Source organism: Rhineura floridana, chromosome 18 (assembly GCF_030035675.1).
Source record: "Rhineura floridana isolate rRhiFlo1 chromosome 18, rRhiFlo1.hap2, whole genome shotgun sequence".
NCBI classification, from domain to species: Eukaryota; Metazoa; Chordata; class Lepidosauria; order Squamata; family Rhineuridae; genus Rhineura; species Rhineura floridana.
Window position 1 is genome coordinate 11,061,670 of NC_084497.1, and position 231,501 is coordinate 11,293,170.

Sequence of the window (231,501 nt, forward strand, 5' to 3'; positions counted from 1 at the left end):
CCCAAATTTGTTTATACATTAGCCTTAGAGGGGGGGAAAGAGAAACTCAGGAGAATCCCAACTTATAAGTTTCATGAATTTAATTTCAACACTTGTACAAAAAAACAGGAAATTTTAATAAACACACAAATAAAGCCTCATTTCCAGACACAGCTTAAAAGGCCACAAGTATTATATAAAAATATGAACCTAGAAATAGGATTTCTTTGGTAAATTCTGCATCAAACCAGAGCGTGTCACAAAAAGAAGTACAAAACAAGCTAATTGAGGTGGGGGTGAGGAATATAAAATCTCTACATGCCCTTGGAACTGTCTGGCTTTGCAAAGTGAAGCTTCTGGAATGCAATTTTAGAGAGAGAGAGAGAGAGAGAGAGAGAGAGAGAGAGAGAGAGAGAGAGAGAGAGAGAGAGAGAGAGAGAGAGAGAGAGAGAGAGAGAGAGAGAGAGAGAGAAACCCTCTAACTTCCCTCCCTTCCAAATGCCCAGGATTTGGGGTCTATTCCGGACCCATCCTGAAAAGGCCAAAAACCTTCCAAACAGTCTGCCCCTTTTCCATGGGGTTAGCTTTCACCACTCCAGGGCAAAGCATTGCTTTAACATCCTGCCAACCTGCCTCCTCCCTCCCCCCTCCGGCCCCTACAAACAGATCTTCCAGCTCCCACCCCACAGTTCAAACACAGTGGATAACCGAAGCTGCAAGTAAGAAAGCATCAGATGCAAGCTGTGCAATCCTCTCCACAAACCCCAGTGCAATTACAGTTAAACTCCATTTGAAGTGGGTAAAAAGGCAGGTGACCTACCGGCAGACCCCTGTCGCTGCACCCCACAAGCTATCCTTTCACCTCCTGGGACACCCCCCCCTTCCCCCTCCACTGCCTGTTCCTGTGGGTATTGCAGGTCGGACTAGTCTTAACAGAGAAAGCAAAACTGGGTGATCCATGAAATATCAGAAGTGCTGACAACAATTTCCCCTTGAGGGCCCAGGCTCAACTTCCTTCTCCTAAAAGGCACCATGTGGGAAATGCCAGAGGAGGCTGAGGGGGGGGGAGCCAGCACAGAAAAGTCTCAGGCAGAAGACGGGCGATCACGGCCACGGTCCAAGGCTCGGAGGTCACTCCATGGGGCTGTGGCCAGCCGTGCATCATCCCCATCACCAAACGAGCTGGATGAACTCCCGCCCGCCCACCTGGAGAGTCCGGCGCGCACGTTCTGCGCTCAGCACCAATTCAGAGGTTGGGCATGCGGAGTCGCTTCCCTGAGGGATGGGTGGGCGAGGGATTATTCCCCCTGAGCCGATAGTGCAGCCACTCCCCTGCCAAGAGGCAGGCTTTCCATTCTGACACCAACGCCTCTCTCAGCAAGTCATGCAGCGTGGACGGCTGTTGCTCTCCGAGGGAGGGTTGGGGTCCACCTGAGATTGCAAGCAGCGCGTTAGGAGAAGCAGTTCGATCAATAACATTTATCATTTTGTTTCATTGCTGGATCACTTCCCCCCCCCCAGGCATCCCAAAGCGATTCACAATATTATATAAAACAGATAGCTATTTAGTACCCCACACCCCGAAACTGACATTTAATCAGAACACCCTGTTAGGGGCCATAATGGCAGGGAAGGGAAACCTCAGGCCTAGGGGCCAAATGTGGCCCTCCAGCACTCTCAATCTGGCCCTCAGGCCACACCCTTCACCACCCCTGCTTTGCACCCTCCTTGCGCATGTGTCCTTGAACTCCGGCAATGCCTCTGGGCTTGCCTAGATGGAGGGTAGAGCGAGGTGTGTAGAAACCAGCCTACTCTTTAAATAGTTAAAAACAAAAAGCATATTTGATGCTCTGCTCACTTTTGCCTCTGGTCCCTCTGGCCCCCCCTGACATGCGGCCCTCAAGAAGAGAATGCAGCCTTCCGGGCTGAAAAAGTTCCCTACCCCTACCCTATAACAGGAGTTGGATGTGGGGCACACCCACCCACCCGCATTCCCTCTCCCCAGGGCGCACCTCAGAGTATAGTGGAGGAGGCCGGAAGCGGAATTCTTGGATGTAGGCAAAGAACGACCCTTCGAGGGCATTGGAGGGTACATCCTGGCAAGGGGGCGCCAAGGCCTCAATGCATCCCTCGCTGGACGCGACAGAGGAGTAGTCAGGGGGTGCTGAGGAGGATGCAAGAGGGACGGTTAGCTTCATTTGCTCTTAACAGACTTTAATCCTACTGTTTAGGAGGATCTCCTCACAAGAGAAGCTGTGAACACAGCACAAGGATGCCTCCGCCAACCTGCCACTTGCCATCAGCACCCAGATGCGGGGCGGCTGCGTGACACTGGGTTGAAGGGAGTTTGAAGGCCAAACCATCTGGGAGGCACCAGGCTGGCATAAGGTGCCACCACAAAAAACCACAGTTAAACACTTTTTTTTTTTAAAGGGTGCCATCCAGTGTTCATTCTACTGCGAGAAAACCCACTGAAAGTAGTGGGTGTGACTAAACCTAGGCCCATTAATTTTGATGGGTCTACTCAGAGCAGAACTTGGATTACAACTTTTAGTAACCCTCCCTTAAAACAAAGACAGCCCTGGCTGGCCACCAGCCCACTTTTCATCGAACTGTAGAGTTGGAAGGGGCCCCTAAGGTCATCAAGGCCAACCCCCTGCTCAATATATTTTAATTTTTTAAACTCCTGGCTTTAAGCCTCACGCTGCTCTTACCTTCAGGCTGCTCAGGGATGCCCAGCCGGAGCCAGTCGATATTGACACTGTACTGGCTGCTGATGCTGGACGTGCGGCTGCCAAATGGGTGTAGAGGAATTGTCCCGATCACCAGTGGAAGCTCCAGGAACAGCTTGGAAGTCCCAGGGATGTCGATGCAGACCTGAGAGGGCACAAAGGACAAGACATTGTGATTAAAAAAATAAAAATAAACATCTTGCGTTCTCTCATGGCGTCTGGCAGGCCACAGATCCCACCCCACCCCCGAGCAGGGCTGAGCCAAAGTCCCCATGCAAAGTGGTTGCTGTGTTTCACAAAACAGAATCTGGAAAAAGTTGTCATTTTACACACACGTTAAAGCTAGGATAATTTATCGTTCTCGGCTAACTTTCCCCAACTCCGGGGTTGTTGATGGACTCTAACTCCCAGCATGCCCAGCGGTCGCAGAGGATGATGGGATGATGAGTCCAGCAACATCTGGAGGGCCACAGATGTTCTCCCCCCCTGCAGCAAGCAGGATTCCTTATTGCATGCAAGCGATGCAGGACCTGAGAGAAGGGAACCCCTCTTCTTATAGCCGGGGTGGGGGGAGACCTATGGCCCTCCAGATGATGTTGGACTACAACTCACAGCAGTCCACAGGGCCAACAGTCAGAGATGCTATTTGGAGACCAGCAATAACTGGATGGCACCAGTTTCACCGTCCCAGTTCTAGACCTTGGGGGCGGCCCAGAAGACCCCTCACAGTCTCAAAATGCAACGGGCACACAGGGTTCTGCCCATCTACCTCTTTTCACATTGTGACCTACAAACTTGTGGCCTTTTGAATAAAGTTAATCAGTTTTACCGCACATCAGGGAAGAACCATTAGCCCAACGGGAGAGCACCCGTTGCATCTCCCAAAAGGGCTGGAAATAGTTCCTGCCTGGTACCCTGAAGGCCAGTCAGCATAGCCAATAACTGACCTAGATAGGCCAACGGGCTTGACTCAGTCTACAGCAGCTTCCTGAGTCCCTATAGCCATGTTGTGAATTGATTTCAGAAGGCAGCTAGAGCATCGGGGTCTGGCAGAGATTGGGGGTCTCTGGGGTCTAATCCCCTCACCTCTCCCTCCGGGTTTGGGCAATCACAAGTCCAGACTCTCTCCGATTTGTAAGAAAGCCCCCTGGCCAGGCCACGCTCACCTTGAGTGCATACTCCACGTGGATGACGCGGCACTGGAGGATGGAGGGCCCCACGGGCGGGATCTTGAGCGCTCGCCCGTGCCACACCTCCCTCTTGCCAGCCGCAATGGAGTCCCCCACGATACTGGCCACCACAGACTTCTTCTGCTTCTTGGTGCCCCGGGCAATGAACGTCTGCGTCTGGATGATGGCAGCCTTGGGCACCACTGTGCGGGTGGTGCAGTTGTCGATCTCAGCAAAGATGGGGATGACCTCACCTGCCGAAGGACGTTGGGGGAGAGAACGGCGTCAGCGGGGAGGAGGGAAAAACGCCGTCGGTTTTGGGAGAAGCAGCAACCGTGCACCAGCCAGGGTGACTTCCACCTGGCGAAAAGGAAGATTTTGCTTCCCGACCTAAGCCGTGACCTTCCTAAGCCTTCCTCGGATTTTTGCAAGGGGTTAAAAACAGTCACTGTTGACAGGCCTCACCCCCAAACTTTTGGGGTGACCCAATTCACCACTTTTGGGACACCCCAGCCAATGCGACAGTGAAGCATTTGAGCCTTAGGCCTGATCTTTGTATAAACCACATTGCCCCCCCCCAGCCAAGGACGTTTGGGCTGATGCCACGTGCTTCCAAGGGCTGCCCCGTAAATCACCTGGGGTGTAGCCTTTCCTGTCAATCTTGGCGGAGACAGAGACCAGTCCACGGTTGCAGTACCATGCCCGAGCCAGTTTCTCTTTGGCACCAGCTTGAGGAGCCTGAGGGGGACAGGCAGAGAAGACAATAAATGGTTAGTGGAAGGGGGCTCAGTATTCCAAACCCAGCCCCCCTCCCCTTCTTTAAATAAAGAGTCTTCTGGCCGGAGAAGAGAAAAACGATGTCGGGGCAATGGTCTACATTTCACTCTGAAAAGGAGCACTTGATAAACCAGAGGTTGTCAAGATGGCACCCTGCCGATGTTCCCAGCCTCCTACTCCCAACTCCTCTCAGGGCGATCAGGCCTTGGGTAAATGGGCCAAGACTTGTACCAACCCTAACCCTGCCTGGAGCCCCTCTTCCAGTTTCCCCTCAAAATTACCCTCCATTCATTAGCCTAACCCAAATCATCTTAAACTGACATGGATCTATGGAATGATCCGTCTGACGAGGTGCGCCTGGCGCCAACACTGTTATCTCTTCGGCGCCAGGTCAAGACTTTCCTCTTCTCCCAGGCATTTTAGCATGTTTTAAATTTTTATTTTATTTTAATTGTGTTTTTAAATTGTTTTTTGTGTTTTTAAATTTGTATTTATTATTTTTAATTACTGTAAACCGCCCAGAGAGCTTTGGCTATGGGGCGGTATATAAATGTAATAAATAAAGAATAAATCAGTAAATAAATGGATCTACTCAAAATTAATATCCTGCCCCCAACTCAATTCCTCCCAAGCCAATCACCAGAAACTTTCAGGGTGCTGAGGAAAAGAGTTGGGGCCTATGCCATGGAGGAAAGGCCACGGTGCAGTGGTTAGAGCAACTGCCTTGCACACAAAAGTCCCCAGGTTCAACCCCCAGGGATAGGAAAGCCCCCCTGCTTGAAACCCTAGGCAGCTGCTGCCAGTCAGTGCAGGCAGTACTGAGCTAGATGAAGCATTGGTCTGACTCAGCATGTGGCAGTTTCCTAGGTTCCTCCCCCCAATTCCCCCCCCCTCTCAACTCACCAGCAATGCCGGTGTGTTTATATCAATGGGCTCAATGACGGTGAATTCCTTTTTGGCTCTCTTGGCGGAAGCCCACGGCCGGTGGAGCTTGGCTTTAATCCAGTAGCGGATGCTCCCATGTTTGCCCTCGAAGGAGGTGGCCAAGGTCCTGTCATGGGGGGGAAGGATGTGTTAAAAATGTGGGCACTTGCCTCAAAATCGTGTCCCTCCTGCTGAAGCAAGAAGGGTCCCCGCCCCCTCACATTAGAGCTTCTATGCAGAATTGCTCTGACTGTGTTTATGGGTTCCAGCATTTGCCAACCTGGCGCCCTCCAGGCTGGGACCGTTGGGAGGTGCAGTCCAGAACTGCTGGAGGCGCCCGACTGGCAACGGACGGCATATCTGCAGTCGCTTAAACTGTGTTTACGTACGCAATAGCGTTACATTCATTTTTACTGTACTGTGAAACAGCTTCCAGTTGCTTCATAAATGGCATACGTAATAACCGTATTTGGAAGTGGTGCTCAACTTACTCGGGAAGCTGGAAAGTGAAGGGGAATTCGTGCCGGCCAGCCTGAAGGACTGTGATGTCGCCATTGTCTGTTGGGAAACATAAATAAAGGAGGCCGAACTTACTAATAGACTTTATTTTCCTCTTTTTTGTTTTTTTTGGACAGGAGTTCCGGCATATTTTTGTGCTGTAGCAAAGTAACGGAAATTCAGCACACTCCTTTATACACACACACACACTCTGGAGAAGGTGGTTGCAAGCCGGGTGACCCGTAGCTTTTGGGGCCGTGCACATATGTTTGTATCAAAACCAACATAACACAAAGGCACAGATTCAAAGACGTGACACACCAGGGCAGCTGAAAATATCCCAGGGCGATCGATCCCCAGAACCAAACTCTTCCTCCTATGACACAACCAGGGGCAGATTACCCCGAAGGGAAACATCTCACTCTCTCTGTCTCTACGCAAAGTCACAAACTAAGGGCTCATCTAGACAACTGTATAACATGCAATATGATCGCTTTGTGTATTCATTAATTTTCGGTGGTCCATATGACATCGTCCGTTTTTGGCTGACTTTCCAGAGCCATTTTGCAAGGCTCTCCAAACACCCCTAACGTGACAGACGTCAGTGTGCGTGTGCAGCCTCAGGCAGAGCGAGCCGGTAAGATATCCCAGGTGCCCCCAAGACCCTCATCGCTGTGTAAGTACAGGGCCGCCAGGAATAGAAATGGCTCCTCCAACATCTGCCCCGTCATGGAGCCCCCCACCCAAGAAGGAGGCGATTTGAGGTCAGCTGGAAGGAAGCCCCTGGAAAGATCCAGGAGGGGCGTGCAGGGAGAAATCCACCCCTTCAGCAAAGAGGGTCCCCACTGCCAATCCTACAAGGTCAGCGCCTTCCAAAGAAAGGGCCATCAGCATGGTGGTCAGCACATGGTGCTCTGAAACTGCTGCCTGTCAGTGCAGACAGTGCTGAGGTAGACAACCAACAGCCTGGCTCAGTGGAGGGCACCGTCCTTGGTTTTCAGCTCCAGTTAAGAGTGGACCGCTCACTTCTCTTTTAATCATGGCGGGCCGCTGCGCAGGGGTGGAGCGCTTTGCTTTGCACACCTCCAAGGCTCAGGTCCAGCCAGGCTGCTCCAGGCACAGCACCGGCTTTGGCACCTGTTGAATCTCCAGGGAGGGCTGGCAAAGAGCGGCTGCCAGCCAGTGTCAACAACTGACAGTTCCCAAATGGCCTGACTGGGTACAAGGCAGCTCCTACGTTTTGCATGCTCAAGTCCCTGGGTTAGATCCCTGGGGACTCCAGGTGCAGAGTCCTGAGCGCTGCTGCCAGTCAGTGTGGACACTCCTGAGCTAAGATGGCATGCCCGATATAAGGCAACTGCCCACTGAAACCAGCCCTTGATTCAGATCCAGGAGGCCCGGAAACTCCCGCTTTGCCCCGATCACCTCCAGCGAGGTCTGGGGGTGGTGGACCCCGAGCGCCTGAGGTGCTGGGCGGACCTCAATGGCCTGACGCGGGGCAAGGCAGGTCCCCAGGGGAAGAGGGCCGCTGCCAGTCCGTGTTGGCAACACTGAGCTTGGAGCTGGACAGTCACAGCCAGGCAGCTGAGCCAGGAGGCCCGAGCCGTCTGCACGCGCTCAGAAGGCGCCTGCCTTACCTGGCGGGGCGAGGAGGGTCTGGCGGTGGCTGAGGAAGTCCACCTGGTCGCCGTAGCTCTGCGTGTAGGCGGTGCTGGAGCCGGCGCTGCGGGACTCGGTCCAGTGGACCTTGGCGCAGCCCTGGGCGTGGAGCTGCAGGGCGCCCAGCCGCGCCTCGCCGGAGAGTTCCAGCACCACGCGTCCGGCCACGCTCTCGCCCGAGCTGAACACCGGCGGCGAGGCCGCCTCCGGACAGTCCAGCACCACCACGAAGCGCTTCAGCCGGTCGAAGATCATCGCTACCCGAGTTGCGTAGCCTGCTCTCTGCGCAAGCCACTCAGCCTGTGCGCTCCTGCGGCGCAGCTGCGTGCACCGCCCGCCGGCGGGCCCTTTAAAGGCGCCCCGCCTGCCAAGCCGCGCCCCCGGCTCCGGGTCGACCTATCAGCGCGGGGGGGAGACTAGCCCCGCCCGCGGCCGGAGCCAGGGCAGCTGCCAGCCCTTGGGAAAACAAGGCACGGAGCATGCGCCCGGCCGCCGGTGGGTCAACTTTCCTCCAGTGGGTGGATGGGTGGAAAGGTGGCCGGGGGCAGGGGGTGCGGGTGGACGTGGAGGGCAGCAAGGCAGAGCCCTTTGCATGCCAAGCCGGGGCTTTGTCGTTGAGCTGCGGCCTTTCCCTTGAAAACACAGCGAAGGTTCCAGTCCTCAGGGCTCTGCATCAAGCGCTGGCTGGAAGAGGAACTGCCTGGTAGCCCCCTGTGTTGGGGACTGAACCGCCGGGACTGTCTGCCCACAAATCCTGGGCTCTACCCAATGAGCTGCGGCCCTTCACCGTCATGAACTGGAGGTGTAACTGGGCCAGTGTGGTGGAGTGGCTAGAGGGTCGGACCGGCACACGGGAGAGGCAGGATCTAAATAGTGGGGCTTCTTATGCCTTATAAAAATGGTTAGTCTTTCAGGTGCCACAAGGCGCTTTGCTGTTTTTGCTCCAAGAGACTAAACACAAGGGGCTGCTGCCAAGCTTTACATGCATTTAGAAAGGTCCCGTTTGGGTTTTCCTCCCGAGAAACTGCTGCCCGGAAGACAGCAACAGGGGCACCAGGGAAGTTTCTGCAGCTGCCTCGTAACAGGAGTTTTCTGAGCACCTCACAGGACAAAGACAACAGTTAAAGCTACAATATTAAACAATGAACGTTTTTTATGCTTCGTGCCAGCTCAGTCCATTTTGCATTTGCATCTCTCTGGCGTGCATGCACGTGCATCATTTCCCCAGGTTCTCTGCATGCATTTATGTACTTTGTGCCACGATTTGGCCAGAATTTGCATGCTGTCTGTGTGATGTTTCCAGAAGCCCCCCCGCCCCCGAAACCAATCAATCAATCTTGCAATTGTCTTGGCCTGGAGCTATACATGTACCTTTGGTTAAATCCCAAATCCCAGTTGCCTTCCCCATGCCGCTCTCAAAGGGGCGCCTTCTGCGTGCAGCTGCTGAAAGGGATGTCTGGCCCACCACTCCTGGGGTGATGGCCGCTCAACAATGCCTGTGCGTTATACCGGGTCAGATATGTTGTCGAGGAAATAACGACAGATACATTGCTCCATCTAGCTCAGGGTTCTCTGCACTGGTCGGCAGCAGCTCTCCAAGGGGCATTCACCGCCCTGCCTGGAAATGGCAGGGGTTGAAACTGGCACCTCCTGCATGCACAGCAGGGGCCCTACCACTGAGCTGTGGCCCCTTCCCCAGTGGGAATGCTGTGGGGGGATGCCATGATCTCCCCTGTGGTACACTGCGGCAGTCTATGGAGGCTCCAGTAGTGACCATATCTAACAGCCGGAACTGATCTGCATTGGTGTATCAGGAAAAAAGTCTGGCCAGATCATTCTTTGCTGAGCGTGAACTCCAGGGAAAACATTACCAAGAAGAAGAAGAAAACAAAACATTCTGCATCTGTGGGGGTGGGTTGGGAGAGTCCTTGGCGCCAGAGTGGAGGCAGCTTGTGCCATCTGTCCCCTGGCACAGTCTCCCCCTACCTCTGCTGACACCTCCTGGAGGAAATAGGAATGGCAGGGAAGCCTGTAGCTTCCCCTCTCTGGCAGGCAGGCGCACATTTTTTAGATTCCCTGCTGTCTTTGTAAAAGGCAAGGGTGGCGCTTAGCGGCCCAGGAAGGAACAGGCACGCTCCTGCCCTTTGACGCTACCTGTGAAAAAAGGAAGCTAAAAGCATCTTAATGTGATTTTAATTTGGGGCTTCTTAGTTCAGAGAAAAGATGAGGAATAGAAGGGACAGGACAGAGGTGAGCAAACGTAGGCACAGTGTGGAGGAAGTGGGCAGAGAGAAGTTTTTCTCCCTCGAACCCAGCGGGGTCATCCAAGGAAGCTGAATGCTGGAAGATTCAGGGCAGACCAAAGAAAGTTCTCCTTCATGCAGTGCAGAATGAAACGGGGGGATTCCCTCCCACAGGAGGCAGGGACAGCCCCCAACTTAGAGGGCTTCAAAAGACAAAGGGAAAGGCTACTAGCCACAATGGCTGTGCTCTGCCTCCACAGTCAAAGGGAGTAATGCCCCCGAATGCCAGTTGCCGGGCATGGCAAGTGTTGCTGAGGGTTGCTGATCCAGCTTGCAGGCTTCCTGGCAGAGGCCTCTGGTTGGCCACTGCGAGGCCAGGACTAGCTGGGTCCCCTTTGGCCTCAGCCTGCTGCTGAAAGGCTCTTCTGATCTTCTTTATGTACATTATACTTATTTGGACTGTTATATTTCTGTAACCCATCCTGGGACCACTTGCTGAAAGGGGGCTATAAATGCACATTAGTAAATAAATAAAGGCTGGGCACAGCAGAATCTGGCGCACGTCTGCTCTGAAGCACGCCCCACACAGACCGCCGTGTTTTGGGCTTGCAGCCTTAGAGGGACAGGAAAGAAAGGAAAAGCATGGAGGGTTGCATCCCACGTTAGCCCTACTGAGAAAAGACCCACAGAAGTAAACGGACACGACTAGCTTAGGCCCGTTAATTTCCACAGGGAGCTATTCTTAGATGGCCATGAGCCAAACAAATTCACCCTCCGAAGCTTTTTATTTTGTTTTAATTTCTGTGTAGAGTCTGTTACAGCAGACACAAAATGAGGTATTATGGCACTTGGTAGCCTTGCAGAGATGTTGTGGCAGAAGGGAATAGGGGTTGTGTAGCTGAGTGGTAAGAGTGCCTACCTTGCCTGCAGAAGGTGGCTCCAGGCCCAGTCCTCAATGCCACCTCCATGTAGGGCTGGAGAAAAGACATGAAACTTCAGAGAGATGCTGCCAGTCAGTATCACAAGCAATGAGCTAGATGGACTTGCTGTAACAGCGATGGGGAGACTTTTTCAGCCGGAGGTCCGCATTCCCTCACAGGCAACCTTCCAGGGGCCGCAGGCCAGAGGTGGGTGGAGCCCGAGGCAGAGGTGGGCGCAGCAATGCCTGGGAGTCTTCCCTTTTGCTCCGCACACAACTCTGAGGTTTCTTCTCTGACACACCGCTCCCCATCCAAGCAAGCAATGGGCATCATCACCACAGTTCAAGGGCAGCTGCTAGCCAGGCAAAAGCACTCGAGGAAAAGGACAAAGGAAGGCTGGTGGGGGGGCAACCTGGGGGGAGTCCTGAGAGCCGAATAGTGAGGTCTGGTGGTCCGCATTCAGCCCCCAGGCCTGAGGCCAGCTTCCTTTCCTATATTCATAGAGTTCCCTCCGCCAAAGGCATAAAGCGGGTGCGTTACCTAGTATAGATTAAACGCTGTGAGCCCTGAAACGCTAGAGATTCAGCCTGAGAGGTGCCCACGCAGAGTGCAAATGCACCCAAGATGAGCACAAATGTCAGAGGACTAGCAACCCCGCGTTTCCTGCTTGTGGGCTTCCCGGACTGTCGGAAGCAGGGCACTGGGCTTAAAGGAATCTTAAGGCTCTTGTGGTTGTTGTACTTTGGGCACTCTGAGGAAGGGGAGGAGCAAGATCTAACTAGGTGGAGAGGGGGAGGTCATAGAAGTTCTCCCAATAATTATGCATAACAAATTATCCATAAGTAACAGGAGGCAGTTCCCTGTCCGCAGGGCGCTTTCCATCCGCCTTTCAAGAGGGGGAGACAACAGAGGGAAAAGAGGAAGGAGAGACACAGCCTGCAAATAATGCCAAGCCATGGTTTGTTTAACAAGTGGTAAGAGCATCTGAACACAGGAAACGGCCTTATATGAGTCAGACCACTGGTCCATCTAGTCCAGTATTGTTTACACTGACCGGCAGCAGTTCTCCAGGGATTCAGACGGAGTCTCTCCCCGCCCTACCTGGAGATGCAAGGGGTTGAACCTGGGCAGATGCTCTGCGGTCCTTCCCATGGGGACGGTCCCCAGTTCAGTCCCCAGCAACATCTCCAGGTAGGGCTGGGACTGTCTCCTTCCTGAAGCGCTGCTGCCGGTCAGAGTACACAATACTGAGCTAGAGGGACAAAGAGTCTGATTCGGTATAAGGCAGGCTCTTACGCTTCTGTTGTAATCTGCCCTTCACCCAAAAATCCCAGGATGGAAAAATACACAGTCAAAACCAAAAATTAAACAATAAAATTGAGAAAAGGGAAAAAGAAAATGCAGGAATCAATTGCAAACTATGCAACTCCAACCACCTGCCCCAAAGTCTGGGCAAAGATGGGGTCTGGCAAAATCCAGAGGGCCCCCAGATCCCTGGTCCAGGCAGACGGGCACTTTCTAGCAAAAGAGCTAATGGATCGTGGCTGTTTCTTAGGAGAATCTGCAGGGGAGTGAGAGGTCCAGGGAAGAACTGACCCTGCACCCGCAGATTTTTGCAACACCTCTTTAGGCAGCTTGAAGCCACTTCCTGCTAGGAACACCATTTTCGAGAAACCCTCCTGGAGCTCTCAGATACGCAGCCTGGGGTTGTTTGCAGAGGGATGTGCAAACAGAAAGCTCTTTCTGAGGCCTGGCAGAGAGAGCTCTTAGGCAGCTTGGTAAATATCAGCCCTCCTTCAGCTGCTTAGATCCCGCACGGTGAGCCGGTAATGTGCCCCGCCTTGGGAGTTAGCCAAACACACATGAGGAATGACAACAGGCCATGGTCTGAAAGCACATGAGGCCAGCTCCCTGCTGAAGCTAAGCAGGGTCCGGTCTGGTCAGTGTGTGGATGGGAGACCGCCTGGGAACCACATGCAAGCTGCCTTGGGTTTCTCTCATGAAAAGAAAGGCAGGGTAGAAATGTAATAAATAAAATAAATAATAAATAAACGTTGGACACTTCCTTATATAAAGTGAGTCAGAGTGTTTATCCACCTAGCATACACTTTGCTCTGACTGGCAGGGGCTCTCCAGGGTCACAGTCAGAAAGAGAGGTCTTCCCCATTACCTGCCACAATGGAGGCAGGGGTCCAGCCCTACCAAGGGAAATGCCAAACAATTTTTTTTTAAAAAAAGTTTTCCTCCAAAATGTCAAATCCACACTCTTTTAACTGAGGGGGTCTTTCTTTCAGTCTCCCATGTCCTGTCCCATCAACTCTCTGCACCACTCAGCCAATCTCCGTCCAAAAGTATTCCTATGGCCAGGAGGAGATATCACCTGCTAGCCTCCAGGCAGAAAAACTATGTGACAGTGTTAGTCTTACCAGGGTTATTGGCTCTTAGCCCTGGTTTTGCAGTCCTCACCCCCCCCCCCCGATTGTCTTGCTGGCAATCTAACATTACCAGGTCAGACAGACCCAGGAACCAGAGCATCTGTTCTGAGCATGCTCAGAGCTGTTTCCTTGAAGACCACACCTATTCAGTCAAGGCCCCAAGAGTGAGTTTGGTCCCCGCTGTTTGCATCTTTTCCTTTCATTGCCATTTTGTGGAAGTGACTCTTGTTTCTAAAATAAACATTTTTCACCTACTACCATTTTTATTTTCTGGATGAGGAATATAGCTGGACTTAATTTTTTTTAAGTGTTTGCTAATCCTGCAGCAGTAAAGCTTTATCCTGAAGCAGGAGGGGATTTCTTCAAAGGCATGCAGGGATACATACTTCTTTTTGGCCAGTAATCAAAGTTGTGGAATCATCTTATTAAGTACAAACAGAGGATTCTCATTGGTAAGGCAAGTGCACTCTGTGCATGCTCATGCCATTTATTGCTGAAGCTCATAATTCCAGTTTTACCAGTTGCTGGAAACTGCAGGAGGGGAGAGTTGCCGTTGCACTCAGTTCCTGCTTGCAGGCTTCTCATAATGGGCAACTGGTTGGCCACTGTGGGAACAGGATGCTGGACATTAGCCACTGGCCTGATCCAGCTACGGGCTCTTATGTTTTTGTGTTCTTATTCCTAATAATGTCTGCACATTTTTCTTCTCAGAACACCAGTTGGCAAGAGCCTTGCTTATACACTTTTTTTTTAAAGCCAGCCCACCAGAAGATCTGGAGACCTAATTTAGCATTCCTCCTCTCTGTGACGGGCTCATTGTGTGGGGTGGGGTTCCTTTTAATCAAACGGGTATCCATGTAGCCATGGCTTCCAGCAGAAATGAAATGAAAGTTCACTAGCATTTTAAAGGCTAGCAAATGTATTATTACACACTTTCCCCTCAATTACCCAGAATGATGCTTCTGACAAAGTGTACGGCAGCCCAAGAAATTTTATGCCATAATAAATTTGTTAGTCTTGAAAGTTTTACTACTCTTCTTTCAATTGTTTTCAGTTGTTTTGCTAAAATGCACTATGATCTGTTTTACGGTAGTGGTTAAGGTGTTGGACTGCGACCTGGGAGACCACGGTTCGAATCCCCAGATAGCCATGAAGCTCACTGGGTGACCTTGGGCCAGTCATTGCCTCTCCGCCTCACGAAAACCCTATTCATAGGGTTGCTGTAAGTAGGAATCGACTTGAAGGCAGTACATTTACATTTGTGAGGATAAAAGACTATAAAATAGTCTGGCAAATTTAAAATGCTATTCCAATAGATTAGAATGGTGCAAGGGATGGCTCACGTGAGATCTCAGAAGAGCCTACATGTTGCATGGGAGCACGGATTGCACCCTAGAATCATAGAATAGTTTAAGATGTTTAAGGTAGGGCCTCATAAGGTCTGTTGTCTTGTTGTCTTGTCCTATTTTTAATGTTTTAAATTGTCTTAGTATCTTAAGTGTATGTTTCATAGTTTTAATGTCACAAATAGTTTAATTCTATTTTAATTGTATATTTTTAATGTTTTTTTTACCTATGTGTAGTTTTTATTTGTAAGCCGCCCTGAGTTCCAGTTTTGGAAAAAGAGCGGGGTAAAAATAAAGATTCATTCATTCATTCATAGAATAGTAGAGTTGGAAGGGGCCTATAAGGCCATCAAGTCCAACCCCCTGCTCAATGCAGGAATCCAAATCCTGCCTGCACACCCCACCTAGGCAAGCCTGTGTCCCAGATTTCTTCTTTTTTTAGGTTAGTTCTTTCATAATTCCAACCTGGCCACACACATACACAAAGAGACACAAACCTCTCCCATTTAGATGAGCGGAGAGAGACTCAGTTTGTCATCAGGGGAGGCTATTTCCACCTGCCTTGCCCGACACTCCAGCCCTGGAAGCCTTCAAAGGCAGCTTCTTTCAGAAGACTTTCTGGCCCTTTGGGTTGAGCTGTGGGGGTTTGGGGAGATGGAAGAGATTTTTGTATCAGCGTGGGGGCTAGTTTTTAAATATTTTTGCTTTGGCTTTCTTGTTGAGCTTTATGCTCATTTATGCTTTGATGTATATATATTTTTTTCTTAATGTAGTGATTATACTTTTTATTATGTGTTGTGCTATTGCATTTGGACTATTTGCGTGAAACACTTTGAACACATGTGTATTGTGGAAAATCTGGTATATAATAATAATAATAATAATGGAATCAGGGACAGGCAGGCTGGAGGGAAACTTTATGTTATTTTTTCCTTATTTATCAATATTATGCTTATATCCATTTCCCCTTTCCTCCAAGTAGCTCAGGGTGGCATTCATGGCTCTCCTTCCCCCATGTTATCCTCACAGCAACCCTGTGAGGTAGGTTAGGCTGAGAGACAGTGACTGGCCAAAGGTCACGCAATGAGCTTCATGGCTGATTTTAACCCTGGTCTCCCATGTCTGAGTTTAATTAATATTCCTCTACCTTATTCCACTTTCTGGAAAGAAGATGTAGAAGTGAGTAGGAGAGGGATAATCTTTTCCCACAGGGGTGGAAATGTGTGGGGTTCCTTCTTAGCAGTCCTGTGTGGCACCTTTAGGATTAACCCATTCAGGCTGCAATCCCCTACATACTTATCAGGGAGCAAGTCCCATGGAATTCAGTGGGGCTTCCTGCTGAGTAATGTACAATTTCTTTGACATGAACCCACGCTAGACATTGTAACACCAGGGACCCCACTTAAGTGAAAAGTGTTTGTAGATACTGCAGTGTTTTACGTGTCTAGTATTTTTAAAGGGCTGCATCCCCACAAGTTCTACTCAGAGCAGACCCTTTTAAAATTAACAGTGAGTCATCTCAGTTAATTTCAATGGATCTGCTCTGAGTATGATGAACACTGGGCCCAATCCGTCCATGTTTTATTGTTGCTTGTGCTTGAACTGGTTTGTTATCTGCACAGTGCCTTGCGATAAATGATCATGATAAAAATCATCACCTGTACCGTGCCGTGATATCAGTTCTGATGAAGGGCAGGGTATGAATCTTCCACATGGAAAAGGTCCCAGGTCATCTAGTCCAGCCCGCTGTTGATGCAGGAAACCCTATGCTACAACATCCCTGACAGATGGCCATCCCACCTCTCTTAGGAGATAGGAAGTTGTCTTATGTTGAGTCAAACCATCATCTAGCTTAGTATTCTCTACACTGACTGGCAGTGGCTGCCCCAGGGTTTCAGACAAAGGAGTCTCTCCCTGCCCTACCTGGAGATACCTGGCACCCATGCACGGCAGGTGCTCTGAACACTGAACTGCATCCCTTCCCCTAAAAATCAAGTTAAGATTCTAGTCCTCATGGTTCAGAATAAATGGTGATTTAATTAGGAACAGAGGAAGCTGCTTTATGCTGAGTCAGACCCATCTAGCTCAGTACTGTCCAACACTGACTGGCAGCTCCAGGGTATCAGGGTGCAGGGGAGGGGTTACCAACCCTGCCTGGAGAAGCCGGCAGGGATTGGACCTTCAGCACAAAAATCAGGGGCTCTTCCACTGAGCTATGGCCCAAGAAGGAGTAAATGTTACCCATCGCAAATCGGCACTCCCCTGGCTCTTCCTCAGCTACAGGAGAAAAGTCAGAGATGCCACAGAGAAGGCCCCACCGGGCAAGTGGGCAGCGTGCCACATGTACAGGTGTTCACAAGCCACTCCCATCCCTGGGAGTGGCTGTTTATGTGCTTGGCCAGATAGGAAAAGCTGCCTGGCTGCGCTCTCTCCGCAGAGCCCCCTTCCAGGATGCAGGGCAGTAAAATGGCAGTTAACACCCCTCACCCCCCTTGACAGCGCCTTGCAGCAGGAGCAGGGAGAGATTCAGTTCCGTTTGCATTTTAATGTGAAACTGTGTAATTTGCACGTCTTTGACCAATATGCAGTCTGAAACACAGCGATCCTTGGAAAGTCACCCTTCTTCAAACTTTGCAATGCAGATCTCTAACCAAACAATGTGCACATTTTGGGGGAAGGCTGGATATAGAAGTAATACTAATACTAACAACAAATAATGCATATACAAGAGGAAAGTGTGCGTAAAATGCATACATTACAGAACATAATACAAAAATGCACTATATTATGGGAAATTGCCTGCAAAAATGTCAGTGACAGTAGTCAGAACTGCATACAAAAATATGTTTATCAGGAGAAATTCGCACTAAAATGCAGATGCATTTCAATGAGGTTTTAGTTTTTTTAAAATGCAAATTGCTGCAGAAAGGTGAGAACCGGATTTAAGAATAGGAAAAAGAGAAAGTGAAAGAAACTAAACGTAGCCTGATTCCTCCATCACTATTTCAAAGTTGCTTCTCTGAAAGCACCTCTGTCTTGTTTGTCACATTTTAAACCAATTCCATTCTGTTTCTGCATCCTTCCCCAGCCGAGTCTCAAAGGGTTGTACCTAACTAAGTCCTACTCAGAGTAGACCTATTGAAATGAGTTGGACATTATTTTCAATAACTCTGAATCAAACCTACATTGGATACAACTCATGGCAAAGAAATACAAATGACAAATAGTGGGTTAGATCCAGATTTAACTGGCTGCAATCTGAACTCCATTTACCTGGAAGTAAGCCCCATTGAGAGAGCCAGTGGGTTTAGTGGTTAAGGTGTTGGACTACGACCTGGGAGACCCGGGTTCGAATCCCCACCCAGCCATGAAGCTCACTGGGGGACCTTGGGCCACTCACTGCCTCTCAGCCTCAGAGGTAAACCCCCTCTGAATACCGCTTACCACGAAAACCCTCTTCACAGGGGCGCCATAAGTCGGGATCGACTTGAAGGCCGTCCATTTCTGTTTCTAAGCCCCATTGAATGTAGTCAGGCTTACTTCTGAATAGGGATGGGAATAGCTGTCAGATTCGGTTCTCGCAGTTTCTCATTATTCCAATATTAAATTCAGTTCTCCACATTTCTGCAGCAATTTTCACATTTGTTTTTTTAAAAAGCTTCATGAAATTCTCCAACATTTTAGTGTGAATTTCTCCTCCTAAATACATTTTTGTAGGCAGTTTTGACTCATGTACACATTTTGCAAGCAATTTCTCATCATATAATGCCATTTTTGTATACGTCACTCATATATTCATTTTTATGCATACTTTCTCCTAGCATTTGTGTAAACACTGTTTGCTTGGCGAACTGCATTGCAAAATTCAAATAAGTGAGAATGTCAGAGGACGGCTCTGTTTCGGGACTCAGATTGCAAACTTGCTCAGTTTACCAAATTCCTATCAATGTCATGGACGTTTGAACAGCAAGCTGTTTCATACTTATAGGGATTTATCCAACTAAGCCAGACTCAGAGTAGACCCACTGAAATCAATAGGCATATCTAAAATCCATTTATTTTAATGGGTCTATTCTGAGTATGATTTAGTTGGAGAATGGCTATGGATGGATATGTCCATTTTGGTTTCTCAGAAACATAATATCCACATTTAGCTAATAGAGAAAATAGCAACATTTTTCTAATTAATTCAGTTCATTAAATGGAACAGGTCTGAAGCAACCCCCCCCCCCTTGTGAAGTGACTTTCCTCCCACAACTATAAAACAAGAGGAGTTGCCAGTCTGACATATACAGAGCCCTTCTTGCCCAGTTTCCTGTCTCCAACAGTGACTAGGTTGCTGGGAAACGCAGAAAGGGAACTGCAGTGCCCATCCCACGCCTTTTTCCAGAGGCTTTCGTCTCTTGCAGCAAGAAAATAACAAGAAGTTTTGTGTCAGCTTAAAAGACTTCACGGCAGCATTTTTTGTGGACTGCACATCAGCAGAAGCAATGGCTCTTGCTCCTCAAGCAATTAAGATTTCAAAATTCAGACTTAGGCTTTGCACGCTGGATCATCCAGGCACTAATGTGGCTGACAGTTGCTAATTAGTTAGTAGCCAGCGTGCTGTAGTGGTTAGAGCATCAGACTAGGACCTGGGAGGCCAGAGTTCACATCCCCACACAGCCATGAAGCTCACTGAGGCGACCTTGGGGCCACTCGGCACCTCTCAGCCTAACCTCCCTTGCAGGGTTGTTGTGAGGATCAAATGGGGAGTACAGAGACCGGTGTGCACACCACCTTGAGCTTCTTGAAGGAAAGGTAGGATATAAATGTAAAAATAAATAAAACCTTTTTAAAAATTAATGAGGAACAGCCATTGGGTTGGATAAGTGGGTACAACTGGTTTCGAGAACTGGCTTCAATAGGCTTGGGGATGGGCAGGTGGCTGGACCTGCGTGTTTGTCTGCCCGAGAAGGAAGGAAGGAAGGGCCACCCTCCTCTCACCTCGGATCAGGTGTTGCCGTCTCCTCAAGTAGGTCTCGAAGGCCGTGTAGTCGCTGTAGACAGTGTTCATGCCAATGTTCTTACTCTCTAGCCAGTGCGCTGTAGCCAGGCCCCGAGCGCAGACTGCCAGGGCTCTCACCTTCAGGCCTTTGGCGACATCCAGCACCACCTGGCCAGACAGCACTTCCCCTCCCCAGTAGACGGCTCCGGGGCCCCGGGCCTGGTCCAGCTCAACCACAAAATCCCGGACCCTGCTGAAGTGGTGCATGCTTGTGCTTTGTTTAGCTGACACGGTGACTGCCAGGGTGGGGGCCCTCTGCCCTGGCTTCTGGAGAGGAGGTGTGGTGGCAAGGCAGAGCTCAGTTCCGAAAGTGGAAGGAGTGTGGGGAGGGCAACGCCTTCTTTAGGGGCACTCAGCTAGTCCTCCAAGAGAGCAAGCAAACTCCTCATGTGCAGGCCTCAAATGTCCCGGGGCGGTGGTGCTGAATCCATGTGCTTGGAGAGGCTTCTGTGGTGCCTCGGAGGCTGTTGCCTAGGTTTTGGGGAGGACAGCCTGTGGGTAGGAAAGCGAGGGCCTGTCTTCTCTTCCAGCCTGCCTGCCACGGTTGCTGGGCTCTCCTTGCTCATCAGGAACATCGCCTGCCGCCGTGCCTTCACTGCACAACTGACAGCAACAGGCAACTCGAAGCAGAGTCATGAGCAAAGACACCTCCTTCCCTCACCCCCTCCATGTTCCTCCTTCAAGGGAGTGTCTCAAAATTACAGCGTACAGAGACGTCTTTGTTGATATAGGCAGGCCCAGAGATTACTAGGCAGATGCATCTATGGATGGATACAGATACAGACAGCGTGTCAATTTGTGCAATCCTGGAGCCGCGTGCTTTATATATGTCTGTAGGGAAGAGGGAGAAATTAAATTCAGTTCACATTTAAAGGCAAATCTATCAAATTTGCACTTTCCAAAACAATATGGGAAATGAAAAGCAGCCATCCCTCGAAATTCGCACTTTTCTGAACTTTGTGATGTAGTTCGCCAACTGACCAGTGTTCACAAAAATGCGTATATTAACGGAAAGTGTGCATAAAAATGAATATACTGGTGAAACTTACAAAAATGCATTATATAAGGGAAAATAGCTTGCAAAAATATGAGTCAAAACTGCATACAAAAATGTGTCTATTGCAAAAAATTTGCACTAAAATGCTGATGAATTTTCATGAGGATTTTTTAAAAAATTGCTGCAGAAATGTGGAGAACTGAATTTAAGATTGGGAAAATGAGAATGGAGAGAATCAAAATTGACAGAGCCCTCCATCCCTCTGTGTGTGCGTTTGGCACAGCTGATGTATGTCCAGGTTTGTGATGAGGCATTTGGTTTATTGCTTCTGCTTGGAGTTGAATATTTCAGAAGGCTTGTTGCGGGGGGGGGGGGAGCAGTTAAGGGTGTGACAATTCTGGGCTTTTTGGGCCACTGTTGCTAAGGGTGATGGGATTTTGGGAACAGGACAGGTAGGCCATGGTTGGGCGAGTTAAGTTGCTGTGAATTTGTTGAGTACATTTGGTGAGGCAAGATTTTGAGATCAAGAGCAGAGACATATTCCCTGTTCTGCTGGCTCCATTTTTTTTAAATTCAGCTTCAGAGAGATTTCACAACTGATTGGCAGATCAACCCACTTCCCCTCCAGGTGTGGCCAATGGAAATGCTTTGCTGTAAGCGACTGGTGTCTCCAGAGATCAGAGACTACGGATGGGCAAAACTGTCAGTTGGGTTTCTAATTTTTCCAATCTTAAATTAAGTGGTCCACATTTCTGCAGCAATTTGCCTTCTCCCTCCCCCTTTGAAACAATCCTCATGGAAATTTGTCAGCATTTTGGTGCAAAATTTTCCAAATAAATATATTTGTGTATGCAGTATGGTCTAATGTACACGTTTTTGCAATTTCCCCAGATACAATGCATTTTTTATTCACACTTTCCCCCTGACATATGCATTATTAGACACAGTTTTCCCAAATAAATGCATTTCTGTACACCATGTTTGGTTGGAGAAGTGCACTGCAAATTTTGAAGACGTGCGAGTCTCAAAGGTTAACTATGTTTCAGTTTGCGTACTGGTTGGAGAAGAGCAAATTAGGTAGTTTCTCATCAAAATGCAAACAAGATAAAGGGGGGAAGGGTTGTAGCGGTGTGCAAAAGGTCTCAGGTTCAACCCCCAATGGCAGAGGAGAGACCCCCAGAGTGCCAAATAAATGTGGACAATAGTTGCACAGTTACTTGGGAAGGTAGCTTCCCAAGATTGAATTTCTGCTTCAGATAGACGAAAAAAGCAGTGGTGGTGGTGAAAACAGAACAATTATCAGTGTGCAGGGAGATCTGACAGCCTGAAGTGCCAAGGATCATGGCAAAAGCATTGCCACCGCAGGAACATGACAGTCAATGGGGTTGTAGCCAATGTTAGTTCAACACAGAGTAGACCCACTGAAATTAATGGACACTACTAACTTAGGTCAATTAATGTCAGTGGGTCTATTCAGAACAGAACTTGAGGTACAACCATCCAGGTGACCGGGAGAAAAGGTTGCAGTCTTGCTTAACTGTGTAAGAAATGATGTAGCCTTCTTAGGGTGTGATATGTTTAGAAAAGTGATTCCTTCCCTCATTTACATTTAAGTTATTTCATTTATTTTCTAGCAGCTTGGTTCCTGGCGCTGCTTGGGAATGCTACAAAACCAAAGAACACAAGCAGTGCTGTTTTGAAAGGCACAGTCTGCCATTTTGATTCAAAATGGCGTCCAGTGTTATCCAAGCATAAGGCAACCCCCTGCTTCTTGATCTCATGCAGAATTTTTTTTCATGATATCTTAAGAGGTGCCCAAATTCAAAGTGAACTTTCCAAAATATATAGTACTTAAGGTTTCTTAGCCTGCCCTTAACCAGAAGGCCCAGGGTGTTTTGCGACAGTGTTATACACAATCATAAAAACAGTTGCAATTATCAAACGTGCGTTCCAAGAAGAACAAAGCAGTGTAAATTTGGCAGCAAAAATTCAGCCAAAGAGGAGGGTCCCACAGAACAAAATACCTTAACTGTCAAAGGCCCAGAAAAGAGGTGTGTCTTTAGCATACAGTGAAAGAGATACAATGAACACCATTTGCACCTCTGCAGGGTTTTAATAAACATATTTGTGAGGGCTTCCTGTCTCCCTTCCAGAGTGCAAACTTGGGGTTAATCTCAAATTAAGTCACACTCAGAGTAGACCCATTGAAATCAATGGACTTGAGTTAGTCTACTGATTCGAACGGGTCTGTGCTGAGCATGCCTAAATTGGACTTGCTGTGCTATGGCCACGGAGTGCTTTAATTCCACAAACCTCCATTTCCCCACAAAATAGCGACAGCCTGGAGGCGCCTCATTCTACTCCTGTGGACCCATAAGAACATAAGAAGAGCCTGCTGGATCAGGCCAGTGGCCCATCTAGTCCAGCATCCTGTTCTTAGTGGCCAACCAGGTGCCTGGGGGAAGCCCGCAAGCAGGACCCGAGTGCAAGAACACTCTCCCCTCCTGAGGCTTCCAGAAACTGGTCTTCAGAACCATGCTGCCTCTGACTAGGGTGGCAGAGCACAGCCATCGTGGCTAGTAGCCATTGATAGCCCTGTCCTCCATGAATTTCTCTAATCTTCTTTTAAAGCCATCCAAGCTGGTGGCCATTACTGTGTCTTGTGGGAGCAAATTCCAGTTTGACTATGCGCTGAGTAAAGAAGTACTTCCTTTTGTCTGTCCTGAATCTTCCAACATTCAGCTTCTTTGAATGTCCACGAGTTCTAGTATTATGAGGGAGAAAAACTTTTCTCTATCCACTTTCTCCATAATTTTATACACTTCTATCATGTCTCCTCTGACCCGCCTTTTCTCTAAACTAAAAAGCCCCAAATGCTGCAACCTTTCCTCGTAAGGGAGTCACTCCATCCCCTTGATCATTCTGGTTGCCCTCTTCTGAACCTTTTCCAACTCTATAATATCCTTTTTGAGATGAGGCGACCAGAACTGTACACAGTATTCCAAATGCGGCCGCACCATAGATTTATACAACGGCATTATGATATTGGCTGTTTTATTTTCAATACCTTTCCTAATTATCGCTAGCATGGAATTTGCCTTTTTCACAGCTGCGGCACACTGGATCGACATTTTCATCGTGCTGTCCACTACAACCCCGAGGTCTCTCTCCTGGTCGGTCACCGCCAGTTCAGACCCCATGAGCGTATATGTGAAATTAGGATTTTTTGCTCCAATATGCGTAATTTTACACTTGTTTATATTGCATTTGCATGCCATCATCCTGGCATCAGATCAGTGCATGTCACATGGGGAATGGGGATCAGAAGGGCTTTTGTGACTGTGGGGAAATCCGTTGATCTCAATAGGTCTGATCCGAGTATGACTTCAGTGGATACAACCACTTCCCTTAGGAGAGACATCTAAAATGTGTGGTTGTTTTTTTTAAATCCTCATGAGAATTTATGGCAGGGCCCTTATCTCTGGGCTACAGAAGTTGCTGTGGTGTGGGAGGGGCTGTCTCCAAGTGGAGGGGGTGGAAAGGGAGCTGGGGAGAGGGGAGACGGTGACCCCTCACAGAGACATCTGCCCCTGAAGTGTCCACATTCCACCTGTGTGATGCTAATCTTGCAAGAGACCAAATGTGAGGAGGCTTCTCTGTAGCAGGAGAATTTGTGGCCTTTGGTGGGGAGCGGGAGAGGGCAGGTGTTGACCAGGCGTAGGGACAAAATTCATTAACATTTCAGTGTGCTTTCCCCCTAATATGCACATTTTCGATTACACAATTTGGTTGGAGAAACTGCATTGCCACATTTGGAAATAGCATGAATCCTGGAGGTTTGCTGATTTTTGGTCTGTGAATTCTTTCAGGAAGGGGGAATCAGGTTTGAATGCAAACCCAACTTCTCCCACCCACCCTCTCTCGCTGCTGCCTGCTGCAGCTGCCTCGCTCTGCTTTTATTTATTTATTTATTTAACTAATTTTGCAAATGAAACTGGGGGGGGAGGGAAAAGAAAGAAAGAAAGAAAGAAAGAAAGCCATGGTTTCTTTATCCCACTACGTGCATGGGCTTGTTCAGGAGGCCATTTTCTTCCGGAGTGAATACTTGGGGATGGTTCCAAGTGGGATGCTGCTCCTCTGAAAGTCCCCCACGGAGAGGGTGATGGGCCCCTCGTATTTGTTCGTATAGGCGTCCTTCTGCTCCGTGCCGAACCAACGCTGCTCCTTCCATGGGTGGATGAAATGGGATTGTTTCAGCTGAAAGGAGGGAAGGGAGAGAGGAAGCAACAACACTTTTACAGGAAGCCAGGCTCGGCCCACAGAGGTGGACCGTCTGCGTTGCAATGTTGCTTCCTTCATTGAGCAGAAGAGTTCTCTGTTGGCCCCTTCCGTCCCAGTTGTGGAGCACCCCTTGCTGGGAATCCCGAGGGGGAGAGGGCCATTTATGCTCCTGTGGCCCTCCAGGCCTCTCCCTCTGGCCCTCGGGACACCCCTCACTGGCCCTGTTTTGCACCTTCCTGGGGGCTGTTGTCTGGCGGGAAATGTGTCCTTCTGCTCTGATCATGCCCCTGGCTTGCGTAGAAATCAGCCTATCGAGCAAAGGGAAAACGTGCAATCCTTGCTCGGCCCCCTTTTCCCTCTGGCCCCGCCCAGCACAGGCGTGCGGCCCTTAGAAAGTTGTCCAAGAGGGAATGTGGCCCTTGGGTTGGAAAAAGGCTCCCCAACTGTGAGAAGAGGATGCTGGAGCAGATGAAGAAGGAAGGGGCAGGCTCCATCCTCAAGGGACCCGGTTTTGGCACTGAGACGGCCTTGGTCGCCCTGTTTGATGATCTATGTCGGGAGAGAGACAGAGGGAGTGTAACTCTGTTGATTCTCCTTGATCTCTCAGCGGCTTTGGATACCATCGACCATGGTATCCTTCTGGAGAGGCTTGCGGAGTTGGGAGTTGGAGGCACTGCTCCTACTTGGCAGGCCGTCTCCAGAAGATAGTGCTTGGGGAACATTGCTTGACACCGTGGGTACTCCAATGTGGGGTCCCGCAGGGTTCGGTTTTGTCTCCCATGCTTTTTAACATCTATATGAAGCCGTTGGGTGCGGTCATCAGGAGTTTTGGAGTGCGTTGTCACCAGTACGCTGATGACACGCAGCTCTACTTCTCCTTTTCATCTTCCTCAGGTGAGGCGGTCAATTTATTTATTTATTTATTTATTAAATTTATATACCGCCCGACTAGCAATAGCTCTCTGGGCGGTGAACATAAAATAGCATAAAAATACAATGTGCTGAACCGTTGCCTGGACGCGACAATATACTGGATGAGAACTAACAAACTGAGACTCAATCCTGATAAGACTGAGATGCTGTTGGTGGATGGTTTTTCCAATCAGATGGTGGATACATATCCTGTCCTGGATGGGGTTACACTCCCCCTAAAGGAACAAGTTCGTAGTCTGGGAGTCGTTCTAGACTCTTCCCTGTCACTTGAGGCTCATGTAGCCTCTGTGGCACGGAATGCGTTCTACCAACTTCGATTGGTAGCCCAGCTACGTCCCTACCTGAGTAAGGAGGATCTTACATCAGTAGTACATGCTCTGGTAACCTCACGTTTGGATTACTGTAATGCGCTCTACGTAGGGCTACCTCTGAAGACGGTTCGGAAGCTACAGCTGGTGCAAAATGCGGCGGCCAGACTGCTAACAAGAACGAAGCGGTCTGACCATATAACTCCTGTTTTGGCCCGCTTGCACTGGCTTCCAATACGCTTCTGGGCCACATTCAAAGTATTGGTATTAACCTATAAAGCCTTATACGGCGCGGGACCTCGATATCTGTCGGAACGCCTCTCCCGCTATGAACCGGCTCGTACACTACGGTCTGCTACGAAGGCCCTCCTCCGGGTCCCGACTCATAGGGAGGCCCGGAGGGCAGTGACAAGATCAAGGGCCTTCTCAGTGGTGGCCCCTGAACTATGGAATAGTCTCCCCGAGGAGGTTCGCCTGGCGCCGACACTATCATCCTTTCGGCGCCAGGTTAAAACCTTTCTCTACTCCGAGGCATTTTAATTTTTTGTTAATGATTGTAATGTTTGTAATTTGATTTTAGCCTTTGCTGTTTTTAGATTGTGAAATTTGATTTTAGACTGATGTTTTTGTATTATATTGTATTTTATTGTATCTATGTTCACCGCCCAGAGAGCTATTGCTAGTCGGGCGGTATATAAGTTTTAAAAATAAATAAGGGCTTGGGGGGAGTTCCATGGGGGAGTGTACTGATCCATGCTGAGCTGTGGGCAGTCTGCATATGGCCCTTTGGCCCTCGGGGCCTGGCCTCCGCTGGCAGCAGCAAGTGTGGGTGGGTGCTTGGCTTCTGCCTCTCTGACCCTGAGGCCTCTCACCTTCTGCAGCTCTTCCTCTGTGAGCTGGTGCTTTGGCTGTCGGTGAGGGATGAGCATATCCTGGGTGCTGGTGGTGGGGTCAGAGGCTGCATCGACAGAGAGAGAGGAGGAGGAGGAGGAAAGAAAGATCTTTAGGAAACAACAGCAAAAGCTGCCTTATACAGCGTCAGATCCATTGGGGTCCATCTAGCTTAGTATTGCCTACACGGACTGGCAGCGGCTCTCCAGTTTCAGACTCAGGGGACACTCCCATCACTACCTGGAGATGCCATGGAGGACGGACCCTGGCACTTTCTACACGCCAAGCAGATGGTCTGCCACTGAAATGCAGTCCTTCCAAAGCAAAGCGACCCACCCCACTTCCCCCCAAAGGCTGCACAGGACCGGCAGAGGTAAATTGTGAGGCTTGCAGGAGTGCCAAGGTTGGGGTGGTTGATACCACGACTCATTACGATTTTTGGTGATGCTCTAGATCCCTAGCAGCAGACAGTGATACTGTGCATAACTATCTTAACATGGGCTGTTTAAAGCGCATGGTTTTCCCCAAAGAATCCTGGGAACTGTAGTTTATCGCTCACAAAGCTACAGATTTCCAGCACTCTTAGCAAACTATAGTTCCCAGGATTCTTTGGGGAATGGACTTTAAATGTATGAAGAAGGTACACAGCAACTCTGCTGTGCTATTACATTTGGGTTAAATCACACTCAGGAAGCAGACCCATTGAAATCAATGGACTTAAGTTAGTCATGTTCATTGATCTCCACGGGTCTTCTCTGAGTAGGGCAAAAGCTGTATGCAACTCTATGTTGATTTTGCTGCCGACAAGATGAAGATTGTTGCAGTAGTGAGAAGTAGTGACTCTCTTGACTCTTAACCAATAAAGATTTTATGGGAGATTGAGGCATACACGGCCAATATCCGTAGCACAACTGCAGAATGCAAAATATTGGCAAAATTCTGGGGTATCGCTGGACACAGAGAAACCCATGCAAAAGCTCCCACTGATTTTCTGTAGCAAGGGATCCTGAGCACTGCCAAAACTCTTAAGAAGCCCAAAGGGATGGGGCAAAGCTGTCGGTTTTGGTTTATTCTTTCCCCAAGTGTGGTTTGCCACCTGATGCAACGTTTATGAATTCACAAGTGGGTGGGGTTGAAGTGAAGGGTCAGGTTGGCACCGAACCAGATCTCCTGGTTGCTGAGGCCTCGGGAGCTTGGAGAAAGAGCTCTCTCCCTGCCAAAGAAGAGTGTACCGGGATAGTTGAAAGGGATGTGGCTCTCCGTGAGATTCCAGCGCTTGGCATCCACTTTATGGGTTTCGGGGGGCATCCGATAGTCCGAGTGTTGAGTGGTGCTGAAGCAGGCAAAGCGGTCATCCCCCAAGCGCACCGTCCCCTCGCCTTTCAGTGTTTTGCCCGCTGGCTGGGCCAGCAGCTCCTTCAGGTTTGGCTGGGCAGAGGAGACACAAGAGTAGGTCCTCTGAAGAATGTCGGAATCTGCCCTCCACCAATTCCTCCACCTCCTGGATTTCAGGCAGGGAGCCTTTCCCCAGCCCTACTGGGATAAGCCGGGGACTGAACCTGGGACTTTCTGTGTGCAAAGCACCAAGCTGTGTCCCTTCCCATAAAAATAATGCAAGGTTCCAGTCCTCATGTTCTGAATAAAGGGCCAATTTCAGCAGGAACACAGACAGTTGCCTTATGCAAAGGCGAGACCACCGCTCTATCTAGCTCAGCACTGTCTACACTGGCGGGCAGCGGCACTTGAGTTTCAGACTTGGGGGATGTTCCCAGCCCTACCTGGACATGCCAGCGAGGATGGAACCTGAGACCTTTTGCAGGCCAAGCGGGGGCTCTGCTGCTGAACTGCAAATGCAGCGGTGGTTTGCAGAGTTCAGGCTTCTTGTTGCTCTGTAACAAGTGCTACCAGCATGGAATGGATCCTCTCTTGAATCCCTTTTTCCTGCTCAGCTCCAGGGGCGGGAAGGGGCAATTTCCCTGAAGGAGTGGGATGGAAAATAGGGGCCAGGGCCTGCGCCCTCACAGACCTCTCTGTAGTAAAACCGGTGGTTGGTCATCGTGGCGTTTTCCACGTTCCTCTTGGGGTCTTGGTCTCCTCGGAGAATGGAGGATTTGTTCTTCCTGGTGCACAAAAGGTGCAGAGGTCCTAGACACCATGATGGCAAAAAGACGGTCAGAGGGCTTTTCCTCCTCCCTGCCAATCCCCTTTCCTTTTGTGTCATGTCTTTGTGGTTGTAATCCTGAGGACAGAGACTGCCTGAGCGTGGACACTGGGAAGCTGCTCTGGGACTCTTTTGGGGAGTGGGCCTGAAGAGTAGGACAACAATGACGTTTGTATTTTTAATTGTTAAATCACTTTGGGATGTTTTATGGAAAGTGATTCACAAATGAAATAAATAAAATGCTTTAAATGAATAAATGGAGGCTTAATCTGAGCCCGGGTCCAGCTACATTATAACCAACTGGAATTATGCTCACAGTAGATGCATAAATTAATGAGCCTAAGTAAGCCATGCTCTTTAATTTCAATGGGTCTGGCCCGAGTATGACTATTGTTGGAAGCAACCTCTTGTTTCCAATGCCATATTTATGTGAATGAATTACAGTATCCCTGAGCATGTACAGAGTTTCTCTCCTTCATGCATCCAAAAAACTGTTGAGCAGTCTGGGAATATATTCCCTGAAGGAGGAAAAATTATGCAGATTTCCCTCCCTCCTCCATACCGGGGTCCTTCCAAGGGTACGATTCGGACATGATAGTGGAAAAACTTTGCCGTCCATCACCGGGCTGGATGTTTGTCTGGTGAACCTGTGCGGCCGCTCTGTCCGGGTCGTAGCTGTTGGCGAGAGATCAGCGGAGAGAGAAGACGTTAAGTTGACACAGATAATCCTTCTGGCTTTCTTGTGTTTTATCTTTATTTGTTGGTTTTTGTTTTTTAAATTGTATGTAGAGGCTGCACGTAAATTAATTTTGATTGCATTTTGGTGAACCGCTCTGGAATCATTTTGATGAAGGGTGCTTACAAAACTCATCAAACAAATGAATTGTATGAAACAAACCTATGAAAGAAGTGGATTAAAATAGTGAAACACACTTTGGGAGTCCCCGTCTATTGACATCAGGCAGGTGAGTGGTGGTTGCACTCAGAGTAGACCCACTGAAATTAATTGACCTCAGCTAGCCATGTTACAACCGTATTAGTTTATCTTGTTATTACATTTCTCTTCTCCCAGGCAGCTGGTTCATGAGTACAGGGCGAACGGGACAAACGAGCCAAGCGGAAGGCACGTCAAACAAATCCCCATCGCAACCATCTTCCATCTGGAAACTGATGTCCTCACTGTGGGAGGCTGTGTGGATCTAGAATTGGCCTCTACAGTCACTTACGGACCCACCGTTAAAGACCTTACCCTGGAAGACAATCTTACTCGACCACGAGTGATCGCCAATGAATGAATGAATGAATGGTATGTTTTTAAAATCTTTTGCCTTTTAATTTTTTGTTAACTGTTGCTATTTGTGTAAAAAAGCAACTAAACAACAACTACATCCCCACAACAACCCTATAAGGTACGTGAAGCTGAGACAGGCTCTGTCTCAAAGTTACCCAGCGTGTTCCATCACTCAGTGGAGTCTTGAGCCTGTCTGGGTCTCCTTGGCCTGGAATCCTACACTTTAACCACTGCACCAAACTGCTTTTTTAGTCCATCCATGATAATCAACAGTTACACAAATCAGTTCGCATCAGTTTAACTGCTGTGGTTTTCCCCAGAGAATCCTGGGAGTTGTAGTCCAGTGTTTCTACCCTCGTCAGGACTACAGCTCCCAGAATTCTCTGGGACAAGGCAAGGAATGTTTACGTTTGCTCAATGAAACATCCACAGGTCTTTCCCAAGATGTTTACCACTATCAGTGGATAATCTGAATGTACCCAGAGCCAGAGCCCAGGCAATGCTCACCGTGGGCCCTCGGAGTGCTGGGGGGTATAGGCCCGCTGCTGCTCGGTTAGAGCCTGATGATACCGGGGGTCACCGAAGACGACAGACACCACATTCTGCAACGGAGAGCTTTCAATGTGCCTTCAGGGAGCATTTTAAGTCACTTTTCTCTTGTCATGGAATCTGGTGTAATTGGGTGATGGGACGGCCGCTAACAGAAATGGAGCCTCCAACTTTAGAAGCAGTGTGCCTCTCAAAAACCAGGCACTTGGGGGCCTTCCTGCTCTGCGCCTGGGCATCTTGGAGACATCTGGCCAACTCAGGCTGCTACTGAGAAGGATGTGGGACTAGGATGAGCCCCACTTTACCCCCACAGGGTACCTGGAGATGCCGCTGGGAACTGAACCTGGGACCGTCCGCAGGCAAAGCAGTTGCTCTGCCATGGAGTGATGGTCCTCTCTTTAAAAATAAAACAAGATCCCAGTCCTCACCATTCTGAATAAAGCTCAGAGTACCAGTCTGCCTAGCCCAATGTTGTCTACACTGACTGGCAGCGGCTCTCCATAGTTCCAGGGAGGGAGTCCTCCCCAGCCCTGCCTGGAGATGCTGCCAGGGACTGAGCCCGCCGGCTTCTGATGCCGTGTCCCCTCTGGGCTCCCCCAGGAAAGGGGAATGTATGGAGCATAAGTGAGAAGAATCAGCAAAACAGTCTGGAGAAACGAAGTTGGGGGGACACTTTCACAAAACCATTTATCCCTGAATTACTGTGTCTGTTTCTCATTGGTGTGTGTGTGGGGGGGAGAGAGTCAAATCCGTTTCTGCTGTGCCCTTTTCTCTTGCGAGCGAGCCCTGCCCCTCCAACCCAGAACATCTGGATCCAGATGTGCCTGGGGTCTGGGCTGGTTGTGCATCCGGCCCTGCGCCCTCCCTAGTCACACAGTGGTGTGGGGAAAGTGCACTCTGCTCATCCTCAGAGGATGAACTAAGCCTGACACCTGGGGAACTGATTTCAGGGGCCAATGACCTGAAGAATGGGGGTGCGCTGGCTCACCTCGTTGCAGGACTGGGCTGGGGGTGCCCATTCGCCCTTGTACTGGGACTGGTAGGAGGTGGTGTAGTGGGTGCATCCATCACCTTTCAGGGTGGAATCTCCTCCTGCCAAAGATGAAGAGGAGAAGGGGCTCAGGTGGGATGAGGTGGGGGCCTCTGTCCGCGGCTTGGCTCCAGCAACCGTCTGGAGAATGGAGGACCCCCTCCCTACTTGCTGAACCAGAGAATCCATCGAGAACATACACAGGGCTGGACAGCCAATGTGAGTCCTACTTAGAGCAGACCCATTGAAATGAACGGATATGACTACCTTAGGTCCATTCATTTCAATGGGTCTACTTGAGCAGGACTTAGCTGGAGACAGCCCATACTACTTGCTTGTAATTAGGGATGGGCCAGCATGTCTATTTTGGTGCCTCCCTTTTCCAGTCTTAACTTCAGTGCTTCATAATTTCCACATCAGTTTGCAATTATTGTTATTTTTTTAAATGCCCTTGTGAAAATTCCCCAGCATTTTAGTGCAAATTTCTCCTAATAAACACATTTTTGTAGGTGGTTTTGTCCAATGTACACATTTTTGCAAGCATTTTCTCACCATATAATGCCATTTTTGTATGTTCTTTTCACTCACACATTCATTTTAATGCTTTCCCCTAATATATGCATTTTTGTAAACACTGTTTGGTTAGCAAACTGCACTGCAGAATTCAAATAAGTGCCAATTCTGAAGGGCGGCTCTGCTTCGGTTCCCATATTGTTTTGGAAAGTCCAAATTGGATAGATTCAGCTTGAAATGTGAACTGAATCAAATTTCTCACCCATCTCTACCCCCTACTAAAGCAGCCCTGGGCAGAAAAACATCCAAAAGTTAAAACAATACAATTTAAAAACAGAATAAACACATATTTAACACATTTCAAAGCCAACTAAACATTTTTCAAATCAATTTTGCTGCCCTGGGCTCCTGCTGAGAGGAAGGGTGGGATATAAATCAAATAAATAAATAAATAAAATTAAAAAACCATTTCAAAATATATAGAGCATCTGAAAAGATTTAAAAGCAATCACATCCCCTCACACTTATACACGTTTGCAAAGCAATTTCCACTCTGATAATGCCATTTTATATGTTATTTTCACTAATAAATACATTTTTATGCACACTTTTCCTTAGTATATGCATTTGTGTACTTGGCTGGAGAATTTTGCCTTGCAAAATTTGGAGCAGCACGGATGGCAAAGGACGGCTGCGTGTTGGTTCCCGTCTCGTTTTGGAAAGTGCAAATTAGGTAAGTTCGCCTTTACAAGCAAATTGAATCAAATTTCTCCACCATCCCCTTACCTGCAATGTCTCTATTTTGGATAAAGTTCGCTGATTTTATTTCTTTGATTTACAAACCACCTTTCACATGAGTCTCGAGGTCGTTTTAGAAGCAAACCACACATAGAACTAAACACAGTTTCAAAACAGTACAAAAAACCAAAGATGGGTTTAAAAACAATTCAGAATGAACCACTAAAACAGAGCACTTTGCATCCGGCTGGAAATGTTTCTCGAAACAAGAATATCTCCGGTTGTTTCCGAGTGGCTGCGGAGCAAGGTGAGGGGCTTCTGAGACCTTTGGGACTTCAAGGAGAAACTCCCCAAAGAACGCAGGGATCTTGCTGGGTATAGAAGACAGAAGCTGGTCTTCAAGAAAAAGTGTTTCTGGTGGTGGGGCAGGGAAGCTCTCTGAAAGTGCTGCTAAAAATCCTCAGTCCAATTCTGCTACTGAGGTTTGTTTCCCCTTTAAAAAACACTGTGCCAATAAAGCAGCTTTATCCCAAGTACTAAACCTGGTACACCACCCATCCCAACGGATGATGGATCAGCAAGTGAGGAGGGCTCCTGTCTCCAGCCTACAGGCTGAGATCCATTATTCCCTGTCCTGGAAGGAACTAATTTAGGTGGTTTTTAAAGTTTTTAAATGTTTCAATTGTTTTATCGTTGGCATATTTGCTGCCCTGGGCTCCTTTGGGAGTAAGGACAGGATACAGAATAAATAAATAATGTTTATACCGCTTAATGCCAAAACAGGCTTCTAAGCAGTTCACAAGTATAAAAACCAATTAAACAAGCATTAAAATGCAAACATCCATAAGCAAAAACACAATAAAACCATCCTATTCACACTGTGCAGCAAGTAAAACAGGAGGCTCAGGGGTCAGAGGTCAAAGGGGAAAGTGGTGCATCTTCAAAAGCAGGATTAGGGTTATTTGATTTTATCTAGCCACCCATCAATAAATATTTCCTGGATAGCTTATAAGCAAAATAATGTTTAAGAAAAACAAGACAGAACAATATATCATAATTAAAAGCAATGCAAAAAACACACACACGGTTAATGATACAGCACTGATCATGCTCAGAGTAAACCCACTGAAATTAATGGAGACGACTAATTTGGTGCCATTCACTTTAATGGGTCTACTCTGAGAACAACTTAGCTGGATTCAACCCTTTTATATAGACTTTTTGCTTAGAAATGTACATTGCCACAGCGCAAAAACAAAAACATTTTTAAATTAAATGCCATTGCGAAATGGTTTGCTTACAGCATGTTTTTTTAAAAAAGCAGGGGGCCTTATTGCTGAGAGCCTCTTTGAAGTTGTCACCTGACAGCATAGGGGGCCAGGTGATTGACAGGTGGACATCCTCGCCCACCTGTCCAAGTGGCCCATGCGTGGGGGGTGGAGGTCAAGATCCAGCCTGCCAGCCAAAAAAGGTTCCCAGCTCCCAGTCTAGGGCTTTGTGAACTAGTTACAAGACCTTGAACCTGCCTCGGACAGCATATTGGCCCCCCGGTGCAGCTGCCTCCACAAAGGCATATGTTGGTGATGGTTTGCTCCAGATTGGAATCTCGAAGTAGCGAGATTTTCCATTGACTGCAGCTTCCATACCAACCTCAAAGGCAGCCCCACCAAGAGCTCATGGCAGTTTTTGAAAAACAAAGGGTCCCTCAGAGGCACCACCCAGGTGAATCCTGCATCGCCCCCGGCAAACGCACCCAGGTGGCGACTTGGGGCCTTTGCAGCCGGCCTCATCCCCGTGTGGGCTGGATAGGATTGCTGGTAGAGCGAGTCGGGCAAGGCCTCTTTCTCTTTGTCCCCGCTGGGGACACTGTCGTCCCACTTGTCCACGCGGTTGGGGGGGTTGCGCAGCATGCTGGGGGGGCATGGGTAGCTGTCGTGGGTGACGGAGGTGAAAGTGCTGTGGCGGGAATCGGCATGCATTTTGAGGTGGGAGGAGGGTGGGGAGATGGCTGGCTTTGCCTCCAGGCGCCGGGGTGGGTAGGAGAGGTTGGTTTCTGAGCGGGTGTCCCAGGAATCGTCCATGTCTTGGTTCAAGACTCCCGCGCATTTTGGGGGCAGGATGGGGTGCCTGCGGTAGCTGCCCCACCGAGGAGGGTAATCGGTACGGTACGGGGAGACCACCGTGTTCCCCTCGGGCCGGTGGTCGAAGGCAAGCTGGAAATGCGAAGCCCTCAGGAAGGATGGGCTGGCCAGCGGAGCCTGACTCTGCACTAGCGGGCGGACCTGCATGGCACGGCCTGCAGTGGGAGGTGGCAGCATTCAGTCGCGCTACAGGCCCAGATTGGAGTCTGCCTGGCAATGGGAAATGGACCAAGGGGTGAGGGGGAGATAAAATCTCTTGGGGTTCTCCAGGAGCTAAGAACCCAGGGTTCTGGAAGTGAGGCAAACACCTGGAATAACAGCCACCTCTCACTTTTTTCTTGCAATTTCTAGCATGTCCCAAAATTCTCCACATCACCTATGCACATCCCTTGTAAAAAAGAGGGAGAGTCAGGGGGGAAATCCTCCTTTTAAAGCACTCTTTTGCTCCCCAAGTGTGAGCAGTCTGGAGGGCAATAGAGGACAGCTAATTTGTATCAACGTGATGTGATGCTTCCCGAGACCACACGAAAAACCGTCTTGGCTTTCTCAACCTCTCCCAGAGCACCCCAGGATGGAATATGACCTCCTGGATTATGACATCATAGGAGAAGATGGCCAATCCCAGATGGGGAAAGATTCCATCACAGCTTACCCAAGAGGACTACCTTGGGTGGCAAGGAGGGAGCCCGGTGGTCACCAGGGGGCTCCATTAGCCAGGCCTGGAGTTCCGGCTCTTTTCTCTCTGTTCTCTAAGCATGGATGGAAAACAAGCAACAACACGCCCAGTGATTCAGGGAAATAAAGGAACTTCTGTAGGGATGGAGATGAGATGGGGTGCCCACACGCCACGGGGCTGGTCCCAAGCTGTGTTGGGCAGAGGGGGGCTGGGAGGGGGGGCTCCACGTTCTGGTGACCATGGTGGCCCTTGCCCCATCATCGCTGTGTGCCCGCTGCAAGATCAGTGCCGGCAATCTGATTTTCCTGTTATAAAAACAACCAAGACTCCTGGCAACACTATAAAAGACCACACCGATTTATTGCAGCATCCAGTAAGCTTTTGCAAACATCAAGGCCTAATTCATCATTTGCAAATCAGATTTGCTTTTTGGTCTCAGAATGATGCCTTGCCATTAATCCATCCACATAAGTTTTTCGCCTGGAAGGGCATTTGCCTGCCCATCTGCTGGCTTAGGGCGGTATATAAATCAAATTAAATAAATAAAAAATAAAATTGACAGACAGGTAGAAAGGGAGGGTGGAGGAGGAGGGGGACCTGCTCTGTTCCAAATGTACAAAAGATTCATTGTTTGGTTGCCCCAAAATGATTGACAAGCCTGTTGTAATTTAAAGATTTTTTAAAATCCCACACTTCAAAAAAAAAAAAGGTTCCTGGAGCAGCTTACAAAACACTTTTTTAAAAAGCAAAAACAAGCTTACAAATCTGAAGAGACGCGGCACAAAAGGAAAATGGCTTGGAAGGGAGGAGGAAATAAGGACTCTTGTGGGCATTCGCTTCAGGGCTTCTGTTGTGTGACTTGAGGTGACTCTTTGCCTAATGGTCTGGCCTTCCCCCGCCCCCATCTGCCTTGGGCAAACGTTCCCCAGCCATTTCCTCTTCTTCCATTAACCTTCTTGCAAAGGCCAACAGCACAAGGTCTTGGGTTCTTGTAAAGATTAAAAACAGGCCTGCCCTGTGGATCTCCCCACCAGTTTGTCCAAGAGCGTAAAGGGCGGGGAGGGGTTGGCCATCTTATTGCCCCCACCTTTCCGGGAGACGAGGAAGCAGCCACCAACCCCTGCCTCACTGGGGATGCCCACCAGCCCTGCCAAGCCCGTCTTTCCCTTGCTGGTCGTCCTCCATGGGGCTCAGAAATCCCTGGCCTTTGTACTCGGATGCCAGGATGTTGCTGGAGCCAGCCAGGAATAGCTCCTTTGGCTCTTCCACTCCCTTTGTGAGTCCCGGCAAGTCCATGGTGGTGCTGGCAGCCGAGTCCTCCTTTGCAGATGCCGGCTCAATGACGAGTGGCTCCGTGGGGCTGCTGGACTCCAGCAGTTCCATAAAGCCCTGTTTCTGATATACCTGGGAAGGGCAAAGAGTGTTGTTCAGTGCGATGGATAGCGGATAAGACAGCATCAGTGGCAACCAGCCACAGCGGCTCCGTTCTCTCTCCGCTGTCGGAAGCAGTCTGCCTCTGAGAAATGCCAGTTGCTGGGAATCTCAAGTGGGGGGAGAGTTGCTGTTGCGTTCAGGTCCTGCTTGGGGGCTTCCCTTTGGGGCATCTGGTTGGCTATTGTGAGGATAGGATGGCAAACTAGATGCTCCCCCGTGGCCGGATCCAGCGTTGCCGGGCTCTTCTTAGGCCAGGCTCAGTGTGGTGTGGTGTGTATGAGCATGTATGCAAAACTAAAAGTGGGTGGTTGCAGGATCCTACACAGCAGCAGGGCTCTCCCTGCACTCAGTGATCCCCATCAATTAGCATTCAGAGGCACCTGCCTCCGACCATGGAGGTACTACGGACCCATCGTCACTACATGCCATTGAGAGAGTCACATTCTCTTGCATGAATTTATCTCATCTTCTTTCAAAGCCATCCAAGTTGGTAGCCCCTTGTGGGAGCGAATCCCAGAGTTTAATTATGCACCGTGTGAAGAACTTCCTTTTGTCTGTCCTGAATTCAGGACTTCATAGGCTAACCCCACTGGCTTCTTCATCCTAAACCATTACACAACTCTGCCTCCTGTGTCTGCCAAAATGCCAACTGCTGTCACTCACACACACATACCTGTGAGCCCTCTTTCCAGCTGGGAGAGTGGTCTCCTTATCCAAGATGTGGTGGGCATCTCATCCCAAAACACAGAGAGACCCCGCAATCAGCAGACCATGTCCTAAACACTCACTTCCATTGATGAAACATCAGCAATCTGCCTGATAGGTAGAGCAGTAACCCTATCATAATGTGGAGACTCACTTGGCTTGTCTCTGCTGTGGTGAGGATCTTGACGGCTTCTGTGTTGGCCGGATCTGGCAAGGCTGGGCAGAGTGCTTCCTTCACCCTGGGGGAAAAATAATATGTTTTTGGAATGATGTGTTAACAAGCAGGCCTGAGCAAGGTCAAGGGGCAGGAAAGCGTACACCTCCTATGCTGTGGTTTAGGTGTCTGCAGTGTGGGTCAAAGTCCACCACACACTCTCTCTTGGGGGTCCTCCAGACATCCTTTTTATTGTGCTCAGGATGGCATTGGGCATGCTGCTTTCAATACTGTTTGCACCTGCAAAAATGTCAGGGGTGGGGCATGCTGCCTCGTCTCCAGTCAGTGCCGAAATCCTGTAACTTCTCATGTCACAAATATTCCAGGGCAGAGAGTCCCAAAACTGTGGTCTGTGGGCCACCAGTAGCCGGCAGGCTTCATTCAGGTGGTCTGTGGCATGTCTCCATTAAATATTCATCTTGGTTTTTAATTATATTTGTATTGATTCTTTTATTTCTTATTTTGCATTTCATTGTATTACAGTTTGAATTCTACAGAATGCAAATTGTGATGCAATAAAACACTATATAAGACACAAAAGCAGCAATTACAGTTACAATTAAAAATCATGCAGCATTAAGCACAGCCCATGGCAATTGCTACAACAGGCAGGAAAATCATTAAGTGGCCCGCCAAGACCACCAGTGAATTTCAAGTGGTCCTTACAGAAAAATGTTTGGGAACCATCCTTCTCCTGCTTTTGTCGTGCTACAGCACAAGAGTGCCCCTCCAGACAGCAATAATGACATAACATCAGGGAAACATCACACAACTAAGAAAGCCATCAGTGGCATGTTGCAGAACGCACTCACAAAAAAGCAGCAGTTTGGAGGGACCCTCAATAATTCTTGCCACCTCCCTATAAGGTGGGCCAGTACGTTCCCCCCTTTTGCAGAGGTGGGGGCTGCCGTTAAGAGAGTGCCTTCCCTTGTGGGTTCAGAGCTGTGCCAAGATTGCAGCTCAGTTGCTCTGGGTTACATGATCCGCTCTCTCGCAAAACGTTCCAGCATTTCACCTACTTAAAGAACATTTTTATTTTCCAACTCTACCTTGAAGTTAATTGTCCCCGAGACTGTGAAATACAAAACAAGAACAGCTTACAGTTGCTTTAGGTGTGGATTTAATTGCTTCACAACAGCAAGTTAATGAAGTGTTGTGGAATGTGGACAGACGCTACTGTTTTATGCCGTGGCAGATCGCCAGTCCATCTAGACCAGTATTGCACATCCCTAGCTAGTGTAGGCCACAAGAAATTTGATCCAGTTTGCATTTCAAGCCGAATCCATTAAATTCACACATTCTGAAATGATACACTACGCTCAACATCAAAGGCCCTCCTGTGGGAGCCTACTGCGAGGGAAGCTTGGAAGATGGTGACAAGGGAGAGGGCCTTCTCAGTGGTGGCCCCCAAATTATGGAATGATCTTCCTGAGAAGGTGTTATCTTTTCGGCGCCAGGTCAAGACTTTCCTCTTCTCCCAGGCATTTTAGCATGTGTTTTAATTGGCTTTTAAATACGTGTTTTTAAATTTGTATATTTGTTTTTAATGTTTTAATTATTGTAAACCACCCAGAGAGCTTTGGCTGTTGGGCGGTATACAAATGTAATAAATAAATAAATAAAATGAGGACTAAAACACAGCCATGTTTGAAATTATTCAAATTTCGCAATGCTGTCAACCTACCAAACAATGTTTACAAGAATGCATGTTAGGGGAAAGTGTACATACAAAAAGAATAGATGAGTGAAATACACATACAAAAATGCATTCTATTATGAGAAATGGCTTGCAAAAATGTGTACATTAGACAAAACTGCCTACAAAAAAATACTGGAGATTTTTCATGAGAATTTTTTAAAAACAAGTTTGCAAATTGCTGCAGAAATTTGGTGAACTACAGATTGAAATATGGGAAACGAAGAGGACTGAAATTGACAGATCTTTCCATCCCTGACACCAGCCTTTGCCAACCTGGTGCCCTGCAGGTGATTTGGACTACAACTCCCATCAGCTGGTGGCAGCTGCCATCCAGAACATGGCTGTGCCGTCTGGGGGCTGATGGGAGATATATCCCAAAATGTCTGGGGGGCGCCTGGTCAGGGAAGCCTATTCTACTCCAATTAAACTCTACTAAACTAGAAATTTAATAAATAATAATATGAATGTCTTTAAATGTTTTTAGGTGTTCCAAATATTTATTTCTTAAATTGCATTTTTGTTACTTTGCTGTTAGCCTGGGCTCCTTTGGCAAGAAGGCTGGAACAGGAAATTACTGCTGTTGCTACTATTGTGTCGTTATTCAGTTGCCATCAGCTCTCCAGGATCTCAGGCCTTAAGTGGAAAGCCTAACTTTCTGCATGCAAAGCAGATACTCTATTTATTTTTAATTTATTTGTTAACCAAATTTATCTACATACCCCATAACATATGTTCTCCTGGCAGCTCATTAAAAAAAGAACAAGAGAACAAAAGAACCATACACAACAACTAAAATACAATTTAAAAACAATTAAAGCTGTTAAAAATGAAACATTATAAAACCCTCAGTTACTGCCCCCTCCAGTAATATCAAGCAGTTGCAAGGGACAGGAGAGAAATTCAATTCAGTTTGTACTTAAAGGCTTTTCTTGTTGTTATGTACCTTCAAGTCGATTTCGACTTATGGCGACCCTATGAACCAGCAACCTCCAAGAGCATCTGTTGTGAACCGCCCAGATCTTGTTAAATTCATGACTGTGGCTTCCTTTATGGAAGGGCTGCATCCAATGTTGGTCCTACCCAGTGTAGACCCATTGAAAATTATTGGCACAACTAACTTGGGCCCATTAATTTCAATGTGTCTGCTGTGAACAGAACCTAGCTGGGAACAACCTCTAGCCTCTATTTCTGACAAATGCCTTTTTGACTCTGTGCTTTTGAGTCGGCCACAGGCCTCCTCGCTTCACCTCTTTTTGCCAAAGTGGAAGATGCTGGCAGCAGCAAGGACCCCTCCGACGATCGCCACATACAGGAAGCCGAGCGTCAGGCTCGAACTCTTCGGATCTGGGGGAGAGAGGAGAGCGGTTAGGAGGAGGGCCCCCTTGTGACTGCTGGGGCCCAAGGAGGAGACGTTTCACAGGGCCAGGGGTGGGGGGAAGCCTGTACCTGTGGGACGGGTCACAAAAGAGACAACGCCCCGGCAGATGCCTTCTCTGCCAGCGGTTGAGGCCTCGACCCCAACAAAGTAGTTGGTCTTGGGTTGCAAGTCTGGGATTGAGAAGTGTGTTTCCGAGGGGTGGGCTTCATAACCTGAAAACAATGAAAACAAAACAGGCCCGGCTCTGCTGTCAGGCTGAGTGGGGCAGCCCCTTAGGCAGCAGATGCCTGGGTGTCGGTGAGGTAGCAGGGAGCCTCAGGGATGGGGCCCTCTCTGTCCACCCTCAGGACTCTCCGTGTGCCAGTGGGCCTGTTTTGCACCCTCCTGGAGGGTTTCTGCTCGGCTGGAAATGTGACCTTGCCTGGATGGAGGATAGAGAGGTAAGGGTGTGTGTGTGGAAACTGGCCTACTGTACAAGGTTACGCAAGGACCAAAGGGGGCCCCACCTAGTCCAGTCTCCTGTTCTCCTAGTAGCCATCTGGATGCCCCAAAGGGAAAAAGCCCCCAGTCAGAATGCGAGGGCATTCCCAGAGCTTGGAAAAGTTACTTTTTTGAACTACAACTCCCATCAGCCCCAGCCTGCATGGCCACTGGATTGGGCTGATGGGACTTGTAGTTCAAAAAAAGTAACTTTTCCAAGCTCTTATTAGTTCTCTCCCGCTGCAGTTCCCTAGCAAATGGCATTTCGAAACTACCATTCTAAGCTAGACTGCAGCTGTACGTGGGAGGTTCCCTTCAGCTATCATCAAGATTGAAAGGATCAGCAGAAGAGCCCTGAAGGAGCTGGATCAGGCCAAAGGGGGCCCCCATCTAGCCCAGCATCCTGTTCCACACAGTGGTCAACCAGATGCCCCAATGAGAAAAGACCCATAAGCAGGACCTGAGCGCAACAGCAGCTGCTCTCCCCACTTGCGATTCCCAGCCACTGCATTCAGGGCCTTCCTGCCTCCGGTCACGGACCCCCCCCCCAAGAGCCTCCTGGACAGAGCGCCGCCTCAGACTAGCAGCATTTACATCAGGATCGCTCTCTCACCATCTCCTATCCTGGAGGTAGCTGCAGGCATCGTGGCAAGTAGCCACTGAATGGCCACCCTGCTGATCAGGCCAAAGGAGGACCTTCTAGTTCAGGGGTGGTGAATCTTTCTGGCGCCATGGGCCAGAGCCTTATCAGGATCTGTCCCAAGGGCCACATTTGTCAATGGGCCAATCACACATCATTATGACATCACATGATTGGCAGGGCCACCCACCTACCGAAATCTCTGCAAGTGGGGACGTGAAGGGTAAGGAGGGGGGACTTGCAAAAGGCTTTAAAGCAGCCTCTGTGCTCCCATTTGAGCCCTCTGCACATTTATGCATTTTACACACGAGGCCCCCACAGTACCCCACAACTCACGTGTCGTCTTCCCATTTTGTACGTTTTGACAACATATGATGTATTTCTTCAGCACTCCGGGGCATCCAGTCAGGACTGTGGGGGGATGCCACTGAACGACGGCGGAACTGGCCGTTTGATTAACCACATCCACGCTGATGGAGTCTTTGAAAGAAGGTATGGCCAACAGAGAGAGAGAGAGGAGGGGGTGGGGAGGACTCACAAAATGAGGACTACAAGCTTGATGTGACAGTGTGTCTGCCTAATGGCTTCAAGTGTGTGTGAGGGAGAGAGAGGGAGAGAGAGCAGAGACAGCGGGGGGGATTTTTCTCTCTGACTGGATGTGGAGCAGCTCAATGGCTGTGGGCATATCTGAGCGACAGATTCCCAAGCGGGTGGCATGAAGCCAGACCAGCACATGCACCACTAAGGGGGTGCCAATCTGTCTGTTTTGGTTTCTCTCCGTTTCTGATTTTTCAGTTGTTCACATTTCCACACCAGTCTGTAATTTTTAAAGCAATAAAAGTCCTCATGAAAATTCATCAGCCTTTTAATGCAACTTTTCCCCTAATAGGCACATGTCTGTATGCAATTTTGCCCAATCTACATTTTCACAAAGCAATTTCCCCTAATATGTTGCATTTATGTATGTTATTTTCACCAATCTACGCATTTGTATGGACATTTTACTCCAGTATATGCTTTTTTGTACGCATTACTGGGCTGGAGAGTAGCATTGCAAAATTCAGAGAAGCTGCATTCCGAAGGATGGCTGAGTTTGGGTCTCATATTGTTTGGAATCTGAAAATTAGGGAGGTTCGCCTTCAAATGTGCACTGAAGCGAATTTCTCTTTCATCCAACTAGGGATGGGATCCACTTACTGGTGCTGGTTTGGATCTGCTGAAACAGCAGGTGTTTATGGTCTATTTTGTGGTATTTTCCCACTGTCCTTAGCTTTTACCAATTTGGGGGGTTTTTTTCTCGAGAAATAACCATATTGTTATCATTATTTCAAAAAATGTTTTTCTTATTGGAAAGGAAAGTGGCTTTTTCTCTGCCCCGTGCCCACTCACCCCACCCAATCCCTCTTTTCACCTCCTCCTCCAGCTCCTGAATGGTATTAGATCTCCCACTTACCCCACCCAGCCCTGGGAGAAAGGAAGAGCTCACCTGGTCAGTTACTGAGGGAGAAAGGGAGAGCTCACCTGGTCAGTTTCATGTTACCAAAGCAAAGATGCAGCTCAGTTTAATGTTAGCAAAGCAAGAATGGAAATGGGCCTTGTACAAGTCGATCCCAACTTATGGCCACCCTATGAATACGGTGTTCATGGTAAGTGGTATTCAGAGGGGGTTTCCCATTGCCTCCCTTTGAGGCTGAGAGGCAGTGACTGGCCCAAGGTCACCCAGGGAGCTTTATGGCTGGGTGGGGATTTGAATCCTGGTCTCCCAGGTCGTAGTCCAACACTCTAACCACTACGCCATTGTGGCAGACCCCTGCTAGTCAGTTTCTCCTTAGCAAAGCAACAGAGCACAGGAAATACGAGAATAATATTGTTATATTTGATTATTATAATATTATTATATTATATTCAATTATTGTATGTGTGTTTTTTAAATCAGGTGTTAGGAAAAGCCACTGAAGTTTGCAGCATTCAGGATTGGTCTATAATTCAGGATTGCCACCCTGGGCTCCTACTGGGAGGAAGGGTGGGATATATACAAACAAACAAACAAATAAATAAAGATAGTGAACGTGTGAGCTATGGGGAAATCTGGTGCCAGGTCTGATTTTAGCGAAATTCTCGCCCATTCCTAATCCCTACACACCATTTCTATGAAGAAGGTGCACGAGTCCCAGAGTTGCCCAGAGTTCCTTGACACGATTCCATCTGTACACCGCAAGTCGGTAACACCTGTTGGGCTCCAGAACCCCTGGAACAAAACACAACCATCTGGAGGTCAGAGATCCTGAGGTCAACAGGAGAGCCCAGGAGAATCCAAAAGGGCCAGCTGCTGCTGCATTGAGCCACTGTCCTATACACATTTGCACACACATAGCTAAGAGCAGCGGGGCATCGCATAACACTCTGTTTAATAGGATCAGGATGCTCATGGTGTTCCATTCCATAGTCCCCTGGGAGTCACCCCCCCTTGAAGCCAGTGAGGCTGCCCTCTGACTGCATCAGTTCAACTTGTAAAGGCATTTAGGTTACATCTACATCATACATTGAAAGCACATGGCTTCCCCCTAAGAATTCTGGGAACTGTAGTTTGTTAAGGGTGCTGGAATTGTAGCTCTGTGGTGGGTAAACTACAGTTCAGGATTCTTTGGGGGAAGCCATGTACTTTAAATGTATGGGGCAGATGTGACCCAATTTAGCTTTCCCTAAAGATCTTGCAAACAGTCTTGTAAAGAAGGGTTACTAAAACAAAAAACTTTTTGTATTAGGCAAGCCCATCCAGACATGTAAAGCTCACATGCATTTAAATATAGATATTTATCTTATTATATTATATTTTAACTGCTGATTTTATTTATATTTTGAAAATTCTTAGTTTATATCTTCTGTTTTTTTACTGATAATTTTAAAGTATATTTTCATATTTTATGTAAACTGCTTAGAGGTTTGTTTTACAATTAAACGGTATATAAATTCTGCTAAATAAATAAACTGCTATCCTGGAGCAGGAACCTTGTAAAAGAAAAGAAAGATGTAGCCACCCTCTTTGAATCTTTTCCTCATTCTCTGACTTCCCTCTATGCTATTCCGTCACAATCAAACTCGAAAGCCTTGTTATCCCCTCATATGCTTGCCAGGGCAAGGAGGGGGCGGTGGACCATCGAGTACGCTGGTCCTTGGGCAGATGACATCATAGTGTGCACTCTGGGGAAAAAGGTCTCCCCATCTGTTCCCCTTTATGACACCACTGCTGATCCTCTCGGAGGAGTCCTCTGATGTCGATGGTGATCCTCCACAGACAGAAAGTGGGATGGGCTGGCCGTACCTGAGCTCTCACTAACGTCATCATCCTGGAGGCCTTCCTCTTCGCAGGACTGTTCCAGCAGGGGCTCCCCACAGGGCTGTTTTTCAAAACAGAACACCTCCGTCTTGGCTTCCCACTTCACTGTAAAGTTTCTGCCGGATAGGCTGACGTTCAGGAAACTGGGACCTTCTGGGGTCAAAACCCAGAGACCAATTAGCCCAGAGACAAGAGCACAGAGAGCCCTTCTCCCCACCCTGGTCCTCCGGGGATATAAAAGCAGAACAGCACAAAATGCTGGCAATGAAAGCAGAGGTGGAGCAACCCTGTCTAGAGCAGCCTTCCTTGCTCGAGGTTCTTCAAGCCATCGAAAACAGCACAGCTCCGAAAAGAAAATGGCACCGATAAATTGCAGTGGAGAGGCGATCGATATTAGTTGCTGTGAATGGCCTGGGGGCAGGGAGGGGGGCGGACAGGGCTGTAGTCTTCGTTCACCACGGTCTGTTTATCTCAACCAAAATAAGAAGATCCTTTAGATTGAGTCAGACCATTGGTCTATCTAGCTCCAGCAGCACCTCTCCAGGGTTTCAGACTCGGGGGATATTCTAGCCCTCCCTGGAGATGCTGGGGACTGGACCTGGGACCTTCTGCCTGCAAAGCAGGGGCTCTTCCATTCAGCTACAGTATTCTTCTAAAAATACAGTAAGATCCCAGCCCTCATGGTTCTGAATAAGAGGCTGATTTAAATAGGGAGCCGTCTAAGGTCAGGCTGAGGGTCTATCACCGTGATGTGAAGTGAAGCATTTTCCTTTGCCTGTGTGGTTTGAAATTAAAACTTTTATCATTATCATTATTATTATCATTAATAAGATACTAATACTAATACTAATGCCCACAAAATATGAGACAGTACAGAGGACCTCCTCTGTTGGGTACCAACCTGCATCTCGCTCCGCTGGGAGCCTAAAGGAGTAGGCCGGAGGGCTTCCTGCCTTGTTGCTTGCTTGCAGGGAAATGTTATATTCACCCCCAGAAAAAAGAGCTTGGTAGGAGGTCCTGTTGCTGACATAGTGACAGGTTTTCGGTTCATCTGAGCACTGGCAGGGCAGCAGCAGAAATGTCAGGGTGTAATTCACCTCTCCATGCTCTGCGTTTGGCTTCTGCAACAGAGGAACAGGAATTCTGTATTAACGGCAACTACAGTTAGATTTCTTACTTGCCCTTCGCTGTGAGGTCCCAGGGCGGGTTACAACCATTTCAATGTGCAAAGTTAAACATCAAAACAGGTTACAGTAAAGAGAACAGGGTGTGTCCTGGCTATCCCCCCCCCCGTGGAATCAGACTTGGGACCAGTGTCTTATTTATGGCCAAGGGCTTTAATCTAGAACATACCGCCTGTTGGTTTTAATTTGGAGTCCTGCATTGCTCAGGGGGTTGGACCTGAACGCCTGATAGGCCCCTTCCAACTCTGAGATTCTGTGGTTGGTATGTAGATCAGGCTGCAGGTCTGTAGGTCTTTACAAGTCACTGCTAGGCACAGCAACTCAAGCAAAAATGTTGATGCAATGTTTGACTTGCCCTTGGAGACCCCCTTATGAAGGAGTAGGGACACTACTTGTGTATAGGCTTGCCAGGTTCTTGGCCTGAGACTGATCCTGTATCTTTAAGAGAAGAGAAAGTCAGCCAAGTGCAGGTGGTCTTGCAATTCTGTAATGGGAAAAACCACAAGGTGGGATTCTCCCTTCGTCCTGCAAAACTTTTAAATATGCAGACCTCTTGGTTGCCAGGCCCTGCCTCCCAGAGGTCTTCTGTATCTTTAAAAGTTGTGCAGAGGGGAGAATCCCACCTTGTGGTTTTTCCCATTACAGCATTGCAAGAACACCGGCACTTGGCTGACTTTCTCTTCTCCTAAAGATACAGGATCAGTCTCAGGCCAAGAACCTGGCAATGCTACTTGTGCAGGAACTCTCTCTGTGCCCTGGGACTGGGCAAGCAAGTGGGCACACCTACGGGCAGGTTAGTGAGGGGGCTTGGTTTGCCCGCGCCTGCACAGATGCCTGTGTGTTCATGGCGACGGAAGCGGAGACGCCTCGGCCACTTCACTCCCGGGCTCCGCCTCCGATGGCTCCTCCTCCTCTGAGGGCGTGTCAGTTACAGAAGGCGGAGCAGGGGTTGGATCAGGGGGCTGAGGATCCTCCGGAGGCAGAGGGAGGGGAAGGACTACTAAGGCCTCTCCCACATATGTGGCAGCCGGCTACCTCGGGGCAGGGGATGCCAGCCAGCAGATCACGGAGCTTCTCCCTGGCCTTGACAACTACCGATTCAAGCCCCTGGGCCCCTCTCCTGGATCCCGGTCCTCCCTGTCTGCAGGCCAGCTGTGCCAAGAGTTCTCCATGGGGCTCGTGACAGGTGGGATTAAGAGCAGAATGTGCATGCGTGTGTGTTTCCTTAGTGTTGACATGCTTTGGTCTCTCAAGAGGCCCTTTAGGGGCACTTCCAGGTAGGTGTGCCTCATGCATGGAAGTCTTCTCAATGTCATTCACTTCCATGTATCCATACATACTCCCCACCCAAATTTAATCCACATTTACCTTTACAGGGGGAAAACTGTTACGTTTGAAAAAAAAAAACCTTTGCCAGTAACTCTTTTGCGACATCTCATTGACGTTTTAGGATATTAAGCCACCAACTGGAAGCACACAAAAAGGTCTGGTTTTGAGATTTACATGTGCAGTGGATGTAAGTGAAGCTGTCTTGGAACTACTGACATTTATTTTTATTTTTATTATTAGTAGTAGTATTCTAGGATTAGAGGCAGATATAGTCCAATGCAGGGCGCTTTCAGACAGTTCAGGTAGGGGGTTCTGTGGCCCTGCAGATGTTGTAGGACTCCAAAAGGATGAAGGGCGATGATCAGGGGACTGGAAACAAGCCCTATGAGGAGAGACTGAAAGAACTGGGCATGTTTAGCCCGGAGAAGAGAAGACTGAGGGGAGATAGGATAGCACTCTTCAAGTACATGAAAGGTTGTCACACAGAGGAGGGCCGGGATCTCTTCTCCATCATCCCACAGTGCAGGACACGGAATAATGGCTCAAGTTGCAGGAAGTCAGATTTCAGCTGAGTATCAGGAAAAAACCTCCTAACTGCTAGAGGGGTATGACAATGGAGCCAATGACCTAGGGAGGTGGTGGGCTCTCCAACACTAGATGCATTCAAGTGGCAGCTGGACAGCCACTTGTTGTATATGCTTTAACTTGGATTCCTTCATTGAGCAGGGGGTTGGACTGCGTGGCCTTACAGGCCCCTTCCAACTCTCCTGTTCTGTGATTCTATGAATCACAGTGTGGCCACTGGTCAGGCATGATGTAGTCCAGCAACATCTGGAGGGCCAAAGAAGTCCCCCATCCCCGTTCTAAAGGATGAGGAACAGGGCTCCTCAGTTTTCAGGCATGTCCTACCACAAAATATGGAGAAGAGCCAGAGGACAGGGCCTAAGCACACGCTGTGCATGCAGAAGGCCTCAGGTTCAATCCCTGGCGGCTTCTCCAGGCAGGGTTGGGGAAGGACTCCCTGCCTGAGTCCCTGGGGAGCTGCTTCCAGTCAGTGTTGGTACACAGTCCTGAGTCGGATGGACCGTCTTGGGATCAGGGAGTCCCCAATTCTTCCTGTGATTCATGCATGCATCTGCTACACCATCTACAGCAGGAGTGGGGGACCTGTGACCCTCTAAATGGAGCTAGACTCCATCTCCCAGCAACCAGCATGGCCAATGGTTAGGGATGATTATGGGAACTGGCATCCAACCACACCTACAGAGATTCCCCCATCTCTGCACCACTCTAAGCCAGAGGTTACGGTTGCCTGAATTACGGGACTGAATCTCAAAGCCAATGGCCAGAAAGGTCATGTCCACATTACCTCCCATTCCAGAGTCACTTTCCTCAGGCCGTCCACCCCAAGGGGCTCTGAGGTGTAATTCACTTCTGGAGTTGTGAGGATTTCTGGAAGAGACAAAATGCAACTGATTTATCCTTGCAATGTTTCTGGGTTCGCCAATAGCAAAGTGTTTCTCTTCAGGCCTTATCATCACATCCTTTTCCAAAGGCAATCCCAGAAATGTAAGAACAAAAGAATCCAAGGAGAGCCCGGTGGCGGCAGCAGGCTCTGGCCAAAGGGGGCCCATCTACTCCACCATCCTCTCCTCACAGTGGCCAACCAGGTGCCTCTTCCAGGAAGCCCCCAAGCTGGACCCAAGTGCAGCAGCAACTCTCCCCGCACTTGGGATTCCCAGCAGCTGGTGTTCAGAGACAGACTGCCTCCCACAACGCAAGGCGAGCACAGCCACTGGGACCAGTAGCTGTTGATAAACTTTATTTTCTTCCATGAATTTGTCTAATCTGCCTTTCATGCCTTCCGTAAGATTACAAGAGCCTGGATACTGAATCAGGCCAGTGGCCAATCTAGTCCAGTATCCTGTTCTCACAGTGGCCAAATGCCCCTAAAACCCTAGATAGACTGCATCTGGACCTGGAGGTTCCATAAGAACATCAGAAGGGCCCTGTGGCTGGATCAGGCCAGTGGCCAATCTAGTCCAGCTTCCTGTCCTCACAGTGGCCAACCAGATGCCCAGTTTGGGAATCCCACAAGCAGGACCTGAGCGCAACAGCAACTCTCTCCCCACTTGCAATTCCCAGCAGCTGGTATTATTCAGAGGCATGTAATGCCTCTGACAGTGGAGGGAGAACACAGCCATCGTGGCTACTAGACACTGACAGCCTCCCTGGATTTTCTAACCCTCTTTTAGAGCCATCCAAGCTGGCGGCCCTCCCTGCCTGTCTTGCGAGAGCGAAACTCACGGTTGACCTACACACTGTGTGAAGGTGGAGACGGGAGACCAGAACACAGAGGAAGCTCACCAGCTGGAACGAAGATGGATTCACTCCAGTCGCTCCAGGGGCTGTACTGGTCTGAGGTTCGGAACCGAACTTGTGCTTCGTAAGGGACGTTTCCTTTCATGCGACACGTAACTGGAGAAAGCCGCGGAGATCCAAGGCAACCCAGAAGTAAAATCACATTATTATCACCACTGATTAACAGCACAATTGTAACCACCTGCCCGGAAGTAAGTGGGGTTTGGATTGTACCCTACATTGGTTTATATTGTTTATTTAGGAGATTTATAAACTGCTGGATTAAAAAAAAAGGTCTCTAAGTAGGGGTGAACAAATAAAATTGTAGAGAAATCACAGCTAAAAATCCACAGTCTGATTAAAAATGAATATACATAAAATGATCCTTGTTAAAAACAAATATTTATATGAAAGCAAATATACATAGAAACCATCATCAATAAAAATAAAGCTCAAGACTGACAAAACTTTATATAGGTAACTAAATTATATGTTAGTCATCTCATGCAGAAGCCTCTAGGTCTGGGGTGGGGAACCCCTGTGGCCCTCCAGATGTTCCTAGACTACAACTCCCATCATCCCTGACAGTTGGCCATGCCGGCTCCTGGGAGTTGTAGTCCATTGCATGTACTCCAACATCCTATTTTCCGACAGTGGGCAATCTTTGTGAAGCACACAGACTGGGCATTCAGCTCTTCCCTGTTGCTTTGCCCCCTCCAGCAACTGGTATTGAGGTACACTACTGCTGAACCTGGAGGTTCCATTTAAACAATAGTGGTAGATTTACTAACACGTTCCCAGTCCCTTTTTCAAACCCATCTAAGAGAGCGTCAGTGAGGGTTGGGCTGTGAACAGCTGTCAGAGGTGAGCCAGGAGCCGTGGATCAAAGGACAGAGAAACAGAGCTCAGGAAGACCTCAAGGTCAGTTAGAACAGGAAGTCTTCTTATATTCCTTCCTGTCCAGGAGAACTCAATGGCTACCCTGGGTGGGCAGAGTCTGTCTGGGCCTGAAGGTACTTCACCAAGAAGCTGCCACCTGCAGTTTAGTGTCTCACCACACAGAGGAGCTGTCCACAGGTACCACCAACTACTGATACACAAATGGGTCATTGTCCCATCTTGCGGCAGTGAGTTCCACCAGTCAATTTTTAATTTTATGTTATTGTTTTATTTAAAAAATTATACTGCACTTTTTGAGGAATTTCATCCGCAAAGCAGCTTACAATCTCAAATACAAAACAACTCCACCTGATAAAATATAAAAACGCAGTGCAAACAGCATAAAAAGTGGAGTGCAAAAATAGAATATAAAACATAACATAGATTATTTATTCAACAATTTGTGTACTGTTTAATTGTAAAAAAACCCAGCCTACTATCCAACTTTGAGTTCTATTATAACAATGCATCTCACTACCTTATTTGCTCCTGTCATGTCCTCCTTTGATCGACTTTTCCCTTTCCCTCCCACTATGGAAAAAAAAATGGAAATGGACTGCCTTCAAGTCAATTCTGACTTATGGTGACGCTATGAAGAAGGTTTTCAAGGTAAGCGGTAGACAGAGGTGGTTTCCCATTGCCTTCCTCTGAGGCTGAGAGGCAGTGACTGGCCCAAGGTCACCCAGTGCGCTTCATGGCTGTGTGGGGATTCGCACCCTGATCTCCCAGGTCATACTCCAACACTCTAACTACTATGCCACACTACGCTCCCACTTTAAAGTTCCCAAATGTATTATTTTTATACCGATGTATTATTACATTTACATCCTTCCTTTCTTCCAAGGAACTCAAGGTCGTGTAAAGGGCTCTTCCCTGCCCTATTTAATCCTCACAACAACCTTGCAACTTAGGTTGGGCTGAGAGACAGAGACTGGCCTAAGGTCACCCAGACAGTGGAGATTTGAACCCTGGTCTCCCAGGACCCAGTCTGGCACTCTAACCACTATGCCGCTTCCACCTCTCCACCTCCTCCATGGAATTTGTCTAATCATTTCTAAAGCTGCCTTTGCTGCAGTCCAGAGTCACATCTTGTGACAGGGACTTCTGCAAGCTAATGAAGCATTTGAAAGCTTGGGTGCTGAAGTCACAGCCCACAGTAAAAAGGCAGCTATGACGATGGTGTCCAAGGCGGAAAAGGAACCCAGCATACCTGCTATGCCTCGCGTGGCTCTGTTGTCTTCCTTAGAGCTGCAGTTTCCCTAGAAGCAAACCAGATGATGTTCAGGAAGAGAGCGAATCATAGAATCATACAAGAGTTGAGTTGAAAGGGGCCTATAAGGCCATCCAGTCCAACCCTCTGCTCAATGCAGGAATCCAAGTTAGAGCATCCCTGACAGGTGGCTGTCCAGCTGCCTCTTGAAGGCCTCCAGTGTTGGAGAGCCCACTACCTCTCAAGTAATTGGTTCCATTGTCATATGGCTCTAAGAGTTAGGAAGTTTCTCCTGATGTCCAATCGAAATATGGCTTCCTGTCACTTGAGCCCATTATTCTGTGTCCTACACTCTGGGACGATCGAGAAGAGATCCCAGCCCTCCTCTGTGTGGCAACCTTTCATGTACTTGAAGAGTGCTATCCTATCTCCCCTCAGTCTTCTCTTCTCCAGGCTAAACATGCCCAGTTCTTTCAGTCTCTCCTCATAGGGCTTTGTCTCCAGGCTGACCGTTCCCCAGCTAGTCCAGCATCAAACTAGACCTTGCTCAGGGCTACGGAGTCTGGAGCCCCCTGCTGCGCTGAGACTCCTGAGGCACATGAAAAAGCCTGTTGACAACATTTGTCCCTTTTAGGATTTGAGGGTTCATTCTTCCCATCTGACTTCCCATAACTGACCTCCTGGGCTGGGGAAAAAAACTCTTAATGTGTTCTTATGCCTGAAACTCTAGAGAGTCGCTGCCAGTCAGTGTAGACAATGCTAAGCTAGATGACTCTGTATAAGGCCTATGTAAATCAGCCCTTTATGAAGAACCATGAGGACTGGAATCTTAGTGTAATAATGAGTTAAACATGGCCTCCAGTTATTATGGGCTGGAGCTAAGACTCCGCTCTAGCTTGTTCTTGTTTGTCACTCTGTTGGGAGTTAACCTGTTCTTCCGTGAACAGCCACTTGTTCTGGGCCTGCAAAGTGCCTTATATTAAATAAGAACATAACAGTTTATTTTTAAGGAAAGGACCATCGCTCAGTGGTGGAGCAGCTGGTTCCTTGGAAAGCTGCTGCCAGTCAGTGTAGACAAAACTGAGCTAGATGGACCAAGGGTTTGACTCTGCATAAGGGTTAGGGTTCTAGCTCCCTAGTTTACACGGGCAGCCTTTTTGCAAGCAAAGCCGGTGGCCTACCACTGAGCTATGGCTCTTCCCCTAAAATTAAAGATTCCAGTCCTCAAGATACAGAACAAAGCACTGATTTAAATAGGAGCATGGACAGCTGCCTTAGGCCACGTCAGGCTGTTAATCCATCTAGCACAGTACTCTCTGCACTGACAGGCAGCAGCATTCCAGGGCTTCAGAATCAGGGGACATTCACAGCCCTACCTGGAGACGCTGCTGGGGGCTGAAACTGGCACCTTCTGCATGCCAAGCAGGGGCTCTACCACTGAGCGACGGTCACATGGCATGGCAGGCAGCATGCAGACCAGTGCCAGCCACAATGCCCACAGACACTGGTGGAGATCTGTTTCAGACACAGAAAGCTTACATAAATAGCTTCAAATGCAAGCCATCCTATGTGTGGGCACCTTTCAAAAAATGTCTGTCCTTATCCACTCACATTCCCATCTTCCTCAGGGCGAACCCCTTGATCCCATTACATCTGATGGCATAACCCCATCTTTGCAAAAGCCCCAGTGCCCCTGCCCCTTCGGAGAAGGATTTATTTTGCAACAGCTGGAGAGCAGCTGGGCATGGGGGGATGAGTCACCAGGGCGCCCTCATGCGTTGTCCCCGAGCAGGTCTTTATAGAACAGGAACATTCCAAACAGCTGTCCGGGGCAGCATCGAGGGTGTAGGACAGGGGGCAGCATCGAGGGTGTGGGACAGGGGGCAGCCGGGGGGGGGGCAGGAAAGGCTGCAGAATTTGGATTACTTGCAGCCCCTACTGTTGAAACGTGGGGATTGCAACTCTGTAGAGTAACCCTCTGTTTTGAAGTTGGGGGTGGAGAAGTCCTGTGGCCCTGCAGATGCTACTGGACTCCAACTCCCATCTGACTGTTGGCTGCTGGATGTGGCCAGGTCCAACAACATCTGCATACATTTCAATCAGTTTGGGGACTGAATCAGCCATGGTCACCCTGACCAGTGGCATCACTAGGGTTGGTGTCACCCGGTGCGGTAACTCATGGTGTCACCCCCATGGACCTCCTCCCGTATCAGACCATACAGAATCCTTAGTAATGTTTTTTGTACTAATGTTACTCATAAATCGTAATTCCCATATATTGCTGAATGTAATGGCAATAGTATTGAAATAAACAACTAGCAAAATTAAAACTATACCTTTAAATTACAATATCATACGCACAGCCCAAATTCTTGCTCTTATCACTAATGGGAGTTAATTATGTTGCATATGCCCATAGTAAATTTTCAGATACTTTCAGACCCTCAGCAATTTTCAAGTGGTCTATGTAGAAGAAAAGTTTGGGAATCCCAGGTATAAGACATCTGCTTATGTCCCTATGCTGCTCTCACCCCTCATTTAGGTGCCTGGGATGCATGCGTGTGGACATACCTCCTTACAGTTATGGAAAGTGATTCTTAATAATAAGTCTCCAGACACAAGTTACATAGGTATTTATCAGTTGTTTAGTAGAAAATTCAGAAGTGCAGAGTCCCTTCATGATAGTTGCAGCCACATACACCCTTTTTTACTCCTGGATTAAGAATGAGATCTTTGTTGACTTCCGGGAAGGGTGACTTAGCCTGTGCCTGCTTTTGAGACGGGCTCCTGCCTCAAAAGAAGCTTATTCAGATATATCAGTCAGTTTTTTTTTTTTTTTTGACTGATTAAACTTCTCCCGGGTAGGGAGAAACGAAGAGATTAACCTCAAAGCCTATTTTTGTTGGGACGACCAGATCTCATTAATTTATGGGACGAGGTCCAGCCGACGAAGGTGGGACGGATTTTCAACAACAAGCTCTATCTGATAAAGCGAACGTTCATCTTATCTTTTAAGAGAGAACGCACTAACAGGCAAGCACCCTTCTTTCTATATTTTTCTTTTACTTGACTTAAATTGTTGCTGTTTAAAAGAGATTTGCCAGATTGATCGGTTTTTGACATCTCACTGGGGAGCCATAACTTCTCTCTGCTACTCACTAATTAATAGCTTATCTCTGTTTTTGTTGCAAAAAGCTGTCCTGGATTTGCATTCTAAGGATATACACAGAAGAGGGATTTCTATTCCAGATTTTTATTTTGAAGAATATTATATTGTCTGAGACTACTCTCTTTTTGGTCTATTTTATTTTGACGAATCTGTTTCCTGACGACCGCCATTAATTGTTTCGATCCTGGGAACTGCATTTTGTTTACTTAAGCATGGAGAGATAAGGCTGTCTGCTTTGTTTATACTGTGATGTCACCAAGTTTGGAGTATTAACCCAATTGTTGCTGAAATAAGAAGTGGTTTTCCTATATTTTTTTTTTAAAATGGCAATTAAGAAAGTGGCTGAGAATCTGGAAATAACTATGTTTCAGAAAATAATGGATGAGATTGAGATAACGAAACAAAACCTGCGACAGGGTTGTAAGGAGCTGAAAATTGAATTGAGTAAAATGAAGCAGGAGATTAAAGATATAGGGGTCCCTGTGAGAGAGGTGACCCTGGAAGGGGTCCCTGTGAGAGAGGAGACCCCGGAGATTGGAACAAACGTGGAACAGGAAAAAGATTTGGAGTCTATGGACTTTAGAAACAAAATCTATTGTTTGGAGACACAGGAGATTAAAGACATAGGGGTCCTTGTGAGAGAGGAGACCCTGGAGACTGGAACAGGGGTCCCTGTGAGAGAGGAGACCCTGGAGACTGGAACAGGGGTCCCTGTGAGAGAGGAGATCCCGGAGATTGGAACAAACGTGGAACAGGAACAAGATTTGGAGTCTATGGACTTTAGAAATAAAATCTATTGTTTGGAACTCAATGTTATCTCTGAAGAAATTAATGAAGATTCTAGAGATAAAGTTATCAATGGCATGGATAATCTTCTGGACTGGATTGATGTGATGGAGCCCAATATAGAGAAAATCTATGGAATTAACTGCAGCCATGTGACAATGGAAAAACTTTCAAGAGATGACCCAGTGTATTTTGAAAAAAAGAACAGAGATATGATTTTACAGCAGTATTTCAGCAACCTATTCAGAATGGATGGCAAGAAAATATTTGGGATAGAGGTAATTCCCATCAGACTCTTACTATATGACTATGGCTTTGACAGCAAGATTATTATGGAATACTGATAATGGAAGATTGGATACTGAAATTACTGGACTTAACAAGACTACTGAAGATGGAAGATGGAAAATGGAACTAATAGGGATAATAGAACAATGGCTACTGAAACTACTGAACCTAACAGATTCTGATGTGATGGATTAATTGAAATGTTTATTTTGACTATGGTTTTGACAATAAGATTATCATAATTAGTAATGAGATGGATTAATCGATATGCTTATCTGGAAAAAAAATTGATAGATATATTTCTTAAAGAATTGAAACCTCTCTTTGACTTTTTGTGGAAAGAATAAAGTAATGTTTATGAGATTTGATGATTAAGTAAGATAACTACTGGAGGAAAGTGATTTTATAATATGACTTAAGAGACAGGATTGTTATATATTATAGACTTATAACTGATTTGATCTTTGACAAATGGGAAGTCAATATTTTACTCTTTATTTTTTATTTTTGTTTTTTTTTTCTTTTTTCTTTTTTTTTGTTTAACTATTTTTGATTTTGTTTTTTGTCTTTGAATGTTTCATGATTTCGTCTTGTATGTTTTATGAAAATCTGAATAAAAACTATTGAAAAAAAAAAAAGAATGAGATCTTTGTTAATGCATTCTCTCACAACAACAAACATCTCTAGGAGCCAATCAGCATGTAAGTGGAGAGCCTTAGCAACTGAGAAGAGTCTTCTCAGTGGCTGACTCACCTCCTTTCACTCTGATTGGCTCCAATCAGCAGGAAAGGCAAAGAAGCCTATTAGAAGACTCTTATCAGTGACTAACACACTCCCTTTTCATGCTGACTGTAGGATGCTTGGAGACATAGGGACCCTGCTCCCAAAACAGCAGAGGGACTAAGATCCCCTGGGCGACTACCCTCCTGGTGCTTATGGACATGACTGTAATATATTTTGTGACATGCAAGTTCGACATTATTTATTAAGTGTGTTTAGGATTACACTGATGGCATTCCCAAATATGTACTTTCACACAGACTTTGGTTTTCCATAACACAATGTTTGTCCAAGCCTCCACACTTGGGGGGACACTACTTGCACACCCCTTCCATAAGCACATCAAAGTTGGATACACACCTGAACCAAGAAGACCCAGACAAAAGGGCACTCAAAACAAAAAGGTAATTACAGTGGCTGAGTAGATCTTGTACAGTGGTTATACTGACTGGGCAGCCACTGTCCTTCACATTTTACAAAATACTTTTTCCTATACAAAGATTAAATTTCTGTGTATGAAAAAGTAATATATGAAGTGGTCTCAATAGTGAGAAAAGTAAACAAGTGAATGGTGATCCAAATGTTTTTCATTCTCACATTATGAAGCTAGCTGCCAGATGATGTATCACCTTCCCTACGCATGCAGCATAGACTGAAAAAACAGCACCCAAGCCACCATTCAATACGTGCACGTGTTCTTTCCAACATGAATCTACAGGTCTCAAAAAGTAATGTGTGACAAAGTCCTCAAACACCTTATAACATGCCTCAAACATGATCTCTTGTTCTACCAGCATGCCTTCACACCATCACTTTGCCAAAACATAAGGATAGGTAAATTGTTTTTAGGGAGGTTCACAATTATGATTTCTTATTTATTTAATCTAAAAATATTTAAAATACATAAAAACAGCCAGGGGAAGATATTGGAGAAATATAAAATAAATACAAATTAAAAAGGGGGGGAGGTGAAGAGACCTTAAATGTGCTACTCACCATCTCTCAGCCTATCCTCCCCTCAGGATGAAAACAACAGAGAACCATGACCACCCCCAGGAAGAAGGGCACACTTAAAATGTAGAGGAAAAAATCATCTACAACCATAGTGTGAAATCGAATACTTATTGGGACACAGTATGAAGAAATATTTATATAAACATGACTCTCAAATATGTTTATGAATTACACAATCTGTAAATATATTTATAGTGCAATCCGATGTTTGTTTACTCAGAAGCAAGTCCCAATGTATTAAATGGGGCTTACTCAAACTGGGAAGTGTGCAGAGAACTACAGCCTCAAGTGATAAGGAACTTGTTCTTTCAACTTGTTCTTTTAAGTTGAGACCTTATCCCAGTCTGAGTCTGTGTTGGAATTGCTTTTTAATATGTTTTTAAGCCTTTTCTTTTTTTAAAAAAAATGTTTTTTTAAAGCTTTTAAAAAATATTTTCAAAGATGTTTTAATATATTTTAAAGTCTGTTTTTATGATGTTTTAAAGTGCTTTTAGTGCTTTTGTTTGCCGCCCTGGGCTCCTACTGGGAGGAAGGGCGGGATATAAATCAAATAATAAATAAATAAACGTCATTCACCCAACCCAAAATTCAGAATCATGCCTCTTCAGGCTGTTTTCCAACTGTTTATTCTTGCTTTATGGTTATTGGATTTTAAATGGCTTTATTTCTTGTTGTGAGCTGCCTTGGTTTCCAACCCTACCTCGCAGGGTTGTTGGAAAGACTACACACACTCACTGCAGATGTATAAATACATACAGCCCATATAATAGTTTATTGTCAAACCAATTGGTCATTGCAGAAAAATCAGTATTAGTTTTAAAAAAATCAGTGTTAGTTTCCTACAGAATAAAAACTGTAATACCTAACTAAGCCCTGCCTACTTGCTTTAAAATAGGACTGCGGGGGGGGGGACAGAAAGAGAACACAAACACAATTATTTTTTACATTCACTCCAAAGTCCCATTGATTTTCAGCACATTCATAACCATGTCTACTCAAAAGTAAATCCTATTGAATTCAATGGGATTTACTCTGGAGATATGGGATTAGCAATGCTTTTACCCCCACAAAAGCAAGTATTGGGAAGGTTTTCAAAACACTGCCCAGGATCTGACTCCTACACACAAGAGGGGAAAAAACTGAAATGTATATACTTACCCAATTTATGAGATTTTCAGATAAACGGGGGGGAAACCACCATTTTCTGGCCTTGCAATGAGGTTTACTAGACACTGCCACAGGTCAAACAAACACTTCACTGGCTGCAATCCTGAACGGGCGGGAAAAGCTATGAAGTGCTATACAGTAGTTTAAAAAAAGATTTAGAGGGGGCGGCTGACGTTTTTATGTATATCTTGAGAACTGGACCACCTAGAAACTTAATTTTTTAAAAAAATTAAAGCTGAGAATCACCCCCCTCTGATGGTGTCACCTGGTGTGGTCTGCACCCCCCTAGTGACGCCACTGACCCTGACGGATGCCCTGCATCGACAGCCAGACAGGGAACTGCTCTAACAGTTAGGAAGTTTTCCTGATGTTCAGTTGAAATCTGGCTTCCTGCAACTTGAGCCCATTATTCTGTGTCCTGCACTCTTCTCAATCATCCCAGAGTGCAGGACAAGGAATAATGGACTCAGGTTGCAGGAAGCCAGAATTTGGCTGAACATCAGGAAAAACTTCCTAACTGTTAGAGCGATATGACAATGGGACCAATGGCCTAGGGAGGTGATGGGATCTCCAACACTGGAGGCCTTTAAGAGGCAGCTGGACAGCCATCTGTTGGGGATGCTTTAAGTTGGATTCCTGCATTGAGCAGGGAGGTTGGACTTGATGGCCTTATAGGCCCCTTCCAAATCTACAATTCTATCCTTCTTGATCTCTCAGCAACCTTTGATACCATTGACCATGGGATCCTCTTGGACCGGCTCTTCGGGATGGGAACCCTGCAGGTAGGAACAGAACCACCATAAAACAGCATCGGGGGCCTCTGTTGTATGGTGGTTCCATCCCTACCTGCAGGGCGTGTCCAGAGAATCAGGAGAATTAGGGCCTCAACTTCTGCCCAACACCTAGAGAGCACAATATAGCACAGATGAAATGTGACATCAAAGCATTTGAAAGGAGATGTAGATTGGCTGAATTTTTTTATGATGACTCTAAGAACAACATAGACCTCTACAATAGAGATCCTCTGCTACAGTTTCTGCCACCTAAAACTTGGACACCAAACATTAACAGGAATCCAGTCCTAGAAACCTTTCTCTTATCAATAAACAGAGTCATCAACAACCACACACCAACTCCTACTCACGACAACCTTTCAAAAGAAGAAAGAATAGCCCTGAGGAACCTCCAGATGAGAAGGGATGTTGTCATCAAGCCTGCAGATAAGGGTGGTGCTGTTATGGTACTTAACACTACAGACTATATAGCAGAAGGTCAAAGACAACTAAAGGATGAAACAACATATAGATTTCTTGACAAAGACATCACCACAGTTCTCAATACTTGTATCATTACATCTGTACAAAACCTTACAAGTAGGAAACTTCTTAAAGAGGAAACTGCTGATCTCCTTGTTAATCCAAATCCCACCCCTGGAAGGTTTTACATGCTGCCTAAAATCCACAAAGTCAACAATCCTGGTCGCCCAATTGTCTCAGGCAACAACACAGCTACTGAAAGGATTTCTCTGTACATTGACTTAAATTTACAAAACTTGGTGCAAATCCTCCCATCGTATATCAAAGACACCAAGGTCTTCTTGCTTAAAATTGAGTCTTTAAACAAGCAGTATCAATTCCACAACAATACCATACTAGCTACTTTAGATGTCACATCTCTTTACACCAATATACCACATAATGATGGGATTCAGGCTTTAAATGATTTCCTTAACACCAGAGATTTGAACAATCCTCCAACGGAGGTTCTCACAACTTTATCTATGCTAGTCCTGACTTGTAACAACTTTATATTCAATGGAGAACACTACCTGCAACTACAAGGCACAGCTATGGGGACTTGCATGGCTCCATCATATGCAAATCTCTTTATGGGTAAACTGGAACAGGAGATCCTCAAAAAGGCCATCAACAAACCACTTATATGGTGGCAATACATTGACAACATCTTTATGGTCTGGACGAATGGTAAAGAGAGTTTGGAACAATTTAAAAAATACATCAACTCTATCCATCCCTCTATTAAGTTTACATTTAATAGTACAAATGACAATCCGCACATCCCTTTTCTGGATGTCCTTCTTACCATTGAAAACAACAAAATAGCCACTGATTTCTACAGCAAACCCACTGATGCCCACACCTATTTAAACTGGAAATCCTGCCATCCTAGGCATATAAAGAACATTGTGTATAGCTTAGCTCTGAGAATCAAACTTATTTGCAACACTGAAGATAAATACCAGAGAAGGATCAGTGAACTTAAAGAACACCTTCTTCTGAGAGGATATTCTCCACATATCATCGATTGCAAGATCCACCGAGCCTCCATTCTGTCCAGAGAAAACCTCCTCCATCATACTGAGGCGTCAAAGAGCAGAGAGCAACGGATTCCATTTGTGGTAGATTTCCATCCACCATCTCCTAACTATCACCGAGCAATCAAGGAGAGCTACCCATTGCTGGCAAACTCTGAACATCTTACCAGAGCCATCAGCAGGCCTTCTGTTATAGCATTTCGCCAACCTCCTAATTTGCGCAGACTGTTGGTGAGAGCTGTGCTTAAGCCACCTATCACCTATCCAGGGTCTCATCCTTGTCACTCCAAACGCTGTATCACCTGTGTGTACCTCAGGGAGACAGCCACTTTTACAAGCACTAGGACAGGCAGGACATATACATCAAACACAACATCACCTGCAGGTCCTGCAATATAATTTATGTCATCGAATGCAAAAGACCAGGATGTCGTATCCAATACGTAGGAAAGACCACAACTGACCTACGCACGCGCTTCAGGAACCACAAGTCGGCAATTTTGACAAAAAAAGTGGAGCAACCAGTTGCAAAGCATTTTAACATCGAGGGTCACAGCCTGTTGGACTTTTCCATTACAGCGATAGAGATGCCAGCAGATCCAGCAGCATTGACTAAAAGGGAGAACTTTTGGATTTACTCTCTGGACACATTGGCACCACATGGCCTGAACCTGGAGGACAGCACCAGCACTACTTAGCTTCTGCAAATGAAGCCCCTCTGAGCATTCCATCCTCAAAGCTCTATAACTGCCACCTTGGTAACAGCATTTGTATGTTGGCAGCTGGTGAAGGAGGAAGCTGAAACGTTTTGTTAATATAATAAAAAACTCTGTTTGGTTAATCACAATTACATTTATATATATATATATACTTTAGAAAATAGCATGCACAAAAATGTATATACTGTATTTGTGAAAATAATGTACAAAAATGCATTATATTAGGGGAAATTGCTTGCAGAAATGCATATATTAGGCAAAAGCATGTATAAAAAGTGTCTCTCAGAAGACACGGCCACAGAGAATTTTTGAACAGGCGTTAAAAACAAAACAAAAATGCAACCTGATGTGGAGATCTGAAACAGAGAGATACTGGGAGCCTTGGAGCTGACCCGCCTCACTTCATTAGGGCAAACAAACATGCAGACAGACAGAAGGGTCTCCCATGGAGACCTCAAGGACCCAGGCAGGTATAAATTGGGGAAAGGTGCTTCAACCAAAACTTGGGAGCAAATTGAAATTGTGGTTACCCCAGGAAGCCTGACTACATCTGTCCTCTTGGAGGCAACCCTCCCGGTGCTTTATGCCCCTGGCCTCCGGTTTCAACAGGCACTCACCATGCTCCACTGCGCCCCCTTGGCCTGCCGCAGCCGGACCTCTTTCTTCCTGGGGGAATGGTGGCAGTTGTGGGATTCAGGCCACATCAGGTTCAGGACATCTTTGGATCGTGAAAAGGAGATGGACTTGGCTGGTGGGGGCTTGAATTTGACTGGAACGAGAGGTACAGCAGCTGAGACAGGGAGGCCAGAGGCAAGCGCCTATTTTTCCATTTTTGGCTCAGTGAAGAACTCCTCTCTCTCTCTCCCTCTCCCCACTCCCCCTTACCCCACTTCTCCTCCCGCTTGATGCCCCCCTTATCTCTCCCCCTTCACACAACTACATTTGACATGGCAGGGGGAACCAGCCTTTTTGACCCCCTTAGGGATGCAGTCGGCAACTTTTTTTGCAGGGGCCAGGGGCCACACTTGGAATTTTGAGAAAGGGTTGTGGACACCGGTTATAAAATGGCTGCCATGGGGGTGTGGCGCAGAACACAAAATGGCTGCCATGTCCACCCACTTTAGTGTTTTTTTTTCCTTTCTGCTGTCCCTGCCAAAAATCAGAGGGGCCAGAAAAATTTTCTGGGAGGTAGTGGTAGGGTCTGGTAATGTCTGAAACAGGGTCTCTCTTGATGCAGGCAATGCTTTCTGTCACCTCCAAAGGAAGGGCTATAGTACAGTGGTTAGAGCATCTGCCCAATGGGATCTTCCTATTTAAATCAGCCCTTAATTCAAAATCATGAGGAATAGAACCTTGTTTTATCTTTAAGGACAGCACCCTAGCTCAGTAGCAGAGTCCTGGCTTTGCATGCAAAAGGTCCCGGTTTGATCCTTGTTACCCCAGGAAGCCTGGCTGTGTCAGTCCTCTTGGAGGCAAACCTCTGGCCCTTGCCTGAACCCTGGGCAGCCTCCGGAGGCGATGCTAAGCTCGATAGATGCTTTTATTTGGCGCAGTACAAGGCAGTTTCCTCTGCTGCTATGACCCCAGCATGACGCAAAGCCAGCGAGGTCTTAGGAGGACTGGTAGAAATTTGTGCTGCACAAAAAAAGCGAATTGCTGCATTTTCCAACTTACTGGCTTGGCTGATCAGCAGCGTACGATTCTTCGATGGGCGGGGAGGCCCATTGTCGCCACCTTGGCTCTCCACCCAGACCGTGACAGTCTTCAGAGCATAGATGTGATCCTGGTTTAGAAGAAGGTAGGTGGAGTTTCCAGCTGCAAACCTTTGGTGCCGTTCATCGAGCGTTTGCTCGTGGTACCTGTAGGCAGGAAAGAGGACAAATCTTTTACAAGCTAGTAAGAAGAACAACCCGAGAAAGGTAGAAAATCCAACAGGTGAAGTTTCTCCCCTTCTTCTTAACCCTGGGCCAGGGGGAAATCTTCAGCAACAGAATTTCTATCTGCATCAGGCTGCGGTGAGAGACAGAAGGAGAGGGTTGCTCAGAAAGAAAGAAAGAAAGAAAGAAAGAAAGAAAGAAAGAAAGAAAGAAAGAAAGAAAGAAAGAAAGAAAGAAAGAAAGAAAGAAAGAAAGAAAGAAAGAAAGAAGAGAAATGGCAGCCTTATAAGACCTTTCATTTTCAGATTTCCAGAGGGGAGATCTACATCAAGAAGTTCAGTGTTACCACTTGTGGACTGAACAGACAGAAAAGATTTTTGGCATAACATGTGTTAATTGGTTTACCGATGCCGGAGTTTCTGTGTTATCAGCTACTGTTTTGCAAATTGCAACTGTTAATTCTATAATCATCACTATCTGTACTTTTCTATATTTCATTCCTCTCTGATCTCACAGTTAACTGTTCCCACCCCCACTTTCCCCAATGTCTACACATATTACATTTTTCTTAGGCCACTGTGTCATGCTGCAGTCACGTGACAACAACCTTCTAAATGCTGCGAGGATATGGCGGCGGCAGGAGAGGCAGGCTTGCAAGTGGGAGAGGCAAAGACAAGGAGGCAGTGGCGGCAGGGGCAGCACGGGTCCAGGAGGCAGTAGAGGAGGCAGCGCGAAGGTGGGGAGGGTGGAGGAAGAGGAGGAGGAGAGAACAGGGGGTGGCCTGGGCAAGAGGGCGTGACTGGGCTTTCTGTTGTTCAGTGGTGAGGTTGGCATGCAAAGTGCACAGGGCCAGAAGCCCCTAGTATGTATACATTTCTGTAATTCAGGGTAGCATTTCATGGATCTGTTGAAATAGACAGAAGCCCATGAAAGCTTACGCCATCATAAATTTGGCCCCTTGAAGACGAACACGTTTATTATAGCATAATAAGCTTTTGAACTGCCCAGAGAGCTTTGGCTATGGGGCGGTATATAAATGCAATAAATAAATACATAAATAAATTAGATGCATGAAGTATTCTCCTGAGTTCCACGTAGGTGGGATGGGGGAGAATGTTGGTTTTGTTTGCATTTTAATACACACTCCCCAAAACAATAAACGAACCAAAATCATGCATGTGTTGGTGAAAATTACAAGCAAAATGCATTATATTGGGGGAAATTGCTTGAAACATGAAAATTGCAAAAACATGAAAAACGTGTTTGTTAGGGGAAATTCACACTGAAATACTGACAAACTTTCATGAGGACTTTTTAAAAATAAATACATCTCAAAGTGACGCAGAAATGTGAAGAACTCACTTTAAGGCTGGAAAAATGAGAAACTGAAATTTCCGTTTCAGAAAGAGTGGGAGAAATTGTGAACAGTGAAGTCAGAGGGAAATTAAATGCAGAGACAATGTTAATTAAGTGTGGTCATTCACAAAACAGCAGTTGTGGATAACAGGCATTTGTGAGCCAATGACTATATATAGGGTGCAATCTGAACCCCACATACTTGAGAGTGACCTCCACTGAATTCAATAGGACTTACTTCTGAGTAGACATTATTAGGAATGTGCTGTTCGTGTGATTATCCCCCTACACGCATACACACACTTTGCCCTGGTTCAACCCACTAGCGACAGGGAATCCACAAGTGTTTTGAACCTCTTTACTGATTGCAGCACAATCTTTAACATTGCAGCTTGCCTTTGAAGCCCCCCCTTTCGTCCTTAGCTTTGTAAGTTAACAGTAGGAAGACGCCCCATTAGGGGAGGGGGAAGAAATTTGAAATTCAGTTCACAATTTAAAGGCGAATACGCCAAATTCGCACTTTCCAAAGCAATATTGTGAACAAACAGCCATTGTTCGAAATTTGCACTTCTCTGAATTTTACAATGCCGAGTAACACATACAAATATGCGCATGCCAGGGTAACATGTGCATTAAAATGAATGTGCATTACAAGGCACATGTTAGTGAAAATAACATTAGAAATTGCACTATATTTGGGAAGATTGCTTGGCAAAATGTATATGTGTTAGGCAAAATTGCTTACAAACTTGTGTATATTAGGAGAACTTAGCACTAAAATGTTGATGAACTTAAAAAAAACCCCACCACAAACTGATTTGGAATTGTGGACAACGGAAGTTAAGACTGGGAAACCAAGTAAGGGAGAGAAGCCCCAATGGGCCGCCAGGCTCCTCCCCATCGTGTCTCCTTTCCTGCCTCTTCCCCTCTTGGACTCACCAGAAATGGACAGTGTAGTTGGCTCCTGCTGCCTCGCCTCCAGCCTCCCAGCTGCAGTTGAAGCGGCACTGGAAAGAGGCGTCGCAGCAGCTCTTGTAGCAAAGCAAATTCTGGGGCCCCTGGTTGCCTGCAAGCACCACAGACAGGAGAGGACAGGGCCAGGGATTAATGACTGGCAACGCTCCAGACTTTGCTATTTCACTAGCTTGTTTATTAAGAATCATTGCGTATCCCTCCTTCCAGACAGAATATTGCTCAAGAAAAATGGAAAATGGATCAACGTATAGACCACAACATCTGCTTAACATTTTGGGGAGTTGCTTCTTCACTATGCATTTGGACGCCTCTGAAGATATTGTAACCAAATGTTGCAGGAGGGTTCCTGAGTTCACAGAGCAATGTAAATTTTACCTTTATATAGTGGTTGTATAGTGGTTAAGGCTATCACTGCCTCTTGTAGGAGCCAATCCTACAGTCTGACTATGCACTGCTGTGTGAAGAAGTGAACCCGCTTCGTGTGGGGCCAGGGACTTAGAGCAGGCGTGGGGAGCAGATGTTGCCGAACGGCAACTCCCATCGACCCCAGAGCACTTAGCCAACGGCCAGCGGTGATGCAAGTTGTAGTGTGGCGACATCTGGAGGGTCCCAGATCTTCCCCGCAGGGGACTTCGGAGGGCTGACTCTGCACAGCAAGAGCAAGATGCTCCTCTTCTCATGTTAAGAGTGCAGCAAAGACTCCACTGGGAGACCAGGGTTCGAATCCCCCCCCAGCCATGAAGCTCACTGGTTGACCTTGGGCCAGTCACTGCCTTTCAGCCTCAGAGGGAGGCAATGGTAAACCCCCTCTGAAACCGCTTACCATGAAAACTCTATTCGTAGGGTCGCCCATACGTCGGAATAGACTTTAAGGCAATCCATCCATTCATAGTAGGCTAGTTTACACACACACGTAAGGTACAAAGCAGGGGCAGTAAGGGGTGAGGCCTGGACAGTCCCAAAGGCTAGACAGAGAGGCTTGGAGGGCCACACTCAGTGCCCAGGCCTGAGGTTCCCCACCACAGCCCTTAAGACTCCCCAAGGCACTTCTGCCTGTCTGCTGTCAGAAGAAGAAATGTGGATACTCTGGAGAACTGCCCACCACCTTGGAAGGGCCAGCTCTGCCACAAGGTACGGGAGGAGCAGGGCTTGGAAGCCACGGCTATGTGTGCCCTGCACCTCTCAAAGTGAGCCAGCTTCCTGCCCTGGGGACTTGCTACGAGTCTTGAAGGCAAGAGTCAGCTGCCTATCTGGTTGGATTGTTGTCTACTTAGAGATAACTCTGCATGACACAAGCTGGTTTGCCCTTTGGAAGTTTCATGCTGTTTCATTCGTGGTGTCTTCAGAAACAAACAGGAACTGCTTTGACTCTCCACATCTCCTGACCTATTTATTGCAAAAATGCACACGGTTGAAGGTCTTCCACAGGCAGGAGCACTGACAAGCAGTTCACAGAGATCAAAAGTTAGTACAGACTACATGAAGCTGATGTGCCTTTGATCTTGCCCCAGCCTCTGAAACAGACAGGCCAACAGTCCTAATCTTTCACAAGACACAGCAACCAAATATCAAACATTTTTGCTGTGCAATCCTATGTGTCCATTCAGAAATAAGCTCCATTGAGTTCAGTTCAGTGGGACTTACACCCAGGTAAGCATTGTACAGGATTATTTATTTATTGAGGCAGTTATTAACCACCCATTGTGCAGGTTGTGATGCAGTTCTCCAGCCAAAAAAATGTGTACAAAAGAGCATATATTAGGGGAAAGCGGACATAAGAATGCATATGTTCATGTAAACAACCCCAAAGTGCACTGCATTGGGGAAACTGTGCAAAAATGTGTATATTAGGCAAAAAAAGTGTGAATATTAGGAGACAGGTGAACTAAAATGTTGATGAAATTTAATGAAGATCAAACTGATCAGAAAATATGTCAAGATTGGGGGGGAAAACTAAGAAGCCAAAATGGATCAGTATGTTTGTCGCTCCCTCCAAGAACATCTCAGGCCCGAGAATCTGCTTTCGATAGCAGAAATGAGCTGTGCTGCTCAGACAGCCCTTGGCTTAACTTTTCTTCATTTCGGCAGGCTAACTGAGGGAGAGAGAGACACACACAGAGAGAAAAGTCCCGTCTCGTCATTGCCACCACAGCTGGGTGTGAGGAGGAAAACCGATCTACTGACAAATCAGCCAGAGATCTCACCAGTCGATCCCAATCTACCTCCGGCCCACCTCTGGTTTAGAAGCAGTGGGAGGAAGCACTTGGCGGGCGCTTGTCACTCCCGGCTGTGGCTTCTCTAGGTGCAGAGAGATGAAAACTTACCTCTGGTCAGCACCCCTGGGGCAGCAGCTAACCACACCACCACCAGCAGCTGCAGCACAGGCTCCTTTTCTCTCCAAGGGGCTCTTCTCATTTTGAGGTCTGTCATCTTCCCCAAGGAGGGCGAAGAGAGACACTGCCCTTCGCTTGCTGCCAATGTGGTCCCTCTGGTCTCTCGGTTCTGCAAGGGCAACATCTCCTTGCATCAAGATTGACACACTTGACACACTTTCTAAAATCCTCCTCCCCATCTCTTCTCCTTTTACTTTCCTTTCCAGCAATCCTCTCTCTCTCTCTCTCCTTCCCCACTCACCCCAGCCATGATTCCGCTCACAGATTGTGTTGACTCTGCAATACTTGCACACAAGGCACTGCAGGCATGAGTGTGCATGCCCATCAGATGACAGCAAAATCCTGCTTCCCACAGTGGCCAACCCAGGTCCACATGGAGGGTGTGAAGGTGAACAGCCCCCCACTGAGCTTTTCTCTCTCTTCACAGTTGATATCAAAGGCACAGCTCACTTTAGACCCCCATGGTCTTAGCAGGGGATGGGGCCTCCTTTTATTAGAGGACCATGGACATCACTTAGTTGTGAAGCACACAATTAACATTACTCCCATGCTTTAATCGCAGCTGCTTCTACATTCCTGATATGTTAAGAACAAACAAACAAAAAATGAGTTTATCACCCATGGTAGGTTTTTTTTAAGGAATTCTTAAAACTGCATGTGCAGTTTTGCATTTTAAAAACTCACCTAAATCATAGCACCATCATGAATACATCTACTATATATTTTGGAAAGTTGTTTTCCTGGTGGTCACCTGGTGGTGGATGCTTCTTAAGACAGAATAACCAGAAATTTACACAATGGTCCCTGAGAACAAGGAGCCAGCTTTCGTCTGTTTGGATGCCATTTGGAATCAAGTTGGCAGACTGAACTTTTCAAAACTCTACTGATTTTAATCAATTTTTGCATAATGGGTCCTGAGATCAAGGAGAAGCTCCCCCCCCCCCCGGTTTGGATACAATTGGACAAGATTTTGAATCAAAATGGCAGACTGAAACATTCAAAGCTGCACTAATTTTAAACACTGATTTCAAAAGTGCTGTTTTGCAGGGAGGTTCTTAGAATTCCTGAGCAGCACTGGATATGGGGCTGCCAGTGTGTATAAAAAGGAATGCTCTGAGCATGTGCAATTTTGCATTTTAGAAACTCACTACAATCACAGCACCTTCGAGAGTTTAGGAGTACAAAAAATGGAGGTTGCTTCTCTTGCCTTGATGCAAAACACATTGATCTGGAATTAATCAGCACTATCTATCATATTTATCCATATATTATTTTTGAAAGCACCAAATAATAAAGTAACATGCCTGGCTGTCTGCCCCAACTTTGCCACCCTTGGCTCCTTCTGGGAGGAAGGATGGGATATAAATAAATAAACTATAACATTAAAAAACAGGAAGAAAGACACATGCTGTTGTGACCAGTGTGGGCCCTGGTAGCCCCTGCACTACACCAACCCAGGTGGTGGCACTAGGCCTGTTTGCAGTTCATCTGTGGCTCTCTGGATGGTCATTTGGGGGCCCTGGACTTTCTTACTAAAGCTCAGCTCTAGCTGTGCCACAGTTCAAGGGCAGACTTTGCCTGAAACTGGAGGTTTGAATTAGCCATCAGGGCTCATAGCTATTCATACATCTTTTCTTCATGCATTGACTACCCCCTCTTAAAAAACAAAAAAAGCCTGTACACCCCCTGCACACATCCATGGAAGCAAAGGCCATGCTTCAAAGGGGTCCAGTCCCTTTGAGGTGCAAAGGGGCCTGCTGGCCTGGGTCCCCAGGCGTCACTCCCTATGCCGCCTTTCAAGAAAGCAGAATGGATTGCAGGAAAGAATTAACTCCTACCTTCTGGTAAAATGAGAGAGAGAAGCCTCTTCTGAACTGGAGGCGCCAACCCTCATGTGTGTGTGTGGCAAACCCCGCCTTGCTCTGCAAAGCAAAACCACATCCCCCTTCGCACGAGGATACTTCTCTGGCCTGGACAGGAAAAAAAGACTTGAAGGAGCTTTACCTCGGTCTGAAAGAGCAGCAGGTTCAAGTGAGCCAAATTGTTTCAGGTGGAGCAACTTCTCCTAACGTGGACCTCTGCCTTAGACGGAATCAGATTTGATTGCACTGATTTTAATCACTGATTTCAAAACTCCGTTGATTTTGGAGTTTTTAAGAATTCCTGAATAACCCTGGATACAAGGCTGTTGGTTGTAACAGGATCACAGGAAGCTGCCTTATGCCAGGTTAGACAATTGGTCCATCTAGCTCAATATTCCCTACACTAACTGGCAGTGTCTTTGTTTCAGGCAAGGAATCGTTTTCAGGCCTATCTGGAAATGCCAGGGATTGAACAAGGAGCCTTCTGCATGCAAATCCAGAACTGGGCCCAGCCAAAGGCCCATCAACGTTCCTGCAGGCGCTCTGTTTCCATCTTCCGTGACAGGGACAGGAAGCCTTTTTTCAACTTGAGGGCCGCATTCTCTTTCGGGGGCCGTGTGCCGGGGTGGGCGAGGCCAGAGGCCACAATGGGTGGAACAAGAAATGTAAATCTTACTTTTTCTACAGTGGGCAAGTTCCCACGCGCACTCATTACACTTCTCCCTCCTCCGTCCAGGGAAGCAAGAGGCTTTCAGAGTTCAAGGACAGATTTCCAGCCAGGCTAAAGCACTTGTGGGGTGAAGCAGGGGCAGCGAGGAGGGGTGGTTGCCTGAGGAGACTCCCGAGGGTGAGATTAAAAGCCCTGAGGGCCGAATTTGGCCCCCAGATGGACCTGAGGTCCCCCATCCCTAGTCCAACACTGACCCAGGGAACGGGCAGGGAGGGTAGGAGATTGTGTGGGTGGGCACTGGGCAGAGGGGAAACCCCTTTCCTTTCCATAAGGAAAACATTGTGAACAGTATCGTTGCTTTTCAGCGTTTCCCTCACCTTTTTATTCTACAGCAGGCGCATGTAGCCTCCCACCCAAATTTAAACCAAAGCTGTCCCTGGCCACATCCACACCAGGCCTTTATTCCACTTTAGACAGCCATGGCTTCCCCCAAAGACTCCTGGGAAGTGTAGTTAGTGAAGGGTGCTGAGAGTTCCAGTCTGGCCACTGGACCTCTCTCAGGGGAAAAGGCATCTTCTCTCAGCCCCCTTCACAAACTACACTTCCCAGGATTCCTTGGGGGAAGCCATGGCTGTCTGATGTGAAATCAAGGCCAGGTGTGGGTGTGGCCTCCTGATTAGCCAAGCTTCGAGTCTGGCTTTTAGAACGACAGTTGGTCCTTACTGAGCATGCCCGGCGTTATCACCGAGTTCTATGCTAAATTTCTTAAACTAATTAAAAATCAGCCAGGCATTTTTTTAACTTTTAAACTGCAGAAGATGAAGGTCAGAGTGTGGGGCAAGGTCAGTATTAGGATTACAGGTACTCTGTGAACATGGCTGATTTTTAATGAATTTCAACAGATTATGAGAACTCTCAGAGAAAAAGTCCAAAAGGGCTCTGGGTTTCTCTCTCTCTTTTTAGACTTTCAACTCTCGATTCTCTCTCACTGTTTTGTGTATCGCCATGAAAATTGAAAGGGTTGTGAAGCAAGCGTTTCTGAATTCAGGACTATAAGTTTTGTACGGTTTTGTTTTGAAATGAGCTTATTGGATGCATCAGAATGGCTGGGGGGGTATTTTCAATTTAACATTGCGGAAGGTGAAAAATCCATGTTGACTATATAGTATATTCACTAATAGGCCAAAAACCTTGCGGTTTAAGAATGTACCTATAGCCTACAGCTATTTCTATCAAACTTTAAAAAGCAGGGAAATTGGGCAGCTATAGTGAATGCACCAGGGGAGCAGGAGACCTGAACTCCTCTCTGAGATATTGGACTGCCCTACAAATTGGTCAAAATGCAAACACCATTTGGGTTGGTCTTTCACAGTCCAATCCACTTCCTGTGTAGCTTGGAAGAATTTGGTAACATGTGCCTCTGAGCATATGGTGAGTGGTGGCAACACCTGCCATCTCCAAAGACAGAGAATTATCTTTAATAGATAATGTTATCCTCACAGCAACCCTGTGAGGTAGGTTAGGCTGTGGGACAGTGACTGGCCACACAATGAGCTTCATGGCTGATTTTAACCCTGGTCTCCCACATCCGAGTTCACTTAATATCCCTCTACCTTATTCTACATTCTGGAGGGGGGGGGAAAGATGTAGAAATGCATAAGCTGTGGGAAGGGAATAATCTTTTCCCACAGGCCTGGAAATGTGTGTGGTTCTTTCTTAGCAGTCCTGTGTGGCACCTTCAGGATTAACCAATTCAAGCTTCAATCCCCTACATACTTATCAGGGAGCAAGCCCCATGGAATTCAGTGGGACTTACTTCCGAGTAATGTACAGTTTCTTTGACATGAATCCACACTAGAAATTATGAAAGCAGGAGCCCCTTCTGAACCAAGATTATACACTTAAGTCCTAAGTATTGTTATAGGATTGAGGGGAGGTCAAGATGGATGATGTCTGTGGGTCTCCTCCAAACCTGTAATTCTGTATCTGTAGAGACGGAGTTTGTAGCTACGGAATCTGCTGAACTGGTCAAGCCAGTTCCTTTGTTGGGGTAATGGGTTCTGGCAGTTTACTTAGGTATTGGCGCGACTGCGATGCTGAAGTGTCCACAGTAGCTTTGCAAGGGAAGAGGAGAAAGCCACAGCAACTTGGCCATGCAACCGTGACCACCATTGGCCACACCTCCATGACCTTCTGGCAGCCCTGCCAGGCCCTGAAGGCACCAGTTGCCCGTCTATAATGGTTTCAGCCCTGGTTATAGGAAGGGCTGCCTCCTTACCTTTCGCTGCCCGGCACAAACCCTTCATTCACCCTGGAGGAAGATGACTGAGCCCCACAACCCTTCAGCCACTGTCAGAAGGCTGAATTGTTTCAAATAAGCCATTATCTGTACTGCACTTCAACAATTTTGTTTTTATACAGGGAATTATTTTTAATGCATGCAATTGGTTTATGTATGTTTTCCTTGCATGATGAAATCAGTTTGAGATGATTCGTAGGAAGCGATTCCTACATCTGCGAAGATGATTCTAAAAAGATTGTCTCACCCCTTATGTACCCAGTCGATCACTGTGCTCTGCAGGGGGAGGACCTTCCGCAGATACCATCCTATCCAGAGGCATTGGAATCAGGCCTTTCGTGTGGCGGCACCTACTACTCTTTGGAATTCCCTCCCACTGCATATCAGACAGACACCTTCTCTGTTGTCCTCTTGGTGTCTGCAAAAGACTTTATTTCAACAACATATTTATTCCAATCTGCATCTCTACTGGATTTGAATTTGTGCTGCTGCTGCACCACCCTTAACAAATTACAGTTTCCAGGATTCATGGGGGAGGGAGGAATCTGATTTAAAAGTCCATTAAATGGATGGTGTGTACGCATATATATGTTTTTTTAAAACTTTTATAGATGCAATTGCTCTAGCTTTTTTTTAATATGTAACAGTTTTAGATATGTTGTAAATTGCTTTGTATGTTTTAAACATACAAACATAATATGGATTTTAATTTTAAACTCAATGGTAACTCTATTTCATATTTCTATCTTGTTTAATGTTTTTATAATTGTACCATATTTTTCACACTTGCTCATATTTTAATGTGGTTTTATTTGTTGTACACCGCCCTGAGAGCTTCTTGCTATAGGGCGGTCTAAAAATGTAATTAAATAAATAAATAAAATAAATAAGTATGTCTCAAGGGAAAGTATGTTGGAATGTATGAGGTTCAACTCCAATTTGGTGGGTTGAGGCTGCATGGGGTTAAAAAGGGTAGCTAGGGAGGAGACCTCCTTGTTGCCAGGCTATACCTGTCCTTTGATCCTTGCCGTCTCTCCCCCTCCTGCTAGACTGATATGCAAAGGATGCTGATCCCAATTTCTTCCCGCCTCTCTCTCTCTCTCTCTCTCTCTCTCTCTCTCTCTCTGAGAGAGAGAGGGGGGGGAGCAGACATCTTTTCTTTGTCTCTCTTCTCAACCAGGATGAGAGCTGCACTGGGACCAGTGCATACTGCTCCAACATAGTTAGTGAGCTAGATGTAAGGACTCTTTCCTATCAAGCATGTACTTCCAGAATAAAGTAGTTGTTTCTTATTTTACAGCTTAAAGTCTCTGTCTGACTAATTTGCAGGGAAGGTGGAATCTTAGCAAAGATTCAGACACACACACTAAGCTCGCTCAATACTCTCCGTTCTGCAGCGCTACGCAACTCAATAGAATTCCGACAAAGTATTCATAAACGAAATTATTATTATTACTATTAACAATAAATGAAAATACTACTACCACCACTGCTAATAATACTAAATAATGATGGTAATATTCATAATGAAATCTGTTCTGTAGTGAGACGGTTGTGAACGTAGCTGAGCCCCCCAACCCGTCTACTTCTGGCCCAGGAAGGCAGGCTGTGTTTCAGGGAGGTGGGGGTGGGGAGGAGAGAGGAACCCACGCTGTGGGGTGACAACAAGCCTGGCAAGGGTGGCGGGAGAGCAAGAAGAAGGCCTCTTTGATCCTTCCACAGTGGTTCGTGGCCTTGAGGGGGTGTCACATGTTTCATTCTGCCCTGCCCTGCAGTGCAGAACAAAGAGCCCCAATGATTCCCGAGTGGCCCCTTCCCTGCTGGACGGGTGAGTCACACAGCAGGCCCAGCGGCGACATTGCCAGGCAGCACCAGAACAAATGTGAACGAAGCGGGCAATGCCAGGAAAACAGAGCCCCGGGAGCAGGTGCCGCGCGGCAAAGAGCTCTTGTGCTCTGCCCCCGGCAGGGTTGAAGGAGACGGCATCAGATGTTTGGGAAGACCTGGGTGCTCACAAGCGGCTGAGGACAGGCTGAGGGGATAGGTCGCCTCAGAGACCGGCCTTGATTCGGCACACATATACTGAGTCTGACCGTCCATTTAGCTCAATATTCTCTACACTGACTGGCAGCAGCTCTCCAGGGTTTGAGGCAGGGGTCTCTCCCAGCCCTGCCTGGAGACACCAGCGGTGACTGAACCTGGGACCTTCTAAATGCAAAGCAGGGGCTCCACCGCTGAGCTTTAAAATAAACTAAGATTCCAGTCCTCATGGTTCTGAATAAAGGGTTGATTTCAATAGGAATACAGGGAGGGCCCTTAGAACTAGTCACACCATTGGCCCACGTAGCTCAGGATTGTCTCCTAAACTGACTAGCAGTGGCTCTCAGCGGTATCAGACTTTTCCCCAGGCCTTCCCGGCCATGCCAGGGATTGAGTTTGGGACCTCCTGCCACTGTGCTACGGCCCCTCCCACTAAAAACAAAGTAAGATCCCAGTCCTTGTGGTTCTGAATAAATAAAGAATAAAATAAATAGGAAGATAGGCTGCTGCCTTATATCATCAGTCTACCTAGCTCAGTATTGTCTACCCTGACTGGCAGCAGCTCTTCAGGACAGAGGAGTTTCTTTCCAGGCAAAGGAGGAGCTCCACCTCTGAGCTGCGGCCCTCGCCCACACCTGGCAAAATTGGCAGAGCCTGTCTTGGCAACCTTTTCCTTTCATTCGCCAGTCACCCTCACCAGCAACCCTTTGATAGGTGCACAGCTGCCTTCCTCACCATGGAGGCCAAGGGGGCTCAAGCATGCAGCTGGCCAAGTGTCAGAGCCAGGATTCAAACTCAGCCCCCTGCCCTGCCCCAGGCTAAGTGGGGGGGGGGGAAGATTCACATTTGTTGTGTATTATAACCTCTTGCTAAGCCAGCCTCCCCCAAAATGGAGGAGGAATTTAGGACGGCCTGTATAACATTGTCTTTTCTGACCGGCAGCAACTCTCTGGAGGTCTCCGCAAGACTGGTGCCAGGTCCTTTTAGCTGGAGATTGAAGTCCGGCTCAGCCTCTGCAGCTCCCCAGCTATGGGCCGTGGGGCCATTGTGGTAAGTTGCTTGCTGCTATAGACCCAAATGTGTTTGCTGGCTGCCCAGTTCATGTTATTTATTCATTATTTTTACTTGAAAGCATTTGTAAACCGCTTAATTTAAAGAAAAATTGTCTAAGCAAGTGTGCAACATAAAAACCAGAAACAATATTATTAAAACTAATATAAAACACAAAGTCCATAAAACAGTTAGAAAAAAGCACACAATGTTAGGCAGGCAGTGTCTTCTCAGCACCTGTTGAGGGCCTGCGTTTCCCAACAAGCCTTTCACGCAGAGATGGTGGCCCCGGTGGGCATCTGCGTCGGACCAGTTTCAAAGGTGGCTTTCACCCTTCCATCGCTTGTGCGTTTGCTGCACTTGGGGTCCTTTGGGAGGAAGGGCAGGATATACATTAAAATAAATAAACAACAGGGATTTAGGGAACGTGTGCCACCCTGGGCTCCTCCTGGGAGGAGGGGTGGGATGCACATTCAATAAATAAATAACAGGAACTAGCCCAGTGTACAAAAGTAAAGCGTTGCACTTGTTCTTCTGCCCAATGTTGCCTCTGGTCCTGCCCACACCTGGCGTGCGGCCCCTGGAAGGTTGCCGCAGAATGCAGCCCTCAGGCTGCAAAGGGCTCCCTGCCCTTGCTATTGAATGCTCGCTGCCCCAGCCACAGTAATCCTTACGCCAGCCCTGCAAGGTAGTGTTAGGAAGCCATTGTTAATTAATTAGCTAATTAAGCACCCCATATTGTCAACGAATGGGGGAGGGGCCGATGATGAAGACTTCTGCTTGGCCTGCTGAGGCTTTCACGCGTACCCCACACATTTAAAGCCCCTGCTCCCTCCCAGAGCTGCAATTCCCAGCACCCTTTACAAACTGCAGTTCCCAGGAGTCTTCGGGGGGGGGGGCGGGAGTGAAAACTGCTTTCAAGGTGGGGTGCAGTGCAGTGCAGTTTCTGGCTGGACGGTGATGAGGGGAGCGGGAGGCGCCCCCCGTTCCGCCCCCACCTCTCATCCCGTGCCAGGGAGGGCCCTTTGGAAGGGGCCACCGCTGCCCCCAGCCTGCTTTCCACGGGACAGTCAGGAAGTCGTGCCTGTCCGCGGGGAGGTGTGTGTGTCGGGGGGAGGTTGGGGGGCGTGGGCGCGTGCACGAGGCCAGGATGCGCGGGTGCGCCCGTCCTCTCTCCCTGAAAGCGGTTGCAGCAGCTGCGCCGGGAATGCGCCCGGATTGACTCGGTGGGGGGGGGGGAGGATCAGCTGATCACCGGGCAGCCAATGTCAGCCGAAGGGATCGCTCCCTCGCAGCCCCCTCCCGCTCTCGCTCCCCCCTCCCAGCGCGGGGACCGCCTGGCACCTCCCGGCGAGCGGCGGCATGGACGAGTCCAGCATCCTCAGGCGCCGGGGGCTGCAGGTGAGGCGGCTGGGCGGGGAGCAGGGACCGTGGGGCGAGAAGGAGACGGCTCCTCTGGGCGCCGGCTGGGGCCGCTCAGCCCACCTGCTGCCTTTCCCGGGGGAGGGGGGGACCCCCGGCTTGGCCGGCAGCAGACCCCCGGCTTGGCCGGCAGCAGACCCCCGGCTTGGCCGGCAGCAGACCCCCGGTTCGACTCCCGGGGGCAGCTCCAGGTCGGGCTGCTGCCGCTGCCGCCAGTCCGTGCGGACAGTACTGAGCTGGGTGGAGCAAGCTCTGACTTGCTTGAAGGCAGCTTCCTATTTGAAGTGGGGGGGAGGCGCTTGCTTGAGCACGGCCTGTGGAAGAGGCGGGGGGGGGGCGAGAGAGAATTGGGGGGTGGGCACCCGAGGCTGTGTCTGAGGAGAGGGTGCAGCGAAGGCAGCTCTCTGTGTGCATGCGTGCCATGCACGGCAATGGGAACGACTCGAGTCAGTCCGTGTGTGTGAATAGATATATGTAAAATATGCACGCACCCTGAACACGAAGCATGTTGCAACGAGGGGGGAACGTGTATACAGAAACGGAGGGTGTGCCTGCCGTGAGGTGGGGTGTGCCTGTTTACCCAGCGATGGGTGTGTGCGGCAGAGAGAGAGAGAGCATGACCGGGCAAGGAGCATGTTTGCTAAGAAGGGGATCTCTGTAGGAAGAGGCGGGTTGGCCATTCTTGTGCATGTTGAAAGGAGTGTGTGTGCTGTGTAGCCAGAGGTGTGTGGTGCTATTTAGTATTACATTTCTAGCCCACCTTTCCTCCAAGGGGCTGAAGGTGGCATCCAAATATGGTTCTCCCCTTCTTGATTTTATCCTCGCAACAACCCTGTGAGGTAGGTTAGGCTGAGAGACAGTGACTGGCCCAAGGACACCCAGTCAGCTTCATGACCAACTGGGGATTTGAACCCGGGTCTCCCAAGTCCCAGTTCAACAGAATGGTGTTATGTAGACACCATACATTTAAGTCACATTTCATCCCCTCTCCAAGAATCCTGGGAACTGTAGTTTGTTTAAGGGTGTTGGGGATTGTAGCTCTGTGAGGAGTAAACTACACTTTCCAGGATTCTTGGGGGGGAGGGTTCCTTTATATGCATGGTGTGTATATGCAGCTTTTTTTCTTCAACTGGTGGGGCAGGACCCACTGCCTGCCTGTTCTAAAGTGGGTCACAACACACGTAATTGTGATTAACAAAACAGAGATTTTTATTGTAATACCAAAACGTTTCGGCTTCCATCTTCATCAGCTGCCAACATACAAATGTTGTTACCAAGGTGGCAGTTTATATATATATATATATATATATATACGTAATTGTGATTAACCAAACAGAGATTTTTATTATATTAACAAAACGTTTCAGCTTCCACCTTCATCGCCTTTATATATATAAAGAAATGGTTCCCCCACTCCCAAAATGCATGTTTGGTTTTAAAAGTGGATTCCTAGGTCAGGAAAGGTCGAAGCCGCCTGTTGGGGATGCTTTAAGATGGATTCCTGCATTGAGCAGGGGGTTGGACTGGATGGCCTTACAGACCCCTTCCAACTCTACTCTTCTGCATTTCCACCAAGACTGGTTTTTAAAAGACTGCTGGGCATTACCCAAACTTACCAGCAGGGACTGCTGGTGAGCTGCGGTGGAGGAGGTAGCTGGGTCAGCTGCACCTTCTGTGACCCCCACTGTGTGTGTGCGCGCGCATGCCAGCTCGCTTCCATGCCACTTTGCAGTTGGGCTCCCTCTGTCCATGATGGGCCCGCTAGATGTTTGCAGTTAGAAGTCTGCAGCGGTGGTCCTTTGGTGGCAGGGACCCCAGGGTCTTGTCCCATCCCAGGAGGGGAGGGGGGTTGGCCTTAGGGGAGGGCGGAGGGCAGGTTCCCGGATCCCTTTCTTTGCCATGGGAGCCTGGTGGCGTCAAGGAGGACGGATCCAGACCAGAGCAGCTTCTTCGTCTCCCCGTTTCAAAATTTCTTTGCTTTATTATTGCCCCAAATATATTACAATTTTTTTTAGTACTGCATTTATTTCCCATCTTTCCTCCAAGGAGCTCTGTTCATAGCCTCACAACAACCCAGTGAGGTTGGTTAGGCTGAGAGAGTTGGCGACTGGCCCTAAAGGCCACCCAGTGAGGTTCATGGCTGAGAGGGGGGGGTGGATGGGAGAGTTTGAACCCGGGTCTCCTGCAACATAGCTCGGCACTCTAACCACTATGCCACCCTAGTGGCAGTTTGAAAGTGGGTATGGGCAGGAGAGTCTCTTGCTCAGGGCTTCGGTCCCCTCAGGCTGGACCCCAAAGGTCCTGAGCCAGCCCCAAAGCTGCTCCGCAGTGCCTGTACTTTCCAGCTCTGCATGCTTTGCCCCTCTCTGCGGTAGAATCTGCTGCACAGATAAGTAGCTCTGTGGGAGAACATAGTGTGGCGTCCAGCTAAATTCCACTCAGAGCAGGCCCATTGAATGTAATGGATCTAAGTAAGACATGTCCTTGAATTTCAGTGGAAATTCTCTGGGTAGGACTTAACGGATGCGAACCTATGCTGTTGCGTTTTAACTTTTTTATTTTCTAATTTAAAAAAAATTGGCAATATGCTGACAGAAATCACCTACGCTGTCTCTCTTTCTGTATATGAAAAGGTAAATGCGGATAACTTTGCATAATCAAAGTCACTCAACAGCTGCCATCAAAGGGTTATGTGCACCTTGAGTAGTACATTGATGCATGCTTACAAACTTCACCACACACTTTGGCCACTTTTGTGACATGGGGTGGCGTTGTCCATTTTACAGCTGTGCAGCTGAGGCTGCGCAGTACAGGCATTGCACAGCAGCCTGTGCATAAGGGCAGGGAGAGAGCTCACATCCCCCAAGGAAGGATCTTGCAGTGCTGGATCAGGCCAAAAGGGGCCCATCCAGTGCAGCCTCCTGCTCTCCCGTTGGGAGATGCTTTAAGTTGTATTCCTGCATTGAGCAGGGGGTTGGACTGAATGGCCTTACAGGCCCAACTCTGCTATTTATGATTCTAGGTGTCATAAATAAAATATTGTGAGGCCAGGTTGGGCTTCTCTGGAGTTGATGGGAAAGCACTCTGCACACCCTCTGGAGCCCTGCATTATTCTACACAAGCAAATGCAGGGTTTGAAACAGGAAAAGCATACACCCCTCCCCAGCCGAAGGGCCCTCCACGCCATCTGTCTCCAGCCTTATTATTCATCGTCGGTGGTTCAAGAACAGACTAAAATAACTCATCCTCCATGCAGCGCATCATCAGATTTCCTTCCACAGGACGTGGGATGCCTGTTGGTTCAGAGAGCTTTTTAAAATAATCATGAAGAAGCTCAAACAAACCTCGAGGAACTGTAGGGTTGCTGTCGATGTCTAGCGGCTAAACTTGGTTGACCTGTGACAAGGTTCAGTCCCAATCGAGACCTTGGGCAGACATTCTTTGCTCTCTCAGCCTAACCTACCTCACTGGGTTGTTGTGAGGGTGGAACTGTAGCTCAGCGAGAGAGTCCAAATTTGGGCTTGGTGCTGATAACAAATCCAACTGCTTGTGGGTTTCTTCTCTTTGGGGCGTATCTGGTTGGCTACTGCAAGAACACAGTACTGATGCAGATGGGGCCCTTTGGCCTGATCCAGCTGCCGCAGGGCTATTCGGAGGCTTTTGTATGTTCAAAGCATAGAACCTTCGGCCTCTCTGTAAATGGAGAAGAGGGTTATCCGCCTGCTTTGAGCCGCCATGGGGAGCTTTGGAAGGTCCTTCAGAGACTCAAGGCCGCAGGCCCTCAGGACACACTTCTATGCAGATGCACATCATCCGCTGGCTTTTAAGGGGGAATAAAACCCCCTGAAACTCTTTTTCCATCAGGGCCTCCTCTTAGGACTGGAGGGGCCAGCAGGATTTGCTGAGCGCAGGACATCTATTTGCTGGGGGGGGAGCAGGGGCATGGGCCTTGCCAGCCTGCCTGCCTGCCTGTGAGCAAATTTTTAAAAAATAGGAACAGAGGAGGAAGCTGCCGTGTGCAGAGTGAGACCCTCGGCCCATCCAGCCTGGCCTGTGCAGCTGTCCAGCACTCCTTCCCAGCCCAGCCTGGAGATGCCGCTGCGGACTGAGCGTGGGACCTTTTGGATGCAATGCAGGGGCTCTGCTTCATCTTCTAAAATGAAGCAAGGCTCCGGTTCTTATGGTTCTGACTAAATGGTTGAATTAAAGAGGGACACAGGAAGCTGCTTTATACTGCCAGACCACTGATTCATCCAGGCTAGTATTGCCCACACTGGCTGGCAGCATCTCTCCAGGGTTTTAGGCAGGGAGTCTTTTCTCAGCCCTACCTAGAGATGCTGTTGGGGATTGAACCCAGGGCCTTCTGCGTGCAGGGCAGGTGCTGTTGCCACTGACCTGCAGCCTCTCCCCTAAAAATGCAGCAAGGTTCCAGTCCTCATGGTTCTGAAAAAGGGGCCGATTTAACCAGGAAGCTCCCTTGCCCTGAGCCAGCACATGGGCCTACCTGGCTTCGGACGGCCCCTGCTAACTCCCCAAGATTTCAGGCAGGGGATGGTTCCAGTCCTGCCCAGGTGCTGGGAGTGAGCCTGCGTCCCTCTGCATGCCAACTGCAGAGCAGGAACTCGGCCACTGAGCTGCAGCCCTCTTCCGACAATTTGCCTTCCTGGCATCTGTGTTCGGCCGGGTGGTTCAAATGGCTGGGAGGAAACACCCATGGAGTGCGTGCGTGCGTGCGTGCGTGCGTGCGTGGGGGGGAACGGCGGTCTCCCTCCTGAGCTTCCCGGAGTGTCTGGGTTGGCTTTGCATGGAGACACCCTTGCCTGACTCCAAGAGAGCGCCCTCTTTGCACCGCAGTGGCTCGTGGAGGGCGATGCAGGCAGTGGGGATTCCGTGGAGTGTGGGGTTCTGCAGGGCAGTTCCTGGGGGCGACAGCACCGCCAGCCTGTCCCTGCCGGCCTCTGTCTCACTGCACATGGCAGAGCAAGAGGAACTGCTCTGAACATTTCCAGCCCTCCTTTTTGCAGCTTTGCAAAGGGCCTCTGAGCATGGGGGGAGGTGGGGAGGAACAGAGCTGCAGGGGGGGGAGTGTGCAACACTGAGCAGAGCTCCCTTCAGCTGGGCTGAGTCTCTAGCAGCATTGGGCCTGGCGAGAGACAGGATTTTAGAAAAGATTTCCCCCAAAGGAGGGTCAGAAAGAGGGGCGATGTTTTGGAGGTGGGAGGCTGTTTTGGTCCATCTGGCTCCATATTGTCTACACTGACTGGCAGCAGTGGCTCCCCAGGGTTTCCAGAGAGGGATCTTTCCCCCCAGCCTCACCTGGAAAGGCTGCCAGGGACTGAACCTCGGTCCTTCTGGATGAAAGTGGATGTTCTGCCACTGAACTGCAGGGAGACAGTGCGGCATAGCGGTTAGAGCATCAGATTGGGATCTGGGAGACCAGGGTTCGAATGTCCACTTGGCCATGAAGCTCACTGGGTGACCAGTCGCTGTCTCTCAGCCTAACCTACCTCACAGGGTTGTTGTGAGGATAAAATCGCGAAGGGGGGAACCACGCTTGGATGCCACCTTGAGCTCCTTGGAGGGAAGGTGGGATGTAAATGTAATTATAAACAAATTGCTATGGTCTTTTCCTTAAAAATAAAGCAAGGTTCCAATCCTCATGATTCTGAATATAGGACTAAAGAAAGCAGTCTTATACAGAGTCAGACCACTGGGTCCATCTAGCTCAGTATTGTCTACACTGACTGGCTGCAGCTCTTCAGGGTCTCAGACAAGGTGTCTCTCCTGGCCCTACCAATAGATGCTGCCATTGGGGGATTGCATCTGGGACCCAAATCAGGGGCTGTAACCACTGAGCTATGACCCCTCTCAGGTGCTTGTTGAGAGAGGGAGATCAGTTTTAAAAAAAAGGTCTTTGCCCATTATTTTAGTTTTAATCTAGGGGAGATGGAGTCAAAGATGCAAATGATCACACCCAGCCTCAAGTATGCAAAGTTTGGAAAAGGGCTGCCTGAAACATATACCTTCCCCAACACACACACTCAGGCCCCGCACTCCCTGCAGGCGCAAATCCCAACTTTTGCCAGCCTGGTGCCCTCCTGTTGTTGGACTCTGACTCCCAGAAGCCAGCATGGCCAATGGCTAGGGGTGATGCTGGAGTTTGTGGCCCAGCAAAATCTGGCCGGCACCAGGTTGGCTACCCTTGTTCTAGAGGGGTTGAGGCACTTGCCAAAAGAACACAGAGCCTTGCGCGGCACCTTCAGAGCCAAGATATTTATTGTGGCAGGAGCATTTGTGGACCCCCTTTCTCAGATGCTTGGCTTCATTATTTATTTATTTATTTAATGTATTAGTCGCCCATCTGGCTGGTTGTCCAGCCACTCTGGGCGACGTACAAGATAAAACAATACATTAAAACATTAAAATTTAAAACCATAACAGTAAGAAACCTAACCCACCCCAAAAGCCTGCCTGAAGAGCCAGGTCTTCAAGGCCCGGCGGAAGCTTATCATAGAAGGGGCATGGCGGAGATCATTTGGGAGAGAGTTCCACAGGGTGGGGGCCACTATTGAAAAAGCCCTCTCTCTAGTCCTCACCAGTCTAGCTGTTTTAACTGGTGGGATCGAGATAAGGTCTTCTGAGGCTGATCTTGTTGAGCGGCATCCCTGACGATGCTGGAGGCGCTCCTTCAGATAGACTGGGCTAAAACCGTGTAGGGTTTTAAAGGTCAAAACCAACACCTTGAATTGGGCCCAGTAAACAACCGGTAGCCAGTGCAACTCCTTCAGCACTGGAGTGATGTGATCTTGCCGGCGGCTGCCTTTAATCAGACGAGCCGCTGCATTCTGTACCAGTTGCAGCTTCCGGACCGTTTTCAAGGGTAACCCCAAGTAGAGCGCATTACAGTAGTCTAGGCGAGAGGTGACAAGGGCATGTACACAGCCGAGACTTGAGCCTCCATGGTCAGCTGGGAGTCAAGAATGACCCCCAGGCTGCAGACCTGGTCTTTCAGGGGCAATCGTACCCCATTGAGCACCAGGTCCACATCCTCCAGCCTTCCCTTGTCTCCCACAAACAGTACCTCGGTTTTGTCAGGGTTCAGCTTCAGCTTATTCCTTCCCATCCAGCCACTCACCGACTCCAGGCACTTGGACAGGGTTTCTACAGCCAACCTCGGTGAAGATTTAAATGAGAGATAGAGCTGCGTGTCATCCGCATACTGATGACATTGCAGCCCAAATCTCCTGATGATTGCCCCCAGCGGCTTTATATAGATGTTGAACAGCATCGGGGAGAGGATGGAACCCTGTGGCACCCCACAAGTGAGAGGCCAAGGATCCGAAACCTCATCCTTCAATGCCACTCTTTGGTACCTACCAGAGAGGAAGGAATGGAACCACTGCAATACAGTGCCCCCCATGCCTAACCTCTTCAGGCGGTCCAGGAGGATAACGTGGTCAACGGTATCGAAAGCCGCTGAGAGATCAAGGAGGACAAGGAAGGTGCATTCGCCCCTATCCCACGCCCTCCTCATATCATCCACCAAGGCGACCAAGGCTGTTTCAGTCCCATGTCCAGTCCTGAAGCCCGATTGAAATGGATCCAGATAATCATGTCTTTCAAGGTATTTGCATCCTCCCCCCCCTTCAACAAAACAGATTCCAGGTCAGTTTGGAAGGAAACAAAGCCCTATGAGGAGAGACTGAAAGAAGTGGGCATGTTTAGCCTTGAGAAGAGGAGACTGAGGGGAGACATGATAGCACTCTTCAAGTCCTTGAAAGGTTGCAACACAGAGGAGGGCCAGATTTCGACTGAACATCAGGAAAAACTTCCTGTTAGAGCAGTACGACAGTGGAACCAATGACCCAGGGAGGTGGTGGGCTCTCCAGCACTGGAGGCCTTCAAGAGGCAGCTGGACAGCCACCTGTCATATATGCTTTAAGCTGGATTCCTGCATCGATTAGGGGGCTGGACTGGATGGCCTTACAGGCCCCTTCTGACTCAACTGTTCTGTGAGTCTAGGATTCAAGGCAGCAGGAAGCTCTAGAGAAGCCCTTGCCTTCCACCTCATAACCCCGCCCATCTTCAAGGTGTTAAGAAGCCCGAATTGGATTTCTCCTGAGAGTGCACTGAGGCTAGTGAGGAGGAGTCCCTGTGGGACTTTGAGGGGAAAGGCGGCCAGAGAGGCTGCCTCTGATCTCTCCCTGTCACCACTCTTGTAATCAATTCACTGTAGACACCGGGCAACCTTTGCCCCTTGCTTGCTCACTCGCTCGCAGGGGCATTGCCGGCATGGTTGGGAAAGGACACCCTGCCCTCTCTCTCCTCAGGGCAGCTACTCTGCACGTGCTCCAGATAGGAAAAAAAAGACAGACAGAGGTGGCCTTTGGTCTCCGGACTCCCTGTGGCAAAGTCTCAAGGGGTGGGATGAGAGACTTTGAGGCCTTTCCTTTGCACGCCCAGCAGTCTGGGATTCTTGGAAATTCCTCGCCCTGTCGGCTAGTCCGAGGCTGTTTCAGGAGAAGCACAGCGAAAAATTCGGGAGGAAGAGGGAGGAGGAAAAAGCTACGCTCAGGCCCAAGTTCTGAGTGTTGCAGCCATGTCAGCTTTTGATAAAGAGCAGACAATTCTTCTCCTGAAGCGCCCATCTCTCTCTCCCCTACCCCATCAGATCCGGGAGCAAATTATTCTGGCAAATGGGGCTGAGCAGCTGGAGTTCGTTCGGCCAGTAATGAATGCAGCCGCCCCATGCTGGCAGCTGCCAGGTAGCAGGTCCTCTGAAGATGAGCAGAGATCAATCCCTCTCACTGCCACTGAATCACCCTTAGGAGAATGTGGATGCTCCGGGCGTTCATTCATCCCAACATTTCTTTGGAGGAAAGCATTTGCTTAGGGGGAGATGTTCTGCGACCTAAATTTAAATAATTAAGATGCCAGCCCTCATGGTGCGGAATTAAATAGGAATATAGGAAGCTGCCTTATACAGAGTCAGACCTTTCGTCCATTTAGCTCAATATTGCCTACACTGACTGGCAGCAATGGCTGTCCAGGGTTTCAGGCGAAGGACATTCCTGGCCGTACCTGGATATGAAATTAAACCTAGATCCTTCTCTGATGCTCTGCCACTGTACTACGGTCCTTCCCCAAAGTTCAAGATTGCAGTCCTCATGGTTCTGAATAAAAGCTTGATTTAAATAAGAACAGGAAGCTGCCTTTATACCAAGCTAGTGCCTTGATCCATGTAGTTCAGTATTGTCAGCACTGACTGACAGCAGCTGCTCCCCAGGTTTTCAGGAAGGAAGTCTCTCCCAATCCTGCCTGGAGATGCCGTGAACATGGGTCCTTCTGCATGCACAGCAGGGGCTCTGCCCCAGAGCTATGCTCCTTCCGCAGGCGTCTGCAATGAGCCCGGAGAGTCCAGGCTGGGGGTCAAGGTGTCTGAGCAATGCCAAAGGGGTGGGGGGAAGGGAGGGGTCCCTGAGAGTGGGGCAGCTTCATCCTGACCCTCTTTTCTTCCTACAGAAAGAGCTGAGTCTGCCTCGCCGAGGAAAGACGTGAGTAAGGGCCCCAGCCCGCGTTTTGATTCTGTCTCTGATGGGGGGCAGTTGGGGGTTCTGGGGAGTCCACAGGCAGATGGAAAAGTCGCCCAGGCTCCCACTGTGCTTTCTGCCAGAGTCCTAGAGGTGCCTTTTAATTTGATTTATTATTTATTATTTGATTTACATCCTGTCCTTTCTCCCAGCAGGGGCCCAGGGCGGCTGGGTCCTTTTTGGACCTGGGAGAGATCTTGTGTGAGCAGATGGCATGAATTCATCATGTGGTGTGAATCTGCCCCTTTCCTTGGTGGAGCTCATCTAGCCTACTGCGCCTGTGCGCACGCGCATACAGGAATCTTTCCATTACGTCAGGGGTCAGGAGCCTGACGCCCTGGGGCCAAATGCGGCCCTCCAGGCATCTCTGCCTGGCCCTCAGGACTCTCCACAGGCCATAGGCCCACAATGCCCTGCTTTGCACCTGCCTCCTTTAGTTTTTGCCAGGCTGGCCATGTCCCCTTGAACTCTGACCAGGCCTCTTGCGAGCCATGATGGGGGACAGAGAGGGTGTTGCCTGTGTGTGTGTGTAGATACTAGCCTGCTGCACAGAGGTTAAAAAAAAATCACCCACCATTGCGATGTGGCCCCTGGAAAGATGCTCAGAAGGAAGTGTGGCCCTCTGGCTGAGCAAGCTTCCCCACATCCCTGGGCTGCAACCTCCCTGGCCAGCACCGCCTCCTGAAATACCTCCGGCATGGGAGAGTCTGCCATGCCCAAGGCAGCCTGCCCTGCTGTTGATCAGCTGCCCCTGCCATTCGGAGGATTCCCCCAAGATTGAACTGAAATCTGTTTCCTGGCAGGGTCCGGTCCCTGGCTCACATAGCTCCCTATCCCCCTCCTTGGAATGTGCTGCCCAGAAGTGCCCATGGCCCTTCAGGTGACCAGTGCAGAATGAGAACGTCAGAAGAGCCCTCCAGCTGGACCCCAAAGCCCCCCCCCCCGAGTCCAGCATCCTGTTCTCACAGTGGCCAACCCACAAACAGGAACTAAGCGGCGTAGAGAAGAAGTATTCCCTCTCTTGACGCTCTGTTTTTGTTCGTGAAGCCTAGGATTGCATGCGCCTTTTTAGCACCTACGTCACACGGCTGGCTCGTGTTGAGCTTGCTATCTTGCTACAGCAGGGGTCGCCAACCTTTTTGGACCAGGGGGCACGTTTTGAACTTTGAGAGTGTGCTGAGGGCGCAAGCCCCAAAGTGGCTGGCAGGGGCTGTGTGTGTGACGTAACACAATATGGCTGCCCTGGGGGGGGCATGGCATAACACAAAGTTGGAGAGAGTACAGTCATTGCTGATTTTCCACCTTTGTGCCTGGATAACGTCCTGCTTACCATGAGACATCAGCCTGCTGGTCCTGATTGTGGAGATTTTATTTATTTGTTGATTGATTGATTGATTGATGTCCCGCCCTTCTCCCAGCAGGAGCCCAGGGCAGCAAACAAAAGCACTAAAAACACTTTAAAACATCATAAAAACTGACTTTAAAATACATTAAAACAAAACTTCTTTAAAAACATTTTTTTAAAAAAGCTTTCAAGACATCTTTTTTTTAAAAAGTTAAAAACATTCTTTTTTTTTTTAAAGGATTTAAAAACATATTAAAAAGCAATTCCAACACAGACGCAGACTGGGATAAAGTCTCAGCTTAAAAGGCTTGTTGAAAGAGGAAAGTCTTCAAAAGGCACCTAACAGATAACAGAGATGGCACCTGTCTCATATTTAAGGGGAGGGAGTTCCACAGGGTAGGTGCCGCCACACAGACGCAACTTTTAGAGGTGCAAGAACCCTGTGATTCCCCAATGGCAACCCTAAACTGAAGCCTAGGCTGCCATCTTTATCTGGGAGTAAGCCCCATTAAACACAAAGAGACTTACTTCTGAGTAGACATGTTTACCACTGTACGGTAAGTGAACTATACAGTGAATTCCTAAGGAGTCCCTGGCCTTTAGCTCCTGCGAAGCAGGAGACACGCCTAAGCCGCTTTGCAAAGTTTTCACAGTTCCTTTTGGGTGGGGGGACTTTTTAACATCCACCCGCACTTATTGCGGAGCAGTATGTGCAAAAAATAACAGCTAAGGAGTACCTGATCTTAAGCGAACCTACCACAGGAAAGATGCATCCTGGTTGCTAGGGGGAAAGGAAGGGCAAGCTATGGAGATTCCAAGGACTCGAAAAAAAGGCAGAAGCAGGAAAAGGGAAGTCAAAACAGCAGCTCTTTAGGACCCCAGGGATTCCTGGTGCCTGGTGTCCAAACAACTCCCTTATCAGTCACAGCTCTGACTTCACTTGTTGGCTAATAAGACTGACAAGCAGGAGCAGCCAGGCTGGCTCATTTCACAGAAATCATTTAGAAGGGGACCTGCCCGTTCTGCTCCATAACTTTCTTGCTGGGAGGGTTAGAGATTTACTTTTTCTTTTTAAATGAAAACTCAGAGCCTGAGAGCACAAATGGAGGCCTTCCTGGGTGCTGCTGTGATGCCTGTGGGTGCTGGGTTGGCAGCCCCCATGCTGGGTTCTTTTCACAAGTGCTGCTGCAATCCTTTGCACACGCAAAGAGAAAAGGGTGCATTGGCAAGAGACAAAGAGTTGCACCTTTCCAGAGAGAGGGATGAAGGTCTGAGGGGTGTGTGTGTGGTGGGCTGGTTTGCCCCACCAGTTAACTCTTTCCTGCCCTCCAAGCTGTGTTGTGTTTTGTGAGAGAGTCCACGGCAGGGATGGGTAGCCTGTGGACCTCTGGATATTCCTGGATTACAACTCCCATCATCCTTTGCCATGGCGAATGGCCATGGCTCAGTGGCAGAGCACCTGCTTCGGCATGCAGAAGACCCCAGGTTCAGCCCCCTCTTCTCCAGGCAGGGCTGGGAGAGACCCTGAGGCTGAACCCTGGAGCTGCTGCCAGTCAGTGTAGGTTATACTGAGCTGGATGGGCCAATGCTTTGACTCCATACAAAGCGGCATCCAGTGTTGCCATGCCATTGGCCATATCCTGTTGCCTGCCTTAAGTATGTGTGGCAGAGTGCGCTTTCCTGGTAATGATGCTTCCAATGATGCTACATTAGTGCAGCGGATGTGCAAAATCTCCCCCCACACACACACCAGTGCGCATTACGTTCTGACTGGATTGTGCCAATCCCAGTGGCCTCATTTTAGTCTTTTATATTGTATTTCCCATTGTGGACATGGAGAAATGTGTGTGCATATGCAGGAGGGCTACTTTTTCGGGAAAGGCTTGGTTTCCTGTCACCTTGGTGGCGGCAGGGAGGGGGCACTGATGACAAAATGTGGAAATCTGAACCCGGTGCAGTTTGGGGTATTTGAAGGCCGCCGCTTGAAATGTTTATTATGTTGCAGGCGTTTCAAAAACAAGTGGCGCGTTGGTTCCCCTGAGCATATTCAGAGCGTCCTCCCTCCGGGGAAAGTAGTACAGCACGTACTCAGAGCCCTTTTGCTTCACCGTGACATTTTAAAAAGGCGGGTGGGGGGCATCTGTGGCCCTCCAGATGGTGCAGCAGCAGGACCCCCACCCCCTGGGCGAACACGGGTGCCACGCGCTCCCCCCCCCCGCGAACCCCTTCTTCCGTCTGGTGGGCGATAGGTCCTTTGGGGAGAGCGGTGCCTCCGGTGGGCCAGCCTTGGCTTTGCCTGCAGAAGAAACTCCCTGGCTCGATTCCCCAACGGGGGCGGGCGGGGGCGGCATCTCCACCAGACCAGGCTTGGGAATGGCCCTGCCTGTAACCCTGGAGAGCCGCCGCCGCTGCTGCCGGTCCGGGCAGGCACTGCTGAGCTCACAAGGACCGATGGGTTGACTCCTGCGAGGCGGCTTCCGGTGCCCCTTTCAGCTGGCGCCTCATTCCGACTCCTGAGGACTGGGAGCTTGCGCTCTCTTTAGGGGAAGGGCAGCCTGCCTCAAAGCCCCCCGCCCCGTCCTGAAATCCGGCGGGCGCTGGTCTGAAGGGGCCGGCTCCCTCCTCCCTCGCCGTCGCGGGGGGGGAGGAGGGGCAGGGGGCGGGGAGGCGGCCGCGGGGGAAGCCGACGAGCAGCGGCAGGCGGGCAGAGTGAGCCGGGCGCGCCGTCGGGACACAGCCGCCGTCGCCTTCGCCCTCGCCATGCAGGCGCGCCGGGCCAAGCTCAAGATCCCGTCGCTGACCTTGGTGGAGTGAGTGGCCGCCGGGCGGGGGGGCGCCGTCGATTGGGGAGGGGGAGGCCAGGCAGCGGCCAGGCTGCGCGCGGGGAACCGCCGCGGGGAGGGCAAGGGAAAGGAGGCGCCCCCAGGGAGCTGCGGACCGCTGGGCTGGGCTGGGCTGGGCTGGGGGGGGTCTCCCCTTCCCCTCCCCTTCCCCTCCCCTTCCCCCTCCCTCCCCCTTCCCATCCGAGGGATCCCCCCTCCCCCTCTCTCTTTCCATCCATCCATCCAGGGGTCTCCAATGACGCACGCTTTGGTTGCCAGGGAACCAACTTGGAAGGGAGGGGGCGGGTTATTCCCAAGGAGGGAGGGAGGGGAGAGGTTTCTCCTTTCCTTCCTTCCCATCACTTCCAGTATCACCTCCTCCCCAGCAGGGAGCTATCTGGGTCCAGAGTGGGAAGGAACCCCAAAGGACATCCAGTCCACTCACCCCTTGCCAGTCTGGGGAGCCCACTCTATCTGCATGCCTGAGAGGTGGGCCTCCCCACCCCGCTTTGCTCTCAGAGCCGGGAGGAGCGTTACTCCCATTCTGCAACGTCCTGGCTTCAGTTAACTCTGATGCAATTTTAGTGTGTTTGTATATATATTTGAAAAGTACGGCAGCTGCATGACTGGCAGAAATGAAGCAGCAGCTGCAGACCTTCAGCCCCTGTCCCTCCCTCTCTCCCTCCCTCTTCCTCACACCTGCCATCATGGCCAAGCTCAGGGAAAGGGAGGAGAGCATCACCTGTTGAGTTGTTGCCTGCTGCTAGGAAGCCCACATTAGATGCCCTGGCAGGAAGAAGGGAAGAGAAGAGCTGCATGGTCGAGGCCTGCTTGGCATGCAGAAGGGCCCAAGTTCAATCCCCAGCAGCATCTCTAGGCAGGGCTGGGAGAGACTGCCTCCCTGACACCCTGGAGAGCCGCTGCTGCCAGCAGTGTAGGCAATGCTGTGCCAGAGTCTGACTCAGCAGGAGGCAGCGTCTCTGCCTTTTAGAGGTGTGGTGTTGGACAAGGCCCTAGAATTCCAGGGTTCAAAATCCCCCACTCAGCCATTAAGCTTGCTGGGGTGATCTGGGGGTCCAGTCACTACCTCTCAGCCTAACGTACCTCATAGGATTGTTGTGAGGATGGGAGGAGGAGGAATCAATGTACCCATCAACATCAACATCTTATGTTCCACCACAGATCAGACCTCACACTTGTGGCACTCTAACGGTATGAAGGAGTCCTCTAGGAACGGGCAGAGTGCTTTTCCTGTCTGCTCGGATGTTGTGCACCTGTTGCCTGTGAAGCGCACCCACACCCTCTTCCCCAAGCCCCCCTTTGGCTCCCCACCAGGAGCCTTGCTACTTGAAAAGATTTGGCCTGTTGCCACAAATTTGCATGACATTTGCACATGCCGAATTCAGATTCAGAATTTAAATGTCGCAGCCAGTGATCTAATTTCCCTGCCAAATCCCACCCCAGATAAAATCCTTCCGCCCCAAATCAGTTTACTCCAAATCCCAGTTTCCCAACAGATCTTGCTGCAGATCAGTTCCATTTGTTTACCCTCAAGGGTCGTTACTCCCCCAGGAGATATTCCCTCATATGTTCAACAAGTGTATGGTCTGTGTACGCAGATAATTGAGCTGTATGCTCATGCAGCATTCCCACGTTAACATTAACCTGTCCGCGGAGCTGCGTGCATGATGGACGAGCAATAAAAGTCCACAACTGCACACTTTTTTCACACAAACACCTGTCCTGTGTCCTTGTAACAGGTGAACGAGCCTCAAGTCAACTCTGGGTGGTGGGAGCAATTGACGCAGCCCCTTTCCCCCTCCCCCCCGAACTTGCCCCGTCTTTCAAGGGGGAGAGGACGTCCACAGCGGGGGGTGCCTCGTTTCATTATTCTCCCTCCGCTTCGTTGACTTGCTCCCTTTTTGCAGCCTGTCACCCGGTAGCCAGAGTCCGACCCTCCTGAGCCCTTCCAGTCCCTGTAGCCCCCTGGCACTGCATCCGTGGAGGTAAGAGGGACTGTTCTGGTGGAGAGAGTTGTGGGGGGGACACATGCCTTTGGGATGCTAGCAGAGGACACCCCACCCATGCATTGCAAGGTGGGCACAGTGGAACCACGTAACGCCCCCTCAATTAAACAAAACCCAGTGTGGGGGTTTATCCTGCAAGTAACGAGGGGGGCAGTTGCCGTGGGGTGTCTGTGGGGCAGGCCATGTCCCTCCTCTCTTCTTGACCAAGGCCTCCGCTGACTGCCTGGCAGGATGGATTAATGAATAACGATGGCGCACGACATTTTCTCTGTGTTGTTGACAGGCAGTGTGAGCAGGAAAAAGGTGAACTGCTGATAGCAATGGGCAGGCAGAAGGAAAATATTACTTTGTTTTTATTTTAAAAAAGGTTTTCCATATTTTAGAAACTAGGGAAGAGCCATAGTTCAGTGACAGACAGAGCATTTGCTTTGTGTGCTGATGGCCCCAATTTCAATCCTGCCTGAAACCTTGGCCAGACACTGCTGCCAGTCAGTGCAGACAGTGCTGAGCTAGAGAGATCAGTGGTTCATTTAGTGTCCTACATGCCTACTGAAACCAGTCTTTTATTCAGAATAATGAGGACTGGAATCTTACTTTACGTTTAGGGAAAGGACCATGGCTGAGTGGCAGAGGACCTGCTTTGCTTTCAGGAGCTTCCAGGTGCAGCTGCCAACATCTGCAAATAGGGCTGGGGCTGCCACCTGTTTGGAACCCCAGAGAGCTTAAGTTGGTTCATGGAAAAACAAAACTCCATATGGACTAAGCCCAACTCAGAGTAGGCCCATTGAAATGAATGAGCCTAAGTTAGTCATGGCCATCAACTTCAATGGGTCTTCTCTAGCACTGAATACTACCCAGAGTTTGTGCCTTCCCCCACTTCCTTTGGTTCATTAATTTCAATGGGTCTACTCCGAGTGGGATACAAATTTGTTAGAGTCAGCATTCCCTGAGAATGCTACAATAAGGCTTCCTTCCGAATAAACATGTATAGGATTCTACTGTTAGCTTCTGGCTGTAATTGCAGTCTGTTCCTCCTCTCCCCCGAGATAACCAAGGTCACACCATCTTTCAGTGGGGCTGGGCAGGGAGAGGGGCCTGCTTTGGCCCCATGCAGAAAACTTCTGTTTCTGCCGCTCCGTGTGCCTGCACCACCCTGTATTTTCACTGGAAGCTGTAATCACTTTTTTTAAAATAACGTTACAGTATTTGTTATTTAATTTTTGTAAATTGTATTGTTTTATTGATGCATTTCTGTACTTGTGTTTTTCTTGTAAGCCACCTTGAGGGCCTTTTGGCCATAAGGTGGGGTATAAATAAACTATAATAATAATAATAATAACTTGGGGAAGATTGCCCAACAAATTAGTTCTCATGAAAACACATCGCCTGTAATTTCCCTAACAAGCGAGGTATTTGGATGTGTGTGTGGGGGGGTTGGGAGGGCACAGGGGTGTCTAGCAGTTCTTCAGGTCCATTAACCCTCTCCTCTCCAAGCCCCCAATCTTAGCCTTGTCCTTTATTTATTTTAAAGTATTCCTTCAATGCCCTTTGTTAGAAGATTCCCACCAGTGGGTGTCGTGGGTTCTCTCTCTTTTTGCCTGACAGTACCGGGAGAGGCCGCAGAGACATCTATCTTGATTGCCCAGAAGAGTGGGCTTTCTCAGAGGAGGGTTGCCCCCATGTGAACCTGTCGTTCCCCCCACTCCCCATACCCAGTGGCTAACGAGCCCATGCAAAACAGCGTCATGAGCAAAGGAAGTGGTTCCTGTGGCTGCGCCCGGTGGTCTTGTCTGCCATCTAAGCTCAGGGAACGCATCAATCTTCGGCTGCTGGGGACTGGCCCCTGGGAGTCCTCTCCAAAGCTGTTGGAGTCCCTGAGGGAGGCCCCCTTCCGGAGCACCCGAACCTGTCTCTTTGGCCATGGACTACCTGCAGTAGCCGGTAACTCCTACCTGGAGCAGAGGAGTTATTTGGAGAGAGGTCCTTCTCCCCAGTTCCCTCCCCCAGGACCTGTCCCAAATAATCCCGAGAACAAATCTCCAAGAGGGCCTGCCCTTGTGGGATCCAGGCAGCCCGCTGCGTGTGAGATGCTTCCACAGCCTCCAGAGAAGGGTGGATGTGTGAGAGAGAGAGTGGACCAAGGGTGGAAGGGCTGGATCATGGCAGGTCTCCACCCAGCCAGCAAAAGGTCCTGTACCCCCAGAAAATCTGGCTTGGGACCTAGCAGGATTGGGGCCCGCCTTTCCTGCTGGAAGGGGCCAGTTCTTGTAGGAAAGGTGTGTGTGTGTGTCTGTGTGTGTGTTTCTGTGTGTGTGTGTGTGAGAAAGAGAGAGTCCTTCACGCAGCGCATGATGGAATTCACTTTTCACAAGATGTATTGATGGCCACCAGTTTGGATGACTTTAAATGGGAATTAGATGAATTCGAATGGCTACTAGCCATGGTGACTGAAAGATTGGCTCACCCTAGTCAATCACTATGCTCCGCAGGTGAGGGCCACCTGCAGATGCCATCTTACAGGAGGTTCGTTCCGCACAGCATAGGAAACAGACCTTTAGTGTGGTGGCACCGACCCTGTGGTCGGTGCCCTCCCCTTCAATATGAGACAGGCATCTGTTTGGTGCCTACTGAAGACCCTCTTCCTCTTTCAACAAGCCTTTTACGTAGAGACCTATCCCAGTCTGCGTCTGTGATGGAATTGCTTTTTAAGATGTTTTAAAGCTTTTTTTAAAAAAATAGGTTTTTAAGATGTTTTATTTTTTAAATGTTTTAAAGATGTTTTGTGTTTGAGATGTTTTAAGATATTTTAGTGGTTTATCCTCCTGTTTGCCGTTCCTTCTGGGAGGAAGGGTATGATAGACATTTTAATAACAACAACAACAATAATGTTCTCCCTCCATTGTCAGAGGCACTGCTGGGACTCGCAAGTGGGGCAGTCCCGCTTGTGGGCCTCTTCCCTTTGGGGCATACCTGGCTGACCACTGCAAGAACAGGAGGCTGGGCTGGATGGCCCCCTTTGCCCTGATCCAGCTTCAGGGCTCTCCTGGTGTCCTTCCAGACCATCTTCATTGACTTCATTAAAGTCTTAGCACGAGTACTAGACAGCGGTTGTTCATCCATTGTGTGGGGAGCTGAGCGTCTTTTCTGAAGATAGCACTTCATTTGGAGGGTGGGTGGGGAGGGGAGGAATGGGGAGACCATTTTTCCAGCATTTAATTTTGCAGAACTGTTGTTGCTGGAATTATCATCATTATTATCATCATATATTTATATAGTGCCATCAGATGCACATGGCACTGTACATAAAATAAAACAATAATAAGAAGTCCAAAAGGCATACAATCTAAATAAAATAAAATGAGGAGAACAGAGGAAAGGAGAGGAAACAAGCAAAGGGCAAAGCGAGGGCTTCAAGTGCACAGAAATCACAGTTCACCGCCCCGCTTGCCCATCCCACCGTGTCTCAGCCAAACTGGCGCTTGCGATGCCTGGCGAGTGTGATTGCAGGCGTGTGATATCAAGACTCATTATGTTCTTTATGTAATTAAAAATGCTAGGGAGTTTTGTGTGCTTCAGGGTTCAGTGAGCACCCTCAGCACTCTGATCGTAAGTGGGCAGCAACAGCAACAGGCCCAATGGATGCTGGCAGCCGAATGGAATTCTGTCGCAGGCTGGAAGCAGCACCCTGGTTGTGAGTTGCCCAGAGTGGCAGATTAACCACTGCCAGATGGGCATCTAACAAATCTCATAAATAAATAAATAAATACAAATTAAAGAGTGTAATTTGTGGAGGGCTGGACATGGCTAGATGATCTGCATTGTCTGCAGAAGGTCCCAGGGTCAATCCCTGACAGCAGCATCTCCAAGTAGGGCTTGGAAAGACCCCTGCCTGAACCCCTGGAGAGCCATTGCTACTGAGCCAGAGGGACTGATCTCAATATAAGGCAAATTTCTATGGCCTCATCCAGCACTGCAGGGCTCTTCTGATCATCACCATCTTCTTAAATATTATACATATACAAACAATTAAGACATAACACACACACTTATAATTCTTTGTAGTGTACTCTTCCTCTGTTCCTGAAAGCCTAACTTCTGTTTGTTGGGTTACAGGGATCCATTTCTGCAAAGCTCTTTCCATCATCTAAAGTGTCCTTCCGCAACTCAGTAATTTCGACCTGCCCCCATAAACCCCCCCCTAGTTGTGCCTTTCCTAGATGGATTTTGATTACTTTTTCAAGCTGTTGCCTATAAAATTCCTGCAAAGATGAGAGAGAGAGAGAGAGAGTACAGAGCTGGTATTTGTGTTTTCAACTGCTGTACTCTTGTCTTTTAATATGACGTATCCCTGGCTCCAGTTGCTGTATTTCTGAGGTAGAGAGATATGGCATAAAGTGGGGAGGTGTTCGGCAGAAAGATGGTGCAAGATGCAAGTAGGGAGGATGTTGCGGGATCCACTGCAACACTGGGACAGAGGAAGTTGCCTTTGGTCCATCTAGCTCAGTATTGTCTACACTGACTGGCAGCAGCCCTCTGGTTTTCAGACAGGGAACAGTCTCCCGGAGGCATGGCCCCTTTCACTAAAAAATAAAGTAAGATTCTGAATAAAGGGCTGATTTAAATAGGAAGCTGGCTTATCTGGAGTTTATCTAGCTCAGTATTGTCCACACTGACTGGCAGCAGCTCTCTAGGATTTATTTCCTGGCCCTGCCTGGAGATGCCTCTGGGACCTTCTGCATGCAAGGCAGGTGCTTTACCACATGGTACTTTCCTTAAAAACAAGCCAAGGTTCCAGTCCTCGTGATCCTGAATATAGGGCTAAAGGAAGCTGCTGTATGCCGAGTTAGACCCTTGATGCATCTAGCTCTGTATTGCCCACACTGACTGGCAGTGTCTCTCCAGGGTTTCAGGGAAGGGTCTCTCCCAGCCCTACCTGGAGATATCAGCAGGGATTTGAACCCAGGGCCTTCTGCATGCAAGGGAAGTGCTCTAACCACTGAGCCACACTGTGGCCCTTTCCTGGGGGTTGTTTCCTTTCTTGGGCCTGCTTGGCCCATCCAGTTTTAGCAGCAAAGCCTCTGCAATTGTGGGACTGCTGCAGGCAGGAAAGGAGGTGTGCAGAGCTCTTGTCTGGTCTCCCGTGATGTTTTCCTGAAGGTGTGTGTCTTGGGGAGACCTGGGCCTCCCCCCCTGCCGTCTCACTGGAGGTGCGAAGGAGAGAGATTTGTGAATCAGAGGGCTGTGTGCCTCTGACTCTCTCTGTGTCTCCCTCTCCCCAGCCTCACAGTGGAGAGTTCCCCGCCACGAGGGGATGGATCCTTGTGGCAGAGAGCAAACAAGCCTGTCAGGGTTGGCGTGGAGAAACGTCAATTTCTGAAGTCATTTCATAACGAAAGGGCGTAACCGACTGCGCTCCGAGGGTGCGAAAGGCTGCAGGCAAGCTGGCCGGCTGTTTCGTCTGGAAGCACAGAACGCTTAACACCAGCCTGAAATCCCGCCTGTTCCAAGTTAGGTAGCTGTGGGTGGCTTCAAACCACAGCGTGGCTGGGTGGGTGGCTTTAAAATTCATGGACTACGATTAGTGGCTACTAGCTGCAGTGGCTTCACAGGCCCTCCACTGTCAGAGGCAATACATGCATCTGAATCACCAGTTGCTGGGAAGTGCCAGCAGGGATAGTTGTTTCGGTGCTCAAATCCTGCTTCTGGCAGCAGGCTGGCCACGCTGAGAACAGGAGGCGGGACTAGATGGGCCCCTTGGGCCTATTCCAACTCTGAACTCTTCTTTGGTTCTTATGAAATGGGCCCTGGTGCAGAATTCAGCATCCTTGCGGAGCTCCATACTCTCTCTTTGATCAAGATCTTGAATATATATATATATATACACACACTGTATATATATTAGTCTTGGAAGCTCAGGGGCCAGCCGGGGGCCAGGGGAAAAAGTCCTACCAGTTCTCACATGGGAATCCCAGAATCAGGGTGCAAAGTTTTTCATTATTGTTTTACCACCCCAACCCCAGATGGGTGGCAAATATAATATATGCAGGGTAGGGCAGTGAATTATTGTTGCTATTTTATTATTTATTAACTTATGAATCGCCTTGTATGTATGGGTTTGGGTGTGTATGTGTTAGCATTTGAGCTGAATGCTTGCAGAAGGGAACGCGGTTTGTCCTGGACTATTGCAGCCAACAGTGTGACGTGGCTGCAAAAAAGGCAAATGCTATTTTAGGCTGCATTATCAGAAGTATAATTTCCAAATCACATGAAGTACTAGTTCCCCTCAATTTGGCACTGGTTAGGCCTCATCTCAAGTACTGCGTCCAGTTCTGGACACCCCACTTTAAGAAGGATGCAGACAAACTGGAATGGGTTCAGAGGAGGGCAGCGAGGATAATTGGGGAAACAAAGCCCTGTGAGGAGAGACTGAAAGAACGGGGCATGTTTAGCCTCCAGAAGAGAAGACTGAGGGGAGATAGAATAGCACCCTTCAAAGACTTGAAAGGTTGCCACACAGAGGAGGGCCAGGATCTTTTCTCGATCATCCCAGAGTGCAGGACATGGAATAATGGGCTCAAGTTGCAGGAAGCCAGATTTTGGCTGAACATCAGGAAAAACTTCCTGTTAGAGTGGTACAGTAATGGAACCAGTGATGTAGGGATGTGGTGGGCTCTCCAACACTGGAGGCCTTCAAGATGCAGCTGAACAGCCCCCTGTTGGGGATGCTTTAAGTTGGATTCCTGCATTGAGCAGGGGGTTGGACTGGATGGCTTTATGCACCCCTTCCAACTGTACTATTCTATGATTATCGCAGTGTGCTCTATGTGAGGCTGCCCTTGAAGATGACCCAGAAACGTCACCTGGTCCAAAACGCAGCAGTCATATTACTGGCTGTGGTTCCCTTTAGAACTCATATAACCCGTTTTGAAACAGCTGCATTGGTTGCCATTCATTTCCGGGCCCAATTCAAGGTGCTCATGCTAAATGACTTGGTCCCAAATATCTGAAAGACCCGCCTCCTTCCCTACAGACCCCCTCAGGTGTTGAGATCAGCAGAGGGGGCCCTCTTGGTAGTCCCGCCACCCTCAGAAGTTTGGGGGTTGGCGCCCGGGAGAGGGCCTGCTCTGTGGTGGCGCCTAAGGTGTGGAACACCCTCCCCACAGAGCCACTACCAGTCAGTGTAGATAATACTGAATGAGACGGACTCATGGTCTGATTCAGTATAAGGCAGCTTCCTCTGTTCAAAGAGAAACTCCGGCAAGAATGCAGTGCCTCCCTGGCTGTGGAAGGGACCTGAGTCCTCTCAGGCAACCTGGTCCTGAGCTGTTTAAGGCCTTAGAAGCGCGAACCAACACCTTCAGCTGGCCCAGTAGCCCATTGGCAGGTAGTGCAAAGGCGCCAAGCAAGGGGTTACATGCTGGCCATAGCTTGCTCCCCCCCAGCACTGAGAGTTGGTGTTTCTGGAATAAATCCCCCCCTTTTTCCTGCCCTGCTTCATAGCTCTTTGAACAAAAATATGTTTTGTTTTAATATATTTAAATGTCTGTTTTTATGATGTTTTAGTGGTTTTTTGCCATCCTGGGCTCCTACTGGGAGGAAGGGTGGGATATAAATTTAATAACTAATAGTAATAATAAGCACACACACCCCTATGTTTGGTGGTAGCGTTTTGGAGTTTGTAAATGCAACCTTTCTCAGAGAGAGAGAGAGGAAGCGAGCCCAGAGCGCAACTCATGACTTCCTGCCTGTGCTCGCAGCCCACTCTGTCATCCCTGGCTCCCGTTGCCATGGAGAGGCAGCCTGCACCCGCTTCTGGCTTGTGGCGCTGCACACTCCTTTGGCTGCTTTCCTTGGCCCTCTGCCACCCCTGCGATGGCTTTGGCTGCTGTCCCTCCTCAGGCTGGTGGGCCTTAATGCTCAGCCTACTCCACAGTTGTCATGTGCACAGAGAGAGAGAGAGAGATCGCATCATCGTGCGTGAGATAAAAACCTGGGTTTGCGGGAATAAGTCCCTCTGCCCCCCCCCCCCAGCTCTGAAGAGTGGGTTTTTCTGGGGAATCTCTCTTTCCTCTTTGAATTTCAGTTGCCCAGTTTGTATCCCCGATCCCCTCAATTATTGTCAAATAATTTTACTCAGCTTTAAGGGCCCAGGTTTCTCTTGAGTTTTCCCATCGCAGTGACACTGCCTCATGGGCTCTGTAGTGTTAGGGGTTTGTAAACATCTCCCCCACCCCTGTGGCTTCACTGCAAGAGGAATAAACAATTTTTTACCACCCGCTAATTTTTACTGCATTTACTTGGATGCTGTTATTAGTCTGTTTCACCCTTCGGGAAGTTGAATGGCAGGAGATTCAAGGCAGACAAAAGCAAGCTCTTTCTCCCAAATAGCAACTGATTTATGGGATGTGGTGGTGATGGAGTGATGTCCACCAGCTTATGAATGCTTGGCAGGCAGTTGGATGAAATCATGGAGAAGGAAAGGTCAGTTGGGCATTATTAGTTATGACTGATAAATGGAACCTCCAAAGTCAGAGGCAGTCTACCCTCTGAAAACCACATCCTTTGTGTGTGTGTGCATCTGGGATCCCTATGTGGGAACTGGCAGGACCATTGTTCTGATCCAGCAGGGCTTTTTCTCCTACTCTTATGCCATGAATCCTTACAACAATATTGTGAGGTAGACCATGTTGTCCCCCATTACAGTGGCGGGGACACAGAGAGAGTAGCTTCTCTGAGGCCACTAGGTGAGTTATGAGAGATTAAAACGAGCCAGGTGTGCTGATGCTGTTAACCTTTACTGTGTAGCATCTATTGAAAAATAACGAACAGTTTTATGCATAATGTCTTTGTTATGCCACCACCACCCTTGCTTCCCAAAGTCTTTGGGAACATCATTTTTTAAAAAAGTTGCTGGACTGCACTGCTGGCTGCAGCAGATGGAAGTTGGAGCCCAGGAGTTTGGGGGGGGCACCTCTCTGCTTTAGATGGTAATCTGCATGTTGGCTTTCACTCCACAGACATGGAGCCCCTAGTCCTCATGGAGGAGCCACGTAGTGCTCCTTTTCCCCGCGTCCCTCTTTTCGATGAGGCTTCTGTTTCTAGTCTTCTGCCTGCTTGACAGGAGACCTCGACGGTGCTCTTTTTGGGGGCTCATCTCCCCGGACACGTGAGAAACGGATTATTTGGGGGGGGTGTCTCTGCTCTGCCAAGATCGGGAGGGGGCGCTGCCGAGCGCTCTCCGCCTGGAGGTAGGGCAGGCGGGCCTTGGAGGGGGCGGCGCCGACGGCGACAGACCCGGCGGGCGCCCAAGCGGCCGGCGGAGCTTCCCGGTAGGCTTCAGGCGGGGAGAGTGATGTCGGATCCCGGCAGCTGGGGGACTCCGGCGGGGGTCCTGATCCAGCGCTCCAGGAGGTACCGGGGCGGCGGGGCGCGCGCGCGGCGGGAGGGTACCATCCCCGCGTCAGCTTTTTGATGCGCAATTACGCACCAAGCGGGGCTGGTTTGGGAGGCGAGGAAGCGGCTTCCCGGGGGGGAGGTTGTTGACAAGAGTAGAACTGAGAGTTTATTCCCTCCGGATGGTGGTTCCTTCGCGCGTTTCTAGCCCCATTTTTGGAACGCCTCGAGTCGCGCAAGCCTTCCCGGGTTCGGCCATGTCGTTGCAAAGGGCTGAAAACGCAGGTTTACCCCCCGAGAGTGTCTCCCACTCTTTTGCAGGGAGGGGGCCGCTCTGAGGCGGCATCTCAGGCTCGCCCAGACGTCCTGGGGGCTCTTCCTAGACTCTTGGTCTCGGCCTGAGTAACAGGCCAAGGGCTGCTCTTCCCGCCGGCGCCCGCAGCTCTGATTTCGGTGCGCAGATGAGGACATGATCCCTCCAGCGGGATTGGAAAGGCGGCCCTGATGGGCCGGTGCAGGCCTGTGGCACCCGAGGCCACCGGGTCAGCCTCATCCCGAACAGGAGGAAGAGGGTTACTCTGAAAATCCCCTCCAAGCCACTCTTTCCCCCGTTCCTTGGGTGACCTGGGATGAACCTTGGCGAGTTCTTTTGGGGGGGCTCTCCTGGCACCTTGGGCGAGATGCAAGGCTGGTTCTCGGCTCTGGTTTCAAGAAGGCGGGTTGAATTCCAGGAATGCTGTGGCTGGTGAGGCTGGCACTGGCTACTAGCCGCAATGGCTGTTTTCCACCTCCCCTGTCGGAGACTGTGTGCTGCTTAATAATCGCAGTTGCTGGAACTCATAAACGGGGAGAATTGCTCTTGCGCTCAGGTCCTGCTTGCTGCCTTCCCATTGGGGCATCCGGTTGGCCGCAGGCCGCTAGACCAGCCTGATGTGGGCCTGATCTGTGGCCTGATCCAGCCGCAGGGGTCTTGTAGTCTTATGGACTGTTCAAAAGGTGAATTGGACAAATTCATGGAAGAAAGCTGTTCCCCCGCCTCAAAAAAAAAAAAAAAAGCGTTACAATAGGTAGAAAAAGAAAGATTTAAGAGATGACCGTCATACTTTCTTTGGCTTGACGGGTTTATTTTCTCACACGGTGAAATAATTAGTGCTGCTGTTAAACAGGTTAAATGTTTTTTAGATGATTGAGCAGATGGGCTTTTCACTGATCACCTGTTGCTGTTGCACAGCTGGCAAGGGAAAGAAAGAAAGAAAGAAATAGCTGGCAGCCCCGCCCGCCCTGCCCACCCCACCCGCCCCGCCCTCTGCCCTGCAGGGTCCATTCTGATGCTTCCTGGGGGCCTGCCAGGAGGGAGCTGTGGCGGGGCCCACCTTGAACTTGTCGCCCTCAAAGTGGGCTAATCTTTGAGTCTGCAAAGCGCCATCACCACCGCGAATCCCATAAATCAGGGCAGCCAACGGGGGGCCCTTCAGATGTAGGCATGTAGGCAGCTGCCTGGCACTGAGCCAGAGCCATGGTCCATCTAGCTCATTACTGCCTGCACTGACTGGCAGCAGCACTCCAAGCTTTCAGGCAGGGAGTCTTCCCCAGCCATACCTGGGCTGGAGCCTGGGACTTCTGCATGCAAGGCAGGGGCTCTGACCACTGAGCTGTGTGCCTCTCCTTAAAAAGAAAGCAAGATGTTAGCCCCCATGGTTCTGATTTAAGGGGCTAAATTGAAAAGGAATGCCAGAGGTTGCCTAATATGGAGTCAGGGTCCATCTAGTTTCATGTTGTTCTCACTGACTGGCAGTGGCGGATTTGTTGTTGTTGTTAAATAATAATGTGTTTATTACCTGCCCTTCCCAGCAGGTCCCAGGGTGGCTTTCAACAATTTAAATTTCAATATTAAAAGCAGTTCAAGCCAACGGCTGTCTCTGGAATAGGGTAGGTCTTGGCAGCACCTACCTCAGGGGTTAGCGGCCGGGGTGAAGAGGTGCATCTGCCCCTCAGCGATGGCTCTTCCCCTCAATGCCTTTGGACTCTGGTGCCCTTCAGGGAAACTCCCGCAACATGTGGGGAGCCTGAGACTGGGCAAGGCCACCGGACATGAATTATGTGCACAGAAGGATTTCCTTTTTTTTTTTAATCTGCTCTGAATCTTTTGCAACTGAAATGTCTCTATATCACAAGCGGAAAAGACGCCTCCAACCTCCTTTGATGGAGGCCTCTTGCGCCCCCTCCCTTCCCCTCCCATCCATCTCACCTAAAAAGCCACAAATGTTTCCCTCCGTCACTCTGGCCCTTGTAGCTTGCTCTTTTCTGCGCCATCCCTCCCTCCCCCCCAGCTCTGTGATAAAACTCAGTTTAACCGCCAAACTCTCCGTGCAGTGGCCTTTTTCCATAGGAAGCTACTTTATCCTGAGTCAGGCCATGGGTCCATCTAGCTTAGTGTTGTCTACACTGACTGGCAGCAGTGGCTGTCCAGGGTTTCAGGCAGGGGACATTCCCAGCTCTACCTGGAGACGCCATTGGGAGTGGACCTGAGACCTGCCTGCGAGGCTGGTGCTCTACCACTGAACTATGGCCTTTTCTTTTTTGGTGCCGTTGAAATACCTGTAAGATAACCATTTCCACTTCTGCCTGTATCTGAAATTGTTTTTATGTATGGAAATATTTTTAACACATTTTTATTGCTACCACTGTTTTCATATTTGTTTTATATTTGGACTTCATGGCCTTATAGGTTCCTTCCAACCCTACTGTTCTATGATTCTGTATTCTGCTTTTCCTTCCAAAGGACCCCATGAATTATACGAAAGGGTGTAATTGTTTTTATTATTATTATTCTTGATGGTTTTTGTTGCAAAATCGCTTTGAGATTTAGTTTGTGGGAAGTGATTAATTAATGGGACGAAATAATGGTGAAATAAAGAAATAATACTGTAGTTTAATCAGCATACGCTGGCATCTGTTGTCTGAACGGGAGGCTCTGCTTCCGTCGTCGCCCTTTCCTTATATTTATGGTTCTGAATAAAGGAGAGATTTGAACAGGAACACAGGAAGCTGCCTTATACGAAGTCAGACCATTGATCCATCTAGTTCAATATTGCAGGCACTGACTGGCAGGATTTCAGGCAGGGCATATCTTCCAGCTCTACCTGAAGATACTGGGGATTGAACTTGGGACCAAAAAGCAGGTGCTCTTGCCACTGTGCTAGAGTCCTTTCCTTACTTTGTTTTTAAGATTCTAGTCCTCATGCTTCTGCATTAAAGCATTAATTTAAACAGGAACTTTGCAAGCTGCCTTATGCCATTGGGCCACGTTGCCAAGTGTTTTCTACACCGCAAAAGCATCCGGACCCCCTTTTTGTCCCCTGCTTGGTTGGATGAGTGTGCTTTCCAGTGAACATCCAATGAAGCAGAACGTTGGAAGACTCAGGATGGACCAAAGAAAGTCCTCCTTCGCTCAATGCAGAATGAAACACAGGGATTTGTTCCCCCAGGAGGCAGAGATGGCCACCAGCTGGGATGGCTTTAAAAGGAGGGGAGGCAAATTCATGGAGGAGGAGGAGGAGGCTGTTGGTGGCTATTAGCCATGCTGGCTGTGTTCTCCCTCCACTGTTGGGGGCGGGATGCCTCTGAATCCCTGTGGACAGAGTGCTCCAGTCCAGCTTGGGGGCTTCCCTTTGGGGCATCCGGCTGGCCACTGTGAGGACAGAATGCTGGGGTGGGCCCCTTTTGGCCTGGTCCAGCTGCCCCCGCAGGGCTCTCCTGAGGTTCCGACTGGGCGCGTGGGGATGCACTGCTGATGGGCTTGCACCGGTGATGCTCGCTGCAGGGGATGGGGCTTGAGGGGGGACGACACGGTGGGGCGTTCACTGTGCTATGGTGCTTTTACGCCGCCAGCGTGTGGGATTTGTTTGTGTATGATTCAGGAGGCTGTGACGCGCCAGAGGAAAAGTCGCCACTTCCTGTTTGCACAGCTGTCTGAAGAAGTCCTGGCAGCGACGTTCGGCAGCACTCTGTGATGTCACCTCTGTGCCTCCTGCTCTCCCCTTCCTCTGCCTGCCCCCTAAATGTCAGAGCCCCATCAGGAAAGGGAATGGCCGGCTGTAGCTCTGTGGTGGAGCCCCTGATTTGCGTCCCAAAGGTCCCAGGGGAATCTCCAGGGGGCACTGAGATAGACACTCTGCCTGAAACCCTGGAGGGCCACTGCTGCCAGTCAGTGCAGACATCCTGGGCTAGGCGAACCAAGGGTCTGGCTCTGTGGTGGAGCCTCTGCAGAGGGCCCTGGGTTCAATCCCCAGTGGGCGCATCTCCAGGCAAGGCTGGAAAGAAAGACCCCCTGCCTGAAATCCTGGACAGCCAGGGCTGCCAGTCAGTGCAGCCAAGCCTGAGCTAGGTGGGCTATGCGTCTGACTCAGTGCAAAGCTTCTCTGCTTCCTGCGTTCCCCCTCCCCCTCCACAGGGCCTCTTCCTCCCTGGCCCTCGGCTGCTGTTACATAACCGGCTTGCCAGCATCCGCATCTCGGCAGATGCCCTCTGTGCCTGGTGATGTAACAAGGCCTTCCTCCCTCCAGAGTGGAGTGGGGAGTGCTGGGGGGGAGGTCTTCCCTGCCAGTCAGTTGCTTGTCAAGCGCTCAGGTGGTTCCCCCAAAGTCTGTTGCCCCCTTTCCTCCAGAGCAGTGGGTCTGGCCCTTGGCGTGGGAAGGCCTGGCGTGCCATGTGGACGCCTTCAGCTCCTTTCAGACCGCGAGTGGCCCCTGATAGTGTCTCCCCCCCCCGTACTATGTGGAAGAGCAATATCTTAGTGGCTGAGCCCCTGCTTTGCATGCCACAGGGCCCACGTTCATTCCCCGGCTGCAGCTCTAGGTAGGCCTGGGAAAGGCTCTCTGCCTGAAACCTTGGGAAGCCATTGCTGCCAGTCAGTGTGAGCTAGATGGGCCTGTGGCCTGACTCTACGGAAGGCGGTTTCCCGTGTTTCCATTTAATTCATCCTTTTATTTGGAATAACCAAGAATGGACTCTTGCTTTATATTTAGGGGAAGGGCTGTAGCTAAGAGAGAGTCCAAACTTTGCAAGGAGAAGGCCTACCAATTCAATCACCTGGTGGCATCCCCAGGCAGGGCTGGAGAAAAAAAAACCCTGCTTGAAACCCTAGGAGCAGCTGCCAGTCAGTGAAGGCAATCCTGAGCTAGATGGACCAGTGTGGTCTGGCTGAAGTGTAAGGTGGCTTCCTGTGAGTCTGCATCGTACACATGAGCAGTCAACGCGGAGAAGGCCCAGCGCACGAGAAGGCCGAGCCATCTTGGAGACAGGCCTCACTGCTGTCGGCGCCCTGGCGGTCGTGGGCTCCCATCTGCAGCCCGGCTCACTCTGGCCTGGGTGTGTGTGTCTTGCTCTGCTGTCCTCCCCTAGTGTCCCCTGAGTGTGTGCGCCTCTCCCGGCTGTGAGGAAGCATCTGGGTCACCTGCAAGGTCAGCGATGCTGCCCTGTTGGTGCGTGCCGCTGGGCACTGCAGCACCCGTCCCATGATCTGCCAGGCACTTGTTGGGGGGGTATCTCGGGTCGCAGCCGGGATGACATTTCTGTTGCGCTTCAGGGAAGCAGCGATGAATCACTTTGTGTCCAGTGTGTTAGTGCCTAACGGTTGCAAGGGGAGGTGGGGGAAACAGTTTCGATTTGGCATGAAAGTTCTTGAGGCCGAGGGCTCCCCCAGATGACCAGTTTATTGGGTATTCATCCTGATAGGCTTGGACAAATAGCCTTCTGCAGAGCCAGTCTTCACTGAGCATTTGTTTGGACTTGTTGATGCGGCAGCTAGACTGTCACGTCCATTTATGCTGCACTGATTTGCCTGCGAGGTGTTTGTTTCTAAATCTTACCATTAATCATTTGTCCCTCCCACACTTTTCAGTGAATTTCCCCGTCACTAACTGCAAAAAGCATTACTTTTTAAAAGTGGATTTGCTGTGCTAGGGTGATAGAGCACTTTAATCCATGTTAATTGTGCAAAACCTGAATTTATAATATATGCTCGACTGTCTCCTTCAAAATAATGATAGTCTGGAGACAACCAGAGAGAGTGTTTGTGTGTCTGTGTGTAAAGCTTGTGGGGCGAGCTGCTGCATGTGTGGTGATGCCTTTCCAACTCAGGGAGAGGCGCTAGTGGCCTGTGACAGGTGGTGATGGAGGCACCAAGGTTAATTTAGTTCAGGTTGTTCAATTTATGGGTCGCTTCACACAGCCAAAATAAGCCTTGAAGTGATTTTCAGAGGCAATAACACCCCAAACGAGGAAGCCGTTCCCCTGGGAGGAAGGGCTGGAGTCCTGGAGGCTTTTTAGGGGAGAGGAAAGGCAAGTGAGAGACGACACACCAGAAGTGTATCAGATTTTGCCTGGCATGGTGAACACGGACTCCCCTAGTCTCTCATAAAGCTAGAACTCAGTGGGAACATGCAACGAAGCCCAATGCTGGAAGGTTCAGGGCAGACCAAACGCCTAATGAAGCAGTGGAATTCGTGCCCCCAAGAGGCAGCAAAGGCCACCAACTTGGAGGGCTTTAAAAGAGGATTAGGTAGATTGAAGGAGGAGGCGGCGGCGGCTGTGTTGTACCTCCCCTCTCGGAGGCAGGAATGCCTCTGAGTCTCAGTCGCTGGGAGTCATAAAGGGGAGCGGGAGTGCTGCTGCTGTTGCACCCGGGTCCTGCTTGTGGGCGTCCCTTGGCCACTGTGAGAACAGGATGCTGGACTGGATTGGCCTGATCCAGCACCGCAGGGATCTTCTGATATTATTTCCTGCCTCTGGCTAGATCCAATGATATCCCCGGCCAGAAAAGCTGCCAGATGCCCTGATGGGTGAGGATAGGCGCCTCAGGCGGCCTGTCTTGCCCTGCGCCTAACTCTTGCCTGTCTTTTTGGTTGTGCAGCTGCCGAAGGAGCAACCGGAAGAGCCTGGTGGTTGGGACGCCTTCGCCCACCCTCTCGCGTCCTCTGTCCCCTCTCTCGGTGGCAACAGGTAATGGTGGCCCAGGAAACAGGATGGACAGGCAGACAAGGGGTCTGGCTGGCCTTTCCATCTCTGGCCGAAGGCTCAGGGCTGTCGAATCTGGCTCCAGGCTTGGCTGTGCGCTAAGCGCTTTGATTGGAAGAACCTGTGGGATTTGGGGCTTTAAAAACCAAATGGCAATTGTTGTTAGTTTGATCTGTAGATTTATTGTTGCAACTGCACACAGCACTAAGCCATGGTTTGTTCTAATCAGTTTTTTTCCTGCAACCTGCGAGTTGTCTCATAGGCGGGCATAGAAGCCGTGGATGGTTTCTCCAAAGCTGCTCTTGTGCCTCTGTAACTCGGTGAGGGTCTTGGGTGAAGCAGCAAAACAAATCATCGTTAAGTGTGGCTGTTGGGCGCCATGATCAGGGCCCCTTCCAGCTCTACTGTTCTATGATTCTGTGGTTCAGACAGTAATATCAAACCAGAGTTAAAACCAGCCACAGTTTGTAAGCCAGCCGTGATTCACATGGTAGTTTTTTGGCAGAAAATAAAACCATAGTTAGCTGTCTGAGCTGGGTTTTGCATATTCAAACAAACCATAGTTAGACTAAACAAGCCATGGTTAAATGAGACTGTCTGCTGGGCTGAGTTTTGAGGTTCAGACAAACTCGACAAACCACAGTTGAGTGTTACATGCAAACCAGGGCGATGTGCCTCTTTCTTCTTCCCTGGGCCCCCAGGGTGGATTGGACTGTGTGTTTTAAATCAAAACTAAACCCAGAGGAAGAGAGAGGTGGATGGCTGGGTGAATAAAATGCATTTAGTGCTCTAGCGGCAGGCCGGTTTATCTTCTGATCTGTTGAGCTCCTTTGTGAAATGCCAGCTCTCTTCCCCCCTCCCTCTTTGCAGCCAGCAGCAGCAGCCCAGCCGACAGTCCCCGCAACTTCTCCACCGGCACCTCGGCCAGCTTTCCGTTTGCCCGCAGGTAAGAGCCCCTCCCCCCACCGCCTCAAGCAGAAGAGCTATTGGAACTGTCTCTGGGTTCCCTTTGGGGGTGGGAGACAGAGAAATCCAACAGGTGCAGCTTTCCTCATCATTGCCTCTCCATATCAGGTCACTGTTTCCTGTCATATGGTATAGAATGGGGAGTGGGCCTTGCAAGCTGGGTCATCTATGGATGGGGAAGGTCTGTGGTCCTCTAGATGTTGCTGGACCTTCAAATCCTAGCAGCCAGAGTGGCCAATGGTGAGGGGTGATGATGGAGAGTGGAGCCTGACAACATCCGGAAGGCCACAGATGTTCTCTACCCCTGAATTCTAAGATGCGGCGTTCCCTCCTGTGTGTCAGATCTGTTGGGGTGCCTCTGTCACCATGGATGAAGAGGATGATCTGCTGAACATAACTGAGACCTGGGCAGACTTGACCTGACGCAGCTTTGCCCACCTGGGTACTCAGTGCAACAGCAACCCAGATTAGAGGGCTCATGGGGGTGGCGGGGGAGACATTGCCAAAGTTCATAGAAGCTCATTCTCTCTTGCTGGGAAACTCTCCCCTTAGGAGCTGGTCTGAGGGCCTGCATCTGGCGTGGGGCTGGGGGGGCTGTTAGTTTACTGCCCCCTTGCCCTGCTGCTGAACTGCCTCCCTGCCTGAGCTGGCAGAGTTTGTTTCTGGGGGGGTGTTGGAGGAACCCATAACTGTGGTCCTGGGTGACTTCAACATCAATGGCCAAGATCCTCAGGACCAGCTCAGGATCTCCTGGCCTCCATGACAATTGTGGGACTGTCCCACCCCGTGGCACATCCTGGATTTAGTTTTGTCCCTAGTGGGGAGAGGGGTGGTCTGGATATGGGGACGAGGAGGCTGGTCGTGACCTCTGGTTGGATCACTTCTTGCTGAAGGTTGGGCTCAGATTCGGAGATGGAGGGATCCTGGCAGATTCCTAGGGGATTTCCAAGTGGATAGAGCTGGTGATCCTGTTGAGGCCCTCGTCTCGTCATGGGGTGGGGAGGTGAAGAGAGCTGTCAACACGATCGCTGCTGAGGACCATCTCCGATGCTTCAGGGCCCGCGCTGCGCCCTGGTTTATGGAGGAGTTGTGGGCACTGAAGCAGGCTGGGAGACGGCTGGAGCTCAGACGGCAGAAAGCTGAGAGTGGTGCCGAAAGAGTTGCTGGAATTCCTGCGAGAGTGAGGACTATCCAGATCCGATTCAGCCTGGGTTCAAGCATCAATGGGGGCCGGAATTGGCCTTGGCCCTCCTGGTGGATGCCCTGTATGGAGAGCGGGATGGGGGAAAGGCATCTCCTCCTGTTTCTTCATCTCTCAGCAGCCTTTGATGCCATTGACTATGGGATCCTCCTGGACCGGCTCTTTGGGGTGGGCACCCTGCAGGTAGGAACAGAACCACCATAAAATAGTATCAGGGGGCTCTGCTGTATGGTGGTTCCATCCCTATCTGCAGGGCGTGTCCGGAGAATTAGGGGATTGTGTCTCGGCCTCACGGCCTTTGTGCTGTGGTGCGCCGCAGGGCAAAATCCTGTCCCCTGTGCTCAGTGACATCAGTATGAAGCTGCTAGGAGCGGTCATCAGGCGTTTGGGGGCAAAGGGTCATCAGTACGCTGGTGGCACACAACTCTGCTTCTCCACAACATCTGAGCCAGGAGAGGCTGAACGTGGACTGGAACGTTGTCTGGGTGCAGCGATGGGAAGGAGGAGGGCCAATACACCGAGCTTGACCCCTGGCAAGACGGGGGCCCTATCTTCTGCATGCAAGGCAGGTGCTGCCCTGCTGCCCTTCGGTCCTTCCCCAACCAGGAAGCACCTCCAGCCGTGGGGAGAACGTGGCTCTCCTCCTCCCCTTTCCTCCCTCTGTCGTCCTTTTCTGTGTTAAGAGATTCTGGAGGTTTCTGAGGTGGGGATGGGGTTCTCTTGGAAGCAGAACTAAGCAAAATGCATGTGTCTCTTCTTAATTTGGGTTTGGGGGAGGGGTGGAATACCAGGCGGGATTAAGGACACTTTGCTTCTGTTTTTAATTCTCATCTGCTCCCTCTGCTGTCTTTATCTCCACCTCTCTCTCTCTCCTCTCCCTTTTCGGCCTCCCTTCCTGGCTGACCAACGGCATTCCTGGCACAGCCATGCGCCTCGAACTGACAGGTGATTTCTGGCAGCAGGGGGAGGGAGGGGGCAATGGATTTAAAATAATGGGTTGTCTTGTAATCTTGTTGGGAGCCGTCCTGAGAACTCTTGCTGCATCCAGGAGGGCCCGTAAATCCATCTCACAATTCTTGCCTGTGCATGGAGCATTCTTCCTCCGATTTCTTTCATTTTCTGTTTTCTGTTCCACTTTGTGCTAGCGATGGGGAGCCTCAGCCCTGAGGGCCGAATGCAGCCCTCCAGCGCTCTCTGTGAGGCCCTCGGGAATCTCCCCAGGCCATGCCTCACTCTGGCCCTGCTTTGCACCTCAAGGATTATTGCCTGGCTGAAAAAGGAGGACTTCTCTTCTGTTCAGGGGGGGTGCGCGAATGAGGCCTGCGGGACAACATTCCCCCCCCCTTTGACCTCTGGGAGAGTCCAGGAGACCTCTTAATCCTTCCCCTGCTGCTTTCCCCGGCAGCCTGGTGATGGATTTTGTGGCACTGTGGCACCCCATTGCTCGGAGAAGAGAAAAAGAGGGGGGACCCCAAAATGCTAGAAAAATATTTTATAATCCAACCCCAACGCGTTTCAGCCTGTGTGCATTTAGGCCTTCGTCAGGGGCTGTAAATAAAATAGCAGGGACATATTACGTTGACAAACATATACAATGAAATCATACATGTTAAATCTGTCTATAAAAAATCTTTTCACTCACAGCAACAGCTGGTGTGAAGTGTCTTTCCATGAGCAGAGCTGCTTTCATTAGCGCAACCACCACAGAGAAGAATACACTAAGCGTATTCATATATATACATTCCCAGAGATCATGATAATAAAATAAAATAAAATATTTTTCTAGCATTTTGGGGTTCCCCCTTCTTTTTCTCTTCTCTGGTTTTAGATGCCAGCCACTTTTAGCTGTTGGACCCCATTGATCGGCCCACAACAGCTGGTTGCCTTTGGTTTTCTGACTTTTACGGCCCTTTATATCTTTCAGGGCTGATGGCCGAAGATGGTCGCTGGCTTCGTTGCCCTCCTCCGGCTACGGGACCAACACCCCTAGCTCCACCGTCTCAGTAAGTAGAGCCTTTTCCTGCACCCAAGAGGTCCGCAGGGACTTTGGAGAGAGATTTGGGTGCTTTCCGTTCTGTCAACTCTGTGCTGACATGATCAGCCTTGAGATCTGAAGGCCCTTTGCTTGTGTGCTGTGGGGGAGGGATGGGCAGAGGCATTATTTTGGGGGAGGAAGCAAACTTGGAGTCTTTTCTGCAGGTCCCTAGATCTCTTGCCCTCCCCCCCCATTTTTGAAAAACTTTCTTCCAGCAGGGCTACGGACCCTTTTTTCAGCTTGAGGTCCGCATTCCCTTCTGGACAAGCTTCTGGGGGCCACAAGCCAATGGTGGCAGAACCTGGGGCCACATTCACACTGTACATTTATTCAACTATTATTCCAAAGAATCCTGGGAAGAAGTCTGTGAAGAGCACTGAGAGTTGCTAGAAGATCCCTATTCTCCTCACAGGGCTACAGTTCCCCAAGTGGTTTAACAGCCAGTCCTTCTTCCCAGAGGACTCTGGGAATTGTAGCTCTGTGAAGGGAATATGGCTTTCCTAACAAATCCAAGCACCCTTCACAAACTACACTTCCCAGGATGCTTTGGGGGAAACAATGACTGTTTAAAGTGGAATAATAGTGGAATAAACGTACAGTGTGAATGTGGCCCCAGAGTCAAAAGGAGGGGGAGCAAAACATGTAAATCTTTGCCTTTGGACAGTGGGCAGATTTCTACGCGCTCCCCCTCCTCCTTCCAGGCCAGCCAAAGTTCAGGGACGCGTTTCTAGCCAGGCAAAAGTGCTCCAGAAGGGGCAAGTCAGGGCCAGTGAGGGGGGCATGGCCTGGGGAGAATCCTGAGTTGACCATTGGACGCTAGGCTCGTTGGGCCCCCTTTGGCTCCTCTTACTTTTGGCTTTAAAAGCAAATTAGACAAATTCGTGGAGGATGGTCAGTCTACGTTGTCCCTCCACTGTCGGAGGCAGTCTACCTATGAATCCCCGTTGCAGCGGATCACTGAGTGGGGGGAATTGCTGCCGTTGCACTCCGGTCCTGCTTGTGGACTTCCAAGAGAGGCGTATCTCAGCTGCCACCATGAGCAGCCGCTGCTGGACCGGAAGGGTCCCCACTGGGCTCCTTCGATGTTCTCCATCTGGATTTCATCCTATTTATTATTTATTTATTTGTTTATTTAGTCCATTTATATACTGCTTATATTTAAATAAAACTCTAAGCGGTGTACAACAAGTCAAAACATCTTAAAACAACAACTACAGAAAACAATAAAATACAGTTAGCTGAACAAAACATCCTCTTTAGTATCAACGTAATATAAATGTTGCATATAAAATTAAGTACAAGAAATACAAGACAAAATCATAATATGCATAATAGACTAAACAGAATATTCCCTACGTGTCAAGGGAAAAAATCCTAGCCTTGGGGTCTGTGCTCTGGGGCTGGGACAGCGAAACTGAGTGGTTTTGGGGTTGACTTCTTAAATTCTTGGGCCCCCTTGGTCTTCCTAGTTGGCAGAACATCTTGCGGCACCCGTTCCCTCGGCAAAGGTCCAAACTTTCCATGAGTGGGGTGGGGGAGTGCACAAGGGCTGGAGTGGGGCCATCCTCCTCCTCATCATCACGCCTTTCCCTCTCTCCTCCAGTCCTCCTCCTCCTCCTCGCAGGAGCGCCTCCACCAGCTCCCCTTCCAGCCCACCCCGGATGAGCTCCACTTCCTCTCCAAGCACTTCCGCAGCACAGAGAGCGTCGTGGGGGAGGACGGGCACCGCTCCCCCTGCTTCCGCCCGAGATCCAGGAGCTTGAGGTACAAGGGTCTTTGGACGTGGGGTGGGGGGCTCTGCTCTGGGGTGATGAGAAGTGGAGGGGCCGGCAAAAAGGGTGGGGTGAGAGCTGGGAGGCAGCTTGCATTACGTGGGTGGCAGAACTTGGTGGAAATCGTGAAAGGGTTTGTGCTGTTTTGGGGGGCAAAGGGGCAAGCAACCCCCACAAACAAACAAGGAGCTCACCACCCCCACCCCAGTATATTTTGCCCACTTAGAAATATACTTTGCCCCTTCTATGCCCCCCCATTTTTTTTCTGGTATCTGTGTTCCCCCCCCTGAAATTTTTTTTTGGTGCTGTTGCTACTTCAGAGGAGGAGGATGTCTGTGGTCTTATAAAGCACCTATGCATGATCCCCATATTTAACAAGGGTGATCCCGCATTACCATCTAACTATAGACCCATTAGCCTTTTAGATATTGCGGCAAAGCTCTATGGCCGGTATCTATTAAATAAACTCCGTGACTGGGACAAGGAACATTCTATCATATCTGAAGTACAAGCAGGATTCAGGGAGGGTGCCAGCATGTTAGACCAACTGTTTATATTGCACCATCTCATTGGAAACGTTAAAAATAGTCCGTCGCACTCTCTCTACTTAGCGTTTATTGATTTTGCCGTGCCCTTCGATTCAATCGACCGCTCTCTGTTATGGAGGAAATTAGAAAATGCAGGCATAGATAAAAGGCTCCTATGGCTCCTTCAAATTCTTCATTATGATACTGTCATAAGAATACGCCTTGGATTCAATGGCACGCTTTCTCAAAAAATCCCAATGAGAAAAGGAGTGAAACAGGGATGCATCCTGGCTCCATTCCTATTTAATTTTTTCATCGATGACATTGTCCCAGTCATGGCTTCCTCTGCGTTCTTCCCTCCAGCGATCAAGGATAGGAAGGTTCCTGTTCTACCTTACGCTGATGACTTACTTCTACTATCACAAAATAAGATTGGCTTAAAATGTATGCTATTGGCATTACAGGAGTATAGTGACTCTCAATCCCTGAAAATTAACTACTCAAAATCCAAAGTAATGGTCTGTGGGAGATTTAGCAGGTCTAGAACTATCTGGAGAATAAATGGCCACACCATAGAGCAAGTATCCTCATTCAAATATTTGGGTATACACATAAATAACCAACTACATTGGTCCCACCAGCTAACGCATATCAAATTACAAGCGCTTAGAACTTTGGGTCTATTAAAAAATTTTTTTTACTCAAAAGGGGGCCAACTAGTGAGACCTATGCTTAAGCTTTATATTGCTAAGCTTCTCCCCACAATCCTATATGGCAATGAGATCTGGGGCCACCCATTAAGGCTGACCCTCGAGCCAATCCAAAATACTTTTTTCGAACAAATTTTGGGCCTCCCTAAAAGTACCCCAGCTGCCCATGTGAGAATGGAACTAAATGCCCCTTCCTTAATGGCTAGACTTGACTTATCATTTCTACAATACTGGAAAAAACTTTCGTCGCTTGATTCATCCTCCCTGGTAAAAATATGCTGGGAGGAACAGTTGGAAAGAGGCGGTTGGGCGACAAACTTCTTTGCTCTTGGTATACAATATCTTCTGACGCCCACCCTTCTCAGAAATCTTAATCCAAAGGCACTACGTAATTTGATCTATGACCATGGCCTACAATTGGATAGAGCAGCGATCGCCACTTCATCCTTTTCTCATTCGTTTCCACTTATCATGTCCAACTGTACATGTCCAAATTACTTTGATATACTAATGTTGGCCCCCCTACGTAGAGCTTACACCGAGCTGAGATTCCAGGTAATGCCCTCAGCGTGTCTGCAGGGCAGATACCTTGGAATTCCACATGATGATCGATTATGAATAGCTGGATTCAAAGTACCGGAATATTGGTACATTACATGCTTATTTGCCCAATGTTCTCCTAGAGAAAAATGTTTAAACCCATTACTCGCCTCGAGGAAAGGCCTTAATAGGTCCCAAAAAGTGATTTTTTTATTATCCTCTGTACAACCCCAAATTGTATTATCTACAGCCAAGTTCGCTCTGGCAGCAAAGAAACTCAGAGTTAGATATGTTAATAACTGCAGCTACATTTGTTAGTAAATATCTGAGTGTTTTATTTTACTTTTATGTACAAATACGATTTGAGCTTTTGTAACAGCCTTTGGCTATATACATTTTATTAAATAAACAAACACACTATAAAGCACCTATGCAGAGATCTGCAACTAAGAAACAGTGCTTGCTGTGTTTTTTTCCTCCTCCCACCAGGTCTTGTTTCCTTTCCTGCTGTATCTTCTTTATTATTTGATTTCATTTATGAATCACTTCCCATTAAAATATCTCAAAGCAATTTCACAGTAAAAACATCAACAAAAAAACCCACTCCATATACAAAAGCAGAAGCAATTTCACACACAGAGAGAGAGAGAGAGAGAGAGAGAGAGAGAGAGAGAGAATGTCCAATGTAAGAACAATTTTAGATTGTAAGCCTGAAGGGCTTTTATTATGGATCCCGCTCCTCTTCCCACAGAATGCCTTTTCCTTTTATGTCATGTCCTTCTCGATTGTAAGCTTGGGGACCAGGGCTATCGTCCTTTTGATCTTTTTGTAAGCTACTCTGGGAGCCTTTTGTTGTTGTTGTTGTCCCCTTGAAGAGTTGGATAAAAATGCTTTAAATAAATAAGTCAGCCCCTGCCTGCAGGCTCAAGGCCTAAACAGACACGATACCGAAGGAGAAAAAAGGGTGGAGATGGGTGACGTTGTCGTAGCTGTGTAAAATCATATAGGAGAGCATTGGGAGCCACCTGGTGCACGGATTGTGGCCACCTTTGCAGTGGGGGTTGGGGGAAGTAAAATACTGAAAAGGGGGGGGAATAGACATTAAGCATACTTGGAGAAAACCCATTGGAATTCATGTTCCTGACTCACGGGGCTGATATTTCAGTGGGCGAGAGGTCTGCTCCGTCCCCTTTTGCAAGGGGGATCCCGGGGACTGAGCCTGAGTTCGGAGTGAGGGCTCTGCCCGCTGACCCCTGCTTCTGCGCTCTCGTTTCCCTGCTTTCCTGATACCAGTAACGGGGGTCTACAGCCGGGGTCGCTCTCTGCCTTGGATCCCCCTCTCCTCCTGGGCTGCGACTCTCCACCACACCCCACCCCTATGGCTCAGGGTTGTTTTGCAGCTATGGGATTAAGATTCCACCGGTGCTGATGCCCGAAAGTTGGGTCATTCCAGGGCACGCAGCAGGTTAAGGAGAGAAAAGATTCCCCCCCCCCCCGCACGGAGAAGCTGCTTTTGCATTTCCGTGGCAGGCGGAGGGCAGGAGGGGAAGAGAAGTCAGCTGTTCCCAGGGCCCCGTGGTCAGGATGGGACCGACCACCGGTGGCTCTGCCCCTTGGTCCGCTCAGCATCTCAGCAAGCAGCCGTGGGGAGGGGAGCTGGGGGGGGTCCCTCCGCAAGAGGAGCCTTCCTTTGCCTTGCAGGCGCAAGCGAGGAACTACCCTCCCGGTTCGCTGGGGACGTTTTATTCCCCCACGTTTTGTTGCAATGTTGCTTGGGATAAGCTGCCATGCTGAGCTCCAGTGCTTCCCTTTGGCAACAGAGGGAGCTGTCAGACTGTTAGGTCATGTAGCTCAGTGTTGTCTGCACTGACTGGCAGCAGTTCTCCAGCGTTTCATCGGGAGGGGGGGACATTCCCAGCCTTACCTGGAGATGCCGCTGGGGATTTGAACCCAGGACCTTCTGCATGCAAAGCAGGGGCTCTTCTCTGAGCTGCTGGGGGGGGGCAGGGGGCAGTTGCCTGCCTTCTCACTTTGAGTGTTTCCAAGCCAAGCTAGGAGAGGTACCTTCTCGGCAAGCGTTGCCTTCTGTGAAAGCGGCGGGACTTCTTAGCAGAGTCGTTGTTCTGTGATTCTCTGATTAGCGCTGCAAATGTTCCAAGGCTGTAGAGCTTCGAGACAGAGAGAGAGGAGAGAGGCTGCTCCGTGCACAGGTCTCATCCCCTTTTCCAGTCCTCCCAGTTGGTGGCCATCACTGCCTCTTGTGGGAGCGAGTTCCATGGCGTAACTGTGCACGTGAAGAAGTCCTGAATCTTCCAGCACTTGGCTTCATTGGCTGTCCACAAGTTCTAATGTTAAGAGAGAGGGAGAAAAACGGCTCCCTGTCCGTTTCCTCCACGCAGCGCATGAATTTGCACACCTCTTATCATGTCCACCCACTCACACACTTACACACACTTTCTCTAAACTAAAAAGCTCCCTATTCTTCATAGGGGAGTTGCTCCATCCCCTTGATCATGTTGGCTGCCCTTTTCTAAGTCTTTTCCAACTCTGCAATATCCCTTTTTGCTGTGAGGTGACCAGAACTGTGCACAGCGTTCCAAGCGTGGCTGCGCCACAGGTTGACCAATGCTCAGTGGAGCTTTGTTGAGGCTCTTTACCACTTCTCTGTCTTGCTGAGGGTTTTGGCTCTTGTGTGATTCCTCCTTTCTCCCTCCACAGCCCTGGGCGGACGAGCGGGACCTTTGACAATGAGATCGTGATGATGAACCATGTCTATAAGGAGAGGTTCCCGAAGGTAAGAAAAACAGCACCATTTTTAGGTGCGGGAGGCGTTGCTAACTCTTGGTCAAATCGAGCATTGCTATGTTGGTCCATTGTGCAACATTTGCATTTCAGTTATTTGTTTATATACAAGATTTATATACCGCTTAATCATCAAAACCTCTAAGCAGTTTACAAAAAAAAGCGTTAAAATTACTGTTAAAATTAGACATTAAAAACAAGTTGTCTTAGAAAGTTTTTTCAAAATAAAATCTGCAGTTTTAAAAATATGCTTTGTAAAATAAATTACAGTGTACATATCTGGGTAGGCTTGCTTGTAAACAACAGGGTTGTATCCAGGGCTGGTCCTCAGAGTAGATCCATTGAAATTCATGGGCATGACTAACATAAGCCTATTAATTTCATTGGGTCTACTCTCAGTAAAACTTAGCTGGATGCAACCCAATAAAGCTTTTAGCAGGTGCTGAAAAGCACACCACAAAAATGCCTACCTAAATATCAACGGGCGGTGAGTTCCAGAGGGTAGGTGCTGCCACACTGAAGGATCAATTCCTTGCAAGTGCGGAACAAGTGTTACGCGGCACTTGTAAACTGCCAGTTCCACAGATCATAGTAGTAGAGCAGTAAAGCGATCCTTCAGATAAACTTTTCATGTGTTTATTTTTTTTTATATGAAGCATTAATAGGTTGTATTTTAATATGTGTACAAATAAAACAATATTTTAAATAAGCCTCTTGTCCAAAGGTGAAATTTACATCTTTTGCACCTCCCACTTTTGCTTCTGGCCCCGCCCACCACTGGCACGTGGTCCCCAGAAGGGAGTGTGGCCCTCAGGTTGAAAAAAAGTTTCCCCATCCCTGCCCTAAGAGGATGATTGCCATTCTTTTTGCTCCGCCTCAGAAATACTTTCGCCCGGTTCCCATTTTGGCTCCTGGCTGGGCTCAGCCTTGCCAAGGGGATGGGGGCCTTGTGTGAGGCGAGTAGCTGCCCTGGCCCTCCCCCTTCCCAGCTCTGATGGCCCCACACTTTGGTCCTGCCCAACAGGCCACAGCCCAGATGGAGGAGCGCCTGGCGGAGACCATTGCCAGCTTCTCCCCTGTCAGCACCCTGCCCTTGGCCGATGGCGTCTTGGGCTTCATCCACCACCAGATCATCGAGCTGGCCCGTGACTGCCTTTCCAAGTCCCAGGGGGCCCTCATCACCTCCCGGTACTTTGTGGAGCTGCAGGAGAAGCTGGAGAAGATGCTCAGAGACGTGAGTCTGGCCCCTGCCTCCCCTGCTCCGGCCCTTGCCTGCAGAGGCTGGCCCGTTCGGGCGAAGGGGGCACTGCCCTCAGCCAGCCCCCACCTGCCTGCTGGCTTGCTTTAGACCTCAGTCTCCCTTGTGGAACTCTGCAGGGGGGAGGAGGGCAGGGACAGGACTAGAACTGGCTCCACCTGTCATTGTCTCTGGCCCCACCTCCTGGTTGGGCTCCCTGCCTTCCGTCCCGCTGGGGACACCCACAGCTCTGCTCTCTCTCCCTCCCTTCCCTCCACCAGGCTCAGGAGCGCTCAGAGAGCGAGGAGCTGCGCTTCATCGAGCAGCTGGTCAGGAAGCTGCTGATCATCATCTCCCGGCCGGCTCGGCTGCTGGAGTGTTTGGTAAGGAGCCTTTTTGCCTGGTGTGGAGGGAGAAGAATTGCCTCCGTGCAGGCAGGGGCAGCTGGTGGCTGTGACCCTCTAGTGCTGCTGGGCTGCAGCTGCCGTTGCCACCCCCAACAACTGGTGGCCATCCTGGCAGCTGGGAGTTGCAAGTCCAGCAGTGCCTAAACCTGGGGATAGTTTGTTTGTTGTTATTAATTACAGTAGTTAATTTGTCAGCCGCCTCATCCCCATCGGTCATCTAGGGGTTTACAACGCATTTTAAAAACATCTAAGATAAAACGAATGTTCAGACATACAATATACAAAGTTTAGAAGCCAATCAGAAAGGACCAAGACGGCGTGCCAAAGGCCTGAGCGAAAAGGACGGTCCTTGCCTGGCGCCTGAAGATGGATAGAGAGCTTTGCTTGTGTATTCAATTTATATCCCGCCCTTCCTCCCAGAAGGAGCAAAGGGCTCATTTTGGGAGGAAGTCATGTGTGTTGTATAACTTTTGTGGGCACAACCCTGAACGTTGGATGCAATGCAATACAGTGAGTAGGCCCAATGAAATTGTATCCAGTTTGGTGTTGTGCTTAGAGTGTCAGACTAGGACCTGGGAGACCAGGGTTCAAATCCCCACTCAGATATGAAGCTCACTGGGTGACTTTGAGTCACTGTCCCTCAGCCAAACCTACCTCACAAGGTTGTTGTGGGGATGGAGAGGGAGGAGAGCCATCCATGCCACCTTGAGCACCTTGGAGGAAAGGTGGGATGTAAATGTAATAATAAACCAATAAATAAAAGTCTTCCTCCTCCTCCCTCCCTCATTGCAGGAGTTTGACCCGGAGGGATTCTACCATCTCCTTGAAGCAGCGGAAGGCCACGCCAAAGTGGGCCAAGGGATCAAGACGGATATCCCACGTTACATCATCAGTCAGCTTGGACTTGCCAAAGACCCTCTGGAAGGTGAGGGTGGGGGGGCTTCCTAGTTCGGCAAGTGGTCTTTGGTCAGTGGGACAGCCCCCCTTTGCATGTAGAGGGCCCCAGGGTTCAGTCCCTGAGAGTCTGTCCAGTTTGAAAGGATCTCAGGCTGCAGGGGGTGGGGGCGAGCACCTCTCTCTGCCGTAGGTCTTGTAGGGACCCTCTTAAAAGACATGCGACTGTCAGGATGCCTTGCTAGTGCGATCGCGCCTGGAATGCTGTGTGCAGGTCTGCTTTGCTGTACTGCAAACATAAATAAATATTGCAGGGCTGGAAAGGTGTCAGAAAAGGGCAATTAAAATGACTCAGGGATTGGAGCGACTCCTCAATGAGGAAAAGTTACAACATTTGAGGCTTTTTAGGTTGGAAAAAAACGAGCATGGTGGGGCCATGAGAGAGAGGTGTATGAGATTATCCATGGCGTGGGGAAATTGGTTAGGGAGAAGTTTTTTCTCGCTCTCTCATAGCATTATGTCTTCATTGGGGCATCCAGTGAAGCTGGATACTGGAAGATTCAGGACAGACAAGTACTACTTTAACTGTGGAATTGACTCTCGCAAGAGGCAGCGATGGCCACTAACTTGGATGGCTTTAATAGAGGATTAGCCAGATTCATGGTGGATACAATTATATGAATGGCTACTAGCCATATATTCTCCCTTCACTGTCAGAGTCTTCCTCTGAATCACCAGTTGTTGGGAATCCCAAGAGGGGAGAATCCTGCTGTTGCGCTCAGGTCCTGCTTGCGGCCTTCTCTCAAGAGGCACATGGCTGGCCACTGCAAGAACAGGAGGCTGGACTAGATGGCCCCCTGTGGCCCGATACAGCGACAGGACTATCCTTAGGTTCTTACTGGCCTAGATAGACCAGCTATGAGCCGTCTTCTGATTTTCCCTGGGTGGAGGTGGGGTTGATGGCAAACAAGACTGGTCAGTTAATGGTCTCCACCTTGGTTACCGTTTCCTTTCTGTCTTTCCCCAGAAATCGTTCAGCTCGATCAGGTGGACTGCAGTTGCCCTGCAGGGCCAGAGCACCAAGGCGACCTCTCCGAGGTGAGGCCCGACCCCCCTCCTCCCCCTTCTGGCCAGCTGCAGCAGAGGGGCGGGGGGCTCTCTCTCTCTGTTTCTCTGTTTAAAACATTTTGGGTTCAGGGTGTTCATCGAATTCCAAGGAGTGCAGCAAATTTTATATATATAATAAAAGATGTATACAATAGCAGTACTTTTAAAAAATGATGACAGAAGAAATTAAAAACAATTGCCAAGTTTAAGGCCAAGGGCGAGAAAATTTATTGATTTACTATTAAGTTACCACTATTGTTCTTGTTGTTGTTATATATTCTTTACAGCATTTGTTTTGTGCCGTTTAGCCAAAAAGTCTCTCAGAGCTGTCCTCCCAAATCAGTACAACAGTCCATGTGCTCAGGATCACTATCTTAAAACAGACAGGATATGTGAGGAAGGAGGAATGGGAGGGATGAGGGAACAGCAAGCTGCAAGGGGCTGCAAGTTATGGCCAATGTCAGTAGTAGTAATAGTAATAATAATAATAATAATGCCTGGTTAAATAAATATGTTTTACCTTACAGTTTGTAATGAGATAACTAACTCAGTCACAGTTAAGTCTCGATGGGATTAAGTAAGATCTGTTAATAGATCTGCTACTAGACAATAAATATATTTCTTGACCAGATTCATGCATAATCGTCTAATATTATTAAAGCTTCTTTCTTTCAACAGGATAATGTGAATTTTAAAAGATACTGATAAGGTTGGGGAGAAAACAGGAAGTGTTTATTCAGTTGGTATGATAGGGAGGAAACTATTAGGCAGGCAGATGTGCTCCCTGGCTGAGTTTTTCCATTTCGTTTCCAAATATTATTCATACCCTGCTTCTCCCTTTCCAGAGAGAAACCTAAAACAGTGCAAAATTCGGTCCAAATAATCACATCGTGTTGACATATTAAAAAACAACATGAGGTGAATATGAGCTAACAGAGTGATGTGGCTGCAAAAATGGCAAATGCTATTTTAGGCTGCATTAACAGAGGTATAGTTTCCAAATTGCATGAAGTATTGGTTCCCCTCAGTTCTGGACACCACTCTTTAAGAAGGATGCAGGCAAACTGGAACTGGTTCAGAGGAGGGCATCTAGGATGATCGGGACTGGAAACAAAGCCCTATGAGGAGAGACTGAAAGAACTGGGCACGTTTAGCCTTGAGAAGAGAAGACTGATTGCACTCTTCAAGTACTTAAAAGGTTGTCACACAGGAGGGCCAGGATCTCTTCTCGATGGTCCCAGAGTGCAGGACATGGATAATGGGCTCAAGTTTCAGGAAGCCAGATTTCGGCTGAATATCAGGAAAAACTTCCTAACTGTTAGAGCGGTACAACAATGGAAGCAATGGCCTAGGGAGGTGGTGGGCTCTCCAACACTGGAGGTATTCAAGAGGCAGCTAGACAGCTACCTGTTGGGGATTCCTGCATGGATCAGGGGGTTGGACTGGATGGCCTTATGCACCCCTTCCAACTCTGTGATTCTATGACAATCATGTGAACGGTGTTGAAATAACATTGACATTTAGCTTAACTGAAAAAATATCAGCAGTCGACCAGCATCTGTATTTTGATTTATATGCTGATCATCTCTTAAGTTCAATTGTGTTTTTATTGCCACAAAGTTTTACTGCTGTTTTTGCAACACGTAAAGAATTTGTTTTATGTGGCATCCCAAAAGTATAATAAAATGGAAAAAAAACTCCCAGCATTTAGCATTAAAATACTAATAGTAGCACCAATAAGCATCACCCTCCTCCTGCAAATACATATAAAAACTCACTCAGCAGTGGCAAGGAGTTTTAATATAAACAGTCAGATTAAATACGGCAGCAATTGTGAATGAGTAAACATAAATATAGGCTTGTCCTTGGATGGGGCTGTCAGCCATGGCAGGACTTAAGAAGGAATGCTCTCCAAATCCTAAATATGGGCCCTGCTTGTGTGTACACAGGACTGACGGATTAAAGCACGGGTTGGTTTTCCTTGCCTGGGGTTATCGATGCAACCGTCCATAAATCACTTTTTGGCAGGAGAACCTTGCCACAGGGTAAGGAAAGCCCCCTCCAGCCACTTCCTCCCCGAGCAGGGGCTCAGCCGTGGTGGACAGAACTTACGGGATTCTGTCAGCCTTTCCACCTGGTCAGAGGGCCTGTTTACAAGAAAAAGGAATTTGCAAAAGATTTGTGAATATAAATATGCCAATAAATAATCACATGTCAAACATGTGTTTTTACTATTCCTACTCAAATATATCACTAAATATATTTCAGTTTTCTTCTGAATTAATATTACTTTATATGTACTCCCGAATTTCAACTGATTAATAATGATAATGATAGTGATAACAATAAGTTAGTTATTATTTATTGAATGTATATCCCACCTTTCCCCCAAAGGAGCCGAGGGTGGCAAAGACATCAACAAAACAGTTTAACTGCAACAATAAAAAAGCATTATAAAAGCAGTTTGCAGTTAAAAACTTTTATTTCATCCAGTAATTTCTGGGTTGGCAGAAGCAGTCTCCTTCAGCCATCATTTAGGGCTTTATATGCTAGTGTTAACACCTTGAATTGGGCCCGGTGTTTCCTGGCCACCAGGGCAACACTTCCAAGGACTGGTGACACATAATCCCTTTGGGGTGCCCCACTTAATAAACTTTCTCCAGCAAGGAATATAGATTTGCAGAATCTTCAACTTTATTGTTCCAATTTTAAAAAAACACCCAATGGTAAGAAAGAAACAAATCATTAATAATAATTGAATGAATCTATAATCCACTTTTTGACGAAGTTGCTTATGAACATATAGAAACACAATCCAATAAAACCCATTTCAAATCTACCATATTATAAAAGGCAAGTAAAAAAGTAAATGTATAATAGACCCAGTGCACACATAGCCCATTCCCCCAACCATTGTCTGATTATCATAGAATTGTAGAGTTGGAAGGAGCCTGTGAGGCCATCAAGTCCAACCCCCTGCTCAATGCAGAATTCCTAAGTAAAGCATCCCTGACAGGTGGCTGTCCAGCTGCCTCTTGAATGCCTCCAGTTTTGGAGAGCCCACCACCTCCCTAGCTCATTGGTCCAATTTTCATACCACCCTAACAGTTAGGAAGTTTTTCCTGATGTTCAGCTGAAATCTGGTTTCCTGCAACTTGAGCCCATTATTCCGTGTCCTTCACTCTGGGACCATCGAGAAGAGATCCTGGCCCTCCTCTGTGTGACAGCTTTTCATGTACTTGAAGAGTGCTTATCGTATCTCCCCTCAGTCTTCTCCAGACTAAACATGCCCAGTTCTTTCAGTCTCTCCTCACAGGGCTTTGTTTCCAGTCCCCTGATCATCCCGGTTGCCCTCCTCTGAACCAGTTCCAGTTTGTCTGCATCTTTCTTAAAGTGCCGTGTCCAGAACTGGATGCAGTACACAGGATGAGGCCTAACTGGTGCCGAATGGAGGTGAACTAGTACTTCATGTGCCCTGCGGTCAGCAATGGGGCAGCAGAGTTAGTGCCTGGAAATTAGACGCGTCATGGTACAACCAGTCTTGACCGGTGCCAGGCTAAACAGCAGTCCAGCAGATGACAACCTTTCTCCTCCCTTCCCATCTCCTTCCTCTCAGAACCGGCCCGCTGCCTCTGTCTCTCGCAGGAGACCCTGCGAGAATGATTTTGAAACCATCAAGTTGATCAGCAACGGGGCGTATGGGTGAGTGAGGCTCGGAGTGGGGTTTTGGGGGGGTTCTACAAGCTGGCTCTGCATATTGGCGGCATGAGCCCAGAGGCCTCCTGATAGAGGATTGTTGGGTGGGGTGGCCTTGGAGAGAGATCCTTGGGCTGGCTCCAAATCCCTCTTGGCTGTGAAGCTCTTTGGGTGACCTCCAGCGAGCCACCTCCCCCCCTCAGCTTAACCTGCCTCGCAGGGTTATCATGAAGAGAAAAATGATTCAAATCCCTGCTTGGCTGCTAAGCTCACTGAGTGATTATAGGCACATCGCCATTTCTCTCATCCTGACCTATCTCGCAGGATGGTTGCGAGGGTACAATGGTTCAAATATCCACTCAGCGATGAAGCTCGCTGGATGACTTTGGGCCAGCCGCCAGTTTTCTCAGGCTGGCCTGCATCACGGGGTTGTTGTGAGGGTAACAGCGGGCAGCGAGGAGCCCAGCCGCCTGTTCGCCCATCTCAGGTGGGCCTCAGCCAGGCAGTGAATGCCCCTCTCGTCCCTCAGGGCCGTCTATTTGGTGCGCCACAAGGAGAGCCGCCAACGCTTCGCCATCAAGAAGATCAACAAGCAGAACCTGGTGCTGCGGAACCAGATCCAGCAGGTCTTCGTGGAGCGCGACATCCTCACCTTCGCAGAGAATCCCTTCGTGGTCAGCATGTTCTGCTCCTTTGAGACCAGGCGCCACCTCTGCATGGTCATGGAGTACGTGGAAGGTGAGCGGGGGGGCTCTCGCTACGTGGCCCTGCGGGAGAGCCCTGACTTTGCATGCAGAAGGTCCCCAGCACAGTCCCTGATGGCATTTCCATGCAGGCCTAGGAAAGTCTGAAACCGCAGGGAGCTACTGCCAGTCAGTGTATACAGTGCTGAGTGAGATGGATTGATGGTTGGACTCGAAATGAGGCAGTGACCTGTTTAAATCGCCCCTTTATTCTGAGCCATGAGGACTGGAATCTTAATGTTATTTTTAGGGGAAGGACCATAGCTCAGTGGCAGAGCCCCTGCTTTGCATGCAGTAGGTCCCAAGGTCAATTCCCACTGGCATCTCCAGGGTGGACTGAGAATGTCCCGTGTCTGAATCCCTGGGCGCCACTGCAAGTCGGTATAGACAGTATGGAGCTAGATGGACCAGTGGCCTGACTTGGTGACCGGATGGGTGACTGACTGACAGATGAGCAGCCCTGGTCGAGGTCAGGGAAGATAGGGACGGCCCTTTGGTCAGGGTTTGACCTGAATTTGTTTTCATCTTGAAGGGTGGTGGGCATTTAGCGCTTACACAATTTCATGGCAAGTGCACTGAAGATTCTTCACGTGCCGCAACAGACTGATGGGTTTTCGTTCCTTGGAAAAGAACTTTTTAAAGATGGCTGTGTGCCGGCTGGGGTTGATGGGAGCTGTATCCCAAAACTCCTGAAGAGCACCCAGTTGGGGAACAGCCGGCCTGAGCTATAATTGTAAGACAACCTGCCATGGTTCCTCGGGTTGCTCTCCAGGCAGCGCTTCTTGGGCGGACTGCATCGCCTCTCCTGGCATGCGGGGACCCTCACGCAGAGGCTCCACTCTGCCTTTGTCTCCCTTAGGGGGGGATTGTGCTACGCTGCTCAAGAACATGGGCCCCCTGCCAGTGGACATGGCCCGGATGTATTTTGCCGAGACGGTTCTGGCGCTGGAGTATCTGCACAATTACGGCATCGTCCATCGGGACCTGAAGCCAGACAAGTAAGGCCAGGCTGTGAGGAGTGGCCCCGTCGCCCTTCTCCAAGTGTCCATGAATGCACATTTTCCCTGGTCATACTTGCTGACTGGGAGAATCCTCTGGGCAAGTCTGATGTGTGGCTGTGCTTTGCATGGGCATCCATTGGACAGCGCCCGTGACGCTACCAGTGGTGGGCATGAGCAATGTGTGTGCTGTTCCCCCCCCCCGGTGCAGTAGTTTTGTAAAAGTTTTTTAAACTTTGAGGGCTTCCCCCAAAACTGATGTTTAAAAAATATCCAGTTGTATGTCCCAACATTTTGGGCTCCCAGTCAGAGCAGGCCCAGAGTCGTCTCTTTCCACCCTCAGTTTGCTGATCACATCCATGGGCCACATCAAGCTGACGGACTTCGGCCTCTCCAAGATCGGCTTGATGAACATGACCACGAACCTCTACGAGGGCCACCTTGAGAAGGACACGCGGGAGTTTGTGGACAAGCAGGTCTGGCGGGCGCAGGGGAGTCGGCCTTGGGTTTGGGGGAGGGGGCTTGCTGGGAGGCTTCCAAGGAGGGTGAATCCTGCCAGAAGAGTGAGCCTAGGCCAGGGCAGCTTAGGACTGGATCCAAACGTGGCCCTCCAGGGCTTCTGTCTGGCCCTTGGGACTTTCCCCAGGCGCACTTCATACACTCCTTGAGCATTTTTGCCTGGCTGAAAATGTGTCTTTGAACTCGGGTCATGCTTCTTGCTTTCCTGGGCGAAGAGCAGAGAGTGTGTGTAGAAACTGACCTACTTGTGCGAAAGATACAATTCTTATTTCTTGCCCCGCCCACTTTTGCCTCTGGCTCCACCCACCACCGGCACACAGCCCCTAGAAAGTTGCCCGGAAGAATCATAGAATCATAGAGTTGGAAGGGGCCTTGTAGGCCATCGAGTCCAACTCCCTGCTCACAGCAGGAAATCCACAGCTAGAGCATCTCCCGCACATAGCTGTCCAGCCTCTGCTTGAAGACATCCAGCGAAGGGGATCCCACCACCTCCCTAGGCAGTCGGTTCCATTGCCGAACTGCCCTTACTGTCAAGAAGTTCCTTCTAATGTCCAATCTGAATCTACGCTCCTGCAACTTAAAACCATTAGACCTAGTCCTACCCTCTGGGGCAGCAGAGAACAAATCTGTACCCTCCTCTATGTGACAGCCCTTCAGGTACTTGACGAGTGCAATCATGTCACCCCTCAGCCTTCTCTTCACCAGACTGAACATGCCAAGTTCCTTCAACCTTTCCTCATAAGACTTCTTCTCCATACCGGCTATCATCCTCGTCGCCCTCTTCTGAACCTGCTCTAACTTGTCTATATCTTTCTTAAAATGAGGCGCCCAGAACTGCAGTATTCCAGATGAGGCCTGGCTAATGCAGAATATAGTGGGACTATTACTTCCCTCGACCTGGAAACTATAGCTCTGTTTATGCAGCCCAAAACCGCGTTTGCCTTTTTTGCCGCAGCATCACACTGCTGGGTCATGTTCAACTTGCGATCCACTACAATTCCAAGGTCCTTCTCACACGCACTACTGCTAAGCCGGGTATTTCCCATCCTGTACCCGTGCATTCTGTTTTTGTGGCCTAAATTGAATGTCATTTTATTAATTTCAGCCCAATTTTCTAGTCTATCCAGGTCCCTTTGGATTTTATTCCTGTTTTCCATTGTGTTAGCTATCCCTCCCAGTTTCGTATCATCCGCAAACTTCATAAGGCTTCCCTCCACCCCATCATCTAAGTCATTGATAAAAATGTTGAAGAGTATCGGCCCCAGGACAGAACCCTGTGGCACTCCACTCGAGACCTCCTTCCAGTCCGAAGCAGAGCCACCGACGACCACTCTTTGAGTACGGTTTTCCAACCAGTTGTGAATCCACCTGACAGTATTTCCATGTAGTCCGCATTTAACCAGTTTGCTAATCAAAAGGTAGTGGGGGGCTTTGTCAAACGCTTTGCTGAAATCTAGATAGATGACATCTACAGCATTTCCACCATCTACTAGGCTAGTGACCCGATCAAAAAAAGAGATGAGAGAATGTTGCCCCTAGGCTGAGAAAAGCTGGTCACCTCTGCGCTACGCATCTGGGGCACTCTTTGCTCCAGGCGGTCCTGATCCCAGACTTCTGTGGTCACCTCTCTTCCTGCTCAGGTCTGCGGCACTCCTGAATACATTGCCCCGGAGGTGATCCTGAACCAGGGCTATGGCAAGCCGGTGGACTGGTGGGCAATGGGGATCATACTCTACGAGTTTCTGGTCGGCTGCGTCCCATTTTTTGGCGACACCCCGGAGGAGCTTTTTGGGCAGGTGATCAGTGGTAGGTTTGCCTCCCCTGGATGAAGGAAGGGGATTTTGGGGGGGGATTCTTAGTTTTGCCACCTCCCCCCCCCCCGCTGTGGAGTAGTGAGAAGGGCCCCATCTATTATGGAATTGGGGTCAACAATGTTCCCATCTGCCTGGCAGGGAGCTCTCTGTCCAAGGGCTGTGTTTCCTAACAAAAGGCCCTTTCAAGAAACCGCCAGATAACAAAGACTGTCGGCACATGACGCATCCAAGAGGACAGTGGGGCAGACGGTGCCTTCCCCTTTCAAGGAGGGGGTGCCCCTTCTTTGGCCTGCCAGTGAATCCTCACAAGAGTCCTGCAGACTTTAGTGCCCCCCCCCACATCTTGCAGACTCCAACAAGCTCTGCAGTCTGTCTCCGAAAGCAGCCTGGCAGAGCCCCTGGATGACCTCGCAGAGAGAATTTGTGGGGTCCCTATGCGTGCTGTTTTCTACAGCTATTACTACGTAAGGTTTGTTCTCCAAAAACACGTCCCTACAATGCCCATGGGAAAATATTTTTAATATGTTTTTAAACCTTCTATTTTAAAAAAACAGATGTTTTTAAACCTTATTTAAAAGATGTTTTTAAACCTTTTTTCCCCTAAATGTTTTTGGAGATTTTTAAAGTCTGTTTTTATGATGATTGAAAGTGTTTTTGGTGCTTTTGTTTGCTGCCCTGGGCTCCTAGTGGGAGGAAGGGCGGGATATAAATCACATAAATAAATAAAATGGATGATGAACTGGCTACCAGCTTAGACAGCTTTGAAACAGGGCTAGACAAATTCATGGAGGAAGCTGAAGCTATCAGTGGCTACTAGCCACAATGGCCGTGTTCTCTCTCCGCTGAGGGAGGCAGTAAATGCCTCTGAATGCCGTAAATGGGGGGAGTTGATGCTGTTGCGCTTGGCTCTTGCCTTTTCCTGTTGGGGCATCTGGCTGGCAACTGTGAGGACAGGATGTCTTTTGGCCTGATCCAGGAGCCAGGCTCTTCTGATGGACACTAGCCGCCTTCTCCTCCATGAGTTTGTCAGTCAGTGGCCACTGGCCACAATGGCTGTGTTTTCCTTCACTGTCGGATGAATGAATGAATGAAACTTTGTCGGAAGCATTAATAATCGGCCACTGAGGATCAGAGGTTGACTTCTTGTCAAAAATCAAACACCAAAAGTTGGTATCACCTAAAGCAGCAGCGGGCCAGCTTTTTGGCCCTGAGGGCCACATGTAGTAGGTTGGGGGCCATGCAGCTATCTACACATGCCAATCCACACACACAGACCCCAGTAACAAACACACAAACAAGCACACACCCTCATGCATATTTTTATGGATTTATTTACAAGCGTTTATCAACCACAATATTTTGTAAACCACTTCGAGGTCTTTACCTTCAAATAGCATATAAGTTTTGTTAAATAAAAAGTAAATAGAGAACATTTTCTAAAAGTCTCATCAGCAGCGTCACCATAAAAACGATAAGCGATATCATTAAAACAAAAACACAACATGAAACCAGTAAAACAGGAGCATGAAGGCATCTTACAAAAGCAAATGAAAACAAAGATTTGGGGGATTCAAACGAATAATCAGAGAGGCTCTGATCTTGTGGGTCAGGTTTAAAGCCTGCACTGGAAGGTTTTGTCTTTGTGAAGACTTCTCCAAAGCAAACTTTGACGGCGGCTGCTTCACATCTGGCCAAGGGAAGGGCAATCCATAGTAGAGGAGAAATACCTGGGAAAGGCAGAAATACACAATGCAATATTGGGGGGGGGGATTTTGTGATTTAGCCAAAATGACCATATAGCAATTGATGATGCGCCTGCATGGATTTCTGCTTCTTTTTAAGCTCCAACAAATTCATGCTTGTCCACTGCAGCCCATGGACTGACATCAGGCTGGTTTATTCAGAGCCTGACTCAGTTGGAGCCAACTCTGAAAGGTGTTTTGTTCTTGGCTTTTTTTTGGGGGGGGGGGAGATGAAGAAGGCAGCAGATAGACGACTCAATTTAAAAAAACCCACAAAACACCCAGTTTTGTTCTTTTCTCTTTGTTTCAGATGAAATAATTTGGCCAGAAGGCGACGAAGCTCTTCCCGCTGACTCTCAGGACTTGATCATGTGGCTCTTGAGGCACTGCCCGCTGGATCGCCTGGGCACAGGTACGGCGGGGTCCCTGCCGGGGGAAGGCGGGAAGGGGTGGCGCATTGCCCAGGCACAAAGGGGGTGGCCGACCTGCACTGGGCACCACTTAATGCAGGGGCTGCGTTTTTCAGCTTCGGGGCCATATTCCCTTCTGGGGGGGGGCGGCACATGGCAGTGTCGGGCAATGTTGTGCCAGAGAGAAAACTGACTGGAGCAAATTACGTAAATTCCTCACCGTTGTGCAGTAGGCCCGTTTCTACACACGCTTACCCACATCCGCCTGCCGCCTCTGTCCGGGAGTTCAAGGGCACATTTCCAGGCAGGGCAAAGGAGGGCCAGTGAGGGGTATGGATGGGGGAGAGTCCTGAGGGCCAAAGAGAGAGTCCCGAGGGCCACATAGAGAGTCCTGGAGGGCCACATTCTGCCTCTGGGCCTTAGGTTCCCCCCCCCCGACCAAACAATGATCATTAGGGAAGGGCTTGAAATGAAAACTGCCAATATCATAATGCCGCATTATACAAATCTGTGATGGTGACGGGACACTGTGTTGAGTTCTGGATGCCGAATCCAAAAAAGGATATTTGTAGAGCTGGAAAATGTTCAAAAATGGGCAACCAGAATGTTCAAGAGGATGGGGCGACTCCCCGTGAGGAAGGACTTCAGCATTTGGGGCAAGTGAAGGGGTGGGGCACCCTAAAGGTATATAAAATGGTACCTGGTGTCAAGAAAGTGGGTCGTGGGACGTTTTTCTACCTCTCATCATACTAGACCCCAGTGTGTGGGGGGGGTCATCATCCAATGAAGCTGATTCGTTGGATGAATGGAAGATTCAGGACAGACCAGAGAAAGCCCTTTTACACAGAGCAGCATAAACGCTGGGATTCGCTCCCACGAGAGACAGCCATGGCCACCAACGTGGATGCCTTTAAAAGGCGATCTGTGGGAACAGGACGCTGGACTGGATGGGCCCCCTTTGGCCTGATCCAGCCACAGGGCTCTTCTGATGGCCTTCTGGCCTGTCCTACCTTCCAGGAGGGGCGCACGAGGTGAAGCAGCACGCCTTCTTCCGCAACCTAGACTGGAACGGGCTCCTGCGACAGAAGGCGGAGTTCATCCCGCAACTGGAAGCTGAGGATGACACGAGCTACTTCGACAGTAAGGCTCATCGGATGGAGCTGATGGCGGGGGGTGGGGTGGGCGGGGGGGACTTGGCAGATGCAGTCTGGCGATTCAGAAGCAGGAGGCACCAGCAGCCTGGAGGGTGGCAAAGGGGCTGCTGGTTAGGAAGCTGCCTGGTACCACATGCAACCCATCGTCCGTCTAGCTTAGTATTGCCTGCACTGACTGGCAGCAGCTCTCTAGGGTTTCAGACTAAGGGCCCTTCTTGAAGACACCAGAGAATGAACCACTGAGCGACACCCCTTTCCCTTGTGCTAAAGCAAGGTGCTAGTCCTCATGGTTCCGAATAAAGGGCTGCATTGAATAGAAGCTGTGTTATACCAAGCCAGACCATTTGGTCCATCTAGCTCAGTGTTCTCTACCCAGACCGGCAGCGGCTCCCCAGGGTTTCAGAAGGGGTATTCCCAGCCTTGCCTGGAGATGCCATTGGGGACTTGAACCCGCGGCCAAGCTACTTCCCCAAGCCTCTTGGCCAGGAGGCAGCTGCTCTGTTAACTGGGCCTTCTCTCCCCCTCTGCCCCCCAGCACGCTCGGAGCGCTACCGGCACCTGGGCTCCGAAGACGAGGAGAGCAAAGACGAGGAGTCATCCCTGGAGATCCGTCAGTTCTCCTCTTGCTCCCACCGGTTCAGCAAGGTTTGCAAACAGGCCCTGGTGTGTGTGTGGGGGCGCACCTCGTTGTGGGGCAGCAGGGGTGGTGGGGCTTCCGCTGGGGAGGTGGCAGAGCGCTGGACCCCATTGTACCATTTTCCCGACAGGGATCGCAAGCAGTAGCGATGGCCACCAAGAGGGCTAGACAAGTGCCAGGAAGAGGACCAGGCTATCAGTGGCCACTAGCCACGATGGCTACGTTCTCCCTCTGCTGTTGCAGGCACTTATGCCTCTGAATCTCCAGTTGCTGGGATCCCCAAGCGGGGAGAGTTGCTGTTGCACTTGAGAAACCTGCTTTGGGGCTCCTGGTGTGGCCACTGTGAGGACAGGATGCCGGACTCGGTGGCCCCCTTTGTCCTGATCTCTTCTTAGGTCCTTGCGGTCAGTCTTGGGGTTTTATTTTCTGGTCTGAGCAAGGACCCTCCCTCCCAGCCGCTGCCCACCCATTGTGCCTCCCCTCCCTCTGTGCCCCATCTCCCAGGTTTACAGCAGTTCTGAGTTCCTGGCCAGTCCCTCTTCCCTGGGTGGCTTCATGTCGTCTGAGCCGAGTCACAGTGAGGACAAGGAGTACTGTGCCGAGCGCTGGGACCGCGGCTCCAGAGATGACGAGAAGAGCCGGCTTGCGGGCGCCGAGATCAGGTGGGGAGGTGGCGACGGCTCTGGATGCATTTGGGAGTGCAATTGGGGGTCTCTTGGGCAATCCAGTGGTTTGGTGTCTGTGGCCCAGAGAGTCCAGGTTGCCTTTTGGGGCAAAAAGGGAGAGAAGTCTGTGTGCTTGTGTGTCCAAGACTCGCCAGGGCTTTTTATCCGCAGCCCAGGGTTCAGCCTTGGAGCACGTGCAGAGTGCTGTCAGCTCACTGCTGTCTAGTCTGTCTTGCTCCTGCAGTCAAACGTCCAAAGCTTTCTCTTGTTCCTTCAAAGCTAAAACGATTGCGGGCTCAATGCTTGCGCCCGACTTTCGGAAGCTTCCAGAGAGAAGAGGAAGGTGGAACTTGTGCCGTATGCGTTCGCACTGGGCAGAGGGCTTGTCAGAGTTTTTCCTGTGCACTTACAACAGCCTTGCAGAACTTGCGGGGAGCGGCTGCTCATGTCTGAAGTCAGCCCTGGGTAGTACTTGTTACGCTGCGTTTCCTTGATGTTTGTTGTTGGGAAACAAATGAGTGTTGAAAAAGAAAAGGAAAGGGGGAACCCCCCGTGTCCCCAACGAGTCTTGGGGTGCCGGCTGCTGCATCAGAGGCATGAACCCGGCAAGCTGTCTTATACAGAGTCTAGCTCAGTATTGTCAACACTGACTGGCAGCAGCTTTCCAAGGTTTCAGACTGGGGGGGGGAGACATTCCTGGCCCTACCAGGAGATGCTGTTGGGGATTGAATCCAGGACTGTCTGCATGCAAAGCCCCTGAGCTTACGGTCCTTTCCTTAAAAATGAAAATAAAGTAAGATTCCAGCCCTCATGGTTTTCATTTTAAATAGAAACACAGGAAGCGACCTTATACTTGAGTCAAATCATTGGTCCATCTAGGTCAGTATTGTCTGCACTGACTGGCAGCCTCTCTCGCTGTCTTGGTATCAGGCAGATTCCTATGGGATGTCTCCAGCTGAGTTATACTCAGAGTAGCCCCACTGAAATTCATAAACCGAAGTTGGTCCTGCCCATTCTTTTCAGTGGGTCTGTCTTGAGTAGGACTAACAGTGGGAGGAACCGAGGGTAGCATCTACCCCCCCCTTTGTGCTTGGCACACCTGCCTTCCCTGCCTGCCCCCCCCAATAGCCCCTTCCTTTCCTCTCCCTGCAGGCTCCGCGCCTGGACCTCCTGCGGGTCCACGGTCCACGCCTTCCGCCAAGAGTGCAGCCACCGTGGCCCCACCAGCACCCTGAGCAGCACCTGCAGCCTGGAGGCCATGCCCAGGCTGGCCTTCTCCTCCGAGGACGAGAGCCCCTGCCGGGGGGGGCCAGCCAAGCGAGAACGGCCTCTCTTCCTCGTCGGGGATCCCGAGGAGATGCCCCCAAAGGCCCCCAGCAAGGCCTCGGCACTGCCAGGTGTGGGTGGGGGTAGGGGGAAGGTGGGTCGTGAAATGGCGTTCCTAAGAATTCGCTCCATGTGCACCTCTGAGTTCCTCTTGGCATTGGCCGCCCCCAGAGTAGACCTGCTGGAATCCACGTGTGTGGCGCGCTCAGCTCTGTTGACACCAGTGAGGCCACTCTTGAGTGGGACGGTTGGATACACCCTTAAATCAGTTGCATTGCATCCACTGTTAGTCATACTCAGAGGAGGAGATCCATTGACATGCTTGTTGATTTCAGTGGGTCTAATCTTAGGTAGATACAACCCCATAGGAAGTAGCGCTGTGTGTGGGGGGGGGGAGAAAGATGGGGGTCTGGCTTCACCTGCTACTTGAATGCGGCCCCTGACAGCTGACTACTAAGGAAATGTGGCCCTGAGCCTGCAAATAAAGGCCCCCCACCTTTAGTTTAGGGGGAAAGGAAACAGGCCTTGTTATTCGTAGGCTTAATAATATTCCTGAGAGCCATTGTGGTGTAGTGGTTAAGGTGTTGGACTAGGACCTGGGAGACCAGGGTTCGAATCCCCACCCAGCCATGAAGCTCCCTGGGTGACCTTGGGCCAGTCACTGCCTCTCAGCCTCAGAGGAAGGCAATGGTGAACCCCCTCTGAATACTGCTTACCATGAAAACCCTCTTTGTAGGGTCGCCATAAGTTGGGATCAACTTGAAGGCCGTCCATTTCCATTTTCAATAAGATTCCTTCCCTGACCTTCACCAGAAGACCTCCGGGCTGTTGAACATAGGAACATACAAAGCTGCTGTATACTGAGTCATATCATTGGGGTCCATCTAGCTCAGTACTGTCTGCACTGACTGGCACAATGGCTCACCAGGGTTTCAGGCAGGGAGTCTTTCCCAGGCCTACCTGGTGATGCCACCATCGGAGGTTGAACCTGGGACTTTTTGCATGCAAGGCAGATGCTCTAACCATAGAGCTGTGGCCCTTCCCTTAAAAAATAAAGCAAGAGTCTAGTCCTCAGGGCTGTGAATAAAGGGCTGATTTAAATAAGAACAGAGGAAGTGGAAGGAGGGGGTCAATGGACGAAGAGCAGCCCTGTGATTCTACAAGGGGGCTTTTGGGGGGGCTTATGGCTGTTTCCTGATTGGCTTCCCCCCACCCACTTCCAGCTGACCTGGCCAGCTTAAGCCGCGTCCGCCTCCGGAGCAACAGCATGGGCACCAAGAACTCCACCTCGCGGGGCACGGAGGCTGAGAGTGGGCGGCGCCTGGGCAGCTGCAAGGACTCCTTTGGCAAGCAGCGGACCTCGTCCAGGGGAAGAGTGCCCAAGTCGGCCTCCGTCTCCACCCTCTCGCTGGTCATCAGCTCAGGTCATTGGGGCCCAATTGGCCCTTGGGGTCACTGCTCGGAGGCTAGTCCTGGGGTGCTGTCCCTGCCGGCCTCTAAGGTAGCCCATGGGAGGGAAGGCGAAACTAGCCGCGATGGCTGTGCTCTGCCTCCACTGGGTGCTGCTTGCTGGGAGTCACGCGTGGGGGGAGAGTTGCTGTGGGCTCAGGTCCTGCTTGGGGACTTCCCTGAAGAGGCATCTGGTTGGCTGTTCTGATGTGGGATTTGGTTGGATTCCTTTGGCCTGATCCTGCACTGCAGGAACAGTTTTTATGGAGTAGTTTCTGGGCAGGTGGTGCTGAAAGGGTCTATCTCGGCCAGTGAGGCCCACAAATCTGTTGAACCAGAGAAGAGATCCGGGGGCTTCTTTCTGCAAGCGAAGCCGGTCATCCTCTCATTCTCTTGTTACTTGTGGGTTTTTTCCCTCCATAGATGACTTTGGGGGGCCTTCTCTTGTGAGCCCCATCTCCCCCCGCTCCCTTTCCTCCAACCCCTCATCTCGGGACTCCTCCCCAAGCCGGGACTCTCTCCTGGGGGGCACCAGCCTGCGGCCCCCCATCGTCATCTACAGCTCGGGCAAGAAGTATGGGTTCACCTTGCGTGCCATCCGGGTCTACATGGGCGACAGCGACGTCTACGCTGTGCACCACATGGTTTGGGTGAGCTGGGGCTTCGGGGGGGGCAGGGGGAGGAGGAGGAGTTGCGATTTTGTCTTGGGGTGACTGACAGGGAAACGGCTTGGGAACATGGGAGGCGTCCTTCTTGCTACAGCCCTTCCTTTAAAAAGCAAGATCCCAGTCCTCAGGATTCTGGCTAAAGGGCTGATTTAAACAGGAAGCTACCTTATATAGAGTCAGACCCTTGGTCTACCTAGCTCAGTATGGTCTACACTGGTTGGCAGCAGTGGCTCTCCAGGGTATCTTTCCCAGCCCTGCCTGGAGATGCCATCATTGGGTACTGAACCTGGGACCTTGTGTATGCCACCCAGGGGTTCTAACCACTGAGCCACGATGGCCTTTCCCCTGTGCAGAAGGAGAAGGGGGTTAGGAGGAGACTTTCCAGCAGGGAGGTATTTGAGCACAGCAACCTGCTTCCAGGTACCAGATCTCAAAATGCCCTGCAGCTCTGCCTGATACAGAAATGTGCTTTTTAAGCCAGAAGACAAGTGGCAAGGGGTGGCTTTGTCTTGTGTTTTCATTGCAGAACGTTGAGGACGGGAGCCCGGCCCAGGAGGCTGGCTTGCGAGCTGGAGATCTCATCACCCACGTGAACGGGGAGTCTGTCTTGGGACTGGTTCATATGGACGTTGTGGAGCTCCTGCTGAAGGTGCGTGGCTGAGCCCTGCCTGGGATGCACCCAGCAGAGCTTGGCGCGAGGGAGCGGTGAAACCCACATTCCCAGGCCAAAAAGCACCCTGTGCACAAAGATGGGGCTGCATGCTGCTGCGGTCTCCTATGGGGAGAGCCCTTGAACTCAAACTCAAAGGACCCAACTTAAGTCATCATTTCAGTGGGTCACCTCCAAGTAATTGTGTTAATTGCTTTTCGACACACACATGCACACTCAAAGCGACTCAGTTAATAAAAACAAAGTAAAAGGTTAAAAGAAATGTAAAGTTAAAAACAAAAACAGTACATAAGGCGGTGGAACAACCTTTCTTAGGAAGGCTACACAACAGAAGCCCTCTAAAAGCCTTCCAAAGTAAAAAAGCAAGAGAAATGCCTGGCGCCTAAAGATGGATAACGATGGCGCCAGGCGTGCCTCCCTGGGGAGGGTGTTCCACAGACGGAGCCACCACTGAGAAGGTCTGTTCTCGTGTTGCCGCTCTCCGCGCCTCCGGAATGAAAAAGGGCCCCCAATGCCAAGCACAGGGTCCAGGTATAACTGACATTGGATCAAGCCTAGGATTGCACTTAGAGTAGACCTGTTGAAATTAATGGATGCAAGTCAGTCATGTCCTTGAATTTCAGTGGGTTGTATCCAACCTTAGTCATACTGCAGAAGAGGCCCAGTGAAATCAGTGAACAGCTTGGGCCAGTTAATTTCAACAGGTCTGCTCCAAACAGAACTTGGTACTCCGAGTCTGGCTAATGTTGGATCTAGCCCACCATTTTTGATCTTGCAAGCGTATTGTGTACACATCTCAAAGGGCCATGAGGTAATCCTAACTGATGGAAGACAGGCCAAAATAATAAGGGGACTTATGTATTAAGTCTCTTGCAACCCCCTCCGCCCAGCCAAAAAAGGAAAAAAGAAAGCCAGCAGAGAGTCTTGTGGCACCTGATAAAGTCTGAGAAATTTGTTATGGCGTGAGCTTTTGTGGACTAGAGTCCGCCTCATAGGATGCACGGCACGATTGTCCTGAGTTGCAGCCAGTATTTAAATACACGGTTGAGGGGAGGGGAGTGGGTGTAAATACTACAATCAAAAGAAAAAAGTACAGAAGGTGATGGTTAAATTTGTTAGCGGTGGCCATGCAGGCACATGGCCAGCTGTGTTTATAACATCGGTTCTGGCACTGGTGGGCCAATTATTGAGACAAAGAAATGTTTTTTAAACATTTTTAGAGTTTGGTTTGCCGCCCTGGGCTCCTTTTGTGAGGAAGGGCGGGATAGGAATGTAATAAATAAATAAATAATGACAAAGAAATCCTTGGTCCCAATTTAGTCCAGAAGTGATAGCATCAAACCTAGTAGCGAATTGCGATTTCAGCGCTTTCGTGTTTTCCGTCTCCCTTCAGAAGTTCGTATGCAAAGGAACTTGAGGGAGCCTGCAGCGTGAAAGCGCCGAATTGCAGTGTGTCAAGAGGCTTGATGCTGACATCCGTCTTGGATTTGAATTGATTCCAATGTGCGTGTCTCTCTCCCTCCTGCAGAGCGGGAACAAGGTGGCGCTGAGGACCACCGCCTTGGAGAACACCAGCATCAAGGTGGGCCCCGCCCGCAAGAACAGCTCCAAGACGCGGATGGCCCGGCAGAGCAAGAAGAGTCGCAAGAGGGAGAGCCAGGACCGGTGGGTGGCAGCGGCAGGGCCATTGGGCTGCACAGCGGCCCCGGGGAAAGAGAGCAGATTGATCTCGGATCAGTGGGGGGGACCCTCCATTGCCAGTTCGTTGAGCCTCCCTGGATGGGATTTGCCATGTAAGACGTTGGAGGGTAGCAGGGTTAGGGAGGATATAAAATCAGGAACAGGGCACCTTTTTCAGCATGAGGGCCGCATTCCCTTCCAGGGGCTGTATAGCAGTCATGGGCGGGGCCACAGGCAGAAGTGGGCGGGGCAGCACATACAAGAATGTTACTTTTGCCCAGTAGGGTGGTTTCTACAGACACTCGCCCACCTCTCTTGCCTCCACCCATTCAGGTAGCAAGAGGCATTTATCAGGGTTCAAGGACACATTTCCAGCCAGGCAGAAACACTCAAGGAGGGTGCAAAGCAGGGGCAGTGGGGGGAGTCCTGAGGGCCAGATAGGGATGCTTGGAGGGCCGCATTTGGTCCCTGGTCCTGAGGTCTCACACACACAAACACAAACACCAGCCGCTGATGAAAACAGGATTCATCAGAGCTTGGATTTTTCTGGTCCATTTTATTTATATTTTTAGACTATGTACTGCTTGAAATTTAAAAATAAATAAATCTCTAAGCGGTTTATAACATATCATAACACATCATAAATAAAGAACGAATACCAGTGGGGCGGAGTCTGCATTATGGAACACATCACTTAACAGCTTAAATCAGGGCATCCTCTTAAAACATCCGGTTAAATAGTAGACATGAGAATCGACTCCCCCAAAATAGAATGAAAATCCCACATTTTGGTAAGCCATAATTAACAGTCAAACAAAATATCTTCTAAAACATCAGAATAAAGTATTGCAAATAAAAATCTACAGTAAAAAAAAATTTATAAATAATATTGACAATTAAGCAAACCAAAAATAAATTCCATATTTCCAAGCCACCCTCTGCCTCTATCAGTCATCCAATTAAACAAGCCAGTCTAGTTAAATTCCCAGCCAAAGTTAAGCACTCCCTTATGGCGCCATCGTAACCATGTCTGGGCAGAAGTAAGCCCTGCTACATTCTGCTTACTCCCAGGCAAGTTTCTTCTCAGGGTGTGTGTGTAAAACAATGTGTTGGCTCCTCATGCCTTGGTAAAAGAGCCGTGGGCGCCATCCCAAAATGGTTGCCGTGGGCAGCAAAGGAAGGAGCGGTGGCGGCGCTCCATTCAGTCACGTCATGACTTACTTATTTTTATTTATTTAACAGCATTTGTATACCACTTAATCATACAAACCTCCAAGCGGTTTGTTGTCAGGATGGTACTGGGGCGTTTACATGCGTTTATATCCTGCTTGCGACACCGTCTGCCCTGCAGAAGCCCAGTCAGTGCATAACATCCTGCTGAAGTAACGTTGGACAGGACCACACGGGCTGGCCCGTGGTCACCCAGTGAGCTTTGCGACTGAGTGGGGGGATTTGAACCCGGGTTCCTGGGAGTCACACACCATGGCATCCTGCTGGCTCCAGCCCTTAACCTTTGCAACTGCCCTCTCTTCCTAGGAGGAAATCCCTCTTCAAGAGGATCTCCAAGCAGGGCTCCGTCCTCCACACCAGCCGCAGCTTCTCAGGGCTCCATCACTCCTTGTCTTCGAGCGACAGCCTCCCGGGGTCCCCAACGCAGAGCCTCTCCCCGGGCCCTGCCACCCCATGCCACAGCCCTGCCCCAGACATTCCAGCAGGTAAGAGTCTGTTTCCTCTGGCAGGGTGGGATCTCTTCACCCGTCCTCAGCCTTCCTCTCCATCCTACGCCCCTCCTAGGGAAATGCTGTATCCAGTGGGAAGGGTAGAAAGCCAGCTTTGTGGGGTCAGGATGGTCGCTGCCCGAAAGGGACCTTTGATCCAATCCAGTGAGGTGATGCTTCTGTCATGTGTTGTTGATTGGAGAATGACTCTGCCATCACAGACTCTTCCCACCCCCTGCCACTTAGAATCCTAGAATTGTAGAGTTGGAAGGGGCCTGTGAGGCTATCCAGTCCAAGGCAGGAATCCAACTTAAAGCATCTCTGACGGGTGGCTGTCCAGCTGCCTCCTGAAGGCCTCCATTCCTCCTTAGGGAATTGGTGCCATTGTCATTCCGCTCTGACAGTTAGGAAGTTTTTCCTGATGTTCAGCTGAAATCTGGCTTCCCGTCACCTGAGCCTGTAACCTTTCTTTTCTACATCAAGCTGGCCACAACTTTCTCCTCCTCTGATCCAGAGGTGGTGCATCTCAGGCCCAGGGCACAGATGCGGCCCTCTAGTCCTCTCTGTCTGGCCCTCAGAACTCTCTACAGGCCACACCCCTCACTTTGCTCCCTCCTTGAGTTTTTTTGCTTGGCTGAAAATGTGTCCGTGAACTCATGATGCCTGGAGGGAGGGGGTGTAGAAACGCGCCTCCGGGACAAAAGGTGAAAAAGTGCGTTCCTTTCTCTGCCTGCTTTCACCTGGGAATGTGACACCCAGGCCAGAAGGTGTTCCCGGCCCCTGCTGCCGCTCTAATTTCTCTCTCTGTTCCTGTGAATGTCAGATTCCGTCTCCCCGCAGAGCACCTCCCCGCCCTCCAGCACGCCCACCTCCCCGGCAGGCCACATCCGGCCAAGCTCCCTGCACGGCCTGGCGCCGAAGCTCAGTAGCCAGCGCTACAAGGTCGGGCGCCGCAAGTCAACCAGCAGCATCCCACCCTCCCCCTTGGCCTGCACCCCTTCCTCCACCCCGCAGCCTCCATCTCCGCAGAGGTCCCCTTCGCCACTCCCCTCCTTTACGAAGGGAGCCCAGGCCTTCCAGGGCAAGACTCTGTCTCCGCCTACCATCGTCCGCCAGGCGGCGGCATCACGTCCCCGGAGCGCCGACGGGTCACGCTCCCCGCTGCTCAAGCGTGTCCAGTCGGCAGAGAAGATCCCCTCCAGCCTAGCCGAGAAGAAGATCATTGGTGGCCGGAAGGTGATGTTGGAAACCTCGCCCATCCTGGGGGATGAGGATGCTTCCGCTGTCACCACAGAAGGCAACATGTCCACCCTGGGGGAGGCTGCCGTTGCCCCCCGACTCGGGGGCCGGCCCACGGACCGGGACCAGGAGGTTGTGGTCATGCGGCGACTGAACTTGTCGGAACGGCGGGACTCGTTCAAGAAGCAGGAGGCCGTCCAGGAGGTGAGCTTTGATGAGCCGGAGTTCCCCTCCAGTGGCGAGGGCCCCGTGGAGAGTCAGCGGACACCCTGGCAGCCTGGCACCCACAGAGCCTCCTGGGTGGAGGACAGGCCGTGCCGCTCGCCCCTTGCTGCCGACCCCAAGCTTCCCCCCGTGCCCCACATTGCGGTGGAAGGGGAGGAGCCGGCAGGAGCCGGGGGCGAATGGGAATGCCAGGGGTCCTACCCTGTCCACCTGGAGGCTCGCGTGTACATTGAGCAGGACGACGGGACCACAGCCGTCGAGTACAAGAGCATTTCCGCCCAGCGCCGGGGGAGCCAGGAGCAGAGCAAGTCCCTTCCGGTGCTCGGGGCCGGGCACAGGACAAGCGGTGGGGTGAAGGTGACGGACTCGCCCCCAGCACACTCCAGGGGGCAATTGTGGGGGGATTTGGGGAATCAGGAGCTGCAGCCTGGGCCGGTTGGAGCCAGCCTGTCCCTGGCTGGCCAGAAGGAGGACTTTGGCCAAGGCCAGACTGGAGCCACAGAGGGCGAGTAGCCCTAATACCAAGGATCACCACCTGGGGGCTCCGTTGTCCTGCCGTCAACCACCTTCCCCCCACCCCACCTTCCCGAGGGGTATCCTCGTATCCCCCCCACCCGGATGGGTGACAGAAGGCACCGTTTTGCCCTTTGCGAACTGGGAAAGGATTCCTCTTTCTGTTGCACTCTCTTTTGAAGGTCCCTCAGACCATCTCAGGCTGTGGAAGAGTTAGAAGGAGGCACCCCAAAACTCCCCATATATGCTGCGCCCCCCCCCCCGGAGCATCCACTTTCCTACCTGTGAGTTGGGCGCATCCTGGGCAGGTGTCTGCGTTCCTGGCTCCCATTGCACTGGGGGGGGAAAGGCCACCAGCCTTTCCATGGGGCCCCTCCGCTGCCCTCCACGTGTCCCCGGACTCCCCTCCCCAGCCAGCAGGGCCAGGGGCCGGGGTGATGGGGAAATATGCCACCAGCTGGGGCTTCACCCTGTCCCTGCTGGGGACCCCCATCCTCACGGCAGCAATGCCCTGCGGCTAATGGCAGACAAGACGCAGGCCGGAGTGAAACACCTGGGCATCCCGGCGCCAGCATAGATGCCATGGTGACCCCTAACCCCGTGCTGGTTCCTGGCAAAGCCCGGAGCAGGTTCACCACCCCCTTCCCCAGGGGCCAAAATCAGAAGAGTGGAGGGGGATAGATGGGTGAGGCTTTAAGGTGTTCTCCACCTCTTGGCCCTCTTGGAGGAAATGGAAAAACTTTTCCCTCTGTGGTTAAATGGAGCAAAGAGTTTTGCCTGGAAGAGAGAGAGAGAGAGAGAGAGATTTTGCGCCCATCACAGAAGACAGTAACCGGACTAGGTGGGCCAGTCCTCTGTCATGATGTCACACGGGGATTGCCAACATGGTGCCCTCCTGTTGGTGTTGGAGAAGAGCTCCCTTCGCCACTCCTGACCATTAGCCATGCTGGTTGCTGGGGTTGCAACACCTAGAGTGGATGGGGGCACCCGTGGCCCTCCAGATGTTGCTGGGCCCCCAATTCCCAGCAATGGTCAGGAATGATGGGAGGACTGCAGGGCCCCTGGCCCGCCATTGAACCCCAGGAAGCTGATCTCTGCTCAGTCCGGCTGAGTGTATCTAGCTCAATATTGTTTACACCAACTGGCAGTGGCTCCTCCCAGCCCCTCCCTGGAGATCGCAGAATCGGGTCTGCCTGCAAAATGGGCCGGCCACTGAGCAAATGCCCCTCCCCTGGAACTAAGACTGGGAAGGACTGTTGGGGCTTTGCATGCGGCGCGTCCTGCACTCAGCCCCCGATGGGGGCATCCCCGGGGGCGGCTGGGAGAGACTCCCTGCCGGAAACCCTGGTGAGCTGCTGCCAGCCAGTGCAGGCAGTACTGAGGTAGATGGATTGATGGTCTGAATAGAATCAAGCTTCAGCATCCCTATTCTAGTCCTCATGGTTCTGAGTGAAAGGCTGATGTCAACGGGGGGAGGCTGCCGTACGCTGACTGAGGTCACTGGAACATGCAGCTTGGGATTATCTACACAAGCTGGCAGTGGCATTCCAAAGTTCCAGACTCGGGTCTTTCCCAGACCCACCTGGATGCCATCAGGGATGAGCCTGGGGCCTTCAGCGTGCAGAGCAAGTGCTCTGCCGCGAAGTCAGAGCCCTTCCCTGTTTATTCAAGTTTCTAGTCCTCATGGTCTGAGTAAAGGGCTCATTGGTTTAAACGGGATGTCCTGGGGATATTCTGCCTGCAAAGCAGATGCTGTCCCCCAACTTCCAGAAAGGGCAGCTTTTGAGGAGCAACTTACCTCAGTCACATCTGGCTGCATCTGCTTTTCTCCAAAGGGTTTCCCTGCAGATCGAACATCAAGTGGCACTTAAGAAGCAGTCACATGTTTTTTATCATAAGGGTGGTCCGAAGGGAAAAGGGCTCCTTGGCCAGGAGGGTTGTGGCTGCTTGCTTGATCTCTGTGCTTCCAAAGAAAAAAGGCAAGTGTGCCACCCTCCCTCCCCCCCCCCCCCGGTGACCTCTGGACTCTTGGGCAATGCTCAGCCATTTCTGCTAATTGGATTCCTTCGATGAAAACAACTTTCCTGCTGGTTCATTGAGACGGGCTGCCTGCTTTGGCAAGAACCCTTTTTACCAGCACCCCCCCCTCCAAAAAAACTTTCCTCTGGTGCTTGAGAGGTCAATGTCCCTGCACTTGTGGGGTATCAGTGGTCAGCCATGGAGTTCTCCGAAGGCTTTTGGGGGAGGGAACTCAGATTGGGGTACCCAAGTAGTTTTGGACTGAATGGTCTTATGGGGGGGGCACTTCTTTAGATGGCAAAATGTGCATCATTCCTTTCCCAATGTGGTAAGTCTGCTTTCGAGGACCCTCTTCTGTTCATTCTCCTGAGTGGGACCCCAGGCTTCTGCCCCCAAAGTCCCACCATCCACGGCACCACTGGTTTTGCTTTGGTTTTATTCCCAAAATTGCTTCCCAGTTAATCTTTCCAGTGAGCTGTTCCCTTCTCATGTAGGGCTCCTTGAGAGGGTCTGCCTTCTCCCACCTGAACTACCCCCTGAGGAACTTAGCATTTGAGGACAGGACAACAGAAACGTTGGGGGCTAGTCTTTTCCACGCTTGCCAAGTTCTAAAAAACAAAGAAAAAGGGGAGGATGTGGTTTGTCTCAGTATGGTTGATTTAAAAACAAACACACACCGTTCTTGGCAGGTTGTGCCTGGTACAAGTCTGTTTGAAAAGGAAAAATAAAATAAATTATGACTGAAGCCGGACTTTGGGCATTCCTGGAGAAACACTATCCGCTGCCGAGTAGTTTTTTGAAGGAGGGTTGCAGGCAGACATGAAATTGGGGTCTTTGCTGTGACCCCCAAATGCTTTCTTTCTGTGTGTGTGTGGGCGGGAAGGGGGCAGTTCCCACCTGAGGCTTCTCAGGAACATTTTTGGAGAGTCCTTTAATCTTTAGTGTGTCGAAGTCTAAGGAAATTCACACTGGCACAAAATGGAATTGGTGGGGGCGTGCAGACACCTTCCAGCAAATGCCTGCTGTTGAGTTGTTGCCAAAAGATTAAATGTCTCCTGTCCATCTGGATTCGAGGTGTAAGGAGTGGGGTTTCAGGGGTGGAATACCCCACAAAATGGACATGTCTGGGTTTGTGTATCACAACAGCCTCACTGAACAGTTCCTCCCCTAACAATACAGTAAGATTCCAGTGGTCGTGGTTCTGAGTTAAAGGCTGATCTAACTAGGAAGCTGGTCCTCTGTGATGGCAAGACAGGATTTGTCATAGGGCTGATTGGGTAGTGGAGGTTTCCCATGGAGATGAGGCAGGGAGAATGATATTCCTAGCAGGGGGTCCCCCTGCCCTTAACTGCTGTGAGAAAGCCCAAATTCAACAGGGCAGTCTTTTCCCACACCACTGCATCACAGGTGGGGGGAAGGGAGCGTTCTGCACAGCGATGTCTGTCTTGCAGCTGATAAGATTGCATGGATCAAGAGGAATCTGGCCTGGCTGTTGCCAAGTGCAGATCTGGGACTTTAGTGCAAAGTGAAAATGTTCTCCGGTTGGTGCTTCAAATTTATACAAATAGAAGCAAAGGTAAGTTTCATACGCTGCTTAAACACATACAGAATCGTAGAGCTTGAAGGGGTGCATAAGGCCACCCAGTCCAATCCCCGATCCATGCAGGAATCCCCCAACAGGTGGCTGTCCAGCTGCCTCTTGAAGGCCTCCACATTTGGAGAGCCCACCACCTCCCTAGGTCATTGGTTCCATTGTCGTACTGCTCTAACAGTTAGGAGGTTTTTCCTGATATTCAACCAAAATCTGGTGTCCTGCAACTTGAACCCATTATTCTGTGTCCTGCACTCGGATGATCCAGAAGAGATCCCGGCTCTCCTGTGTGGCAACCTTTCAAGGACTTGAACAGTGCTATCACGTCTCCCTTCAGTCTTCTCTTCTTAAGGCTAAACATGCCCAGTTCTTTCAGTCTCTCCTCATAGGGCTTTGTTTCCAGTCCCCTGATCATCATCATTGCCCTCCTTTGAACCCCTTCTAGTTTATCTGAACTCTTCAAGTGTGGTGTCCACAACTGGGCACAGTACTCAAGATGAGACCTAACCAGTGCCAAATAGAGGGGAACCAATACTTAATGTGATTTGCAAACTATACTTCTGTTAATGCAACCTAAAATAGCATTTGCCTTTTTTGCAGCCACATCACACTGTTGGCTCATGTTCAACTTGTGATCAATGACAATCCCAAGATCCTTTTCGCATGTAGTATTGCATTTGGTTTCTTTTTCCTAGGTGCAGAACTTTGCACTTGTCCCTGCTAAATTTCATTCTGTTGTTTTCAACCAAATGTTTCAGCCTTTCAAGATCCCTTTGAATTTTGTTTCTGTCTTCCAAGGTATTAGCTATACCTCCCAATTTCGTGCCATCTGCAAATTTGATAAGCATTTCCTGCACTTCTCACCCAAGTCATTAATAAAAATGTTGAAGAGTGCTGGGCCCAGGACTGAGCCCTGCGGTACCCTGCTCAATACCTCCCCGCAATTTGAGAAGGAACCATTGACAAGCACTCTGAGTACGATTCTTTCGTGAGCTGTAGATCCACCTGAGAGTTGTTCCAGCCAGCCCACAATTAGCTAGCTTGCTAATCAGAGTATCATGGGGCACTTTGTCAACAGCTTTGCTGAAGTTGAGATATATTACGTCCACAGCATTCCTACAGTCTACCAGGGAAGTTACCTGATCATCAAATGAGATGAGATTAGTCTGATGGAAGGAAAAGGGCCACAGCTCAGAGATGGAGCATCTGCTTTGCATTCAGAAGGTCCCACGTTCGATCCCCAATGGCATCTCCAGGTTAAGGCTGGGAAAAGTCTGGAGAGCTGCTGCCAGTCAGAGTAGACAATACTGAGTTAGGTGGACCAAGGGTCCAACTCAGGAGAAGGCAGCTTCCTGCCCAGCCAGTGTGGGCAACGCTCAGACATGACAGGACCTGGGAGTCCACAGATCAGAGCAGTTCCCCAAACCCTGCCATAAAAGCTTGGATTGGCCTCAGTCTCAACACGGAGGGCCCTTCAAGGCGACCTGTTTACAGTATTTGAGCATTCATTGCCAATGTGCTAGTGGACCAAGTTCAAGGTACTTGTGTTAATTTGGAAATTCCTCTCCAACTTGGGCCTGAAGTACCTTAGGGAACGCCTGACTCCATGTGTTCCATCTACGAGTCTATGATCAGGAGGGCCACTGTTGACCCCCACTCTGCTTTATCACCAAGCCAGACAGGCTTCCTCTTCCCTTCAGCTCCCTCCCCCCGCTTCCCATTAACACCAGCCAGGTGGCTCCAGAGAACACACAAACTTGCATGGCGGTTTCTGACATTTTGGTCAACCGAACGTATTGTGCTATAGCAGATTTTGGACTTCCCCCTCCTCAAAAGAAATACTGTCAAATCTGTGCAGGTGGAAACATGTTAGACCAGGCTGTTTTGTGACTCAAGTGCTCTGGTGGCAAAAGGCACTGTGCACATGCCTTTGTTCCAATTGCTCCACCAGGGGTTGAAAAATAGGTTCTGGGACTAAGCCCCTTGTTTGGAGAGCCCCCAAAGGAAGCACCACAGTTCACACATGTCTACTCTGCATGTCTAGCAAACGTAGCTTGAAACAATAAAACTAGAGGAATGGAGCTCTTAAACTACACAATTTTCAGTATATAATGTAAATACTTTTTTCTTTTGTTTACCGAAGTAAATAAATGTCAACTTGTTTATTTTTATTTATTTGTATGTCTATTCATTAATGCATATGAGCTTATATATATATTGTATTAATTTATTTTTACATTTATTCATTATTTCAAATACATGTATTTAGAGAAAGAGTGCTTTGGTTTGGTTTATAACAAACGTATAGTTTGTTTTACAGGCACGCGTTAAGCAAATGGCTTTTTGCCTCACTTTGAAGAAATGACGTTTTGGTGACGTCATGCCTTGAGGTTTCGGCTAGCTCTGTTCGTCGGCAACACTCTGCAACTTCAGCGGATTCGGGTGGGTTCTCGTGCTTCCGTGCCTGGCTCGGGCACTTTCGGCTCTCTCCCATCGCTTCCGCCTGCCGTTCGGCTTAAGCCATAGAGATAGAAGAAAAAAACAATGCGCTCCTTATTTCCGGTTGTCTATGAACTCTTCCCCCACACTGTTGAGAGTGGAAAGATCAGTTCTTGTTGTTTCCACCTTTACTGTGTGTCTGTGTGTGTGTTTTGCTTTGGCTTTTGCATGACTTTTTTTTTTTGGCACACAGTCTCGAGTGCATTTTTGTTTATAAAAATATTTGTGTACTGCTATTTTGTTAAAAACATCAAAGCAGTTTACAACACAGCTTCAGTGGGTGTAATTGTGAGTAGGACTAGAGTTGGATGCAACTCATGGAGGTCAGTCAGTGTCAATGGGTTTGCTTTTGAGTAGGCTAGCGGGTGCATGAAAGCTTGCCATCTGGGATTCCCAAATATTCAACAGCATGAGTTGTGGGTAACTGCAATGTCCATCTGAAATATTTTTGAGATTTCTTGAAACACCCCCACCCAGAAATCATGTACAGGGGAGCACGTCCCCCATACTATATGAAGCCACTGGAAGCTGTCATCAAGAGATTTGGAGTCAGGTATGGCCAATATGCGGATGACACCCAGCTCCACCTCTGTGTTCCATCTGAATCGGGGGAGGTGGTTGAGGTGCTGGACTGGTGCTTTGGAGGCACTGATGGGCAAGTTAATTGAGGCTGAATCCCCAAAACACAGAGGTGTTGGGTGTCCTGAGTTCTCAAGTCCAGAAGGTGAAGAGATGGCCTGTCCTGGATGGGGCTGCACTCCCCTGGAAGGGTCAGGTCCATAACCTTGGAGGTGCTCCTGCACTCAGCCTTGTCACTGGGAGCTCAGGTTGCCTTCTTCCAACTCCAGCGGGTTCGCCAGCTTCAACCCCTTTTGGACAGAGATGACTTAGCCACAGTACTCCATGCTCTGGTAACTTCCAGACTGGATTATGGCAATGCGCTCTACGTGGGGCTGCCCTTGAAGACAGTTCGGAAACTTAAACTGGTCCAAAATGCAGCAGCCAATTGCTATTGGCTGGGGTTATTATTAGTACTATTAGTATTGGAAGTGAGGCAAGATGGTGCAGTGAGCAGCTGTGTGTGTGTTTGAGAGCTGCAGCTTGTCTCTGATTTATCACTTAGTTTAATTGCTTTTATCTATTTTTATTAAGAATCTTCCATTTTTAGTCCTTGTAGCTTGTTAGTTTTTAGTCTTTTTAGTCTGTTTTTAGGAAATCAGTAGGAGCCTCCTATTTTTGAGCATTCTGTCTGTCTGCCCACTGGCTTTTGTTTTGTTTTGTTTAAACTACACTGCCAAAGAAGTCAGGAACAGAAAAACAGAACAGCAAAGCATTTTATCAAGGAACTACTTGCCGCTCCATTATTTACAGGAAAGGGCTGGAAGGGAGTCGACGCAACGCTGATATCTTAGACATCCTCTGGACCTTACATGGGGGGGTTGCGTTTATTCAGAACAGTGGTGACTGATTAATTACTGAAAAATGCACCCTTGAGAATTAAAGGAGAGGAAGTTTTATTTTACCCTACTTTGGCTTCTAATCCCAGAAGGCTTCGATTATTCAGCTAAGGACCTAGCCCTTGTGGGAGTCACTGCTGTTATTGCCTCAACATAACTAGTGGGCTATACCAGAGAAAATTACAAGCAATTGCGGCTGACCCGGTGACTGAAGATGTCCCCTCCATTGTCAAGGCTCACCGCCAATCAAAAATCACTTACTTTCTTAGTCCCATTCTGGAAGAAAGAACTAACCTTGACCCCATTGTTACACCAAATGAGGATGAGATTCTAGATTGGTCCTTTGGTATGACAAAGAACCTTAACTGGGTATCGCAAGAGAATGGTAGTCATAGCTTAGCTGAGAAGCTGGCAATGGAAGTGCCTTCTGAATCCAAGCCCCATGGAAGCCCTAAAACACCAAAACTATCACATCCCCCTAGTGTCATTAAGAAGGATAAATACAACTCACCTTCCCCACACTCTGCTCACCTGATCAATGACAAGGATTCTGATTTCCACCTTGCTGTTAATTTGCTTTGCAACCAACATGAGTTGATCCTGAATCTGTTCACCGGATGGGCAGATGATATTGCCCAGATCAAAAAGTTCCTTTCAGAGTGCAAGGATCTCCTAACAACCCTTAACAGATCCGGTGCTACGCCACTCAAAAGTGGGCTATAACTCTAAAAACAATGAACACAGTTCACTAGCTGCTGAACAAAGGAGCCTGCCAACCTATGCTGATGTTTCAGCAAATGAGTCTCCCACTCCAGTGTTAAGCCCCGGCCCTAAGTCCTGAAATCCTGGTACTAATACCTTCCAAGCAACCTTATTCTTTTGTCTCCCCTATGAAGAGGAACCGAGCCCCATGCCTGCTTCATATGGTGCCAATTGCGGTGAACGTGAAGCAACAAAAACTCCTGTTGTCAGTCTTAAAGCCTGTAGCCCTAAGAAATAACGACTGGCTTGCCGTCCAACAGCTGGAACAACATGAAATCAGATCTCAAAACACGAGCGATCAGCGTAGGCCATTCTCTGAAATTTTGAGCCCCCAAGTTCCAATACCCAATTGCTGCATGTTGAGTAATATGGAGCGTGGCCTGCACACAACACAGGAATTAGATTGACTTAAGTCCAGCCGAAGCTAATATTTCATCTAAATCTGGGGCCCCAAGGAGGAAAACATCATATGAAATTGGAGATATTTTAAATGATGTTGACTGGAAGGGCAATTCTGAAGAAGCAGAGCGTCAGCAATTGCTGAAAGCTCCAGAGCAGCAATGGCACAACTTATTGGAAGATGCTTTTAACCCACTGCTGCATGAAGAAGTAGACCTGCCCTTCTTGGCAGTCACTGCACCATGGTGCTATTAAACTCCTTTCATGGAACATTGCTGGCGAAGAAGTCAGACCCTCTCTTTAAAGAATATATAGATAACTTTGGGGTGGCTGTGGCCTATAGGAGTTCTCTCTCGCTCATCAGGCACCCTGTCCAGGTGACGACTGGTTTGGAATGCCTCCACCTTGTGCTGGGTCAAGGAGACAGACTGGGAATTTTGTTGGTGTAGCGTCCACCCTGCTGCCCAATGGCTTCCCTAACTGAGCTGGCAGAGGTAGTCTCAGAGGTATTGTTGAGGTCTCCCAGACTATTGGTACTGGGAGACTTCAACATTCATGCCGAGGCTGCTTTATCTGGGACGGCTCAGGACTTCATGGCCTCCATGGCAACCATGGGGCTGTCTCAATTTATTACTGGCCCAACGCATGTGTCGGGGCATACTCTTGATTTCATCTTTGCCACTGGATATGGAGATGGTGATCTGGAGGTGGGGAGTTTTTTATCGACCCCATTGTCATGGACAGATCACCGCTTGCTGAAGTTTAGGCTTACAGCTACCCTTTCCCTCCGCAAGGGTGGAGGACCTATTAAGTTGGTCCGACCTCGGAGACTAGTGGATCCTCAGGGTTTCCAAAGGGCTCTGGGGGATTTTCCGGCTGATAAGACAGGCGCTCCTGTCGAAGCCGTGGTCGAACTGTGGAACTCGGAAATGACCCGGGCCGTGGACACGATCGCTCCTGCGTGCCCTATCCCATGCAGAGCTCATGCAGCCCCATGGTATACCCCGGAGCTGAGAGCGATGAAGCAAGAGAGGAGAAGGCTTGAGTGCAGATGGAGGCGTACTCCTGACGGATGCACTTATGCCTTGGTAAGTGCCTCTACTAAGTTGTATACAGAAGCGGTGAGGGCAGCGAAAAAGCGATACTTCGCTGCCACTATTAAAACATCTCTCAGCCATCCAGCGGAGCTGTTTAAAATTGTCCAAGGGCTTCTACACTCTAGTCCTCAGGACATTATAGAACCGTCGGAAACCCGCTGTAACGAGTTCGCTGGGCACTTCCAAGATAAAATCTCATGCATCCGCCGGGACTTAGACTCCAGTATTATGGCAGCTGAACCTAATGAGGTATCCGGAGCATGGTCTTGTCCTCATTTATTGGATGAGTTTCAGTTGGTACAGCTCAAGTACGTTGACAAGGTGCTTGGACTGGTGTGTGCAACCACTTCTGTACTGGATCCTTGCCCTCTTGGCTAGTGAAAGCTGGCAGGGTTGGAACAGCCGGCTGGGCCAGGGAAGTGATAAATGCCTCCTTGAGAGAGGGAGTGGTCCCTAGTCGCTTAAAAGAGTCGGTAGTGAGACCACTCCTGAAGAAACCTTCCCTGGACCCAGATAATTTGAACAACTATAGACCGGTAGCAAATGTCCCATTCCTGGGCAAGGTCTTAGAACGGGTGGTTGCCAGCCAGCTCCAGGTGCTCTTGGATGAAACTGATTATCTAGATCCGTCTCAATCCGGTTTTAGGCCCGGTTTTGGCACAGAAACAGGCTTGGTCGCCCTGTATGATGACCTATGTCGGGAGAGGGACAGAGGGAGTGTTACTCTGTTGATTCTCCTTGATCTCTCAGCTGCTTTTGATACCATCGACCATGGTATCCTTCTGGGGAGACTCACAGAGTTGGGAGTTGGTGGTACTGCTTGGCAGTGGCTCCGCTCCTACTTGGTGGACCGTCTCCAGAAGGTAGGGCTTGGGGAACATTGTTCGATACCCTGGACTCTCCATTGTGGAGTCCCGCAGGGATCGGTTCTGTCCCCTATGCTTTTTAACATCTACATGAAGCCGCTGGGCGCGGTCATCAGGAACTCTGGAGTGCGTTGTCACCAGTATGCTGATGACACGCAACTCTATTTCTCCTTCTCATCTTCTTCAGGTGAGGCTGTTGATGTGCTGAACAGTTGCCTGGCCGCGATAATGGACTGGATGAGAGCTAATAAACTGAGGCTCAATCCTGACAAGACTGAGACGCTGTTGATGGGTGGTTTCTCTGATCAGATGGTGGATGTTCAACCTGTTCTAGATGGGGTTACACTCCCCCTGAAGGAACAGGTTCGTAGCTTGGGGGTTCTTTTCGATCCATTCCTGTCTCTCGAGGCTCAGGTGGCCTTGGTGGCATGGAATGCGTTCTATCACCTTCGGTTGGTAGCCCAGCTACGTCCCTATCTGGAAAGCGACGACCTCGCTTCAGTTGTGCATGCTCTGGTAACCTCTAGATTGGATTACTGCAATGCGCTCTACGTGGGGCTGCCTTTGAAGACAGTTCGGAACTACAGCTAGTGCAAAACACAGCAGCTAGACTGTTGACAAGGACCAGGCGGTCCACACATATAACACCTGTTCTGGCTCGTTTGCACTGGCTACCTATTTGTTTCTGGGCTAAATTCAAAGTGCTAGTTTTGACTTATAAAGCCTTACACGGCGCAGGACCACAATACCTAGCGGAACGCCTCTCCCGATATGAACCTACCCGGTCACTACGTTCAACATCAAAGGCCCTCCTCCGAGTTCCGACCCACAGAGAAGCTCGGAGGGTTGTTACAAGATCTAGGGCCTTTTCAGCGGCTGCCCCCGAATTATGGAACAGTCTCTCCGATGAGGTGCGCCAGGTTAAAACCTTTTTATTCTCCCAGGCATTTTAATCTATCATTTTAATCTATTTTTAGCTCTTATTGTATACCAGGTTGTTTAATATGTATGTTTTTACTGTTTCTTGTGATTCTATTGTATTTTATTCCCTGTTGTGCACCGCCCTGAGAGCCTTTTGGCTGTGGGGGGTATAGAAATCGAATAAAATAAATAAATAAATAAAATAATTCTGCTCGGGTGCGAACCTCAGTGGAGATGGATGGGTTGTTACAAACGATCTCCAGGCCACTGTAGGGGAAAGGTGGGGAAGAGCTAAAGTATCGCAGAGCCTTTTACGCTGGCTCGTTTTAATTCTTTACCATCAGCCTTGTTGGAGGGGAGATACTTGCGTATTCCTTATTCCTAACACATCTGTCCATGTCAATCAGGTGAGGCTGAATCAATCACATCCTGTTACAATGTACACATTTGTTCCTTTTATATTGCTCCAGTTTTAAAACATTTACCAGGTAGATCTGAAAATTTTTATACCTCCTTTCTTCTCTCAGATTTGAGAAATGAAATAACTTTTAAAGTGGCAAAATTTTGTGTCTTAGCATGTACTATAAGGAAACAGATGGTTAATGCATCTTAACTTTTTAAGTTTGTTTATATATAAGCTGTATAATGAAACCTGCTTGTTTATTTAACAGCTGGTATAGCCCAGTGGGGAGGAGAGCCTGGCTGGGAGTCCAGAGTCTGTGAGTTCAAATCCCCACTCGTGTCTCCTGGGTGTCAAGGGCCAGCTACAGATCACCCCCCGTAGGGAGTGGCTCAGGGGTTATGTGCCCTGCCACTTGTGCAGCCGTGGGCAAGCTGCATAGTCCCAAGCAGCCCAGTTGCCCCCCAGCTGGCAGTTGCGGACAAGGAAGGGGCTGGCTTGTGCAGCTGTGGCAAGCTGAGCAGGCCCTAGCCAGCTGGGGAGGACCAGCCTCAGAGGGAGGCAATGGTAAACCCCCTCTGAATACCACTTACCATGAAATCCCTGTTCATAGGGTAGCCATAAGTCAGGATCGACTTGAAGGACGTCCATTTCCATTTTCATACTGAGTGACCTCACAGAGTTCTTGGTAAAGATTTTGCATTCAAATTCAACATTCTAACTTTAAAGCACCCTTGCAAAACTACAGTTTTGGGGTCCCAAGATAAGCAAGTTTGAAAGATTTAAGTGTGAAGCATGCTGCTTCCATTTGCCTCATAAGTCATAAGTCGGAATCGACTTGAAGGCAGCCCATTTCCATTTCCATTTGTTTATATACAATTTTTCTGCCTTTCTGCATTTAAATACTTGTATTTGTCTGGCTGGCCATTGACCGTAAACAATAAAGTAAGCATTAGTATTAAATTTATATCCTGCCCTTCGCCCCAGAGGGAGCCCAGGGAGCCAAACAGGCATAAAACACTAAAAACATCTATCAAAGCTTACAAACATCTTTCAAATATTTAAAAACATCTTAAAATACAATTCCAATACAGATACAGATTCAGATAAGACTCTACTTGAAAGGTGTGTTCCTTTTAGATCTCATCTAACTCTTGTTCTAAAGGGGCTACAAAAGTTAATTTCCAGGCCCAATTAGGTCCCAAATATCCCAGAAGCAACTTCCTTCCCTACAAAGGTCAACAGAATTGAGAATTGCATTATTGTATTTATGCTTTATGATGTGTTATATTCGTGTTTTTGTAAGCCGCCTTGAGGGCCTTTTGGCCATAAGGCGGGATATAAATTTAATAAATAATAATAATAATAATAATAACAACAACAACAGAGGGGGGCCCTTAGTAGTTCCGGCGCCCTCAGTGGTTTGGGGTGGTGGTGGCCCGGGACATGGCCTTCTCTGTGGTGGCCCCTAAGTTGTGGAATTCCTGCCCCACAGAGGTGTGTGTGGCACCTTCACTGTACGACTGTCATTGCATGCCAAAGATGTGCATCTTCACTCAGGCTTTTGACCCTTGAGAGAGAGTGCTGGTGATGATGATGCGTCTCAGGGCTGCCCATGGGCACCCTCACTGTGACTCAACTTTTCCGTGGTGGGGCCAACACAGGGCTACATCTGCGCCCCTTTGGAGCCAAAAAGAGAGTTCAGGCAAGCCTTGCGGACACAAGCATCTGCCTTCTTCGGCCTCCAGCCATGTCGGCTCGGCTCTTTCCGCCAGTGCTCGGCTCTCTCCGAGGCGGCTCGGGCCTTTCCGCCGCTCCCAGGGCTCGCAGCCGCCTTCCCAGCGCCGCGAAGAAGCTAGCTGCCGCCGGGGCCCCAGAGACCGGAGCGCTCCGCGGGCCAGAGGTGGGTCTGGGCCTGCTGCCCCCCCCCGCTTGTTGTTGGGGGGCAGGGGGGTAGTGGTGCATTGCACCCCCTCCCCGCCACAAAACCGCATTGCACCCCCTCCCGACTCGTAATTGCCTTGCAAAGCCTTTCTTTTGGGGGGGGGCGGGATTTGTGGCATGCACGAGCGTTGCCAGAGAGGGAGGGGGCGTCTTTTTTATGCATTGCATTGCGATCGCCGGGTGGGTGGAAAGGGAGGGGGAGGGGCTTGCATTTTGCACAACTTTCTGGTTTTTATTTTTGAAGGGTTTTTTTGGACGAAATGAAGGGCTTGCTTTTTGGAGGGGGAGGGGGCATTCCCTTCTCTGGGGATATAGAAACAGCAGCACCTAAATCGGGGGGGGGAGAGAAAATGTCGCTGCATTTCTCATTTGCTGCAAGCCCACGACTCTTTCCCGCTGCTTTGAAGGGCCACTTTTGGGGGGGGTCGTGACTTGTGAGCAGACAGGAGACTGATGGGGGTGGGTGGTGTTTTTTGGGGGGGGGATATTTTTGCATATATCATTTTGGACAAGTCCCGTCCCATGTGGAGCACGGGGGGGGGTCTCTTTGTGTGAGTGACTCCCCCCTCCTGCAACTTGGGAGCTTTCTGCAGCTTATGACACAACCAGCCAAAACTGATCGGGTTTTTTTTTGTCATTTCAAAGCAACGATTATGGATGGTGGCCAAAGGAATGTGCCCACTGCAGCCCAATTTGCAAGTGGGGGGACTGAAGTGCACCCCATTGCCCTCCATCTGGAGTTGTTACATTACTATTCTGAGTTGGGGGGGCGCATTATGTGCCCTGCCCTTTGCTCTACCCCAGCCCCATTTCTTTCTCTGGCCTGTGACCCACAGGACTGACCCACGGCCCTCAAAGCCCACCTTTGAAATCCTTCCCTCTTCTGCTGCTGGTTCTGAGTTTTTTCTCTTATGTAAATGGGGAAGTTATTTCCAAAAGCAGAGAGAGACTTTTCCGTTTTTGCAGGGTGGAGACCCCAGATTTGTGCCTGGTGACAGGAGACTTTTCTCCATTTCCTCCTCTGATTTTTTTTGGGGGGGGATGTGCGCTTGAGATACGGGGAGGGAGAATCTTATTGCCTGGAGGCTTGCAACCTCAGGGCCCTCTTTTGAGTTATTAGTGTCTTCTCACATTCAAGGGTGGAGGGACAACAATATTTTAGATATTGTGCAGCTGAGAAAATAATATTTCCGAATCCAAACATCAGCAAGCCTGGTGAACGCCTTGCCCCATGGAAGAGGCCATGAAACTCTTTCCCAAGAACTCCAATAATAGCTACTTTCCTGCATGATGGTTATAAACCTTTGCCCATGCTCTGGTGCCCTCCAGATGCTGTTAGGACCCTCGGCTCCCGGCAGCCAGCAGGGCTAACGGTCACAAACTGCGGACGTAGTAGTCCAACAAAATGTAGCAATGGTCTCCAATTTGGGTGGCTTTAAAAGAGGATTAGGCAAATTTGTAGAGGAGGAGAAGGCTCTCAGTGGCTACTAGCCACGGTGGCTACACTCTGCCTCGGGGCCTCTGAGTCTTGGGGGCCTTTTATCCCCTTTGGGGCGTATCTGACTGGCCAATATGAAAAACAGGATGCTGGCCCAAATAGGCCCCCTTTGGCCTGATCCACCGCTGCAGAGATCTAACCCTAACCCCTACGCCCCCATTCCTGCTTCTGTTGGGCTCAACAATCCCCATCAAGGTCCTAGTCCTCAGTTTTTATTTATTTATTTTTATTTTCTGCCCCTTTGTTCCTGATTCCTTGCTCCTCCTCTATCTGTTCTTCATCAGCTCACCCCCCCAGAAGTGTTTTCTCTTCCCCTCCCTCTCAGCTCAAGGCAGCTCCTAAATTCTTTTCCCCAGCCCTCCCCTGCCTTCTCCGCTCTCACCCTGCCTACCCCTCCTCCCTTTCGTAACTCTGTCTCCAGCGCAGACTGCCAAGGGGCTCTGTGTGCCTTTTGTGCCTCCCTCGCAGCGCCTGGCACTCCCTTTGCTGCAAATCCTCCCCATCCGTGCAGGGCCAGGCGTCGCATCGTCGTCAGGATCTGTCGTAAAGGAGCGTTGCTCCGGAAAGCGCTGCCAGCTCTGGACTCCCAAGAGCAGCTGCCCAGATTTCCTCCCATCCGTGAGAGCCAGGATCCTCCGGCTGGAGGGAGAAGCCTCCCTTTTCGGCCCCCAAATCCGTTTTTCTTCCTATCTTGGCGCCCGTCTCCCACTAGGGCAAGGAGGAGCCTTGCTCAGCAGCTTAAACCGGGAGCTGGAGATTGCACACCTCTCTGCCGCTCCCCAAGGTCAGCTCTGGGGCTTGAACATTAAATAAATCTTAGTACCCTCTTTTTTGCCTGCCTTTGCAAGGAAGGATTTAGCTAGTTGGGGTGTGTGTGTGTGATTTTAGAAAGCCTGGCGCTGAAATGTAAAGTGCTGGCTGGACTTGTTGCCAGTGCATTGCACTGCAGTTCTTTCCTTAGAAGCAAGATTCCAGTCCTCATGAAAGGTTTGGTTTAAACAGGATAATGTATGTGAAGTCAGACCATTGGTCCATCTGGCTCGGTGTTGCCTACAGTGACTGGCAGCTGCTTTCCAAGGTTTCAGACTCATGAGGGAGGGAAGGATCTTTCTTTTCCAGCCCTCCCTGGAGATTCAACCTGGGACTTTTGCACACAAAGCTGGTTTAAACAGGGTCATAGGAAGCTGCGTTAATTCTGAGTCAGACCCTGGTCCATTGAGCTCAATACTGTCCACACTGACTGGCAGCTGCTGTCCAGGGTTTCTGGGAGGGGATTTTTCCAGCCCTACCTGGAGGTGCCGGGGGGGGGGGGAGGTTCAACGTGGAACCTCCCGAGCACAAAGTGCAGGGGCTCCACTACTTTACCCTTCCTCCCCTGAGATGTGTAGTTTTTGGACTCAGCCGATTCATGTGATTGTAAATGGTTTTAAACTATCTTTAATGTTGTATTTAAATTGTTGTGACGCATCCTGGGATTTGGGGGTAAAGGATGGTTCATAAATTAAAATACTAGTAGTAGTAATAATAATCTGCAAATATTATGAATGTAGTGATGCCACCAACTTTTAAAAAAGGATTCAACTCGTGTGTTTGTGTATATTAAGGGATGTCTAAACTGATTGATTAAATAAATACTACAAGACACCCCTGACCACTCCAGTTCTGAGTATATTTTCACCATCTAATTCTTGTGGTTCCCCACCCATGGCTGCTGGCGCTTTGCACAATGTGGCAGAGAGTGGGAGCCTCAATTGCAGTGGGTGGTTTTGGGTGGGAGGAGTTGTGGAAGGCTGGGGTGGGAACAACTCACATGTACGCACATTGCTTGGGTGGAGAATTTGTGGGGTGCAAAAGGGCAGGTTCAAACTGGGGGGGAGGCAGTCCAGACATCTATTTCCCCACATAGCTTGAATTGCTTGTGTCCCGTCTCCAAGGCTTTATGAACCCAAGAAGAGTCCTGCAGTGCTGGATCAGGCCCATCTAGTCCAGCATCCTGTTCCCACAGGGGCCAACCCAGATGTCCCCACGGGAGGCCCACAAGCCAGAGCGCAACAGCCACTCTCTCCCCTCCTGCACTTTCCAGTAACTGGTGTTTGGAAACAAACCACCTCTTCCAGTGGGGAGAGAACACAGCTAGTGTGGCCTTATCCTCCATGGATTTGTCTCATCCTCTTTCAAAATCAGCCAAGTTGGTGGACATCACTGCCTCCTCCATCGTTTTTAACTCTGTGCTGTGTGGAGAAGGGCTGCTTGTGCCTTTCTTGAATCCTCCAACATCCAGCTTCATTGGATGTCCACAAGTTCCCATGTCGTGGGGGGGGGGCTCTCTAACCATTTCTTAACTGAAAAAAATGGTAATTTTTTCTGCTTTTCATAAAAGCAAGCAGAATTTGAGTGGGGGGAGAGAGGCAGGACAGCTGAAACTTGCCTTATGCACAGCCGAGGGCCACTCCCCATGGATTGGGGCCGCTGCAGTGGAGGACCAGAGTTTAGGGTGGCAGGCCTGAGTGTGACGAGGTCTCTCTCTTTCTCCTTTTCCAGGGTCCCATCTTGCCCATTGGAACATCAGCCAGTGCCTTTGAAGCCTGGAGCCACCATCACCGCCGGCCTCTCCTCCTTCGCCTGCCTTCGTGCGCTGATTATGTTTGCCACGTTCTCCCTCTGCTCCATCATCTGGCTGAATCGTGGCTTCAAGTTACGGGAGTGGGGCTGTACTTAGGGGTCTGGTGGTTCACGCACGTACAGTGGGCCCCCATCGGCCATTGCCTCCACACACACACACCACCACTGCCGCCACTTCCGCTTCATGCGCAGCCCCTGAGGGCTGCAGGGGAACTGCCCTCGCTCCTCCGCCCGCTCGCTCCTTCTCCCGGGGACCATGGGAAGTGCCGAGGGGTTCCAATACCGTGCCCTCTACCCCTACCGCAGGGAGCGCGAGGAAGACATTGACCTGCTCCCTGGGGACACCCTGGTGGTGAGCAAGGGGGCCCTGCAGTCTCTGGGCTTCAAGGACGGGGACGAGCAGGGGCCCAACCAGCTTGGCTGGATCCTGGGCATCAACGAGCGCACAAAGCAGAAGGGGGACTTCCCAGGGACCTACGTGGAGTACGTTGGGCCGGTGAAGATCTCCCTACTGGCCCACCGGCCCAGGGGGCTCAGGCCCCTGCCTGCTGCCCCGGGGCCGGGGGCGTCCCACGTGCAGGAGGAGCCAGGTAAGTGTAGCTCGGCTCGGCAGCATTGAGCGGCAAGGGGCTTTGACATGGATGGGGAAGGAGGGCCCCTGTTGGGTGTGCCCTGGGCTCAGTCCCCAGTGGTGGCATCTCCAGACTCCCTGCCTGAAACCCTGGAGAGCTGCTGCTGCCAGCCAGTGTAGGCAGCAAGCAGTGAGATGGACCAAGTTTCTCACAGTGCAGGACACGGAATAATGGGCTCAAGTTGCAGGAAGCCAGATTTCGGCTGAACATCAGGAAAAACTTCCTAACTGTTTAGAGCCATACGACAATGGATCCAATTACCTAGAGAGGTAGTGGGCTCTCCGACACTGGAGGCCTTCAAGAGGCAGCTGGACAGCCATCTGTTGGGAATGCTTTGATTTGGATTCCTGCGTTGAGCAGGGGGTTGGACTGGATGGCCTTACAGGCCCCTTCCAACTCTACTATTCTATGATTCTGAGTGTCCGGTATGCAGCAGTTTCCTATTTAAATCAAACCTTTCATTAGTTTTCAGGTATTTTCAGACACAGATACACACACACAATACTTTTCAGCTTTTTAAGATCCCCCCCCCCCGGCAGACCCTCCTCAACTTCTGAGGGTGAAGGGAGGGAAGTGTCAATTCGGATGCTGCTTTTCTGCCTAAATGTGTCCCCAAAGATTGTCAGAACGCAGCAGCATCACTGGATAGAGGCACTGGCTGTGTGTTAAGTTTTTTGTGTCAACCAAGTAGGTGCTTCAAATTATCCAGCAGCAGCAGGGTTTTAAAACTGCACATAACTATTTTTCATTTCCTATTATTCCACTGTATTTTTTAACACTAGTATTTTTTTATTGCTATATCAGCTAATCAGTACGTTAATAAATTAAGATAAAAATATTTTTGTTACAAACCAGCTTATAACATAATTGCACGTGGAGAAACATTTACCTGAAACTCATTTGACTAAAAGATAACAAATAAAAAGACAATTTTTCTATAAATTTGTCAGATCCTGACCTGAATGCAATTAGTCAGTTTGAGCATTGAAACTAAATCCCAGGTTTTAGTCATCCATTTGTCAATAGAGGCCAAATTTGTTTCCAATTATTAGCTATAATTATGTGAGCAGTGCTTAATAGATGAATAATCATTTCTACACCTATTGGTAAAACTAGATCTTGAAGATGTCCGGACAGAATGACTCCATTAGGACTCTGTAACCAGTAATGAGCGCTGCACATTTTAGTTTTAATGCCAGTGCTTGTAAGAACTGCTGGCAGAACCTCCCCCTCAATTTTAGAAGAGGCATTCTCCCTCCCACCCCCCAGCCTTCCACTCTCATACAGGAGGTGGAATGCTTTTTTTTTTTTTTAATATTTATTTAAATTTGTATGCTGCTTTTCCATATGAAGATGCCCGGAGCAGCCCACAACAGAAATGCAAATCGGAGATACCTGGGCCTGAAGCGCTGCTCCTTCCCAGATGTTGGGACTTGTTGAGACTTGTCCTTGCATCTTGCAAACAGGGTGTGAGCCTTTTTGTGTGTTTTTTGCCTATTGCTTCAGAGCAATGCTTCTTGATGCTATTTCTTGCGGGGCAAACTTACTCTTCAGTCATTTAATGGGAGCAGATTCCGGTGGCCACTCCACTTGCCATGTGCCCCTCCGGATGTTGCTGGACTCTGGCTCTTGGCTGCGCCTCCCTAACTACAGCGGGCCACGCTGGCTGCTGGGAGTCCAGCAACGTTCAGAGGCACCAGGTGAAACAAATGCCAGCCTTGCCTTCTCTCCTGCCCCATTAGACTCATTACCACTCTTAAGGGAGTTAAGCAGGGCTGTATTTTAGCCTCCACACTGTTCAATCTGTATATCAACTCCCTAATTAAAAGCCTGATGCAAAGCCCTACACACCACCCTACTCTGTCAAATAGACCTCTTTGTATTCTACTATATGCAGACGATGCAGTACTTTTGTGTCTCACAAGTACCGGTCTTCATGCTTATTAAGAGCCCTTTCCAGCTATTGTAATAATGACTTGCTGGTAATTAACCACAGTAAATCTAAGGTTGTAGCATTCACTAGGAAGAGGGTGAAACATTGGTGGCGAGTAAATGGCACTACCATAGAACAAGTTCTATCATATAGGTGTCTGGGAATAACCCTTCATTCTTCCGGACTATGGCACCTGTAGGCAAAAAATGCTAGAGCGAACGCTATGAGGAGCACCAAGGCGCTCCTCTCCTTCTATTATATGAAGGGCGGACAATTTGTTCCATCTGTGCTGCAGGTATTCTCTGCCAAAGTCATTTCGCAATTATTATATGGTGCCCACATAAGTGTCTACGGTGGCCATATTCCTTTTGAAATAATCCATTCTAAGTTCCTAAGGAACATAATGGGCACCCCCCCTTGTGTTTCAAACGCAAAATTACGCCTTGAAGCCGGTCTGCCTACCATCGAGACTCGCATATGGGTGCTCAAATTTAGGTACTGGCTAAAATCGATTTTTGTTCCAGTTGGTCTGGCTCCCCTTGTGTTATTGGACAATTATCAATCAAAATGGAAGAAATCCTTATTCACTAAACTCGCCATCCTAGGTTTCTCTGCTTCCAATATCTTAGCGCTAGGCTTCTCTAAAGCAAAGTCGGCCATTACGCAGAGAATCTTCGACATGGATTTCCAAAACCTCCTGTCCCTTGCTGGTCTTAACCTTGATTTTAACCCCTACACTCAGGCCTTTACCCCGGCGCATTACCTAGACTTCCTCCATATACCCAGACTCAGGAAATCATTTACATTGGCCAAACATAACGTCCTAACATCTGCACTTCTAGAGGGTAGGTTCCAAAAAATCCCTCTTGCTGAACGTTATTGCCCATGCGATATTGGTGCTGTTGAGACTGTAAGTCACATTTTATTAGAATGTGCTTTTTATTACGACCTTCGTAGTGGGTTTATTACCCCTATCCTACAGAAGTTTCTGAGTAGGGATGCTGGTTTTTATGTGCAATACCTTTTAGCTGATAAAAAACCCCTAATAACATCTAAAGTAGCGAGCTTCTTTGATGCAGCGATTAAACTTCGCAAAGCGTTGATAAATCAAGGACCGTTGCAACCTGAAGCATGTCTTTAGACTGAGTTCATATGCTTATTAGCATACAAGTATTGCATTGCTAACTCTTTTTATTATGTTTTTATATCTGTATTGTGATATCTGGTGGTCATAGACCATAATAAAATCAATCAATCAATCTCTCCTGCCCCACAACCTGGATAGGAACCTCACTGAGAAGGGATGGGGGGGCAAGTACACACATCCCATCTTGTAAACTCTAAATTGGCTTCCACCACCCCTGTTCCCCTTCGCGTGCCTTCTGAGGTGCTGCCAACGTAGGTCTCTGTGGGTAGGCAGGCTGCCCCCCCCTCTGTACACTGCCCACCCCTCCCAGCAATTGCATCTTCTGGACTGGCCCACTTGTGAGAAAACACAATAGTGACTGCTTGTGTGGCACGGTGAATCCAAGCCAAAATTGCTTTCTGGGGAGAGTTTGTTTCCCACTGATTACTGAGGCCGGTTGGGGGCCTTGTTGGAACAGGATATGGAATCCATGCATTCTGGAGAGGAGTTTTTTCAAAATAGTGGGATCTTCTGCAAGTGGCTTTGAGGGGGGCACAGGGTGGGGGGGAAATGGATTAGGACAGAAACAAAAAAAAATTAGCCAGCCAGCCCCCCCCCCCGCCTGTTGGGCCAATGCTTTGAAAAAGGGCAGAGGAAGCCAGAGAGGAGAGTTGAAGCACCTGAAAAGGGCATGCAACAACAGCTGGATCAGGCCCAAGGCGGGGGGGGGGAGGGTTCCAGTCTAGCATCCTGTCCTCACAGATGCCCAATTTGGGAATCCTGCAAGTTTCCTGCAAACAGCCCTTCCCTTATTTTTTTCTCCTTGAATGAGGGAAGGCTCAAAGCCCATTTGGGGGGGGGGAACATTAGCAGCCAGGACCTCCCCCATCCCACTCTTTTGAGTTCCACATGCAGGAATGTGCTGACTTGGCTCTCTCTCTCTCTCTCTCTGCACAGATCCTCCAGAGCTGAGGCTGGCCCCTGGCCAGATCCGTTTCAGCTGGGGAGCCCCGTGGGGCACGGGGGGGGGGGGAGATCCAAATATTTGCTGCAGTTGGGGGGAAACGGGACTCATATAATTTAGTTAACCTACACTTAGTTATGTATCTGCAAGTGTTTTAATTGTTTTATATACAGTTACGTTTACACTTTTTTTTAATGCATTGTGATATTGCTTTGGGATGCTTTACAGGAAGTGATTCGTAAGCGAAATGAATAGTAATAATGCTGCATCCAGTGGTAGCCCTTTTCTGAGTAGACCCATGGAGATTGATGGGCATGAGGAACTTGGGTCTGTTAATTTCAGTGGGTCTACTCTGAGTAGAACTCAGTTGCATATAACCCAGCATATATTCATCTTAAACGTTATATTGACATTTTAAATCTGTGTTTTAATGATAAATTTTGTGTGTATATTAAGGGGAATGTACGTTGAGTGGCTAAGGTGCATAATAACTGGCCATTGTGCACATTTACTTCATGGAAAATGGGTCCATTAACCTTCCATGAAGAGCATACTGTGCATATTTCCTAGTCAGTAACAAGAGGCCTTGAGAAATGTGCATATATCACCTGAATTGTGGACATTTTCCGGCCATTATGCAAAATCCCAAACAGGCCTTGGGAAATGTGCATATCTCGAGTGCATTTTGTATATTCTCTGGGCAATATCCACATTATTCATAGCAGCATGGGGTCAGTCATTATGGGAATTGCAGGGGAGGGAAGATTTACCCAGCTGAGGAAGGGAGCTGGGGAAGAAAGAGGGTGAAACACCTTTGATCATACCATTCCCATTCCCCCCCCCACACACACACTTCTGAGAGATTGCTCCAAGAGAATCCAACTCTTGATTGGGGAAAAAGGTGGTCGGCTTCTGCTTTCCTTGCTGTGGTCCTTTCAAGGCTTTAGGACTACATGTTGCCAGGTCATGTGGATGTATCCATTGACTATTGGCCATTGAGCTTTTCCTTAGCTTAATAGCAGCTTGTGGGGGGGAGGATGACCAAATTTTTCCATCAGAATTGTGGGAGTAGGACAGAAGTTTTAAAACCTACCTCTTCCCTGCAACCCCTGCCCCCACCTCGTGCTGCTCAGCTGACCCAGGAACATCTGAGAATGGCCAAAGGTGGCTGAGCTGCAGGAGAATATCAGTCTTCATCTGTTCTGCTGATCAGTGGGAGGGTATGCTATGGGCCATGCAAGATTGGGCAGTAGGCCAAAGCAGCCTGTGTGTGTGTGTGCAGGTTGCACTCTTCTGAAAATAGAGAAGGAAAATGTATGTTCTTGGAGACTTTGCATACTGACTGGAGAATGTGCATATTGCCCGGGGAATGTACAGAATTCAATTAATATATGCACATTCCTTAAGGCTAGTTGGGGGTGGTGCCTAATAGCCAGAGAATGTACAGCATTCAGTCAAGATTCCCCAAAGCCTGTTGGGGACTGTGCAAAATGGCCAGGATATGTGTAGTGTATTGGCCTGGAAATGTGCACCATTTCCTTTCCATGAAAGGTTAATGTACACACTCCATGATGCACATATATATAAGTTCTGTCTACCATTTTTACTTTATTTATGCCGATTAGAGAGCTCTTTGATTAAGAGGTTTATATAAATCTTTCTAAATAAGTAAAACAACATGAGCTCGTGCAGAGAGGATATTGCCCCATCTGTGGGGTTCATAATGAACCAGAAGCATATGGGGTAGAGCCAGTTTTCTTCAAAACTATCCTCTTTTGCAAAAATTGAGGTGCCTTTTTATTGGGGGGCAATTTTCAGTGCTGATGGGCAAATTCCGTAGAATTTTTTGAAGGCTTTGGCCTAGGTAAAAGTGGCCACAGTTTTCTTTATATATCCTGCTCTTTAGCCAGAAACCCGGCCCTCCTGAGCAGCTTGCAGATCACTAAAATTAACACAGTCTCTACTCCTGAGCAGCTCTCTCTCTCTCTCTCTTTTTAAAGGCATGACACAAAAGGAAAAGATAAGAGGAGGGAAGAGGAAAAGAATCAAACTCAGGGACCAAACCCAAGTGGGTGCCTTGGAGAGGAGCAGGGCACCCACTGAGGGCACCTTGCTCAACCCCCCCCCCCCAAATAGAACCTGGAGCAAACACTGTAGAATTCCTTCAGGAGGCCATTTCCATGTCCTTGTTAGCTCAATATCATTTACCCTGTCTGGCAATGGCTGCTCAGGGTTTCAGTCTGAGAGGGACTTTTTCTGCAGGCAGAGCAGGGCTCTGCCACTGAGCTGTGGCCTACCCCCTAAAAATAAATGACGTTTCTAGTCCTCATGGACTGAATAAAGGGCTGGTTTAAATAGGTACATACAAAGCTGCTTTATATAGTGTTGTGGCACTGGCGCTCTGCTGGTGAGGGCCTCCTGCACAACTTAGTTCCACACAACATAGGAAGCGGACCTTTAGTGTGGCGGCACTGACCCTTTGGAATTCCCTCCCCTTAAATATTAGGCAGGCGCCATCTCTGTTATCTTTTTGGTGCCTTTTGAAGACTTTCCTCTTTCGACAAGCCTTTTAAGCGGAGACCTTGTCCTAGTCTGCATCTGTGATGGAATTGCTTTTTAATATGTTTTTAAAGTTTTTAAAAAAATGTTTTTAAGATGTTTTGTTTTACTATATTTTAAGCTTTTTTGTTTTTAAGGCGTTTTGGAGTGCTTTTACTGTTGTTGTTTGCTGCCCTGGGCTCCTTCTGGACATAGATTTTATAAACACAGTTAAATGAATTAAATGTATGAGTCCAATGGTTGGTCCATCTAGGGCAGTATTCCCTGCACTGACTGGCAGCCATGGCTATCCGGGGCTTCAGGCAGGGGCCATTCGCAGCCCAGCGTGGAGATGCCGCCACGGAGACTGGACCCGTCTTTCTGCATGCCAGGCACGGACTCTGCCACTGGCCCGCAGTGATCCTGCCTCATGTTTGTTATTAATAATCCCACAGCTGAGGAGCTGGCCTGCCTGAGCGGATTCGGGCGCTGCGTTGGCATTTCAGTCGCAATCTTGGATATCAGAATTTGGAGGGAGGGGCAGTATGCACCAGGCAGGCAGATGGACCTCAAGGGGTCCCAACCCCCAGAGGCTGCAGCTCCCTGGTGCACTCTGGTGGCCGCCCCAGCGTGGCTGAGGAGCGCCTGCTTGGAGTGTGGAAGGGGCTGCATGCTCACTCCTCTGGGTCTGGAGAGGCAGACGATCCGCCTTGAGACCCCTTGAAGCAGTGGCTGCTCTCCCCAAAACAGAGGCAGGGGGCTGCCTTTTTCCCTCCTACCCCCACCCCAAAATTCCCTAGTCTGTGTTCTGACTCATCTCCCCTTCCCCCCCCCCCAGAGTTGGCACTTCCGGAACTTTCTGAGCAGTTTGCTCCCCCTGAGGTTACGCCACCCTTGCTGTGCAGGCTGGTGGATGCAATCGAGAAAAAAGGTGAGGAAATAATGACTGGAGTGTGTGTGCTTGTTTGTGTTTGTCTCTCAGGGTTGGCCGGCATCTTGGGGGCTGATTAGAATGCTTCTATCCATCCCCTTCCTTCTTTAGCACGCTGCCTGTGCGTCTTTGTGGCTCTAGTCCACATGAATGGACTAATGGGTTGGAAGCGTAAACTGCCCACCACTGGACAGGCGTCGGGAGGCTGCTGGCCCCAGTGCCTTGCTGACAATGTGCAGGTCTGGAGGTTGGGGATGCGCTCGGGAGGGCCACGCTCCCCCTTGAGCTCTGTCGTGGGAGAAAAAAGGCAGCTTAGACATGCAACAAGCAAATCAGTGGTTTGGCCTCAGCCCAGAAAGCAGCTTGGGCATTTTAATGGAAAGGTATTGGGGAGTGTTTAATGTTTTCACGTGGATGGGGAACGCCAGGCCTGGGATGTGCAGATGTGGCCCTCTAGGCCTCTCTGCCTGGCCCTTGGGAACTCTTCCCAGACTTCCTCGCTGCCTCTACTCTGCAGCCTCTTTGGCTTTCTTGCTGGCTGGAAAGGCCCTTGAACACGGATCGTGCCTCTTGGATAGAGAGGGGGTGTGAGTGAGTGTGTCTAGAATCTAGCCCACCGCGTGTAAAAGGGTCATCCCAGCAGCCCCATGGCAAGTGCCTTGTGCCCTTTGGGGAGCTGATTGGGGGCCTGGAGGGAGGGGGGCAGCTTTGGCCAGGGCTTGGGGGCTGAACTCCGTTTCCCCTGGCTGCCTCCCTTGGCTGCCTCCCTCGCGCTGTCCTCACTCAACCTTTCCTTCACAGGGCTGGACTGCAAAGTGCTCTACAGGGCATCTGGCTTGGAGTCGCGGCAAGTGCTGGGGGCCGGTAAGAAACTGAGGAGGCCAGTCAGATGGAAAAGATGCCAGGCGGAGGCGGCACCTCCGTTCAGAGGATCCCAGTGGCTGCCCCGGGCAGGGAAAAGTGGGGAATTGTGGTGGGGGGAAGGAATCCCCTTCAGTGTGACCCTTGTTCAAAGGGGGGGCAGGTTGCAGTCCACAAAATGTCCCTGGCACAGCTGAAGTTGCCAGGGGGATGTGGCACCTGTTTGCCAGGATTTCCCACATATTCTCGCCTTTGGCGTTTGGGAAAGAGAGAGTCTGTGGCTCAGTGGTAGTTTTTTTTAAAAAATCTCATGTTTGCTAATTCTACCCTTTTAGTAGAGTTGGCTGCTTCTACTCGGTGTGTTAAAAAAAACACATAGTAGTTATAATTTAATGTGTTTGCTTTTTTAATGAGAAATGTCTTGAATTTGCCATGAAGAAATGGCATTGAAATGTTTTAACTCAAGAAATGAGTGCTGTGCACGCAGAAGGCCCCAGCTGTGACCCCCAGCAGTGGCATCTCCAGGTAGCGAACAGCCCCAAGTGTGAAACCCCAAACTGCTGCTGCCAGCCTGTGGCAGCAGTACTGAGCTAGACAGATGGATGGTCTGACTCAGTCTAAGGCAGCATCTTGTGTTCCTGAGAAGCCAGGTCAGAGACGCTGGACGTTGGAAGATTCAGGATAGGCAAAAGCGCAGAGTTAACCTACACAACTCACTGCCTCTGGATGCAGGGGGATAGCTTTAAAAGGGGGTTGGACAAATTCATGGGGGAGGAGCAGGAGGCTATCAATGGCTACTAGCCACAACGGCTGTGCACTACCCCCAGTGGGCCTTGGGATACCAGCTGCTGTCATCCCCCCCTTACTGTCCCTCCAGACTGGGCTGTGGCTGGCGACTTGGATGCCTCTGATGTGCTGACCCTTGGCGAAGCCCTCAAGGGATACCTGCAAGACCTGCCGACCCCAGTGGTGCCAGCTTGCGTTGGGGGCGAGATCCTGCGGGTGCTCCAGGGTGAGAGGGGCTTTGGTCTGGAAGGGAAGGAGGGTTGAGATGGGACAGGCTTAGAATCCCCCCCATTTAATTTTTAATTCATGTACCCTCCTTCTGCATTACTGTAGTCAAGGTGGTAAATTCTTATAGACAACAGCACAAAAGGAAAAAGGAGCAAGGAGGGAAGAGGGAAATGGCAAAGTCAGGCACCAATCCTGTGAAGCTGCAAAGTTTTTAAAGTGACCGGCTTGGCAGAGCTGTTGGAGAGGGGGCTGCCTGCCTCGTTTTGACCCGTCCTGCATCCTCTCAGGGGACTTAACCTGAATGCCTGCAGTGACGCTTGTCTTTTAGTGGGGTGGGCAGGATTTGTCCTTACTGATGCATTATTGGATGAGCATTTTATGTATTCTTGTATTGCTCATTGTTTTACGTTTTTCTGGCTTTAAATTGCTTTGATCTGGTTCATCTTGCCAAGTTGCTCTGAGACTTTTTCCTTTGTGTAAAGCAACTGATAGGTACAATGATAATACATGAAGTCAAGAGTGCCCCTGAGCACATACAGAGTGACCTGGCTCTTCTGGGCAGCTACAGGCATCCCAGCACGCCTGGGACTCTGGCTGCCAGAGACTGAGCCCCTGCGCCTTTGTTCTTTTGGGATGCTAACCCCTGCCCTCCTGCCGTGTGTCCCCACCCCACCCCCTTTGCAGAGGCCCCCCAGCCAGAGCTGTGCAGGAAGCAGCTGCTTTCGGCCCTGGAGCCGCCGGCCATGCCTCTCCCGCACCTCCTCACCCTGCAGTTCCTCCTGCGGCATTTGGGCAAGGTGGCCGAACAAGCCGAGAGCAATGGGCTGTGGCCCCAGGCCCTGGGTGAGATCTTTGGGGGCCTGATCCTCCGGGGGGGCCCGGCTGCCAGGTGGGTAACCCGGAAATGTTCATTGGGAGGGGAGGGGGCATGAGTCTCTTCTCCCTTCTCAAGCGTTGTTCTGCTGGGGGTCAAATGTGCAGTTCTGCCTGTGCGGCCCCCAAAAGGAGGGCTGGAGGGCTCATATACATCAAATATACATCATAACTAACAACAAGAATGCACAGTCGAAATGCATATGGAAATTATGAAATATATATTTGCAAAAATAACTATATGGAACAACTTACTCACAGAACCACCATAATTAAAGGTGAAATCAAGAAAACTTTTGAAACCCTCCTGGCTTTGGGTGTGGTGGTGGGAGCCCCAGCGGAGAAGTGGGTGAGGGTGTTGATCATATCGGCCAGGGGAGCCGGTCTCTGGGGATAGTTGCCAACCAAGTCCTGCTCTGAGCAGACCCCTTTGAGACTGATAGACCCTGAGGTGGTCGTGTCAGTGGAGACCGTTATTCCTCTTGCCACAGGTCCTGTGTGGGGCCTTTGCCCTCTGGGGCATGTCTGGTTGACCTCTGGTCAACAAGATGCCCCCCCTGGCCTGATCCAGCTGCTGCTGCAGGGCACTTCCCACATTCTGAGCAGCATAACTCGCCTTGGATCCAGCCCAGTAAATCTAGGGTTTTATCCTACTCATAGTGTACCCATTGAAATCAATGGAGTTAAGTTAGCCACGCTCATTGATTTCAGTGGTTCTAACAAGGGTTTGTATCCAGTGTTAATCATAACCTGGAAGTCCATTAATTCCAGTGGGTCTACTCTGAGTAGGACTTAACGACTGCTACGATACGCTCTGGCTGCCATTTTGCAAAATAACAGCCAAAAGGAGAAGCCGGGATAGAGCATCAGCCTCCGTGTCGAGGGACAGCCTCCCCACCGCAATCAGGCGCCAGAGCAAGCAGCTTCCCTGGGCTCTGCTGATGGGGTGCCCTAGTGGGCAGCGCTGTGTGGCAGAGGGGTGACCTTTTCATCATTTCCTCCACAGTGCCGAGGGGGCCCCTGATTTCCCTGCTCTCTTCTTGGAGATTCTGCTCCAGACAAAAGACTCGGAGACCGCCTGTCGCCCTCCAGGTAGGGAGAGTGGGGAGGGGCTCCTTGCGGGGGGGGGGGGGAGAGAGAGAGGGAGGGAGGGAGGGATGGGCGAGAAATTGAATCCAGCCCGCATTTCAAGCCAAATCTACCAAACCCACACTTTCTGATACTATGAGAACTGAAACACAGCCACCCTTTTAAATTTGCATTTATTCAGATTTTGCAATGCCGTTCACCTACCAAGCCATGTTTACACAAATGCATATATTAGGGGAAAGTGTGCATTAAAATGAATATATGAGTGAAAATAACATACAAAAAGGCATGTTATGACAAGAAATTGCTTGCAAAAATGCACATTAGTCAAAACCGCCTACAAAAATGTGTTTATTTGGAGAAATTTGCACTAAAATGCTGGAGAATTTTCATGAGGATTTTTTAAAAAATAAATTTGCAAATTGCTGCAGAAATGAGGAGAACTGAATTTGAGATTGGGAAAATGAGAAACCGAGAGAACCGATATCGACGGGTCTTGCCATCCCTCATGTGTGTTTGCTGCAGAATTGGGGGGGTCTTGAGGCGTGGCCTTAGAAGGATGGCCTGTGTGGCTGCAACCAGGATAGGGGCCATCGCTGCTCAGGGGGCCGGCCAGCGAGGGGCTTTGGGTCCTAACCCCAAGGAGGGAATGGAGGAACCTGCCTTATACAGAGTCAGGCTATGGGGCCATCTAGCTCAGTGCTGACTACACTGACTGGCAGCAATGGCTCTCCATGGTTTCAGCGAGGGGTCCGGCCCAGCCTCACCTGGAAATGCCACCACTGAGCCCTAGACTTCTGCATTCCAAGCAGGGGCTCTGAGGCTGCAGACGCTGCGGTCTTTCCCGAGAAACAGGAGCGTTTAGTGGTTTGTGGGGGGGGGGGTTCTGTGCTGCCTTCCAGCAAGGCAGTGGTGGGGCTGGGTAAGAGGGGAGGGCTAGCAACTTCAGAGTGCCCCCCCCAACCTTGGTGCTCTTCTCTTCCAGCTCTGCCCCCCAAACCCCCCAAGCCAAAGCCGGCTGCAGCCCCCCTGGCCAATGGGAACGGCACGACCCTACAGGATGCTGAGTGGTACTGGGGGGACATTTCCAGGTAATGGGGGGCTGGGGGTGCCTGAAGGGCCAGCAACGGTGGGGGAGGGGAGAAGAGGGGGGCCTCCTGGAATTGGGAAGACAACTGTCCATTAATTATGATTAGTGTTATTGTATTGTAGACCACTTTGGAAAAATCCTTTTCTGTTATTAGCCACATATTACTCACAGCCTCGAACCTGGCGTTGCTTGGGAATTCTAAGAAACCAAAAATCCGTGCAGTTCTCCAAGGTCCAGTCCGCCACCTTGAGTTAAAATGGCGTCCAGTTGCATCCCAAAGAGGACAGAACCTGCCCTTTCATGGCAGGAATTGTTGTGCCAAATGTCAGTGTGATACCTGAAGAGGTTTCTGAACACAAAGCGAACAGACGAAACAACTTTCCAGAATATATAGTTGATTCACTTTGTTAGCCACTTGACTCTTAAAGGAGTCTCCAAGCGACTTAACAACACTTTAAAAGCACAAAGCATTGCATAAAATCAGGAAAAAAGGAATTACAATAAAATGCACTGCTTTAAAACTAACCCAATATAATAGCAGGAAAAGAACTTCAGCAGAAAAAAGGAATGCAAAATCATTTTTGAAAATAAATAAAACATTAAAGTGGTTTACCTTTTAAAGTAAATGTTTAAGTAGCAAGACCTTGAAGCCCTTCAGAATTGAGCCTCTCCCTACCCACCCCACCAGCACCTAGAGCAGACCCACTGGAGCTCTCAGAGGGTTGTTGTTTTTGTGTGGCTGCTACATTTCCCCAAGCACACACTTTCTGGGGAAGGAGAACTTTCCACGTGGGCAGGTTCCTCTTTTCCCACAATACTTGGGAGCTTTGCAAACAAAGGGTGGAGGCGGGTGGCACTCTCAGTTCCTCTTGCGTGGCTTCCTTGTAACGTGGAAGGCCAGCAGGGAAGTCCGTGGTGATTTTCACTCAACTTATTCCCAGGGAGGCCACCAGGGAGCCATCAGGGAGGGGGGATTGGAGAGGGAGGGGTTTGGGCTTTTTTAGAAACAGGAAGTTGCTTCCTGATGAGTCAAGCAGTCTAGCTCAGTATTGCCCACCCTGGCTGGCAGCAGCTCTCCAAGATTCCAGACTCGAGGGTCTGTCCCAGCCCTACCCAGAGATGGTGGGGGTTGAATCTGGGACCTTCTGCATGCAAAGCAAATCTCTGCCACTGAGCCATGGCAGTTTTTGCAGGGGAGAGACCGGATGGCTTGCTTGGTTTGAAGACGTGGAAACCTCTTGGGGAAAAAGAGCTGCCCCAGCAGTGTACAAATGAGACTCATAGATAAAATAAGACTAGAATCTGCAAACCAACCTGAAAAAACCAAAGCCATCATTTAAACACAAGGGGAAAAACATACGAATTTTAAAACAAGTATAGGTAACATTATACGTCTTGGTAAGCTTGCTGAAACAAAGCACAATTTTTTTAGCGGGGCTTCCTTAATCGGTGTGGGAGGGGCACCTGCCTCGTTTTCATCCATCATTGCATTTATATCCCACCATTTCCTACAAGGAGCTCAAGATGGTGTAGATATCCTCACAACAACCCTGTGAGGTTGGTCAGGCTGAGAGACCATGACTGGCTTGATGGCTGAGTGGCACATCAGTAGGCAGGGAGTTCCAAAGGCCAGGGGCCGCCACACTGGAAAGCCAGCTCCTCACAAATGCAAGCGCATCTTCTGCAGATCGAAGCTGTCAAGTGGGCACCTATGGGGTGAAATGATCCCTTAAGCAACCTGTTAAGGGCTTTATATACCAACAGTAAAACCTTGAACTGGTTAGCCGGCTGGCCAGAGTGTATGCCAGTCTGGTGCAGTGGTTGAGTGCCGGACTAGGGCCTGGGAGACCAAGGGCTTGACTCTCCACTCAGCCACGTGAAGCTCACTGGTGGGGGCCAGCCACCGCCTCTGTCAGCCTAACCTACCTCACAAGGTTGTTGTGAGGATAATACGGAGAGGGGAAGAAAGCCATGTACGCCACCTTGAACTCCTTGGAGGAAAGGTGGGATATAAATAAACTAAAGTGAATTAAAGAAACAAGGCCCTCATGCTTCCAGGCGCATGCTCTGTGTGTGTGCTTGTGTGTGGTGACAACTGAGAGTAATCGGACCTCTTCCTGCTTCTCCCAGGGAGGAGGTGAATGAGAAGCTCAGAGACACCCCTGATGGCACCTTCCTGGTGAGAGACGCATCCAGCAAGATCCAGGGTGAATACACGCTGACGCTGAGGTGAGCGAGCCAAGTGGGCCGTCTTGGCCCTTGGGAAGGGGTCAGGCAGGAGTGCCAAGCCCTAGAAGGTTTGGGGTTCTGTGGGCATCAGACATGTCCACTTTCCGTCCTTTTGCAGGAAAGGAGGCAACAACAAGCTGATCAAGATCTTCCACCGGGAGGGCAAGTACGGTTTCTCTGAGCCGCTGACATTTGGCTCCGTGGTGGAGCTGATCAACCACTACCGGCACGAGTCCCTGGCCCAGTACAACGCCAAGCTAGACACCCGGCTCCTCTACCCCATCTCCAAGTACCAGCAGGTGAGGCAGGATGGATTGCACCTCCCGGGTCAAGGCTGACCGCTGTCAGAGATGGGTTGCTGGGTCGTGTGGGCTCTTAACTGAAAAGGGGGCCGGAGAGGTTGGCGGTGGCGGGGAGGGCGGTCAGGAGCTCTTAACCGCGAGACACTCGTTAAAGCGAGAGCCCTAGCTGAAGGGTGGGAAATTGAGGGGAGGCAAAGCAAAGGCTTCCTCACACCACGTGGAGCTCACTGTCATCTCAGATGGTTTCAAAAGAGGTTTAGACAAATTCACAGTGGACAAGGCTCTCCGTGGTTCTTAGTCAGTGTGGGCTGTGGGCTGCCTTCGGCGCTGAAGGCCTGCGATGCCCGTTGCTGGGAATCTCGGGTGGGGAGAGTCATGGCTGCACTCAGGCCCTGCTTGGCCGGTTTCCCAGAAGAGGCATACCTAGTTGACCCCTGTGAGAAGAGGGTGCTGGACGGGGCTCGGCCCCTTTGGCCTGGTCCAGCACTGCAGGGCTCTTCTGAAGAAGAGCAGTGAGAGAGGCTGTTCCCTTCCCGTGGTCTCTGGGCTTCATGGAGGGATCTGTTTGGCTACGGTGAGAGCAGGACCCTGGGCTGCCTTTGCCTGAGGCCTTTGCCTCTTCTTAGGTCCTTATGAGCAGAATTAAAGGCAGTGAGACAAATCTGGGGAGGAGAAGCTCTCAGTGGTTACTAGCCACAAGGGCGATGTTTTCCCTCCCCTGAATAATGCCGGTTCCTGGGAATCCCACATGGGGAGAGTTGCTGCTGCGCTTGGGTCTAGCTTGTGGGCCTTTCCCCACCGGGGCATCTGGCTGGCCATTTGGGGGAACAGGATGCCCGACTGGGGGCCCCCTTTGGCCTGATCCAGCTGTGCTTCTCCAAGGGGGCTCTCCTCTGGGTCCCAACATGAGGGGACTCCGCTGCATGGTGACCCCTGGAGGAGCCCTCTTGTTTTGTGGAAGCCCCTCCTGGCACCGACGTTGTTACCATGTCAGTGCCAGGCGAAGATTCCTTCACTTGCCCAGCTGTTGTAAGAGTCTTTACGTTCACGGCTGTCTTAACATGCTCTGTTGCCGGGGACGTGAGCCAGGGTAGGTGGCGCCTGCCTTGTGTTCCTTTTGCAGTCCATGACTGCAGTTTCTCCTTCATTTCTGCCCTCTGATGTGATGAAAGGGGGCAGGCTTGTGAACTTGTGTAAATAAGTGTGCGATGGATCCCCCTCCTCACGGGATCTCCCTCCTGGCAGGACCAGGTGGTGAAGGAGGACAGCGTGGAGGCCGTGGGGGAACAGCTGAAGGTCTACCACCAGCAGTACCAGGACAAAAGCCGCGAGTACGACCTCCTGTACGAGGAATACACGCGCACCTCACAGGTAATGCGTAGCCTGGCTGACTGCCCACCGGCCTCTGGCAGGCAGCCTTGCACCCTGGGAGCGTCAGACGCCGACTCACTCTGAGTCAGAGCTGTGGTCCGTCTAGCTTGGTGTGGTCCGCACTGGCCGGCAGCAGTGGCCCTCCAGGGCTTCAGCCCAGGGTCTCCCCCAGACCCACGTGGAGATGCCTTTGGGGAGTGCACCAGGGGACGTCTGCATGCCTTGTGATTCTAATGAGAGGTTTGGTTTAAAGAGAGCAGGTGGTCGTGTTGGGGCTCTCGTCCCACCGTGGAGTGGTGAGATGTGGAGGGCAATTGACGCAATCGCTCCGGAGTGTCCCGAGAGTAGTATTGGGAGAGTGCTCCTCACACTCACACACACGGTGTTTACACTGTGAACTGCCACAGGGTACCATCTTGTCCCCAGTACTATTCAGCATCTGCATGAAGCTGTTGGGAGCGATCATCAGGCGCTTTGGAGCAAGGTGCCAGCAATACTCTGACTGCACTGGTGGGCGGGTGAGGGTCAGTCACTGGAGCCTGAATCCTGGCAAGGCGGGGGCCTTGCGGGTGGGTGGTTCCTGTGTCCGGGAGATAGGTCAGTTGCCTGCCCTGGATGGGGTTGCCCTCCCTCTAGGCACCCAGTTTGGGGCTACTCCTTGATTCATCTCTGTCACTAGAGGCTCAAGTGACTTCTGTGGCCAAGAGTGCTTCCTGCTTCCTGCTTGCTTCTGCTGGTACGTGCCACAAATATTCCTGGACCTTAAGACTCGCACATTTTATGTGGCACTGCCCATGTATCTAGTCCGGAAGCTGCTACTAGTGCAGAATGCAGTGGCCAACTGCTCACAGAAGCAGGTTACTGGCAACGGGTTACCCTGCTGTGGGAGGAGGTGCACTGGCTGCCAGTTTGCTACCGGACCAGGTTTAAGGTACGTATTCACAAAGCCCCAAACAACTCGGGCCCAAAATGCCTTGAGGAACGCCTGACTCCGTGTGCTCCATCTCGATCATGGAGATCTTCTGCAGGGCACTCTTAATGGCCCCACACATGGCCCTGGAGGTTCGGTTGGCCCTCACCTGGGACCGAGGCTTTAAAGTGGCAGGCCCTGCCCTGTGGAACTCCCCACCAGTAGAGTTTTGGCAGGAACTATTCCTCCTATCTTTCAGGCATCTCCTGAAAACGGAACTTTTTCAGGCCTTTTAATATGAATTTTCTTTTCCAACCAGTGCCATACTGGTGGGTGCTTTTCTTACTGCTTTTAACAATGTATTTATCAGTTTTTAATTCTGTTATGTTTCTATATGGTGCCTTGCTATACTTTTATGAAAATTGGGGCCTATAAATATTTTAATAAATAAGAATAAAATAAATAAATAGGAAGCTGCCTTGGATCAAATCAGACCCATTGGTCCATCTTCCTTAGTATTGTCCGCACGGACTGGCAGCAGTGGCTCTCCAGAGTTTCAAGCAGGGTCTTTTCACTGTGCTACCTGGAGGGGATTAAACCTGGGAGCGTCGTCATGCAAAGCAGGGGCTCCTCCAGGGCGCGGCGTCCCTTGCCCCTTACATGGGAAGGGCGTCGAGGGAGAGCGCTTTGCATCCGGGATGCACGGAGGGGGCTCACTCTTCCTGTGTCATCTTCCCTCCACAGGAGCTGCAGATGAAGAGGACGGCCATCGAAGCCTTCAACGAAACCATCAAGATCTTCGAAGAACAGTGCCAGACGCAGGAGAAATGTAGCCGAGACTACATCGAGCGCTTCCGACGGGAGGGCAATGACAAGGAGGTTCAGCGGTGAGCCTCCAGCCAACTGCGCGTGCTCCTGAGGCCCCCATTGGCTCTCCCAAATGGTGGTGTCCACGGCTGTCCGCGCACATGCACCATGCCCCTTCAGAGCTCAGTGGGTGCAGCTAAGGTTGGATCTCTGAGCCCTGCAGACCAGGAGGACCAATGCAAAGAGGAATTGTTAGCAAAAATGGCTTATGTTATTGTGCAGTTTCTTACCTGCCCTTCGCTGTCAGGTCCCAGGGCAGGTAACAGCAATGTAAAATTCAGTATTGAAACCCGTGTAAAACAAACTGCAGTTGCAGGAACTGAGTGGGGTTTAAAGCATGTATGTGTCTCAGTTGTTGAAGGCCAGGGTGAAGAGGCGCGTACAGGCGCCAGGCGCATCTCTGTGTAGAGGAAGTTCCCCAACTTAGGGGCTGCCACAGAGAATGCCTTCTCCCGGGCCGCTCCTCCCCCCAAAAAACTCTGAGGACAGGGGCGCTACCAAGAGGGCCCCCTCTGCTGATCTCAACAGCTGAGAGGGTCCGTAGGGAAGAGGGGGGCCTTTCTGATGGGCTCACAAACTTTTTTTTTAACATTTATCAGGAATGCAGAAGTGCTTGCAAAGCGTGGAATGGTGATACAGGGGAGAAGAGAAAATATTAATTTTGTGCTTCACGACTGAAATGATACACGTTGCCGTCTAAAGTATTGGAAGCAGGGGAGGAGGTGGCGCTGTAAGATCATCCAGTCCGGGGTCCAAAATTGCGTGGCTGCACTGCTGCCGGCAAGCTCTCCTCTTCGCCGAAGGGCAGTGGTGGAGCGTACAGAAGGCCCCAGCTTCAAACCTCAGCAGCTCCACCTGGGACTAAGAATGCCCCCTGCCTGGAACCCAGAGAGCTGCTGCCAGTCAGTGCAGGCAGTTGTGGGCCGGTGGTTCTGACACGGTCTGTAAGGCCGCTCCCTCTGTCCGTTCCAGCCTCGATCCAAAGCCTAAACACAAGCTGCCTCTGGCTGGTATCTGACGGCCGCCTCTCTCCCTTTTCTCCCTCCCCGCTCAGGATCCTGATGAATTCGGAGAAGCTGAAGTCCCGCGTCACTGAGATCCACGACAGCAAGATGCAGCTGGAGCAGGACCTTAAGCAACAGGCCTCCGAAAACCGGGAGATTGACAAGCGCATGAACAGCCTCAAGCCGGACCTCCTGCAGCTGCGCAAGCTCCGCGACCAGTACCTGGTGTACGTGAGCCCAGATGCGTCCTGATGAGGGTCCTGGGTTGATCCAAGCAGGGAAAGACTGCCAAGGCTGAAACCCCGAGGAGTTGCTGCCAGTCAGTGCAGGCAGTACTGAGCTAGATGGACCCAGTGGAGTGTAGCTCAGTGGCAGAGCCTCTGCTTTGCCTCAGAAGGGCCCGGGCACAGTCCCCGGCGGCATCTCCGGGTAGAGCAGAGCTAGGAAAATACCCCCTGCCTGAGACCCTGGAGAGCAGCTGCCAGTCAGTGTAGATAATGTTGAGCTACATGGAGCCAGTGGGCTGACTCGGTATAAGGCGGCTTCCTCTAGTCCTATATTCAGGATCATGAGGACTGGAGTCTTGCTTTATTTTTAAAGAAAAGACCATAATTGAGTGATGGAGCCCCTGCTGTGCTTTGCAGGAGGACCCAGGCTCAGTCCCCAGCGACATCTTCAGGTAGGGCTGAAACCCTGGAAGAGCCACTGCTGCCAGCCAGTGTAGACAGTGCTAAGTGAGATGGGCCAAGGGTCTGACTATATATACACCCAGGGCGGCTTCCTATAATCTCCTCCCCTCCTCCATTAAAGAGCAGTGCTGCCCCCCTCTGGCCTTCTTCATAAGGTGCACCAACCATCACAGTTCATTTTAACCATGGGATAAGCAGTAGATTTCTGTGGGGCTTTTAAACTTGTTACCACTGTGCAAATGTCGTTTTTAAAGCAAGGATGAGAGCACCTGTGTGGTTCTCCGGATGTGGCTGGGCTCCAACCCCCAGTAGCCAGCATGGCCATTGGCCCAGGGATGATGATGGCCAGCTGCCTCTGCAGGGCCCCACGGATGTTGATGATGATCATAATGGTTATTATATTTAGTTGTTGCTTACTACAAAAAGTTTTGGCTCAGAGCGACTGACAATTTTTAAACACATGTAATATAACATTTAAAATACATCACAGATTAAAAAACAAACAAACCCAAAAGCTCACCCAAAAAAATCCTAAAAAGGGACACCTCCCCCCCCCCAACTAAAAGATGACCAATTTGGAGCAAAACACCTGAGTGAATAAAAACATCTTCTTCTGGTGCCCAAAGATTGGATAGTGATGGTGCCAGGCGGACCTCTCTGGGGAGAGCATTCCTTGGGGGGCCACCACTGGAAAGTTCCCCCAGCCCTGCTCTAAGAAGTGGCGTTTCCTTCTGCATGCAAGAGATGGAGGGATGCCTCTCTTCAGGGGGATACCTCTTCTTGGAGCAGGGGTGGGGGAACATCAGTGGCCGTCCCAATCATGTTGGACTCCCAACAGCCAGGATGGTCAACGGTCAGGGAAGATGCGGGTGGGAGCATGAAGCCCGCAAGATCTGGAGGGTGCCCTGCTGGCGACCCCTGGTTTAAAATGGAGCCACCGTAAGCCTTGATTTTTTATTTATTTTATTTATTTATTTTATTTTATTTAATTTATATACCGCCCTAAGCCCGAAGGCTCTCTGGGCGGTGTACAAAAAGATACGTTTGAATGCAAGCAATGACTCCCACCCCTGGTTTCAACTGTCAAAAAAGATGCACCTCTCTTTTTTGGGGGGGCGGGTTCCTGGTTTGAGTTGTGTCCAGCATTTGTCAGGCTCAACGAAGGCCCATTGAAGTGAATGAATGTGACTAACTTCAGGCCCATTCATTTCAGCAGCTTTACTCTGAGTAGAACTGGGTCTCCTCTGGTGTATGGCAGCGCCCAGGCTGTTAACTAGAGATCTTTCCTAGTCTGCATCTGTGTTGGAGATGTCTTGAGATGGCTTAATTGCTTTATCGTTTATTTGCTGCCGGGGACTCCTTTGGAAGGACGGTCAGGATAGAAATTTAAATAATTATGCCAATAATAATACCAGTTCAGGGCCCATCAGTACTGTGGTTTGTCTTGGGTTTCAGAGACAGTTTGGCATTGACCTCAGCTGAATCTGCTGACTTGGGCAAACTTCTGCCTATCAGATTTGGAAACACAATTGGAGAGAGAAGTTGTTTTTAAAAGTTCATTTGTGTATCATAGTTGGTGTGGATAGAAAGGAGGTGGTCGGGGTGTGTGTGTGCGCATGCATGCTCCTGAGTCTTTGTCCTGCTGCTGATTTGGCATTTGGGGGGGCAGGAGTAATAAAAAGTACTCATTGCCAACAATGTAGAAGGGACAATTCCCAGCCCCAAATCTTTCCTTGGAGTTTCCTCTCGCACCTTCTCTTTACTTCTACTATGCTTCAAGCCACAGACCTGACCTTACAAGATCTGGACAGGGTGGTTCACGACAGATGCTGTTGGAGGTGGCTGATTCATAGGGTAGCCATAAGTCGTAATCGAAGGCACATAACAAACAGTTAAAAAAATCAGGGCACAGAGCCTGCACAGACAGCTTTACAGGATGAACAGTCAACTTGGCCTGAATCCACGTAGCCAGATGAAATGGAAAAGTTTTGGATTTCGTGAAACTTGCTGATAGCGTGTTCTGCTTTTCTCCCTCTCTGCCCCTCGTATTCGCAGGTGGCTGACGCAGAAGGGGACCCGCCAGAAGAAGATCAATGAGTGGCTCGGGATCAGGAACGAGACGGAGGAGTAAGTGCCCCTCTCCCTGGCCTGGTTGGAAAGGAGGAGGCCTCGTCCTGGAGCACACCTTCCCGCTCTGCGTGCAGAGGGGTCCAGCCAGAAAGGGTCTAGTGATGAGAAAGGGACCGGTCTCTCTTGCTCTCTGCTTAAGCCCTGGAGAACCCTGCCAGTCAGAGGCAGCATGACTGGGCCAGATCAGGGCCAGGGGACACCTTTGGCCCTCCAGACGTTGCTGGACCAGATGGGCCCCTTTGGCCTGGTTCAGCTGCAGGACTCTTCTGAGGTTCTTAGGATTGCCGTCATCGCTGCTGACCATTGACCCCGCAGCCTGCAGGGGCTGATGGGAGGTGCATGCCAGAAACATCTGGAGGGCCAGAGACGCCCCCCCCTCCGAAAGACTAAGATGGACAGTGGTCCAGGGCACAGTAAGGTCCCTTCGTACACGTTTGATTCAGCCTTTGCTTCTGTGAGTTTATCTCCCAGTGGCTACAAGTCAGGAGGGCTCAATGCTGTGTCCAGTGGGAAGGCCGGGGGGGGTTGATGGGGGACTCTGGGTCCACTGGGTTAGGGGTGGTGATGGGCGCTGTAGCCCACCCACATCTGGACAGCCACAGATGCTCCCCCATTGCCATGCTGCCCCCAGGAGCGGAGGCAGAATGCCAGAGCATCACAAGCAGGGAGAGTTGCGGTCGCACTTGGGTCCTGCTTGGGGGCTTCCCATGACAGGCACCAGGCCAGCCACTGTGAGAACAGGAAGCTGGACTAGATGGGCCCACATTGACCTCATCCAGCAGGGTGGCCATTCAGTGGCTACTAGCCGTGACGGCTGCATGCCACCTCCCGGACTGGTGGCAGTGGAAGGGCAATCCCAGTGTTGTTGCTGCTAGACGGAGGCAGTGCTGTCCAGGAGGCTCTCGGCAGCTGTGGGGGGGGAACAGGATCTGCCCCTTGGGGGACAGCGCGGCCTCCCCTCGAGGTTTTCATGGGCTGGGTTTGCCAGGCCTCTCCCCCTCGTTTCCTGAGCACCAGTCCTGCCTTGCAGCCAGTACTCCATGATGGAAGATGAGGAGGAGGGTCCCCACCACGAGGAGCGGACGTGGTATGTGGGGAAGATCAACCGCATCCAGGCGGAGGAGATGCTGGCCGGCAAGCGGGACGGGACCTTCCTCATCCGGGAGAGCAGCCAGCGGGGATGCTACGCGTGCTCAGTCGTGTGAGTTGCAGCTGTCCGGCACTGGCCAGGCCGGGTTTAATCATGCGCGCGCATGTGTGTGTATTTTAATTGCGATTCAGTTTACTAGTTTTCCATTTGCATGGGGATAAAAACAACCTCGTGCCAAAGAAATCAGAGAGAGAATGAGCGGGTCATTGAATTCATGGTGGGCCTCCTTGGGGAGCCTTGGCGATTGCGGCCCTCCGGCACCCACCTGACCTTTCCTCTCTCACTCCCACCTCGCAGGGTGGATGGCGACACCAAGCACTGCGTGATCTACAAGACGGCCACGGGATACGGCTTCGCGGAGCCTTACAACCTCTACGCCTCGCTCAAGGAGCTGGTCTTGCACTACAAGCACACGTCCCTCGTGCAGCACAATGACTCCCTCAATGTCACGCTGGCGCACCCCATCTTCCCACTCCCCCCTAGATGAAGAACGTCTGCTTGTCGGGGACCTCCCCCTCACACACACCCCTTTCCCCCCACAAACACACAGCAGACGTTCCTCACCCACCCGCCCCCAAAAAACCCTCCCTCCTGCGCTTATCTGTGAAGGGCAGGGAGAGAACATTCTTCCGCTTATCTTCCTTTTGGGTTGCCAAGTGCTCTGGGGAGTTTTGGTACTTGCTGTTCCCGGGAGTGGGACGGTCTGGCTCCTTCCTGCAGTGGGCCCCTTCTCTTCCCCCCCAGCCCCCTCCACCGCTCCCACCGTAAGTCCAGTGTGCGATAGTGTCATTAGTTCATTCTCTGCAGTGTTTTCTTCTTAAATATGCAAATAAAAAATGGAGACGAGCCTTATTGCAGCTGTCTCTGGGAGTGTGCGGCACAAGCTCTCTGCACCTCCACCTTGTGCTCATCCTACCTTGCAAGTATTTTACCTGCTGCTGAGCAGGGAAGGAAGGGGTGAAACAGAGCCTTCCCCACCCCCAAATCACACCCACTCTCCCCCCACGTGGCTCAATTCACCATGGGCCCACTTACAGGTTTTTTGAGTGTGAACTGCGTGCCTGGTTGGGAATGATAAGGAGCATCAGATTCCCACACACCTTGCCTGCGTGTGCGAGTGTACGGCTGCCTGTTCCCCAAGGCACCTCCTTTGTCAAAAACCTGGTGCTCTCTTCAATCTGGCCCCTTTATGCATCCAGACTAGACTCAGCATGACTGTGCCACCCTCCCTCCTTGTACATAAAGCCATTTACTCCCCCCCCCGCTCAGAGGCGTTGGTGGGAAGGGAATGCACCCACCAAATGTGTCCCCCACCTCAAAAAATTAATGGGATACCCTCCCTCCCTTCTGCGCCACTAATGCACCAGTCTCTGGCGCTGATACATGACGGGTCCCCCTACAGCTGGTTGTGAAGCCATTTGAACACTACAGTCCCAAATGAACTGGATCTTGTTGCTGTCTGTATGTGAAAGAGAGCACAAGTGCTTGGGCGGCGGTCTCTGGTCCTTGTGTGGGTCTCTTACCCACAGGCTGTTCCTTTTGTCTTCCTAACAACCCCCCCTTTGGATATCCGCTCAGGCTTCCAGCAGAGCACAGAATTGCCACCCCCCCAGCCCAATCCATATTTTTGGCATTTCAGAGAGGGGGAGGACTTAGGAGGCTGCCTGCCCCGTGCATGCGCATGCGTATGTGTGTGTCCCTGGTGCAGGGGTGTGTGAGCTTGGGCGAAAGGGTTCCCAACAGCCAAAAATGTTCCTCTTCTAGATACGGATTTATAGACATGCAACAGCATCTTGGCAGCCCCTCATCACTCCATACGTTTCGTTTTCCCCAGCATCCTTCAGTTTAAAAAGGAAGCCAACAAGACATGTTTACTATGTCATTGTAAAACCCAAGTATTTCTGTGTCCAGAATTTGTTACTGTAATATATATATATATAAAAAAAAATGAAAAAAAGTTTTCTACGGTACTTCAAAAAAAGAAACAATAATAAAATGTGCTCATGCAAACTTGCGTGACGTGCGTGTGTGTTTCGCACACCCCCACTTTAGTTTCTCTTCCTTATCTTTGTGCATCAACATTATTTATTTATTTATTGTTTGACTTACATCCCGCCCTTCCTCCCAGGAGGAGCCCAGGGCGGCAAACAGAAGCGCTAAAAACACTTTAAAACATCAAAAAAAACAGACCTTAAAATACATTAAAACAAAAGAAGAACATTTTTTTTAAAAAAGCTTTAAAAATATCTTTATGATGAAAAAACAGTTTTGATTTAAGAGCTTTTTTTGAAAACTGAGAAGAATCAAGATAGGCCGTAGCTGAGTGGCAGAGCCACTGCTTTGCATGCCAGAGGCCCCGGGCTCAGTCCCCAGCGGCAGCATCTCCAGACAGGGCAGGGCGAAAGACCTCTGTGTGGAACCCTGGAGAGCCATTGCTGCCAGTCAGTGGAGACAATATTGAGCTAGATGGACCCCAAGGGACTGACTCAAGATAAGGCGACTTCCTGTGTTTCTCAGTGGGTTGTCTACTCTTAGGAGACCCATTGGGACTAATGGAACTAAGGCAGTCATGTTCTTTGATTTCAGTGGGTCTACTCTAAGTAGAACTAAACTGCTCAACCTGGTGGCTCCAATGGAAGACGATGAGCATTTAAGGAACCTTATAGAATCATAGAATAGTAGAGTTGGAAGGCCCCTATAAGGCCATCTAGTCCAACCCCCCTGCTCAATGCAGGAATACAAATCAAAGCATTCCTGACAGGTGGCTGTCCAGCTGCCTCCTGAACACCTCCAGTGTTGGCAAGCCCACCACCTCTATAGGTCATTGGCTCCATTGTTAACAGGAAGTTTTTCCTGATGTCCAGTTGAAATCTGGCTTCCTGCAACTTGAGTCCATTATTCCATGTCCTGCACTCTGGGATGATCGAGAAGAGATTCTGGCCCTCCTCTATGTGACAACCTTTCATGTACTTGAAGAGTACTATCATACCTCCCCTCGGTCTTCTCTTCTTCAGGCTAAACGTGCCCAGTTCTTTCAGTCTCTCCTCATAGGGCTTTGTTTCCAGTCAGCTGATCATCCTTCTTGCCCTCCTCTGAATCTGTTCCAGTTTGTCTGCATCCTTCTTGAAGTGTGGAGACCAGAGTTGGACGCAGTATTCAAGATGCAGCCTAACCAGTGCTGAATAGAGGGGAACTAATATTTCACGTGATTTGGAAACTATACTTCTGTTAATGCAGCCTAATATAGCATTTGCCTTTTTTGCAGCCACATCACACTGTTGGCTCATATTCAGCTTGTGATCAATGACAATTCCAAGATCCTCTCACATGTCGTATTGCTGAGCCAAGTATCCCCCATCTTATTACTGTGCATTTGGTTTATTTTTCCTAAGTGCAGAACTTTGCATTTATCCCTGTTGAATTTAATTCTGTTGTTTTCTGCCCAATCCTCCAGTCTATCAAGTTCTCTTTGAATTTTGTTGCTGTCTTCCACGGTATTAGCTATGCCCCCCAATTTTGAATCATCTGCAAATTTGATAAGCATGCTCTGTACCTCCTCATCCAAGTTAATAAAAATGTTGAAGAGCACTGGGCCCAGGACCAAGCCCTGTGGTGCCCCACTTGTTACTTCTGCCCAGTTTAGGAAGGAACCATTGATAAACACTCTGAGTATGATTCTGGAGCCAACTGTGGATCCACCTGAGAGTTGATCCATCCAGCCCACATTTAGTTAGCTTGCTAATCAGAATATCATGGGGCACTTTGTCAAAAGCTTTGCTGAAGTCGAGATATATTAGGTCCACAGTATTCCCACAGTCTACAAGGGAGGTTACCCGATCAAAAAATGAGATGAGATTAGTTTGGCAGGATTTGTTCTTCATAAATCCATGTTGGCTCCTAGTAATCACTGCATTGTTTTCAAGGTGCTTACAGATTGACTGCTCCAGAGTTTTTCCAGGGATTGATGTTAGGCTGACTGGTCTGTAGTTCCCCGGTTCCTCCTTTTTGCCCTTTTTGAAGATAAGGACAACAATAGCTCTCCTGCAGTCATCCGGCACTTCACCAGTCCTCCATGATTTCGCAAAGATAATACACAGCGGTTCTGAGAGTTCTTCAGCCAGTTCCTTCAATACTCTAGGATGCATTTTATCAGGCCCTGCTGATTTGAACTCGTTCAAAGTGATTAGGTATTCCTTGACCATTTGTCTATCAATCTCAAACTCCAATCTTGCCCCTTCTACTTCATGTTTCCCGGGAGGGTCACAGATCCTTTTTTGGGAGAAGACTGAGCCAAAGTAGGAATTGAGGACCTCTGCCTTTTCTTTGTCATCTGTTATCATTTTACCATCCTCATTGAGTAGCTGTGCCACCATTTCCTTTCTCTTTCACTGTGGACGTACCTGAAGAAAGCTTTTTTGTTGCTTTTAGTGTCCCTCGCAAACCTCAGCTCATTCTCAGCTTTAGCCTTCCTGGCACCATCCCAGCAATTCTGTGATACCTGCCTGTACTCTTCCTTTGTGGCCTGACCTTCTCTCCACTTCCTGTATGTGTCCTTTTTTGTTTTCAGGTCATCTCTAAGCTTTTTGTGAAGCCACATTGGCTTCTTCTGCTGTTTCTCCCCTTTTTTCCTTGTTGGAATTGCTTCCCATTGCGCTTTTATAATTTCCTTTTTTAGAAACTCCCACCCATCTTGGACTCCTTTTCTCATTAGGGTGGCTTACCATGGAACCGTACTTACAATTGTTCTGAGTTTATTAAAATCAGCTTTCCTGAAGTCCAGGGTGCACGTATGGCTACTCTCAGCTTTTGCTTCAAGAATTCAAGTATGGTGTGGTCACTTTCCCCCAGAGTTCCCGTAACTGCCACTTCATCCACCAAATCATCTCTATTGCTTAGAATCAAGTCCAGGATAGCTGATCCTCTGGTTGCTTCCTCCACTTTCTGTAGGAGAAAGTTACCTCCAACACAAGTCAGAAATTTCTTGGAGGGGCCGTGTTAGGCAGAATTTGTCTCCCAACAGATATCAGGATAATTGAAGTCCCCCATTACTACTACATCATGCCTCCTCGAAACATTGGCAATTTGCTTTTCAAAAGTTACATTCTCGTCTTCTCCTTGATTGGGTGGTTGGTAGTAGACTCCAAGCACCACATTCCTTTTAATACTTGCCCCATTAATTTTAATCCAGATACTCTTGGTGGAGCTACCAAGCTCATCTCTCTGTGCAGGGATATATTGAGGAGGAGGAAGCAGATGGCGCGGTGGCCTCTTCACTGAAAAGCAGAAGTGAGAAAGCAGCGTGACTCTTTTGAGGCTTAATTTGGACAGGAGGAGCAGGTGACATCTTGGGGCTGTGGCTGGCTGGCTTTGAACTGCTGGCTGGGGGTGCCCAAGTTTTTGATCTGGTGCATTCAGGAGGGCACATGCAGAGGGCGACCTGTGGCCTTGGCAACGAGGCCACCTGGAGAGGCCTTGAAGGAAGGGGTTGCGGGACTGCAACCCCATGGCCCTCACCCCTGGCCGTTGGCCGAGCTGGGAGTCCAGCGACATTGTCCGGAAGGCACAACACCAGCTGCTGTGCCGAGGTTACAGTGTTTGGGGGGGCTTTCTCATTTCGGGGAAAAAAGGGAGTAAGAAGCAGGGGCAGGATAGGAGCATATAAAGTTAGGCCTGGGGTGGAGAGAGACGTTTTTGTCTCTCATAATATCGGAGCCCAACACTGCTGAATGGACGACCCCAGTGGGGATTGTCAGTGGGAATCCCAAGCGGAGAGAGTTGCTGCTGTTGCGCTCAGGTCCGGCTTGGGGGGCCTTTTCCCTTTAGGGTATGGCTGGCTGGCCACTGTGAGAAGCGGAGGCTGGGCTGTGACAGCTGAGTCCTGCAGGGAAGCTTTTTAAGGGGCTGGGCTGGGCTTGCCTTCTTTGCTTGCCAAGGGGCACCAGGCGGGATCCAAGGACGGTCCCCGTGGTTTTTATCGTTGAGTCATTTGATGACCACGACACCCTCCTCGTGGGTCAGGAGGCCTGGATTCCTCAGGATCACAGCTGTGCACTTTGGCCACTGATTTACTTTCCTTTCGTTTCCATGCCTCTCTGCCGTTCTCTGGAGAGCTGTTTTGAAGAGTAAACCCACAGAAATCGATGGAGTTGACTAACTCAGTGAGCCAGTGTGGAGTACCGGTTGAGAGTGCTAGACTAATTGCCGAGAGACTTAACCATTTTCCTGCCTGTTGTAGGCCCCCTGAATGAAGCTCACGGACCACAATTTTGGGAACCCCTGATCTATAGGATGTGGACTTTCTGATGTATTCCGGTAGAGATTGGGAACCCAGAGGATTAGAAAGGAGTAAGCATGCTTCCAAAAAGAGACTCCTTCAAGGCCTTTCAGGAGTGTGGGGAGATCTAGGGCAGCCTTCGCCAACCTGGCGCTCTCCCAGGCTGCAGCTCTCCTCATCCCTTGTCAGTGACCGTGCTGACAGCTGGGCCTTGTAGTCCAAAACACCTGGAGGATGCCAGTTTGGACTGGGCCTCTGTAGGGTTTTTTTTTTTAACTCTGTGGTCTCCAAGTGACTGGCAAATTGGACTGGCAAATTGGCCAGCCCTTGGTGCAAAGTCCTACACAAAAGCAGCCTCAAGCGCCACCTTTTTGCCCAGCTTGGCAGCCTGTCGCCAAAGTCCACAGGCTTGTTCAGCAGTTTAAGTTGTTCAACGACTGTAATCCTTGGGAGGAACAGTTTTTAGCGCTGATTGGGGCTTGCACAATTGCCCTGGTGGGTAGTAATGACTACCTGGCATCAGTTGTCGGTATTTTAATTCTTGTGTCCTGAAGGCTGTTGCTGGTGTCTCAGCTGTCAGGGCAGGAGACAGGCAACCCTCTTCAGAGGCAAGAGGGACTTTTTGTTGCTGCTTTGAAATGGAGCCAGTGACCTCCCCCCTCCTTGGCTGGGGCCTTTGGAAACTGCTCTCCTCCTCCTCCTCCCCCAGACCAGGACAGGCAGCTGGCTGAGTCACCCACACCAGCAGCAGCAGAAGAAGACAAACTGGTTGCCTGGAGGAGGAAAGGGCGGAGACTGGCAGGACTTAAAGGCCGGCTGCCAGCCCTGTCTGCCGCACACAGCCAGCCTTCCTTTCCGCCATGGGTCTGTGGTTCCTGACTGTCGCCTGCAGCAGCCTCTGGGTGGGACTCGGGCTTGGGGGCGCCCCTTGCAAGTACCCACCCCACCTTTGGTGCAGCTCCAGGGAGATCGCCCAGGCTTGCAAGGTGAGTAGGCAATACAGGCAGGGGCCAGATAACGAAAGTAAAAGTTGGGAGGCTCAGGGCGGGCAAGAGCGTTCGGCACAGTCCAGAGTTGGAACTGGCCCCCAGAGGAGGCCGTGATGGCCACCGACTTGGGTGGCTTTAAAAGAGGGTGAGACAAATTCATGGGGGAGGCTGGAGCTGTGACTGTCTGCTACCCTCAAGGCCCTTCCACTGTTGGACATGCCTCTGAACACCAGTTGCTGGGAATCTCCCATGGAGAGCGCTGCTCGGCAGGGTGCTAGACTAGATGGGCTCCCTTGGCCTGATCTAGCATGCCCGCTTAGGGCTTGATGACACTGAGGCTTGCACAGCGCAGGATGAAGCCCATATGCCAGTGGCTCTGGACACCCCCCCCCCACTGTGGCTTTCTGGTGAGGCTGCAGGCAAAGCATGATTGCCCTGGTGCCTGTTTCCTTCAGCCTGGCCCTGAATGACCCCACAGAGCATCAGAAGAAGAGGATGTGCCCCCCCTTTCAAGGGAGCACAGTTTAACTCTTTGCACTTGCGTGAGAGGCACTGAAACAGCGCAACATCTGAAAACGTTTTGGGTGCCTCCAGACCATCCGTATTTTGCGGGGCGGATTCAAGGGCACTTCAGGAAATTAAGGTTTGCCTAATTAAAGTCGATTAAAGGGCTTGTCAAAGGCAGTGACAAAAGCACCTGCTTTGCATGCAGAAGCACCTGGGTTTAATCTCTGGTTTCTTCAGGCAGGGCTAGGAGAAACCTCCCTATATGAAACCCTGGAGAGCTGCTGCCTGTCAGTGCAGACAATACTAAGGGCCTATGACGCTGGAGCTTTTCTCTGTCCCAGATGGAGCAGCGTCTGTCCCACACAGCATTTGCTTTGCTGTTCAGTGTATATTTCTCAAGGGGCCAAGAGCATGAGCAGAGCCTGCTGCAGCAGGCCAGTGGCCCATCTAGTCCACGGCAGCCCACAAGCAGTGCAAAGGGCATTCTCTCTCCTGCGATTTCCAGCAATTGCTGCCTCCTGCTAGCAGCCACCGATAAGCCACTGCCTCCCCTGTAAATTTGTCTCACCCTCTGTTGAAGCCCTCCACGTTGGTGGCCGTGGCTGCCCCCTGTGGGAGGGAATCCCACCATGTCACTCTGTGCTGCCTGAAGGAGGACTTTCTTTGGTTGCCCTGAATCTTCCAGCATTCAGCTTCGGATGTCCACGAGTTCCAGTGTTAGGAGAGAGGGAGAAAAACTTCTCTCTGTCCACTTTTTCCATGCCAGGCATGATTTTATACCCTCCTGTCCTGTCACCTCTGACTCACTTTTGCTCTAAACTGAAAAGCCCCAAATGCTGCAACGTTTCCTCGCAGGGCTGTGTTTCTTAAACTTGCTAAACATTCCCACCAACCTTCTGCTCCCAGTCTGCCCCCAGGCGGGCAGACCTTTGTCCCTGTGCAAAGAGGGTGTGGGCCTTTTCCTCCATGCTTTTAAAAACTATTTTCCCTCTCTTTTTTTTTTTAAAAGGACGACTGGGACCTGGTGTCTGACAGGAGAAAATATTATGCTGTAACTGAATTAAATTAAATGGGAGGCTGGTGGTGGCTTGGAACATCGCCCTAGCCCAGCCCATGGCGCAATTGGACTTGGGTGACACGGCACCATTAAAATGTCTTCCTGTTCCAAACTTCCAACCCCTTTAGGTTAATGGGGATCACTCCAAGGGGGGGGGAGAGATGAGCTTCACTGGCTTCTATAATCCTACAGAGAGATTTTTGCCTCCTCAGCCAAACTCCCAAGTATTTAGGCCAAGGAAGTCCCAGACAATCTTCCAAGCCTGTTTAGAGTATGCTTTTTGGGGTGGGGGAGTGGCAGGGGTGTGTGTTTGGGTCATCGCAGAAAGAGGGTTTTTTTTGCGGGGGAGGCACAGAACAACCTGTCTGTTGAGCATTCATCCTGATTTGTTTGCACAGAGTCTGTGGGGAGGTTAGACAATGCCGACTGTTCATTGAGCATTTGTTCTGATTCGTTCCCCCCTCACTTTCCTTCTTACAAAGAGTCCAGTTTGGGGGGGGGGGGAACAGGGTTGTTGCACAAGAGCTCCCAAAGCCCTTGGATTGTGCAGCCGGACTTTGCTCCTGCATGACGGAAACCCACCCAAGCAAAGCCACAGCCTTGAATGGAAGCGCCCTCTCTCATCACATGGGGGGGGGGGTTTCCATGTAGGTCATCATGCGGGGGGGGGAAGCGCTGTGTGGCCCTCCAGATGTTGATGGACTCCAACTCCCAGCAGTCCCAGCAGGCTGACAGCAAGAAGAAGGCAGCATCTGGTGGGGGTCACGTATATGCCCCCCCTCTCCTGGTGTAGAGGGCGGGGGAGTGTGAAGCCCATTTGGAGGCTGCAATAAGGCCAAGGGCTGAAAACGTTCTTCCCTGGACATAACTAACAGCAGCCAAACAGCCGACAAGAAAAGCAAAAGGGTGTTATTAAGCCAACTGCTTTGCACACACATGCACACCCCGGTATCACAATGACTATCCAGTAAGGGTTCACCCTCACTCTAAATTCCCCATTGTCCCATGTTTACCCCAGAGAGAGAGATGGCCGTGGGGGGCCAATTTTGCTTGTGTTGCTTCCCCCAGCCCCACAATCCGTGCAATGAATTGCAGCCACGCTTTGTTAGGGACGTGGACGGCTAGCTGATTTCCACAGGCTCTTTTTAGTAAGACTTATTGCATGTATTTTTAAATTTTATTGCATTTATATCCCACCTTTCCTCCAAGGAACACAAGGTAGTGTAACCTGCCTTACCCGTTATCTTCACAACAACCCTGTGAGGTAAGTCAGACTGAAAGAGGTGGCAGCTAGCCCTCTGCAAGGGTCACCTAGTGAGCCTTCATCACTGTGAGTGAGGCTTTGCACCCTGGCCTCTAACCACTAACCCACCCTGCCTTTTTGTATTTTAATCACCTGTAAACCACTTTGAGAGCCACTGAGTGGCAGAAGAGCAGCAAAGGAATTGTTGTGATGATAATAATTAAGTTGGGTTAGGTCAGGAGAGAGTGACTAGCTCAAAGGCCCCCAGCAAGCCTCATCTGGGTGACTGAGCAGTACGTTTATTGCTTACTTCAAAGACCATTGCAGAACAGAAACGAATGCAAAACATTAAGACATTTAAAGTCTTCCATACAATGTCAAAAATCACAATTAAAATTAATAAGATATATATACTAATCTTAAAATAAGTGGAGCTCTACTTGTAAAACAGGTAAGCATTGCCCTAACATGGTTTTAATGTTGCGAATAGTTTAATTCTATTTTAATTGTATATTTTTGTATGTTTTTTTACCTATGTGTAGTTTTTATTTGTAAGCCACCCTGAGTTCCAGTTTTGGGAAAAGGGCGGGGTAAAAATAAAGATTCATTCATTCATTCATTCAGAAAGTAAAAGAAGGTTTAATCTCATATCAAATTAGTGGGTTTTGTGCACACTCGAATCTCCAAATCACTGTGACACTTTGCAGACAGAGAATCCAAGGTCTGACTGGGGATGTGACTGTGGGTCTTCCGTGGGTGGTCTTAGTCTGGTGCTCAGACCACTATGCCGCACTGCCTCTCTGTTTGGGCTCAGGAGCAGGGGGGTGTCTCAGTTTGCTCATCTGCTGGCCCTATCTGGGTGGTGCAGACTGCTGAAAAAGAGTAATCCTCCCCCCCGCCAAACTGACCCTGTCCAAAGTAATTGCTGGAGCAATAGGCAGAGACAAATGCTGCACTTCCTCTTTCAGCAAGATTTGGCAAAAATAAACATTAAAAATGTCCCCAGCTTTCCCTATCTGTTTGCAAACCCACCCACCCTCGTCAGAGTCTCCCCATGGAAAGCCCCATTGTGGCGTGGTGAGAGGCAGTAGTGCTCTTGAGGTCTGGGAGGAGGCCCCTCGCCCCCCTCCCACACTTTCACTTCCCTCGAAGATGGAGGAGGAAGCCAGTGTGGGGGAGGGGCTGGGGGGCTGAGAAACAACAGCTGAGATTCCTTTTGCCTTTTTTCTTTTTCCTGCCTTCTCCCTCCCGCACTCTGCCTTGCCTTCCCCCCTGTCTTGGGCCAAGTACTTAATTTTTTTAAAAAAAACACCTTTTTTCAGTATTACAAGGCCTAATATTTTAGCCCTGGGCTCCTGCTGGGAGGAAGGGTAGGATATAAATCAAATAATAATAATAATAATAAATTTTAAGAGAGTGGAGTCTTTGCTGCACTCTTAACATAAGAAGAGGAGCATCTTGCTCTTGCTGTGCAGAGTCAGCCCTCTGAAGTCCCCTGCGGGGAAGATCTGGGACCCTCCAGATGTCGCCACACTACAACTTGCATCACCGCTGGCCTTGGCTAAGTGCTCTGGGGTCGATGGGAGTTGCCGTTCGGCAACATCTGCTCCCCACGCCTGCTCTAAGTCCCTGGCCCCACACGAGGCCGGTTCACTTCTTCACACAGCAGTGCATAGTCAGACTGTAGGATTGGCTCCTACAAGAGGCAGTGATAGCCACCACCTTGGATGGGTTTCGAAGAGCATGAGACAAATTCATGGAGGAGGAGGAGGAGGCTATCAGTGGCTGCTAGCCACGTTGGCTAGGCTGTGCCTTCACAGGTGGAGGGACTGGGAGTCACAATTGGAAGAGTTGCTGTTGTGTCCTGACTGTGGGCTTCCAAAAGAGGATGCTGGACTAGATGGGCCCCCTTTGTCCAGAGCCAGCTGCCCCGCAGGGTCTTCTTAAGTTCTTATGGATGGCTTTAAAAGAGGATTAGACAGCCAGTGAGGTGTAGTGATTAAGGTTTTGGACTATGACCTGGGAGACCAGGGTTCGAATCCCCACACAGCCATGAAGCTCACTGGGTGACCTTGGGCCAGTCACTGCCTCTCAGTCTCAGAGGGAGGCAATGGTGAACCCCTCTGAATACTGCTTACCATGAAAACCCTCTTCATAGGATCGCCATAAATCAGGATCGACTTGAAGGCAGTCCATTTAAAAGAGGATTAGACAAATTCACAAAGGACTGGGGAAGTGTAATGAATAAGCACCAAGAGATGGGGTGGATTTTTGTTTGTTTGCTTGTTAAATATACACTTTAAAAACATAACACCTTGCAGGACAATTATCAACAATTCAAAGATCTATTCTGAACTGTACTTGAAAGCAGGGTTGTGTTTTTTTCCATTTAACTTTTTATTTGACTTCTCAGAATGCACATCAAGGGAGCAACTTCTTTAAACCCCTCCTCGCCTTTACCACTGAAAGCAGGGTTTTGGTGCTTGGGTTTGTTTTGTGTCTTCATGTATGTAATTTTACAAAAACATGCAACAGTTTGTAGGAATTGCCTGTTTTCTTCTCACTGTCAAGTGCTTTAGCTACAAGCTGCCTAGGAGGGGAGGGTGAGGCACAGATGTTGGGGCTGCTATCGGAATCGACTTGAAGGCAGTCAATTTCCATTTTTCCTGCGAAGTCACTCTTGGAGCTGAAATTACTTAGGCCCATTAACTTCTGTGGGTCTTTTCAGAGTACGACTGAGTTGAATAATTGTAAGAGTGAAGAAAAATAACATTTGAGTTTCCGGCCGCCCCAGCCAGATGCCTTCACAGCCAGGACTGGATCCAGGTGGATCCCTTGACTGGCTGGTTCTCCCAAGCATCTTGAGGTACACTGCATCTGAACCTGGAGGCTCCAATTTCTCAGCCACTTCCTTTCCTTTCCTTTCCTTTCCTTTCCTTGCAGGCAGAGAAGCAGTGTGCCAAGGTGACCTCTGCCCCTCAGAAGGCCGACCCTGTCTCCATCAGCCTCTACTACGAAAGCCTGTGCCCCGCCTGCCGCTCCTTCCTGGTTTTGCAGCTCTTCCCCACGTGGCTGATGCTAGGCGACATCATGGATATCACGCTGGTCCCCTATGGGAATGCAAAGGTGGGGCAGGCGAGGCAGATGGAAGGGGGGCCTTCACATAGCCTGCTTCACCCAATGCAATGCCAGTCTCTCTCTCTCTCTCTCTTGCAGGAGAGAAAAGGGGCCACCAAGTGGGAGTTCGAGTGCCAGCATGGCCCAGATGAATGCCTGGGCAACGTGATGGAGGTGGGCGCACTTCAAGGGTGCCGAAGGGTGACATGCAAGTGGCACAGGCTCAGAGCCACCAGGGGGGACGGGGAAGGGGGCATTTTCTTCCAAGGAAGCATTTCTCCAGCCTCCCCAGCTGCCCGCACTTCCTCATCTGGAAAGGCCTCGGGCAAAGAGCCACAATGCCTTCCCCCGGGCTTCGACTGAAGTGTGGGCATCTGGGGAAGCTGCCGACTGCAGAGCATTCAGTGGCGGTTCAGGGAGCCCCAGGAGAGACACAGGAGAGCAAAGGAAGGTGGAGGCAGCTCATTCTGGGATGGTCCCCGCCTGTCTCCCTGTGGCTGAGTTTGCAAGGGCCAACACGGAGCAGGGGCAGGACAAGCCGGGTAAGGAGGTGGGCAAGTGGGGCAGACTGTTGGTGGGCAGCCCCCATTTGCCTCCGCTGAGCCCCCCAGTGAGTTGGCATGCAGAATGAAAGAGAAGGCATGTACCCCAAAACACCTCGAAAGCCTCTCTACTCCATGGTAACTTCTCAGGGCTTTATTAATGCAGGGCAGAACATCCTGCGCTCATCTCATTCTTTCTGTCGAATGTGTACTCAACCTGTCATTGGTATCCTGGGGTGTAATCACTGAATTTTCAAAGTAAAAATTAATTAAAAAAAACAGAAGGAAAGCGTAACAAAAGAAGTAATTATTTTAACCAATTAAAAGTGTCCAGCTCCCATCAGCTCCACCAGCCAAGCATGGCCCACTGCCAGGGTTGAGGAAAGGAGTCGTAGAGCAGCAACATCTTTAGAAGAGGCATTCCTGCCTGGGGGAGGGGGACGCCTCTTCGTCTGTGCCCCCCCCCCAGGTGATGGTGCTGGACTCCCAGTTCCCAGCAGCCGGCATGGCCAACAGTCAGGGAGGGTGACGGGCGGTGGGATCCCAGCAATCCGGAGGGCCACAGATGCCCCCCAGTGACGATTCTGGGGTAAGAACAGAATTGTCAGTCACAGCAGGAGTTGCAGCTGCTGCCTACCTCAACCTGATGTTGTGAACATTTTTTGCAACAAACCTAACTGCTGAGAGGTCAAAAACCGCTCAACATCTGCAGGGCATCCTATGGGTCACCCCTAAGATTGCAAACAGCAAGATTTTGGAAGCTCTGCCTCTCTTCCAGGTGGGCCTTCCACCCTCGCCACCCCACTGTGCCCAGTCTCTAGGGATCTCCCCCCTTCCTGTGCATGGGGGGCTCTCTTTCCCCCCCCCGGCACTAATTCGTAACCCTTGCTTCTTCCAGGCCTGCCTTATCCACCTCTTTGAAGACATGTATTTCCCGCTCATATTCTGCATGGAGTCCAGTGCCAACGTCACCCAGAACCTGCCAACAGTACGTTGCCCCCTACTCTGTCCTTCCCTACAGGCCTGCCTTGCAGGGACGGTGGTGGCTGTATACTCAAGGGCAAAGAAAGAGGCTTGCTTCCGGGCACCTCAGTTGGGAGGGTCTCATCAAGGCTAGGAAAGCGGTAAAGCAGCAAGGCTCCCCCGGCCTCCACCTTGGTGCTCTTTTTTCTAGTGCATGAAGCTGTACCGGCCTGACATCTCCCTGGCCAACCTCACAGCCTGTGTGAACGGAGACCTGGGCAACAAGCTTATGCACGCCAATGCTGAGCGCACCAGGGCCCTGAACCCGCCGCACAAGTACGTGCCCTGGATCGTTATTAATGGGGTAAGTGCTGACAGTGAGGTGAGCAGGAGATGATCCGTGCCCATGAACCCTGGTGTTATGCACCAGAAATCCCAGCCCTCTAAACCTTTGAGCAGGACTTAGGAAGAGCCGGGCTCACTGGGTGACCTTGGGGCCAGTCTCTGTCTCTCGCTGCCTAATCTACATCGCAGGGTTGTGAGAATCATGCATGCCACCTTGAGCTCCTCGGCAGACAGGGAGGATACAGATGTCATGAGTAACTGGCACATCTCCAGGTGATTTGCAACAGACTGGGGAGGATTTTTAATTCCCTGTTAACAATTGCAGCAACAAAGTGACTCTCTCCGCCCTGTGTGCACTGCCAAAATGAAAGACACTTTGGGCAACCAGCCTGACTTTCTGCGTTTTAAGGGCTGTGTGCTCCTTAAGTTTTGATGCTTAAGACAAATCCCTGGGCTCAAATTCCTTGAATCTGCGTGGACCCTCTTTTGTTGCTGCAGGTTCCCCTTAGTGGATCTTGGGAGTTTAGGAAACAAAGAAACAAACTTGTGACAAGGCCAATCCCGCAAGCTAGTTATTAATTAATTAATTAATGGGTTTATATCCCACCCCTCCTCCCAGTAGGAGCCCAGGGCGGCAAACAAAAGCACTAAAAACACTTTAAAACATAATAAAAACAGACCCTAAAATACAGTAAAACAAAACTTATTTAAAAACATTTTTTTAAAAGCTGTAAAAAACATCTTTTTTAAAACAAAAAGGTTTAAAAACATACATTTTTTTCAAAAAGAAGGTTTAAAAACATATTAGAAAGCAATTCCAACACAGATGCAGACTGGGATAAGGTCTCCACTTAAAAGTCTTGTTGAAAGAGGACAGTCTTCAGTAGGCGCTGAAAAGACAACAGCCTCATATTTCATGGGAGGGAATTCCAAAGAGTCGGTGCCACCACACTAAAGGTCCGTTTCCTATGTTGTGCGGAACTAAGTTGTGCAGGAGGCTGTCACCATCAGAGTGCAGTGATGAATTGGGTATATAAGGGGCAGGGGTGTAGCCATCTGGGTTTTGGGGGGAGGGTCTTAGACCCCTTGCTTTCATGGGAGCAGGGTCCCAGCCGGGTCCCTATGTCTCCAACATCCCATGTCTGTTAGCCACTGAGAAGAATCTTCTAACAAGCTTCCTTGTCCTTCCTGCCAATCAGAGTGCAAGGAGGTGAGTCAGCCACTGAGAAGACTCTTCTCAGTAGCTAACATACTCCTCTTTCATACCTTAACTAGGACACATTTTCAGCCAGGCAAAAATACTCAAATAGGAGGGCCAGTGAGGGCTGTGGCCTGGGGAGAGTCCCAAGGGCCAGAGAGAGCACCTTGGAGGGCCGCATTTGGCCCCTGGCTTAGAGATTTTAAATACTGAGCAGTTTAGAAATGACTTTTAAAGAAACAAAATACAATGAAGAGCAGCTTCAGGGCCCTCTTCCCCGTCACCCCCAGAACACCCTTCATCGCTCCTTCATTCCTTTGTGATCAGCGTCCTGAGTTTTCTGCCACGGGATGGTGGTGATGTTATGGGGTGGTGGGTGAGGGGGGGAACCTGGGTGCCTGGTCTGTGTCCAAGTTCCCTCCCCGCGATGGTCTGCTTTGTTCAGCTGCTGATTTCACTACATTCTCCCCTCCTCCAGAGCCACACGGAAGCTCTCCAGTCTCGCTCACAAGCCGCCCTCTTCAAAATGGTTTGCGACTTGTACAAGGCAAGAGTCTCTCTCTCTCTCTCCCCCCCCCCCGCTCTCCCGTTCCAAGGGTCACTCCTGTCTATCTGTCCGTCTGTCTTCACTCCCCTTGGACAGAATTGCAGGGATGCTGGAGGGGGAAACGACGATTCAGTTGGTGGGATGTGTGGGCAGGGGTGTAGCCATTTGGGTCTGGGGAGAAGGTCTTAGACCCCTTGCTTTTTTGGGAGCAGGGTCCCAGCCGGGTCCGAGTCAACCACTGAGAAGACTCTTCTCAGTAGCTAACATACTCCCTTTTCATGCTGATTGGCTCATAGGGACGTTTGTTGTGGGAGTAGCTGTGCGCGAGGAGGACTGAAGAGTGTGGAGATGATGACAGAGAGCAAGCAAGCGAGTTAGGGGGTGTGGTGTGACTGTTGTTGTCAGACTATTGGTTGCCAGTTCATTTTTGGTTGTCAGTTTAAAGTGCTCACATTGCATATTTTATTTATTTATTTATTACATTTCTACCCTGCCTTCCTTTTCATGCGAGAAACCCAAGGCGGCTTACATGTGGTTCCCAGGCGATCTCCCATCCAGGCACTGACCAGACCTGACCCTGCTTAGCATCAGCAGGGAGCTGGCCTCATGTGCCTTCAGACCATAGCCTGGGACCTTTGTTTAAAGCTCTAAATGACTCAGGCCCCAAATATCTGAAAGACCACCTCCTTCCCCACAGACTCTCTTGGGCATTGAGGTTGGCAGGCGGGGGCCTTTTGGTAGTTCCACCACCCTCGGAAGCTCAGGGGGGTGGCCTGTGAGAGGGCCTGCTCTGTGGCGGCCCCTAAACTGTGGAACTCCCACGCCATGGAGGTACTTCTGGCAACTTCATTGTACAAATTTCGGCGAATGCTGAAGATGCACCTCTTTACCCTGGCCTTCGACACCTGAGAGGTGTATTTTTTAGGACCCAACCTATTTTCCATGATGTTGTTTAGGTTGTTTTTAACTATTTTAATTATGTGTTTAAAATTGTTGTAACCTGCCATGGGACCTCTGGGTGAAGGGCGGGTAATTAATCCTAATCCTAATAATAATAATATCATGAAGGGACCCTGCACTTCTGAATATTCCACTACACTACTGCTTGTGGGTCACTTTATCCTGCGCCCAGCTTGCTGTGCGTGTCACTTATGGACCATGGAGGGAGAGGTGTAGGCAAGAGTGGTGACTCTTTACGTGTGGGTGACAGAGGGTTGTGTGTGTGTGTTTCTCTATCACTTTGCGGTCCTGATTATTTCCCCCTCCTCTCCGTCCAGGGAGAGCCGCCTGTCGCCTGCCTGGACAAAAAGAGCCCATTTCCACATTCCCAGCAGTACTCCTGCCTGAACGCGTAACTGCCGGCCCCGCATTCCTCGAGCCCACCTTGGCCTCTCACCCAGTCCCTGGACCTGCAGCCGGAGCCAGTGCCCTGAAAAAGCCTCCCTCTCCCACACGACTGGAGTTGTCGTCGTCCTCCTCCTCCTCCTATCTCAGGCGGATCAAAGGAATTGTTTCCGTCTGGTAACCCAGCCTGTCATTATCCTGTGGAACTCCCTGCCACAGGGGTGGAGTTCAGGTCTGGAATGCAGCAAACATCAAGGAGCTGCCGGGGAAGAAAAATCACTGCCAGGCATTTGCCTGGAAGGGGTTGGTTGGGGCTGAGCTCCACTCAGTCTGGAACAGCAGTTAACACTTTTGCTGTTGTTGTCAGCTGCATACTCACTGCAAGGGTTGACCTTATTCCTCTACTGATTGTACCTCAGAATGGAGATTCTGCCTTCGAAATAACAATAGGGTTGGTTTCTTTTGGCCAAATGGCTGTCCTGTCGTCTTTTGGGTCTGGGGCCCCGAGGGAGGATGCGTAGGACCTCTGAGCCCCGACAGATGTACTGTATATCTCCAAGCCAGACCCAAAGAATCCTGGGAACTGTAGTGTGTGAAGGGTGCAGAGAGTTGTGAGGAGTCCCCCTTTTACCCTCACAGACCTGCAATTCCCTGAGTTCTCTGGGAAGAGGGCTTGTTGAACCACTCTAGGAGGGTGTCGTGGAATTACGACTGAGTTTTTTTTGAGGAGACTTAATAATGAAGCCAAAGCCTGTTTTAAGGTTGTTTATTTAGCTAAGCGCTTAGCCAGAGTAGAGTACAGGACTCAGCTCTTTTCCCCAAAATGGTGGTTAGTTACAGACAGTTATATACCTTTACCTCCGTCACAATCACATTGCTTTACTCTATGTTACAATGCTACAATGATGCTCTGCCCCCTGTTCCATCCGTCCTCCCTCCATTCCTGCAATATCAGTGTCCTTGGCACATTTTCACTACAACAGCACTATTCTCTATTGTCTACGTGACCCCCTGTCTAGGGAAAATGGCAGTCAGACTTGTTCAGTATTGATCAAAATCCACCTCAAGGGAGATAAAGGTCTTCTAACATCCCTTAACTAAATACACTTCCCAGCATTATTTGGGGGACAACACAACTGTTTAAAGTGGACTAAATGTATGGTGTGAATCTGTATAAGTAAACAAACTGTATATGAATCCTACTTCTTTTTTTGCATGCAGAAGGATCCAGGTCCAGTATCTCCAGGTAGGGCTGAGAAGTAAGTCAGGGCAGCAGTACGGTTAACCATTGCATATACGATCTATTTCAGAGATGTGGTGGGTGGAGAAAAACAAGAAGCCAAAATGTTAGGAAAAGGAGTCTTTCACACCACATGGTCAGTTCTAAATGCTGTTGCAGCAAGTTTTACAAGTTCCTCCAGTATTCCACTGGTGCAGGCACTCAGACATTCAAAGTATCTGTATACACAGGTTCCACCTCCATACTCAAAATGAAACTGGGCCTGGAAGTGTGCAACAACCCCACACATACCTTGCTACTTAAGATTACCAATGCCAGGATGTCTGTCTTATCGACTACTCTCCTGTTCCTCCCCCCCCCAACTGGGCATCATGAAAGACCCAGTCCTGGGCTCAGAAAGAAAATAAATATCTGGTCCTTTTCAAAGTACTGATAAGCCTCTTGTTTTAATTAAAATAATAATTCACTAATAGGCAAAAAACCTTGCAGTTTAAGAACATACCTATAGCCCACAGCTATTCTATCAAACTTTAAAAACTTTTAAAAGCAGGGAAATTGGGCAGCTCTAGTGAATGCACCAGGGGAGCAGGAGACCTGAACTCCTCTCCAAAGATAATTATATTTTTGTATGTTTGCTGTTCTTCTTACTTTGCTTCTTTCCTGTGTTATTAATGTTTCTACAGAGAATCTACACTAGAAAATTTTATTTCCCTCATTATTCATCCCAGAAATCTGTGTCAAATTTATTTTTATTATTTTCAAAGCCTTTTTATTGGTCAGTGTCATATGATGGTGAAGACAGCCTTTTGTGTTTCAAATTGGAGGTTATGTTCTATTTCTATTTTGGGTGCATTAACAGTGAAATTTGGACCTGCAGTTTGATGAAAAATCAGACTGATTCCAATATGTTGCTACTTCAGCAATGACTCTAGCTGTTGGAAAAAAGAGGATGCATATGTTCAGCCTGCTATGTTTAAACCACTTCATTTAAGGCAAGGTGGGCACAGTCAATTAAAAACATAGAGCACACCTAGCATTTTGCTAGAATATATTTCACCTTCCACTGTTTTATCTTGTGCAAATTGACACACTCCTGAGGTCCACTGGAGACCATTCTGCAGAAGTCAGTGCCATTATTCCACAATTATGTTTGGAGTTTTTTTAGTATAAATTTTGCAAAGAGTTGCTGTACTTCACATATTCACAGAAATAGAAACAAAAGAAAATGATTTCCTATAGGAAACGTCACTAAAATTGCAAAGGAAATCAGACATATTCAAAGTGACCATCTGAACTATATCAACTGTCTTAATAATGTTGCTTCCTCCCTGCTAAAACAAGATCAGCACAGCACATGTCTTCTTTCTATTATTTGGGCTGATTGCAGGTGTTGCCACCACTCACCATATGCTCAGAGGCGGACTTCCGGGAAGGGTGACTTCGCTTGTGCCTGCTTTTGAGACGGGCTCCCGCCTCAAAAGAAGCTTATTCAGATATAAATCAGTCAGAACATTTTTTTTTTTGACTGATGAAATTTCTCCTGGGCAGGGAGAAACGTAGAGATCAACCTCAAAAGCCTGTTTTTGTTGGGAGGACTGGATTTCATTAATTTATGAGAAAAGGTCCAGCCAGCAATGCCGGATGGACTTCCGAACAAGTTCTATCTGATTAATGCGATACGTTTATCTTTTCTTCAAAGAGAAAACAGACTAACAGGCAAGCACCCTTCTTTCTATTTTTTTTTTACTTGGTTTAAATTGTTGCAGCAAAAAGAGATTTGTCAAATGAATCAGCTTTAAAGAACTTCTGGGTGAGCTATAACTCTTCTCTTTTATTCACGAAATTAACAGCTTACCTCTGTTTCTATTGCAAAAAGCTGTCCTGGAAGTGCATTCTAAAGATATAAACAGAAGAGGGATTTCTATTCCGAGGAACATTATATTGTCTGGGACTATTCTCTTTTTGGTCTATTTTATTTTGACGAATCTGCTTCTTCACGACGCCACTAACTGTTTTGATGCTGGGAACTAAATTTGTTTTGTATTCTTGAACATAGAGAGATAAGGCAGGCTGCTCTGTTTATACTGTGATGTCATCAAGCCTGGAATATTAACCCAATTGTTGCTGAAATAAGAAGTGGTTCTTCTTTATTTTTGTTTTGTTTTGTTTTCGTGGTTTTAAAAATGGCAATCAAGAAAGTGGCTGAGAATCTGGAAGTAATTATGTTTCAGAAAATAATGGATGAGATTGAGATAACGAAACAAACCCTGCGACAGGGCAGTAAGGAGCTGAAAATTGAACTGAGCAAAATGACGCAGGAGCTTAAAGAAATAGGGGATCCTGTGAGAGAGGAGAATGAGATCAGAGATGAGAAAAGAAAAAATAAAGGGAAGATACAAGCCCTGGAGATTGGAACAAATGTGGAATTGGAAAAAGATCTGGAGTTTATGGATATTAGAAATAAAATCTACTGTTTGGAATTTAACGTTATCTCTGAAGAAATTAATGAAGATATTAGAGATAAAGTTATCAATGGCTTGGATAATCTTCTGGACTGGAATGACGTGATGGAGCTTGATATAGAGAAAATCTATGGAATTAACTGCAGCCATGTGACAATGGAAAAACTCTCAAGAGATGAGCCAGTGCATTTTGTAAAAAAGAAGAACAGAGATATGACTTTACAACAATATTTCAGCAACTTATTCAGAATTGATGGCAAGAAAATATTTGGGATAGAGGAAATTCCCATCAGACTCTTATTATATGACTATGGCTATGACAGCAAGATTATTATGGAATACTGATAATGGAAGATTGGACACTGAAATTACTGGACTTAACAGGACTATTGAAGATGGAAGATGGAATTAATAGGGATAATGGAATAATGGCTATTGAAATTATTGGACCTAACAGATTTTGATGAGATGGATTAATCGATATGTTTATTTGGACTATGGTTATGACAATAAGATTATTATTATTATTAACGAGATGGATTAATCGACATGTTTATTTGGAGAAAAATTGATAGATATATTTCTTAAAGAATTGAAACCTCTCTGACTTTTTGTGGAAAGAATAAAGTAATGTTTATGAGATTTGATGATTAATTAAGATAACTACTGGAGGAAAGTGATTTTATAATATAATTTAAGAGACAGGATTGTTATATATTGTAGACCTATAACTGATTTGATCTGCGACAAATGGGAAGTCAACATTTTATTTTTTTGTTTAATCATTTTTGTTTTGTTTTGTTTGTTGTCTTTGAATGTTTTATGATTTTGTTTTGTATGTTTTATGAAAAATTGAATAAAAATTATTGTAAAAAAAAAAAAACCATATGCTCAGAGGCACATGTTACCAAATTCTTCCAAGCTACACAGCGAGTGGATTGGACTGTGAAAGACCAACCCAAATGGTGTTTGCATTTTGACCAATTTGTAGGGCAGTCCAATATCTCAGAGAGAAGTTCAGGTCTCCTGCTCCCCTGGTGCATTCACTAGAGCTGCCCAATTTCCCTGCTTTTTAAAGTTTGATAGAATAGCTGTGGGCTATAGGTATGTTCTTAAACTGCAAGGTTTTTTGCCTATTAGTGAATTTCCCTGCTTTTTAATCCGGGAGGTAAGAAATGGGATCCTGTCCAAGTTTGCTGAGAATGGATGGATCATTTGCATGCTTATTGAGTTCAATGGGATTTACTCCCCTGCAATCATGCTTAGGATAGGTGAAACTGACCACAGAGGATGAGGAGGGGAGGAGGAGGGAGGGGAGGAAATGCAGAGGGGAGGACTGGGAGGGGAAGAAGCAGGATGGAGAGGGGAGGAGAAGGACAGGTTTGATCATTTGCATGTTTATTAAATTCAGTGCAATTTACTCCCGTGCAATCATGCTTAGGATAGGTAAAACTGACTGGGGGGGGAGGGAGAGGAGAGGAGAGGGGAAAAGCAGGTCTGATCATTTGCATGCTTATTTTCAATGGCATTTACTCCTATGCAATCTTGGTTAGGATAGGAAACACTGACCATGGGGGAGGAGGAGTGGGAGTGGGAAGGAGTGTATTGGAGGGGGGCAAATGAAGGAGGAGGGGAGGGCAGGTTTGATCATTTGCATGCTTATAGAGTTCAATGGTATTTACTTCCGTGCAATCATGTTTAAGATAGGTAAAACTGACCATGGGGAGGAGGAAGGGGAGGAGGGAAAGAGGGGATTGGAAGGGGATGGGGAGTGAGGGGCAAAGGAAGGGGGAGGGAAGGGGCAAGAGGAGGGGATAGGGGGAAGGAGAAGGGAGGGTGGGTTTGATCATTTGCATATTTTTTGAGTTCAGTGGGATTTATTTCTATGCAATCATGTTTGAAAATGGACTGCCTTCAAGTCAATCCCCACCTATTGCGACCCTTTGAATAGGGTTTTAATAATAATAATAATAATAATAAACTTTATTTCTACCCCGCCCTTTTCCCAATAGGACTCAGAGCGGCTTACAACTAAAAACAACACCATTAAAACATACAGAAATATACAATTAAAATAGAATTAAACTATGAGAAAAATTAAAAACCATAAAACATACGTTAAAAACAGCGGACAATTTAAAATAATAGAATCATATACTGTAGACACCAATCCTATGACATTTAATATTGGTCGTTCTCTATCCCAAATGCCCATTGAAATAAAACAGTCTTTACTTGTCGCCAGAAAGACAGCAAGGAGGGAGCTAATAGCACCTCACTCGGAAGGGAGTTCCATAGCCTAGGGGTGGCCACCAAAAAGGCCCTATCTTGTGTCCACGTCATATGTACTTGTGAAGGTGTGGGGAGCACAAGAAGGGCCTCACCTGAAGATCTCATATCCCGGACAGATTCATATAGGGAGATACGATCTGTCAAATAGCCTGGACCTGAGCCGTTTAGGGCTTTGTAGGTCAAAAGCAGCACTTTGAATTGTGACCAGAAACAAATTGGCAGCCAGTGGAGCTGTTGTAACAGGGGAGTTGTATGGTCCCTGTAACCAGCCCCGGTTAGCACTCTGGCTGCAACTCTTTGTACCAATTTAAGTTTCCGAACAGTCTTCAAAGGCAGCCCCATGTAGAGTATGTTACAGTAGTCCAAGCGGGATGTAACCAAGGCATGCATCACCCTAGTCAGATCAGGCAGCTCCTGGAACGGGTGCAGCTGGCGCACCAGTTTTAATTGGGCAAAGGCGCTCCTGGATACAGCAGTAATCTGGGCCTCCAAACTCAAAGCTGAGTCCAAGAGTACACCCAAACTGCGAACCTGAGACTTCAGGGGGAGTGCAATCCCATCCAGCACCGGTTGAATCCCTATTCCCTGATCTGCCCTCTGACTGACCAGGAGTACCTCTGTTTTATCAGGATTTAATCTCAACTTGTTTGCCCTCATCCAGTCCATCACTGATGCCAGACACTGGTTTAGGACTTGTACGGCTTCCTTGGCTTCAGGTGGAAAAGAGAAATAGAGTTGAGTGTCATCAGCATACTGATGGCACCGAACCCCAAAACCCCGGACAACCTCTTCCAGCGGTTTCATGTAGATGTTAAATAACATGGGGGACAAAACTGAACCCTGAGGGACCCCATAGGTCAATGGCCAGGGGGTTGAGCAGGAGTCCCCCAGTACCACCTTCTGGGTTCGGTCCTCCAGGAAGGACTGGAGCCACTGTAACACAGTGCCCCCAAGTCCCATCTCAGCAAGGCGGCCCAGAAGGATACCATGATCAATGGTATTGAAAGCCGCTGAGAGGTCCAGTAGAACCAGCAGAGACACACTCCCCCTGTCCAGTTCTCTGAGTAGGTCATCCACCAAGGCAACCAAAGTCGTCTCTGTCCCATAGCCAGGCCTGAAACCAGATTGAAATGGATCCAGATAATCCGTATCATCCAGGAATCTCTGGAGTTGGGCGACCACCACACGCTCTATTATCTTGCTTAAAAATGGAATATTGGAGACTGCCCGGTAGTTGCCTAGTAAAGAGGGATCCAGGGAGGGATTTTTCAGCAGTGGTCTTATAACTGCCTCCTTTAAGCATGATGGAATTCTGCCTTGTTGTAGAAAGGCATTAACTACTCCCCTGACCCAATCGACCAGTCCCCCTCTGGTACTTCTAATGAGCCAGGAAGGGCAAGGGTCCAGTACACAAGTGGTGGCACGCACCGCTCCAAGGATCTTGTCCACATCCTCAGGCAGGACAAGTTGAAAAGAATTCATTTTAATTGGACAAACAGGCACCAAAGTTACATCCTCAGAGACTGTATCAATTTTAGCATCAAAGTCAGAGCGAATCTGAGCGACTTTGTCTGCAAAGTGCCGTGCAAATTCTTGACAGCGGTCTGCTGAGTGGTCAGAATTACCCTCATGGGGGCTGGAACTTAAAAGCCCCCTAACCACTCGAAACAGTTCCACTGGACGGCTCCCAGCAGACGCAATGGAGGCTGAGAAGAAAGATTTCTTCTTAGCCCGTACTGCCTCGGAGTAGGCCTTCAAATAGGCTCTAGCCCGAGATTGATCAGCTTCGCTCCGAGTCTTCTGCCAACGTCGCTCTAGTCCCCATCTGACATGTTTCATCACCACCAGCTCCTTGGAAAACCATGGGGCCGGTTTGGCTCCACTCCGAAAGAGGGGATGCTCAGGAGCAATCGTGTCCACCACCCTGGCCATTTCTCTATTCCAGAGGTCAACCAGGGTTTCGACAGGATCGCCTGCCAAGGTGACAGGAAAATCTCCAAGAGCCGTCAGGAAACCATCCGGATCCATCAGCCTCCTGGGACGGACCATTCTAATCGGTCCCCCACCCCTGTAGTGGTTCTGAGTCCCAGTGAGTCTAAACCTGACCAGGTAGTGATCTGTCCATGACAACGGAACCACCGCGAGTTCTTCCACACCAAGATCACCATCATCCCGACCAACACAGAAAACAAGGTCGAGGGTGTGACCAGCAACATGAGTGGGGCCAGATACTACTTGGGACAGACCCATGGTTGTCATGGAGGCCATGAAGTCCTGAGCCACTCCCAACAGAGCAGTCTCAGCATGGATGTTGAAGTCACCCAGTACCACAAGCCGAGGGGACTCCAACACCAACCCCGAGACTACCCCGGCCAGCTCAGGTAGGGAGACTGTGGAGCAGCGGGGTGGGCGGTACACCAACAGAATCTCTATTCTGTCCTGGCCACCTAACTTCAAGTACACACACTCGAACCCTGAGAACTGTGGGAGAGGGCACCTGGTGTCACCATAGACCACTGCGACCCCACCTCCCCATCCCCCAGGTCTTGGCTGCTGCTGTACTGAAAAACCAGGTGGACAAAGCTGGGAGAGATTAACCCCCCCAGCTTCATCCAACCAGGTTTACGTAATACAGGCCAGGTCAGCATGCTCATCAAGGACCAAATCCTGGATGAGCATCGATTTTCTGTTCACCAACCTGGCATTCAGCAGCAGCAGTTTTAACCCAGGGGCACTGTCACTGAGACCATCCAAGTTGTTTGAGCGGGAGGACAGCTTGGGGGTTATCAACAATCGGTTACACTCTCTACCCTCCCTTGATAGTATGGCTGTCTCCCTACTTCGTATCTCCCTCTGCCTTCAACAACATTAATGGCAGCCCCTTGGATTCCCTCCTTTACCCCATGCATCCCCTCCTTTACCCACTTATCCACAAACTTAAATGACCATCTTACACTAGTAAATGGTATTCAGAGGTGATTTCATCATTGCCTTCCTCTGAGGCTAAGAGGCAGTGACTGGCCCAAGGTCACCCAGTCAGCTTCATGCTGTGTGGGGATTCGAACCCTGGTCTCCCAGGTCGTAGTCCAACACTGATCCAGGGAAGGGGAGGAGATTGGGTGGGTGGGCACTGGGCAGAAGGGAAGCCCCTTTCCTTTCCAAAAGGAAAACACTGTAAACAGAATCATTCTTGTTCAGGCTTTCCCCTACCTTTTTATTCTACAGCAGACACATGTAGCCTCCCACCCAAATTTAAACCAAAGCTGTCCCTGGCCACATCCACACCAGGCCTTTATTTCACTTTGGACAGTCATGGCTTCTCTCAAAGAATCCTGGGAAGTGTAGTTAGTGAAGGGTGCTAAGAGTTGCTAGGAGACGCCCTGTTCCCCTTACAGACCTTCAATCAGAGTGGCTGACTGTTAAACCATTCTCTCAGGGGAATAGGAGTCTCTTAGCACCCTTCACAAACTACACTTCCCAGGATTCTTTGAGGGAAGCCATGACTGTCTCACATGAAATCAAAGTCTGGTGTGGGTGTGGCCCTCTGATTAGGCAAGCCCAGCAGCTGTGAGGCTTTTAGAACTCTAACAGTTGGTTCTTACTGAGCATGCTCCGCGCTATCATTGGGTCCCAGCCAAAATTTATTAGATTAATTAAAAATCAGCCAGGCATTTTTTTAACTTTTAAACTGCAGCAGATGAAGGTCAGAGTATGGGGCAACATCAGTATTAGGATTACAGGTACTCTGTGAACATGGCTGATTTTTAATGAATTTCAACAGATTATGAGAACAGAGAGAAAAGTCCAAAAGGGCTCTGCGGTTTTTCTCTCTCCTTTTACACTTTGAACTGTCTATTCTCTCTGACTGTTTTGTGTATCGCCATGAAAATTGACAGGGTTGTTAAGCAAGCGTTTCTGAGTTCAGGACTATAAGTTATGTAAGATTTTGTTTTGAAATGAGCTTATGGGAAGCATCAGAATGGCATGGGGGTATTTTCAATTTAACATTGCGGAATGTGAAAAATCCCCGCTAGCTATAGTAATAGTATACAGCCACTCTCGTGGCTGTATAATTAATAATTATTATAAGTTCTTGCTCTTATCACTAATGGGAGTTAATAATCTTGCATATGCTGCTGTTGCTTCTATGGCTGTAACGGAGTGAGGTTAAAGATAAGTGAAATGCAAATAGGAAAAAAACAACACAAAAGGCAGTAACAACCACAACAAGATTCCTATGAGTAAGGCAGAAAACTAAGCATCTCACAACCAGTCAGGATTCCTAACCAAAAACCAAAAATAGGATAAATGAAGAAATATTTATATAAGCATGACTATCAAATATATTTATTATTTACACAAACTGTAAAGATATTTATAGTGCAATCCTAGGTTTATTTATTCAGAAGCAAGTCCCAGTGTATTCAGTGGAACTTACTCAAACAGGGACAGAACTGCAACCTCAAGTGATAAGCAACTTCATTCACACAACCCAAAATTCTGAATCATGCCACTTTACGCTGTTTTGCAACTGTTTATACTTGTTTTTATGGTTATTGGATTTTAAATGGCTTTATTTCTTGTTGTGAGCTGCCTTGGTTTCCAACCCTACCTCACGGGGTTGCTGGAAAGACTACACACACACTCTGCAGATGTATAAATACATACAGCCCATATAATAGTTTATTGTCAAACCAGTTGTCATTGCAGAAAAATCAGTATTAGTTTTTAAAAAATCAGTATTAGTTTCCTACAGAATAAAAACTGTAATACCTAAGTAAGCCCTGCCTACTTGCTTTAAAATAGGACTGGGGGGGTGGACACAGAAAGAGAACACAAACACAATTCTTTTTTACATTCACTCCAAAGTCCCACTGTTTTTCAGCACATTCATAACCATGTCTACTCAAAAGTAAATCTTATTGAATTCAATGGGATTTACTCTGGAGATATGGGATTAGCAATGCTTTTACCCCCACAAAAGCAAGTATTGGGAAGGTTTTCAAAACACTGCCCAGGATCTGACTCCTACACACAAGAGGGGAAAAAACTGAAATGTATATACTTACCCAATTTATGAGATTTTCAGATAAACGGGGGGGGGGAAACCACCATTTTCTGGCCTTGCAATGAGGTTTTGCAGACACTGCCACAGGTCAAACAAACACTTCACTGATTGGCTGCAATCCTGAATGGGCAGGGTTAAAGCTACGAAGTGCTATACTGTAGTTTTAAAAAAGATTTAATGGGGGGCCTGACGTTTTTATGTATATCTGGAGAACTGGACCACCTAGAAACTTTTTTTAAAAAAAATTAAAGCTGAGAATCCGGGCCACCTAAGGGGCTAAACGGGCGCTGGGTGGCATGCAAAGAATCCGGGTAAAACCCGGCTAACTGGGCAATATGGCAACCCTACCCCACATTCAGGCAGGGAATTCAAACCTCCCGCCTAAAAGCTTCACAAACACCCACTTCACAGCTGATGAGCGGAGAGGGGAAAAACCGCTCAGGCAAGCAGCCAAAGAGCGGGAGATTCCCCAAGAGCGGGAAGCGGCTGGTGAGCTTCTCATCGCCAAGAGTGGGGGGGCCCCAAAGCGTGGGGCTGGGGCAACTGCCCCCCTTCCCAGTGCCTAGGGGTGGCGCTGCTCCCATTTATACCCTCAGACACCCAGACGCTCAGCCAATCATCATACAACCCTCATCAACATTCCGACCCATCTCACTCAGTCTACTTACCACATATACTCTAATAAACCCACACTTACCATATTTACAGTAATTACATTTACATCACAGCTTCACTTGCCCTCTCTCCTGGTGCGTTCCGTGTGCTACCGGTGCGTTTACCTTCTTTTTGGCAACAGGCGCCACGAGAGATTTTTCTCAGTTGCCATTAGTGACGGGATTGGCCGGTGGCACACAGGTGAAGTAGCAGTTGAGTAATCCTTACCAGACGTCATGGGGCAAAAAGGGAGCATTCCAGTGGAGGACGGCCCTTTGGGTGTGATGTGTAGAATGTGGGAAGAAAAACAATTGCTGGTGTTAAAGGGCATGAAACAGAAAAAGATGATTGAACTTTGCGCGGAAGTTTGGCCGCGGATAACTGCAGTTTCGGTCCCTGGTGAGAGGTGGCCGAGGGGTGGTTCCTTTGAAGCCGCTCCGTTACGGAGAGTTAGGAGGCGGATTGAGGTTAACCACCCCGATCAATTGAATTTCTGGCTCCTGTGGCAAACCGGAGCGCGGAAATGGAAGGGGTTTACTGAAATGACTGTTAGGGGTGGAACTCCTCAGTCGGGGCCGAAGGACCCTTCCAGTGACTCTGATGAGGGGCCGTCTGAGAAGGATTTAGGGGAGGGGACCTCAGGGGGAGTGGTCACGCGCAAGCAGACAGAGATTCAGGAGAAGAAGAGACGGGAACGGGAGAAAGATGTGGATTTTCTTTTAATTAAGGAATTGCCCTTGGTTGTGCGTGACCAACTGTATGTTGATACTGATGGAGAAGTTCAGCATACGGAAGTGGTCAAACACAAGACCTAGCTTGAATGGGACCTCAAGGAATGGAGTAAGTTGGCTGGCACTTTTGGAGAACATCCAAGAAAAATAAGGGAGCTTTTGGGCAGGTTGTTTGATAGCCACAATCCCACATACGGGGATGTGGAACATCTGCTCAGAAGAGTTTTGACTGGAGAGGAATGGAGTAGGATGTGGGGGATGGAGACTGCTTGGGCAGCCGATAGAGCGAATAGAGTAACGTGGACAGTTAGAGCACAGGCTGCAGCAACGTGGAGTGCGGGGGACTGGACGCAGCCCCGCCGCGCTCAGTTGCAAACAGATAGGGAAAGACTTTTGGAACATCTGAGTCAAATGTCACAGAAGCCCCCCAACCAAGCAAAATTTATGGCCATTAAGCAAGAAACTACTGAATCTCCAAGGCAATTTTGGACTCGCCTTTTGGAGGGGGCACGGAGTTTCACTAATTTGGATCCTGAAAAGGCACAAGATCATCCCACTTTGATATCTTCCTTTGTTCACCAGGCACAACCGCCTGTTCCTGATTACTTCCTTAACTATCGGCCTGGATGGGGGGGGGAAGCTGTGACAGTGATCTTGGAGGTAGCGGACTTTGTCTGGGACAAGGAGAAAGAGCGTAGTAAGAAAAAGGAAAAGAAAGAGGATTTTCAGTTGCTGGCATTGGCAATGAGGGGACAGCCGTTTGGCAGAGGGTTTCAGGGACGTGGAAGGGGGTTTCTAAGAGGATTTCGGGGGGGAGACCAAAGAGGGAGGGGACAATCTCGTCAGTCCTGGCAAGGCGATAGAGCCTGCTTCCAATGTGGGGATTTTTCACATTTTAAAAGAGATTGCCCCTGGAGATCAGAAAATTCTGGTCAAAAACAGCAATATTCTAATGATTCTTACTCAGATTTTTCAGGCACAAATGTAAATCTCCAGCAGCATCTTTCTGGAGCAATGCAGCTCTGAGCCCAAAATTTGATGCATCAGTCTGCACTACAAAAGGGTTTGAAAAATCAGGAGCTTTCAAGACAGGATAATTCACTAGTAAAGTTTTTAAAGCATCAAAAGCACTTTGACACTTGTCAGTCCAAGTGACACGCATTGGCAAGGTCTTTTTGCACAAGTCAGTTAAGGGTGTGGCAATACTGCTAAAGTGAGGAGCAAACTTCCGGTAGTATCCTGCCAACCCCAAAAAGGACTGAACCTGTTTCTTAGTCTTAGGAACAGGCCAACTTTGGATAGCTTCGATCTTAGCCTCTAGGGGTTTTACACAATTCTGCCCCACCCTATGGCCAAGATAAACAACTTCCCCCAGCCCAAATTGACATTTCTGAGCCTTGATGGTCAGTCCAGCATTCTGCAGTCTCTGTAAAACAACTCTTAAGTGATTAATATGCGATTCCCAATCTGGACTAAATATGGCAATATCATTTAAATACGCACAAGAAAATTCACCTAGCCCATTAATCACTGAATTAATAAGTCTCATAAACGAAGCAGGAGCATTGCAAGGCCAAATGGGAGGACCTTAAACTGAAACAGTCCCATATGCGTAACAAAAGCTGATTTCAAAGCAGCGTCCCCATCCAGAGGTACTTGCCAATATCCTTTAGTTAAGTCCAGAGTAGTGATGTGTTTGGCCGCTCCCAGTCTCTCTATTAAGTAATCCATTCTAGGCAAAGGATACGGATCCACCTGGGAAATCTGGTTCAACTTCCTGTAATCCACACAGAAACACACTTCATTAGCTTCTCGTTTAGCCACTAATACGATTGGGGAGGACCAAGGGCTGGTAGAGGGTTCAATGACTCCCATATCTAACATAGCTTGGAGTTCTCTCTCTACCACTTCAGCATTCCGTCCAGTAACACGGTAGGGAGAAGATTGTATAGGAGGATGATCCCCAGTGTTAATAGAATGCATAGCCAACTCAGTTCTCCCAGGCTTACTGGAAAACATGGTTTTAAATTCAGACAGGACTTGGAATAATTGGGTTTGCTGCTCCTGAGTAGTCAAACCTTCAGGCAGGGTAGCTTCAGCTATTCCCCCCTCTTGTTGACTCTCAGCCACCAAGTCCAAAGCATCTTCTGCAATTTCTCCTCATTATACTCCAAGGTTTCCAAAAGTGCTTGCGACCTAGTAAGAGCATTTACCTCAGCCCTTCGTACAGTCTCTTGATGGTTTAAAAATAAATATCCACACCCAAAAGAGCGTCCCATAAACTGTGAGATTCATGAACTATAACTCTGTGGCGCCCAGTCCAATTCTTGTATGAAATCGGAACATCAGCTACTGGAGCTTGGACCTTTTTTTGTCCATAAGCAGTGACAGTCACTTTAAGTCCTGGAATATATTGTTCTGGCTTCACCAGGTGTTTAGCCATGCTGGTCACTTCACTGCCCGAATCTATCCTTCCCATTACTTTAATGCAGTTAATGTGCACAGGTTCAGAGAACTGCGTTTCAACCCAGTCTTTGCACTCTTGGGAAAGGAAGCTTTGGGAATCTTTCTCAGAAGGCTGTCTGTTCCCTTTCTCTCCCTCCTTTTCCCCTTCTGTATTTTGGATAACACTCACCAACACAGCTCTCATGGCCGGTCCACGCGAAACTTCAGGGCAGTCTTGTGAGTTAGGGGCTGAAAAAACAAAATCAGACTCAGTCTCTTCCCCCGCAGAGGACCAAGAAGAAATTTCTGGAGGCTCCACTCCCGGTTCTTCCACATCTCTCACACGCACAACAGGCGCAACTTTTGAATTCTTCCTCACAGTGGGGTTGGGTTTAGACAAGACTTCAGCACAGGAATTAGCCTTATGGCCCACTTTCCCACATTTAAAGCATTTTATTTCTTGAGTAAAATTCTTTTGTTCTTCTTTGGCAACCGGACTGGAGCCTACCTTGAGGTGGCCTAGCCCCTCCCTCGGCTCCCTTGATGGTTGCCATGGTTTCTGTATTCCAGAGGCCTCTCGTCCAAGCGGGTTGGCTGGAAAGTTCTCAGGTTTCCTAAACGGAGCAGACCTTTCACCTCCAGCCCGGTTTTTAGACATTCTGTTGGCTAAGGTTCCTGCTTTGGCGAGCGTCTTCAGTTGTTGATCTTTTACAAGAGCTGCCAGCTCCTTTGGGAGACGTTTGTAAAACATTTCCCCTAGCGTACAAATCCATAACATGGGCTTTCGTTGTAGCTTCTGCTGTATTCACCCAACGCTCTACATTTCTGCCCATCCTGGCTGAAAATGCAGCGTAACTTTCCTTGTACTTTTTCTGGTCAGCTTCCAAGCGCCTGAAGCAGTCTTCAGCAGTCAAAGCAAAATGTGACCTGGCTAAGGTGTAAAAATGGTCAAAATCATCAGCAAATTCATCAGGAACTGAGTTCAGGAATTCACGAAGCTCACCTTGAACGTTGATTCTTAAAGCGCTCATCCAATGTTCTTTTGCCACGTGCTGATCTCTGCAAGCACAAATAAAAACTTGAAAATAGGTATAGATATCCTCTGACTCATGAAAGATAGGGAAAGCTTTTCTTTGGTCCCACCTCTCGCAGTTGTTTCTGTGCAAGAGTGCGTTCATATCTCCTTCTACTCAGCCTGTCTTCTTTCATAGCTTTAAATTGTAGGGACAGCAACTGCATTTGTTTTGCCAGATAACGCTGCAACCCCTTAGGCAGTTCTTCCTCTTCCTCATCCTCCTCTTCTTCCTCCTCTTCTTCTTCATCTTCCTCCTCCTCTTCCTCCTCCTCTTCCTTGGCTTGTTTAGTTATGGTGTCCTCCTTATCCTCAGGAGGTTGCACTGGAAGCACTGGAACAGACGCCTCTCTTCCCAACTGGTCAGGCAACAGAGATAACGCGCTTCCCTCCATCTCTTCCATTGCTGTGATTTCGTTAGCCCCATTCTTTTGGGATCTGGTTTTTATCTTCTGCGACATTCTGCACTAGCCTTAACTACCCAAAGTAATAAACGGTTGTGTCAGAAGTCTCTTTTTAATTTCCAAATTGTTGCAAGGCACTTATCTCACAGTGTGTTCACTAAGAGCAAGAATGGTCTCAATCCACACTGCTACCAACCATGTCATGGATCCCAGCCGTCAAGGCACAAGGACCATGTGTCAGACCCAATTCCCCACCCTTAGGGCAATTGTTCTGGAACCAAAATTTACCAATTCACCCTTGCCAAGGCTGTGTAATCCAACACCAACCCTGCAAGGTAGAAGGTAGGCTGCCACCACCCCTTTTACTGGTTCCCCTCAGAGCCAGGGGATCTCTGAGCCCAGACACTACATAAACCAAGGTCCTAAAAGACAAGAGCCAAACTTACACTGCTTGTCAGGAAACCTCTGGTAAAACCCACAAAGTAGAATCAAGCTTTTAATTTCTTTTTCCCTCTTCGGTAGTTACGTGACTGAGATGATCAAGGTGCTGAATTCAGAACCACCCTTTCTCTCAAGGAACACACCAGGTTAAATAGAAGTAGCTTTATTAAAAATATATAAGTGCACATCAAAATATAGCAGCAAGTAATCCTTTAAGACCATACACCCAAACAGGGGTTTAGGTACATACAAGAGAGTTCATACACACAACAGGAAAATAACAACCTTGCTAACCTAATACTTACACATGAGGTAGATGGTTGAAGTGGCGTCTCTCCTAAGAGAGATTGATGTTAAACACAAAGCAATGGAACCCTGCATAGGTTACCTCTCATAGGCAACACTCCGAAGGAACTTTTCAGAACCTTCATGAGGGAACTGCAAGGAAGCAGGGAACCAGGAACCAAGGAACAAAGGCTATGGGTCTCTAGCCCTATACTTAAGGGAAAGAACCCTAACGGTCCAGGATTCATTAACCAATCAGAAAATGTCTGATGTAACCCCCTTCTAGATGTTTCTCACTTTTTTGCGCCTTCCAGGACCCCCTCCCAACCGGTGTTTCAAACTTCACAGGCCAAGAATGGCCTTGAGTGCCAGGCACTCACTAATCAGCCCAGATAGCCAGATGCTTCTTGTTTAGGCTTCTTCTTAACCGTCCTCAGCTGGAAACCAAAACTTAATATGTTATTCTGTCAGAGGCCTGTCTTTCTTAACGGTTAAACTCCCAGAGTTCTTTGCTTGAGCCAAGATTTTACATTTATGGATTTTAATGACTCATGAACATATACAGGTTCATGACAGTAGCCTTGCCAAATTGGCTGAGCACTGAGTCACGAATGACAATGGGAGTGGATGGAAATCCAACTACAATGTGTCTTACTTCTCCTTTGTCTGTTGCTTATAATAATAAGACCTTTCACCACTTTTTTCTGTATTCTGCTTCTTGTCCCATTTCTTTAATGGGGCAGGACATGCTGTGCAAGCTTTGAGGCCAAGTTAACCTGCACTCCTGAAGGGGTGGGATTATTAATGACTATGTTAGGTTCTTCTGATAGGCAATTTAAAAACAGGGTTAAGGGGCACCAGTTACCAGATGATTTGGCAGAACTCCCAGCAGATCTTTGGGGTATGGAGGACACTGATGTTGGTTTACTTCGGTCAGCACAACCGGTAAGAATACAAGTTAAACCTTTTCTCCCCCCGCCTCGAGTTGCACAATATCCCTTGTCTCTAGAAGCAAGGGAAGGCATAAGACCTATAATAGAAGGTTTCATTGCAAAAGGCGTTATTCGCTCCCAAAGGACCCCGTGCAACACGCCTATTTTACCAATCAAGAAACCACCAAAGAAGGAAGGAGATCCCATTCGTTGGAGATTTTGTCAGGATTTAAGGGCTGTAAATAGGTATGTAGTCCCTTTGCATACTGTCGTACCTGACCCTGTGACAATAATCAGCCAGATTCCATGGGATGCTAGGTGGTTTACAGTTATTGACTTTAAAAATGCCTTTTTTAGCATCCCTTTACACCCAGACTCTCAGTTCCTTTTCGGGTTTGAATGTGACCAAAAATCCTTCGTTTGGACCAGAATTCCACAGGGGTACTGCGATTCGCCCGGAATCTTCAGCCAATGTCTGCGAGAAGATCTAGAAGGATTTGTTCCGGAACTGGGTTCAACTCTGGTGTTGTACGTGGATGATATTTTTATGGCAAATAAGGAACAGGAGGGACTGCGGAGAGATGGTAAGAACTTCTTGTTGTACTTGCATTCAAGGGGACATAAAATTGACCCGAAGAAAATACAGTGGCTGGCGGAAAAGGTCAAGTATTTGGGCTTCATTTTAACTCTGGATGGACGGCAAATGGACCCAGGACGGGTAGCCACGATACAGGACTGTCCGTTACCGCAGACGAAGCGCCAGCTGAGAGGATTTCTGGGACTTATTGGATTTTGCAGACCGTGGCTGCCCTCCTGTGGTGAGTTGAGCAAACCACTTCACATGTTAACTGCTAATAAAGCGCCAGATTGTATACAATGGGATCCGGACACTGAAAGGGCTTTCCAGTTGCTCAAACAGAGTGTTGCTACATCCATGTCTCTTAAGCCCCCGAATTATAATAAACCTTTTCACCTCTTTGTACATGAGAGAACTGGAGTTGCAAGCGGGGTTTTAACTCAGCTATATGGGCCTAGTCACTTCCCAGTAGCATTTTACTCACAACAGATTGATAATGTTGCACGAGGTACGCCTACATGCACACGCATACTGACGGCTGCAGCCCTGCTTTTAAAGGGCTCACACTTGGACATTTTACCACCGTTTGGACTTCCCATGCTCTTTCAGCCCTCCTACACGACACAGGTTTTCTCTGCCCAAAGACAACAACAACTGGAAGCTGAGCTTCTGGAAGATCCGAACTTGCATTTTGAATGCTGTGGCCCATTAAACCCGGCCACGCTTTTGCCCGACTTACCCACACCTATTCCGGATCATGATTGTGTGCAGGTTTTACAGTCAACATTACAGATTCGACCGGACCTTTCAGATGAACTATTGCCAGACTCAGAACTTGTTCTGTTCACTGATGGCAGTTCAGGATGGGGTAAGGTACATGGGTTTTGCAATAACCACACAATGGGAAGTTGTGGAAGCTGCCGCTTTACCAGGGAAATGGGGCGCACAAGCCGCGGAAATATATGCCCTTGCAAGAGCCTGCCAGCTTGCATCAGGAATAAAGTCACGATCTATACGGATAGCAGGTATGCTTTTGGGGTTATTCATTGTCACATTCATCTTTGGCGATACAGGGGATTTACCACAGCGGGGGGTCAACCCATTCAACATCTACAGCTGGTGCAGAAGTTGTTACACGCTATTCTTGAACCCTTGGAAATAGCAGTAGTGCATTGTAAAGCACACACTAAAGAACAAGATCCAGTGACTTTGGGAAATGCCTTAGCAGATCAAATAGCAAGGCAAGCTGCCCTTTTGCCTTTGGGACTGCCTACGCTGGCATTAGCCACAACAGCTTTTGTACCCCCCTTAACTGTTTCAGTTCCTCCACAGGAAACAAAGAAATGGACCGATCTGGGTGCGATTCAACAACACGGGCTCTGGACTATGCCAGATGGCAGGGCATGCCTGCCGCGTTCCCTATACCAAGTTGCGGCTGGATGGTACCATACACACGGTGGCCACTATGGTACGCATGCCTTGGTGGAAGCGGTAACTCGATCTTGGTATGCCCCTGGGATCCAGCCTGTTTGTACAGCAATAGTCAAAGCATGCCACACTTGTCAGGCAAATGGCCCTGCTCTCCCAAATAGGGCCCAGCAAGGGGGTAGACCGATGCCCGCCGCTCCATTCCTTCACATTCAGATTGACTTTGTTGATTTACCAAAAGCAGAAGGAAAGCGCCATTTACTCGTGATGGTTTGCCCACTCATGGCTTGGATAGAAGCATTCCCCACGACAAATGCGACTGCAACAACAGTGGCAAGGACATTGCTGAAAGAAATCATCCCTCGTTTCGTTGTTCCAGCAGCAATCGATTCGGACCGAGGCACGCATTTTACAGGACAAGTTTTGGCCAAAATTGAAGAAGGTCTGGGCATTAAACATCTGTTCCATACTCTGTATCACCCACAATCCTCTGGGACGACTGAGAGATATAACCGGGAAATTAAGTCTGCTTTGGCTAAGTATACGCAGGAGACAGGGTTAAAATGGCCTCAGGTACTTCCTCTGGTGTTGTTTCATTTATGCACCCGTCCTACACGGGCTCTCGGGCTTTCTCCGTTTGAATTAATGTATGGCAGGCCCCCCGTAAAAGGCGGCACCCTGCCAAGTGTGGATGTTTCACTTTTGGGGGGGGATCATATAACTATATCCCAGTATCTTTCATTACAGAGAAAATTGCGAGAGCTGTGGAGAACGGCCCGGTATTCAAAAACGGTGCCCCTCGAGGACCAAGTGCACCCAGCCAAAATACACAAGACCACATCAAGTCCTGTTATCTACACAGGCGGCTGTTTTTCTGGAAGGAAGGAAGTCGTGGATTCATCATTCCCACATAAAACCTGCGGTAATAACAGCCTCACCGCCACCAGTGGTTCCCAAGCTCCGGCTGAAAAGAAGTGGAGAAACAGGACAGTGGCAAACAGACCAGTTCCCATTTCAGGACGTGGAGATTGATTGAAAGGCTGAAGTTAAAGAGACATCTCTTGCTTTATAATGTTCCTGATCAGTTTTGTGTTGTGCATAGGGCAAATACAAAAACAAGATATACAAGGTCTGCGTTGCCCATCAGGTACAAAGATTTGTGATACTATAATGTGTGTCAGACTATAATGTACTTGTGGAATTTGGAAGAACTGTTCCAAAAACATTGGACTGCCCAGACCCCTTTTTGTACAGTCTGGACCTGATAGCAGAAGGGCTAGTAAAAGCAGAAATTGCAGGCCGCCTATGCCACAAAGCAGCAGTAGTGGTGCAACACAACTATACTGGGAAAGTATATACTCATTGTGTTCGGATTGAAATAGAATGGTCTATTCATTTAGCATTAAGATGTAAACAATATCATGCACCGCCCAAACAGCAAGGATGCCCCCCAGATGTGGATGAAAAAACTATAATGTATGACTATAACATGATTTCTTACAGGCGAATAGATAATAAACAAAAGTATTGTGTTGGAATAGGGGAACCAGCATGCTATAACAAATTAAAAAATAAGCTTGATCTGCGAGACAAGGCAAGGCCTTGGTCAGACCCAGAACAACCGAAAACAGATCAAAAAGCTTTACTGAATACCAAGCGCGTTCCAGGATGGGGGGGAAATACTTTTGTGGCATTGATGGAAGCAGCAGCACCAAGGCAGGGAACTTGCTATGTATGCGCACACACTCCGCCGCATGGACAGGCGGGAGTCCCCTTAACAGGGGCCCCTCTGCCCTTGAAGGAATACATTTCCTCTGCTTCCCACACTAGCTCTGAGGCGCTAGAGGGGGGTCTGGTAATCAGCGGTTCTCTTCAAAGCGAGATCTGTGTGAGCAATGGGAGGCAAGTACAGGGGGGAATGTTATGCGACGCTGTGATTTTTCCCTCCGGTAATGGAAGCTGGATTGTAATGAATAATACGCGGCTTGCAGGTAATATGTCTTGGCTTGCTATTTGGCAATATTTACTGCATTTAACGTTTGCTGACCATCAGTTGGTTCCGTTTTTATTGGATTTAGCAGACCACCAAACCCCAGCGGGCCTATGGTGGCTCTGTGGACATTCAGCTGTAAGAAAATTACCGTCATATGGTTCTTGGACCTGTGCCTTGGGAAGGGTGGTTCCAGGGCTCCGAATAACCCCTTCGCTTCCCAGTTCAAGGCACAGAAATATAAAAGGAACAGGAGAGGCTGTGTTAAGAGGGTTTTTTCCTCATTATGCAGCTGCAATGAATTATAAATAATTGGTAGAACTTTCTCAGTCCTTTGAGAAGTTTATGAATGAATCTGCTATTTCTTTTTCAGATTTGACAAATGAACAAGGCCAAATTAGAACTGTAGTTCTCCAAAATAGATTAACCTTGGATTTTTTATTAAGTTCTCACGGCGGTATATGCACGTTAATTGGAAATGAGTGCTGCACCCATATTATAGACAGTAAGGCTGATGTTTTAAAACACATAAATAATATTGGACAAATCTACCATGAAGTGAAAGGCATTGAAAAATTCTCACTCCTCTCAAGTGTATCTGACTGGTTTTCTAGCTGGCCTAGTTGGCAAAAGATATTATTTTATGTAGTGATTGTTGTAGTATTTCTCATCATGAGTTGCTGTTGCTTGCAATGTATACCGATTATAATCCAGCTCTTTTCTACTTGCATGCATAAGTCTTTGGCTTCGTTTTCAAAGAGACCAAAGCCAACCTTAATGGAAATGGCATTACAACCCCTCTGGGAAAATAAGGGAAATGTTCAGCTAACTGATTGAACTGGAGTTCACTCAGTGCTGAGAGGGGGGACTGTAAGGTATGGAAATAATATTCGTTTGATATAAAGAAATATCGGTTTATTTCCTCCTGACCTGACCTCAGAACATTCCAGTGGCTAAGCAAATAAAAGCCTGTTTTATCTGGAATTATATTTCCCTTCCTGCTCTTCACACTTATCCATGGCCGCAAGTTCTACATGATGTTGCAAACTGTATTACAATAAGATTCCTATACCCTACTTTACATGATTGTAGGCCTTGACATCCTTGCTTTAGAAATGTAAAAAGTGTAACTTGAGTGTATTCATTGTTTTAATGGTCCCACTTGCAAACAGGCCTCTCTGGCTCCTATCTGTTCTTTGTTCCCATAGCTCCAAGCGCTTGTCTCAAGGACAGTAGAAAATATGCAAGCCTATGTCTGTTGGAAACTAGATGTTACTAGTTTCCTTATCCCAAGCACCCCTTTTTACCATATCTTAAGAGTTACTTTGTCTAGCAATGTTTTCTATTACTTTATGACTGTCTGTTTAATTGCACCCCATTTCTGTAACCATTGGGGGAAAGTCTATATAATCTCCTGACTTACAATAAATGGGGTTCCCACTTCTGAAAGGCACCTTGCTGAAAGGTCTTGGGACCCCTTTGCAAAGGTAAACATTGTGTGTGTTATTCTTGGCCTCTGGTATTGGGTTAATGCTCTCAACTCCGCACCTTCCCGGGTGTATGTGAGCTGAGTGGGTAGTGACAGCTTGCATTGTTGGGTTTGGACCTAACAATGGCAAAAGGAGATTGAGTGGGCTCCACCTGGGCCCACTGCTGGCCTCCATCTCCTGACTCTCCTCCTGGGTTACGGACAGGTAGGGACAGCAAGTGCTACCCAGAGGCTCCAGAGAGTAACTGGTGCCTCCTCTTCCTCTTCTGCACTCTTGCCCTGCTTGGGGAGGCTGTTGATGAGGGGGCCCTCAATTGTTTGGCCCAAAGGGGCCCTCTCCTGCCTCCTCCGTGGCGGCAGCAGTGGCAGGGAATCCACGGCAGCTGTGGACCCCATGACTAGCAAGGGTGCTTACTGAAGGGGTGTTGCTCAAGTAGCGTGTGAGAGAGAAACAGAGTGGCTGTGAGGGGTCGTTAAAG

At 49.2% G+C, this 231,501-nt stretch overlaps 6 protein-coding genes across 13 annotated transcripts; 3 read left to right on the top strand and 3 right to left on the bottom strand.

Moving 5' to 3' along the window:
* Positions 1-346: 346 nt before the first annotated feature.
* ARRDC2 (arrestin domain containing 2) lies at positions 347-20,256 on the bottom strand. 2 transcript variants are annotated; one of them, XM_061601355.1, is made up of 8 exons: positions 19,669-20,256; positions 6,073-6,139; positions 5,561-5,708; positions 4,516-4,618; positions 3,878-4,134; positions 2,694-2,856; positions 1,992-2,143; positions 347-1,410 (listed from the first exon to the last, which is right to left on the bottom strand). In XM_061601355.1, exons 1-8 carry the CDS (start codon positions 19,934-19,936, stop codon positions 1,354-1,356), a joined length of 1,215 nt encoding a protein of 404 aa, XP_061457339.1. In that variant the 5' UTR covers positions 19,937-20,256; the 3' UTR covers positions 347-1,353. The 2 variants fall into 2 exon arrangements, with proteins under 2 accessions (XP_061457339.1, XP_061457338.1); XM_061601354.1 differs by lacking the exon at positions 19,669-20,256 and adding an exon at positions 7,717-8,073.
* Positions 20,257-24,800: 4,544 nt separating this feature from the next.
* SAXO5 (stabilizer of axonemal microtubules 5) lies at positions 24,801-35,709 on the bottom strand. The gene is made up of 8 exons (XM_061601864.1): positions 35,175-35,709; positions 32,129-32,232; positions 31,099-31,193; positions 29,863-29,975; positions 29,166-29,284; positions 28,372-28,567; positions 27,121-27,206; positions 24,801-24,983 (listed from the first exon to the last, which is right to left on the bottom strand). Exons 1-8 carry the CDS (start codon positions 35,707-35,709, stop codon positions 24,801-24,803), a joined length of 1,431 nt encoding a protein of 476 aa, XP_061457848.1.
* Positions 35,710-36,572: 863 nt separating this feature from the next.
* On the bottom strand, positions 36,573-71,923 carry IL12RB1 (interleukin 12 receptor subunit beta 1). Its single transcript, XM_061600872.1, has 16 exons — positions 71,846-71,923; positions 69,939-70,116; positions 67,579-67,705; positions 65,081-65,265; positions 64,024-64,175; positions 53,149-53,197; positions 51,006-51,116; positions 50,008-50,090; positions 47,027-47,246; positions 46,111-46,278; positions 44,932-45,036; positions 43,125-43,268; positions 41,737-41,880; positions 41,538-41,634; positions 38,532-38,616; positions 36,573-37,642 (listed from the first exon to the last, which is right to left on the bottom strand). Exons 2-16 carry the CDS (start codon positions 70,042-70,044, stop codon positions 37,364-37,366), a joined length of 2,055 nt encoding a protein of 684 aa, XP_061456856.1. The 5' UTR covers positions 70,045-70,116; positions 71,846-71,923; the 3' UTR covers positions 36,573-37,363.
* Positions 71,924-79,256: 7,333 nt separating this feature from the next.
* Positions 79,257-150,372, top strand: MAST3 (microtubule associated serine/threonine kinase 3). 6 transcript variants are annotated; one of them, XM_061601455.1, is made up of 28 exons: positions 79,257-79,329; positions 88,873-88,904; positions 111,441-111,529; positions 112,415-112,490; positions 114,636-114,656; positions 115,636-115,714; positions 117,350-117,510; positions 122,014-122,089; positions 123,122-123,331; positions 123,616-123,717; positions 124,534-124,666; positions 125,663-125,733; positions 129,359-129,444; positions 129,968-130,176; positions 131,041-131,179; positions 131,523-131,655; positions 133,339-133,504; positions 135,565-135,666; positions 136,682-136,804; positions 137,354-137,463; positions 137,960-138,117; positions 139,273-139,517; positions 140,670-140,870; positions 141,319-141,545; positions 142,090-142,212; positions 143,762-143,898; positions 145,450-145,628; positions 146,455-150,372. In XM_061601455.1, exons 1-28 carry the CDS (start codon positions 79,291-79,293, stop codon positions 147,606-147,608), a joined length of 4,581 nt encoding a protein of 1,526 aa, XP_061457439.1. In that variant the 5' UTR covers positions 79,257-79,290; the 3' UTR covers positions 147,609-150,372. The 6 variants fall into 6 exon arrangements, with proteins under 6 accessions (XP_061457439.1, XP_061457437.1, XP_061457441.1 ...); XM_061601453.1 differs by lacking the exons at positions 79,257-79,329; positions 88,873-88,904 and adding exons at positions 92,725-93,095; positions 95,036-95,113; XM_061601457.1 differs by lacking the exons at positions 79,257-79,329; positions 88,873-88,904; positions 140,670-140,870 and adding exons at positions 92,725-93,095; positions 95,036-95,113.
* An 11,043-nt stretch (positions 150,373-161,415) lies between these two features.
* Positions 161,416-189,944, top strand: PIK3R2 (phosphoinositide-3-kinase regulatory subunit 2). Of its 2 annotated transcripts, none has more exons than XM_061601459.1 (16): positions 161,416-161,522; positions 165,603-166,273; positions 173,715-173,807; positions 174,609-174,671; positions 175,546-175,680; positions 176,367-176,571; positions 177,562-177,647; positions 178,630-178,735; positions 180,865-180,963; positions 181,082-181,262; positions 182,511-182,636; positions 184,291-184,433; positions 185,468-185,644; positions 188,162-188,233; positions 189,267-189,437; positions 189,684-189,944. In XM_061601459.1, the coding sequence occupies exons 2-16, from the start codon at positions 165,940-165,942 to the stop codon at positions 189,871-189,873; spliced, it is 2,181 nt and encodes a 726-aa protein (XP_061457443.1). In that variant the 5' UTR covers positions 161,416-161,522; positions 165,603-165,939; the 3' UTR covers positions 189,874-189,944. The 2 variants fall into 2 exon arrangements, with proteins under 2 accessions (XP_061457443.1, XP_061457444.1); XM_061601460.1 differs by lacking the exon at positions 161,416-161,522 and adding an exon at positions 163,492-163,845.
* Positions 189,945-196,345: 6,401 nt separating this feature from the next.
* On the top strand, positions 196,346-209,181 carry IFI30 (IFI30 lysosomal thiol reductase). Its single transcript, XM_061600758.1, has 7 exons — positions 196,346-196,646; positions 202,400-202,582; positions 202,673-202,747; positions 204,014-204,103; positions 204,290-204,442; positions 206,100-206,168; positions 207,446-209,181. Exons 1-7 carry the CDS (start codon positions 196,521-196,523, stop codon positions 207,521-207,523), a joined length of 774 nt encoding a protein of 257 aa, XP_061456742.1. The 5' UTR covers positions 196,346-196,520; the 3' UTR covers positions 207,524-209,181.
* The last annotated feature ends 22,320 nt before the right edge of the window (positions 209,182-231,501 follow it).

Coding starts and splice junctions, on each gene's coding strand:
- ARRDC2 (XM_061601354.1), bottom strand. CDS start 7,993: ATGATCTTCGACCGGCTGAAGCGCTTCGTGGTGGTGCTGGACTGTCCG. Junction 6,140..7,716: donor GACCCTCCTCGCCCCGCCAG/GTAAGGCAGGCG, acceptor GTTTCCCAACAG/ACAATGGCGACATCACAGTC. Junction 4,135..4,515: donor CAGGAAAGGCTACACCCCAG/GTGATTTACGGG, acceptor GTCCTTCGGCAG/GTGAGGTCATCCCCATCTTT.
- SAXO5 (XM_061601864.1), bottom strand. CDS start 35,709: ATGCAGGTCCGCCCGCTAGTGCAGAGTCAGGCTCCGCTGGCCAGCCCA. Junction 29,976..31,098: donor CAGCACTCCGAGGGCCCACG/GTGAGCATTGCC, acceptor TCTCGCCAACAG/CTACGACCCGGACAGAGCGG. Junction 28,568..29,165: donor ACCGGTTTTACTACAGAGAG/GTCTGTGAGGGC, acceptor TCCTCTGCCCAG/CCAAACCTGAAGGAGCTGCT.
- IL12RB1 (XM_061600872.1), bottom strand. CDS start 70,044: ATGACAGACCTCAAAATGAGAAGAGCCCCTTGGAGAGAAAAGGAGCCT. Junction 45,037..46,110: donor TGACGTTAGTGAGAGCTCAG/GTACGGCCAGCC, acceptor GTTTTGTTCCAG/GGGTTCTGGAGCCCAACAGG. Junction 43,269..44,931: donor GCACCTTCTTCATAGAAATG/GTGTGTAGGGAT, acceptor CTTCTTTCAAAG/ACTCCATCAGCGTGGATGTG.
- MAST3 (XM_061601453.1), top strand. CDS start 93,046: ATGCAGGCGCGCCGGGCCAAGCTCAAGATCCCGTCGCTGACCTTGGTG. Junction 122,090..123,121: donor ATAAGGAGAGGTTCCCGAAG/GTAAGAAAAACA, acceptor CCTGCCCAACAG/GCCACAGCCCAGATGGAGGA. Junction 141,546..142,089: donor CTGTGCACCACATGGTTTGG/GTGAGCTGGGGC, acceptor TTTTCATTGCAG/AACGTTGAGGACGGGAGCCC.
- PIK3R2 (XM_061601459.1), top strand. CDS start 165,940: ATGGGAAGTGCCGAGGGGTTCCAATACCGTGCCCTCTACCCCTACCGC. Junction 185,645..188,161: donor CTCCGCGACCAGTACCTGGT/GTACGTGAGCCC, acceptor TCGTATTCGCAG/GTGGCTGACGCAGAAGGGGA. Junction 188,234..189,266: donor ATCAGGAACGAGACGGAGGA/GTAAGTGCCCCT, acceptor CCTGCCTTGCAG/CCAGTACTCCATGATGGAAG.
- IFI30 (XM_061600758.1), top strand. CDS start 196,521: ATGGGTCTGTGGTTCCTGACTGTCGCCTGCAGCAGCCTCTGGGTGGGA. Junction 202,583..202,672: donor TCCCCTATGGGAATGCAAAG/GTGGGGCAGGCG, acceptor TCTCTCTTGCAG/GAGAGAAAAGGGGCCACCAA. Junction 206,169..207,445: donor TGGTTTGCGACTTGTACAAG/GCAAGAGTCTCT, acceptor CTCTCCGTCCAG/GGAGAGCCGCCTGTCGCCTG.